Source organism: Staurois parvus, unplaced genomic scaffold (assembly GCF_062004578.1).
Source record: "Staurois parvus isolate SC_StPar_1 unplaced genomic scaffold, SC_StPar_1.0 ptg000491l, whole genome shotgun sequence".
Taxonomy (NCBI): Eukaryota; Metazoa; Chordata; class Amphibia; order Anura; family Ranidae; genus Staurois; species Staurois parvus.
The window spans coordinates 274,410-562,767 of record NW_028318287.1 but is presented as its reverse complement, the minus strand read 5'-3'; the positions used below and the strand labels follow the sequence as shown (position 1 = coordinate 562,767).

General features: G+C 45.7%; 1 protein-coding gene and 1 long non-coding RNA gene across 3 annotated transcripts in view; both read left to right on the top strand.

The window, feature by feature from the left end:
- The first annotated feature begins 105,830 nt into the window (after nucleotides 1-105,830).
- LOC149452181 (uncharacterized) lies at nucleotides 105,831-229,218 on the top strand. 2 transcript variants are annotated; one of them, XR_016314915.1, is made up of 4 exons: nucleotides 105,831-105,900; nucleotides 111,522-111,603; nucleotides 218,060-218,108; nucleotides 228,281-229,218. It is a non-coding gene; the product is annotated as an uncharacterized LOC149452181 (long non-coding RNA). The 2 variants fall into 2 exon arrangements; XR_016314914.1 differs by lacking the exon at nucleotides 105,831-105,900 and adding an exon at nucleotides 105,912-106,518.
- A 10,016-nt stretch (nucleotides 229,219-239,234) lies between these two features.
- LOC149452180 (FRAS1-related extracellular matrix protein 1-like) overlaps nucleotides 239,235-288,358 on the top strand; it is a 278,816-nt gene continuing 229,692 nt past the window's right edge. The window contains exons 1-5 of the mRNA XM_089689678.1: nucleotides 239,235-239,414; nucleotides 269,482-269,731; nucleotides 274,700-274,794; nucleotides 280,868-281,178; nucleotides 285,340-285,539. Coding sequence (XP_089545804.1) covers nucleotides 269,510-269,731; nucleotides 274,700-274,794; nucleotides 280,868-281,178; nucleotides 285,340-285,539 — 828 coding nt within the window. The 5' untranslated portion in view covers nucleotides 239,235-239,414; nucleotides 269,482-269,509. The remainder of the gene's footprint in view (nucleotides 239,415-269,481; nucleotides 269,732-274,699; nucleotides 274,795-280,867; nucleotides 281,179-285,339; nucleotides 285,540-288,358) is intronic.

Below are 288,358 nucleotides of genomic sequence, written 5' to 3'. Positions count from 1 at the left end.
GGTCCACCAGGCCTTTTGGCCAGGAGGATCAAATGGGAACCTTGTCCCTGTCAGGAGCTTCGTGCCCCGGGGGATCAGGGTAGTGGTCCAACCCCTTCGGGGGTAGGATAAAGCACACCCCTAAGTGCGCTTTTTCATGTGGTGTTTTGAACTTGCACTTTTTTTGTGAACACTTACGGGTTTTTTCGTTATAGTTGCACGTTTGCGGACTTAAAAAAAAAAAAAAAAAAAAGGGTGCTACAGGTATATCAACTTACTCATCACCCCTAGGAAAAATGAGCAGTTATCCCTTGATGTGGGGAGGGAGACCCACTGCAAGGTTAAATGTTTTTCATCCCCGGAGTTCAGCTTTAAATGTTCTCTACCCGTAAGTTTTAGTTTTTGATAAATTGTTCACTTTATACCTTTTTTTTTTATATACATCTGTTTGTGAAAGTGGCATGCCTAGTCTATGACCGCCCTGTAAATGAGATAATGTTCCCATAATGCTGGAGAATCTCGTTTTTGGATGAATTGTACCAAGACATTACGCTAATAGGACATCTAATACGTGTCGATGAGCCAACACGTCCCAGGGAGCTCACTGTACAGACTGCAGTCTATGCACATTAACAATCTAGACTTCACACCTTATCAGAGACTACAAAGAGGCAGACACCGAGCTGTCATTCTCTCCATCGGGCCCCCTCTTTGATTCTACGATACATGGAGTTTCCCAGCTCGCACTGTTCCCCCACTCTGCGCAATTAAGGCACGCAGCTGCAGCAGCATCGTTATCCAAGCAGGACCGCTGGTGACCAAACCCCATGAACGAGGATCTCTTTTATCTTCTGCTAATTGTTGGCATGAGGCAGGCAGTAAAACAAAGGGGCTCATTGATTTACTGTTGAACCCGCAGGTAGCGTTTAAAGGGAGGCGGCTTGGACAGACTTTGGGAACTAATAGCAGACAGCTGCTGTGTGCACTTGATAAATGTTCAGCTCCCGGCTTTGCATTGCCATCTATAGCTTGACTTTTTTACACCAGGCTGAGACAATAAAGGTGAAGGTGCTTTTTGTGAAATTTCCTGAAAGTTTTAATCAAAAGGGATCCAAGGTCTTTTTAGGGTTTTTTGAAAATGGAATCAGCTCTAAAGCTAGAGCTAAACAAATAATACCAATTCCAAGAGGCATGTGTATTCTTACTTGAATCTTGATGTTCTTTATGTATATTTTATCTAGATCCAATGAAATGAAGACAAATTAACACCTGAAGACTTTTTTGGTGCACTGACACTGGCAGTTTTTAACCAAGCCCGGACGTAGCTTACCCCTTTGGTCCAATTCATTTGTGTATTGTGAGTGCTCCAAACCATGCCCGGGAACGGTTACGTGTAACATGCCTGGGAACTCTTGGAAGAGGTGAGGTGGTCCCGGGCATGGTTCACTTGTGGTCTGGTATGGTTCACTGCAATGTGAATGCAAACTGTGCAGAGAACAAGATGATTGAGCACAGAAGGAGAAGTCTGGTGGCAGAGGTGAGGATGTAAGGTTTCCCAGAAACACTTGCTTATAGCCCTGTGTGAGTGCAGACCAGTGGGGGAGTGGAGAGGGTGGACCAGGGACGGACTGACCATTTAGCCACTCGGGCACTGCCTGAGGGCCCGGGATCAGTAGGGGGCCCCATGAGATGCCCCTGGTACCTTTCATAGACTTCTTTGGGTGTGGTTTTAGTGTGGACGAGGACACAGGGGCCACATGATTTTCTATTGCCCGAGGGCCCCATGAGTTGTCAGCCCGCCCCTGGGGTGAGGCTATCCCCACTACAGTCCATCATGAATGCTGCTGCCAGACTCATTCACCTTACTAACTGCTCTATATCTGCCACCCCTCTCTGCCAATCCCTGCACTGGCTTCCAATTGCCCAACGGATAAAATTCAAAACACTAACACTGACGTATAAAGCTGTCCACAACACCGCCCCTAATTACATCACCGACCTTGTCTCTAAATACCACCCAAACCGTACTCTCCGCTCCTCGCAAGACCTCCTACTCTCTAGCTCCCTTGTCTCCTCCTCCCATGCTTGTCTCCAGGATTTCTCAAGGGCTTCACCCATCCTCTGAAACTCCCTACCCCAAGCTATCAGGCTATTGCCTACTCTGCTCACCTTTAGGTGCACTCTGAAAACCCATCTCTTCATGGAAGCCTACCCCAACCCCAGCTAATACTGGAATCCATTACTCCTCCTACCACTCCATCCCCCACAGCTAATTACCTCTTGTACCACTATCCCCTCCCTCCTAGATTGTAAACTCCAAGGAGCAGGGCCCTCTAATCCCTCTTGTATTGAGCTGTATTGTTACTGTACTGTCTCATGTACTGTCTCCCTCCATAATGTAAAGCGCTGAGCAAACTGTTGGCGCTATATAAATCCTGTATAATAATAATAATAATTTGGGCACATTTCAGTTCAGTCGTCTCCAGTATGAGTGCACCCCCTTCTGACAGTATAGGATTTCAAGACCTAGCTGCGTTCAGTAGATCCTCTAGTCAGCCAGTACCTCTCCACTAGTGATGAGCTTGGGTTCTGTTTAAACTTGGATTCAGCCAAAAGGGTGGAGATGCTCATGACACCATTGACCTAATATGGCCACATGGCCATAGGTATTAGATCAATGACATTGACCTAACATGGCCATGTGGCCGTGTTGAGTCCATTATGTCTTAAGCATCTTTGCCCCTCTTTGTTCATGCAGCTGAAGGCTGGAAATCCTTGTCTGCAGCCAATGGCCCAGCACTGAAAGCTGACCTGGAGCTGAACCAAAGCTCATCCCTACTCATCTGGAATATGTAGTTACATTTTGGATACTGGCTAGCAAAATGGATATTGGGGAAGTAGAGAGAAGGGAGGATATGGTCACCATATGCATTTAGTCGCTCCCCTACGCTTCTAGTGATGAGCTTGAGTTCAATCCAAACTTGGGTCCAGCCAAAACCTAGAAGGAAGCTGTCATTCTTGGGCCAATCAGCTTCAGTCATGCCACACTCCGAAGCAGCATGTACACAAAAGGGTGGGGATGTTCATGACATCATTGTCCTAATATGCTCATGATGTCATGATCATCCCTGTACCTTTGTGTACATGCAGCTGCAGGGTGGGAAATCCCTGGCTGCAGCTCAATGACCCAACACTAACAGCTGAGGGGGAGCTGTTTTGATGGAGGGAGATCTGTACTGGGGGGAGGCTGTACTTGTGTGTGGGGGAGGATCTGTATTGGGGGGATGGGCTGTACTAGTGTGTGTGGGGGGGAGATCTGTACTAAGTGGAGCTGTACTGATATGGGGGGGGGGATCTGTACTGGGGAAACTGTACTGGTGGGTGGTGGGAGCTGTAATGATGATGAGGAGGTGTACTTGAGCTGATGATCTGTACAGGGGGATCTATACTGGATTGGGGAATCTGTACTGGGGGGGAGCTCTGTACTGGAGGAGGGGACCTTTATTAGTGGGGGGTCTGTACAGAGGGAGATTGTGGTTTGGGGAGGTAAGTTTTTGTTTTACTCTTTCTACTGACACGTACCCCATTCCACCCCAGCAAAAAAAAAAAATGATCTATGACTCTGCTCCTCCCATGTGTCAGGACTGAGATCACTTGAGAGGAGTACTGAGGCAGGATGCTGAGATGTTTTCAGGAAGCTATGTACAGAAACCTGTCAGCCCCTCCCACCAGCCATGATCTTTCCGCATTGCATAGAGAAGAGCAAAGACCCAAGAATGACGTCACTGGGTCTAAAATAAAGTATGTAATGAAAGGGAAAATGTCAATATATCAATAATATGTTGATGGGGGGGGAGTGGCGACCTTAACCCTAGGTTTAATGTCAATATTTCAATAATATGTTGATGGGGGGTTGTGATCCTAACCCTAACCCCGAACCCTAGCCCTAGCCCTAACACCTAACCCCTAACCCTTAACCCGAACCGTAACCCTAGGTTTAATGTCAATATTTCAATAATATGTTGATTGGGGGGGGGGGTTGGCGACCCTAACACCTAACCCTAAGTTTAATGTCAATATTTCAATAATATGTTGATAGGGGGGGGTGGCTACCCTAGTCCCTAACCCTTAATCCTGACCCTAGGTTTAATGTCAATATTTCAATAATATGTTGATTTGGGGGGGAGGGGGTGGCGACTCTAGCCCTAAACCCTAACCCTAAAACCTAACCCCTAACCTGAACTGTAACCCTAGGTTTAATGTCAATATTTCAATAATATGTTGATGGGGGGGTGGCGACCCTAACACCTACCCCTAAGTTTAATGTCAATATTTCAATAATATGTTGATGGGGGGGTGGTGATCCTAACCCCTAACCCTTAACCCTAACCCTAACACCTAACCCCTAACCCTGAACCCTGAACCGTAACCCTAGGTTTAATGTCAATATTTCAATAATATGTTGATGGGGGGGGTGGCGACCCTAACACCTAACCCTTAACCCTAACCCTAGGTTTAATGTCAATATTTCAATAATATATTGATGGGGGGTGGCGACCCTAACACTAACCCCTAACCCTAGGTTTAATGTCAATATTTCAATAATATGTTGATGGGGGGGTCACGACCCTAACCCTTAACCCTAACCCTAGGTTTAATGTCAATATTTCAATATGTTGATGGGGGGGTGGCGACCCTAACACTAACCCCTAACCCTAGGTTTAATGTCAATATTTCAATATGTTGATGGGGGGGTGGCGACTCTAACCCCTAACCCCTAACCCTTAACCCTTAACCCTAACCCTAGGTTTAATGTGAATATTTCAATAATATGTTGATGGGGGGGTGGCGACTCTAACCCCTAACCCTTAACCCTAACCCTAGGTTTAATGTCAATATTTCAATAATATGTTGATGGGGGGGTGGTGACCCTAGCCCCTAACCCTTAACCCTAACCCTTAACCTGAACCGTAACCCTAGGTTTAATGTCAATATTTCAATAATATGTTGATGGGGGGGTGGTGACCCTAACCCTAACACCTAACCCCTAACCCTTAACCTGAACTGTAACCCTAGATTTCATGTCAATATTTCAATAATATATTGATGGGGGGTGGCGACCCTAACACTAACCCCTAACCCTAACCCTAGGTTTAATGTCAATATTTCAATAATATGTTGATGGGGGGTGGCGACTCTAACCCCTAACCCTTAACCCCTAACCCTAGGTTTAATGTCAATATTTCAATAATATATTGATGGGGGGTGGCGACCCTAACACTAACCCCTAACCCTAACCCTAGGTTTAATGTCAATATTTCAATAATATGTTGATGGGGGGTGGCGACTCTAACCCCTAACCCTTAACCCCTAACCCTAGATTTCATGTCAATATTTCAATAATATATTGATGGGGGGTGGCGACCCTAACACTAACCCCTAACCCTAACCCTAGGTTTAATGTCAATATTTCAATAATATGTTGATGGGGGGTGGCGACTCTAACCCCTAACCCTTAACCCCTAACCCTAGGTTTAATGTCAATATTTCAATAATATGTTGATTGGGGGGGGGGGGGTGGTGAGGGGACCAGGGAAGGGAAAATATAAGCAGATTAAACTTCATCTTTAACAACCTGCAAAAAAATAAGAAAAGAAGATTTTTTTCCTCCGGGAACAAAGCACCTTTCATCCCTGGAGAAGCAGTGGAGCAGAACCAGGGAGAAGGGTATTGGTAACTCAGCGGTCTGCAGAGCTGGACTTTACAGGAAGTCATACAAACAAAGCAGACATACTGTATGTTCCATGCGAAGACAATGGCTGCTTTGTTGTCCCGAAACATTAAACATGGAAGAGAAGCCGGCAGCAAAGAGAGAGCGCCATAGCTGCGTCTTGGGTTTCAGCAGCCCTTGTCACCGGTCTGGACGGGGGTCTAAGCACGGGTAATCGGCTCCGAAGACAGTAAATATTTAGACAGCACAAAATTGCAGCAAATATCTACTTTTGAGGGTGCAGTTAAATCCTGGGAAGACATTATCGTAGAAATGACAGGTGACAGATTGACTCGTAGGTTGCACAATGCTTTACATTCCTTAAAGCTGAAATTTCATCTACTTATATTTTGCCTTCTTTGGCTCCGCCCTCCCCTCATCAACATGCTAATTACATTTTTTAATAAATATGTCATCACTGAGTCGCTGTGCTTCTCCATGCAATGCAGGCAGATCATATCTGATGGGAGGGGCTGGCAGGGTGCTGTATATAGTGCAGTACCCTCCTAGTAGACTAGGGGGAGCTAGACTCCAAGTGTTAGCTAGGGTTGAGTAGCAGCCTGGGTGTCATAGCACAATATACATGCAAATTCAGTGTACAAGAAGTAGGTAACCTTAATAAACCATAATATATGGCATGTAACCAGTCCATAAACATCCAATGACCATGGTAAATCAACAAACCCAGATGGCAGCCATCCCAGAGTATGCCAAACTTAAGGTAAATACAAAGGAGAAAAGGATGAGAGAGGTCCCTTAATAAATTTTACCCACATACTGCACTCAGAAGGCGCCTCTCTCCCTCTGTTTTGGGTGTGATAGCTAGCAGGGGTCAGACTTTCGTCAGAGCTGAGAGGCTCTGCAGACCAGCCTTCTGGAATTTCCCCCTGCTCTAGAACTTTGGAGAAAGGTCTAGAAGCAGTGGATGGATCTGAGGAGTGGCTGGTTTTTACTCTTGGAGGATCCTGGCCAATCCCCAACTTGGTAAGGGGTTGGACAACCTTTAGGAGTAACTGAGCCTGCTCATCAGGAGAAGAGTGATGGTTGGAGAGGGAGAGTGGAGGATGTTAGAGAAGAAGAGAGACAGAAGTCTGTGGGTGGAGGGGGAGATGGAGAGGGGCTCACCTGCAGGCAGAGGACCTTAGAAGGAGGAAAGCTTGGAACTCCACCCTGCGAAAAGGACCAGGGAAAGAGCGGCCCAGCTAGAAGGCCTGGTAGCAGGCACCAACCCAGCAGTAGCACAGGAGAAGCACTTCGTAAGTAAACCTGCACCTCCTGGGGAAGTAAAGGGAAAGAGGCAATCTGGTGGGAAACTGGATTAGCATTTTTACCCAGGACTGTTCAGACTGCAGTGGCAGGCACTGGATCCCCTACCCAGGGATTCACCCAGAGCTGCTGGATTAAGGAGAATCTGGGGTCTGGGCGATACATCAGGAGAGGCTGGCTGGCTCTCCAGAAGAGGATTTTTGCTGTAAAGACTTGGAAATGGTTTTATAAAGTTTGTCCTCTGTTCCAGTTCCATTGGGAAACATGAACACAAGCTCAAGGACTGGTTACTGTCTCCTGGATGCAAGTCTGAATGGAAAATGCATGTTACCTGGCTGTGCAGGACTATAGGAAGACCCTAATCTTCAGCAACTCCTAAGGGGGTAGTGCTACAATAGATTCCTGAAGACATTGCAACACCCTGTCTCAGTACTCTTCCTGCACCTTCTGTGACAGAACTCAGTCCTGATGATTGGGGGAGAATCATGTGTCCCCTTATAGGGGCTGGCAATTTGCTGGGGCTCTAGCCGTGGACTGAGGTGGTGGGTGAGAAAAGAGAACATAACTATAGCATGTTTACTGCTCCTGCTATAAAAAGTAACTGTCACTTTCCCTACTATAGACATCTAATAATAGATCAATTCTACATATTGGAAGGGACTGACAGTGCTTGGCACCTTTGTCTTGTGCTTCAAAGATCCAGGATTTGGCTTAGAGGAAATATAGATAATTTAGTCATCCTAATTTCAAATGAAAAGCCCTTAAAAGCAAAAAAAGAAGCGGATATTCGCCATGAATGACAGTTCTTGTAATTCATCAGTGTGCGTTTAGGCCTCGTTACAATAAAGTTGGCCCTATTTTGATTTAGAACTGACAGTGTGCTGATTCCTATATAGAGTTTGTGTCATCCAGGCCCTCCAATGTTCTCCCATCAGCCAAACATATAGTGGAAACTATATTGGAGTACAAAATAAATGACCATAGACTACAACCTGAAAACAAATATGTTACATAGGTACAAAGGAGAAAGAAAAGAAGGAAGAAAAGAAAAGAAACAAGAAAGAAAAGAAAAGAAAGAAGAAGAGAAAAGAAAGAAAGAAAAGAAAAGAAAAAAGAAGAGAAAAGAAAGAAGAAAGGAAAGAAAAGAAAGAAGAGAAAAGAAAAGAAAGAAGAAAGGAAAGAAAAGAAAAAAGAAGAGAAAAGAAAGAAGAAAGGAAAGGAAAGAAAAAAGAAGAGAAAAGAAAGAAAGAAAGGAAAGAAAAGAAAAGGAAAGGGAGGAAAAGAAAAGAAAAGAACTGCACGAAACCAACAGCTGATTCAGAGGAAGGCAAATATTTTAGAAAGGCTGAGGAAAGATAATGTCATCCACTGTAGAGAAAAATAAATAAATACATAAATTAATAAACAGACTAAAAACCAACACTTGATCCAGATGAAGGCAAATAAAACCCCTTGAGGAAGGAAGGAAGGAAGGATAGAAGGAAGAGGAAGGAAGGAGGGAAGGAAGGAAGGAAGGAAGGAAGGAAGGAAAGAAGAAAGGAAAAGGAATGATGGAAGAAAGGGAGGGGAGAAGGAGAGAAGAAAGAAAGAAAGAAAGAAAGAAAGAAAGAAAGGGAGAGAAGGAAAAGGAAGGAAGGAAGGAAGGAAGGAAGGAAGGAAGGAAGGAAGGAAAAAAGCAGGTGAAAGGAAGGAAGAAAGAGATGGGAGAAGGAAAGAAGGATGGAGAGAAGAAGGAAGAGGAAAATAAAGAAGAGGAAAGGAGCAGGAGAGAAGGAAGGAAGGAGAAAGAAAGAAAGAAAGGAAGGAAGGAAGGAAGGAAGGAAGGAAGGAAGGAAGGAAGGAAGGAAGGAAGGAAGGAAGGAAGGAAGGAAGGAAGGAAAGAAGGAAGGAAGGAAGGAAGAAACTTACAGGAAGGCACATCAAATCTCCTAAAAGGCCTCATTCACAATGGGCATACAATTCCACCCCCCCATGCAGGGCTGTGCTCCATGCTTCCCAATGCTGGCTGTTGCATTGATGTCCACTGGAACACAGCGCCTGGTCCCTGAATGCAGACAGTGTGAGTTCAGGACCTGCTTGACACAGAAGTCATATTGGGAGCAGAGGCTGCGTCCATGCAGCACCTGTGTGCCAATAGACATTAAAGGGACTGCCTGCATGGGGGGTGCACAGAACACATTTACATCCCCATGCAGGTAAGCACAGCTCTGTACGGTATTGTACACCCCGTGTGAACGAGGCCCAAAGCACAGTCCAATAGGGGAAAATAATCCTTCCCAAACCCTTAAGGCAATCAGATATCCCCTGGACCATGAAGTGTTATTCCTTATAAATACTAAAAGTCGGACATACAGTGTTCTCCGCATACACATCCTGTACACAGAAACACAGACAAACTTTCTTTTTAAAAAAACCAACTGAACTGCCTAGAACTAGCTTTCAAGGAAGACTATTCCACATTTTCACACCTCTTACTGGAAAGAAGCCTTTCTATATGCAGAGGTGGGATTCCCCATCCTACAGCTGCACATACAGAAATGACGTGAGTGCCTGGGACATCATTGACCCAATCGGGCCACATGGACAGTGGATTGCCATTTTGAGGGTTAAAGCAGGCAGTGAGGAGACAACATCATCTCCTCACCGCCTGTCAAACACTCTCTGAAAAGCGATCCACATCGGCTTCATTTTCAGAGCACCGGCACCGCAGCATGAATGAAAGAGCCCTTACCATGTAATGTGAAAAATAAATAAGATATTCCTAACATTTAATAATGAATTATAATATTCCAAACCTTTATAATTTAATAAAATATTCCTAACATGTAATAATGAATTAATTAAAATATTCCTCATGTTTAATAATTTAAAAAATCCTAAAATTTAATAATTCATAAAATATTCTTTACATTTAAAAAATTAATTCATTAAAATATTCGTAACAGTTAACAATTAATTAATAAAATATTCCTAACATGTAAATGAATTCATTTAAATATTCCTAACATTTAAGAATTAGTTCCTGATATATTCTTAACATTTAATAACTAACGAATGAAATATTCCTAACATTTAAAAATGTATTAATTAAAATATTCCTAACATTTAATAATTAAAAATCCTAATATTTAATAATTCATAAAATTTTCTTTACATTTAAAAACAAATTCATTAAAATATTCCTAACATTTAAAAATTAATTAATAAAATTTTCCTAACATGTAATAAATAATTAATTTGAATATTCCTAACATTTAAGAATTAGTTCATGAAATATTCTTAACATTTAATGACTAATGAATGAAATATTCCTAACATTTAAAAATGTATTAATTAAAAAAATCCTAACATTTAATAATTCATAAATTATTCTTTACATTTAAAAAAAGGAATATTTTAATGAACTAATTGTTTTAAATGTAAAGAATAATTTATGAATTATTAAATGTTAGGATTTTTTTAATTATTAAATGTTAGGAATATTTCATGAACTAATTCTTAAATGTTAGGAATATTCAAATTCATTATTTATTACATGTTAGAAATATTTTTTTAATTAATTTTTTAATGTTAGGAATATTTTAATTAATTATTTTTTTAAAGGTAAAGAATATTTTATGAATTATTAAATGTTAGGATTGTTTTAATTATTAAATGTTAGGAATATTTTAATGAATTAATTTTTCTAAATGTAAAGAATATTTTATGAATTATTAAATGTTAGGATTTTTTTAATTATTAAATGTTAGGAATATTTTAATGTATTCATTGTGAAATGTTAGGAATATTTTATTTAATTATCATATGTTAGGAATAGTTTATTCATTAATGAATAAATGTTGGGAAAATTTAAATTAATTATTAAATGTTAGGAATATATTCATGTATTAATTATGAATTTTTAGAAATATTTTGTATAATTATTATATGTTAAGAATAGTTTATTAATTAATGAATAAATGTTGGGAATATTTTAATTAATTTTTAAATGTTAGGAATATTTTAATGAACTAATAACATTTAAAAATTAATTAATATGTTCCCAACATTTATTCATTAATTAATAAACTATTCCTAACATATAATAATTATACAAAATATTCCTAAAAATTCATAATTAATACATGAATATATTCCTAACATTTAATAATTAATTAAAATATTCCCAACATTTATTCATTAATGAATAAACTATTCCTAACATATAATAATGAAATAAAATATTTCTAACATTTCACAATGAATACATTAAAATATTCCTAACATTTAATAATTAAAAAAATCCTAACATTTAATAATTCATAAAATATTCTTTACATTTAGAAAAATTAATTCATTAAAATATTCCTAACACTTATTAATTAAAAAAATCCTAACATTTAATAATTCATAAAATATTATTTACGTTTAGAAAAAATAATTTATTTGAATATTCTATTATACAGCGCTGAGCAAACCCTTTGGCGCTATATAAACTCGATAAATAAATAAAATAAAATAAATATTCCTAACATTAAAAAATGAATTAATAAAATATTTCTAACATGTAATAAATAATGAATTTGAATATTCCTAACATTTAAGAATTAGTTCATGAAATATTCCTAACATTTTAATAACTAATGAATGAAATATTCCTAACATTTAAAAATGCATTAATTAAAATATTCCTGACATTTATAATTAAAAAATCCTAACATTTAATAATTCATAAAATATTCTTTACATTTAAAAAAAATTATTCATTAAAATATTCCTAACATTTAAAAATTAATTAAAATATCCCCAACATTTATTCATTAATTCATAAACTATTCCTAGAATATAATAATTAAATAAAATATTCCTAAAATTTCATAAATAATACATTCAAATATTCCTAACCTTTAAAGATGAATTAAAACAATATTTCTAATCTAAAAAAAAGCTGCAAATTTAAAAAGTTTGAAAACGACCGTTGAAACCAGAAACCGAAGCTTCTTCAGATTTTAGCGACTGGGTTTTCGGTCTGCTTTAAATACAATAAAACTATAGAAAATTAAATTATATTAAAAAAATGTGTTATTAAATTAGACCTTGGCAGGAATACAAGAGGAAAAAAAAAAAAAAAACAATCGCCATATGTATAATATAATTATGATAATGAGTGGTATGAGCACCAGGACATCAAACCAATCGCATGGATTTTCCCATCGCACCCCCAATATTTAACAGAAAGGAAACAGGTGTCAGATCTATATGCAAATATGTAGCACTATGCGCTACAAACATATGGTGAGGCATATTGTTTTCTTTTTTCTTTATGAATGCTTGTTTTTTATGTATATATATCAAACGGCATAGTAAAACCTTGCAGTTGGCGCAGACAGGAATTTTTTTTTCCCTCCTCTCTCTCTTTCGGTCGCGGTACACAAAAGACACTTCTGATCTTACCCTTCTAAGACTGTACTCTGTTCACACTGCTCTTCTTTTGTCAAGGATTCTTTTCAAGACGACTTTGATAAAAAAAAAAAAAAAAAAATCAAAGAAATGTCTAGGTTGTTAAATGACCCGCTAATAACCAGAGCTAATAAGGAAAATGCTTCTAAACTTTCTTTTAGGCCCATATAAAGGGCCTATTGTTTTACCGCCCGGAGCCGTGAGTGGAACCTGTGTTTTCCAAGATGACTCGGCGTTTCGAAATAATACCTGAATCGGCGCATTATGTATCTAAAAAATCCTTTAATAATGCCTTTCCCACAGCAGGTCCTCGCAGCGTCCTCCATGGAAACTGAGTCCGCCAGGCGCGGAACATTGACTCGTCTTCTGCTCCTTTGGCTACCCCCTGAAAGCAACTATGTCACATAGGTACAAAGGAGAAAGAAAGGAAGGAAGAAGAGAAAAGAAAAGAAAAAAGAAGAGAAAAGAAAAAAAAAATAAAGAGGAAAGGAAAGGAAGGGAAGGGAAAGGAAGGGAAGGGAAAGGAAAGGAAAGAAGAAAAAAGGAAGGGAAGGGAATTGAAAGGAAAGGATAGGAAAGGAAGGGACGGGAAAGGAAGGGAAGGGAAAGGAAAGGAAGGGAAAGGAAGGAAAAGGAAGGGAAAGGAAGGGAATGGAAAGGAAGGGAAAGGAAGGGAAGGGAAAGGAAAGGAAGGGAAAGGAAGGGAAGGGAAAGGAAAGGAAGGGAAAGGAAGGGAAGGGAAAGGAAAGGAAAGGAAGGGAAAGGAAGGGAAGGGAAAGGAAAGGAAAGGAAGGGAAAGGAAGGAAAAGGAAGGGAAAGGAAGGGAAGGGAAAGGAAAGGAAAGGAAGGAAAAGGAAGGGAAGGGAAAGGAAAGGGAAGAAAAGGAAGGGAAGGGAAAGGAAGGGAAGGGAAAGGAAGGGAAAGGAAGGAAAAGGAAGGGAAGGGAAAGGAAAGGAAGGGAAAGGTAGGAAATGGAAAGGAAGGGAAAGGAAGGGAAGGGAAAGGAAAGGAAGGGAAAGGAAGGAAAAGGAAGGGAAGGGAAAGGAAAGGAAGGGAAAGGAAGGGAAGGGAAAGGAAAGGAAGGGAAGGGAAAGGAAGGAAAAGGAAGGGAAAGGAAAGGAAAGGAAGGGAATGGAAAGGAAGGTAAAGGAAGGGAAGGGAAAGGAAGGAAAGGAAAGGAAAGAAAGAGGAAAGAAAGAAAAGGAAAAGAAAAAGCCAGAGAAAGGATGAAGAAAGGGAAAGGATAAGGAAAGGAAAGGAAAGGAAAGGGAGGAAAAGAAAAAAAGAAAAGAACTGCACAAAATTAACAGCTGATTCAGAGGAAGGCAAATATTTTAGAAAGGCTGAGGAAAGATACAAGTCAATCAATGTCATCCACTGTAGAGAAAAATAAATACATAAATTAATAAACAGACTAAAACCAACACTTGATCCAGATGAAGGCAAATAAAACCCCTGTAAGGAAGGAAGGAAGGAAGGAAGGAAGGAAAAAAAGAGGGAAGGAGGGAAGGAAGGAAGGAAGGAAGGAAGGAAAAAAAGAGGGAAGGAGGGAAGGAAGGAAGGAAGGAAGGAAGGAAGGAAAAAAAGAGGGAAGGAAGGAAGAAAGGAAGGAAAAGGAATGATGGAACAATGCAGGTGAAAGGAAGGGAGAAAGGGAGGGGAGAAGGAAAGAAGGATGGAGAGAAGAAGCACGAGGAAAAGAAAGAAGAGGAAAGGAGCAGGGGAGAAGGAAGGAAGGAATGTATCTAAAAATCTTTTAATAATGGCTTTCCCACAGCAGGTCCTTGCAGCGTCCTTTATTGAGTCCGCCAGGCGCAGCACATTGACTCGTCTTCTGCTCCTTTGGCTTGAAAAAAAAATAATAATAAAATTGAAAATTTAGGAATTGTCGTACAAAAATTCCATTTTATATTCATTAAATGAGGGCTAAAAATACTACCGGAGACTTTTTAAAAATGCACATTTTAGGCCTAAAGATTACTTAACCCCCCTGCCAAAAAAAAAACAAAAAAAAATGTATTTTCTGAAATCAGATCCTGTAGAATACAATTTGATTTTCTTCACCTCCGCAACATCTCCGAGATACGCAACATCTCCAACCTCCGCAACATCTCCGAGATATGCAACATCTCCAATCTCCGCAACATCTCCAAGATATGCAACATCTCCAACATCCGCAACATCTCCGAGATACGCAACATCTCCAACCTCCGCAACATCTCCGAGATACGCAACATCTCCAACCTCCGCAACATCTCCGAGATATGCAACATCTCCAACCTCCGCAACATCTCCGAGATACGCAACATCTCCAACCTCCGCAACATCTCCGAGATACGCAACATCTCCAACCTCCGCAACATCTCCGAGATACGCAACATCTCCAACCTCCGCAACATCCCTGAGATACGCAACATCTCTGAGATACGCAACATCTCCAACCTCTGCAACATCTCCAACCTCTGCAACATCTTCAACCTCCACAACATCTCCAATCTCCACAACATCTCCCAGATACGCAACATCTCCAACCTCCGCAACATCTCCGAGCTACGCAACATCTCCAACCTCCGCAACATCTCCAAGATACGCAACATCTCCGAGATATGCAAAATCTCCAATCTCCGCAACATCTCCAAGATATGCAACATCTCCAACATCCGCAACATCTCCGAGATACGCAACATCTCCAACCTCCGCAACATCTCCGAGATACGCAACATCTCCAACCTCCGCAACATCTCCGAGATATGCAACATCTCCAACCTCCGCAACATCTCCAAGATACGCAACATCTCCAACCTCCGCAACATCTCCGAGATACGCAACATCTCCAACCTCCGCAACATCTCCGAGATACGCAACATCTCCAACCTCCACAACATCTCCAAGATACGCAACATCTCCAACATCCGCAACATCTCCGAGATCCGCAACATCTCTGAGATACGCAACATCTCTAACCTCCGCAACATCTCCAACATCTGCAACATCTTCAACCTCCACAACATCTCCAATCTCCGCAACATCTCCGAGATACGCAACATCTCCAACCTCCGCAACATCTCCGAGATACGCAACATCTCCAACCTCCGCAACATCTCCAAGATACGCAGCATCTCCGAGATATGCAACATCTCCAATCTCCGCAACATCTCCAAGATATGCAACATCTCCAACATCCGCAACATCTCCAAGATACGCAACATCTCCAACCTCCGCAACATCTCCGAGATACGCAACATCTCCAACCTCCGCAACATCTCCGAGATATGCAACATCTCCAACCTTCGCAAGATCTCCGAGATATGCAACATCTCCAACCTCTGCAACATCTCTGAGATGCGCAACATCTCCAACCTCCACAAAATCTCCGAGATACGCAACATCTCTGAGATACGCAACATCTCCAACCTCCGCAACATCTCCAACCTCTGCAACATCTTCAACCTCCACAACATCTCCAATCTCCGCAACATCTCCGAGGTTATGCAACATCTCCAACATCCGCAACATCTCCGAGATACGCAACATCTCCAACCTCCGCAACATCTCCAACCTCCACAACATCTCCAACATCTGCAACATCTCCAACCTCCGCAACATCTCCGAGATATGCAAAATCTCCAACATCCGCAACATCTCCGAGATACGCAACATCTCCAACCTCCACAACATCTCCGAGATACACAACATCTCCAACCTCCGCAACATCTCCAACCTCTGCAACATCTTTAACCTCCGCAACATCTCCAACCTCTGCAACATCTCCAACCTCTGCAACATCTCCGAGATATGCAACATCTCCAACCTCTGCAACATCTCCAAGATACGCAACATCTCCAACCTCCGCAACATCTCCAACCTCTGCAACATCTCCAACCTCTGCATCATCTCCAACCTCTGCAACATTTCCAAGATATGCAACATCTCCAACATCCGCAACATCTCCGAGATACGCAACATCTCCAACCTCCGCAACATCTCCGAGATACGCAACATCTCCAACCTCCACAACATCTCCGAGATATGCAACATCTCCAACCTCCGCAACATCTCCAAGATACGCAACATCTCCAACCTCCGCAACATCTCCGAGATACGCAACATCTCCAACCTCCGCAACATCTCCAACCTCCGCAACATCTCCAACCTCCACAACATCTCCAAGATACGCAACATCTCCAACATCCGCAACATCTCCGAGATCCGCAACATCTCTGAGATACGCAACATCTCTAACCTCCGCAACATCTCCAACATCTGCAACATCTTCAACCTCCACAACATCTCCAATCTCCGCAACATCTCCGAGATACGCAACATCTCCAACCTCCGCAACATCTCCGAGATACGCAACATCTCCAACCTCCGCAACATCTCCAAGATACGCAGCATCTCCGAGATATGCAACATCTCCAATCTCCGCAACATCTCCAAGATATGCAACATCTCCAACATCCGCAACATCTCCAAGATACGCAACATCTCCAACCTCCGCAACATCTCCGAGATACGCAACATCTCCAACCTCCGCAACATCTCCGAGATATGCAACATCTCCAACCTTCGCAAGATCTCCGAGATATGCAACATCTCCAACCTCTGCAACATCTCTGAGATACGCAACATCTCCAACCTCCACAAAATCTCCGAGATACGCAACATCTCTGAGATACGCAACATCTCCAACCTCCGCAACATCTCCAACCTCTGCAACATCTTCAACCTCCACAACATCTCCAATCTCCGCAACATCTCCAAGATATGCAACATCTCCAACATCCGCAACATCTCCAAGATACGCAACATCTCCAACCTCCGCAACATCTCCGAGATACGCAACATCTCCAACCTCCGCAACATCTCCGAGATATGCAACATCTCCAACCTTCGCAAGATCTCCGAGATATGCAACATCTCCAACCTCTGCAACATCTCTGAGATACGCAACATCTCCAACCTCCACAAAATCTCCGAGATACGCAACATCTCTGAGATACGCAACATCTCCAACCTCCGCAACATCTCCAACCTCTGCAACATCTTCAACCTCTGCAACATCTTCAACCTCCGCAACATCTCCAACCTCCGCAACATTTCCAACCTCTGCAACATCTCCAACCTCTGCATCATCCCCAACCTCTGCAACATTTCCAACCTCTGCAACATCTTCAACCTCCGCAACATCTCCAACCTCCGCAACATTTCCAACCTCTGCAACATCTCCAACCTCTGCATCATCTCCAGCCTCTGCAACATCTCCAACCTCTGCAACATCTCCAACCTCCGCAACATCTCCATACTCCGCATCATCTTCAACCTCTGCAACATCTCCAACATCCGCAACATCTCCGAGATACGCAACATCTCCAACCTCCGCAACATCTCCAACCTCCGCAACATCTCCGAGATATGCAAAATCTCCAACATCCGCAACATCTCCGAGATACGCAACATCTCCAACCTCCACAACATCTCCGAGATACACAACATCTCCAACCTCCGCAACATCTCCAACCTCTGCAACATCTTTAACCTCCGCAACATCTCCAACCTCTGCAACATCTCAGAGATATGCAACATCTCCAACCTCTGCAACATCTCCAAGATACGCAACATCTCCAACCTCCGCAACATCTCCAACCTCTGCAACATCTCCAACCTCTGCAACATCTCCAAGATACGCAACATCTCCAACCTCTGCATCATCTCCAACCTCTGCAACATTTCCAACCTCCGCAACATCTCCAACCTCCGCAACATCTCCAACCTCCGCAACATCTCCAAACTCTGCAACATCTCCAACCTCTGCAACATCTCCAAGATACGCAACATCTCCAACCTCTGCATCATCCCCAACCTCTGCAACATTTCCAACCTCTGCAACATCTTCAACCTCCGCAACATCTCCAACCTCCGCAACATTTCCAACCTCTGCAACATCTCCAACCTCTGCATCATCTCCAGCCTCTGCAACATCTCCAACCTCTGCAACATCTCCAACCTCCGCAACATCTCCATACTCCGCATCATCTTCAACCTCTGCAACATCTCCAACCTCCGCAACATTTCCAACCTCTGCAACATCTCCAACCTCTGCAACATCTTCAACCTCCGCAACATCTCCAACCTCCGCAACATCTCCATACTCTGCATCATCTTCAACCTCTGCAACATCTCCAACCTCCGCAACATTTCCAACCTCCGCAACATCTCCAACCTCTGCAACATTTCCAACCTCTGCAACATCTCCAACCTCTAACATCTCCAACCTCTGCAACATCTCCATACTCCGCATCATCTCCAACCGCCGCAACATCTCCATACTCTGCATCATCTTCAACCTCTGCAACATCTCCAACCTCCGCAGCATCATTTTAAAAATATATATTTTTTTAATATATTCTTCATATTTTTTTAATAAAAAAACATATAAAAAAGTAATTTTAACATATATTTTTACATATATTTGTAAATGCATTCCAAAATGTAGATTTGTATTTTTAAAGACCTAAAGTATATCTGAAAAGTATTTTAAAAAAAAATATATATATAAAAACGCATTTCAACATACAGTATATATATATTGAAATATATTTTGAAATATATTGAATATGGCCAAAATGTTAGCATTTCAAATATATGTCAATATATTAGGGAAGAATATTTTTAAAATATATTTCAAATATATTTTTCTTCCATCCCTCTTTCAGCTTCTCCTCAGCTTCCAGCCTCCAGCCTGAAGGACGGATGGAGGACGGATGGAAGACGGATGGAGGATGGATGAAGGACGGATGGAGAACGGATGGAGGACGGATGGAGGACGGATGGAGGACGGATGGAGGACGGATGGAGGTTGGATGGAGGATGGATGAAGGACGGATGGAGGATGGATGGAGGATGGATGAAGGACAGATGGAAGATGGATGGAGGATGAATGGAGGACGGATGGAGGATGGATGGAGGATGGATGAAGGATGGATGGAGGACGGATGGAGGATGAATGAAGGACGGATGGAGGACGGATGGAGGACGGATGGAGGATGGATGGAACAGGATGGAGGATGGATGAAGGACGGATGGAGGACGGATGGAGAACGGATGGAGGATGGATGGAGGATGGATGGAGGATGGATGAAGGACGGATGGAGGATGGATGGAGGATGGATGGAGGACAGATGAAGGACGGATGGAGGATGGATGGAGGATGAATGGAAGATGTTCTGGAAGGGCTGGGAACACTTTTTCTGGTATAAATCATATACAGAATTGTTGTTACAATTGTATCCAGAGAGGGGATTGGCTGTTCATTTCCCCCAGGAATGGACCTAAAATCAATCTCTTCTAAATTTAGGCTTTAAGCCATTTACAGTAACAGAAATTCAGTGCGATTCTCCTCCAGCGGCCTTTAGTGCGATTCTCATCCCGCCGCCCCCCAAATCATTAGGCTTCTACTTCCTTTTATAAGACACAATTATTAGCGGCAGTATCACGGTAAATTTCAGACTAATCGTCCCCTTTCATGCGAGGTGCGGGAAGGTGTTCTCCGGGTGCGTACGCACCTCGCAAAATTTCTGACACATCTTAAAAATTTATAGAAGGCGGCTTTCTCCGCACTTTTTTTCTGTTAACAATGAGCCGGTAAATCATTTTAAGCGGCTGTCGAGTCTGTCACCTTTCTTTTTGCTGATGTTGCTGCCTAATCATTCCAAGTGGCTGTGCAGTGTAATGCAAGCACTTCATTATATGGACAGTTTATTGGCTCTCCGATGGGTACGGGGCCCCGACCGTCAGTTGACGATGTAAAGGCCTCGGAGTTTGCTCCTCTGATCATCCACACGATGCCGGGTTATTGCTATTACAAGTCTGGGGATTAGGTTTTCTCCTGTTTTAAAGAGACGTCCAGATGAAAAGGGGGGGGGGGGCAGTGCAGCAAATGTGTTAAGAGTACATTTGAACCAGTGGTGTCCCAAGGCAGGTGTGGGATGTGCGGTCCGCACCGGGGAACACCGACCGCACGGGGTGACACCGACCGCACGGGGTGACGCCGACCGCACGGGGTGACGCCGACCGCACGGGGTGACGCCGACCGCACGGGGTGACGCCGACCGCACGGGGTGACACCGACCGCACGGGGTGACCGCACAAAAAGGTAAGTTGTAAAGCAAGCCAACGATCCCCGCAGGATGGATCAGATCTGCGGATTGAGCACAATGGATCGGAATGCGATCCATAATGGTCAATCCGCAGATCCGATCCATTCTGCGGAGATTGTCGGAGGGGGCAGGGGCGGACTGACCATTCGGGCACTAGGGCGCTGCCTGAGGGCCCAGGGTCAGTAGGGGGCCCCATGAGATGCCCCTAGTACCTTTCATAGTTTTTTTTTGGGTGTGGTCTTGGGTGTGGGTGAGGACACAGAGGCCCCATAATCCCCTATTGCCCGGGGGCCCCATGAGTTGTCAGTTCACCCCTGGGAGGGGGTGTCACCAAGTGTTACCGCACCGGGTGACACCAACCCTAGGGACGCCTCTGATCTGAACCCAATCACTCAAATCTCCTATCAGCTTCAAAAGCTGTTTCCAAAATTTTAATATCTGCAGCTTTCATTGAAATAATACCTGGTGATTCTGCCATGAAGGTCCTTGTTCAGGCACTTCCTGTTATAGGATGACAACCCTTTGCTCCTTTCTCCTAGTTGTCTCCTGGGTTGTCACCCTCTCTGATGAGCCACTGGTATGCCAACCCACATTATACAGGCATGGACCACCTTTGTCTCAGAGCAATGATGTGCAGCCGACTCTACTGGGGTAAGTGCCTATAGACAGGAAGTGGTGGAAAGAGGGCGGACTTGATCAGTAGCACTGAGATCTCTAAAAAAGTAATATTTCAATGAAAAAATGAACATGATTGTTTGTGATGCAAGGCACTTAAAGGAGAGCTTCAGTCTGAGAAAGATTAAAAGTCAGCAGCTATAAATATCATAGCTGCTGACTTTTAATAAAATGGCACTCACCTGTCCCGGGAACTAGCGCAGTCCTCACCGGGGCTGAATCTTCACTGGTCTTCACTCCAGGGTTGCAAACTGGTGGTCCTCCAGGTGTTGCCAAACTACAAGTTCCATGAGGCATTGCAAGGCTGACAGTTACAAGCATGACTCCCAAAGGCAGAGGCTTGATGGGACTTGTAGTTTAGCAACAGCTGGAGGGCCGCCAGTTTGACACTCCTGGTTTAGACTATGTCTCATCCCCCATATTAGCAGTGGTAGGTGTGGTCTGCACAGAGAAGGGAACTCTGAGGGGAGGTGTGGTCTCAACTGAGAAATGGACTCTAAGGTTAGATGTAATCGTCTGAGAGGTGGAGACTCTAGGGCAGCAATGGGCAAACTACGGCCCGGCGGACCTTTTAATCCGGCCCGCGGAGCGTGGCAAACATTGGCTGTCAGGATGTAGGCGGGGCGGCGTGACGAACTCCTCTCCTCTCACAGTCCGCCCTGAAGACCGGAACGGCGCGGGAACACGGCGAGAGGAATGCGCGGAGCAAAGGTAAGTGAATTGACACAATATGGGGAATGAATTACTATAGGGGGGATGAATTACTATATGGGGGATGAATTACTATATGGGGGATGAATTACTATGGGGGATGAATTACTATATGGGGGATGAATTACTATGGGGGATGAATTACTATATGGGGGATGAATTACTATGGGGGATGAATTACTATATGGGGGATGAATTACTATGGGGGATGAATTACTATGGGGGATGAATTACTATATGGGGGATGAATTACTATGGGGGATGAATTACTGTGGGGGATGAATTACTATATGGGGGATTAATTACTATATGGGGGATGAATTACTATATGGGGGATGAATTACTATGGGGGATGAATTACTATATGGGGGATTAATTACTATGCTTACTATGGGGGAATATTACTATACTTACTATAGATGGCATGGTAGTGGCTGGGCCGGCCAGCAGCTAGTCCGGCCCCCGGGTCCAATATATGAACCCATTGCCCTCAAGTCAAAAAGTTTGCCCACCCCTGCTCTAGGGGAAAGCATAGTCTTCTCAGTGGAGAAGACTCTGATAATAGCTGTAGGCTTCTCAGAAGAATGGACCCTAAGGGTAGGTGTAGTTTCCTCAGAGGAGTAAACTCAGAATGGGTGTTCTCAGAGTAGTAGACTCAGAGTGTAGGTGTTGTCTCCTCAAGGGAGTAGCCTCCAAGGGTAAGTGATTTCTCCTTAGAGGAGTAACCACTGAGGAGAGGTGCAGTCTTCTCAGAGGAGTAGACTCTAAGGATAGGTGTAGTTTCTCCTCGTAGCAAAGGACTTTGCAGATAGGTGTAGCCTTCTCAGAGGAACGGACATTGAGTATAGGTATAGTCTCCTCAGAGGAATGGACCTTGAGGATAGCTAAATTCTCAGAAAAGGAGTGTTCTCTGAAGATAGATGTAGTCTTCTCAGAAGAGGGGACTAAGGGTAGGTGTAGGAGTGGATGCTGACGATAGGTGCAGTCAGTTCAGAGGAGTGTATGATGAGGATTGGTGCAGTCTACTCAGAGGAGTGGACATTGAGTATAGGTGTAGTCTCCTCAGAGGAATGGACATTGAGTATAGGTGTAGTCTCCTCAGACGAATGGACATTAAGTATAGGTACATTTTCCTCAAAGGAGTGTTCTCTGGGGATAGATGTAGTCTTCTCAGAAGAGGGGACTAAGGGTAGCTGTAGTCTACTCAGAGGAGTGGACTCTAAGGATAGATGTAGTCTCTTCAGAGGAACGGACTCTCAGGATAGGTGTAGTCTCTTCAGAGGAGTGGATGTTGACGATAGGTGTGGTCAGTTCAGAGAAGTGTATGTTGAAGATTGGTGTAGTCTCCTCACAGGAGTGAACTCTAAGGATAGGTGTAGTCTCCTCAGAGGAATGGCGTTTGAGGGTATGTGTAGTCTCCTTGGAGGACTGGACTCTGTGGATAGATGTATTCTCCTAAGACAGCGGTTCTCAACCTGGGGGTCGCGACCCCTTTGGGGGTCGAACGACGCTTCCACAGGGGTCGCCTAAGACCATCGGAAAACACATATTTCCGATGGTCTTAGGAACCGAGACACCGCTCCTCGCCGCCGCCGCCGCCACCGCCGTCTCCAGGTGTGGGCGGGATGACATGCCGCCCCTGTCATCTGGACACACCTCGAGATCAATCCTCGCCTGTGATTGGCCGCCGGCACTGTAGCTCAGGAGAGGCACACAGGCGGCCAATCACCGGCAAGGAGGTGGAGCTTGGAGAGGAGGAGCCGAGCGGCACCGCGAAGATCGAGCGAGTGAAGAGGAGGAGAGCGGCCGGAGAAGGAAGACATCTGACAGGTAAGTGTCGGTACCATGGGAGAGGGAGGGAGCGAGCGAGCCCAGGCTGGAGCAGGGGTCTGCAAGGTAAGTATCATTGGTGTCAGTGGGAATAGTGCCCCATCATTGGTGTCACTAATACCAATGATGGGGCACTATTCCTCCCACTGACACCAACGATGGGACACTATTCCTCCCACTGACACCAATGATGGGGCACTATTCCTCCCCCAAATGACACCAACGATGGGGCACTATTCCTCCCCCACTGACACCAAGGATGGGGCACGATTCCTCCCCCCACTGACACCAAGGATGGGGCACGATTCCTCCCCCCACTGACACCAAGGATGGGGCACTATTCCTCCCCCCACTGACACCAAGGATGGGGCACTATTCCTCCCCCCACTGACACCAAGGATGGGGCACTATTCCTCCCCCCACTGACACCAAGGATGGGGCACTATTCCTCCCCCCACTGACACCAAGGATGGGGCACTATTCCTCCCCCCACTGACACCAAGGATGGGGCACTATTCCTCCCCCCACTGACACCTATGATGGGGCACTATTCCCCCCACTGACACCTATGATGGGGCACTATTCCCCCCACTGACACCAATGATGGGGCACTATTAACCCCCACTGACACCTATGATGGGGCACTATTCCTCCCCCCACTGACACCAATGATGGGGCACTATTCCTCCTCCCACTGACACCAATGATGGGGCACTATTCCTCCCACTGACAGCGATGATGGGGCACTATTCCTCCCACTGATACCGATGATGGGGCACTATTCCTCCCACTGACACCGATGATGGGGCACTATTCCTCCCACTGACACCGATGATGGGGCACTATTCCTCCCACTGACACCGATGATGGGGCACTCTTCCTCCCACTGACACCGATGACGGGGCACTATTCCTCCCACTGATACCGATGACGAGGCACTATTCCTCCCACTGACACCGATGACGAGGCACTATTCCTCCCACTGACACCAATGACGGGGCACTATTCCTCCCACTGATACCAATGACGGGGCACTATTCCTCCCACTGACACCAATGATGGGGCACTATTCCTCCCACTGACACCTATGATGGGGCACTATTCCTCCCCCCACTGACACCAATGATGGGGCACTATTCCTCCCCCCACTGACACCAATGATGGGGCACTATTCCTCCCACTGATACCAATGATGGGGCACTATTCCTCCCACTGATACCAATGATGGGGCACTATTCCTCCCACTGATACCAATGATGAGGCACTATTCCTCCCACTGACACCTATGATGGGGCACTATTCCCCCCACTGACACCAATGATGGGGCACTATTCCTCCCCCCACTGACACCTATGATGGGGCACTATTCCTCCCACTGATACCGATGATGGGACACTATTCCTCCCACTGATACCGATGATGAGGCACTATTCCTCCCACTGACACCGATGATGGGGCACTATTCCTCCCACTGACACCAATGATGGGGCACTATTCCTCCCCCCACTGACACCAATGATGGGGCACTATTCCTCCCACTGATACCAATGATGGGGCACTATTCCTCCCACTGATACCAATGATGGGGCACTATTCCTCCCACTGATACCAATGATGAGGCACTATTCCTCCCACTGACACCTATGATGGGGCACTATTCCCCCCACTGACACCAATGATGGGGCACTATTCCTCCCCCCACTGACACCTATGATGGGGCACTATTCCTCCCACTGATACCGATGATGGGACACTATTCCTCCCACTGATACCGATGATGAGGCACTATTCCTCCCACTGACACCGATGATGGGGCACTATTCCTCCCACTGACACCGATGATGGAGCACTATTCCTCCCACTGATACCGATGACGGGGCACTATTCCTCACACTGATACCAATGACGAGGCACTATTCCTCCCACTGACACCAATGATGGGACACTATTCCCCCCCACTGATACCAATGATGGGGCACTATTCCTCCCACTGACACCAATGATCGGGCACTATTCCTCCCACTGATACCAATGATGGGACACTATTCCTCCCACTGACACCAATGATGGGGCACTATTCCTCCCACTGATACCAATGATGGGACACTATTCCTCCCACTGACACCAATGATCGGGCACTATTCCTCCCACTGATACCAATGATGGGACACTATTCCTCCCACTGACACCAATGATGGGACACTATTCCTCCCACTGACACCAATGATGGGGCACTATTCCCCCCACTGACACCAATGATGGGGCACTATTCCTCCCACTGATACCAATGATGAGGCACTATTCCTCCCACTGATACCAATGATGGGGCACTATTCCTCCCACTGACACCAATGATGGGACACTATTCCTCACACTGACACCAATGATGGGGCACTATTCCTCCCACTGATACCAATGACGGGGCACTATTCCTCCCACTGACACCAATGACAAGGCACTATTCCTCCCACTGACACCAATGACGGGGCACTATTCCTACCACTGATACCAATGACGGGGCACTATTCCTCCCACTGATACCAATGACGGGACACTATTCCTCCCACTGACACCAATGACGGGGCACTATTCCTCCCACTGACACCAATGACGGGGCACTATTCCTCCCACTGACACCAATGACGGGGCACTATTCCTCCCACTGACACCAATGACGGGGCACTATTCCTCCCACTGACACCAATGAAGGGGGCACTATTCCTCCCACTGACACCAATGACGGGGCACTATTCCTCCCACTGATACCAATGATGGGGCACTATTCCTCCCAATGACACCAATGACGTGGCACTATTCCTCCTACTGCAAAATTACAGTTATGAAGTAGCAACGAAAATAATTTTATGGTTGGGGGTCACCACAACATGAGGAACTGTATTAAGGGTTCGCGGCGCTAGAAAGGTTGAGAACCACTGTCCTAAGAGAATTAGGTTCTGAGTGTAGGTGTAGTCTCCTCAATCAAATGGACTCTGAGGGTAGGTGTAGTGCCCTCAGAGGAAAGCACAGTAAGGAGAGCTTAGCAGGAGCATCCTCAATAAACTTTATGTTGCACCACATGACACTTCCAGATTATGACCTCAAAATGTTCCCATATGGTGACAGCTAACATGTAACCAAGCAAATCACAAAATCACCTGGGAAGAGTATATCTGTGTGGGCAGACATCCTAGTAGGTGGTAATTAGGCATAGCTGTACCACAGCCAGGGGCGGACTGACCATTTGGAAACTCGGGCACTGCCTGAGGGCCCGGGTCAGTAGGGGGCCCCATGCGATGCCCCTGGTACCTTTTTCATAGGCTTTTTTGAGTTTGGGCAAGGACACAGGGGCCCCATGATCCCCATGATCCCCTATTGCCTGGGGGCCCCATGAGTTGTCAGTCCGCCCCTGATCACAGCCAAAAGTTCAAGACAGATAGCAGTTGGGAGAACCATGATGGCTCAGACAGGACAAACTGCAGAGCAGGATACAGAAGTGCAAACAGCAACCAACATAAACCTTGCCTTTACTGCCCTGCATGCCGCTAGTGACATCACTGGCAAGGTTAGAGAGTGCATTTCCTAGTTTGAACCAGCAGGGGTGCAAAAAAACAGCATAGTAAAGGGGAAAATAGCTTAGAAGCCAAAAGAATAGGAAATCATTTCTTTACACAAGAAAGGTGAGGGCTACAAGAAGATGAGCAACGCTTTACTTATCAGTCAGAATATTGTAGCAAAAGTGATACAAACATTTAACAAAGTTAGAACTGCAACCATCTCACAGAGACATCCAGACTGTGCACAGAAGTTAACTGTAGAGCGTCTTCTGATGAGAAAGGTTGAAGAAAATGCAAGTTCACTACAGTTAGCTAAAGAAGTAAAAAGCCAAACTGGGGTGATTGTTTCCCGTGACTCAATATGGCGTACACTGCAGAGGAATGGCATGCATGGGTGTCGTCCACAAAGGAAGCTTCTCCTAAAGACCATGAACAAAAATGCCCGCCTAGAATTTCCCAGGGCCCATGCTGAAAATGAAGAAGAATACTGGGACTCTGTACTCCGGAGTGATGAGACCAAGATAAATGTTTTTGGAACTGATGGTTTCAAAACTGTATGGCGTCGCAAAGGTGAGGAGTACAAAGAAAAATGCATGGTGCCTACTGTGAAACATGGTGGTGGCATGTGGGGCTGCATGAGTACTGCTGGTGTCGGGGAACTGCATTTAATTGATGGTGTCATGAATTCACAGATGTACTGCTCTACATTGAAAGAGAAGATGCTCCCATCACTCCGTGCCCTTGGTCGTCGTGCACTTTTCCAACATGACAATGATCCAAAACACCCATCTAAGGCCACTGTTGCATTTCTGATGAAGAACCGGATGAAAGTGATTCAGTGGCCAAGTCTGTCTCCTGATCTGAACCCAATCCAACACCTATGGGGGATTCTGAAGAGACAAGTTAAGCATCACTCTCCATCCAGCATCCAGGCTCTAAAAGAGGTCGTTCTTGAAGAATGGAAAAAGATCGATGTTGCAATATGTCACCAACTTATTTATTCCATGCCTAGAAGACTTGGTGCCGTCCTTACAAATCATGGAGGTCATACAAAATACTAGATGGAGTCATTTTTGTTGTGGGGTGGATTCATTTTTACATCAACCAATTTGAGTAAAACTGAAGATTTTGTATTCTAAGTTCTTTTATTAACCTTCCTTTCATGTAATGAACCGAACAAATGTTCTATAAAACTCAGTTTTGTCAGAATATTGGAAAATTGTTCCTGTGTTCATTGAGATATTGATTAAAATCTTACTTTTCGAAAGGATTGTATTCATTTATGCCGAGCACTGTATATACTGTATATAACATGGTCATTTAGTGTAGCGCCATCCCATATTTTCCTCTATGCTGATGCGGCTACATTTTTAAATCTCGGAGTAGAAAAATGTGTTTTCAATTATTGGATATGTGCAGACAATTTCCTGTCTGGGACAGGTGCACGGATAATTAAATGTATATTCCTGCCAGAGCCATAACCATGTTTACATAAAAGAAGGTCACTCTCATTTCAAAATGTGGCTGCCATGTAACAATTTAAAGGGACATACCGAAGAGAAGGCTACAGCTTTGCCTTTGAGTTTCAATACATTTCCCCATAATGGACTGGTGTTGGGAGGAGATCGGGAACTTCTGCAACAGAAAATCGGTTTTACCTTTTATGTTCTGAATTTTACTGTTCTGCACTGGAGTCACTGAGATGGCAGGTAAAGGTGGAGAAAGGTCCGCCCCACCCCTCCTGCATCACTCTGGTTACTAGCAAGCTGTAAGCACTCATCTTCTCATTCTCTTAACCAGTTGTCGATTTTTTTCATATGTTGCATACATGTTACAAATAGAGATGAGCGAATCGAACTTGGCGAAGTGGAATTCGTTTCAAATATTAGGAAAAATTCGATTCGCACCGAATCCGAATTTTAGCAAACTTCAGATGCACGAATCGAATTTTCCCCGATCAGCCGGCAAAAAGTGTCACTGCAGAGAGCTCCGCTATTTCTGACAGTTCTCTGACAGTTCCTTCACATTTACAGCGGTTGAAACATTGTATCTATTTGTTTCCATTTAGGATACAGATGTCTTTATTCGGAAACAAATAGATACAATGTTTCAACCGCTGTAAATGTGAAGGAACTGTCAGAGAACTGTCAGAAATAGCGGAGCTCTCTGCAGATACACTTTTTGCTGTACTGGAATTCTTCTTCTTTTCATTCTTCTTCTTCTTTTCATTCTTCTTCTTCTTATTCTTCTTCTTTTCATTCTTCTTCTTTTCATTCTTCTTCTTTTCATTCTTCTTCTTCTTCTTTTCATTCTTCTTCTTCTTTTCATTCTTCTTTTCATTCTTCTTCTTCTTCTTTTCATTCTTCTTCTTTTCATTCTCTTCTTCTTCTTTTCATTCTTCTTTTCATTCTTCTTCTTCTTCTTTTCATTCTTCTTCTTCTTCTTTTCATTCTTCTTTTCATTCTTCTCATTCTTCTTTTCATTCTTCTTTTCATTCTTCTTCTCATTCTTCTTCTCATTCTTCTTTTCATTCTTCTTCTTTTCATTCTTCTTCTTCTTCTTTTCATTCTTCTTTTCATTCTTCTTCTTCTTCTTCTTTTCATTCTTCTTCTTCTTTTCATTCTTCTTTTCATTCTTCTTCTTCTTCTTTTCATTCTTCTTCTTCTTCTTTTCATTCTTCTTTTCATTCTTCATCTTCTTCTTTTCATTCTTCTTCTTCTTCTTTTCATTCTTCTTTTCATTCTTCTTCTTCTTCTTCTTTTCATTCTTCTTCTTCTTCTTTTCATTCTTCTTTTCATTCTTCTTCTTCTTTTCATTCTTCTTTTCATTCTTCTTCTTCTTTTCATTCTTCTTCTTCTTCTTTTCATTCTTCTTTTCATTCTTCTCATTCTTCTTTTCATTCTTCTTTTCATTCTTCTTCTCATTCTTCTTTTCATTCTTCTTTTCATTCTTCTCATTCTTCTTTTCATTCTTCTTTTCATTCTTCTTCTCATTCTTCTTTTCATTCTTCTTCTTCTTCTTTTCATTCTTCTTCTTCTTCTTCTTTTCATTCTTCTTTTCATTCTTCTTCTTCTTCTTTTCATTCTTCTTCTTCTTCTTTTCATTCTTCTTTTCATTCTTCTTCTTCTTCTTTTCATTCTTCTTCTTCTTTTCATTCTTCTTTTCATTCTTCTTCTTTTCATTCTTCTTCTTCTTCTTTTCATTCTTCTTTTCATTTTTCTCATTCTTCTTTTCATTCTTCTTTTCATTCTTCTTCTCATTCTTCTTTTCATTCTTCTTCTCATTCTTCTTTTCATTCTTCTTCTTTTCATTCTTCTTCTTCTTCTTTTCATTCTTCTTCTTCTTCTTTTCATTCTTCTTCTTCTTCTTTTCATTCTTCTTCTTCTTCGTCGTGCCCCGTGACTGCCCAAATGAGTGAAGTGTGCGGTGATTCTAAGATCGACGGCACTCATCTGCATGTCATACTGACTGACAGTATTATTTCTCTTCCCCAGCAGACTCCAAGGGCATTTAAATTAAAGGTACAGTGTTCTGCACTAATATAAAGGCTCTCTGAAGCCTAGAAACCCTTTTAATAAGTTAAATTCGCAGCGAATAAATTCACATCGAATCGAATTTCTCCCGCAAATTCCGCGAATCAGCCGAATCGAATTTTTGAATAATTCGCTCATCTCTAGTTACAAACAGTATTTTTTTTGCTAGAAATGCAAATACCCCCCAAGAAAATGCATATATTTGCTGAAAGCAGAGACATGGAGAATAAAATGGTGGTAGTTACAACGTTTTATGCTGCACTAGCCAAGGAATGACAGCTGTGATCCATGGAAGTGAAGTAATACACATTAGAGGTCATTAGTTGCTGGTGAGATCCGGGGACTCTGGGAAAATCAAACGTTCTCCCTCCCTGCAATACAAAGGTTAACCCATGAAACACTGTACACTATTCACTATGCACTCACAGTAGGTCCTCAGTCCACAACACCCTGCACTCACAGTAGGTCCTCAGTCCACAACACCCTGCACTCACAGTAGGTCCTCAGTCCACAACACCCTGCACTCACAGTAGGTCCTCAGTCCACAACACCCTGCATTAACAGTAGGTCCATAGTTCATGACACTCTGCAATCACAGCAGATCCTCAGTGCATCACACCCTGCACTCACAGCAGATCCTCAGTCCATGATACTCTGCAATCACAGCAGATCCTCAGTCCATGACACCCTGCACTCACAGCAGGTCCTCATTCCATGACACCCTGCACTCACAGCAGGTCCACAGTCCATGACACCCTGCACTTACAGCAGGTCCACAGTCCATGGCACCCTGCACTCACAGCAGGTCCACAGTTCATAAAACCCTGCACTCACAGCAGGTCCACAGTCCATGGCACCATTCACTCACAGCAAGTCCACAGTCCACGACACCCTGCACTCACAGCAGGTCCACAGTCCACGACACCCTGCACTCACAGCAGGTCCACAGTCCACGACACCCTGCACTCACAGCAGGTCCACAGTCCATGACACCCTTCACTCACAGCAGGTCCACAGTCCATGACACCCTTCACTCACAGCAGGTCCACAGTCCATGACACCCTGCACTCACAGCAGGTCCACAGTCCATGACACCCTGCACTCACAGTAGGTCACCAAACCATGAGGTTAAATGAGGTTAGGTGTCATTCTTCCTGGAAAACGGCACCCTGCACTCACAGCAGGTCCACAGTCCATGACACCCTGCACTCACAGCAGGTCCACGGCACCCTGCACTCACAGCAGGTCCACGGCACCCTGCACTCACAGCAGGTCCACAGTCCACGACACCCTGCACTCACAGCAGGTCCACAGTCCACGACACCCTGCACTTACAGCAGGTCCACAGTCCATGGCACCCTGCACTCACAGCAGGTCCACAGTTCATGACACCCTGCACTCACAGCAGGTCCACAGTCCATGGCACCATTCACTCACAGCAAGTCCACAGTCCACGACACCCTGCACTCACAGCAGGTCCACAGTCCACGACACCCTGCACTCACAGCAGGTCCACAGTCCACGACACCCTGCACTCACAGCAGGTCCACAGTCCATGACACCCTTCACTCACAGCAGGTCCACAGTCCATGACACCCTTCACTCACAGCAGGTCCACAGTCCATGACACCCTGCACTCACAGCAGGTCCACAGTCCATGACACCCTGCACTCACAGCAGGTCCACAGTCCATGGCACCCTGCACTCACAGCAGGTCCACAGTCCATGACACCCTTCACTCACAGCAGGTCCACAGTCAATGACACCCTTCACTCACAGCAGGTCCACAGTCCACGGCACCCTTCACTCACAGCAGGTCCACAGTCCACGGCACCCTGCACTCACAGCAGGTCCACAGTCCACGGCACCCTGCACTCACAGCAGGTCCACAGTCCACGACACCCTGCACTCACAGCAGGTCCACGGCACCCTGCACTCACAGCAGGTCCACGGCACCCTGCACTCACAGCAGGTCCACAGTCCACGACACCCTGCACTCACAGCAGGTCCACAGTCCACGACACCCTGCACTCACAGTAGGTCCACAGTCCATGACACCCTGCACTCACAGTAGGTCACCAAACCATGAGGTTAAATGAGGTTAGGTGTCATTCTTCCTGGAAAACGGCACCCTGCACTCACAGCAGGTCCACAGTCCACGACACCCTGCACTCACAGCAGGTCCACGGCACCCTGCACTCACAGCAGGTCCACGGCACCCTGCACTCACAGCAGGTCCACAGTCCACGACACCCTGCACTCACAGCAGGTCCACAGTCCACGACACCCTGCACTTACAGCAGGTCCACAGTCCATGGCACCCTGCACTCACAGCAGGTCCACAGTTCATGACACCCTGCACTCACAGCAGGTCCACAGTCCATGGCACCATTCACTCACAGCAAGTCCACAGTCCACGACACCCTGCACTCACAGCAGGTCCACAGTCCACGACACCCTGCACTCACAGCAGGTCCACAGTCCACGACACCCTGCACTCACAGCAGGTCCACAGTCCATGACACCCTTCACTCACAGCAGGTCCACAGTCCATGACACCCTTCACTCACAGCAGGTCCACAGTCCATGACACCCTGCACTCACAGCAGGTCCACAGTCCATGACACCCTGCACTCACAGCAGGTCCACAGTCCATGGCACCCTGCACTCACAGCAGGTCCACAGTCAATGACACCCTTCACTCACAGCAGGTCCACAGTCCATGACACCCTTCACTCACAGCAGGTCCACAGTCAATGACACCCTTCACTCACAGCAGGTCCACAGTCCACGGCACCCTTCACTCACAGCAGGTCCACAGTCCACGGCACCCTGCACTCACAGCAGGTCCACAGTCCACGGCACCCTGCACTCACAGCAGGTCCACAGTCCACGACACCCTGCACTCACAGCAGGTCCACGGCACCCTGCACTCACAGCAGGTCCACGGCACCCTGCACTCACAGCAGGTCCACAGTCCACGACACCCTGCACTCACAGTAGGTCACCAAACCATGAGGTTAAATGAGGTTAGGTGTCATTCTTCCTGGAAAACTAAGGGCATCTTGTGGTGAAAAAGAGGTACTGCAAGGTACCAGCTGGGATTGAAGGTAACTATTGCAGTCTGATCTGCAATTTTTTAATACTGCCTAAAGACAGAGGAAATTGTGCTGACATTATTATTCTCTGTGCATTGGTACACTGTGGGTCAGATCCAGGACACCCTGCACTCACAGTAAAACCTCAGTTTATGGCACCCTGTGTGTCGATCGCGCGTCAGACCCCTGACCTTCTCACCAAACTGGTGACCGAAGGACTAGCCAATCTGAAGCCAATCTGAAGCTGCGATGTCACGTGCATAACAATACCACACCCAGCTGCACCCTGCACAATGATTTTCCAGCTAATGGACCACAAATCGATGTACCGGCAGCCTGGGAGCGATTGTTACTGGGTCAGGTTAATTACGCAATTAACCCTTCACACTGCCACCACCTCTTTTTTGTACAGAGAAAGAGGAAACTCGGCGATATCAGCTATAACACTATAATGGTTGAGATAATCGTCTGTATAGCACGGTCACCGCAGACAGGTTATACAGAGGGTTAAACAAACACAGTAGCGCTCTTTTAGAGGCAGGAATTCGTAAGTTGCAATAAAGAGCTATAGAAACAGTTCAACACTTTCAGAAAGAAATATTTATTATTAAATAGTCAAAAGGGTGCAATAAAAATATGTACAGAGAAAAGATGTAACCAATATAAATATACAGAGAACAACAGCATAGCAAAGAGGTAACAGAAAGGAGGTTAAGGGGTTAAAGTACTTGCCAATCAGCCTTGGGTTAAGCAGATCAAGTTTCAAGAGCGAAAGGGCACAATCTCTCACGGTGGTTCTGATGTTAAAAGGGAGAATTCTTCAACTTAACTTTCTTAGGCCTGACCACCTATTTTGTAGTCCCCCAGCAGCTGTGTCTCTGAAGTCAAGGACCAATGCCCCGTTTAGGGAAGGAAGGTCTGGGCGGAGACCTAAAGTAGAGCCAAAATCTCTCGTAGTGCATATTTTGGCTCATAACGTTTCCTATGCACAAGTTACATTTCACCCGCAGGTAGATTACTATGCAGACGCATCTGAGGAACGGTTAGATATGAAATATGAAATACATATTCGAAGGGTTCCAGAGATGTAATTTTCTGCTTTCCTAGGTATTCCAGTCACAGAGTGTGACCTATCAAACTGTTTGTCTTCTGGTGGGCAATCTGACGATATGTCAGGTTTTTATGTAAGTCTCTCATACTCCAAGATATGAGACATAGGAAAAAAATGGATTTTAAAAGTGTTATCTAGTCTCTACTCCTCTGGAATGTGTTTGAACTCAGGGGAAAGCTTGGGTTATCTTTTTACGATGTGCTAGATTGCACTGGTTCTTTGGATAGCGAGGCCCCAGCTCCCTTGGGGGTTTTTTAGCTCGGGGCTCTCTGCTGTGTTCTGGCCTCCTGTGATACTGCCAACACACATGTCACTGTGGCTGAACAGAGAGGAAGAATGAGGGGGATATGTTTGTACAAGAAGGAGGATCCTTTGCCAAGATGGAGATTGGAGCCAAAATGGTTGAACCGCGTCCATCTCTGTGGGCATGATTGCTACACCCTGCACTCACAGTAGGTCCTAAGTTCATGACACACTGCAATCACATTAGGTCCTCAATTCACGACAACATACACTCAAAGTAGATCCTTAGTCCATGACACCCTGCACTCAAATTAGGTCCTCAGTCCATGACACCCTGCACTCACAGTAGGTCCTCAGTCCATGACACTCTGCACTCATAGCAGATCCTCAGTCCATGACACCCTGCACTCACAGTAGGTCCTCAGTCCATGACACTCTGTACTCACAGTAAATCCTCAGTCCATGACATCCTGCACTCACAGTAAATCCTCAGTCCACGACACCCTGCACTCACAGTAGGTCCTCAGTCCACGACACCCTGCACTCACAGTAGGTCCTCAGTCCATGACACTCTGCACTCGCAGTAGGTCTTCAGTCCATGACACTTTGCACTCACAGTAGGTCCTCAGTAGACGATACCCTGCACTCACAGTAGGTCCTCAGTCCATGGCACCCTGCACTTGCAGTAGTTCCTCAGTCCACGACACCCTGCGCTCGCAGTAGGTCCTCAGTCCATGACACCCGGCACTCAAATTAGGCCCTCAGTCCACGACACCCTGCACTCAAATTAGGTCCTCAGTCCATTACACCCTGCCCTCACAGTAGGTCCTCAGTCCACGACACCCTGCACTCACAGTAGGTCCTCAGTCCACGACTCCCTGCACTCAAATTAGGTCCTCAGTCCACGACACCCTGCACTCAAATTAGGTCCTCAGTCCACGACACCCTGCACTCACAGTAAATCCTCAGTCCAGGACACCCTGCACTCACAGTAAATCCTCAGTCCAGGACACCCTGCACTCACAGTATGCCCTCAGTCCACGACACCCTGCACTCACAGTATGCCCTCAGTCCACGACACCCTGCACTCACAGTATGCCCTCAGTCCACGACACCCTGCACTCACAGTATGCCCTCAGTCCACGAAACCCTGCACTCACAGTATGCCCTCAGTCCAGGACACCCTGCACTCACAGTATGCCCTCAGTCCAGGACACCCTGCACTCACAGTATGCACTCAGTCCAGGACACCCTGCACTCACAGTAGATCCTCAGTCCAGGACACCCTGCACTCACAGTAGATCCTCAGTCCAGGACACCCTGCACTCACAGTAGGCCCTCAGTCCAGGACACCCTGCACTCACAGTATGCCCTCAGTCCACTACACCCTGCACTCACAGTATGCCCTCAGTCCACTACACCCTGCACTCACAGTATGCCCTCAGTCCACTACACCCTGCACTCACAGTATTCCCTCAGTCCACTACACCCTGCACTCACAGTATGCCCTCAGTCCACTACACCCTGCACTCACAGTAGGCCCTCAGTCCATGACACCCTGCACTCACAGTATGCCCTCAGTCCACTACACCCTGCACTCACAGTATGCCCTCAGTCCACGACACCCTGCACTCACAGTAGGTCCTCAGTGAGTTAAATAAAACTTTTGTCCTCCCAGAAGACTGAGGACATCTTGTGGAGGAAAAGGGGTACTACAAGTTACAGTTCCGGATTGAAGGTGTGTATTGCAGTCTGAGCTGCGATATATTTTTTTTACCGCTGCCTGGAGATGCATTTCTAAGAAAAACAATTAGTAGAGATTTGGACTTTACACACTAACATGCCGCGTGAACACGGGGGTGTACAACAATCGTTCTCCTTTAAGATGTTACGATCCTAGCTGTGCTTCCCTTTACACCCCTCCCCCCAGAAGCATTTTCTGCAATGAGATAATGTATCCAGGCGATAAAGCGCTTATTATATAATATATCAGCTTATTTAAAATTCAAGTCTAACAGGTAGCTAATAAGTAGCGTGATCTCATTACGGGCTGACAGGCTAAATGATGCACCTGGTGGATCTAAAGCGAGATTTGTATAATTTAATATTAGCCCAGCAGCCATTTAATTATACAATAAATACCAAGAATGCGGCCTTAGCGGAAGACCAAACTCCATCTCTGGGACACAGCTCGCCCAACGCTCTATTTATTGAAAGCCGCCGACGCAAAGCCGGCAGCCGGCAGCCGCGGAGCGCAGAGGATGTGTTTAGTGATATTAAATTATTCCGGCAACACATAAAGTGGTCAAAAAACACTTGATCATTAGGAGCCGCGGCGCTCTCTGCGGCTCTTGCTGGTAAACGCGGCCCTTGGGTATACGAAACTGAAAGCTGCGCAGACTTTAATTTAAAAGACGAAAAAAAAAAAACCGAATCGAAACTAATATAATGGGCTCTTTCATTCAGGCAGGCCGGCCTGTTATAGATACCGAGTCCGGCTCGGGGACTTTTTTTTTTTGTAGCTTTGGCTCTCTTTGAAGTCTTCAAACTTGTGGATATAAAGGGACAGAAATATCGATCGATACATTGTAAAAAGTTACATCGTAAAGGGGTAGGAAACTCTGTTTTGATACTTTTACCTAAAGGTAAGCTTTGGATACCCAATGATGTTCCTTCAGAGATCTGCGCCTCGCATGCGCAGGAGTGACGTCATCGTGGCTTCGGCCGTTCGAGTGGCCACAGCCTGGGAATCCAGAAGGGAGACCAGGTGAAGATGGAAGCCTCTGTCGCGGTGACAACGCATTTTAACTGTTTCGTTTTAAGGGAAGTATTTCATAAAGTGCTAGTATGTGATGTATGTGATGCATGTTATGTATGTGATGAATGTGATGTACATGATGCATGTGATCTATGTGATACATGTAATGCATGTGATGCATTTGATTGTGTGATGCAGGTGATGCATTTGATTACGTGATGCATGTGATGTATGTGATGCATGTGATGTATGTGATGCATGTAATTATGTGATGCATGTGATCCATGTGATGCATGTGATTATGTGATGAATGTGATGTATGTGATTATGTGATGCATGTGATGCATGTAATGTATGTGATCATGTGATGTATGTGATTATGTGATGCATGTGATTATGTGATGCATGTGATGTATGTGATCCATGTGATGCATGTAATTATGTGATGCATGTGATGTATGTAATGCATGTGATTATGTGATAAATGTGATTATGTGATGCATGTGATGCATGTAATTACTGTATGTGATTATGTGATGTATGTGATGCATGTGATGCATGTAATATGTGATGCATGTGATGTATGTGATGCATGTGATTATGTGATAAATGTGATGTATGTGATTATGTGATGCATGTAATGTATGTGATCATGTGATGTATGTGATTATGTGATGTATGTGATGTATGTGATGTATGTGATGCATGTGATGCATGTAATTATGTGATGCATGTGATGTATGTGATGCATGTGATTATGTGATGCATGTGATTTTGTGATGTATGTGATGCATGTGATCAGGGGCGGACTGACCATCTGGAAACTCGGGCACTGCCCGAGGGCCCGGGGTCAGTAGGGGGCCCCATGAGATGCCCCTGATACCTTTTTCATAGGCTTTTTTGAGTTTGGGCAAGGAGAGAGGGGCCCCATGATCCCCTATTGCCCAGGGGCCCCATGAGTTGTCAGTCTGCCCCTGCATGTGATGTATGTGATTATGTGATGTATGTGATGCATGTGATGCATGTGATGTATGTGATGTATGTCATGCATGTGATGTATGTGATGCATACTAGGACATTATGCCTTTAACTTGCAGGGAAGAGACCCCCTTTTTTTTTAGGTTTACTACCGCTTTAAGGCTAGATTCCAATGTTTGCATATGATGAACTTTACATTGAAATTAAATAAAGACCCCGGTCACATCGGGTGCGACTTGGCAATGCATTTTGCATGCCCTGCAACTTGCAAATCGCATGCCAAGTCGCACCCTGTTGTCTGCAATTACAGCGGTCATATCGGTGTGGATCCGCCCGCACAGAGAAATGCAGACCTGCGGGCGGTGCCATTAGTTCTAAGGGGGTTAATTTTTTTTTTTTTTTATCCAATGTTCGAATTGGATGTCAATGGGTCATGTGTCGCTAAGCTCCGCCTTTGAGTGGTTTTGATACGGCCCTTTTGATATAATTTAGTAGTTTATACAGGTGAAACTTGAAAAATTAGAATATGGTGCAAAAGTTCATTTATTTCAGTGCAGCAACTTAAAAGGTGAAACTAATATATGAGACTCATTACATGCAAAGCAAGATAGTTCAAGCCGTGATTTGTCATCATTGTGATGATTATGGCTTACAGCTCATGAAAACCCCAAATTCACAATCTCAGAAAATGAGAATATTGTGAAAAGGTGGAATATTCTCGGCTCAAAGTGTCCCACTCTAATCAGCTCATTCAGCCATAACACCTGCAAAGGGTTCCTGAGCCTTTAAATGGTCTCTCAGTCTGGTTCAGTAGGAATCACAATCATGGGAAAGACTGCTGACCTGACACCATCACTGACACCCTCCATAAGGAGGGAAAGCCTCAAAAGGTAATTGAAAAAGAAGTTGGATGTTCCCAAAGTGCTGTATCAAAGCACATTAATAGAAAGTTATGTGGAAGGGAAAAGTGTGGAAGAAAAAGGTGCACAAGCAGCAGGGATGACCGCAGCCTGGAGAGGATTGTCAGGAAAAGGCCATTCAAAAGTGTTGGGAACTTTCATAAGGAGTGGACTGAGGCTGGAGTCAGTGCATCAAGAGCCACCACACACAGACGGATCCTGGACATGGGCTTCAAATGTTGTATTCCTCTTGTCAAGCCGCTCCTGAACAACAAACAACACCAGAAGCGTCTTACCTGGGCTAAAGAAAAACAGACCTGGTCTGTTGCTCCTTGGTCCAAAGTCCTCTTTTCTGATGAGAGCAACTTTTGCATCTTATTTGGAAACCCCGAGTATGGAGGAAGAATGGAGAGGCCCAAGGACCCCGAGTATGGAGGAAGAATGGAGAGGCCCAAGGACCCCGAGTATGGAGGAAGAATGGAGAGGCCCAAGGACCCCGAGTATGGAGGAAGAATGGAGAGGCCCAAGGCCCCCGAGTATGGAGGAAGAATGGAGAGGCCCAAGCACCCCGAGTATGGAGGAAGAATGGAGAGGCACAATGACCCCGAGTATGGAGGAATGGAGAGGACCAAGGACCCCGAGTATGGAGGAAGAATGGAGAGGCACAAGGACCCCGAGTATGGAGGAAGAATGGAGAGGCCCGAGGACCCCAAGTATGGAGGAAGAATGGAGAGGCCCAAGGACCCCGAGTATGGAGGAAGAATGGAGAGGCACAATGACCCCGAGTATGAAGGAATGGAGAGGCCCAAGGACCCCGAGTATAGAGGAAGAATGGAGAGGCACGAGGACCCCGAGTATGGAGGAAGAATGGAGAGGCCCAAGGACCCCGAGTATGGAGGAATGGAGAGGTCCAAGGACCCCGAGTATAGAGGAAGAATGGAGAGGCACGAGGACCCCGAGTATGGAGGAAGAATGGAGAGGCCCAAGGACCCCGAGTATGGAGGAAGAATGGAGAGGCCCGAGGACCCCGAGTATGGAGGAAGAATGGAGAGGCCCAAGGACCCTGAGTATGGAGGAAGAATGGAGAGGCCCAAGGACCCCGAGTATGGAGGAAGAATGGAGAGGCCCAAGGCCCCCGAGTATGGAGGAAGAATGGAGAGGCCCAAGCACCCCGAGTATGGAGGAAGAATGGAGAGGCACAATGACCCCGAGTATGGAGGAATGGAGAGGACCAAGGACCCCGAGTATGGAGGAAGAATGGAGAGGCACAAGGACCCCGAGTATGGAGGAAGAATGGAGAGGCCCGAGGACCCCAAGTATGGAGGAAGAATGGAGAGGCCCAAGGACCCCGAGTATGGAGGAAAAATGGAGAGGCACAATGACCCCGAGTATGAAGGAATGGAGAGGCCCAAGGACCCCGAGTATAGAGGAAGAATGGAGAGGCACGAGGACCCCGAGTATGGAGGAAGAATGGAGAGGCACAATGACCCCGAGTAGGAGGAATGGAGAGGCCCAAGGACCCCGAGTATGGAGGAAGAATGGAGAGGCACGAGGACCCCGAGTATGGAGGAAGAATGGAGAGGCCCAAGGACCCCGAGTATGGAGGAAGAATGGAGAGGCCCGAGAACCCCGAGTATGGAGGAAGAATGGAGAGGCCCAAGGACCCTGAGTATGGAGGAAGAATGGAGAGGCCCAAGGACCCCGAGTATGGAGGAAGAATGGAGAGGCACGAGGACCCCGAGTATGGAGGAAGAATGGAGAGGCACAAGGACCCCGAGTATGGAGGGAGAATGGAGAGGCACAAGGACCCCGAGTATATAGGAAGAATGGAGAGGCCCAAGGACCCCGAGTATGGAGGAAGAATGGAGAGGCCCAAGGACCCCGAGTATGGAGGAAGAATGGAGAGGCCCAAGGACCCCGAGTATGGAGGGAGAATGGAGAGGCCCAAGGACCCCGAGTATGGAGGGAGAATGGAGAGGCCCAAGGACCCCGAGTATGGAGGAAGAATGGAGAGGCCCGAGGACCCCGAGTATGGAGGAAGAATGGAGAGGCACAATGACCCCGAGTATGGAGGAATGGAGAGGCCCAAGGACCCCGAGTATGGAGGAAGAATGGAGAGGCACGAGGACCCCGAGTATGGAGGAAGAATGGAGAGGCCCAAGGACCCCGAGTATGGAGGAAGAATGGAGAGGCCCGAGAACCCCGAGTATGGAGGAAGAATGGAGAGGCCCAAGGACCCTGAGTATGGAGGAAGAATGGAGAGGCCCAAGGACCCCGAGTATGGAGGAAGAATGGAGAGGCACGAGGACCCCGAGTATGGAGGAAGAATGGAGAGGCACAAGGACCCCGAGTATGGAGGGAGAATGGAGAGGCACAAGGACCCCGAGTATATAGGAAGAATGGAGAGGCCCAAGGACCCCGAGTATGGAGGAAGAATGGAGAGGCCCAAGGACCCCGAGTATGGAGGAAGAATGGAGAGGCCCAAGGACCCCGAGTATGGAGGGAGAATGGAGAGGCCCAAGGACCCCGAGTATGGAGGGAGAATGGAGAGGCCCAAGGACCCCGAGTATGGAGGAAGAATGGAGAGGCCCGAGGACCCCGAGTATGGAGGAAGAATGGAGAGGCCCAAGGACCCCGAGTATGGAGGAAGAATGGAGAGGCCCAAGGACCCCGAGTATGGAGGAAGAATGGAGAGGCCCAAGGACCCAGAGTATGGAGGAAGAATGGAGAGGCACACACTGCAAGATGCTTGAAGTCCAGTGTGAAGTTTCCACAGTCTGTGTTGATTTGGGGAGCCATGTCATCTGCTGGTGTTGGTCCACTGTGCTTCATTAAGTCCAGGGTCAACGCAGCCATCTACCAGGAGATTTTGGAGCACTTCATGCTTCCTTCCACAGACGAGCTTTATGGGGATGCTGACTTCATTTTCCAGCAGGCCTTGGCACCGCCCACACTGCCAAAAGCACCAAAACCTGGTTCAATGACCGTGGGATTACTGTGCTTGATTGGCCAGTCGCCTGACCTGAACCCCATAGAGAATCTATGGGGCATTGCCAAGAGAAAGATGAGAGACATGACACCGAACAATGCAGAAGAGCTGAAGGCCGCTGTTGAAGCATCCTGGTCTTCCATAACACCTCAGCAGTGCCACAGGCTGATAGCTTCCATGCCACGCGGCAATGAGGCAGTAATTGCTGCAAAAGGGGCCCAAACCAAGTACTGAGTACATATGCAGCTTCTACTTTTCAGAGGTCCGATATTGTTCTATGTACAATCCGTGTTTTATTGATTGCATGGAATATTCTCATTTTCTGAGATTGTGAATTTGGGGTTTTCATGAGCTGTAAGCCATAATCATCACAATGATGACAAATCACGGCTTGAAATATCTTGCTTTGCATGTAATGAGTCTCATATATTAGTTTCACCTTTAAGTTGCTGCACTGAAATAAATGAACTTTTGCACAATATTCAAATTTTTTGATTTTCACCTGTATAAAGAGAAATGCAGACTCCTGTAGTGTTGGCTCTGAGGAAGAGGTTGTGTCCTCGAAACGCGTTAGCCAGTTGGTCATCCAGGGTTCCATCGTATGGACTCAGATGTTGTTTGGATCATACATCTTGTTCAGTCTGACATGCCTGTGTTTTTATGTCTATTGTGAGTATGATACTTACTTTGTTTCTTCAATAAATATTTTGAAACGATAATGCACTAGGTCGGTGCGCCCTTTTTCTGTTTCTCCATTTGTATCCAGTGTATTTGGAGCACCCTGGTCTGTGGAGGGCAGCAAGCAGCACATATTCCAGAAAATTCCAGAACATTCCTATTGGGTCTACTGAGTCCTTTCCTAGCGCGGGAGAAAAGTGTTTGTTGTGTTGGATTTCCAAAGTAGTGCAGGAACTTCTTTCCCTGCGTGTCACGGTACAGGAGTCCATTCAAATGAATGGGCTCTCGTGCCCACGCAAAACGCAGCCCGCACGGCTGCATAGATGTGAACCGGGGGGGTAACATGGGATTTCACATGTCATGTGACTTGGGGGTTTCACAAGTCGCAGCAGTGCGAACCGATCCTAATAGGGCAGCACAGTGGCTAAATGGTTGGCACTTCCGCCTGGCAGTACTCGGTTCGTTGGTTCGAATCACAGCCATGGCACCTCCTGCCTGGAGTTTGCATGTTCTCCCTGTGCCTGCGTGGGTTTCCTCCGGGTACTCCGGTTTCCTCCCGCACTCCAAAGACATGCTGGTAGGTTAATTGGATCCTGTCTAAATTGGCCCTTTGATATGAATGTCAGTTAGGGACCTTAGATTGTACGCCCCTTGAAGGTTAGGGACCTTAGATTGTACGCCCCTTGAAGGTTAGGGACCTTAGATTGTACGCCCCTTGAAGGTTAGGTACCTTAGATTGTACGCCCCTTGAAGGTTAGGGACCTTAGATTGTACGCCCCTTGAAGGTTAGGGACCTTAGATTGTACGCCCCTTGAGGGTTAGGGACTGATGTGAATGTACAATATATATGTAAAGCGCCGCGTACATTGATGGCGCTATATAAGTACCTGACATAAATGAATAATAGTCCCAATAATGTAACAATGTTGCAGCCGATGGACTTCGTCCTCCTCTGGTTTCCTGTGTATAGAAGTTTCTGGCATTTCCCGTAGAGGAAGAAATGAGCAGTCTCCTTTGCGTCCGCCGGGTCTGACCCTCCCCTCCGTTCATCGCTGTCAGAGTCGGTTACTTCACATTGCACACTGCTGACATTTCCTCGTCTCCTGCACATGGGTCTTGCTATTGGGCAGACTCACACTCGGCTCTGTCGGAAAGGCGCGGTACAGCTGTGCAGCGCGCTCACCGCCGGGGCGACGGCCTTCGGGGGGTCTCTGCGCACCGACGACAAGTGATGTGATTTGTGAAGTTGGGAAGAACTGCGCTGCCTTTGGAAGGATGGACGGGACGCCGAGGACGTGATCTTGAAACACGGCGGGCGGCAAAGAGGAACGCCAACTTTAACCCCGCGCTCTCCAAAGCGCCCTCCCTGTATGTGCTGAGGGCTGGTTCACACTAGAAAAACGCACTTCAAATGCATTTTGGTGCCTTTTTTATGCTTTTTTGACGCGTTTCGGTGCCTTTTTTATGCACTCCGGTTCAATTCCCCCCCCCTCTTTCAATTTCAACAGGGGCATGTGCGTTCTGGTGCATTTATTGTGTGTTTAGTGCGTTACGGTGCATTTTTGATGTGTTTGCCACGTTCCAGTACAGTTCTGTGAAGACAAAATGCAGCCTGTTCTACTTTTTTTCTGCCACTGGAACACACTGGAACTGCAAGCACTGATGGGAACTATGACATTGACAACCATATCACCTACTTTCTGTGCGTTTTGGACGCAGAAAAAAAGCAACTGAGGGCCAATTCACACTATAGAAATGAAGTTCAGATGCGTTCCGGGTGTGTTTCTGCATGAGCATTTTTTACGCGTTCCAGTGTGTTTTTTATGCATTCCAGTTCATTTCCTCTCCTCTCTTTTTCTTCAATTAAAATGGACATGTGCATTCCAGTGCGTTTTTGGTGCATTTGCTGCATTCCAGTGCGTTTTTGGTGCATTTGCTGCATTCCAGTACGTTTTTTTTTATGCACTCCAGTTCATTTCTCCCCCCTCTCTTTCTTCTTCAATTTAAACAGGGGCATGTGTGTTCCGGTGCATTTTTGATGCGTTTGCCGCATTCCAATACAGTTCTGTGCAGGAAAAATGCAGCCTGTTCTACTTTTTCTTCTGCAACCGGAATGCACTGGAACGGCAAGCACTGATGTGAACTATGACACTGACAACCATATCACCTACTTTCTGTGCGTTTTGGATGCAGAAATATAAGCAACTGAGGGCCGGTTCACACTATAGAAACGCAGTGCAGATGCGTTCCGGATGTGTTTCTGCATGAGCATTTTTTATGCATTTTTTATGCGTTCCAGTTCATTCCCCCCCCCCTCTCTTTTTTCTTCAATTAAAATGGACATGTGCATTCCAGTGCATTTTTGATGCGTTTGCTGCATTCCAGTACAGTTATGTGCAGAAAAAGTGCAGCCTGTTCTACTTTTTGCAACCAGAACGTACTGGAACTGCAAGCGCTGGTGTGAACTATGACATTGACAACCCTGTCACCTACTTTCTGGGCGTTTTGGATGCAGAAAAAAAGCAACTGAGGGCCGGTTCACACTATAGAAATGCAGTCCAGATGCGTTCCGGATGTGTTTCTGTATGAGCATTTTTAATGCATTTTTTACGTGTTCCAGTTATTTCCCCCCCCCCTCTCTTTTTCTTCAATTTAAACAGGGGCATGTGCGTTCCAGTGCGTTTTTTTATGCGTTTGCCACATTCCAGTACAGTTATCTGCAGAAAAAATGCACAGAATTGAAATGTTCTGCTTTTTTTTTCTACAAGCGGAACACCCTGGAACTGCAAGCATTGATGTGAGCTATGACATTGACAACCATGTCACCTACTTTCTGTGCGTTTTGGATGCAGAAAAAAAGCAACTGAGGGCCGGTTCACACTATAGAAACGCAGTGCAGAGGCATTCTGTATGCATTTCTGAATGCGTGGTTTTTATGCATTTTTGACGTATTCCGGTGCTCTTTTGATGCTTTCCAGTTCATTTTTTCCCCTCTCCTTGTCTTTTTATTGAAATAGGGACATGTGCGTTTCAGTGCATTTTTGGTGCATTCCGATGCGTTTTTTATGCGTTTTACCGCGTTCCAGTACAGTTCTGTAAGGAGGAATGCAGCCTTTTCTACTTTTTTTTCTGCAACCGGAACTGCAAGCGCTGATGTGAACTATGACACTGACCACCCTATCACCTACTTTCTGTGCATTTGGACGCAGAAAAAAAGCAACTAAAAAAGCATGGAGTGTGAACCGGCCCTGAATCATTTTGCTGAAAATTTTGTTCAGTTGTAAACGTGTCACAAGTGGGCGTTACCTATGAAAACACATCCTGCCTAGGACCGCCCACGTCTCCAGGCTGACATCCACCCATCAAGGGATTTTGATATTTGCAAAATTCTTCCCACATGCCAGCCCCCCCCCCCCCCCCCCCGCTTGCATCAGGACTGAGGGCTATGGAGAGGAGTACTGAGGCAGGGTGCTGGGATGTTTTCAGGACCCTGCCAGTCCCTCCCACAAGCCATGATCTGCCTGCATTACATAGCATAAAACAGAGACCAAGAAAGCTATGAACAGCACCCTTCTGGTCCCTCCTACCCACCATGATCTGCCTGCATTGCATAGAGAACCACAGAGACTTAGAAAGCTATGTATATCACCCTTGTGGCCCCTCCTGCCAACCATAATCTGCCTGCATTGCATAGAGAACCACAGAGGCTTAGAAAGCTACATACAGAACCCATCCGGCTCTTCCTGCCAACCATGATCTGCCTGCATTACATAGAGAGCCACAGAGACCTAGAAAAGCTATGTACAGTACCCTTCCAGCCCTTTCTGCCAACCATGATCTGCCTGCATTACATAGAGAGCTACAGAAAGCAAGGAGAGCTATGTGCAGCACCATGCTGGCCCCTCCCACCAGCCATCATCTGCCTGCATTACATAGAAAGCCACAGAGACCTAGAAAAACTCTGCACAGCACCGTGCCAGCCCCTCCTGCCAACTATGATCTGCCTGCATTGCATAGACAGCTACAGAGACCCAGAAAGTTATGTACAGCACCATGCTGGCCCATTTCACCAGCCAACATGTGCCTGCATTGCACAGAGAACCACAGATACCTAGAAAGCTATGTATGGCACCCTGCCAGCCCCAAATACCAACCATGATCTGCCTGCATTACATAGAGAGGCACAGAGACCTAGAAAGCTATGTACAGCATCCTGCCAACCCCTCCCACCAGCCATGATCTGCCTGCATTGCATAGAGAAGCATATAGACCCAGTGATGATGTCATTGGGACTACAATAAGGTAAGTGATGAGGATGGAAAGGCGGATGGGCAGGCAGAAGAGGAAAATGCTTAAGTGTGCGGGTGGGGGGGGGGGGGGCAGCAACCTCTGCTGATGAGTTACTTCACAGATTATAGTCAGTAGCAGCCTTCTGAAATATACCCACTGCAAGGAATGCTGGAACCTGGGACCACGTCTTTCTTTCCTCGAGCCTTCCAAAGGTCCTGACCCGGGTCCTTGGCAGGCTCTGTAGAGCCAATAGCTATGCTTGCCTCCCCTCTCCGCCAGCTGCTTCATCTACTCAGGAAGCCAACCACCCCTCACCCCTGATGCCCACAGATGCAGGCATTCCGGGTTGGAACAGGTGGAGAGGAGGCATCCATCCCCTGAAAAGCAATTCACAGCAAATTGCTTTTCAGAGGGTTGGTACGGGTTGCCACCAGTGTAAATGAGCCCTTCTACCATTTAGGTAACAGGCAGGATGTTGTGTATTTTAATCACATCTTTTCATTGGTGAGATAATACGATACAATGCATCTCCCAATAAACTCGCACCTCTACCCACATGGACGAAAAATACATTTGAAATATATTTTAACCCCTTCATGCCGGTGCCTCCCGGCCCTTTAAGAGTTTCAGAAGCCGGGAGGCGGGGCGGGGTTTAGGGTCATGTGACCGCCGTAACGCGATGTCACAGCGGTCACATGATCGGGAAAGGTCCTGATCGAAACAGATCCGTGAGTACCGGACATGTGTGCTGGGAGCGTGCAGGGTGCCCACTCTCGGCACATATGTCCTTTTTAAATAGAGCGCAAATGTGCGGCCGCTCGGGGTCTAGGCCCAGACACCAGGAGGCGCACATTTGCGTGTGGCCGGCATAAAGAGGTTAAAAATATTCTTCCCAAATATATTGACACATATTTGAAATGCGAAAATTTTGGCCATATTCAATATATTTCGAAATACATTTCAATAAATAAATATATATATACTGTATGTTGAAATGCGTCTTTTTTTTAAAATATATTCTTCAGATTCTTTTTAACTTTAAAAAAGTAATTTTAATATATATTTGTAAGTGCATTCCAAAAATGTAGATTAATTGTATTTGTAAAAATATTTTTAATATATTTTGTAATAAAAATGCATTTATATATATATATTTATTGACCTATATTTGAAATGCTACAATTTTGGCCGTATTCAATATATTTCAAAATATATTTCAATAAATATATATATATATATAAATGCATTTTTATTACAAAATATATGAAAAATTTTTTTACAAATACATTTAATCTACATTTTTGGAATGCACTTACAAATATATGTTAAAATTACTTTTTTAAAGTTAAAAAAAATCTGAAGAATATATTTGAAAAAAAAAAACGCATTTCAACATACAGTATATATATATTTATTGAAATATATTTCGAAATATATTGAATATGGCCAAAATTGTAGCATTTCAAATATATGTCAATATATTTGGGAAGAATAATTTTAAAATATATTTTTCTTTGATATGGGTACAGCTGGCAAATTGGGAGCAGCAGCTGCATCCCCATAGACTGAATAGGAACCCCTGTGCATCCCATAGGAGCATAGACGGCCTTTCACACAGATGTACGCTGAGGTACTCCCATGTCAGTATGGCCTAATCCTTGCCTGTATCCCAGTTAAAATCGGTGCCACGACCACTGCCTCAGGTTTCTGGTTTCAGGGTGGCTCCTTTCTCTTGCAGTGTCTTATAGAGCCACCCTTGCATGCAGGGACTAGAGCTGTGTCTATACTGTGTGCATCAATAGAAACACACAGCCCCATAGCCTAGGATGGCAAGGCTCCTCCCTCCCCACTGCTTGCTATAACCCGGCTATTGACCCTGGCCAGGGGCGGACTGACAACTCATGGGGCCCCCGGGCAATAGGGGATAATGGGGCCCCTGTGTCCTTGCCCAAACTCAAAAAAGCCTATGAAAAAGGTACCAGGGGCATCTCATGGGGCCCCCTACTGACCCTGGGCCCCCAGGCAGTGCCCGAGTTTCCAAATGGTCAGTCTGCCCTGACCCTGGCACTAGGCTGCAGGGAGCTTGCACAGAGGCCCCCTCCACTTGCCAAAAGTGACACGGTGTTTCATTCTTGCTTCGGATGCAATGCTTTGCCATATGAACACTCCCAGCTACACTATATTACCAAAAGTATTGGCCCCGCCCTCCAAATCATGTGATTCAGGTGTTCCAATCCCCTCCATGGACACAGGTGTATACAATCAAGCCCCTAGGCATGCAGACGGCTTCTACAAACATTGGTGAAAGAATGGGTCGCTCTCAGGAGCTCAGTGACTCCAAGCGTGGTCCCGTGATAGGTGGTCACCTGTGCAATAAGTCCATCCGTGACATTTCCTGGCTACTAAATATTCCACGCTCAACTGTTAGTGGGATTATAACAAAGTGGAAGCAACTGGCAACAACAGCAACTCAGCCACCAAGTGGTAGGCCACGTCACATGACAGGGCGGGGTCAGCGCATGCTGAAGCGCACAGTGCGCAGAAGTCGCCAACTGTCTGCAGAGTCAATAGCTAAAGACCTCCAAACTTGGTGTGGCCTTCAGATGAGCCCAACAACAGTGCGTAGAGAGCTTCATGGAATGGGTTTCCATGGCCGAGCAGCTGCATCCAAGCCTTCCATCACCAAGTGCAATGCAAAGCATCGGATGCCGTGGTGTAAATCACGCCGCCACTGGACTCTAGAGCAATGGAGACGTGTTCTCTGGAGTGACCAATCACGCTTCTCTGTCTGGCAATCCGATGGACATGTCTGGGTTTGGCAGTTACTCACCTGACTGCATTGTGCCAAATGTAAAGTTTGGTGGAGGGGGGATTATGGTGTGGGGTTGTTTTTCAGGGGATGGGCTTGGCCCCCTAGTTCCAGTGAAGGGAACTCTTAAGGTGTCAGCATACCAAGACATTTTAGACAATTTCATGCTCCCAACTTTGTGGGAAGAGTTTGGGGATGGCCCCTTCCTGTTCCAACATGACTGCACACCAGTGCACAAAGCAAGGTCCATAAAGACATGGAGGAGCCAGTTTGGGGTGGAGGAACTTGACTGTCCTGCACAGAGTCCTGACCTCAACCCCATAGAACACCTTTGGGATGAATTAGAGCGGAGACTGCGAGCCAGGCCTCCTCCCCCGACATCAGTGCCAGACCTGACAAATGTGCTAGGGTTCATCCAGTACTGCTATAATATGTATAATAACATATCCAGTCATTTATAATATTATTATGTAAGCTAGACATGTGCAGAATGAAAACATTTGTTTTGTTTTGATTCGTCATTCAAATAATTTAATCCAATTAAACTTGTTTAATTCATTTTTGGAATTCATTTCGTTTTCAAATTCAATTTGACCAAATTCGAAAAATTCGAATCAGTATTTGAATATGAATTGGCATTTGAATTCGAATTCATTCTATTTGAAATTCGAATTTCGGAAGAGAGGTATATTCTTTCTATTTTACTCTGCTCTTTTGAACTCTATTCTGTTCTATTGCTTTTTATACTCTATTCTAATCTATTATAATATTTTCTATTCTATTCTATTCAAATTTATTGTATTCTAAATTTGAATTTTAGAAGACAGTTATATTCTTTCTATTTTATTCTGTTATATTGAATCCTCTCCTATTTTAGTTATGTTTCTATTCTATTCTAATCTATTATATTATTTTCTATTCTATTCAAATTTATTGTATTCTAAATTCAAATTTCGGAAGACAGTTATATTATATTTTATTCTATTATATTCTCATTTTTCTATACTGTTTTATTCTATTCCTTTCTTTTCTTTGCTAGTCCATTCTAATCTATTCTATTCTATTCGAATTTGAATTAATTCTATCAAAATTCGAAGTTTGGAAGACAGTAACAGTCTTTCTATTTTATTCTATTCTATTGTTTTTCTATTCTGTTCTATTCTATTCTGTTCTTTTATATTGTATTTGATTCTATTCCATTGTTTTTCAATTCTATTCTATTCTTTTCTATTCTTTTATGTTCAATTCTATTGTTATCATCTTCAAATTTGATTTGAATTCAAGTCAAATGTGATTCAAATTCAAATTTCATCTGAATTCCGTTATTTCAGATTTGTTACTATTGTAATACATCCGAATTTTACGAATAACAAAATTTTGATTCAGAATGAAACGAAAAGCACATGTCAAATGTAAGCTCACCATGTGCCAGGGATTCTAACCCTTTCTTGTGTCCAAAAGGAAAAAAAATCCTACAGGCCAGGTTCACATTTGTGCTCTGCCAGAACGCACGGAAAATTGCATGAATTTCTATGGCTTATAAAAAGCATGCATCCGTTTTGCAGGTGCCATGAACTTTTAGTGGCAGCCCAATGCACCTTGCCGATGCGTGTGCAAAATGGCGCCCCATAATGCGTGGTACCATGTGTTTTGGTGTGGCGCAATTTTACAAAAATGGGTCATGCGCTTCTTTTGTGCGATTTGGATGCATTAGGGCTGGCCTACGCTAAAACACACTAACGAGCGAAAGAAACGAGCTGCCGCATCATACATGTGATCTGAGCCTTATGCAGGCCATAGACGGGTCCAAAACTGGAAGTTTTTTTTTAAAAAAAAAGAAAAATCAGTCGTTCAATCGGCCGACGTTACCACCAACGGTAAAAAAATCAGCCGATTTTCGTCCCATCTACGGGATTTTTACTTCTGTCCCTGCAGAGAGCTCCGCTATTATATTTTACACGAAAAAGTATTGCGGTTGCAACAATGTATCTTTTTGTATCTATTTGTATCCATTTCAGATACAGATATTTTTATTTGGATACAAATAGATACATTGTTGCAACCGCAAGACCTTTCATATAAAATATAATAGCGGACTGGAATACTTCTTCTTTTTCTTCTTTTTTTTCTTCTTCTTTTTCCTTTTCCTTTTCCCTTTTTCCTTTTCCTTTTCTTCTTCTTGCAGGTCACGGCTCATGCGCAGATTTTTTTATTGGTAAAACGATCGGCCGATTTGGCCATCATTGCCGGGAAAATCGTCCGATCGTCAAAATCGGCCGCGAATTTTCCAACTTGACCAATAAAAAAAATGTGCCAAAACCCCAAAAAACGGCCGACCAATTAACCCACTACTGGTGTGAAAATCGGTCGATTTTTTTTTTCGCCCGAAAAATCAGCCGATTTTCAACCCATCTATGGCCTGCATTAGATACATTTTAATGGTCAAAAGTATCCCGCAAAGCACCAGAAAAGAATTAATTACTAAAGGATAAAATAAAATATCGCGTCCTGATAAGCGCGGGCACTTCCATCCATTTCTCCTATTATACATTCTTCAGAATTAAGGCCGGTCCCCTCCAAAGGAAATTGCAGCATATGGAGGAGGAGATGGGTGCAGGGAGTCTTAGGGTGCCTTTAGCCAGTTCGACTGAAATGGAAAGTCTGTCCTCTCCTATCACCCAGCAGCCATAGAACGTCCGTTCCCGGCGGGGGAGGCATTCTGCCAGCAGCAGGTGTTGGTCTGTCCTCTGGGAAAGGGGCAGCAGGCACGGGCACTCATGCGTGCCTCCGACAAGATGTTTCAAATCTGCTTTCATTGCGACAGCGCAAGCATCTGGGACGGCGCTGTGAGTCACCCTCCTGTAACCACTAAAAAACCAGTCGCCTTCCTCCTCCTAATAATACATTAAAATATGACCGCCGAGTGAGCTGGTTTCACCAGGCACAAAAAAAAAAAAGAAAAGGAGGAAAAAATGGAACCATATGTTATCGGCTGGGTTTATGAAGTGAATGCGGTGTAATTACATGGAGATAAGAGATTTTTTTTTTCATAAGGACTTTGTGCGTTTAAAAAAATAAAGTGCGGCCGTACCCAGCCTATGGTGGGCTAAAGTCTCATCTAATGCTAAGAGGGAGATGAAGTCTGTCGTCATTATCACAATCACATCAATACGTGGAAAAAGTCCATCATGTTCAACCAATAAAATAAATACATTAAAAATCCCCATATACAGAATACTATACTCATGGTTGATCCAGAGGAAGGCGGAAAACAATTGGGGGGGGGAAGAAAATTCCTTTCTTGCTCACCCTAGATCTTCTTTAGATCTACCAATAACTATGTAGTGCAACTACCTCTCCGATTAAGGCATAGGGGGAGATGGGCAGATTGGGTAGGTCCTCATGTTACACAGTTGCTCCACTGGATACAAATTGATTGGATAGATTGGGTAGGTCTCCATATTACACAGTTGCTCCACTGGATACAAATTGATTGGATAGATTGGGTAGGTCTCCATATTACACAGTTGCTCCACTGGATACAAATTGATTGGATAGATTGGGTAGGTCTCCATATTACACAGTTGCTCCACTGGATACAAATTGATTGGGTAGATAGGGTAGGTCTCCATATTATACATTTAATCCACTGGATACAAATTGATTGGATTGATTGGGTAGGTCCCCATATTACACTGTTGCTCCACTGGATACAAATTGATTGGGTAGATAGGGTAGGTCTCCATATTTCACAGTTTCCCAATTAGATACAAATAGATGAGATAGATTGGGCAGGTTATCATTTCAATATTTTCATAATTGCCCGTTTGGATACAAATTGATTGTATAGATTTGGTAGGTCCTCATATTATACAGGTGCCTGATTAAATACAAATTGGAAAGATTGGGTAGGTCCTTATATTACACAGTTACCTGATTGGATACAAATTGATTGTATAGATTAGGTAGGTCCTCATATTACATAATTGCCCGATTGGATGCAAATTAGATAGATAGGGTAAGTCCCCATATTACACAGTTGCTCCAATGGACACAAATTGATTGGATAGATTGAGTAGGTCCCCATATTACAAATTTTCCCAATTAGGTACAAACAGTTTGTATAGACTGGGTAGGTTCTCATTTTACAGTGCATAGTTGCCCAATTAGGTATATATTAATTGGATGAATTGGATAGGCCCTTATACAGTTGACCTGTTGACTATAAATTGATTGGATAGATTGGGTAGGTCCTCATATTACATAGTTGCCTGATTGGATACAAATTGATTGTATAGATTAGGTAGGTCCTCATATTACATAATTGCCCGATTGGATACAAATTGGATAGATAGGGTAGGTCCCCATATTACACAGTTGCTCCAATGGACACAAATTGATGAGATAGATTGAGTAGGTCCCCATATTACAAATTTTCCCAATTAGGTACAAACAGATTGTATAGACTGGGTAGGTTCTCATTTTACAGTACATAGTTGCCCAATTAGGTATATATTAATTGGATGAATTGGATAGGTCCTCATACAGTTGACCTGTTGACTATAAATTGATTGGATAGATTGGGTAGGTCCTCATATTTCACAGTTGCCCTATTAGATACAAATTGATGAGATAGATTGGGCAGGTTATCATTTTAATATTTTCATAATTGCTCGTTTGGATAGAAATTGATTGTATAGATTGGGTAGGTCCTCATATTACATAGTTGCCTGATTGGATACAAATTGACTGGATAGATTGGTTGGGTTCCCATATTATACAGTTGCCTGATTAAATACAAATTGGATAGATAGGCTAGTTCCTCATATTACATAGTTGCCCAATTGGATACAACTTGCTTGGATAGATTGACTAGGTCCCCATGTTACAAATTTTCCCAATTAGGTACAAACAGATTGTATAGACTGGGTAGGTTCTCATTCTACATAGTTGCCCAATTAGGTATTAATTGAATGAAATGGGTAGGTCCTCATACAGTTGCTCAGTTAGCTATAGACTGATTGGATAGATTGGGTATTTATTTAAGGTACTTATATAGCGCCATCAATTTACGCAGCACTTTACATATATATTGTACATTCACATCAGTCCCTAACCCTCAAGGGGCATGCAGTCTAGGTCCTCATATTACATAGTTGCCTGATTGGATTCAAATTGATTGGATAGATTGGGTAGGTCCTCATATTACATAGTTGCCTGATTGGATACAAATTGATTGGAAAGATTGGGTAGGTCCTCATATTACAGAGTTGCCCGATTAGGTACAAACTGATTGTATAGACTGAGTAGATCGTCATATGACATAGTTGCCTGACTGGATACAAACGGATTGGATAGATTAGAAGGTCCTTATATTACATCATTGCCTGATTAGGTACAACTTAATTGGATAGATTGGGTAGGTCTTCATATAATTGTCTGATTAAATATAAATTGATTGGGTAGGTCCTCATAAAACAGTTCCCTGATTATATACAAATTGATGAGATAGATTGGGTAGGTCGTTTTATTACATAATTGCCCGATTAGGTGCAAATTGATTGTATAGATTGGGTAGGTTCTCATAATATACAGTTGCCTGATTGGATACAAGTTGATTGTATAGATTGGGTAGGTCCTCCTATTACATATTTGCCTGATTGGATACAAATTGATTGGGTAGGTCCTCATATTACGTAGTTGCCTGATTGGATACAAATTGATTGAATAGATTGGGTAGGTTGTCTCATTACATAATTACCGATTAGGTGCAATCTGATTGGATAGATTGGATAGGTCCTCATATTACATAGTAGTCTGATTAGATACAAATCGATTGTATAGATTGGGTAGGTTCTCCTACTACGTAGTTGCCTGATTAGATACAAATCGATTGGATAGATTGGGTAGGTCCTCCTATTACGTAGTTGCCTGATTGGATACAAATTGATTGGATAGATTGGGTAGGTCCTCATATTACATAGTAGTCTGATTAGATACAAATCGATTGGATAGATTGGGTAGGTCCTCCTATTACGTAGTTGCCTGATTGGATACAAATTGATTAGATAGATTGGGTAGGTCCTCATATTACATAGTAGTCTGATTAGATACAAATCGATTGGATAGATTGGGTAGATCTTACTATTACGTAGTTGCCTGATTGGATACAAATTGATTGGATAGATTGGGTAGGTCCTCATATTACATAGTATTCTGATTAGATACAAATCGATTGGATAGATTGGGTAGGTCCTCCTATTACGTAGTTGCCTGATTGGATACAAATTGATTGGATAGATTGGGTAGGTCCTCATATTACATAGTATTCTGATTAGATACAAATCGATTGGATAGATTGGGTAGGTCCTCCTATTACGTAGTTGCCTGATTGGATACAAATTGATTGGATAGATTGGGCAGGTCCTCCTATTATGTAGTTGTCTGGATACAAATCGATTGGATAGATTGGGTAAGTCCTCCTATTATGTAGTTGTCTGATTGGATACAAATCGATTGGATAGATTGGGCAGGTCCTCCTATTATGTAGTTGTCTGGATAGAAATCGATTGGATAGATTGGGTAGGTCCTCCTATTACATAGTAGTCTGATTGGATACAAATCGATTGGATAGATTGGGTGGGTCCTCCTATTACGTATATGCCTGATTGGATACAAATTGATTTGATAGATTGGGCAGGTCCTCCTATTATGTAGTTGTCTGGATACAAATCGATTGGATAGATTGGGTAGGTCCTCCTATTACATAGTAGTCTGATTGGATACAAATCGATTGGATAGATTGGGTAGGTCCTCATATTACATAGTAGTCTGATTAGATACAAATCGATTGGATAGATTGGGTAGGTCCTCCTATTACATAGTAGTCTGATTAGATACAAATCGATTGGATAGATTGGGTAGGTCCTCCTATTACATAGTAGTCTGATTAGATACAAATCGATTGGATAGATTGGGTAGGTCCTCCTATTACATAGTAGTCTGATTGGATACAAATTGATTGGATAGATTGGCTAGGTCCCCATATTACAAATTTTCCCGATTAGGCAGAAACTGATTGTATAGATTGGGTAGGTCCCCATATTACAAATTTTCCCGATTAGGCAGCAACTGATTGGATAGATTGGCTAGGTCCCCATATTACAAATTTTCCCGATTAGGCAGAAACTGATTGTATGGATTGGCTAGGTCCTCACGGATAGCTTTGAAGAGACCATGAATGGGATGCTTGTTGTGTTAGTGGCTCCTCTCTAAAAATTCACCTTAACACAATATTCTACTGAGCATGCCCAAGATGACTGCCCCTAGGTAGAGGAGAGTTATAGCAATACTAATTAATTAATTAACAAATCAGATTGCTTAAGAGTTGGAATGAAGGTAGAGCCTTCTGATTGGCGGAAGGACCTCACCAGTGTACTGCTACTCCTTCACGGTCCAATCACAGGAGGTGGGTGGATCCTGGACCAGGCTGTGTTAACTAACAGCAAAGTGTGGTCTAAGGGTCCTTTCACACGGGCGTTCCGTTTTTTTTCTTCAGTTTAGTCATGTGTTTCAAAGAAGATATATTTTTGGCCAAAATTGTAGTATTTCAAATATATATTTTTTTCCATGTGGGTAAGGAGCAGGAGCAGGTAGGACCAGCTTCGGACCATGCGACCACGTTGACAGCCAATCACAGTGGTCACTTGATCAGCTGTTTCTTACCGCTCCCCAGGCACACAGACTGTGTTATAGGGATGCCGGGGCTGGGTAGGAAAGATGTTACCACTTCCCATCCGGCCGGACGGTGGCAGTGCAGGGCAGTTGCAGTCTGACAACTCATGGGGCCCCCGGGCAGTAGGGGATCATGGGGCCCCTGTGTCCTTGCCCAAACTCACAAAAGCCTATGAAAAAGGTACCAGGGGCATCTCATGGGGCCCCCTACTGAGTGCCCGAGTTTCCAAATGGTCAGTCCGCCCCTGGTGCAGGGTCGGGTGGTGTTTATAAACGGCCTCCCCGCACCCTGCTTGTGCGCGCTCTCTGGGAGCATGCAGCACTGCGATCTGGTGCCCCCTGTGTCTTCCGGACACAGTGGAACACCGATCGTCAGATGGGACCTCTGTGCAAGGTCCTAATCATGTGATCACTGATTGGCCAATCAGTGATCACATGCAGAGTAGTAAGCAAGATATCACTTCTGACATCATTGCTTACTACTAGTGAAATCTGTGAATGATCACAGAGGTCACATGGTACAGGACTATTCACAACTGCCTTGTACCATGTGCCAAGCTGTGACCAATCACAGCTCACATAGTAGACCTCAATGGCTGCAAGAATGCAGCCAGAGAGAAGGAGAAATGATTGCTTTTACAGCCTTACAAGAGATGGTCAGAGACTGCGGACGTGATACAAGAGATGGTTAGAGTCTGCGGACATGATACAAAGGATGGTCAGAGACTGCAGACGTGATACAAGAAATGGCCAGAGACTGCAAACATGATACAAGAGATGGTGAGAGTCTGCGGACATCATACAAGAGATGGTCAGAGACTGCAGACATCATACAAGAGATGGTCAGAGACTGCAGACATGATACAAGAGATGGTCAGAGACTGCAGACACAATACAAGAGATGGTCAGAGACTGCAGACATGATACAAGAGATGGTCAGAGATGGCAGACATGATACAAGAGATGGTCAGAGACTGCAGACATGATACAAGAGATGGTGAGAGTCTGCGGACATGATACAAGGGATGGTCAGAGACTGCAGACGTGATACAAGAAATGGTCAGAGACTGCAGACATGATACAAGAAATGGTCAGAGACTGCAGACATGATACAAGAGATGGTGAGAGTCTGCGGACATCATACAAGAGATGGTCAGAGACTGCAGACATCATACAAGAGATGGTCAGAGACTGCAGACATGTCACAAGAGATGGTCAGAGACTGCAGACATGATACAAGAGATGGTGAGAGTCTGCGGACATGTCACAAGAGATGGTGAGAGACTGCAGACATGATACAAGAGAAGGTCAGAGACTGTGGACATGATACAGATGTTTAGAGACCGCTGACAAGAGATGGTTGGTGACAGCGGACATGATACAAGAGTTGGCCTGAGACTGCTGTTAGAAATTCTGTATATAGCCCTACAGAACAGGCAGTCCACAAAAAAAAAAAACCGTCGGACTCTGCACACCCTTTTTCTTTTTGATGCACCTGGCTTTAACCATGAGCAATTTCCCATTCAGATGAAGCATCAGAATCAACTACAGTAAATAAATGACAAGGACAAGGACTTCTACTGATATTAAATGACAAGGACAAGGACTTCTACTGATATTGCAGCAATAAGACAAAGAAATGACTTGTACGGCATTAAAAAGTAAGAGGACACGACTACGGATATTGTAGGCAGCCCGGGAGTCACCAGCGATCCCATCTGATAAAAGGTTAAACTCCGTTTACATCGCTTCTTTGCAGATTTCCGCTTATAAATTGTGCAACGCGCGGCGGAGATGAGCCTGTTCTGGGTTCGCTGTTCGGTCGATGAAGCGTGAAACAAGGGTTACCTATTCAGCCGTGAACAGATTGCTCACTCTTCTCTCCAATGTATTACGGAATAAAATTATTATGGGGGTTAAACATGTTTTATAGAGTCGCTGTTTACCTTTCAGGCCGGCTACTGATCGCAGCAAACATGACCTGCTCAGTGCCCCAGAAGAGGGAGGAAATACGCGGCCACATACAACGGATATCAGTTTAATAGAAGATGTGACATCAATTAAAGTTGAACTCCAGACAGATGAAAAAAAAAAAATACAAATGAATGCAGCACTCAAAGCGGTATTAAACCCAAAAGCAAACATTTATTATATTGCAGCTTACCAGTTCTTAGATGTGACGGCTGCATTAGATTTCTATTTTAGGCTTTGTTACATAGTTAGTCTGGCTTCAGCCCACAACATTCCACAGAAACTGCACTACTAAAACTCACTAACGACCTACTAACTGCTAAAACCAACGGCCATTACTCCATACCCGCCCCAACCGATGGCCATTACTCCATACCCGCCCCAACCGATGGCCTTTAATCCATACTCGCCCCAACCAATGGCCATTACTCCATACTCACCCCAACCAATGGCCATTACTCCATACTGATCCCAAACAATGGCCATTACTCCATACTGATCCCAACCAATGGCCATTACTCCATACTCGTCCCAACCAATGGCCATTACTCCATACTCGTCCCAACCAATTGCCATTACTCCATACTTGTCCCAACCAATGGCCATTACTCCGTACTCGTCCCAAGCAATGGCCATTACTCCATACTCATCCCAACCAATGGCCATTACTCTGTACTCATCCCAACCAATGGCCATTACTCCATACTCATCCCAACCAATGGCCATTACTCTGTACTCATCCCAACCAATGGCCATTACTCCATACTCATCCCAACCAATGGCCATTACTCCGTACTCATCCCAACCAATGGCCATTACTCCATACTCATTCCAACCAATGGCCATTACTCCATACTCATAGTCCTTGACCTTTCCACTGCCTTTGACACAGTCGACCACCCGCTCCTCCTCAGTAAACTCCACTCCATCGGGCTCCATGACTCTGCTCTCTCCAGGTTCTCCTCTTACCTTTCTCAGCGCACTTTCAGTGTCACATACAACTCCTCCTCCTCCGCTCCGATTCCTCTTTCTGTTGGGGTACCCCAAGGTTCTGTCCTTGGGCCCCTCCTTTTCTCTCTCTATACCTCCTCCCTGGGCCAACTGATAACCTCCCATGGCTTCCAATACCACCTCTATGCAGATGACACCCAGATCTATCTCTCCACTCCCCAGCTCACCCCCTCAATCTCCTCACGTATCACAAATCTACTAAGTGACATATCAGCATGGTTGTCACACCACTACCTTAAATTCAATCTTTCCAAAACTGAGCTTGTAATATTTCCTCCCCCCTGATCCCCCATGAAGATCAACAGCACAACCATTAGTCCTTCCCCTCATGCCAGGGTGCTAGGCGTAATCCTAGACTGTGACCTCTCCTTCGGATCCCCACATCCACTCAGTGGCTAAATCCTGCCGCCTAAACTCCGGAACATTTCCAAAATCCGCCCCTACCTGACCAATGACACCACAAAACAACTTATTCACGCCTTGGTTATATCACGCCCAGGGACGGACTGACAACTCATGGGGCCCCCCGGGCAATAGGGGATCATGAGGCCCCTGTGTCCTTGCCCAAACTCAAAAAAGCCTATGAAAAAGGTACCAGGGGCATCTCATGGGGCCCCCTACTGACCCCGGGCCCTGGGGCAGTGCCCGAGTTTCCAAATGGTCAGTCCGCCCCTGATCACGCCTTGATTACTGCAACTCCCTCCTCACTGGTCTACTGTTACACAGGCTATCCCCCCTTCAGTCTATTATGAATGCTGCTGCTAGACTCATACACCTTACCAACCGATCAGCGACTGCTGCTAGACTCATACACCTTACCAACCGATCAGCGACTGCTGCCCCTCTCTGCCAATCCCTCCACTGGCTTCCACTAACCCAACGTATAAAATTCAAAATACTAACCACAGCTTACAAAGCCATCCACAACACTGCCCCTAGCTACATCACCAACTTCATCCACAGATATCGCCCAAATCGCCCACTCCGCTCCTCCCATGATATCCTCCTCTCTAGCTCCCTCATCACCTCCTCCCTCGCTCGCCTCCAGGACTTCTCCAGAGCCTCTCCCATCCTCTGGAACTCCCTACTACAGAATGTCCGGTCAGTATGGCTGTACTGCTCAGAGGTGATTGGGGCGCCCAGAAAAACTGAGGGGGAGATCGCTGCAGGGAGAGGTGCGCAGTGACAGAGGAGTCTTGTACATGGATGATCCAGTTTGGTGATCCTACAGGTGTTTTGGCCCTTGCGGGTCGAAGCAAGGAGGTGAGTGGGTATTTCAGCTATCTGTTGATATCAGGGGCGGACTGACAACTCATGGGGCCCCCGGGCAATAGGGGATCATGGGGCCCCTGTGTCCTTGCCCACACTCAAAAAAGCCTATAAAAAAGGTACCAGGGGCATCTCATGGGGCCCCCTACTGACCCTGGGCCCTGGGGCAGTGCCCGAGTGCTCGAATGGTCAGTCCGCCCCTGGTGGATATCCTTCTATGGTCACGCACATCCACTATCCACTTGCATGTGTGCTTTATATATTGGACTACGTAGTGTTTAAACACCAATTTGGACATTTTGTTCACTTTTCTATTTATTTTATAAGTTTCATCCGTTTATATTTTATGTTTGTCACACATAGTGTGACACAGTTATTTCACTTCAGTGTTTATTGTCACGTGTGATTTTTTTTTTTTGTTTGACACAATGTTTTATGTTTGGTTAGACATTTGTTTTTGGGGGTATTCTTTGGTTAGTATTGTAATAAGGAGTTTTTTCTGGATTTATGTGTGTTTTTCTTTCGCCTTCAGTCCTAATTTTGGACAGTGTTTATGTATCAGTCCCAGTTGGACTTTTCTATCTTATTGTTTGAGTGTTCACCATCACCTTAGATCCTATATAGCATCAATTCATATATACACCCACTTTGCGAGATCATTGGTATAGACCAGGGGCGGACTGACCATTTGGGAACTCGGGCACTGCCCAAGGGCCCAGGGTCAGTAGGGGGCCCCATGAGATGCCCCTGGTACCATTTTCATAGGCTTTTTTGAGTTTGGGGAAGGACACAGGGGCCCCATGATCCCCTGGGGTCAGTAGGGGGCCCCATGAGATGCCCCTTGTACCTTTTTCATAGGCTTTTTTGAGTTTGGGCAAGGACACAGAGGCCCCATGATCCCCTATTGCCCGGGGGCCCCATGAGTTGTCAGTCCACCCCTGGTATAGACACTTTTAGTTATTGGTATCACTTTGAATCCCGTAGTGGATTGTTATTCACTTTCTTCACAAGAGGATCCCCAGAGGATCAGGTCACGTTCAGACACAATTAGTATTTACTTTTGATCTTATGAGGATCAAGTCACTTATAATTTTTTTCGTATATTTATTTTAGAATTTATTACGTTTTTGTGTGTTTATGTCTTGGTGTTCACTTATGCATGTTAATATATATTATATATTTTAGGTAGTGCTACATCACTTATTTCATTTTATGTCCGGTCAGCCCCCACCCTGTCTGCCTTTAGGCGATCTTTGAAAACTCACTTCTTCAAGCCTACCCCACCTCCACCTAAGAACTGTACTTGAATCACCTCCCCCGCAGCTATCACCTTTTGTATCACCTCCCCCAGTGGTGTATTTAGATTTTGTGCTGCCCTAGGCAACACAAAAATCGGAACATCCTCCTCCCTGGCATAGAGAGCCTGACACCAGCCCCTCCCGTGCCACCATTACAGCTCTGGACATCCCCAGGAACAACAGTCAGGTTCTGCATACATCATCTAGCAGCTCTCACCTTCTCTCGGATCCCACCTGTTCCCCATGCTGTATAAGTCCCTTCTTCCAAGGGGCAGTGCTGCCCCCCTAAAAAATGCCGCCCTAGGCAAATGCCTTGTTTGCCTTGTGATAAATAACGCCCATGACCTCCCCCCTTCCTTTAGATTGTAAGCTCCATGAGCCGGGCCCTCCTATTCCTTCTGTACTGAAATGTATTGTAATTGTACTGTCTCCCTTATATTGTAAAGCGTTAATAATATGTTCATGTTACTAGTGTCATCTAAAATAGGCTTTTCGCTTTTATTAAAGAATAAGTAGATATTTTTTAAAACGTCTTCAAATTTTTTGTAGCAAAGCAAGTCCAGCACATTAAAAAAAAAAAAGTTGACCTTTTTCATGCTATCCTCCGAAAAGAGTTTTAGTGGCATCATCAAGGGTCCTGACAGATTACATGTGCTCCCATAGACCAGTACAGTTGTCTGCAGACACGGGGCTCTCTGTATATAGAGTTATATCAATGCATGCAACCCTTGAGGAGTGTATGGGACCCTAGGCAAGCTTACTACGGGCCTGCAGGTATGAGCAAAGAGAATACAAATCTAAAGGAATGCTTTCCTGGTGGATTCTCCTCCTGTCTTCACACACACACTTCTCTTTATTAATCATGAGTGAATTTGTGAGTTTTTACCGTGGCAAAATTTTGGGAAAAAAACCTGAACGTTTCACCCAAATCCACTGGAGTAAAAAAGGATTTAAGGTGATTTTAGCAGTGAAATGGGATTTAAAAGTATCCCGAGGGTTAGATATTGCAAAAAAGAAATCCTAACCTTTCATACAAATAAAATAATACATATAATTATTTTGTTTGTATTGGTATTTTGATTTTATTGTTTTATGTTATGTTTTAGTATAATATATATTTTATTGCTTGAATTGCATTGTATTGCTAGTATTGAATGTATTGTTTTATGTAATATAGTATCATTTTCATTTTATTGATTTATATTTATTTATTTATTTTATTTTAGTATTGAATTTATTGTTTTATGTAATATAGCATCATTTTTATTTTATTGATTTATATTTATTTATTTATTTTAGTATTGAATTTATTATTTTATGCCATATAGTATCATTTTTATTTTATTGATTTATATTTATTTATTTATTTATTTTAGTATTGAATTTATTGTTTTATGTAATATAGTATCATTTTTATTTTATTGCTTTATATTTATTTATTTATTTTATTTTAGAATTGATTTTATTGGGTATGTGGGGAGGTGCAGCGTGGTGTGGGCAGTAAACATACAGAGCTTGGTTGCAGCAAAACTTGAAACTTGTATTAAACAGAATGTTCCGGAGAGCACCGCTAAAGAAACAATTTACAGCTCAAGGTAGTAGAAGTGTAGGAGGAAATGTGCCGACAGCGTCTGTTTCAGAGGGTGAAGCGCGGCCTGGCCAATCCAGTCCTAAGTGGGAAGCTCCATCCAGGATAGCGAGTCCCTTCTTGTCAGGAACCTTTCCCTACTACTAGTTACTTTCCCTAATAAACAGGGTCTCTCTCCCTACATTAGACACACTTGAAGTGTGCCAATACTTGGGGGTCAGGGATTTAAATTGCTGACCCAAGATGGTCACCATGGGTCACATGAGTACAGCACAGCCAACCAGAATGCTGCTCCTTTGATCACTCAGTTGACGGCCATCTGCAGTGGAGAAAACAAACCGCACCTACCTACAGGCATATTATTATTATTACTGTTGTTTATTTATTATAAAATATTTTTTAAAGGTGATAAACAAAGCCATGTGATTACCTTATTACCTGATATAATAATAACAATCACTATTATTATCACTATTATTATTATTTTAATTATTAGTTAATTATTCAATAAAAATGTATTTTCTAAATGATAAATGAAACCATGCAATTACCATATCACCTGATATAATAATGATAATAATAATAATAATTATTATTATTATGTCAGGTGATATAATAATAATAATAATACATATTCTTATTATTTATTTAGCAAAAATTTATTTTTTTAAGCCATAAACAAAGCCATGTGATTACCATTTCACCTGACATCATGGTGATCACATGGCTTTTTTTTTTTTTTAAAGTGATATTTTTTCAAGCTGATTTTAAAGCAGAGCTCCACCCAAAAGGTGAAGTTCCGCTTTAAGGCTTTGTCCCCCGCTCCCCATTAAAGATTGGCACCTTTGGGGAGCAGGTACCTAAATTTAACTGGTACCCGCTCCCACTTCCGGTGCGATTGGAAGTGGACGTTGTCCTCCCCCCTCCCTCCCCGTGTTCTTCTGGGACACGTGAAAGGTCCCAGAAGACTACAGGACCATTCACAAAGCACAGCGCTATTCACGCATGCGCAGTGGGCACCCGGCTGTGAAGCGGCAAGCTGTCACAGCCGGGTGCCCACACTGAAGACGCCGGTGCCGGGGAGAGAAGACGGCCAGTGAAATCAGCTGTGGTGAGGACACTGCTGAATTGTGGGACAGGTAAGTGTCTGTATTTTAAAAGTCAGCAGCTACAGTTTTTGTAGCTGCTGACTTATTTTTTTTACATTTAACTGGAACTCCTCTTTAACTGGGATGGAATTTTGCAAAAATTTTGGCAAAAATTAAATCTGTAATTTCGAGGCAAAACCAATTTTGCGACAATCCCTGCGCTCATCCCCAGTCAGGCATTTCTCAGAAGACAGGGATAAAATTTACAACAAAAATAATTGTAGGCTTAATTAACTGAGGCTCCATGTTCAGGACCAGCAGACATGTGGTATAAAGGAGAATGATAAAACAAAGGGCTGTACAATGGAAAAGTGAATAATTTTGGAAAGCTGTCATCGATATAACTGTTTTATTTTTTTTTGTACCGTAGTTCCCCTCTAATCAGAAATACCGTGAATATTCCAGTGCTTATTTTAGACTTTATAATTAGATGAAAGAAAATTACTTGGAAAAATAATCTTTAGGAAACAAAAAGATTGCGATGTTAGAAAATCAGATACGGTAGAAGGTACGGTAATCGGACTCCTCGAGATTAAATAGAATGGGGATTTCTGATGGTCCATTGACTCTGAGACACTATCTGCCTGCCTCTTTGTGATAATCACTGGAAAGACTTAAAGGGAAAATATAACAAAGCAATGTTACTGCTGAATCTAGGACGGCTCATCGGAAAGATGGGGAAAGTGACTGCTTATCCTGGAAGCTTTCACTCCATGCCACATATTTTGGATTTCGGTCAAGTGGACGACTTGGCTTCCTCCTCTGTGTAGGGGTTGAACAGACTTTAGCTTACAACTTATACCATGGAGAGTTATACAACACCAAAATGCTGGAATGGCTCCAATGTAATTAGTATGCGCTTAAGAAAATGAATCTGTAAAGGGATATGGAAGTGTCATCCAGGGAACCCCTTGGGTCCCAATATGGCAGCAGGTAGTCCAAAGTCCCTTATTTGCCACATTTAACAACTTATTAGTTGCAGTCACTTGGCACTGCCAACTCAGCTTGGGGCCCACACTTGACAGTGTCCACTTTCCATCGGTCACATCCAAACCACACCCACTCTCTGGCATGGTCCTACCCCCAAATATGCAGGAATCTCCCACTCATGGCTGCGATTCCCCTGGTTAATACTCTTTTTTTGAGTTAATGCTAGTACCAGGGGTGGACTGACAACTCATGGGGCCCCCGGGCAATAGGGGATCATGGGGCCCCTGTGTCCTCGCCCACACTCAAACCACACCCAAAAAAGCCTATGAAAGGTACCAGGGGCATCTCATGGAGCCCCCTACTGACCCCGGGCCCTCGGGCAGTGCCCGAGTTCCCAAATGGCCAGTCCAACCCTGGCTGGTACTCAGTAACTCAGAAAAGGGTTTTTGCTGTGAGTCTGGGACACAGCATCATTGAGACAGAGGTCTGAGATGCAGAACCATACCAGCAAAATCCTGGACAGTTGGCACCTATGGTTTACATGTCCAGTTATTTTCTGTAGGCCCTCAATGGGCTTCAAAGCACACTTGCCGTATTTTGTTCCCAGTGTACCAAACTGCAGAATTCAATGATTTATAGCACGGGTGTCAAACTGGCGGCCCTCCAGCTGTTGCCGAACTACAAGACCCATAAGGCATTGCAAGATTGACAGTTACAAGCATGACTCCCAAAGGCAGAGGCATGATGGGACTTGTAGTTGCGCAAAAGCTGGAGGGCCGCCACCCCTGATTTATAGCATTGGTCCCTAAACCAAATGCAGCTTTTTGCTTGTCTTCATCTGACCCTTGGGGAACTATTTCTCCCACTAATACAAGGAACCATTCTTTCAACTGACACTAACGGTAAGGATGGTCCTCAAGGATGTAGAATCATTTGTGGGGTCACAGGTGACACAACAGTTATTAGAGACACAGGAATACAGGGGTCACTGGAGACACAGGAGTGCAAGGGTAACTGGAGATACTGGGGTCACAGGAGACACAGGAGTGTAATGGTAACTGGAGATACTGGGGTCACAGGAGGGCAAGGGTAACTGGAGATACTAGGGTCACAGGAGACACAGGAGTGTAATGGTAACTGGAGATACTGGGGTCACAGGAGGGCAAGGGTAACTGGAGATACTGGGGTCACAGGAGACACAGGAGGGCAAGGGTAACTGGAGATACTGGGGTCACAGGAGACACAGGAGTGCCAGGGTTACTGGTGATTCTGCAGTCACTGAAGGCACAGGAGTCACAGGTGTCTCTGAAGGCATAGGACTGCAGGGGTCCCAGGAGGACACAGGAGTACTGGTGTCTCTAAAGACTCAGGAGTGCAGGGGTCTCTGAAGGCATAGGACTGCAGGGGTCCCAGGAGGACACAGGAGTACTGGTGTCTCTAAAGACTCAGGAGTGCAGGGGTCCCAGGGGGACACAGAAGTGCAGGGGCCCCAAAAGGACACAGGAGTGCAAAGGCCCCAGATGGAAACAGGAGTGCAGGAGCCGCAGAAGGACACAGGGCTTCAGGGATCACTGAAGGTGCAGGAGTGCAGGGGTCCCAGGAGGACATAGGAGTACTGACATCTCTAAAGACTCAGGATTGCAGGGGTCCCAGGGGGAGACAGAAGTGCAGGGGCCCCAGAAAAACACAGGAGTTCAAAGGCCCCAGATGGACACAGGAGTGCAGGAGCCCCAGAGGGACACAGGGCTTTAGGGGTCTCTGAAGGTGCAGGAGTTCAAGGATCCCAGGAGGACATGTGAACAGAGGGATCACTGAATTCACAGAAGCAGAGGGGTGGCTGGAGTGCACAGGGGTCACAGTCACTGGAAATGTGGAGGACAAGAGGTACTGGCAGATGAGGCATGGGGTTTGGCTTAGGTGTAATGACATGTTGCCTACCGGGGGCGGACTGACAACTCATGGGGCCCCCGGGCAATAGGGGATCATGGGGCCCCTGTGTCCTTGCCCAAACTCAACAAAGCCTACTAAAAAGGTACCAGGGGCATCTCGTGGGGCCCCTTACTGACCCTGGGCCCTCGGGCAGTGCCCGAGTTTCCAAATGGTCAGTCCGTCCCTGTTGCCTACATTGCTTAGCCTTTAAGATGGTGCCTGTTATTCAAGGCGCCAGCGGGGAGACCCCTTGCTGGATCACAGGCTAAGACCAGTGAGTATGATGGGGCAAAGGAACAACCAGGAACAACAACAAAAGTGTGAACCCATGAAAGTTGAAAATTGTGCCAAATGTTGAAACTCAAAATGTGAAACTCCGTAGAGTTTCCTTTTAAATTGCCTTTCAATTTCGGCTCCCTTTTCTTGCAAATAATTGCTGGGTATATCTGGAGGCATTTTATTCTTCTTACTATTTCTTATTATTTCTTGCTCCATCCATTAATGAGGGATTTCCTTGTTCCAGTTGGGTATTGGGGGAGGGGGCACCTCCACATAAGCTGTGAGGGTGTCAGCTTGCATTGTTGGTCTGTTTGGAAAATCTCTCCATAGATGAATGATTTGGTTTCGGCCGCCCCGCTCTAGGAAACAGATCTCGGGATTTGAATGAGTCTGGGATTCTATATTAATCATGGAGGATCTGTTAGGAGGATGCGTCATCCAAATGTCTTTAACAAAAGATCTTTATTCTGAGCAGATCATAAAAAAGGTGAAAATGTCAATGAAATATTCGAGCAATTCCATGGAATATAATATAGAATCGTTCCATGTTTATTTTATCTTGTAATCTAAACAAATAGTATTTTGTCTGCAGTAGACTTCAACATTCGTACAGATGGGAGCACTTAAAGGGATGAGGCCGGAGGAAGCGGCAGATATTGTTATGTAAAATATCTTAGGGATAGAAAACTCATTGTGACGAGAGATGATGGGGGGGAAGTTTGCTGTGGGGTTCCTGCGAGTCGGTTATATACATTTATTTTATTTATGACAGTTACTTATATAACGCCGTCAATTTACGCAGCACTTTACATATATATTTTTTTACATTCACATCAGTCTTGTACTATATTGCCAAAAGTATTCGCCCCGCCCTCCAAATCATGTGATTCAGGTGTTCCAATCCCCTCCATGGACACAGGTGTATACAATCATCCCCTAGGCATGCAGACGGCTTCTACAAACATTGGTGAAAGAATGGGTCGCTCTCAGGAGCTCAGTGGCTCCAAGCGTGGTCCCGTGATAGGTGGTCACCTGGGCAATAAGTCCATCCGTGACATTTCCTGGCTACTAAATATTCCACGCTCAACTGTTAGTGGGATTATAACAAAGTGGAAGCAACTGGGAACAACAGCAACTCAGCCACCAAGTGGTAGGCCACGTCACATGACAGGGCGGGGTCAGCGCATGCTGAAGCGCACAGTGCGCAGAAGTCACCAACTGTCTGCAGAGTCAATAGCTAAAGACCTCCAAACTTGGTGTGGCCTTCAGATGAGTCCAACAACAGTGTGTAGAGAGCTTCATGGAATGGGTTTCCATGGCCGAGCAGCTGCATCCAAGCCTTCCATCACCAAGTGCAATTCAAAGCGTCGGATCCCGTGGTGTAAAGCACGCCGCAACTGGACTCTAGAGCAGTGGAGACGTGTTCTCTGGAGTGACCAATCACGCTTCTCTGTCTGGCAATCTGGGGTTGCTTTTCAGGAGTTGGGCTTGGCCCCCTAGTTCCAGTGAAGGGAACTATTAAGCCATCAGCATACCAAGACATTTTGGACAATTTCATGCTCCCAACTTTGTGGGAAGAGTTTGGGGATGGCCCCTTCCTGTTCCAACATGACTGCCCACCAGTGCACAAAGCAAGGTCCATAAAGACATGGAGGAGCCAGTTTGGGGTGGAGGAACTTGACTGTCCTGCACAGAGTCCTGACCTCAACCCCATAGAACACCTTTGGGATGAATTAGAGCGGAGACTGCGAGCCAGGCCTCCTCCCCCGACATCAGTGCCTGACCTCACAAATGTGCTTCTGGAAGAATGGTCCAACCTTCCCATAGACACCCTCCTAAACCTTGTGGACGGCCTTCCCAGAAGAGTTGAAGCTGTTATAGCTGCAAAGGGCGGGGCCAACTCAATATTGAACCCTACGGACTAAGACTGGGGGGGCCATTAAAGGTCATGTGCGGGGAAAGGCTGGCCGACCAATACTTTTGGTGATATACTGTGCTAGGATGAGATAACTGGGTGGCATTAAAGTGATACTAAGCACACCCTGTATAATGTACATGGTCCCGCCTCTTTCTGTATGCGGATGATGGCACAGTAATTATTTTAATGAAAAAAATAAAATAGAAGTATCTTTTTTCTTATCAATATACAGATGTCACATGACCCGGCTCTTTCCTAGCCTGTCTTCAGGGAAACATAAGCAGGAGGCGCTTCTAGTCCTCTGCTGCTGGTCACATGTTCAAAATAAAAACTACCTTTGGGATACTGAGTACAAATAAATAATTCATATCACAAAACTGTTTTTAATTGTCATAAAAATATATATATATATATATTTGAAATTAAATCTTTATTATTTTTAGCAATAACATGGTGTGGGTGGATTTCTGCCAGTCACAGGCTGTGTCACGCCCCCTCCAGCCTGTGTCTTAGAATAACAGGGAGGTGAAGCCTCCATCAATCAAGATGTAATATCCCCCCCCCCCATTGTGTTTTGCTTGTTAGTGAGAATGGAAGAGAAGGGAGGGGAAAGTCATTTTCCACTGTGTACACGCCCCCATGTATGACTCTATAGTCACATGGGCTGCTCAGATGTTATAGGGAGGAAATGCTCAGCATAGAAAGTCACTGAAAACCAGGGGCGGACTGACCATTTGGAAACTCGGGCACTTCCCGAAGGTCCGGGGTCAGTAGGGGGCCCCATGAGATGCCCCTGGTACCTTTTTCATAGGCTTTTTTGAGTTTGGGCAAGGACACAGGGGCCCCATGATCCCCTATTGCCCGGGGGCCCCATGAGTTGCCAGTCCGCCCCTGCTGAAAACTGAGTATGTCCAGTAGCTGCCAACTAAATAATTGGCATGATTTTTCCCCTGCTTAGAGCTGCTGATCTCCTCCAGACTCTTCCAGCAACTTCGTGGCACTAGCTCCAGCCATTGTCTACATATCATTTGTCTGGACTCGCTTCCTGACTGTGACAACGGTGGACCATGGCTGAGCAATGTGTGTCAGCACGGTTACTTGTACTTTCCACTGGAGGGGGGGGGGGCATTGCAACAGAACAATTGAGAGACAGTTGTCATTCAATAACAAGAAGGGATTTAACAAGGACCTTCTTGGCAGGATCACCAGAGATTGTTTTCATGGATGCTGCAGATTTATTGCTGACCTCCAGCCTCCCCTTTTTCAATCTTGCACAGGTGTACCGGCTCCTCCCCTCCAGTCTTGCACAGGTGTACCGGCTCCTCCCCTCCAGTCTTGCACAGGTGTACCGGCTCCTCCCCTCCAGTCTTGCACAGGTGTACCTGCTCCTCCCCTCCAGTCTTGCACAAGTGTACCTGCTCCTCCCCTTCAGTCTTGCACAGGTGTACCGGCTCCTCCCCTTCAGTCTTGCACAGGTGTATCGGCTCCTCCCCTCCAGTCTTGCACAGGTGTACCGGCTCCTCCCCTCCAGTCTTGCACAGGTGTACCGGCTCCTCCCCTTCAGTCTTGCACAGGTGTACCGGCTCCTCCCCTTCAGTCTTGCACAGTTGTACCGGCTCCTCCCCTTCAGTCTTGCACAGTTGTACCGGCTCCTCCCCTTCAGTCTTGCACATGTGTACCGGCTCCTCCCCTTCAGTCTTGCACAGTTGTACCGGCTCCTCCCCTTCAGTCTTGCACAGGTGTACCAGTTCCTCTCATGATGTGCATCAGAAGCTGCAGCAAGTCAGATAGAGCTCCGCCTCATTTCCTGGCTGGAGGACACCCAGCATCATCTAGCACTTTCCTCCCCAGCCTGACTGTCCCTGGCCCGCCCCTTTCATTCATTGATTTCAGTTCTTTCAATCATGGAAGCTCAGCATCACATGCGGGTGTTACCTTGGATGGTCTGTATGGAAAAACAGCTAGTGGTGTATTTAGGTTTTTATACTGCCCTAGGCAACCCCAAAATCAGGCACCCAGAGAGAGTGAGCAGGAGAGAGAGGGGGGCAGGGAAAGAGAGAGGGGGCAGAGAGAGAGAGGGGGGGCAGGGAGAGAGAGAGAGGGGGGGGCAGAGAGAGAGGGGGGCAGGGAGAGAGGGTGCAGGGAGAGAGAGAGAAGGGGGGGAGAGGGGGGCAGGGAGAGAGAGAGGGAGGGGGGGAGAGAGAGGGGGCAGGGAGAGAGAGGGGGGCAGGGAGAGGGGGCAGGGAGAGAGAGAGGGGGGGGCGGGGAGAGAAAGGGGGCAGAGAGAGAGAGAGGGGGCAGGGGGAGAGAGAGGGGGAGCAGGGAGAGAAGGGGGGCAGAAAGAGAGAGGGGGGAGAGAGATCAGGCACAGACTAGTCCTGACACCGCACGTCACCCCATTTGGCCAATCGCAGGGCACCCTTCGCTGAGCTCCGGGCAGGCTCAGAGCCTCAGCCTACTATGGAGAGCGGCGTTAGGAGCGAGAGCGCAGTGTCAGACAGATAGTCAAAAGTTAAGAAAGGAGCGACAGTGGATCGTGAGTGCGGGACATTATGTGCCCCTCTAGATGTTGCGCCCTCCCCTCCCCCCCTGAAAAATGCTGACCAGGGCAAGCACCTTGTTTGCCTTGCGGTAAATATGTCCCTGAATACAGCCTGCCAAGGAACTCCTACTCCTCCAAACTGACTTCCAACCATCAAGGCATTTTGATATTTGCATAACTCCTCCCAAGAGCCAGCCCCTGGTTGAATCAGGACTGAGGATTCTTGAGAAGTTTACTGAGCACAGCACCCTGCCAGCCCCTCCCACCAGCCATATGCCTGCATTGCATAGAGAAGCATAGAGACCCAGCGATCTACTTGTTGTTTAGGTTGGAGTCTTTCTTTACTTGCAGCCTTTCAGTAACCTTACAAGTCTGCATTAATAAATCCATCACACGTCATAATATACAACAGTATCATTTTTAAGAAAAGCTCATTAAAAATCCGTCATTGATCTCCAGTCCGGTGACTTTGCCTCGGCTGAGACGATGTCATAAGAAGGGCGGACTGACCATTTGGAAACTCAGGCACTGCCCAAGGACCCGGGGTCAGTAGGGGGCCCCATGAGATGCCCCTGGTACCTTTTTCATAGGCTTTTTTGAGTTTGGGCAAGGACACGGGCCCGATGATCCCCTATTGCCCGGGGGCTCTATGAGTTGTCAGTCTGCCCCTGACGGCGCCATTTTTGTTCAGGCATCATGCAGGGTCAGCATCTGGTCGTAACTTTGTTCCAAATGGTCAGTCTGCCCCTGCACTGATGTGAACAGGGGCGGACTGACAACTCATGGGGCCCCCGGGCGGCAATAGGGGATCATGGGGCCCCTGTGTCCTTGCCCAAACTCAAAAAAGCCTTTGAAAAAGGTACCAGGGGCATCTCATGGGGCCCCCTACTGACCCTGGGCCCTCAGGCAGTGCCCGAGTTTCCAAATGGTCAGTCCACTCCTGGTCGTGAACTATGACTTTGACCACCATATCAGCTACTTTCTGTGCAGAAAAAAAAAGCAACTGAAAACGCACGCAGTGTGAACGGGCCCTAACAGTGGCTGAGCATAGCCCGGGTCAGGGGCAGACTGACCATTTGGAAACTCGGGCGTTGCCCGAGGGCCCGGGGTCAGTAGGGGGCCCCATGAGATGCCCCTGGTACCTTTTTCATAGGCTTTCTTGAGTTTGGGCAAGGACACAGGGGCCCCATGATCCCCTATTGCCCGGGGGCTCTATGAGTTGTCAGTCTGCCCCTGACGGCGCCATTTTTGTTCAGGCATCATCCAGGGTCAGCATCTGGTCGTAACTTTGTAACAATTTAGCCTTGCACCTGTGTCAGACATTTGTGAACACAGCCAAGCACAGCACAGGCACCAGAACTTACGTGACTGGGTCATCTCCCAGTCCTGGAAATAGATGCTGACCCTGGATGATGCCTGAACAGAAATGGTGCCATCCTTCTGGAGAGAAAAGCAGATGAAGGCATTGTCGGGGGAAATACTGTGATCTCTGGGCAGCAATAAATACCTGGAAGTGTTACAATGACACATTAATGAGCAAGCGGCACTTACTATGAAACAATGTATCTCATGCCAGGCCCACTTTAGTTGGGTAATTATGATAACAATTTTGTTTTTCTATTATATGATTTTTTTTCTATTGTGTTTCCAATTTCCTCTTTTTTTTTTTTTTTTAAAGCTCCTCCAAATGTTTAATAAAAACAATCCTGGCTCCTGTTCAGCATCTGGAACATTCGGAACATTTGTTATTTGATATTTGAGATATGTACAACATGTTCACAGTGACTTCTCCAGGAGAAAACACCGGAGTTCAAACCAAGTCAATTAATTCACAGATCGAATGGAGAGGAGCCCAGAACGCCGGGCCCCTCGTCTGCCAACAGATACGTGTTTATATATTCAGCCCGGCCACTATTGGGGACTCGCGACGCCTCCAACCTTGTGTGATCCTCTCTGTTCTCTCGGCGGATCTCGGATCTTTGTGGTCTTTTGTTTTATTCTGGCTAATCATCTTGTAATTCATGGAACGTTTGACTCTTCTGAGTGCTTTAATGTATTCATTACAGAATTGTGGGTCCAATTTTGGAAAACAAAGAAATAAAAAAGATCCAGCAGTTTTGGGTGCCAAGAGATACAGTTGCAGGCAGGGCCGGAACTAGGGGGGTGCTGGGGTGGGTTGTGCCCACCCTGATTTTTGCTGTGCCCCCCCCCCCCCCAGGTCTCTGAAAGTGCATCCACTAATTTATGAGGCAGTCTGATGCAGGATTTGATGAAAGGAAGGATTCTGATGGTAAGGGGGGCACACTGATGGGGACACCTGATATAAGTGGGTACTCTGATTGGAATGATCATATGTAAAGGGCCACTCTTTTGGGGACAGTTGATGTAAAAGGACACTCTGATAGGACACCTGATGTAAGGGGGCACTCTGATAGGACACCTGATGTAAGGGGGCACTCTGATAGGACACCTGATGTAAGGGGGCACTCTGATAGGACACCTGATGTAAGGGGGCACTCTGATAGGACACCTGATGTAAAAGGGCACTCTGATAGGACACCTGATGTAAAAGGGCACTCTGATAGGACACCTGATGTAAAAGGGCACTCTGATAGAACACATGATGTAAGGGGGCATTCTGATAGGACACCTGATGTAAAAGAGCACTCTGATAGGACACCTGATGTAAAAGGGCACTCTGATAGGACACCTGATGTAAAAGGGCACTCTGATAGAACACATGATGTAAGGGGGCATTCTGATAGGACACCTGATGTAAAAGAGCACTCTGATAGGACACCTGATGTAAAAGGGCACTCTGATAGGACACCTGATGTAAAAGGGCACTCTGATAGGACACCTGATGTAAAAGGGCACTCTGATAGGACACCTGATGTAAGGAGGCATTCTGATAGGACACCTGATGTAAAAGGGCACTCTGATAGGACACCTGATGTAAAGGGGCACTCTGATAGGACACCTGATGTAAAAGGGCACTCTGATAGGACACCTGATGTAAGGAGGCATTCTGATAGGACACCTGATGTAAAAGGGCACTCTGATAGGACACCTGATGTAAAGGGGCACTCTGATAGGACACCTGATGTAAGGGGGCGCTCTGATAGGACACCTGATGTAAAAGGGCACTCTGATAGGACACCTGATGTAAAAGGGCACTCTGATAGAACACATGATGTAAGGGGGCATTCTGATAGGACACCTGATGTAAAAGAGCACTCTGATAGGACACCTGATGTAAAAGGGCACTCTGATAGGACACCTGATGTAAAAGGGCACTCTGATAGAACACATGATGTAAGGGGGCATTCTGATAGGACACCTGATGTAAAAGAGCACTCTGATAGGACACCTGATGTAAAAGGGCACTCTGATAGGACACCTGATGTAAAAGGGCACTCTGATAGGACACCTGATGTAAAAGGGCACTCTGATAGAACACATGATGTAAGGGGGCATTCTGATAGGACACCTGATGTAAAAGAGCACTCTGATAGGACACCTGATGTAAAAGGGCACTCTGATAGGACACCTGATGTAAAAGGGCACTCTGATAGAACACATGATGTAAGGGGGCATTCTGATAGGACACCTGATGTAAAAGAGCACTCTGATAGGACACCTGATGTAAAAGGGCACTCTGATAGGACACCTGATGTAAGGGGGCACTCTGATAGGACACATGATGTAAAAGGGCACTCTGATAGGACACCTGATGTAAGGGGGCACTCTGATAGGACACATGTTGTAAGGGGGCACTCTGATAGGACACCTGATGTAAGGAGGCATTCTGATAGGACACCTGATGTAAAAGGGCACTCTGATAGGACACCTGATGTAAAGGGGCACTCTGATAGGACACCTGATGTAAGGGGGCGCTCTGATAGGACACTTAATGTAAGGGGGCACTCTGATAGGGACTCTGATGTAAAAAGGCACTCTGATAGGACACTTAATGTAAGGGGGCACTCTAATGTAAAAGGGCACTCTGACAGGACACCTGATGTAAGGGGGGACTCTGATGTAAAAGAGAACTCTGATAGGACACCTGATGTAAGGGGGGACTCTTATGTAAAAGGGCACTCTGATGGAACACCTGATATAAGGGAGGGCTCTGATGGGGACACCTTAAGTAAGGGGCACTCTGATGGGGACCCTGATGTAAAAGGGCACTCTGATGGGACACCTGATGTAAGGGGGCACTCTGTTGGGGACCCCGATGTAAGGGGGCACTCTGTTAGGGACACCTGAAGTAAGAGGGCACTCTGATGGGGACCCTGATGTAAGGGGACACTCTGTTGGGGACACCTTAACTAAGGGGGGCACTCTGATGGGGACCCTGATGAAAGGGGGTGCTCTGATGGGGCTCCTAATGTAAGGAGGCACTCTGCTGAGGACAATTGATGTAAGGTGGAACTCTGATGGGTGCACTCTGATGAGGACACCTGATGTAAGGGGGCACTCTGATAAGACACCTGATGTAAAAGGGCACTCTGATAGGACACCTGATGTAAGGGGGCACTCTGATAGGACACCTGATGTAAGGGGGCACTCTGATAAGACGCCTGATGTAAAAGGGCACTCTGATAGGACACCTGATGTAAGGGGGCACTCTGATAGAACACCTGATGTAAAAGGGCACTCTGATAGGACACCTGATGTAAGGGGGCACTCTGATAGGACACATGATGTAAGGGGGCACTCTGATAGGACACATGATGTAAAGGGGCATTCTGATAGGACACCTGATGTAAAGGGGCACTCTGATAGGACACCTGATGTAAGGGGGCACTCTGATGGGGACTCTGATGTAAAAGGGCTCTCTGATAGGACACCTGATGTAAAGGGGCACTCTGATAGGGACTCTGATGTAAAAAGGCACTCTGATAGGACACTTAATGTAAGGGGGCACTCTAATGTAAAAGGGCACTCTGACAGGACACCTGATGTAAGGGGGGACTCTGATGTAAAAGAGAACTCTGATAGGACACCTGATGTAAGGGGGGACTCTGATGTAAAAGGGCACTCTGATGGAACACCTGATATAAGGGAGGGCTCTGATGGGGACTCTGATGTAAGGGGGCAGTCTGATGGGGACACCTTAAGTAAGGGGCACTCTGATGGGGACCCTGATGTAAAAGGGCACTCTGATGGGACACCTGATGTAAGGGGGCACTCTGTTGGGGACCCCGATGTAAGGGGGCACTCTGTTAGGGACACCTGAAGTAAGAGGGCACTCTGATGGGGACCCTGATGTAAGGGGACACTCTGTTGGGGACACCTTAACTAAGGGGGGCACTCTGATGGGGACCCTGATGAAAGGGGGTGCTCTGATGGGGCTCCTAATGTAAGGAGGCACTCTGCTGAGGACAATTGATGTAAGGTGGAACTCTGATGGGTGCACTCTGATGAGGACACCTGATGTAAGGGGGCAAGCAGATGGGAATCCAATGAAAAGGGGGACTCTGATGAGGACTCCTGATTTTAAGGGGGATTCTGATAGTGACATCTGACATAAGGACAGGTCCTGTGTCATCCTAATCATACTAACGGTTCCCAGGTCGTGACACCGTGTGACAGACTCTCAGGGCTCACACACACTGTTGGCATTATGCCCCCTGACTTTTTTTTACTGCACCCCCAGACCAGACAGGCTAGATCCGGCTCTGGTTACAGGGGGCTTTTGGCATTCATTGATCAAATGTGTACTGAGGTTTGGTGCTTTAGGGGTTATTATGAGTGTTGGGGGTTAGGGTAAGTTTAAGGCCTCACTAGGCATTTATCCCCGATGCATCAGATTGATTGATTGATTTTACAGCACTTTACATATATATTGTACATTCACATCAGTCCCTAACCCTCAAGGGGTGTACAATCTAAGGTCCCTAACTCACATCCATACATACACATAGATTCTGGTGTTATGGTTACATAGTTAGTCTGGCTGAAAAAAGATAAAGGTCCATCCAGTTCAACCATTAAAAAAAAAAGTTATAATCCTACACCCACAGTTGATCCAGAGGAAGGCAAAAAAAAAAACCCAGCAAAGCATTTTCCAATTTACTCCTGCAGGGAAAAAATTCCTTCCTGATCCCCCCGAGAGGCAATCGGATATTCCCTGGATCAATGTCACCTATAAATGTTATATCCAGTTATATTCTGTGTATCCAAGAAAGAATCCAAGACTTTTTTTTAAAGCAATCAACTGAGCTGGACTACACTGAGTCGTAGTAACATTTACGGCGGTATGTACCCAATTGTCCCGATTTGTCCGGGACACTCACAGATTTTTTAAAAGCTGTCCCGACATGACCTTGTCCCAGGCTGCGTCTCAGAAGTCAGGGCCGGCCATTGACAGTCAAGTGCTGCAGGCGCTCAGGCATTTATACATTGGGGCAAGCTCCACACATGCCAGGGACAGATCCCTCCCCTTACCACCCCCAGCAGTGATCAGGCAGCTCTATTGGGGACCCACTCCTACTGATTTACCCCCGATGTAAAGGTACCACTTTGTGCACCATCCAAACGCAGCAGCGTTCAGCCTCTCACAGGCTGTGTGGTGCGCTTGTGCCTTCCACCAGCACCAAAACACCAGGATCTCATGCACGGGGCTAATCACCCTATATGCATGGGGTCTAAAAAATTGTTAAAAACAGAACTCCAGCTTTTAGAGTGGTGTGCTAGTAGTAGTACTCCAAAGAGAAGCAGGCCCCTGCATTAATGGCCCCCTTACTTCGGGCCAGGGGCGGACTGGCAACTCATGGGGCCCCCGGGCAATAGGGGATCATGGGGCCCCTGTGTCCTTGCCCACACTAAAAAAAAGCCTATGAAAAGGTACCAAGGGCATCTCATGGGGCCCCCTACTGACCCCGGGCCCTCGGGCAGTGCCCAAGTTCCCAAATGGTCAGTCCCCCTCTGCTTCGGGCAGCAACAATTACCCAATTACATGGGGGTCAGGTCAGTACCTGGACCAAGATATTGCAGGGCTTGATCTGATCCTATGGGATCTTCTCGACCAACGGGCCATTTTCGCCTTAAGAGGGAGAAGAAAGAAGGTTAGTCCTGCACAGTGGTGTCCCGAGGCAGGTGAAGGGGGTGCACGCTGCATCAGGTGACACCCACCACACGGGGTGACACCAGACCCGCTCCAGGAAAAGGTAAGTTGTAAAGCAAGCCAACGATCCCTGCAGGATGGATGGGATCTGCAGATTGGGGAGCATAATGGATCAGACTCCGATCCATTATGTTCCCCAATTCACAGATCCGATCCATCCTGAGGGGATCATCGGTTTGCTTTACAACTTACCTTTTCCTGGAGCGGGTCCGGTGTCTCCCCGTATAGGTTGCATGCCGACGATCCCCGCAGGATGGATCGGATCTGTGGATTGGGGAGCATAATGGATCGGAGTCTGATCCATTATGCTCAATCTGCAGATCCGATCCATCCTGCGGGGATTGTCGGAGGGGGTGTCACCAAGTGTTACCGCACAGGGTGACACCAACCCTAGGGATCAGGGGTGGACTGACACCTCATGGGGCCCCCGGGCAATAGGGGATCATTGGGCCCCTGTGTCCTTGCCCAAACTCAAAAAAGCCTATGAAAAAGGTACCAGGGGCATCTCACGGGGCCCCCTACTGACCCAGGGCCCTCGGGCAGTGCCCGAGTTTCCAAATGGTCAGTCCGCCCCTGCTAGGGACGCCCCTGGTCCTGCACCTCCCAGCCCAAGAAAAGGATTCCTTTGACAAGATGGTCAACCATGGTTCACACCTATGCAGTTTGCATTTCATCCATTTCTGCAGTGCTTTTTGTGGTGCGTATTGTATTTTTGCTGTGTTTTTGATGCGTTTTTCGTTTTTTTCCAACATATTGCTGGGCAGATTGAAATGCAAAACGCACCAAAAACACGTAAAAAAACGCATTTAGGACCACTTAACACTACAAAAATCCACTACGGATGCATTTTCTTACTTGTTGCTGGGCAGAATGAACCGCAGAACTCATCAAAAACGCGTCAAAAATGCATCAAAAATGCACTACGTGCTTTTCTGCAGCGTCTCCATTGAAGTCTATAGGGCCCAAAACGCAGCGTTTTGCATTTAGGGCCGGTTCACACTACAACAATCCACTCCGGATGCATTTTTGCTGACAGTTCACACCACACGCAGTTCTGACACAGTTTGCTATGTTCCAGTATGGTTCTGTGCAGAAAAAATGCAGCATGTTCTACTTTTTTTTCTGCACCAGAAACTGACTACACTGGTGTGAACCAGGGCCATTGGAATACATGGAAAACACCGCGCATGCATTTTTGATGCCGAAAAAAAGCGCACTGAGCTGCATCTAGTGTGAACTAGCCCTTAAAAAAGTCCCTGACCCTTTCCAAAAAACGCAGCGGGTGAAAGCGCGGAGAAGTGAACCCGTTCCGTAGGAATTCATGTTCAATGGACTGCTGTGCGTTTCTGCAAAACGCAATGGAAAACGCTTAGGTGTGAACTAGACTTACTGTAGGTAGTGGTGTATGGCCAGGCATTAGGGGAGTGGGAGAATCATTTTCACAATATGTACCGGAACTTCAAGACAGAGACAGGCCATGGGGTAAGGGCAGGGGCAGACTGACCATTTGGGCACTGCCCGAGGGCCCAGAGTCAGTAGGGGGCCCCATGAGATGCCCCTAGTGTCTTTCATAGGCTTTTTTGGGTGTGGTTTGAGTGTGGGTGAGGACACAGGGGCCCCATGATCCCCTATTGCCCGGGGGCCCCATGAGTTGTCAGTCCGCCCCTGGGTAAGGGGTATGGCCGGCTAAATTGATGTGACCGTAGGATAGCTGGCTAGGGTGATGCAAATGGATGGCTGAAGGATGGACTGCTGTCTGACAAGGTCTAAAAAACCATACAAGGGAAAGAAGGAATTCCAATTTGAAGTTCCACAAACAGTTAGAAGCTACCATCGCATGTCAGGAGCAGAGACATACACCCTCCAATCACACCAATGGCCATTAGTCCTCACGCACACGGGACGGTTTTGCAGCGGCTGTTTTTGGCTTTTGGCGTTTTTTCTACAGCCAGTAAAACCCACACATGTTATCCTATGTGTCCATCCCCGGCATGTTATACTGTGTGTCCATCCCCAGCATGTTATCCTATGTGTCCATCCCCGGCATGTTATCCTATGTGTTCATCCCCGGCATGTTATCCTATGTGTCCATCCCCGGCGTGTTATCCTGTGTGTCCATCCCCGGCATGTTATCCTATGTGTCCATCCCCGGCATGTTATCCTACGTGTCCATCCCCGGCATGTTATCCTACGTGTCCATCCCCGGCATGTTATCCTACGTGTCCATCCCCGGCATGTTATCCTGTGTGTCCATCCCCGGCATGTTATCCTACGTGTCCATCCCCGGCATGTTATCCTGTGTGTCCATCCCCGGCATGTTATCCTACGTGTCCATCCCCGGCATGTTATCCTATGTGTCCATCCCCGGCATGTTATCCTACGTGTCCATCCCCGGCATGTTATCCTACGTGTCCATCCCCGGCATGTTATCCTGTGTGTCCATCCCCGGCATGTTATCCTACGTGTCCATCCCCGGCATGTTATCCTATGTGTCCATCCCCGGCATGTTATCCTGTGTGTCCATCCCCGGCATGTTATCCTACGTGTCCATCCCCGGCATGTTATCCTACGTGTCCATCCCCGGCATGTTATCCTATGTGTCCATCCCCGGCATGTTATCCTACGTGTCCATCCCCGGCATGTTATCCTATGTGTCCATCCCCGGCATGTTATCCTGTGTGTCCATCCCCGGCATGTTATCCTATGTGTCCATCCCCGGCATGTTATCCTATGTGTCCATCCCCGGCATGTTATCCTGTGTGTCCATCCCCGGCATGTTATCCTATGTGTCCATCCCCGGCATGTTATCCTACGTGTCCATCCCCGGCATGTTATCCTGTGTGTCCATCCCCGGCATGTTATCCTACGTGTCCATCCCCGGCATGTTATCCTACGTGTCCATGCACACATAGGTGTTAATCAGCATTTGTTGGCTGGAAAAAAAAAACCAAAATTAATGGGTTTCTATAGGAGTTTTTTAGCTGGAAAAACACTCTAACACAGCAAAACGCGGTAAAACGCTGCAATCCGGCATTCTCTCTGTGTACTTCTCTCACTGCCAGACCACTGTAGCTTTTGCAGTGCATTTCGTTGGTCTGACGTCATCAGGGGATAGTACAGAGGCGAGGGACAGGATTATTATTTATTGCAATATTTAGTGTATTTATTCCTGTCCCTCGCCTCTTCTTACACATGGTGGATTTTCCACTGCTGATTTGTCATTTTCTCTGCATGGACTTCATGGGACTTTTGGATTCGATTGACATTTTTATGTGTATTGGGACTGGTGATTACTTTGATTCATTCGGCACATGCAGTATTTATTTATTTATTTATGTATTTATTCGAATTGATAACGCAGCACATTTTTGATTTACACCCTAGTGGTTGAGTTGCAGTAAAACCCAGCGTTTTTAGCTGTGTTTTTACCTCCCTCTACTGCTCTCCCTTTGGCTGCCGAGACAGCCGGTGGTGTATACATGCCCCAGCCGCTGCAGGAATTATGTAGCTTTCAGCGAGCGTAACGCCCGCTCTGCAAGTGCCCCACAACCACGCGCCATATGCACAGAGGTAGCACGCTAGCGCGGGGTTCAATGGGCTAAAGAATTCAAACGTGGATCACTCTTCAGACAGTCTTAAGGCAAGCAGTGCAAAAAGGCGCGTTTGCGAAAAGCGCAAAAAAAAAAAATCTGTTTTGCGCTTACATTGCCTCCCTTACCCCTCAAATGTGAAAGAAAAAAAAAAGACGTGCGTTGGTCGTGTGAAAAAAAATAGTGCGGCAAAACGCATAGTTAAAGAAACCTGCAAAGCTCAATGCTCAAAAAAGCTGCATGAGCTGCTAAAAATGGCTGAACTGCCGCAATCACATAGGGCGACAACGCGCAATTGTGAATGGGACCTCAGGCTTTCACCGCGGACAAGTTGGAATGAACATCGCACATGTGAATGAGCACTTAGGCTACAGAGCAGCTTCATTCACTTGAATGGGTCGCATTCGGGGAGGGGGGGGGCATCATTTTTGCCATTGCATGTGTGCCGCTGCTTCTGCAGCTAAAAGCAATAGCGGTGGGGGATGGTAAAAGTGCAGACAGCACCGCCCATGTGAAGGAGCCCTTAGGGTTGTGACATGCTTACAGTTTTCAGTTGCTTTTTTTTCTGCATCCAAAACGCGCAGAAAGTAGGTGATATGGTTGTCGATGTCATCGTTCACATCAGTTCTTGCAGTTCCGGTGCGTTCCGGTTGCAGAAAAAAAAGTAGAACAGGCTGCATTTTTTCTGCACAGAACTGTACTGGAACGCGGTAAAACACATAAAAAACGCACCGGAACGCACTGGGCGCACCAAAAACGCACTGGAACGCACATATCCATATTTACATTGGAGAAAAAGAGAGTGGGAAAAAATAACTGGAATGCATAAAAAATGCACTGGAACGCATTGAAAACGCACTGGAACGTGGCAAAAACAGGCATGCAAAAACGCATCCATTCTATAGTGTGAACCGGCTCTTAGGGCCAGTTCACACTACATGTGTTTCAGTTGCTTTTTTTCTGCATCCAAAACGCACAGAAAGTTGGTGATATGGTTGCCAATGTCATAGTTCACATCAGCGCTCGCAGTTCCCGTGCGTTCCAGTTGCAGAAAAAAAGTAGAACAGGCTGCGTTTTTTCTGCACAGAACTGCACTGGAACGCGGTAAAATGCCTCAAACATGCACTGGAACGCACCAAAAACACACTGGAATGCACATGTCCCTATTTAAATTGAAGAAAAAGAGTGTATGGGGGGGGGGGGGGAATGCACTGGAACACGTCAAAAATGCAGATGTGGAAACGCACGGGAACATGCCAAAAAGCATGTCAAACGCACCCAAAACGCATCCGGACTGCATTTCTATAGTATGAACCGGCCCATAAGAACAATGGCACCTGAAAGTGCCTTGCGCACCCTGCCACGATTGGGAATGTTTTGCCGCACGATTCTGCCGTGCAACCGTTGCGTCAGAATTGCACCGCATTAGGGGTGCGGTTAACGCGCGGCCTGCGTTCTGCCGCGATTCGCAATCTCAGGCAAAATCGCCGCGATTTATTGTCAATGGCTCCCCAAGTGCAGTAAAAAAAATGTACGCTTTTATTGTGATAAAAGTGTGGAAAAACGCGTCATTAAAAAAAAATGCGTAAAAGCTGCACAAGCTACCTATAGTGACGAAACTGGCAGGGGGCGAGAATGCGCGGCTGCGCAATTCCTGCCGCCGCGCGTCATGGTGTGAACGGGGGGGCCTAATGCTTTCACTAAACGGACGGCGAGGAATATCGCGGTGTGCGTCCTTCCAGCCCCTTAAGCGACGCACCCAGGTCCTTTTATCTGGCAGCGGAATCGGCGCGGTTGCCTGCAGCGTCCGGAGCTGGAGCGGAGGCAGCGCTGCCAGGAGGTAGGGAAGGTGGGAGGGGACGCCGAGTTCTCATTTCGACATTAAAGTTCCCGTTGAAGTCATGTTTTTCCCGAGGCGTTTGTGTTATTTAGATGAAGTCAGCCAGCACAAACCAGTCCTTTGACATTCCAAATCCTCCCGTCCTCAGCAGCTGCTGCTGGATGGGAGCCGAAACCCTTCTGCTCTTGGCCGGAACCGCGCCGTATCCAGCCTGGGCTCTGCAGTTGGCCGAGCGCACAAAAAAAAAAAAAGAAAAAAAAAGGGAATTGTGTAGCGGCTTGGAACGAGGAGCGATGCGCATATCTCATGTTTGCACGCTGAGCGCCGCGCATGACGAACACATGGTGGACCTGGGCTCTGCTCAGCCACTGTTAGGGCCCGTTCACACTGCGTGCGTTTTCAGTTGCTTTTTTTTTTCTGCACAGAAAGTAGCTGATATGGTGGTCAAAGTCATAGTTCACATCCAGGGGCGGACTGACCATTTGGAAACTCAGGCACTGCCAGAGGGCCCGGGATCAGTACGGGGCCCCATGAGATGCCCCTGGTACCTTTGTCCTTGCCCAAACTCAAAAAAGCCTATGGAAAAGGTACCAGGGGCATCTCATGGGGCCCCTTACTGACCCCGGGCCCTCGGGCAGTGCCCGAGTTTCCAAATGGTCAGTCCGCCCCTGCACTGATGTGATCAGGGGAGGACTGACAACTAATGGGGCCCCCGGGCAATAGGGGATCATGGGGCCCCTGTGTCCTTGCCCAAACTCAAAAAAGCCTATGAAACAGGGGCCCCATGATCCCCTATTGCCCGGGGCCCCATGAGCTGTCAGTCTGCCCCTGTTCACATCAGTGCAGGGGCAGACTAACCATTTGGAAACTCGGGCACTGCCTGATGGCCCGGGGTCAGTAGGGGGCCCCATGAGATGCCCCTGGTACCTTTTTCATAGGCTTTTTTGAGTTTGGGCAAGGACACAGGGGCCCCATGATCCTCTATTGCCCGGGGGCCCCATGAGTTGTCAGTCTGCCCCTGCATCAGTGCTTGCAGTTCCAGTGCGTTCCGGATGCAGGAAAAAAAAAGTAGAACAGGCTGCATTTTTCCAGCAGAGAACTGCGCTGGAACGCGGTAAAATGCAACAAAACGCACTGGAGGGCACTAAATATGCACTGGAACACACACGTCTCTATTTAGATTCAAGAGGAGGGGGAATATTGAATGTAATCAGGGGCGGACTGACCATTATGGAACTCTGGCACTGCCCGAGGGCCCGGGGTCAGTAGGGGGCCCCATGAGATGCTGCTGGTACCTTTCATAGGCTTTTTTGGGTGTGGTTTGAGTGTGGACGAGGACACAGGGGCCCCATGATCCCCTATTGCCTGGGGGCCCCATGAGTTGTCAGTCCGTCCTTGACTGTAATATATTAAAAACACGGCCAAAACGCATCAAAAACGCATAAGCAAAAAGCATCATATCTGGATTGCGTTTCTGTAGTGGGATCCGGCCCTAAGGGCCAGTTCACACTCCATGCGTTTTCAGTTGCTTTTTTTCTGCACCTGAAACGCACAGAAAGTAGGTGATATGGTGGTCAGTGTCATAGTTCACATCAGTGCTTGCAGTTCCGGATGCATAAAAAAAAAGTAGAAAAGGCCACATTTTTTCTGCACAGAACTGCACTAGAATGCGGTAAAATGCAACAAAACGCACTGGAAGCCACCAAAAATGCACTGAGACACACGTCCCTATTTAGATTTAAGAGGAGGGGAAATAATGGACTGTAAAACATTAAAAATGCGGTCAAAACGCATCAAAAACGATACAAAATTGCATGTGCAAAAAGCATCATATCTGGACTGCATTTCTGTAGTGTGATCCGGCCCTAAGGGGGGTTTTACTGCACAGAACTGTACTGGAATGCAGTAAAACGCATAAAAATGCACTAAAATGCAGCAGAACACACATGTCCCTATTTAGATTGAAGAAAAAGAGAGAGGGAATAATGATCTGGAACGCATCAAAGACACGGCCAAAACGCGTCAACGAGCCAAAAACTCATCTGGGAACATACATATCTGCACTGCGTTGCTGTAGTGTGATCCTGTGCAGAACTGTACTGGAACGCGGTAAAATGCAACAAAAACGCAACAAAATGCACTGGAAGACACCAAAAATGCACTGGAACACACGTTTCTATTTAGATTGAAGAGGGGGAATACTGAACTGTAACGCATTAAAAACACATAAAAAACTATACAAAAACACGTATGCAAAAAGCATCATATCTGCACTGCGTTTCTGTAGTGTGATCCGGCCCTAAGGGCCGGTTCACACTCCATACATTTTAAGTTGCTTTTTTTTTCTGCATTCAAAACGCACAGAAAGTAGGTGATATGGTGGTTGGTGTCATAGTTCACATCAGCGCTCGCAGTTCCAGTGCGTTTCGGATGCATTAAAAAAAAGTAGAACAGGCCGCATTTTTCCTGCTCAGAACTGCGGTAGAATGCATCAAAAACGCAACAAAATGCACCGAAAACACACATGTCCCTATTTAGATTGAAGAAAAAGAGAGCGGGAATAATGATCTGGAACGAATCAAAACCGCGGCCAAAACGCATCAAAAACTATACAAAACCGCGTATGCAAAAACGCATCCGGAACATATCTGCACTGCGTTTCTGTAGTGTGATCCGGCCCTAAGGGCCAGTTCACACTCCATGCGTTTTCAGTTGCTGTTTTTTCTGCATCCGAAACGCACAGAAAGTCGGTGATATGGTTGTCAATGTCATAGTTCACATCAGCGCTTGCAGTTCCGATTTTTTTTGTTGCAGTTACAACAAAAAAAAGTAGATCAGGCTGCATTTTTCCGGCACAGAACTGCGCTGGAACGCGTCAAAATGCAACAAAAACACAACAAAACGCACTGGAAGCCACCAAGAATGCACTGGAACACATACGTCCCTATTTAGATTGAAGAGGAGGGGGGAAAATGGACTGTAACACATTAAAAATGCGGCCAAAACGCATCAAAAACGATACAAAATTGCATATGCAAAAAGCATCATATCTGGACTGCGTTTCCGTAATGTGATCCGGCCCTAAGGGGGGGTTTTATTGCACAGAACTGTACTGGAATGCAGTAAAACGCATAAAAATTGCAACAAAACGCACTGGAACACACATGTCCCTATTTAGATTGAAGAAAAAGAGAGGGAATAATGATCTGGAACCAATCAAAACCACGGCCAAAATGCACCAAAAACGATACAAAAATGCATATGCAAAAACGCATCCGGAACATATCTGCACTGCGTTTCTGTAGTGTGATCCGGCCCTAAGGGTCAGTTCACACTGCATGCGTTTTCAGTTGCTTTTTTTTCTGCATCCGAAACGCACAGAAAGTAGGTGATATGGTTGTCAATGCCATCGTTCACATCAGTTCCGGTTGCAAAAGTAGAACAGGCTGCATTTTTACCTCAAAGAACTGTACTGGAACGCGGTAAAATGCAACAAAAACGCACTGGAAGTAACCAAATATGCACTGGAACACACGTCCCTATATAGATTGAAGAAAAAGAGAGAGGGAAAGATGATCTGGAACTTATCAAAAACGCGGCCAAAATGCGTCAAAAATGCGCAGAATCGGATGGCATAGGTGTGAATACCCGTGTGATCTGATTCTAGTGCGGACCCAAAAAAGGGTCCTGCATGTTTTTGGTGCCGTGTGTTTTGAGCGCACCACACGCAAATCGCATGTGCGGTTCCTGTGCAAATCACATGCGATGTACCGCACTGCATGAGTGTGAACCCAGCCTGAGGGAACATAGAAGAAATGGGGCTACCTAGGACTAAACTGGCACTAACAGGAGGGGAGGACACAGGAAGATACCAAAATCACACTGTAAACAAGTAGTGGTCCAGTGAAAAATTAAACTGGAATTACTGGAATCCACAGGAAGGTGGTGCTGAAAATAAAAAATGAATTTACAATTCCCGTACAGATCGTGGGGAGATTTGATGGACTTCCAGATGAACAAATGAACATCGCCGATCCCTTGCATTCCAATAAAGCACGGGTGTCAAACTGGAGGCCCTCCAGCTGTTACCAAACTAAAACTTCACTATATCTGGTCTCCCCGGACCCTGCATTCACTATATATCCGCTCTCCCCGGACCCGGCATTCACTATATCCTCTCTCCCCGGACCCTGCATTCACTATATATCCGCTCTCCCCGGACCCCGCATTCACTATATCCGCTCTCCCCGGACCCTGCATTCACTATATCCGCTCTCCCCGGACCCTGCATTCACTATATCTGGTCTCCTTAGACCCTGCATTCACTAAATCTGCTCTCCCCGGACCCTGCATTCCCTATATCTGCTCTCCCCGGACCCTGCATCCACTATATCCGCTCTCCCCGAACCCCGCATTCACTATATCTGGTCTCCCCGGACCCTGCATTCACTAAATCTGCTCTCCCCGGACCCTGCATTCCCTATATCTGCTCTCCCCGGACCCTGCATTCACTATATCCAATCTCCCCGGACCCTGCATTCACTATATCCGCTCTCCCCGGACCCTGCATTCACTATATCCGCTCTCCCCGGACCCTGCATTCACTATATCCGCTCTCCCCGGACCCTGCATTCACTATATCCGATCTCCCCAGACCCTGCATTCACTATATCCGCTCTCCCCGGACCCTGCATTCACTATATCTGGTCTCCCCGGACCCCGCATTCACTATATCCGCACTCCCCAGACCCTGCATTCACTATATCCGATCTCCCCAGACCCTGAATTCACCATATCCGGTCCCCCCGGACCCCGCATTCACTATATCTGTTCTCCCCGGACCCTGCATTCACTATATCTGGTCTCCCCGGACCCTGCATTCACTATATCTGGTCTCCCCGGACCCTGCATTCACTATATCTGGTCTCCCCGGACCCCGCATTCACTATATCCGCACTCCCCAGACCCTGCATTCACTATATCCGATCTCCCCAGACCCTGCATTCACCATATCCGGTCCCCCCGTACCCTGCATTTACTATATCCGGTCCCCCCGTACCCTGCATTCACCATATCTGGTCCCCCTGTACCCTGCGTTTTCACCCCGGTGCGGTTTTTTGGAAAGGATCGGGGACTTTTTTAAAGGCAAAATGTTGCGTTTTTGGTTCTATCGACTTCAGAAAAGCATGTAGTGATGCGTTTTTAATCTGCCCAGCAACAAGTTGGAGAAAGCAAAACGCATCAAAAGCGCAAAACAAGCACTGCAGAAATGCATCAAACGCAAACGGCATAAGTGTGAACCTCGCCTTAGGGTGGGACGTGTTTGCGGAGTGGCCCCAGTTTCCTAAATGGGTGGCATGGGGCGACCAATGGAAAGGAGGCGGGGTTATCGTTCTTCCTGCGGTCACCACGCTTTTCATGCACGGAAACGTTCTGCCAGCCCCCTGCGATCGTGTGGTTGCAGCACAGCAGTGCAGGGGTTCAGGGGTTAAAGCGGGTGGTGAGGAGGCAATGAGACACCTCACCGCCTGTCAAATGCTCTCTGAAGAGCGATCCGAACACAGATCAGTAATGCACAGAAAGTAGGTATCGTTTCAGCCACGGCCATGCTATGTGTACACCCCCCCAGGGGGCAGTAAAAGCATGGCTCAACCACTGGGTTTTACCGCCCCCTCCTTGTGGGTCACAACAAATGTACTTGCACAGTTTCTTGTAGCCAAAACTGAGGTCTTGAACTGAGATGCTCCCCCTCCAAGAACAATGGCTTCAGTTTTTAGAAGCTGAATGGGGGCCTGACCCCCTCCCCCCGCCCCCACGACACCCCCGATTCATCCCCCTGCCCTCTGCCAAGTGCGGCTCTTTCCATCCCTTTGATTCGCGGCTCTCCTTACACCGTACTTGGCGGGATGGCGATCCCCACACTTCTCTTTTGTTTTTCAAGTGGAGCTTTTGAAAGTGCAGCTGAATCGGCCTGGGAAGGACCGATTCGTGGCAACAAATCAGACATGATACAAAATAACCCCCTGCGTGTGGTCCCCCCCCCCTTCTGTTAAAGGGGAAATCTTCCAGACCGCCAAGTCCCCGCGACCAGCTTCCAAATCGCCGTTTTGTTATTGGATGTCATTGGCTGGCAGCGATGTCGCTGTAGGAGGAATAAAAATGACACTTTTATTGAAACAAACACAGCTGGACGGGAAGCTGCTAATGTGACGCCAATCTGGTGCGCCATCGCCGCAATCGCCGCAACTCGCCTTCATTATGTAACGCTCTGCGTGGGAACGGCGCAGGAGTGGCGGCTGTCTATTGTACGCATGTTTCCTAGTGGAGGGCGAAGAGCGGCAAACGCACCTCAACTGTGTGCAATCGGTCAGCTCAACAGCCTGCAGTCAGGGCCGGTTCACATCAGGGGCGGACTGACCATTTGGAAACTCAGGCACTGCCCGAGGGCCCGGGGTCAGTAAGGGGTCCCATGAGATGCCCCTGGTACCTTTTTCATAGGCTTTTTTGAGTTTGGGCAAGGACACAGGGGCCCCATGATCCCTTATTGCCTGGGGGCCCCATGAGTTGTCAGTCCGCCCCTGATCACACTATAGAAAAGCAGTCCAGATGTGTTTTTACATGCGTGTTTTTGACATGTTTCTGGCACATTCCAGTGCATTTGGACCCTGCATTCACTATATCCGGTCTCCCCGGACCCTGCATTCACTATATCCGGTCTCCCCGGACCCTGCATTCACTATATCCAGTCTCCCCGGACCCTGCATTCACTATATCCGCTCTCCCCGGACCCTGCATTCACTATATCTGCTCTCCCCGGACCCTGCATTCACTATATCTGCTCTCCCCGGACCCTGCATTCACTATATCCGGTCTCCCCAGACCCTGCATTCACTATATCTGCTCTCCCCGGACCCCGCATTCACTATATCTGCTCTCCCCGGACCCTGCATTCACTATATCCGGTCTCCCCGGACCCTGCATTCACTATATCCGGTCTCCCCAGACCCCGAATTCACTATATCTGGTCTCCCCGGACCCCGCATTCACTATATCTGATCTCCCCAGACCCTGCATTCACTATATCTGGTCTCCCCGGACCCTGCATTCACTATATCTGGTCTCCCCGGACCCCGCATTCACTATATCTGATCTCCCCAGACCCTGCATTCACTATATCCGGTTTCCCCGGACCCTGCATTCACTATATCCGGTCTCCCCGGACCCTGCATTCACTATATCCGGTCTCCCCGGACCCTGCATTCACTATATCTGCTCTCCCCGGACCCTGCATTCACTATATCTGGTCTCCCCGGATCCTGCATTCACTATATCTGGTCTCCCCGGCCCCTGCATTCACTATATCTGGGCTCCCAGGACCCTGCATTCACTATATCTGCTCTCCCCGGACCCTGCATTCACTATATCCGGTCTCCCCAGACCCGGCATTCACTATATCCGCTCCCCCTGGACCCTGCATTCACTATATCCGCTCTCCCCGGACCCTGCATTCACTATATCTGCTCTCCCTGGACCCTGCATTCACTATATCTGGTCTCCCTGGCCCCTGCATTCACTATATCTGCTCTCCCCGGACCCTGCATTCACTATATCTGCTCTCCCTGGACCCTGCATTCACTATATCTGGTCTCCCCGGACCCTGCATTCACTATATCTGGGCTCCCCGGCCCCTGCATTCACTATATCCGGTCTCCCCGGACCCTGCATTCACTATATCCGCTCTCCCCGGACCCTGCATTCACTATATCTGCTCTCCCCGGACCCTGCATTCACTATATCCGGTCTCCCCAGACCCTGCATTCACTATATCTGCTCTCCCCGGACCCCGCATTCACTATATCTGCTCTCCCCGGACCCTGCATTCACTATATCCGGTCTCCCCGGACCCTGCATTCACTATATCCGGTCTCCCCAGACCCCGAATTCACTATATCTGGTCTCCCCGGACCCCGCATTCACTATATCTGATCTCCCCAGACCCTGCATTCACTATATCTGGTCTCCCCGGACCCTGCATTCACTATATCTGGTCTCCCCGGACCCCGCATTCACTATATCTGATCTCCCCAGACCCTGCATTCACTATATCCGGTCTCCCCGGACCCTGCATTCACTATATCCGGTCTCCCCGGACCCCGCATTCACTATATCTGATCTCCCCAGACCCTGCATTCACTATATCTGGTCTCCCCGGACCCTGCATTCACTATATCTGGTCTCCCCGGACCCCGCATTCACTATATCTGATCTCCCCGGACCCTGCATTCACTATATCCGGTCTCCCCGGACCCTGCATTCACTATATCCGGTCTCCCCGGCCCCTGCATTCACTATATCTGGGCTCCCAGGACCCTGCATTCACTATATCTGCTCTCCCTGGCCCCTGCATTCACTATATCTGCTCTCCCTGGACCCTGCATTCACTATATCTGGTCTCCCCGGACCCTGCATTCACTATATCTGCTCTCCCTGGACCCTGCATTCACTATATCTGGTCTCCCCGGACCCTGCATTCACTATATCTGGGCTCCCCGGCCCCTGCATTCACTATATCCGGGCTCCCAGGACCCTGCATTCACTATATCCGCTCTCCCCGGACCCTGCATTCACTATATCCGGTCTCCCCAGACCCCGAATTCACTATATCTGGTCTCCCCGGACCCCGCATTCACTATATCTGATCTCCCCGGACCCTGCATTCACTATATCCGGTCTCCCCGGACCCTGCATTCACTATATCCGGTCTCCCCGGCCCCTGCATTCACTATATCTGGGCTCCCAGGACCCTGCATTCACTATATCTGCTCTCCCTGGCCCCTGCATTCACTATATCTGCTCTCCCTGGACCCTGCATTCACTATATCTGGTCTCCCCGGACCCTGCATTCACTATATCTGCTCTCCCTGGACCCTGCATTCACTATATCTGGTCTCCCCGGACCCTGCATTCACTATATCTGGGCTCCCCGGCCCCTGCATTCACTATATCCGGGCTCCCAGGACCCTGCATTCACTATATCCGCTCTCCCCGGACCCTGCATTCACTATATCCGGTCTCCCCAGACCCCGAATTCACTATATCTGGGCTCCCCGGCCCCTGCATTCACTATATCCGGGCTCCCAGGACCCTGCATTTACTATATCCGGTCTCCCCGGACCCTGCATTCACTATATCTGATCTCCCCAGACCCCGCATTCACTATATCTGGTCTCCCCGGACCCTGCATTCACTATATCCGATCTCCCCAGACCCTGCATTCACTATATCCGGTCTCCCCGAACCCTGCATTCACTATATCCGGTCTCCCCGGACCCTGCATTCACTATATCTGCTCTCCCCGGACCCTGCATTCACTATATCTGCTCTCCCCGGACCCTGCATTCACTATATCCGGTCTCCCCAGACCCTGCATTCACTATATCTGCTCTCCCCGGACCCCGCATTCACTATATCTGCTCTCCCCGGACCCTGCATTCACTATATCCGGTCTCCCCGGACCCTGCATTCACTATATCCGGTCTCCCCAGACCCCGAATTCACTATATCTGGTCTCCCCGGACCCCGCATTCACTATATCTGATCTCCCCAGACCCTGCATTCACTATATCTGGTCTCCCCGGACCCTGCATTCACTATATCTGGTCTCCCCGGACCCCACATTCACTATATCTGATCTCCCCAGACCCTGCATTCACTATATCCGGTCTCCCCGGACCCTGCATTCACTATATCCGGTCTCCCCGGACCCCGCATTCACTATATCTGATCTCCCCAGACCCTGCATTCACTATATCTGGTCTCCCCGGACCCTGCATTCACTATATCTGGTCTCCCCGGACCCCGCATTCACTATATCTGATCTCCCCAGACCCTGCATTCACTATATCCGGTCTCCCCGGACCCTGCATTCACTATATCCGGTCTCCCCGGCCCCTGCATTCACTATATCTGGGCTCCCAGGACCCTGCATTCACTATATCTGCTCTCCCTGGCCCCTGCATTCACTATATCTGCTCTCCCTGGACCCTGCATTCACTATATCTGGTCTCCCCGGACCCTGCATTCACTATATCTGCTCTCCCCGGACCCTGCATTCACTATATCTGCTCTCCCTGGACCCTGCATTCACTATATCTGGTCTCCCCGGACCCTGCATTCACTATATCTGGGCTCCCCGGCCCCTGCATTCACTATATCCGGGCTCCCAGGACCCTGCATTCACTATATCCGCTCTCCCCGGACCCTGCATTCACTATATCCGGTCTCCCCAGACCCCGAATTCACTATATCTGGGCTCCCCGGCCCCTGCATTCACTATATCCGGGCTCCCAGGACCCTGCATTTACTATATCCGGTCTCCCCGGACCCTGCATTCACTATATCTGATCTCCCCAGACCCCGCATTCACTATATCTGGTCTCCCCGGACCCTGCATTCACTATATCCGATCTCCCCAGACCCTGCATTCACTATATCCGGTCTCCCCGAACCCTGCATTCACTATATCCGGTCTCCCCGGACCCTGCATTCACTATATCCGGTCACCCCGGACCCTGCATTCACTATATACAGTCTCCCCGGACCCTGCATTCACTATATCCGGTCTCCCTGGACCCCGCATTCACTATATCTGCTCTCCCCGGACTCTGCATTCACTATATCTGGTCTCCCTGGATCCTGCATTCACTATATCTGGTCTCCCCGGACCCTGCATTCACTATATCTGGTCTCCCCGGCCCCTGCATTCACTATATCCGGTCTCCCCAGACCCGGCATTCACTATATCCGCTCCCCCTGGACCCTGCATTCACTATATGCATTCACTATATTTGCTCTCCCTGGACCCTGCATTCACTATATCTGGTCTCCCCGGCCCCTGCATTCACTATATCTGGTCTCCCCGGACCCTGCATTCACTATATCTGCTCTCCCTGGACCCTGCATTCACTATATCTGGTCTCCCCGGCCCCTGCATTCACTATATCTGGGCTCCCAGGACCCTGCATTCACTATATCCACTCTCCCCGGACCCTGCATTCACTATATCCGGTCTCCCCAGACCCCGAATTCACTATATGTGGTCTCCCCGGACCCCGCATTCACTATATCTGATCTCCCCAGACCCCGCATTCACTATATCTGGTCTCCCCGGACCCCGCATTCACTATATCTGATCTCCCCAGACCCTGCATTCACTATACCTGGTCCCCCCGAACCCTGCATTCACTATATCCGGTCTCCCCGGACCCTGCATTCACTATATCCGGTCACCCCGGACCCTGCATTCACTATATACAGTCTCCCCGGACCCTGCATTCACTATATCCGGTCTCCCTGGACCCCGCATTCACTATATCCGCTCTCCCCGGACCCTGCATTCACTATATCTGGTCTCCCTGGATCCTGCATTCACTATATCTGGTCTCCCCGGCCCCTGCATTCACTATATCTGGGCTCCCAGGACCCTGCATTCACTATATCTGGGCTCCCAGGACCCTGCATTCACTATATCTGCTCTCCCCGGACCCCGCATTCACTATATCCGCTCTCCCTGGACCCTGCATTCACTATATCTGGTCTCCCCGGCCCCTGCATTCACTATATCCGGTCTCCCCAGACCCTGCATTCACTATATCTGGTCTCCCAGGACCCTGCATTCACTATATCTGGTCTCCCAGGACCCTGCATTCACTATATCTGGTCTCCCAGGACCCTGCATTCACTATATCTGGTCCCCCAGGACCCTGCATTCACTATATCTGGTCTCCCACAGTACACAGAACATAGAAACACAATTATTTTAGTAAATATAAACTGCTACATACCTTTTCTTATCAGCAGTATAAAGCAGTCTTGTGACTTCTATCAGTGTCCAGCAGAGCACTAGTTAATCTTGTAGGAGTTTTCATTCTCCCCTGATTGTCCTTTGAGGCTGCAAAACCCCTGACCTTATGTCTGGACAGTGCTGATTGGTCCTGTGTTGATCACATGCACCCTCCCAAGGGAAAAAAAATAACTCTCTAGCAATACACACCCAACTGAGCATGTGCACCGGAGTCATTTATTCCACAAGCATGGCAGCTGACATAAAAAGCTGGCGGCTTGTAGGTTTAGTTCAACTTTAAGGCTCCATTCAAGTGCGACAGCGCATGCGTTCCTGTACATTTTCCATCCAGGTCCCAATCAGAGTCCCCTTACATCCAGGTCCCTATTAGAGTCCTTTCACATTCAGGTCCCCATTAGAGTTCCCTTACATCCAGGTCCCCATTAGAGTCCTTTTAAATTCAGGTCCCCATCATAGTCCCCTTACATCCAGGTCCCCATCAGAGTCCCCTTACATCCAGGTTCCCATCAGAGTCCCCTTACATCCAGGTCCCCAGCAGAGTCCCCTTACATCCAGGTCCCTATTAGAGTCCCCTTACATCCAGGTCCCTATTAGAGTCCCCTTACATCCAGGTCCCCAGCAGAGTCCCCTTACATCCAGGTCCCTATTAGAGTCCCCTTACATCCAAGTCCCTATTAGAGTCCCCTTACATCCAGATCCCTATTAGAGTTACCTTACATCCAGGTCCCTATTAGAGTCCCCTTACATCCAGGTCCCCATCAGAGTCCCCTTACATCCAGGTCCCATCAGAGTCCCCTTACATCCAGGTCCCCATCAGAGTCTCCTAAATTCCAGGTCCCCATTAGAGTCCCCTTACATCCAGGTCCCCATTAGAGTCTCCTTAGATCCAGGTCCCCAGCAGATTCCCCTTACATCCAGGTCCCCATCAGAGTCTCCTTACATCCAGGTCCCCATTAGAGTCCCCTTACATCCAGGTCCCCATTAGAGTCTCCTTAGATCCAGGTCCCCAGCAGATTCCCCTTACATCCAGGTCCCCATCAGAGTCTCCTTACATCCAGGTCCCCATCAGAGTCCCCTTACATCCAGGTCCCTATTTGAGACCCCTTACATCCAGGTCCCCAGCAGAGTCCCCTTACATCCAGGTCCCTATTAGAGTCCCCTTACATCCAGGTCCCTATTAAAGTCCCCTTACATCCAGGTCATCCAGGCATTTGTAAATGTCAAAAGCCAATATAAAGAAATAATAGCGGTAAAAGTAAAGCACTTTTGGGTTCAACCAATCATTTTTTGTGTAATTCTTCTTTAAAGGGGCGTGGCAGGGTGTGTGTCCAATACTTACATACTTTTGATAATAGGTGTCCCTCGTTCCCATCTCACAAAGTTGGGAGGTATGTCCTCCTTACATCCAGGTCCCTATCAGAATCCCCCTTACATCCAGGTCCCTATCAGAATCCCCCTTACATCCGGGTCTCCATCAGAATCCCCCTTACATCCGGGTATCCATCAGAATCCCCCTTACATCCGGGTCCCCATCAGAATCCCCCTTACATCCGCGTCCCCATCAGAGTCCCCCTTACATCCGCGTCCCCATCAGAGTCCCCCTTACATCCGAGTCCCCATCAGAGTCCCCCTTACATCCGGGTCCCCATCAGAATCCCCCTTACATCCGCGTCCCCATCAGAATCCCCCTTACATCCGCGTCCCCATCAGAATCCCCCTTACATCCGGGTCCCCATCAGAATCCCCCTTACATCCGGGTACCCATCAGAATCCCCCTTACATCCGGGTCCCCATCAGAATCCCCCTTACATCCGCGTCCCCATCAGAATCCCCCTTACATCCGCGTCCCCATCAGAATCCCCCTTACATCCGGGTCCCCATCAGAATCCCCCTTACATCCGGGTCCCCATCAGAATCCCCCTTACATCCGCGTCCCCATCAGAATCCCCCTTACATCCGGGTCCCCATCAGAATCCCCCTTACATCCGGGTCCCCATCAGAATCCCCCTTACATCCGCGTCCCCATCAGAATCCCCCTTACATCCGCATCCCCATCAGAATCCCCCTTACATCCGCGTCCCCATCAGAATCCCCCTTACATCTGGGTCCCCATCAGAATCCCCCTTACATCCGGGTCCCCATCAGAATCCCTCTTACATCCGCGTCCCCATCAGAATCCCCCTTTACATCCGGGTCCCCATCAGAATCCCCCTTATATCCGAGTCCCCATCAGAGTCCCCCTTACATCTGGGTCCCCATCAGAATCCCCGTTACATCCGCGTTCCCATCAGAATCCCCCTTTACATCTGGGTCCCCATCAGAATCCCCCTTTACATCCGCGTCCCCATCAGAATCCCCCTTACATCCGCGTCCCCATCAGAATCCCCCTTACATCCGCGTCCCCATCAGAATCCCCCTTACATCCGGGTCCCCATCAGAATCCCCCTTATATCCGAGTCCCCATCAGAGTCCACCTTACATCTGGGTCCCCATCAGAATCCCCCTTACATCCGCGTTCCCATCAGAATCCCCCTTACATCCGGGTCCCCATCAGAATCCCCCTTACATCCGCGTCCCCATCAGAATCCCCCTTACATCCGCGTCCCCATCAGAATCCCCCTTACATCCGGGTCCCCATCAGAATCCCCCTTACATCCGGGTCCCCATCAGAATCCCCCTTACATCCGGGTCCCCATCAGAATCCCCCTTACATCCGCGTCCCCATCAGAATCCCCCTTACATCCGCGTCCCCATCAGAATCCCCCTTACATCCGGGTCCCCATCAGAATCCCCCTTACATCCGGGTCCCCATCAGAATCCCCCTTACATCCGCATCCCCATCAGAATCCCCCTTACATCCGGGTCCCCATCAGAATCCCCCTTACATCCGGGTCCCCATCAGAATCCCCCTTACATCCGCGTCCCCATCAGAATCCCCCTTTACATCCGGGTCCCCATCAGAATCCCCCTTATATCCGAGTCCCCATCAGAGTCCCCCTTACATCTGGGTCCCCATCAGAATCCCCCTTACATCCGCATCCCCATCAGAATCCCCCTTACATCCGCGTCCCCATCAGAATCCCCCTTACATCCGGGTCCCCATCAGAATCCCCCTTACATCCGCGTTCCCATCAGAATCCCCCTTTACATCTGGGTCCCCATCAGAATCCCCCTTTACATCCGGGTCCCCATCAGAATCCCCCTTATATCCGAGTCCCCATCAGAGTCCCCCTTACATCTGGGTCCCCATCAGAGTCCCCCTTACATCTGGGTCCCCATCAGAATCCCCCTTACATCCGGGTCCCCATCAGAATCCCCCTTACATCCGCGTCCCCATCAGAATCCCCCTTACATCTGCGTCCCCATCAGAATCCCCCTTACATCCGCGTCCCCATCAGAATCCCCCTTACATCCGCGTCCCCATCAGAATCCCCCTTACATCCGGGTCCCCATCAGAATCCCCCTTATATCCGAGTCCCCATCAGAGTCCCCCTTACATCTGGGTCCCCATCAGAATCCCCCTTACATCCGCGTTCCCATCAGAATCCCCCTTTACATCTGGGTCCCCATCAGAATCCCCCTTTACATCCGGGTCCCCATCAGAATCCCCCTTATATCCGAGTCCCCATCAGAGTCCCCCTTACATCTGGGTCCCCATCAGAATCCCCCTTACATCTGCGTTTCCATCAGAATCCCCCTTACATCCGGGTCCCCATCAGAATCCCCCTTACATCCGGGTCCCCATCAGTATCCCCCTTACATCCGGGTCCCCATCAGAATCCCCCTTATATCCGAGTCTCCATCAGAGTCCCCCTTACATCTGGGTCCCCATCAGAGTCCCCCTTACATCTGGGTCCCCATCAGAATCCCCTTACATCCGCGTCCCCATCAGAATCCCCCTTACATCCGCGTCCCCATCAGAATCCCCCTTACATCCGGGTCCCCATCAGAATCCCCCTTACATCCGGGTCCCCATCAGAATCCCCCTTACATCCGGGTCCCCATCAGAATCCCCCTTACATCCGCGTCCCCATCAGAATCCCCCTTACATCCGCGTCCCCATCAGAATCCCCCTTACATCCGGGTCCCCATCAGAATCCCCCTTACATCCGGGTCCCCATCAGAATCCCCCTTACATCCGCATCCCCATCAGAATCCCCCTTACATCCGGGTCCCCATCAGAATCCCCCTTACATCCGGGTCCCCATCAGAATCCCCCTTACATCCGCGTCCCCATCAGAATCCCCCTTTACATCCGGGTCCCCATCAGAATCCCCCTTATATCCGAGTCCCCATCAGAGTCCCCCTTACATCTGGGTCCCCATCAGAATCCCCCTTACATCCGCATCCCCATCAGAATCCCCCTTACATCCGCGTCCCCATCAGAATCCCCCTTACATCCGGGTCCCCATCAGAATCCCCCTTACATCCGCGTTCCCATCAGAATCCCCCTTTACATCTGGGTCCCCATCAGAATCCCCCTTTACATCCGGGTCCCCATCAGAATCCCCCTTATATCCGAGTCCCCATCAGAGTCCCCCTTACATCTGGGTCCCCATCAGAGTCCCCCTTACATCTGGGTCCCCATCAGAATCCCCCTTACATCCGGGTCCCCATCAGAATCCCCCTTACATCCGCGTCCCCATCAGAATCCCCCTTACATCTGCGTCCCCATCAGAATCCCCCTTACATCCGCGTCCCCATCAGAATCCCCCTTACATCCGCGTCCCCATCAGAATCCCCCTTACATCCGGGTCCCCATCAGAATCCCCCTTATATCCGAGTCCCCATCAGAGTCCCCCTTACATCTGGGTCCCCATCAGAATCCCCCTTACATCCGCGTTCCCATCAGAATCCCCCTTTACATCTGGGTCCCCATCAGAATCCCCCTTTACATCCGGGTCCCCATCAGAATCCCCCTTATATCCGAGTCCCCATCAGAGTCCCCCTTACATCTGGGTCCCCATCAGAATCCCCCTTACATCTGCGTTTCCATCAGAATCCCCCTTACATCCGGGTCCCCATCAGAATCCCCCTTACATCCGGGTCCCCATCAGTATCCCCCTTACATCCGGGTCCCCATCAGAATCCCCCTTATATCCGAGTCTCCATCAGAGTCCCCCTTACATCTGGGTCCCCATCAGAGTCCCCCTTACATCTGGGTCCCCATCAGAATCCCCTTACATCCGGGTCCCCATCAGAATCCCCCTTACATCCGCGTCCCCATCAGAATCCCCCTTACATCCGCGTCCCCATCAGAATCCCCCTTACATCCGCGTCCCCATCAGAATCCCCCTTACATCCGCGTTCCCATCAGAGTCCCCCTTTACATCTGGGTCCCCATCAGAATCCCCCTTTACATCTGGGTCCCCATCAGAATCCCCCTTTACATCTGGGTCCCCATCAGAATCCCCCTTATATCCGAGTCCCCATCAGAGTCCCCCTTACATCTGGGTCCCCATCAGAATCCCCCTTACATCCGCGTTCCCATCAGAATCCCCCTTACATCCGGGTCCCCATCAGAATCCCCCTTACATCCGCGTCCCCATCAGAATCCCCCTTACATCCTCGTCCCCATCAGAATCCCGCTTACATCCGCGTCCCCATTAGAATCCCCCTTACATCCGGGTCCCCATCAGAATCCCCCTTACATCCGGGTCCCCATCAGAATCCCCCTTACATCCGCGTCCCCATCAGAATCCCCCTTACATCCGGGTCCCCATCAGAATCCCCCTTACATCCGGGTCCCCATCAGAATCCCCCTTACATCCGCGTCCCCATCAGAATCCCCCTTACATCCGCGTCCCCATCAGAATCCCCCTTATATCTGCGTCCCCATCAGAATCCCCCTTACATCCGGGTCCCCATCAGAATCCCCCTTACATCCGCGTCCCCATCAGAATCCCCCTTACATCCGGGTCCCCATCAGAATCCCCCTTACATCCGGGTCCCCATCAGAATCCCCCTTACATCCGCGTCCCCATCAGAATCCCCCTTACATCCGCGTCCCCATCAGAATCCCCCTTACATCCGCGTCCCCATCAGAATCCCCCTTACATCCGGGTCCCCATCAGAATCCCCCTTACATCCGGGTCCCCATCAGAATCCCCCTTACATCCGCGTCCCCATCAGAATCCCCCTTACATCCGGGTCCCCATCAGAATCCCCCTTACATCCGCGTCCCCATCAGAATCCCCCTTACATCCGGGTCCCCATCAGAATCCCCCTTACATCCGGGTCCCCATCAGAATCCCCCTTACATCCGCGTCCCCATCAGAATCCCCCTTACATCCTCGTCCCCATCAGAATCCCCCTTACATCCTCGTCCCCATCAGAATCCCCCTTACATCCAGGTCCCCATCAGAATCCCCCTTACATCCGCGTCCCCATCAGAATCCCCTAGGATTGCTACCTCATCCCTTTAAAACCCACCTTTACACATATGAATGACACGAGTTCTGAGGATGATTTACTGCAGATAAGGCACTAAGTGAGTTTAATTACCACCTTAATCAGCCCCAGAACCCGTGTCATTCATATGTATTCTGTATTAAAGGGATGAGGTGGCAACCCTAGAATCCCCCTTACATCCAGGTCCCCATCAGAGTTCCCCTTCATCCGGGTCCCCATCAGAATCCCCCTTACATCTGGGTCCCTATCACAGCCCCCTTACATCCGGGTCCCCATCAGAGTTCCCCTTCATCCGGGTCCCCATCAGAGTCCCCCTTACATCCGGGTCCCCATCAGAGTCCCCCTTACATCCGGGTCCCCATCAGAGTCCCCCTGACATCCGGGTCCCCATCAGAGTCCCCCTTACATTTGGGTCCCCATCAGAGTCCCCCTTACATCCGGGTCCCCATCAGAGTCCCCCTGACATCTGGGTCCCCATTAGAGTCCCCTCCTGCATTGGAGGCCTGCATGAAATCTTGCCGCGGTATGGATTTGGTTAGCGGGCCGCAGTTTGAAGACCCCTAACCTTGAGGCAAAAAAGGGTTACGTTTTCCCTTTAAGATGGCACAGAAGACCGGACGAGACCAAAGACGTCCTCCCTGCCAAAAAAAAATCCCCCTTCTCTAATCAGAGCAGCTGGTAAGCAAAGTATTAATGGAGAGATTACGGAGAGCTGGATGAGTGGTGACGCATTGAGAGGAGGCAGCCGACATCTTGAGTAGCGGAGATACAGCGTGGAGTCAACCCCTGGAACTGAGAAGGCTTAGGAGTGCCGGAGAATGCCATGATTGTATTGGAAGAGCCCTGATAAAAGGCTTATGGGAACATCTTGTGAGAGAACCCAGTCAACTGATAGAAGCAATAAATGATTTGGAGAGGTTCGACAAGAGCTCAGGAGGACCACGCATGACTAGCTCTGGAGGCTTCGGGTCTCCACATGGTCCATGCTCATGGCGGCCTCCCCTCCGTGGATCCGGCTCCCCTAATCTGCGCTCTGCTAGACAAAGGTTAACCGACACAAAGGGTGCGCTGTGTGCTGGAAACTTCGCATAAAATAAATATTAAAAAAAAAAAAATGACTTTGCTGGGAACCACATCTGCTTTGGATCTGCTGCTACAAAGCCGGAGGGTCTTCTTTTATTTAGAGAGATGAGCAGAGGCCGCGGGCTGCAGACAAGCAGAACCTGCGACTGCAGGCCAAGAATTAACCCGCTGCATCCTGTGGCGTGGGAAACGTTCCCGAATAATAAACCCCATGTATGTTTTTGAAACTTTTTTATAAACTGCCACAACATTGAGGGTCCGTTCTCCGTAGGCGTAGGGTTAATGCATGCACAGTAGGCTCCCTAGCGGTCTGATTATGCAACATAGACAGCGGGGCAATCTGGCTCGCCTGATAATACTTGGTTACATTGGGCACCCCAAGACCACCCTGGAGTCTGTGAGCAAAAAGCGTATTTCTGGATACTCTGGGGTGCTTATTGGCCCAGATAAAACGCATAGATTATTTCAGATTTTTGGTGCTGAAAGCGGTACCATTATTTTGCATGGAAATATGACGTTTTTTTATTGTAGGCTGTAATTCTTAGGAATAACTCACTGAAATCTGTCCGAACAAGAGTCTAGTAAACATCCCGGGTAGGATAAAACTTGAAACACGAAATCATAAATTATAATTTAATAAATACTCATAAAAAATAATAATATAATAATAATACATTTAATTCAATAATATAATCAAACCAAAAACACTGAAATGTGAAATAGAGCGCCAAGTTCGCACATCGCTGAGCAAAGTCGCAGAATCGTTTTCAGTGTCTGATGATGAATTTCCCCCACGAATCATTATCACTCAATTCTGCAAGTGGTTCTGATTTACTATCGCTGTTCTCTAGCCGGTCTAAAACCGCTTTTGACCTAAAGGGACGCTTTTTGGACGCCATGGATGTTTCTCAGTTTCCAGGCAGAAAGAACAGTAAAAATGCAGGCAGGGCGCCGGACAAAGCCCTCGGGACAAAATGTATGTGAAATGGTTTGATACAGGAATGTTATACTATGTGATTTTAGTGTATTTAGTGAATGTCAGTTTTTGACATTTTCAAATTTCCCGCCAGTTCTGTCCCCCGTACACCCCGACGTCGCAGGGAATGGAACCCGGAAGACAGATGCCGGCATCGGCCGGAGGACATTGCCGGGGACCCTGCAGGAGGGACATCGCGGGAGCGCAGGACAAGGTAAGTGCAGAAGAGATCCCGGAGCAACGCTGCAGTGTATTCCCGAGTGTAGCTCGGGGGGGTTACCGCTTGTGGTGCTGAAACTTTACCCCAAGCTGCACTCGGGAATACCGCCAGGGGGAGTTAATGCACTAGTTTGGATGCGTTGGTATAGTTTGCATAAAGGCACATGTATTTCGAATGCACCCTTGCGGCTTCAAAATCGCACAACTTGATGTGACTTTGACGCAACTTTGATTTGGATGAGTGTGATTTGGTGTGACTTTGGCTTTGACCAAGGATGATTGTTTGTGCCACACAAAGTCGCACACAAGTCATACGTATAGCATTCAGGTACGATTTTCATGGGATTTTGGAGGGTTTACATTGAAGTCTATGGCCCTCAAATCACAGGAATGTCGGACCAAAGTAGTGCAGGAACTACTTTCAAGTCGCTCAGATTTGAATGGTACTCATTGGGAAACATGGAGTGCAATTTACCATGCGATATTGGGCCCCAAGTTGAACAAGTATGAATGGAGCCTTGGCGCCTTAAAAAATTGCGAATGCAGTATTGTTAGGCTACACAAATAGTCACATCTGTGCTTTGCAGTGTGCTGTAGTGAAGGGACTGTTTTATGCATGTACATTTATGTGTTATTTAGAAATAATTTACCCTATAAGTCCCAAAATTTTAATCTAGGTCCCCAGGACAGAGTTAGCCCCACCCACAGTCATTTTCAGATCCACCCAGTGACCAGGTGGTCCCACCCCTGTTGCACTGCAACACACATGTACCATACTTACCAAAATTTCCCTCCTTGCCTTCGGAATACAGTTAACCACACCCACAGTCATTCTTGGACACACCCAATGACCATCTAGTCCAACCCAGAGCACGCCGCAATACACATGTACCATACTTACCAAAATTTCAATCCTTGCCTTTGGAATACAGTTAACCACACCCACAGTTATTTTTGGACACACCCAATAACCATCTAGTCCCACCTAGACCACGCCGCAATACACATGTACCATACTTACCAAAATTTCCGTTCTTGTCCTCGGAATACAGTTAACCACACCCACAGTCATTCTTAGACACACCCAAGGACCATCTAGTCCAACCCAGACCATGCCGCAATACACATGTACCATACTTACCAAAATTTCCGTCCTTGCCTTCGGAATACAGTTAACCACACCCACAGTCATTCTTAGACCCGCCCAGTAACCATCTAGCCCCACCCCACCCAGACCCCACCTAGTCTTCCTTGGACCCACCGAATGATCAGGTGGTCCCACCCAGTCCCCAGATGGTTCGCCTCAATTCCAAATCACTTTTACTTTATTCTTTCTGATGTTTAAACAAAAGAACGTTCTACCCGTACCAACACTTACCAACATTTCCATCCTGATGCCTAGGTCACATTTAACCCTCTCCACAATCATATTTTCCCAGTGACTATTTAGTCCCACCCAGACCAAAATTCAATACAAATGTACCACACTTACCAAAATTTTAATCCTGGTCCCTAGGCCATGGGACCAACCATTTGACCATCCATGGTCCCCACGTCCAGCTATGAGGCTTAGTCACACAACTCATAAAGGAATGTTCTACCAACAGTAACCACAATTTCCATCCTGATGCCCAGGACACAGTTAACTTCATCCACAGTCATTCTCAGACCTGCCCAGTGACCATTTAGTCCCACCCTGACCAAAATGCAATACAAATGTACCATACTTACCAGAATTTCAATCCTGGTCCCCAGGCCAAGGGACCAGCCATTTGACAAGCCATTGGCAGACATGGGCTCCACGACCAGCTATGAAGCTTATTCACACAACTCATATAGGAACGTTCTACCCATTCCAGCACGTACAAAAATGTCCATCCTGATCCCCAGGACACAGTTAGCCCCACCCACAGTCATTATCAGACCTGCCCAGTGACCATCTAGTTCCACCCAGACTGCACTGCAATACATATGTACCATGCTTACCTAAATTTTAATCCTGGTCCCGGGGCTATGGGATCAACCATGGGCCCCATGACCAGCCATAAAGCTTATTCACACAACTCATAAAGGAACGATCTACCCATACCAGCACTTACCAAATTTCCGTCCTGATCTCCAGGACACAACTGCTAACAAGCATCTATATTTTCTTGTTCTATGCACAATGCAGCCCCCATGCTCTTCTGTGGTCCCCTGCTGACGCTCCTGGCCCCTCCTGCCTTCCAAGTGCCCTAATGCAAGCTGATTGCTACGGACAGTAAAATCTTATACAGGCCCTACCCTGTTAATGTCATTTTTAAAGCAGAGTTCCACCCAAAAGTGGAAACTCCACTTATCTGCCTCCTCCCTCCATCCGCTGCCACATTTGGTACCTTTTGGGGGAGCGGGTACCTGGTTTTGACAAGTACCTGCGCCTACTTCTGGCTCAGTTGTGAACTGTTGTGGACAAGTTTTGGATGGAGTGGAGAGGGGTTAGAATATCTGTCAGGTTTTTATTACTATCTGTGCCCCCGTTCACCCACTCTATTTGTTCTGATGACCACCATCAATGAAAGTGAAAGTTAGAAAAAAAATCCCAAATTTTTAGTGGTCACCAGACCAGGAATAGAGGGGAATTCTACCAATGGGGACACTAGTTCTGGTGACCGTGATGACGGGATTTCCTCTCACTTCCTGTTTTGGCTATGGGACAGGAAGTGAAAGGAAATTTCCCCAATGGGACACAGATGGCATAAATACAACTGATAGGGGTTATAACCTTCCCTTACTCTATTAGAATTGGAAAACAATTGCCTTTAGTTCTACTTTAATTCTAGTTGATTGATTTTATTCCTATATGGTGTGTAGCACCCTCCTAGGTAGCTAGGGGACACTAGAGTTCTAATTGTTAGTTAGGAGGGCTGAGTAGCAGCCTGAGTGTGATAGCTAACAGATCTGCAGATCAGCTCTCTGGGACTTCCCCTTGCTCTAGAGTTTTGGAGAACAATCTAGAAGTAGTGGAAGGGAGTGAGGAGTGACTGGTTTGCAATCTCAAGGGAACCTGGCCAATCCCCAACTGAAGGCTTGGCTTGGGGCCAGTACAGCCCTTAAGAGTGACTGAGCCTGAGTATGGGTGGAGGTTGGAGATGTGCGCCTGAAGAGCAGGAGCCTGGGAGGGGGCCCAGATAGGAAGAGGCTTACCTTGAGGTATGGAAGCTGGAAAGAAGATAAAATCAGTACCTCATTGGCCCCCCGAGAGAGGACCACCTGTGGAACAGGGAAGGAGCGGTCCAGCTAGAAGGCCTGGTAGAAGCCGCCAACCTATCTGCTAACAGATGGAGAACTGGGTGAGGAGACTTGCACCCCCTGGGCCAGTAAGGGGAAGGAGCACTTCAGTGGGAAACTGGATTAGCTTTCTACCCGGGATTGTCTTACATTTAAAGTGACAGGCATTGGATCCCCTGTCCAGGGATTCCTTCAGGCAGCAGGATAAAGGGGTATCTGGGGTCTGGGGTGGTACTACAAGAGGTGCTGGCTAGCTCTCCAGAAGAGAATTTTGCTGTAAAGACTTGTACATCGTTCAGGAAGATTGTCCTTTGTTGCTCATACCCCTGGGCATCCCATACACCCCTTACCCCATCCAAGTTCCAATTCTCCTAATAAAATCCAAAAAAACAAACTCAAGGACTGGTTCCTGTCTCCTGGATGCCAGTCTTTGTGGAAAATGGGTGCTGCCTGGCTGTGCAGGACTATAGGGGGACCCAAAACTTCAGCAACTCCTAAGGGGGTAGTATTACAGGGTATATACATTTGAATCTCCTAAAAGCAGTAAATGACCCGAAAACATTAAAGAAAGTATAATTTTATTTTAGCGATCATACACGCTTTTCTTTTTGAAAAATTAGACCCGCTGTGTGTATGGCTGGGGATACAACGTTGGGCTCCTGGCACCTTTCCACTACTTTTGTCTCATAAATCTTCTTTTTCATTCAAACTTCAGAAGTTTTACGGTGATTTTTTTTTTCTCTTCTTCTATCAGGTTGAAAAGAGATGTGTGCGTGGAATCGGCACCGCCGACTGCTGAGAGTATTCCCGGTGGAGGACGTCTGAACATCACACAGGTGGGTATTGCTCTGCTCTAGTATGCACATTGTGTGCCGAGGATGGCACCGACATATGCTGTGAATGTGAAATGGAACGCCCGGGCTCGAGGTTAGCAGCCAGACCTGTCAGGTGTTGTGGTCGGAAGCAAATCACTTTTACTTTATTCTATTTGATGTTTAAACAAAAGAACGCTCTACCGGCACCGGCGCTGAACCACCGCCAAGCCAAGAGGAATGAAGGAAGTAAAAGTTCGTGTTTTTTTATGTAGGTAAAAATCTGTTAGAATATTTAACCCCCAATTATGTGATAGTAGAGGGAGAGAGAGAGAGAGAGCAATGGATGAAATGTTCAACTCCCAACAATACAACCATTGAATGGATGAGCTACTATGTCTGTGATGTCACCGGTCTCTAGTGAATGGATAGGCTGCATTCTCAGTGATGTCACCGGTGTCTAGTGAATGGATAGGCTGCGTTCTCAGTGATGTCACCGCTCTCTAGTGAATGGATAGGCTGCATTGTCAGTGATGTCACCGCTCTCTAGTGAATGGATAGGCTGCATTGTCAGTGATGTCACCGCTCTCTAGTGAATGGATAGGCTGCATTGTCAGTGATGTCACCGGTCTCTAGTGAATGGATAGGCTGCATTTCCAGTGATGTCACCGGTCTCTAGTGAATGGGTAGGCTGCATTCTCAGAGATGTCACCAGTCTCTAGTGATTGGATAGGATGCATTCTCAGAGATGTCACCAGTCTCTAGTGATTGGATAGGATGCATTCTCAGAGATGTCACCAGTCTCTAGTGATTGGATAGGATGCATTCTCAGTGATATCACCGGTCTCTACTGAATGGATAGGCTGCATTCCCAGTGATGTCATCGGTCTCTAGTGAATGGATAGGTTCCATTCTCAGTGATATCACCGGTCTCTAGTCAATGGATAGGCTGCATTCTCAGTGATGTCATCGGTTTCTAGTGAATGGATAGGCTGCATTCTCAGTGATGTCACCGGTCTCTAGTGATTGGATAGGCTGCATTCTCAGTGATATCACCAGTCTCTAGTCAATGGATAGGCTGCATTCTCAATGATGTCAACGGTCTCTAGTGATTGGATAGGATGCATTCTCAGTGATGTCACCGATCTCTAGTGAATGGAAAAAAAAGTAATAAAAAAAAAATAATAATGTAAAAAAAATTTTAGAAAAATTATAATTTGGATTTTTACTAATTTATTTTTACTAAAAAGATAACTGAATAAATTTTGGCCAAGATTTATGAAGAAAGATTATTTATTTGCAATATTTTATAAGAAAATTGTTAGACCTTTTCATCTATATACCAAAAAAATAAAAATCCCAGCGGTGAATAAATACCACCAAAATAAAGTTTTATCTGTGTCAAAAAAATGCATATGGGTACAGTGTTGGATGACCGCACAATTGTCATTCAAAGTGTGATAGCGCTGAAAGCTGAAAATTGGCCTGGACTGCAAGGGAGTAAAAGTGTCCGGACTTGAAGTGGTTAAATGGCCAAGTATGTGGACACCTAACCATTACACCTATCCATACGAACGACAGTATGTGGACATCTCTCCAAATGATTGAGTTCAGTTCTTTCCAGTGAAGGGTTCTATTAATGATCCAGCATACAAAGATATGCTATTTAGCAACAATTAGGTGAAGGCTCTTTTTTGTTCCAGGAAGACTCTATCCCTGAGTACAAAGCCAAGGACTTGGCTTAATAAGTTTGGTGTGGAGGAATTCAAGTGTCCTGCACAGAGCCCTGACCTCTACTCTACTGATCCACCATCAGTACCTCACCTCACAGATGCTCTTTTGGCTGAATGGACACACATTCCCAGAGACGCACTCCAGAATCTTGTGCACAGCCTTCCCGGAAAAGTGGTGGCTGTTGAAGTCACAATGGGGAAGGGGAGGGGCAAATCCATAATAATGCTCTTGGTTTTAATTGGAAGTCCAACAAACTCATCCAGCTGTGATCGGAAACAAACTTTTGGCCCTATAGTGTATGTTTAGACTTTCTAACTTGGCTCAGTGTCCTCCTGTTTATTGGACTCCTGTTGCTGACCCCTGGTGCAACCCATGTCATCACTACATCTATCGGATCCTAGGCTGAAGATATCCTCTTGAACACCGTACCCCTTCTTTCAACTTTGCCTCTGCCTTTAAGTTGGGTGTCCTGTGTTATCCTCTGGTTTTTGCTACCAACTTAGCTGAGACTGTTGACTACACTTTCTGACAAAGGTTGCGCCTGTTGCTGACCCCTAGCATGACCCAAAACAGAGCTACACCTATCGGCTCCTAGGCTGAAGATATCCTCTTGCACACCTTACCCCTTCTTTCGATTTTGCCTCTTCTGTGTTATCCTCTGGTTTTTACTACCAACTTGGCTGAGACTGTTGACTACACTTTCTGAAAAAGGTCGTGCCTGTTGCTGACCCCTAGCATGACCCAAGACAGAGCTACACCTATCGGATCCTAGGCTGAGGATATCCTCTTGCACGACTTGCCTCTTCTGTGTGTTATCCTCTGGTTTTTACTACCAACTTGGCTGAGACTGTTGATTACAATTTCTGACAAAGGTTGCGCCTGTTGCTGACCCCTAGCATGACCCAAGACAGAGCTACACCTATCGGATCCTTGGCTGAGGATATCCTCTTGCACACCTTGCCTCTTCTGTGTTATCCTCTTGTTTTTACTACCAACTTGGCTGAGACTGTTGACTACACTTTCTGAAAAAGGTCGCGCCTGTTGCTGACCCCTAGCATGACCCAAGACATAGCTACACCTATTGGCTCCTAGGCTGAAGATAAACTCTTGCAAACTTAAACCCTAACAACTTAACATTTTAAATTTTCCCTCCCTTTGAAGCCAGGACAAAAAGAAAGGTTGAATCTCCCTAGTAAAGACACATAGGAGTTGATTTACTAAAGGAAAATAGAATGTGCACCTGCAGTTGCTCCAGATCTTAGTAAATGAGGTAAAGCTTCACTTTGCAAAGAATACCCAATCACGTGCAAGGAAAATAAAAACAAAAATTAATTTTTGCTTACACATAGGGGTTGATTTATTAAAGGCAAATAGACTGTGCACTGTGTAAGTGCAGTTGCCCCAGAGCTTAGCAAATGCGGTAAAGTTCCACTTTGCAAATATTACCCAATCACATGCAAGGAAAATTAAAAAAACTTCATTTTTGCTTCGACATGATTTGATGATGGAAGTCAGCAGAGCTTCTATTCATTTACTAAGCTCTGGAGCAACTGCACTTTGCAAAGTGCACAGTCTATTTGTCTTTCGTAAATCAACCCATTTTTTTCATTTTCAAGTCATCAGAGCTTCTGCTCATTTACTAAGCTCTGGAGCAACTGCTCTTGCAGAGTGCACAGTCTATTTGCCTTTAGTAAATCAACCCCAGACTGTGCACTTTGCAAGTGCAGTTGCTCCAGAGCTTAGTAAATGGGCAGAAGCTCTGCTGACTTGAAAATGAAAAAAATGGGTTGATTTATGAAAGACAAATAGACTGTGCACTTTGCAAAGTGCAGTTGCTCCAGAGCTTAGTAAATGAGCAGAAGCTCTGATGACTTCCATCATCCAATCATGTGCAAGCAAAATGCTGTTTTTTTTTTTCATTTTTCTTGCACATGATTGGGTATTCTTGGCAGAGTGACGCTTTACCTCATTTACTAAGCTCTGGAGCAACTGCGCTTTGCAAAGTGCACAGTCTATTTGCCTTTCGTAAATCAACCCAAGGGTGTGCACTTTGCAAAGTTTTTATTGGCATCTACGGGGTTGATTTACGAAAGGCAAATAGACTATGCACTTTGCAAAGCGCAGTTGCTCCAGACCTTAGTAAATGGGAAAAAGCTCTGCTGACTTCCATCATCCAATCACGTGCAAGCAAAAATGCCCCTTTTTTTTTACCATTTTTCTTGCATGTGATTGGGTATTCTTGGCAGAGTGACGGTTTACCTCATTTACTAATCTCTGGAGTCTATTTGCTTTTTGTAAATCAACCCAAGATTGTGCACTTTGCAAAGTGCAGTTGCTCCAGAGCTTAGTAAATGGCAGAAGCTCTGCTGACTTCCATCATCCAAACACGTGCATGCAAAGATGCTGGTTTTTTTTTTCATTGTTCTTGCATGTGATTGGGTATTCTTGGCAGAGTGATGCTTTACCTCATTTACTAAGCTCTGGAGCAGTGGCGTCCCGAGGCAGGTGCGGGGGGTGCGCGCCGCACCAGGTGACACCTACCCCACGGGGTGACACCGGACCATCCATCCTGCGGGGATTGTCGGCTTTCTTTACAGCTTACCTTTTCGTGGAGCGGGTCCGGTGTCACCCCGTATAGGTTGCATGCCGACGATCCCCGCAGGATGGATTGGATCCACGAATTGGGGAGCATAATGGATCGGACTCCAATCCATTATGCTCAATCTGCAAAACCGAACCATCCTGCGGGGATCGTCGGCTTTCTTTACAACTTACCTTTTCTTGTCTTGGAGCGGGTCCGGTGTTACCCCGTATAGGTTGCATGCTGACGATCCCCGCAGGATGGTTCGGATCTGCAGATTGAGCATAATGGATCAGAGTCCAATCCATTATGCTCAATCCGCAGATCCGATCCATTCTGCAGGGATCCTCGGAGGGGGTGTCACCAAGTGTTATCGCACCGAGTGACACCAACCCTAGGGACGCCCCTGCTCTGGAGCAACTGCACTTTGCAGAGTGCACAGTCTTTTTGCCTTTCGTAAATCAAGTCGGCAGATGCCAATAAAAACTTGTCCGAAGTTCTTCCTTTTCCCCACAATATCCAAAAGTTATGTCCTTAGACACGCTTCAAGAGATATTTTCAGAAATGAGACAATTCAAGACTTCTACCGGAGCATAGCTGAAAGAAAAATAGTCCCCCCCATACAACATATATAGACGCCTATGTGGATAATTTCCCGTAATTGACAGGTAGAGGGCAAATTTGCATAATGAACGATTTAAATATGCATATTAGGAGCGCTGTGAGGCTTTCTTTGTCCCCACCGGCTCCGGGATCCAGTAGCCCAATATAAATAAGCTGCGGCTGTCACATCCGATTAGGTGCGCCGTTAATCCGAGACAGCGCCGTTCAGATTTTTGATCCTTTCAACAAGTGCGGCCTAACGTGCAGTGACAAGTCGCTGCGCAGATATGAGAAATGACTCACTTACCCCATGCTGCAATTGTCATGAGCCTATAAAGAACGCTCGCGGCTAGAAAACCGCCGGGTCACTTGAAATGTATGCAAATTTGACATTTCAGCTCCGTTTTGCATATCTGCACATCAAACTTTTCCCGGGTATCGCTTGTGATCCTGGCGCTGGGACAGAGGCTTAAGGTCAGCGGCGGATTCTATACAAATGACAAAGGGGAACGATTGTTTCCTTCTCGGCGGGGTCCCTATTGATAAATACCAGCCCCTTCGGAGACACGGCGCTGGCTCAGGTGACGTTGCGGGAAAAGCGGCGTTTGGTGACAGGTACCGCTGGAGATGTGTTGAAGCAGCGGAAAGGTCAAATGCAAGTTATGGCGCTGCGAGGAAGGAGGGGGGGGGAAATTTAGGAAAGTAGGCGATGTAAGGTGAAGATAAGGTGACGCGACTGGCGGGAAGTTTCTTGGAAAGGAGGACAAACTGATTTTACAGAAGAATGTCATCTCGATGTAAAGCTGAACTCCAGCGGAACACATATATGGGAGTTGTTCTGTCCATCCAGTCCTGACATTTACACAGCTCTGCCACACAGCATAGGCAGTGGTGTATTTAGGTTTCGTGCTGCTCTAGGCAACAAAAAAATTGGCTCCCCCCCCCTCCCTACGGAGAGACCCTGACACCGACCAACACCTCCCACCCCCACGAAAGGAGCCTGACATTGACCAACAACACCCCACCTGAGAGAGCCTTCCACTAACACCGCCCCCCATACACTGGCAACCCCCCACCACCCCAGCAAGAGAGAAGACACTCACCTTCACAGCTCCGGGCATACCCGGGAACAAGAGTCAGGCTCTTCACACACCATCAAGCAGCTCCTCTCAGATCCCACCTGGTCCCCCATGTTGCGTGTGTTCTTTATTCCATCCCTTCTTTCGGGGAGCAGCGCTACCCCCCAGAAAAATGCTGCTGCCCCCCTGAAAAATGCCACCCTAGGCAAATGCCTTGTTTGCCTTGTGGTAAATACGCCCATGACCATAGGCACCAGGGGCTGACTGACCATTCGAGCCCTGGGGCACTGCCCAAAGGCCTGGCGTTAGTAGGGGGCCACTTGAAATTCCCCTGGTACCTTTTTTATAGGCTTTTATGGGTGTGCTTTGAGTGTGGGCAGGGACACAGGGGCCCCATGATCCCCTATTGCCCGGGGGCCCCATGAGTTGTCAGTCCGCCCCTGATAGGCACGCTTGATTTTTCTCTACTGCAGTTCAGTACAGGGGCGGACTGACCATTTGGAAACTCGGGCACTGCTCGAGGGCCCAGGTTCAGTAGGGGGCCCCATGAGATGCCCCTGGTACCTTTTTCATAGGCTTTTTTGAGTTTGGGCAAGGACACAGGGGCCCCATGATCCCCTATTGCCCGGGGGCCCCATGAGTTGTCAGTCCGCCCCTGGTCCAGTAGTACTTACCACTTTAGCCCTTCTCCCATCCTGTAACTGGGCATGAAAGGAAAAACAGGACACTGATGAGCTCAAATCCCCTTCGGTCTACTGTCTCCTCCTATCAGTATGCTCATTGCACATCAGCATAACCATTTGGCTTCTTGTGCTTCTCTTTCTTCTCCCAGTCTGAGCTCTGTCATGCGACAACCCGACTCTTCCGGGACTGGAACTATAGCTGCGCTCAAGGCCAACCCACTGTATCTGCTCCTTACATTGCCATGATCCCATGACATGTGCATTTCAAGAAGGACCCTTCCACGCTACAGACTAGAAATGGTCACATGGCCACCATTTTCTGGGACTTTTAGCTAGAATATAAAAAACTAAAACTAGTATTACTTGACATCAAGAGATGAAAGGAGAGCCAGCACACAGCCAGTGAATGACAGCCTCAGCCCTGTTCCTGTGTGCTGTGCAACGGGGTGGGGGGGGTCCCATCACTCCAATTGGCTCTCATTGAGCTCTGCGGAGTGTAACTTCAGCTCTCCACCCCCTGCTTTCTGAAAGTTCAGACAAGCTGTATACATTCAGCACGTTGAATTTGTGTGGCCTTGCTGTCACGGTCCCCCTCCCTCCCATATACAGGGACCCCCAGAGCCCCTCCTCTCCTGATCCCTCCCTACTGTCCTGTATGCTGTGTCCTGTGCCCGCACTGTGCTCAGTTCTCCCGGTGATGAATTCCGGGGATGCAGATGTCCGTGTCCCTGTGCCCGGTGTCTGGGAGCCTCTCCTCTGCTGATTGCCCAATTTCCCCCCCACTGTAGAAATGGCCCGGTGCTGTGGTGTCTCATCCCTCCCATCATTCTGTTCTCATCCTCAGCAGATCCAAGTGATGGGGCCTCCTGCAGACCCCAGGCTGCTGCTGCTTCTCCTCGGGTGCCTGCAGATCTGTGCAGCCAAATATGTACAGGGTAACCTGAGCACCAAAGAGATGAGAGAGAGCACAGGAGGGGCCCTATTGAGATAGAAACAGAGAGAGGGGCCAGGTGTCACACTGAGAGGGGCCTCGGTGAGAGAGAGAGGCCAGGAACCACGCTGAGAGAGGGGCCCCACTGAGATGGATCTATTTATCTATCTATCTATCTATCTATCTATCTATCTATCTATTATCTATCTATCTATCTATCTATCTATTATCTATCTATCTATCTATCTATCTATCTATCTATCTATCTATCTATCTATCTATCTAATTAATCTATCTATCTATCTATCTATCTATCTATCTATCTATCTATTATCTATCTATCTATCTATCTATCTATCTATCTATCTATTATCTATCTATCTATCTATCTATCTATCTATTATCTATCTATCTATCTATCTATCTATCTATCTATCTATTCATATCTATCTATCTATCTATCTATCTATCTATCTATCTATCTATCTATCTATTCATATCTATCTATCTATCTATCTATCTATCTATCTATCTATCTATCTATCTATCTATTCATATCTATCTATCTATCTATCTATCTATCTATCTAATCTATCTAATCTATCTATCTATCTATCTATCTATCTATCTATCTATCTATCTAATCTATCTAATCTATCTCTCTATCTATCTATCTATCTATCTATCTATCTATCTATCTATCTATTCATATCTATCTATCTATCTATCTATCTATCTATCTATCTATCTATCTATCTAATTTATCTATCTATCTATCTATCTATTCATATCTATCTATCTATCTATCTATCTATCTATCTATCTAATTTATCTATCTATCTATCTATCTATTCATATCTATCTATCTATCTATCTATCTATCTATCTATCTATCTATCTATCTATTCATATCTATCTATCTATCTATCTAATCTATCTAATCTATCTATCTATCTATCTATCTATCTATCTATCTATCTATCTATCTATCTATCTATCTATCTATCTATCTATCTATCTATCTAATCTATCTCTCTATCTATCTATCTATCTATCTATCTATCTATCTATCTATCTATCTATCTATCTATTCATATCTATCTATCTATCTATCTATCTATCTATCTATCTATCTATCTATCTATCTATCTATTTATCTATCTATCTATCTATCTAATTTATCTATCTATCTATCTATCTATCTATTATCTATCTATCTATCTATCTATCTATCTATCTATCTATCTATCTATCTATCTATTATCTATCTATCTATCTATCTATCTATCTATCTATCTATCTATTATCTATCTATCTATCTATCTATCTATCTATCTATCTATCTATCTATTATCTATCTATCTATCTATCTATCTATCCATCCATCCGTCTGTATAACTTTCTACCTATCTTGGCCCTGTCCATGCTCCAGGGGGCCCATGCGGCCTCCCTGTCACATTAGGTTTTTCACTGTGTTGCTGGGGAAAAGCACTTTCAGCAGTGGTGTAGCTATCAGGGTTGCAAAGGTCATACTTGCGACCGGGTCCTGATTCTCCGCAACCATGGGAGGGGCCCAAGATGGCAAGAAGGGGGCCCGCTGCAGAACTGGTGAAAGGGTCCTGCTGCAGGACCATAATAAAGGGCCTCAAGATGGAAGTAAATGGCTTTGGGATTATTGGGAAGGGCCTTGGGCAAGGACACTGGGCTCAGAGGAAAGGGCCCCAGAACCAGAGGAAAGGGCCCTGGGAGTCTCGGGGGGGGGGCTTTCATGGTTTCTTACACCGGGGCCCTGAAGGTTCTAGTTACACCTCTGGGAATATGTAAGGGTTTACAACCACTTTAAGGATTGCAGACAGGGTTAGGGACTGGGTCATTGTTGGAATAATTACGTCATAGTGTCTTTTATTTGGAAATACCCATTGGCCTTTTCTTATTTGTTAAATTTTAGGATTCATTAAGATGGTCAATTAGCGCCGTCCTCTGCAGAGCCACTGCATGCGCATCCACTTCTATGGGCTGCCTGCACACATCTGCCAGCGGCACCCCAAGGAGGACAGCACTAATCGGCCATCGGCCTTTGGAGGGCAATGACACCGGGAACATACAAAAGCTACATGAACCATTGGAGCAAGTAGTTAAAGGGTTCAAAGAACACCTTTACTAATGCTTTTGCCATGGGTGGGTGAGTGGGGGGGGGGAGGGTTAGCTAAATTTAAAAAAATATAAAGTCTAACACAAGACTCAAAATCACCCTCCATTTTATCGTTCCAAGCCCCAACCCAATCTGTATGCTTCCCCTTTTTTCAGGTATCTTTGGTCTGGTGAAAGGTCCTCATCACCCTCCTTTTTTTCAAGGTTGGTGGATCCAAAATGCAGCATATGGTGGTCTTTAACAAAATGGCAGCCGTCTGCACACAGACACCAACTTCCTGTTGCATGAATATAAATAAAATCAAGTAAAAAATGGCTTCTGCTCCTGTTCTCCACCTGTAGGGAACTTCTCAGATACATTTCGCCCTTTTCGGGGCTTAATCATAGAGGCTACACCAAAAAGGGGCGAAACGCATCTGAGGATTCCTCTACAGGTGGAGAAAAGGAACTGAAGCCATCTTTTACTCATTTTATTTATTTTCGGGGTCCATATGCAGACAGCTGCCATTTTGTTGAAGTCTATTAGAGCCTGGTAAGCCTATCCTGTCTGTCTTGCACCAGTCTATTCACATGCTGGTCTGGCTGATACAGGTTTGGGGGCATTCGGGCGGTATTAATATAATAAAAAGCATTAACTGCGCTTGGATGCCTGAATGAAAAGCTGCCAGGATACATTCGATTGATCACAAATGAATCATACACATTATGCACATGCGGCGCTTAGCAAACTAAGTAATAATAAAAACAGTCCACATAATATGTAGATAATTTCATCCAGGGGGAAAGAAACAGTCCCAAGACCAGCTTGAGTGCCGAAATATTCGACCACAACACCACAGTGGTAGAGGCAAGCAGCTTACTGGATCGTAAGACCCTCAAATTGTAGAGCTGTGTTAAAGTGTCACTAAACCCCGTACCCTGCATTCCCTATATCCGCTCTCCCCGGACCCTGCATTCACTATATCCGCTCTCCCCGGACCCTGCATTCACTATATCTGGTCTCCCCGGACCCTGCATTCACTATATTCGCTCTCCCCGGACCCTGCATTCACTATATCCGCTCTCCCCGGACCCTGCATTCACTATATCTGCTCTCCCCGGACCCTGCATTCACTATATCGCTCTCCCCGGACCCTGCATTCACTATATCCGCTTTCCCCGGACCCTGCATTCACTATATCCGCTCTCCCCGGACCCTGCATTCACTATATCCGCTCTCCCCGGACCCCGCATTCACTATATCCGGTCTCCCCGGACCCTGCATTCACTATATCCGCTCTCCCCATACCCTGCATTCACTATATCTGCTCTCCCCGGACCCTGCATTCACTATATCCGGTATCCCTGAACCCTGCATTCACTATATCCGGTCCCCCTGGACCCTGCATTCACTATATCCGGTCTCCCCGGACCCTGCATTTACTATATCCGGTGTCCCCAGACCCCGCATTCATTATATCCGGTCTCCCCAGACCCCGCATTCACTATATCCGGTCTCCCCGGACCCTGCATTCACTATATCTGGTCTCCCCAGACCCTGCATATACTATATCCGGTGTCCCCAGACCCTGCATTCATTATATCCGGTCTCCCCGGACCCCGCATTCACTATATCCGCTCTCCCCAAACCCTGCATTCACTATATCTGCTCTTCCCGGACCCCGCATTCACTATATCTGGTCTCCCCTGACCCTGCATTCACTATATCTGGTCTCCCCTGACCCTGCATTCACTATATCTGGTCTCCCCGGACCCCGCATTCACTATATCTGGTCTCCCCTGACCCTGCATTCACTATATCTGGTCTCCCCTGACCCTGCATTCACTATATCTGGTCTCCCCTGACCCTGCATTCACTATATCTGGTCTCCCCGGACCCTGCATTCACTATATCCGCTCTTCTCGAACCCCGCATTCACTATATCCGCTCTTCCCGGACCCCGCATTCACTATATCCGCTCTCCCAGGACCCTGCATTCACTATATCTGGTGTCCCCAGACCCTGCATTCACTATATCCGCTCTCCCCAGACCCTGCATTCACTATCAGGGGAGGACTGACAACTCATGGGGCCCCTGGGCAATAGGGGATCATGGGGCCCCCATGTCCTCACCCACACTTAAAACCACACCCAAAAAATGCCTATGAAAGGTACTAGGGGCATCTCATGGGACCCCCTACTGACCCTGGGCCCTCGGGCATTGCCCGAGTACCCGAATGGTCCATCCGCCCCTGTTCACTATATCCGGTCTCCACAGACTCTGCATTCACTATTTCTTGTCTCCCCGGACCCTGCATTCACTATATCTGGTCTCCCACAGTACACACAACATGGAAATGCAATCATTTTAGTAAACATAAACTGCTAAATATCGTTTCTCATCAGCAGTATAGAGCAGTCTTGTGACTTCTATCAGTGTCCAGCAGGGCACTGGTTAAAGCTTGTAGGAGGAGTTTTCATTCTCCTCTGACTGTCCTATGAGGCTGTATAACCCCTGACCTTCTGTCTGTACAGTGCTGATTGGCCCTGTGTTGATCACATGCACCCTCCTAAGAAACAAAGCAAAACTCTCTAGCAATACATGCCAAACTGAGCATGTGCAGCTTTCCCCCATCAGCAGATGGATTGGGGACAGTAGAAGAAGGGGAGGATCAGAGAACACAGGATCAAACAGCCCTTTTTACACAATGCAGAGGATTAACCCCTTAGGTTCCACAGTGAGTATAACAAGCATGCTTTACTGCATCTACAGACTGATTGTACTGTTGGGGGTTTATTAACACCTTAAGCACTCGATGTACTAGTAAGCATCTTGGATTTATATAATTTAATTCACATCCAGCATTTTAGGTTCTTATCAAGATCATTCTTTATCGATCGATCCCCTCGGACTCCATATAATTTAGCCCAAAAGCATTATTTCGGGATGATATCAGATGAAATGAATATACCTCATACAAGATAGAAAAAAATTCATGTAGTGAAGTACGTTTAAAATGGCAAATTTTATTAAAAGTATTACACTCACATAAATCCCAGTATAACACAAACATCAAAATGGCTGCGGTGTTCAGCACGCTGACGTCATACATCACAGGTCCCGCCCTATGCGTTTCGTCAGAGATTGACGTTATCAGGGGCCGGTATTTTTTTCATTGCTTCAGCATATGGTGTTTCCACATTGTGATTCACTATATTCTCCTGTAAATCCAGTGCAGGGGGCGGGTCCCTGACGCTCTGGGCTCGCAGAAAGTGGGTTGAATGACACTGGGAGTCATTTAACCTGGGAGGAGGAGCAGAGCTGGATCACTAAACAGTTGAATATGTGGGGTGCAACACCTCAAAGGAGGTGAGTATTGTAACCAGATCTGATTTTTTTTTAAATTTTTACCTGCCGCTAATGTCATACGACACAGGTCCCACCCAGGGGCAGACTGAGAACTCATGGGGTCCCCGGGCAATAGGGGATCATGGGGCCCCTGTGTCCTCACCCACACTCAAACCACACCCAAAAAAGCCTATGAAAGGTACCAGGGGCATCTCATGGGGCCCCCTGCTAACCCAGGGCCCTCGGGCATTGCCCGAGTTCCCGAATGGTCAGTCCGCCCCTGGTCCCACCCTACACGTTTTGTCACAGATTGATGTAATCAGGGGAGTCATTTAACCTGGAGGAGCAGCAGAGCTCGATCTGTAAACAATTGAATATGTGGGGTGCAACACCACAAAGGAGGTGAGTATTGCAACCAGTTCTGATTTTTTTTTAAAATTTTTACCTGCCACTGATGTCATACGACACAGGTCCCGCCCAACGCGTTTCGTCACAGATTGACGTCATCGGGGGGGTCATTTAACCTGGAGGAGGAGCAGAGCTGGATCACTAAACAGTTGAATATGTGGGTTGCAACATCACAAAGGAGGTGAGTATTGCAACCAGATCTGATTTTTTAAAATTTTTTCCTGCCACTGATGTCATATGACACAGGTCCTTCCCTACGCGTTTCGTCCCAGATTGACGTCATCAGGGGAGTCATATGTTGAATATGTGACTATGTGGGTTGCAACATCACAAAGGAGGTGAGTATTGCAACCAGTTCTGATTTTTTTTAAATTTTTACCTGCCGCTAATGTCCACACAGCTCCCGCCCTATGCGTTTCGTCACAGATTGACGTAATCAGGTGAGTCATTTAACCTGGAGGAGGAGCAGAGCTGGATCTGTAAACAGTTGAATATGCGGGGTGCAACACCACAAAGGAGGTAAGTATTGCAATCAGATCTGATTTTTTTTTTTTTCCCGCTGTGGGATCCATTTTATTTATTTTTTTTTTTTGTATTTGGACTGGACTTGGGCTTTAACTCATGACTGTCTAACAGAATCCAAAGATTTATTTTTCACAAATGTCCTCGCTTTTTGTAATCCACGAGACAGGCACAGACACGTCATTTACAATGGTGGCGGGTACCAGGGGCGGACTGACCATTTGGAAACTCGGGCACTGCCCGAGGGCCCGGGGTCAGTAGGGGGCCCCATGAGATGCCCCTGGTACCTTTTTCATAGGCTTTTTTGAGTTTGGGCAAGGACACAGGGGCCCCATGATCCCCTATTGCCCGGGGGCCCCATGAGTTGTCAGTCTGCCCCTGGCGGGTACTATTCTGCAAATTATCTTAAAATCGCAGCCAAATAAAATGCTCACTGGCTCTCTTTGATTTAAACCGCTACTCATAAAATAAATGCTTCTTAATTAGTCTGGAATCTGTCTTTGTGATAAAAATGAAAAAAAAAAAAGAATTCTGTAATGACTGTGAGACTGTATCCTAAATCCCATTTAAAAAAAAAAAAAAAAAAAAGCTCTTGAAGCATTCGGCAGACGAGCTTCTCAGGTCCTTTCGCTGTTGCTGAACAAATATAAAAAGTCACCAATATTTTGACACGTTCCCTGGCCGCCTCTGATACCAGCTGGCTGTGACTTCCCCATCTGCATTTTTCTTCTATATTTTAAAGACTGGTGCCATGCCAATGCACTGGACCCGATCCATTTACTCCTTTTTAAAACTCAAGTTTTAGCCAACTCTAACGGCCATTTTTCATGAGGGATGCAGAAGCCAGCTCTGCTTTAACAAGGTTACTGAATAAAATTATTCATACATTAGCTGAAGAAGAGACAGCAATTTGCACTGAAATGTTTTGGCAACTTGATGATATTTTTTTTTTTCCAGTCTTTGAAAGGAATTGTTTTATGGAAATGATAATATTTAAATCGCCTTTAAATAAGCGGCACGTTAGATATAAGCGTATAAGATGATACAATTTATGTGTTTGAAAGAAAAATAGTATAATATCAGAATCGAATGCGGAATACATTTTTTGAGATTAGGAGTATATTTTTAGATTAATAATTCTAAGAGGAAGAAAGAGAATGAGGGATTTTTTAATAATAATTGAGCAATAAATTTTATGTCAAGGTGAGTTATTTTAACAATAAATATTATGGCTAATATACTGTAGTTAATAAAGAGAAAATGTAATGCATTAAGAAAAATTGTAATTAAATCAAGTATTAATATATATTAACCACTTCCTGTCCGGACTTTTTCACCCCCTTCCTGTCTGGACTCTTTCACCCCCTTCCTGTCCGGACTCTTTCACCCCCTTCCTTTCCAGACTCTTTCACCCCTTTCCTGTCCAGACTCTTTCACCCCCTTCCTGTCCAGACTCTTTCACCCCCTTCCTGTCCAGACTCTTTCACCCCTTTCCTGTCCAGACTCTTTCACCCCCTTCCTGTCCAGACTCTTTCACCCCCTTCCTGTCCAGACTCTTTCACCCCCTTCCTTTCCAGACTCTTTCACCCCCTTCCTTTCCAGACTCTTTCACCCCCTTCCTGTCCGGACTCTTTCACCCCCTTCCTGTCCGGACTCTTTCACCCCCTTCCTTTCCAGACTCTTTCACCCCCTTCCTTTCCAGACTCTTTCACCCCTTTCCTGTCCAGACTCTTTCACCCCCTTCCTTTCCAGACTCTTTCACCCCCTTCCTTTCCAGACTCTTTCACCCCCTTCCTGTCCAGACTCTTTCACCCCCTTCCTGTCCGGACTCTTTCACCCCCTTCCTTTCCAGACTCTTTCACCCCCTTCCTTTCCAGACTCTTTCACCCCCCTTCCTTTCCAGACTCTTTCACCCCCTTCCTTTCCAGACTCTTTCACCCCTTTCCTGTCCAGACTCTTTCACCCCCTTCCTGTCCAGACTCTTTCACCCCTTTCCTGTCCAGACTCTTTCACCCCCTTCCTGTCCGGACTCTTTCACCCCCTTCCTTTCCAGACTCTTTCACCCCCTTCCTTTCCAGACTCTTTCACCCCCTTCCTGTCCAGACTCTTTCACCCCTTTCCTGTCCAGACTCTTTCACCCCTTTCCTGTCCAGACTCTTTCACCCCTTTCCTGTCCAGACTCTTTCACCCCCTTCCTGTCCGGACTCTTTCACCCCCTTCCTTTCCAGACTCTTTCACCCCCTTCCTTTCCAGACTCTTTCACCCCCTTCCTGTCCAGACTCTTTCACCCCCTTCCTGTCCAGACTCTTTCACCCCTTTCCTGTCCAGACTCTTTCACCCCTTTCCTGTCCAGACTCTTTCACCCCTTTCCTGTCCAGACTCTTTCACCCCCTTCCTGTCCGGACTCTTTCACCCCCTTCCTTTCCAGACTCTTTCACCCCCTTCCTTTCCAGACTCTTTCACCCCCTTCCTGTCCAGACTCTTTCACCCCCTTCCTGTCCAGACTCTTTCACCCCTTTCCTGTCCAGACTCTTCACCCCTTTCCTGTCCAGACTCTTTCACCCCCTTCCTGTCCAGGCCAATTTTCAGCTCTCAGCGCTATCACACTTTGAATGACAATTGCGCGGTCATGCAACACTGTACCCATATGACTTTTTTACCATTTTTTTGAGACAGATAAAGCTTTATTTTGGTGGTATTTATTCACCACTGGGATTTTTATTTTTTTTTGCTATGTAAATGAAAAAGTCCAAAAAAATTAAAAAAAAAGTGTTTTTCCTATAAAATTGTGCAAATAAATAATATGTCATCATAAATCTTGGCCACAATTCAGCCAAAAGAGCATCTGTGAGGTGAGGTACTGATGATGGATCAGTAGAGTAGAGGTCAGGGCTCTGTGCAGGACACTTGAATTCCTCCACACCAAACTCATCAAGCCAAGTCCTTAAGAAGCTGGCTTTGTACTCAGGGATAGAGTCTTGCTGGAACAAAAAAGAGCCTTCACCTAATTGTTGCTAAATAGCGTATCTTTGTATGCTGGATCATTAATAGAACCCTTCACTGGAAAGAACTGAACTCAATCATTTGGAGAGATGTCCACATACTGTCATTCATATGGATAGGTGTAATGGTTAGGTGTCCACATACTTGGCCATTAAACCACTTCCAGTCCGGACACTTTCACCCCCTTCCTGTCCAGGGCAATTTTCAGCTCTCAGCGCTATCACACTTTGAATGACAATTGCGCGGTCATGCAACACTGTACCCATATGAATTTTTTACCATTTTTTTGAGACAGATAAAGCTTTATTTTGGTGGTATTTATTCACCTAATTAAAAGGTATGCGCTAATAACAAACTTATACAAAAGTGTTTATCATCATCCAAAAAAAAAAAAAAAAAAATTTAGTGTTTTGAATAAATAATTATAGTGTCCAAACATAAATTAGTGTCCAAAAAAATATATATTAGTGTCCAAAAAAAATAATATATATATCTTCAGTGACTTGAACCAATTGTGAAAAATCCACCACCAAAGGAGATTAAATGAACTCACCAGAGCTAATGGCTGGCCAGATTATAAACCAGCAACCAGGATGATGATATACACTTTTGTATAAGTTTGTTATTAGCGCATACCTTTTAATTAGGATTATTGTTGCCAAAATTTATTTTGGGTGGGATATGCTGCTGACACTTTGGTGTTTTTTGTAAGTGGCGCTTTTTTCTTTTTTAATTTGGTATTTATTCACCGCTGGGATTTTATTTTTTTTGCTATGTAAATGAAAACGTCCAAAAATTTTGAAAAAAAGGTGTTTTTCTTATAAAATTTTGCAAATAAATAATATTTCATCATAAATCTTCTCCAAAATTCAGCCAAAAGAGCATCTGTGAGGTGAGGTACTGATGGTGGATCAGTAGAGTAGAGGTCAGGGCTCTGTGCAGGACACTTGAATTCCTCCACACCAAACTCATCAAGCCAAGTCCTTAACCTCCTTAGCGGTATTCCCGAGTGTAGCTCGGGGTAAAATTTCTATACCAAGAGCGGTAACCCCGAGCTACACTCGGGCTTACCATGCGGCCTTGCTCTGGGATCCCTGCAGCACTTACCTTGTCCTTCGCTCCCGTGATGTGTCCCCTGCAGTGTCCCCGGCCATCTCCTCCGGCAGATGCCGGCATCCGGCTTCCGTGTTCCGGTCCCTGTGACGTCGGAACCGGCGGGAAATTTGAAATTTTTTAAAAATGTAATTTTTGCTGTCATTGCTGTTTCAATGCATTTCACATATATTTTGTCCCTACTGCTTTGTCCGGCGCCCTGCCTGCATTTTGAATGTTCTTTCTGCCTGGAAACTTAGAAAAGTCCATGGCGTTCAAAAAGTGTCCCTTTAGGTCAAAAGCTGTTTTAGAACAGCGATAGTAAATCAGAACCACTTGCAGAATTGAGTGATAATAATTTGTGGGGGAAATTCCTCATCAGACACTGAAAACGATTTTGTGACTTTGCTCAGCGATGTGCGAATTTGCCTCTGTATTTCAAATTTCAGTTTTTTGGTTTGATTATATTATTGAATTAAATTTATTATTATTATATTATTATTTTTTATGATTATTTATTAAATTTTAATTATGATTTCGTGTTTCAAATTTTATCATATACGGAATGTTTACTAGACTCTTGTTCAGACAGATTTCAGTGAGTTATTCCTAAAAATTACAGCCTACAATAAAAAACTACATATTTCCATGCAAAAAAATGGTACCGCTTTCAGCACAAAAAATCGGAAAGAATCATACCGCCGAGGAGGTTAAGAAACTGGCTTTGTACACAGGGATAGAGTCTTGCTGGAACAAAAAAGGACCTTCACCTAATTGTTGCTAAATAGCATATCTTTGTATGCTGGATCATTAATAGAACCCTTCACTGGAAAGAACTGAACTCAATCATTTGGAGAGATGTCCACATACTGTCATTCATATGGATAGGTGTAATGATTAGGTGTCCACGTACTTGGCCATTTAACCACTTCCAGTCCGGACACTTTTACTCCCTTCCTGTCCAGGCCAATTTTCAGCTTTCAGCGCTATCACACTTTGAATGACAATTGTGCGGTCATGCAACACTGTACCCATATGAATTTTTTTGAGACAGATAAATCTTTATTTTGTTGGTATTTATTCACCGCTGGGATTTAAATTTTTTTTGCTATGTAAATGAAAAAGTCAAAAAATTTTGAAAAAAAAGTGTTTTTCTTATAAAATTTTGTAAATAAATAATATTTCATCATTACTACTTGTAGGGGGTGATAAAGATTTTTTTATTTTTTTTTTACACTGATTGCTTTTACACCCATATAGGATGTAAAAGCAAAAATTTCTCTTTCTCTCTAGCTGCATTCTTGCAGCCATTGAGAACTACTGAGTGAGCTGTGATTGGTCACAGCTTGTCACATGGTACAAGGCTGTTGTGAATAGCCCTGTACCATGTGACCTTGGTGATCATTCACAGATTTCACACGTAGTAAGCAATGATGTTACAAGTGACATCTTGCTTACTACTTTGCATGTGATCACTGATTGGCCAATCAGTGATCACATGATCGGGACCTCGTACAGAGGTCCTGTCCAACGATCGGTGTTTCACTGTGTCTGGAGGATACAGTGGGCACCGGATCGTGGTGCTGCGCGCTTCCAGGGAGCGTGCACAAGCAGGGTGCAGAGAGGCCGTTTATAAACGGCCACCCAACCCTGCAGTGCCACCGTCTGGCCGTTTATATACAATGGCCGGACGGGAGGTGGTTAATATTATATAATATTATATAATATATTAATATAGCGTAAAAGTATATAATATATAATTTAGAACAATAAAGTGCAGCTCTACACATTCAAAAGTACTACTAAACATAAAAAAAAATACATAAAACATTATAGTGTCCAATAAAAAAAACTTGAATTCTTTAGTGATAAATAAAAGTTCAAATAATTTCAAAAAATTGTGCTTCCAAAAAAAAATACATCAAAAAAATATAAATAAACTTCTTGGGGATCCACCAACACCAGCACCTCAAAAAATACTGCCTCTTACCAGACTTATGTGACCCCACAATTAAGTGACGGTCAAGAAAAGCATCATGAGGATACCAAACAGGGGCGGACTGACAACTCATGGGGCCCCCCGGGCATTAGGGGATCATGGGGCCCCTGTGTTCCAAACTCATAAAAGCCTATGAAAAAGTACCAGGGGCATCTCATGGGGCCCCCTACTGACCCCGGGCCCTCGGGCAGTGCCCGAGTTTACAAATGGTCAGTCCGCCCCTGATACCAAATTAGGATGACAAACTCCGTTACTGCTGACTTTGGGGGATATGATGAACTCCATACACTGGATGTAGATAGACACCAATAGGATCCCTCTCATTAGATTCCCAAATCAAGGCATGAGCTCCCAAACTGATACTTCAGAAAAATATAGACCTAAAATAATGAATTATCATCAAAGAGGACAAAATCATCCAAAAAGCAAAAGAATCCTCATGGTGTAGTAAGATTAGGCGTCTATCTACATCCAGTGATATTTAATCATATATAACGCAGAAAATTCTAATTGTTAAATATATAATTTAGAGTTATTAAATACTGGTACATAATTTTACTTATTTTTTTTATAATTTTTATTTTTATATATTTTTTTATTTATTAACCATAACAAAATCTAATTTTATTTTTTATTTTTATATGCAAGCCTGTAGTAAAGTTTAAATACTGTTGTTGTAAAGTTGATCCAGGGAATATTCGATTGCCTCACAGGGGATCAGGAAGAAATTTTTTTTCCCTGCAGGAGCAAATTGGATCGTGCTTTGCTGGTTTTTTTTGCCTTCCTCTGGATCAACTGTGGGTATAGGATTATAACTTTTTTTTTTTTTTTTTTCCTTTAATGGTTGAACTGGATGAACTTTTGTCTTTTTTCAGCCAGACTAACTATGTAACTAAGTCTTATACTCACATATTCTCAATTCATGTGCACTGAGGGCATATGCAGGCATGGGCGCCAACAAGGCCAATTGTCCGAATATTCTGGCAAAAGCCTGGCCTTGCCCTCTGCACTCTCATTTGCTGCTTTATGGGAGGCCCCATCTTACCACCACAACTGGATGGACTTTTGTCGTTTTTCAGCCAGACCAAGGGCGGACTGACCATTTGGAAACTCGGGCACTGCCCGAGGGCCCGGGATCAGTAGGGGGCCCCATAAGATGCCCCTGGTACCTTTTTCATAGGCTTTTTTGAGTTTGGGCAAGGACACAGGGGCCCTATGATCCCCTATTGCCCGGGGGCCCCTTGAGTTGTCAGTCCGCTCCTGAGCCAGACTAACTATGTAACTATGTACTGTAGCTACCTATTATTATTAGTAGTAGTATTATTATTAGTAATAATAATAATAAAAATATTCATTTTCTTTATATTAACCCTGAAACTGCTAATAATAAACAAATTTTAACTGCATATTTCAATTTAAATCATTTATAAAAACATTTTTTCATTATACCAACTTAAGTAACTTGACTTTTAAGAAGTACATTTTATTTTCATTATTAACTCATTTTGTTTTTTTTATTATTGATAAATAAAATAAATATAATTACATGTATCATAGTTTAAAAAAAATATACTTATATATATTGTTTTATTTTATTTTGATTTTCCTGGGTTTTCTTTCCTTTTTTTTTTGTATGTGTGTTCTAATTGGTAAAATTTGCAGAGGCTAAAACCCTCTTTTTAGTACTCATATACTGGGCATTGCTCACAGACACATTATACTTGTCAGTTACCATTCCGGCCTGTTTGAGCCGAGGATTTCAGTTCCAATAATCGGCAGCGTTTGTGATCCACAATGTTTATTCCTCATCCCATGCTCCTCCTGTATTGTGGTTGACTTGGATATTAATCAAGCATATTTTATAGAAGCCCCCCCACGCTCCCCCTAGCTCCGAACGGATTGGACCACCAATTCGCATTCAGCCCTCCAGCTTCCTGGTTTCCCTGATTAAAAACGTAGACTGCCAGAAGTCTTCCGAACGACGACGTTGCCTACGTTTCTGTCACCGGTTTAATTTCCTTGATTGTCCCATACACTATTCATGAGATCCATAATATTCTAAAACTGTAATTTCAACAGATTAATTCCTGCTAATTATGCAACATATGAAGCGACGCACACAAAGATCCTACCGTACGCCGCGTCCCGAGGCGGGGAACGCAACGTCGAGTCTTTTTCTGATTTCAACTGGAAAACAAACTAATTATGTGGAAATATGTTAATATATTGTGCTGCGGGGACCGGGGCCCTTTGTTCTGCTCGAGAAATGTTTCTGGTGACGGGGCTGTCGGTGATATTTCTTGCAGGAGAAGCTGCCCTTTCCTGATGCATGAACGTTATACACCGACCCATGCGCCTTTCCTTCACATAAAGACCATTTGCATAATTTGGAATTACTCCAGTCTGGTGGAAACGGACAGGATACCCTGGGAACAGGCTCTACCACCGGCCCCTGAACGTAGTTTCTGCTAAGGGAAGGGGGCCTGTTCACTTGCATTTGTGTCCCCTGTCATATTAGCTCATTATTCAAAAACCGTGCCCGTGCCATTAGCCTATTATAACTAATTATGTGCATATCTTTAGGAGAACTTATGTGGCTCCATGTTACTATTAGCCATGGGTGAGTATTTTGACTAGGAAGCCAAGGAACCAGAACCATGCCAATGACAGTTTTCTGTTTTAAAGTGACCCTGTTACCCTTAGGGCAAAGCTACGGGGCCTCTTTAAAATGTAACTGTGCCTTATTTTGTATTGTTTTCCTCCCTACCTTCATTTCCCCCCATCAAGTCATACATACTAAGGGGGGGGGGGTACAACCTGGGGAATAAATGGTGGAGAAGGATCTGGGGGAATCAGTATCAGTGTTGGAGAAGGATCTTAGGGAATCAATGGTGGAGAAGGATCTGGGGGAATCAATGATGGAGAAAGATCTGGGGGAATCATTGGTGGAGAAGGATCCGGGGGAATCAGTGTTGGAGAAGGATCTGGGGGAATCAATGGTGGAGAAGGATCTGGGGGAATCAATGGTGGAGAAGGATCTGGGGGAATCAATGGTGGAGAAGGATCTGGGGGAATCAATGGTGGAGAAGGATCTGGGGGAATCAGTGGTGGAGAAGGATCTGAGGGAATCAATGGCAGAGAAAGATCTGGGGTAATCAATGGCAGAGACGGACCTGGAAGAATCAGTGTTGGAGAAGGATCTTGGGGAATCAATGGTGGAGAAGGATCTGGGGGAATCAGTGGTGGAGAAGGATCTGGGGGAATCAATGGTGGAGAAGGATCTTGGGGAATCAATGGTGGAGAAGGATCTTGGGGAATCAATGGTGGAGAAGGATCCGGGGGAATCAATGGTGGAGAAGGATCCAGGGGAATCCGTGTTGGAGAAGGATCCGGGGGAATCAATGGTGGAGAAGGATCAGGGGGAATCCGTGTTGGAGAAGGATCTTGGGGAATCAATGGTGGAGAAGGATCTGGGGGAATCAGTGTTGGAGAAGGATCTGGGGGAATCAACGTTGGAGAAGGATCTGGGGGAATCAACATTGGAGAAGGATCTGGGGGAATCAATGGTGGAGAAGGATCTGGGGCAATCAACGTTGGAGAAGGATCTGGGGGAATCAATGGTGGAGAAGGATCTGGGGGAATCAGTGTTGGAGAAGGATCTTGGGGAATCAATGGTGGAGAAGAATCTGGGGGAATCAATGGTGGAGAAGAATCTGGGGGGGGGGGGGGTCAGTGTTGGAGAAGGATCTGGGGGAATCAATGGTGGAGAAGAATCTGGAGGAATCAATGGTGGAGAAGAATTTGGGGGGGTCAGTGGTGGAGAAGGATCTGGGGGAATCAATGGTGGAGAGGGATCTGGGGGAATCAATGGTGGAGAAGGATCTGGGGGAATCAATGGTGGAGAAGGATCTGGGGGAATCAATGGTGGAGAAGGATCTGGCGTAATCAGTGTTGGAGAAGGATCTTGGGGAATCAATGGTGGAGAAGAATCTGGGGGGGTCAGTGGTGGAGAAGGATCTGGTGGAATCAATGGTGGAGAAGAATCTGGAGGAATCAATGGTGGAGAAGGATCTGGGGGAATCAACGTTGGAGGAGGATCTGGGGGAATCAACGTTGGAGGAGGATCTGGGGGAATCAACGTTGGAGGAGGATCTGGGGGAATCAACGTTGGAGAAGGATCTGGGGGAATCAATGGTGGAGAAGGATCTGGGGGAATCAACATTGGAGAAGGATCTGGGGGAATCAATGGTGGAGAAGGATCTGGGGGAATCAGTGTTGGAAAAGGATCTTGGGGAATCAATGGTGGAGAAGGATCTGGGGGAATCAATGGTGGAGAAGAATCTGGGGGGGGGGGGGGTCAGTGTTGGAGAAGGATCTGGGGGAATCAATGGTGGAGAAGAATCTGGAGGAATCAATGGTGGAGAAGAATTTGGGGGGGTCAGTGTTGGAAAAGGATCTGGGGGAATCAATGGTGGAGTGGGATCTGGGGGAATCAATGGTCGAGAGGGATCTGGGGGAATCAACGGTGGAGAAGGATCTGGGGGAATCAATGGTGGAGAAGGATCTGGGGGAATCAATGGTGGAGAAGGATCTGGTGGAATCAGTGTTGGAGAAGGATCTTGGGGAATCAATGGTGGAGAAGGATCTGGGGGAATCAATGGTGGAGAAGGATCTGGAGGAATCAATGGTGGAGAAGAATCTGGGGGGGGGGTCAGTGGTGGAGAAGGATCTGGGGGAATCAATGGTGGAGAAGAACCTGGAGGAATCAATGATGGAGAAGAATCTGGGGGGGGGGGCAGTGGTGGAGAAGGATCTGGGGCAATCAATGGTGGAGAAGGATCTGGGGGAATCAACATTGGAGAAGGATCTGGGGGAATCAATGGTGGAGAAGGATCTGGGGGAATCAGTGTTGGAGAAGGATCTTGGGGAATCAATGGTGGAGAAGGATCGGGGGAATCAATGGTGGAGAAGGATCTGGAGGAATCAATGGTGGAGAAGAAGCTGGGGGGGAGGTCAGTGTTGGAGAAGGATCTGGGGGAATCAATGGTGGAGAAGGATCTGGGGGAATCAATGGTGGAGAAGAATCTGGAGGAATCAATGGTGGAGAAGAATCTGGGGGGGGGGGGTCAGTGGTGGAGAAGGATCTGGGGGAATCAATGGTGGAGAAGGATCTGGGGGAATCAATTGTGGAGAAGGATCTGGGGGAATCAATGGTGGAGAGCGATCTGGGGGAATCAATGGTGGAGAGGGATCTGGGGGAATCAACGGTGGAGAAGGATCTGGGGGAATCAATGGTGGAGAAGGATCTGGGGGAATCAGTGTTGGAGAAGGATCTTGGGGAATCAATGGTGGAGAAGGATCTGGGGGAATCAACAGTGGAGAAGGATCTGGGGGAATCAATGGTGAAGAAAGATCTGGGGGAATCAATGGCGGAGAAGGATCTGGGGTAATCAATGGCGGAGAAGGATCTAGGGGAATCAGTGTTGGAGAAGGATCTGGGGGAATCAATGGTGGAGAAGGATCTGGGGGAATCAATGGTGGAGAAGGATATGGGGGAATCAATGGTCTCTTCGCTATTAACCTTTTGGGGTGTCATCATGCCAAGATCAATAGAGTTCTCTAAGGCCCTCAGAAAGAAAATTATTGTTGTCTATGAGTCTGGCAAGGGCTTTTTAAAGATCACCAAATTATTTGAAATCAATCATTCAGTTGTGAGGACAAAAAACCTATAAGTAGTGCAGATTTCAAACAATTACTAGTTGGCCCACAAATGGCCAACCTTGCAAATTCAGCTCAGGAGCTGTCTGTTTGATGTTGAAAGGAACCCCAAAAATAACATCGCGGACACATCTCGAAAAATGGTGGAACGGAAACATTTGATCAGCTGAAAGCAGAATTTAAACTCCATAGCCCAGTCTTTCTTAACCATTGTTCTGTGGAACCATAAGGTTCCTCCAGAGGTTGCTAGGGGTTCCATGAGCAACGAGGAGTAAAAAAACACTGACAACAATTATATTTTTAGCTATGTCTAAGGGTGGGGAATTTTTCCCAATGACCACCAATGTAAGGATCATTCTTTCCAGTGACCATCACACTAATGTATTGTGAGCTGTATATATAGAAATTATTAGCAGGGGTTCCCTGAGACAAGAATGTTACAATTGTTCTCCAAGGCTACCCTAGCCATATGTTCTTTCCTTACCCTCATTTCCAGTATTCTGTCCAAACTCAGTTCCTCACTAATATTGACACACTTTCAGATATCCCCCTCTGTGGGGTACCCTTGGGTTCACCCCCTCTAAACTAATCCCAAAACTATATCCAATGCTCTTAGTTCTGCACTCTTGAATGATGGCTTTTACCAAAATAGAGATCTAATATTTGGATGTTGGTCCGTTGAATGACTATGATTGTGATGAGGTCCTTTTGGGGTCTCAGAGGATAAGCCTACAACTATATTTGCTTTATAGAGCTTACCTAACAGCAGTGCTCCTGGAAAAATATAAACCACATCATAGCCCCTTGTGTCCTAAGTGTCAATAGGCCATGTTTTTGAATCTATTATGGAAATGCTCAGTGGTCCAGAGTACTGGAAGCAAGTTGCAAAACATTTTGCATGATCATATGGGCTGTATGATGGGGCTAGACCCCAGATCGTGTCTTTCTGGAATCCTTGATCACTCCCTTAGATTGCTACACTAAGACCTTCCTCCTTCATGCTTTGTAACGAAATAGGACTTGGGTGGGTCCTTCCTACAAGCTCTCTGGGTGAAAACCTATACACTCTACCCCTCAAGAAGGTGACATATGGACACAATGTCCTGCTAAATATGAAAAGATTTGGGGGTTTGGCACACTTTTCCACTTACATGTTGATTATAAACATGCATTGATAATCCTTTTACGTACTGTACCTTATTCCATATATGAAAAACCCCCATACTACAACAACCCCCTCATTGCTAGCCATGCACTCATTTATTGTTTGTTTGGTTTACTCTGTTGCTCATGATCCTGGAGTGTGTTCTGATCCGACAGCGTATCGCACCTTCTTGTAACTGCTGGTACTTCTTCAATGAAGCATCCCTCCTTTTGTGGGACTTTTTAAAAAAAAATCACATTGAGGGACCCTCGGGCAGTTGGTGTCAAAATGCATGCATCTGCAATCAGAAATAGAATGCACCACTTTAAATTGCATGGTAAGCGCACCAGGAAAAAGCCATTACTGTTCAAAAAGAATATTGAAGCAAGAATACAGTTTTCTCTTGAACATACAGGCAAGAACGAGGCCTTCTGGAACAATATGTACTAAAGAATTGAAGATAAAGCTGCTTGACCAGAGTAATAATAGACATGTTTGGTCCAAACTAGATTGCGTTACAGGAGAAGAACCTCATATCAAGTGTGGAACATGATGTTTTGTTCTGTGTTTGCTTTGTTGCTTCAGGGCCTGGGCAGCTTGCAGTCATTGAGTCAACTATAAATTCTGCACCCTTTTAAGATTTTCTAGATGAGAATGTGAAGCCATTTGTTTCAAAAGTTGAATAACCTCATACCAAGTGTGAAGCATGGTGGTGGAAATGTTATGGTTTGCTTTGCTGCTGCAGGGCCTGGGTAACTTGCAGTCATTGAGTCAACTATAAATACTGCATTGCATAAAAATGTGCTTGATGAGACTTTGAGGCCAACTGTCCAAAAGTTGAAGAACCTCATACCAGGTGCGAAGCATGGTGATGGAATTGTAGTCTGGGTTTTCTTTGCGGCAAGCTTGCAGTCATTGAGTCAACTATAAAATTCTGCATCATATCAAAATGTGCTTAGTGAGACTGTGAGGCGCACTGTCTAAAAGTTGAAGAACCTCATACTAAATGTGAAGCATGATGGTGGAAATATTATGGTCTGGGCTTGCTTTTCAGCTTCAGGCCCTGGTAAACCTGCAGTCATTAGGGTTGATTTACTAAAGGCAAATAGACTGTGCACTTTGAAAAGTGCAGTTGCACTCTGCAAGTGCAATTGCTCCAGAGCTTAGTAAATGAGGTAAAGCTTCACTTTGCAAAGAATACTCAATCACATGCAAGGAAAATGAAAAAAAAGCAGCATTTTTGCTTGCACATGATTGGCTGATGCCCATTTACTAAGCTCGGGGGCAACTGCTCTTGTAGAGTGCAACTGCACTTTGCCTTTAGAAAATCAACCCCATTGAGTCAACTAAAAATTCTGCATCATATAACTTGAGGTGATTGTAGCCGTATTAGTGCATTTGTGACAGAAACAATTGAGTACTGTCCGTGATACTTTTTTTATTTGCACTAACATACAATTTTGAGAACAAGCTTTCGGGGAGTGTCCCCTTCTTCAAGGTTCAAGGACCTTGAAGAAGGGGACACTCCCCGAAAGCTTGTCCTCAAAATTGTATGTTAGGGCAAATAAAAAAAGTATCACGGACAGTACTCAATTGTTTCTGCATCATATAAAAATGTGCTTGATGAGAATGTGAGGACATCTGTTCAAAAATTGAAGAACCTTATACCAAATGTGAAGCATAGTGACTACAATGTTGTGGTCTGGGTTTGCTTTGCAGCATCAGGGCCTGAGAAGCTTGCAGTCATTGAGTCGACCATAAATTCTGAATCATATCAAAATGTGTTTGATGAGAATGTGAGGCCATCTCTCCAAAAGTTGAAGAACCTCAAACCAAGTGTGAAGCATGATGGTGGAAATGTTAAGGTCTGGGATTGCTTTGCTGCTTCAGGGCCTGGGCAGTTTGCACTCACTGAGTCGACTATAAATTCTGAGTCAACTATAAATTCATATCAAAATGTGTTTGATGAGAATGTGAGGCCATCTGTCCAAAAGTTGAAGTTTAACTGGAAACAGATCCTTCAACACAATAATAATCTGAAGCACATTAGGAAATCCACTAAGAACCTAAAATGAAGAAAGAGAGGGTTATGGACTGCCCTAGTCAAAGCTATGATTTGATTCCCATTGAAATGCTGCAGGGAATATGAAACAGGCAGCTCATATAAGGAAACCGAGACATCTTACAACCGAAGACATTTTGTATGGATGAATAGTCAAACATTTCACCGAGTTGATGTCAGAAAGTGGCGGAGAGTTATTCAAACACCTTCAAGAAGTAATTTGTTCTTGAGAAGGTGATACCAGCTTCTGAGGCTGACCTCACTGGGATTGAAATAAGGTATGTAATAAAAACTGAAAGGTTTTATTGTAATATTTCACTAACATGTTGAAGAGGGGGGACCAGGGAAGGCAACATCAAGGCAGATTAAACTTCAGCTTCACTTGTGCAATATGCCACGTACAGTATGTTTTATAACAGTGCTCAGTATAAATGAGTACACTCCTTTGGAAAAGTAAGATTTTAGTCAATATCTCAAAGAACACCAGAACAATTTCCAAAATGTTCACAAAACTGAGTTTTATAGAACATTTGTTTAGCTCATTACGTGAAAGTAACGTTAATAATATAACTTAGATTGCAAAATCTTCAATTTTTAACCTCCTCGGCGGTATGATTATTTCAGATTTTTGGTGCTGAAAGCGGTACCATTATTTTTAGAGATGAGCGAATCGAACCAGGCGAACCGGAATTCGAGTCGAATTTCAGGAAATATTCGATTCGTGTCGAATCCGAAATTTTGCCTACTTCGGGTGCGCGAATCGAATATTTCCCGATCAGCCGGCAAAAGTGTCCCTGCAGTGAGCTCCGCTATTTCTGACAGTTCTCTGACAGAAGGAACACATGTTTAGCGGTTGAAACATTGTATCTATTAGTTTCCATTTAGGATACAGATGTTTCAACCGCTGTACATGTGAAGAAGCTGTCAGAGAATTGTCAGAAATAGAGGAACTCTGCACATACACTTTTTGCCGGCTTGGAATTATTCTTATTTTCATCCTACTTCTTCTTCTTCTTCATCCTCATCCTCTTCTTCTGAGGATGAGGATGAAGAAGAAGAAGTAGGATGAAAATAAGAATAATTCCAAGCCGGCAAAAAGTGTATGTGCAGAGTTCCTCTATTCTGCAGATACACTTAGAGGAGCTCTGCAGATACACTTAGAGGAGCTCTGCACATACACTTTTTGCTGGCTTGGAATTAATCTTATTTTCATCCTACTTCTTCTTCTTCTTCTTCATCCTCATCCTCAGAAGAAGAAGAAGAGGATGAGGATGAAGAAGAAGAAGAAGAAGTAGGATGAAAATAAGAATAATTCCAAGCCGGCAAAAAGTGTATGTGCAGAGTTCCTCTATTCTGCAGATACACTTAGAGAAGCTCTGCACATACACTTAGAGGAGCTCTGCACATACACTTTTTGCTGGCTTGGAATTAATCTTATTTTCATCCTACTTCTTCTTCTTCTTCTTCATCCTCATCCTCATCCTCAGAAGAAGAAGAAGAGGATGAGGATGAAGAAGAAGAAGAAGAAGTAGGATGAAAATAAGAATAATTCCAAGCCGGCAAAAAGTGTATGTGCAGAGTTCCTCTAAGTGTATCTGCAGAATAGAGGAACTCTGCACATACACTTTTTGCCGGAAACCGCTGTATGGAGGGAATGTCCCAGAACTGTCAGAAATAGACAGAAACTGTCACAGAACTGTCCTTCTTCTCATCCTTCTCCTTCTTCTCATCCTTCTTCTCATCCTTCTCCTTCTTCTCATCCTTCTCCTTCTTCTCATCCTTCTCCTTCTCCATCTTCTCATCCTTCTCCTTCTCCTTCTTCTCATCCTTCTCCTTCTCTTTCTTCTCATCCTTCTCCTTCTTCTCATCCTTCTCCTTCTTCTCATCCTTCTCCTTCTCCTTCTTCTCATCCTTCTCCTTCTCCTTCTTCTCATCCTTCTCCTTCTCCTTCTTCTCATCCTTCTCCTTCTTCTCATCCTTCTCCTTCTCCTTCTTCTCATCCTTCTCCTTCTTCTCATCCTTCTTCTCATCCTTCTCCTTCTTCTCATCCTTCTTCTCATCCATCTTCTTCTCATCCTTCTCCTTCTCCTTCTTCTCATCCTTCTCCTTCTTCTCATCCTTCTCCTTCTTCTCATCCTTCTCCTTCTCCTTCTTCTCATCCTTCTCCTTCTCCTTCTTCTCATCCTTCATCTTCTCCTTCTTCTCATCCTTCTCCTTCTCCTTCTTCTCATCCTTCTCCTTCTCCTTCTCCTTCTCTTTCTTCTCATCCTTCTCCTTCTTCTCATCCTTCTCCTTCTTCTCATCCTTCTCCTTCTCCTTCTCCTTCTTCTCATCCTTCTCCTTCTCCTTCTTCTCATCCTTCTCCTTCTTCTCATCCTTCTCCTTCTTCTCATCCTTCTCCTTCTTCTCATCCTTCTTCTCATCCTTCTTCTCATCCTTCTCCTTCTTCTCATCCTTCTTCTCATCCTTCTTCTTCTCATCCTTCTCCTTCTTCTCATCCTTCTCCTTCTCCTTCTTCTCATCCTTCTCCTTCTTCTCATCTTTCTCCTTCTCCTTCTTCTCATCCTTCTCCTTCTCCTTCTTCTCATCCTTCTCCTTCTTCTCATCCTTCTCCTTCTCCATCTTCTCATCCTTCTCCTTCTTCTCATCCGTCTCCTTCTCCTTCTTCTCATCCTTCTCCTTCTTCTCATCCTTCTCCTTCTCCTTCTTCTCATCCTTCTCCTTCTTCTCATCCTTCTCCTTCTTCTCATCCTTCTCCTTCTCCTTCTTCTCATCCTTCTCCTTCTTCTCATCCTTCTTCTCATCCTTCTCCTTCTTCTCATCCTTCTTCTCATCCTTCTTCTTCTCATCCTTCTCCTTCTTCTCATCCTTCTCCTTCTTCTCATCCTTCTCCTTCTTCTCATCCTTCTCCTTCTCCTTCTTCTCATCCTTCTCCTTCTTCTCATCCTTCTCCTTCTTCTCATCCTTCTCCTTCTCCATCTTCTCATCCTTCTCCTTCTCCTTCTTCTCATCCTTCTCCTTCTCCTTCTCCTTCTTCTCATCCTTCTCCTTCTTCTCATCCTTCTCCTTCTCCTTCTTCTCATCCTTCTCCTTCTCCTTCTCCTTCTTCTCATCTTTCTCCTTCTCCTTCTTCTCATCCTTCTCCTTCTCCTTCCTCATCTCCAAGGGCATTTAAATTAAAGGTACAGTGTTCTGCACTAATTTAAAGGCTCTCTGAAGCCTAGAAACCCTTTTAATAAGTTAACTTCGTAGCGAATTAATTCGCATAGAATCGAATTTCATACTGGAATTCGCCGAATCAGCCGAATCGAATTTTTGAGAAATTTGCTCATCTCTAATTATTTTGCATGGAAATTTGGCGTTTTATATTGTAGGCCTGTAATTCTTAGGAATTACTCACTGAAATCTGTCCGAATAAGAGTCTAGTAAACATCCCGGGTAGGATAAAACTTGAAACACGAAATCATAAATTATAATTTAATAAATAATCAGAAAAAATAATAATATAATAATAAATTTAATTCAATAATATAATCAAACCAAAAACACTGAAATTTGAAATATAGCGACAAGTTCGCACATCACTGAACTCAGTCGCAGAATCGTTTTCAGTGTCTGATGACAAATTTCCCCCACGAATCATTATCACTCAATTCTGCAAGTGGTTCTGATTTACTATCGCTGTTCTCTAGCCGGTCTAAAACCTGACCTAAACGCCATGGACGTTTTTCAGTTTCCAGGCAGAAAGAACAGTAAAAATGAAGGCAGGGCGCCGGACAAAGCACTCGGGACAAAATGTATGTAAAATGGTTTGATACAGGAATGATATACTATGTGATTTTAGTGATTTTTGTGAATGTCACTTTTTGTCATTTTCAAATTTCCGGCCAGTTCTGTCCCCCGTACGTCTCGATGCTCGCAGAGGACGGAACCCAGATGACAGATGCCGGCATCGGCTGGATTACATTGCCGGGGACACTGCAGGGGGGGCATCACAGGAGCGCAGGACAAGGTAAGTGATCGAGGGATCGCAGAGCAGCACCGCATGGTAAGCCCGAGTGTAGCTCGGGGTTACCGCTTGTGGTACTGAAACTTTACCCCGAGCTACACTCGGGAATACCGCCAGGGAGGTTAATTACATTATTTGATACAAAAAATGAATCCACCCCACAACAAAAACGACTCCATCTAGTATTTTGTATGACTTTCATGATTTGTAAGGACGGCTCCAAGTCTTCTAGGCCTGGAATGAAGAAGTTGGTGACATATTGCAACATCGATCTTTTTCCATTCTTCAAGAATGACCTCTTTTAGAGCCTGGATGCTGAATGGAGAGTGATGCTCAACTTGTCTCTTCAGAATTCTCCATAGGTGTTCAATTGTTCAGATCAGGAGACATATTTGGCCACTGAATCACTTTCACCCGGTTCTTCTTCAGAAATGCAACAGTGGCCTTAGATGTGTGTTTTGGATCATTGTCATGTTGGAAAAGTGCACGACGACTAAGGGCATTGAGTGATGGTAGTATCTTCTCTTCCAATATAGAGCAGTACATCTGTGAATTCATGACACCATCAATGAAATGCAGCTTCTCAACACCAGCAGCACTCATGCAGCCCCACAGAAGTACACTGCCACCACCATGTTTCACAGTAGGCACCATGCATCTTTCTTTGTACTCCTCACCTTTGCAACGCCATACAGTTTTGAAGCCATCAGTTCCAAAACCATTTATCTTGGTCTCATCACTCCAGAGTACAGAGTCCCAGTAGTCTTCTTTTTCAGCATAGGACCTGGCAAATTCTAAGTGGGCTTTTTTGTGCATGGGCTTTAGGAGAGGCTTCCTTCATGGATGACACCCCATGCATGCCATTTCTCTGCCGTGTAAGCCATATTGTGTCACAGGAAACAATCACCCGAGTTTGGCTTTCTACTTCTTTAGCTAACTGTAGTGAACGTGCATGGCAATTTTCTTCAACCCTTCTCATCAGAAGGCGCCCCTGTTGAGGTGTTAACGTCTGTGAACGGTCTGGACGTCTCTGTGAGATGGTTGCAGTTCCATCTTTGTTAAATTTTTGTATCACTTTTGCCACAGTATTCTGACTGATAACTAAAGCTTTGCTGATCTTCTTGTAGCCCTCACCTTTCTTGTGTAAAGAAATTATTTTCTTTCTCAGACCTTGTGACATTTCTCTTCCACGTGGTGCACAGCATGAAATGGGAGGGGTTTACTTTAAGTAACGCCCTTTTATAATTAACTGTCTGCTGGACACCTGTTTAATGAATAATTAGACTCACCTGTACCTGAATTCTTGTTAATTAGGATTATGTTGTCTAAAATTTAGCTTTGCTCCTAAGACTTTCATTGGATGTATTCATGTTTGCAACATGGTCTTGGATGAATTTATTAGGAAAAATATTTTCTTGTGTGTGCAAATCAACAAATCTTGTCTGCCCGTATTTGTGGGAGGATTTTTTAGTATAGCGTCCCGTAGAAAATGCTGATACTAAAAGGAAAGTAAGGAAATCTGTTGGGGTGTACTCCTTTATGCTGAGCACTGTATATATATATATATATATATATATATATATACCATGGATGGCACAGTGGCTTATGATTAGCACGTCTGCCTTGCAGTAAATGGGTTATGGGTTCGATTCCCAACCATGGCGCCTCCTGCATGGGGTTTGCATGTTATCCTGTGCTTTTGTGGGTTTCCTCTGGGTACTCCGGTTTCCTCCAACACTCCAAAGACATGCTGGTAGGTTGGCTCCTGTCTAAATTGTCCTAGTTTCATCCCTGGCCATGCGGGATCTCCTCCATGGTAGGGGTTGGGGAAAGACCTGGAAACCTACCCTGTAAAAATAATTGCTAAGAGAATTCATGGAAAAAGTCGCTTACGAGTGACAGTCCATGCAATCGCCAAGGGTCGGATAAAACTGAATGGATAGATAGAGATATATACCATATATATATATATATATATATATATATATATATACACACACAGATATGTGTACACTATTCTCCAGAATAAAGTAAAATAAAAATGAAAAACAAACAGCTTTACTAACAATAGGTAAAAATTAGTAATATGTATATAGTATAAATATATATTTTACAAATTTTTACCTAATATTAGTAAAGCTGTTTGTTTTTCATTTTTATTTGACTTTATTCTGGAGTCCTTCTATCACACTACAGAAATCATTGCTTTTATCAATGCCGCTCTCCAACACATAAATATATAAATGTAAAACTAAATTACCATGTGCTATAAAAAAAAAAAAAAAAAAAAGATGAAAGCACCAAACTTTTTTTTTCCCACTGTATGTTATAAGCATGTAAGCACCTTCTGTCCCTGACATGAAGTGGGACCCGAGTCCCCCAGTCTGGTCACTACCCTTCTGTTACTTTGATATCCGGGACTCACAAATATTTTGCTCATGGTGTTGCTTGTATTAGGTCTTTTCACGGGTTGCCTTTGATCTTTTAGCAGTCTTGCGGGGAAGGACACTTCAGATACTAAGCAACAAATGCAGACTATTATATCTCCAACACGCCATATTGCACCAGAGTTACATGTGTGATATACAACACCTCCTTCCACTCTCCCATATGTCAGCCAAGTGTAAAAAACAGCCAGCAGACCCTTATAAGAGCTATTAATATAAGACAACACAGCTTGCAGAAGCATTTATTGTGAGTATCCTCTGAGTAATGTGGGGGTGGGGGTTTTTTTTTTGTCTTTGAAGAGGTCTCCTGCTCATTATATATTGGATTAGTGAATAGGACTTTGGTTCCCAGCACTTGAGACCATGAACATCATATCATAAAAGTATTTATTGACAGCTTTTATGTCTAAAAAAAAAAATTATGGATGGCTGTCCAATCTCATTAAAAAAAAAAAAGACAGAAGGCTCAATTCTCAAAGCATTAATACAAGTAAAAAAAACTTTGAGCCATGTGACAGTTATTTTTTAAATCTCATTGGATTCAACTGGAAATACCTGTCACTTTTTATGGGGAAAATAAGTAGCCTTATGCAGGCCATAGACGGGTCGAAAACCGGCCGTTTAAAAAAAAAAAAGAAAAATCAGTTCTTCAATCGGCAGACGTTACCACCAACGGTAAAAAAAAAAATCGGCCGATTTTCGTCCCGTCTACGGCCGGCATTTTTACTTCTGTCCCTTGCAGAGAGCTCCGCTATTATATTTTACATGAAAAAGTCTTGCGGTTGCAACAATGTATCTATTTGTATCCATTTTGGATACAGATGTTTTTATTCGGATACAAATGGATACATTGTTGCAACCGCAAGACTTTTCATATAAAATATAATAGCGGACTGGAATTCTTCTTCTTCTTCTTCTTCTTTTTCTTTTTCTCCTTCTTCTTGTTCTTCTTTTTCTTCTTCTTTTTCTTTTTCTTCTTAACCTCTTGCCGACCGCGCATAGCCGAATGACGGCTTCACCGCGGCCGGCCAGTTCTGAGTGGACGTCATATGACGTCCTCCCAGAACGCGCTCTCCTGCGCGCCCCAGGGGGCGCGCACCCGGCGATCTCCGTGATCGCTGTGTCCTACGGACACAGCTGATCACGTGATGTGGTGAAAGGCCGATCCCACCGGCCTTTTACCACGTGATCAGCGGTGTCCAATGACACGCTGATCACAGGGAAATGCAAGTGCCGGTTCTCGGCTGCACTTTCCTCACACTGTCAGATCGTGAGGAAAGTACTGCCGAGAACCGGCAGTTGTCAGAGCGGGGATCGGCACCGATCATCAGGGCACTGATGATCAGTGCCCTGATGATCGGTGCCCAGCAGTGACACCCGCAAGTTCCGCCCAGCAGTGCGCCCACTAGCCCCGCCCACCCGTTCCCAGCAGTGCCCCCACCTGTGCCCAGCAGTGCCCCCACCTGTGCCCAGCAGTGCACCCACCTGTGCCACTCTGCAGTGCCACCCACCTGTGCCCACCAGTGCCACCCACCTGTGCCCACCAGTGCCACCCACCTGTGCCCACCCACCAGTGCTGCCCACCAGTGCCACCCACCAGTGCAGCCCAGCAGTGCTGCCAGTCAGTGCCACCAGTCAGTGCCCAGGGGTTGTGCCAGTCAGTGCCGCCAGTCAGTGCCCAGAAGTGATGCCAGTCAGTGCCGTCTATCAGTACCCATCATCAGTGTCACCTATCAGTGCCGCCTATCAGTGCTGCATATCAGTGCCGCCTATCCGTGACCCCTAATTAGTGCTGTCTATCAGTGCCGCCTATCCGTGCCACCTCATTAGTACTGCCTATCAGTGCCCTTTAGTGCTGCCTATCAGTGCCCATCAGTGCCGCCTATCAGTGCCCATCAGTGCCGCCTCATCAACGCAAATCAGTGAAGGAGAAAAAATACCTGTTTGAAAAATTTTATAAAAGAAACAAATAAACTTTTTTTTTTTTTTCAAATTTTTTGCACTTTTTTTAATTTATAGCGCAAAAAGTAAAGCGCCCAGTGGCGATTAAATACCACCAAAAGAAAGCTCTATTTGTGAAAAAAAAATGATCAAAATTTCATATGGGTACAATGTTGCATGACCGCGCAATTGTCAATCAAAGTGCGGCAGCGCTGAAAGCTGAAAATTGGCCTGGTAAATAAGGGGGTATAAGTGCCTGGTAGGCAAGTGGTTAATTTTCTTCTTTTTCTTTGTCTTCTTTTTCTACTTCTTGCAGGTCACGGCTCATGTGCAGATGTTTTATCGGTAAAACGATCGGCCGATTTGCCCATCATTGCCGGGAAAATCGTCCGATCGTCAAAATCGGCTGCGCATTTTCCAACTTGACCGATAAAAAAAATGTGCCAAAACCCCGAAAAACGGGCAACCAATTAACCCAGTAACGGAGCGAAAATCGGGCAATTTTTTTTTCTGCCGAAAAATAGGCCAATTTTTGACCCATCTATGGCCTGCATAAGGCTTCGTTCACACTGTGGTGCAGAGGCATGAGTTTTTCAGCATGCGTTCTGCAAGGGCACAAAGAAAACAATTGTTTTGTAGGTATCCTGTTCACACCACAACACCAATATCATGTACGCAGGAATCCTTAAAGTGTATAAAACTCTCTGAAATGCGCATGAAAACTGATGTAATCTTGTGTCTCGCCAAGTGAAATCTGCACGTTTTTTCCATCAGTTTTTCTGCGCAGATTGAGTGAACGAGGCCTTATTCTGGTGTGCCAGCTTTGTGAATTGAGCCTAATAATGTGTTTTGTGCATCAGCACCTCAATATACTATCACTACTACCAGACCAGGATAGGTCCAGCCAAGGCCGTGGATAAGGGGGTACCATCAGTCCTCCTGTATGGGGCCCAGGCCAGTAGGGGTGCCCAGGCAGATGAGTGAATCGGCTCAGCATGGGGGGCAAATACTGGAACCAATCCTGTGTATGGCTCTCTCTGCAACTGGCTTCTTCACCGCTCCCTCCTGCTGGCTTTCACCTGCTGCAGAGAGGCAAACAGGGGATCGGTTCCAGTAATTGACCTAAACCCCCTCCCGACCGCACCCTTCACACTCCACCCCCCTGTGTGCACCCAACCCTGTAGTGCAGTTGGCTTCCCTCCTCTCCTTTCCATCGGTAGCTGGAAGCACACAATAGGATCCTTCAGGATGGAGAGTGAGGGAACGGTCCAGTTAATATGTCACATTTACCAGCCCCTTCCATTCCTGAATGAACACAATGAGTGATCGGTACTGATCACTTACTGTGTTTATTCATCACTGAAGCAAAGTAAACTGTTTTTTTTTTTTGGAAGGGGGGGGGGGGGGCTGTCAGGTTGGCTGTATGGGGCCCTGTGATTTCTAACAGCAGCCCTGGGTCCAGCTATCACCCAGGGCAAGAATACAGAACTGTGACCCCCCCCCCCTCCACTCCACCCCAACTGGTAATGCATGCCATACAGTGGGCTTACTTCCCTGTGTCCATTATCCGCCCCTTTGCTCCGCTGTGCCCAGGGTAGTTGTCCCTTCTGCCCACCCCTTGCCCTGCCGACCACATCAGTTGACATTTTAAATTGTATTTAAAGCAGAACTAAACTGAATCTGAGTAGCAAAAACTGAAATATTCACAGCAAACTCCCCCATCCATCCATGTCTCAAAAGCTTTATTTTGTTGAGAAATCACTTTGAAAACTCCCCCCCCCCCCCTAGCATTTCTAGCTGCAGCCATCTTGAGTAAGGGCAGATGATTTGTGTAGCATTCACTTCTTGGAATCCATCTGCTGTTAGCTCAGGCATGCAGGCAGGAGGGTGTACTTAGCTGAGAAAGCCCCTCCTCCCATGAAGACTCCTGAGATGTAGGACATCATTTTGGTCTTGGCCTGACACCAGGAAAATACTAAAGAAATGTAAAAAAAAAGTTTAAAAACATTAAATATACTATACCTTCCTATCTATGTACTAATGGCAGCAGCATAAGGATTCAAAATAGTCCATGTTGATTGAGAGAGTGAAGTTCTGCTTTAACCACTTCCCGTCCGACCCATGTAGATAAACGGCCGGACGGGAGCGCTGCCGAAGCGGGTTGACGTTTCTAAATGTCAGCCTTGTTCACTGCCTGTGCGCACTCCCTGGGATCACTGTGTCGCGATCGCTGTACAGGACCTCTGTGTGAGGTCCCGATTCATGTGATCACCGATTGGCCAATCAGTGATCACATGAACAGTAGTAAACAAGATGTCACTTCATCATTGCTCACTACTTGTGAAATCTGTGAATGATCACAGAAGTCACATGGTACAGGGCTATTCATAACAGCCTTGTACCATGTGACAAGCTGTGACCAATTACAGCTCTCACAGTATTTCTCAATGGCTGCAGGAATGCAGCCAGAGAGAAACAGAAATGATTGCTTTTATAGCCTTTTTTGGGTGTAAAAGCAATCAGTGTAAAAAAAAGAAAAAAAAAATCTTCATCACCCCCCACAAGTAGTACAGTGCCACTATGGTGACACTGTACTGCTAGGGTGACAGTATGTTAAAAAAAACAAAAACATAAAAAAAAAAAATGTAAAACATTGTTTTGAAAAATTATAAGTTTTGGTTATAAACTAATTTGGGTTATTTTTTTTACTAAAAAGATATCAGAATACATTTTTATTTATTTATGAAGATTTATGAAGAAAGATTACTTATTTGCAAAATTTTATAAGAAAAACACTTTAAAAAAAGTTTTTTTGGACTTTTTCATTTATATAGCAAAAAAATTGAAATCCGAGTAGTGAATAAATACCACCAAAATAAAGTTTTATCTGTCTCAAAACAATGCTAAAAAATTCATATGGATACAGTGTTGCATGACCGCGCAATTGTCCTTCAAAGTGTGATAGCGCTGAAAGCTGAAAATTGGCCTGGACAGGAAGGGGGTGAAAGTGTCCGGACTTGAAATGGTTAAACAACTCCAGGATATGTGCAGGACAATGTCGATGCGTTTCGTGGACAACGTCCGCTACTTCAGGACCAAAGTATTCAGCAATTCTCATATGGGTTGACTTTAGACATGTCTGTAATGGACCGCGGGAAACAAAACCTGTATACTGTATATGTTATGTCATGAGCAGGGGCGGACTGACCATTCGAGCACTCGGGCACTGCCCGAGGGCCTGGGGTCAGTAGGGGGCCCCATGAGATGCCCCTGGTACTTTTCATTGGCTTTTTCATAGGCTTTTTTGGGTGTGGGCGATGACACAGGGGCCCCATGATCCACTATTGCCCGGTGACCCCATGAGTTGTCAGTCCGCCACTGTTCACAAGCATGTGATATTCAAGTACATACTTTTATATAGAACAAAAAGCAATGCCCCCGAATAAGGTTGAATCATGAACAACCCCACATGGGGAAAAAAAGAACTCAGTTTGTCACTACAAAACTAGAAAAAAAAAACTATATCCAATATTTGTATCAAAATGTCTATCCTTGTTTAGATTGACAGCTCCATGAGCAGGGCCCTCCTATTCCTTCTGTATCGAACTGTATTGTAATTGTACTCTTCCCCTATATTTATTTATTTCAGGTACTTATATAGCGCCGTCAATTTACGCAGCACTTTACATATATATTGTACATTCACATCAGTCCCTAACCCTCAAGGGGCGTACAATCTAAGGTCCCTAACCCTCAAGGGGCGTACAATCTAAGGTCCCTAACCCTCAAGGGGCGTACAATCTAAGGTCCCTAACCCTCAAGGGGTGTACAATCTAAGGTCCCTAACTCACATTCATACATACACATACTAGGGCCAATTTAGACAGGAGCCAATTCACCTACCAGCATGTCTTTGGAGTGTGGGAGGAAACCGGAGTGCCCGGGGGAAACCCACACAGGCACAGGGAGAACATACAAACTCCAGGCAGGTGGTGCCGTGGCTTGGATTCAAACCAACGACCCTATATATTGTAAAGCGCTGCGCAAACTGTTGGCTCTATATAAATCCTGTATAATAATTCTGTATTATAATGATAATAGAATATTATCAAAACATTTAAGTAAAAAAGGAAAAAAATAAATATTTCTTTATTAGATAGCCCAGAAGAAGAAACTCCCTTTAAACACAGTTAGGTTACTTTCACACTGAGGAGTTTTTGAAGCGGTTTTGCGTTAAAAAAAAGCACCTGAAAAGCTCAAGAAATATGCTTTGATGTGTGTATGTGAATGTATATCCATGTATGTGTTCACACTGAGGCGTTGCACTTGCGGTGCGGTATAAAAACTCCCGCTTGCTGCATTTTGGGGCATGTTTGGGGAGTTAAAAAAAAACACCCCAGGAACGCCTCTTCCCATTGAAATCAATGGAAAACACCTGAATAGCACCTAAAAAACGCCTCTGGGAAGTGTTTTTGGAGCAGATTCTAAGTCATGTGTCCTTTAACCATTTCCATACCGGGCAATTTTACACTTTCCTGCCCAGGCCAGTTTTCAGGTTTCAGCGCTCCCACACTTTGAATGACAATTGCGCGGTCATACAACATTGTACCCAAACTAAAATTTTACCATTTTCTTCACACAACTAGAGCTTTCTTTTGGTGGTATTTAATCAGTGCCAGGGTTTTTATTTTTTGCTAAATTATCAAAAAAAGACAGAAAATTTTGAAAAAAAAACACGTTTTTCTTTGTTTCTGTTATAAAAGTTTGCAAATAAATAATTGTTCTTCATAAATTTAGGCCGAGATGTATTCTGCTACATGTCTTTGGTGAAAATAACCCAAATTAGGATGTTCTATTTAGTTTGTAGGAAAGTTATAGAGTTCACAAACTATGGTATAGATCTGAATATTGATCAATCCTGAAGTACTGACAGCCAATCTAATTTCTTGAGGTCCAAGAATGTCAGAATAGTACAGATATTCCCCAACTGTCAGAATAGTACAGATATCCCCCAAATGTCAGGACAGGACAGATATCCCCCAAATGTCAGAACAGTACAGATATCCCCCAAATGTCAGGACAGTACAGATATCCCCCAAATGTCAGAACAGGACAGATATCCCCCAAATGTCAGGACAGTACAGATATCCCTCAAATGTCAGAACAGTACAGATATCCCCCAAATGTCAGGACAGTACAGATATCCCCAAATTATCCCTTTTTGCAGAGTAGACAGTCCGACGTACTTCATAAGAGGCATGGCGAGTATTTTGAAGTTGTATTTTTTTTTGTCATAATTTTTCGGAAAATTAAAAAAATGCAAAAAATTATTTTCACTGTTTTTTTTTTTTTACATACTGTCACCAGTGCAGTACAGTGTCATCATATAACTGACATGGCGGTGATCAGGGACACTGACTGGTGACAGTATGAAAAAAAAAAATATAGATTTTTTTTTTTCATTATTTTTAATTGTTTAATACATTTTTTTTCTTTTTTTTAAGATTTTTTTTTCATATTTCACTATGCCCAAAGTAGTACAATGTTACCATAGTAACATTGTACTACTTTGGGGAAGTGATCAGTATTTTTTTTTTTTTTTACACAATTTGTTTATAGCAAAGAATTACTTTGCTATAAGCAAGCATTTACCTGAATGACATCGATTCATTCAGGTTTTTTTTTGCTTAGCTGTGATTTGGCCACAGCTAATCACATGACATGTGCATGTGATCAGCTGTGACCATTCACAGCTAGACACTAGTATACAATGGATGGCATGAATGAAGCCATCCATTGTATACAACTATACATTGTATACTACTGTCATGTGACCTAGTGTGATTGGTAACAGCAGGTCACATGGTACCGGCAACGGGGGCCGGTACTCAGATCTGTCATTGGCCGTGTCTGAGGTACACGGCCAGTGACAGATCGCACCGCTGCACGGCTCTGCAGGAGCGCAAACTGCGCATGTGCGGGAGGATGACATTTGGCGTCCAACCCGGAAATGCAGTACATTTTGCCGGCCGCCTTTTGGCTATTGGCTGGGCGTGTACTGGTTAAAAATGCTCAGAAAGTGAGGCAAAAGCACGGTAAAAACCTCCTACCGCCTATGCGTTTTTGCTGCGGATCAGTGGGAAAGTAGCCTTAAAAGCAACCAAGGCTGGCCATACATTATGCCATTTTCCTTCCTTCAACCAACTGATCCATTGTTGCATTATGGGAAGCAGAGAGGGGCACTAAGTGAAGAAATGAACCCCTTCAGGCTCTGAAGACCACGTGGATCCATGAAAGTCGATGCTGAACCCATAGATGGAGATTTATTACCTCTATGCTGTTGAGGCCCAGATCTATCTTGACTCCTCAACCCACCCCCTCAATCTCCTCACGTATCACAAATTTACCGAGTAACATATCAATATGGATGTCACACCACTTCCTCAAACTCCATCTTTCTAAAACTGAGCTTGTAATATTTTCTCCTGCCCGATCCCTTCTCCATGACTTTACCATTGAGATCAACTGCACAACCATTGGTCCCTACACACATGCCATGGTGCTAGGCATAATCCTAGACTCTGACCTCTCCTTCGGGCCCCACATCCAATCACTGGCCAAATCCTGCTGCCTCAACCTCCACAACATTTCCAGAATTTGCCCCTTCCTGACTAATGTTGCCACAAAACAGCTTATTCACTCCTTGGTTATTTTCCACCTTGACTACTTCAACTCCCTCCTCACTGGCCTACCCCTACACAGGTTATCCACCCTTCAGTCTAATATGAATGCTGCTGCTAGACTAATACACCTTACTAACTGATCCGTGACTGCTGCCCCTCTCTGCCAATCCCCGGCTTCCACTAGCCCAACGTACTGTATACAATTCAAAATATTAACCACAATGTACAAAGCCATCCACAACATCGTCCCCGGCTACATCACCAACCTCATCCGCAAACGTTGCCCAAACCGTCCTCTCCGCTCCTCCCAAGACCTCCTGCTCTCCATTCCCTTGTTGCCTCTTCCCATGCTCGCCTCCGGGACTTTCAGGTTTCCACGCTTAAAACCTAGAAGCTGATTGGTTTCTATGCAGAGCTGAACCAGATTTTGCACCTTCTAGTTTTAGTAAATAACCCCCCTAGTGTCACCTTGGTGCTGCTGTATTTTTTTGCATCGGGCTCCTCAACATTCCACTTCTCTAAGAATGGAGACAATGAGACAAAATCACCCTCATAGGAAATCTGACCAGATTACAGCCCCACAATAGCGCCCATGCTCTCTCCACTGGTACCTGTCACAGATTTGGGATCAGGAGAACTTCCACCTTCCCAAAGGAAAAAGGGCAGTCCTGGCTGGGAATGCAAGTTTAACAAAATAAATACTTTATTTATTACAGGTACTTATATAGAGCCATCAATTTATGCTGCGCTTTACATATATATTGTACATTCACATCAGTCCCTAACCCTCAAGGGGTGTACAATCTAAGGTCCCTAACTCACATTCCTACATACACATACTAGGGACAATTTAGACAGGAGCCAATTAACCTACCAGCATGTCTTTGGAGTGTGGGAGGAAGTCAAAGTACCCAGAGGAAACCCACACAGGCACAGGGAGAACATGCAAACTTCAGGCAGGTAGTGCTGTGGTTGGGATTCAAACTGATGACCCTAGTGCTGCTAGGTGGAAGTGCTAACCTCTTAGCCGCTGTGCTGCCCATGCAAACCTTCAGTAACACAACATCCAACATCAGTAGAGGGTGCTGGTATTTCCTGATACTCCTGTGGTCCCACACTTTGCAAGATTCCAAATAACTAAACTTCAGTGGGGAGACCCATGTCCACACATTTCCCACCAAGCAGTTAATATACATTTTTAAGGAAGGTGGTACAATGCAGGATTCCTCCCTTCTCCATTAGAGGTTTTGGGTTCAGACATGCTTATAGCTGAATGCCAGGTGTAGATCTAAACCCCCCCCCCTGTTCCCCTGAAGAGGATGCACACCCCGGCACCACTTTAGAGGCATCTACTGCTCTGCTGCTCATCAAAAAACTTAGAAGAGCCACCCACCATTCCTTATATGCCCTGCTTCTAAATTCTGAAGACTGAGCAAGTCACCAAGCAACATTAGGTTAGGAGAGCTCCAAATGAAAGGACTTTCCATGCCACTAAACGAGGAAAAAATGTGTAAAGTTCAGCCTGTGTGACAACCATGGCTGCCCCATAGGTACAGTAGAGAAATTAGTGTAGACACAAAGGGACATGTTACATTTTGGTCCTTGGTAGATATACTTTAAGAGATGTTCAGATGGGTCGGGACAATATAGCCTATCTTGGCTTGGCCAATCCTTCATGTTTATGCTATAGAGAGGATTGGTAAAGGCGCACATAGACAACTCTGGCACAGATTTATCTCAAGGTAAATAGTCATCAATTGTCCAACCAGTCCAATTTAACCAGACAATGACTGGGGTCTTTTTGACATTCATCTCATGACTCTGAGCACCACATAGAGAACCTGTATGGTGTTCACATGACTAAGGTAGTCAAGATGTAACCAGTTATTGTTATTGCACTGCTTGATCTTCCCCAACTCTACCTAAAATATTTCCAGAAGAACATAGACCATAACGGAGTGAGAATAAATGGCCATTCTGGCCTTGGATAAGGTGGCAGGTCCTTGCAGGCACTTTTGGAACAGCACACAATGCCTGCATCTGCAGAACCAGCTACCTAAAGTGGGGCAAAAAAGTATTTAGTCAGCCACCAATTGTACAAGTTCTCCCACTTAAAAAGATGAGAGAGGCCTGTAATTGGCATCATAGGTAGACCTCAACTATGAGAGACAAAATGAGAAAAAAATCCAGACAATCACATTGGCTGATTTGGAAAGAATTTATTTGCAAATTATGGTAGAAAATAAGTATTTGGTCACCTACAAACAAGCAAGATTCCTGGCTCTCACAGACCTGTACCTTCTTCTTTAAGAGGCTCCTCTGTCCTGCACTCGTTACCTGTATCAATGGCACCTGTTTGAACTTGTTATCAGTATAAAAGACACCTGTCCACAACCTCAAACAGTCACACTCCAAACTCCACTATGGTGAAGACCAAAAAGCTGTCGAAGGACACCAGAAACAAAATTGTAGACCTGCACCAGGCTGGGAAGACTGAATCTGCAATAGGCAAGCAGCTTGGTGTGAACAAATCCACTGTGGGAGCAATAATTAGAAAATGGAAGATATACAAGACCACTGATAATCTCCCTCGATCTGGGGCTCCACGCCAGATCTCACCCCGTGGGGTCAAAATGATCACAAGAACGGTGAGCAAAAATCCCAGGACCACATGGGGGGGACCTAGTGAATGACCTGCAGAGAGCTGGGACCAACGTAACAAAGGCTACCATCAGTAACACACTACGCTGCCAGGGACTCAGATCCTGCAGTGCCAGACGTGTCCCCCTGCTTAAGCCAGTACATGTCCGGGCCCGTCTGAAGTTTGCTAGAGAGCATTTGGATGATCCACAAGAGGATTGGGAGAATGTCATATGGTCAGATGAAACCAAAATAGAACGGTTTGGTAGAAACACAACTCGTCGTGTTTGGAGGAGAGAAAATGCTGAGTTGCATCCAAAGAACACCATGCCTACTGTGAAGCATGGGGGTGGCAACATCATGCTTTGGGGCTGTTTCTCCGCAAAGGGACCAGGACGACTGATCCATGTACAGGACAAAATGAATGGGGCCATATATCGTGAGATTTTGAGTGCAAACCTTCTTCCATCAGCAAGGGCATACCGCCCGGGCAACGAAGGAGTGGCCTAAGAAGCATTTCAAGGTCCTGGAGTGGCCTAGCCAGTCTCCAGATCTCAACCCCATAGAAAACCTTTGGAGGGAGTTGAAAGTCCGTGTTGCCCAGCGACAGCCCCAAAACATCACTGCTCTAGAGGAGATCTGCATGGAGGAACCGGCCAACATACCAGCAACAGTGTGTGCCAACCTTGTGAAGACTTACAGGAAACGTCTGACCTCTGTCATTGCCAACAAAGGATATATAACAAAGTATTGAGATGAACTTTTGATATTGACCAAATACTTATTTTTCATCATAATTTGCAAATAAATGCTTTCCAAATCAGCCAATGTGATTGTCTGAATTTGTTTTCTCATTTTGTCTCTCATAGTTGAGGTCTACCTATGATGCCAATTACAGGCCTCTCTCATCTTTGTAAGTGGGAGAACTTGCACAATTGGTGGTGACTAAATACTTTTTTGCCCCACTGTATGTAAGGCTAGCACACTCCACCTCATGAACAATATCAAACTGACCGCGGACGACTACTGATCCATAACTTCTCACTAACCACATCACATCACAACCAGCTTGCCCACCTTCAAAGACCCCATACTGGTGCTCTGAAGAGCTTTGTCCATTTATCCTCTCGCTACAAGGAATTCTGAAGCTGAAGTCTAAGGATTGCTTCAAGCACAGAGTCACTCCAACCTCAGGCCATTTCTGGCATTTTTATTTTACATTTTAAAATCAGTATTTTTTGCTAGAAAATGCCCTAGAACCCCCGAACATTATATATTTTTAAAGCAGAGACCCAAGAGAATACTTTGGTGTCTCTTGCATTTTTTTTTTACGTCACGCAGTATTTGCACAGCGGTTTTTCAAAAGCAATTTTTAGGAAAAAATATACTTTTTCAAATTTTATTGCAAAAAAACACAATACATAACCCCATTTTTTTTGTAAAATTTAAAAGATGATGTTACACCAAGTAAATAGATATCAAACATGTTACACTTCAAAATTACGCACGCCTGTGCAATGGCGACAATTGCTGTAAATTTTACAGGTAGATTTGCAGAGGCGTTCTGGTGCTAGAACTACTACCCATAATCTGACGATCGCGACGATACCTCGCATGTGTGGGACAGTTGCTGTTTGCATGCCTGTGAGCTGACGTGTGCGTGTGCTGACGTGTAGCGTGGGGGGGGGGGGGCACTTCAATTTTATTTTTACACTGTCATTTATTTTTATTTTTCTATCACTTTTATTGCTGTCACGAGGAATGCAAACATCCCCAGGAATTTTTATGGAGGATTCTGGGGTCTATGGGATCTGTGGTTTTGAATGCTTTCAGATTTTTAAAAATGGCGCCAAAAGCTTCAGAGTAAATCAGAAGTGATGTCAGGTCATCGCTTCTGGTTTACAATAAAGGAGAACCAATCAATCATTTACATTTTTTTTTTCTATCACTTTTATTGCTGTCACAAGGAATGCAAACATCCCCAGGTATCTTTATGGAGTAATCCGGGGGTCTATGGGTCCCCAAATCCTTCCTCTGCACTTGAAAGCATTTAAAACGCCAAGATCTGTGTTTTTGAATGCTTTCAGATTTTTAAAAATGGCGCCAAAAGCTTCAGAGTAAAGCCAGGTCATTGCTTCCAGTTTACAATAAAGGAAAGCCAATCAATCATTTACATTTTTTTTTCTATCTCTTTAATTTCTGTCACAATGAATGCAAACATCCCCAAGTATTTTTATGGAGGAATCTGGGGTCTATGGGGCCCCAAATCCCTCCTATGCACTTGAAAGCATTTAAAACGCCAAGATCTGTGGTTTTGAATGCTTTCAGATTTTTAAAAATGGCACCAAAAGCCTTTAGAGTAAAGCCAGGTCATTGCTTCCAGTTTACAATAAAGGAGAGTCAATCAAAGCCAATTCCTGCTGGTCGCTTGGGACTCCCAGTAGGACAGGAGATCCCGAGAGTGGTGGAAGGCGGCGGGAGGGGAACGATGTCCTCTCCCGTTACTTGTACAAGCAGTCCAGCGGCTAGTAGCCCCTCCGATTGCTTTTAAAAGGGGGCTCTAAAAAACGACATTGAGGGTAGCTGAATGCATCACTCCGATACAACCATGGAAAGTCCAGTAATGTACGGGTATGTCACTAGTCCAGGGGTGGTCATCCAAGAGATTACTCAAAGTCCTCAACTGTACATACTGTAGTCCTTATTTCTGGAGGATCCCACCTAATTCCCCATCCCAATCCAACAGTGGAGAGGTCCTCTTGTTGATGGGACATTAAAGACACAGATTTATCAAATAATAAACTGATAGGTCAACAGTTGACCTATCAGTTTATTATTTGATAAACCTGTGCCTTTAACCACTTGCAGTCCGGACACTTTCCCCCCCTTCCAGTCCGGACACTTTCCCCCCCCTTCTAGTCCGGACACTTTCCCCCCCTTCCAGTCCGGACACTTCCCCCCCTTCCAGTCCGGACACTTTCCCCCCCCTTCCAGTCCGGACACTTTCACCCCCTTCCAGTCCGGACACTTTCACCCACTTCCAGTCCGGACACTTTCACCCCCTTCCAGTCCGGACACTTTCACCCCCTTCCAGTCCGGACACTTTCACCCCCTTCCTGTCCGGACACTTTCCCCCCCCTTCCAGTCCGGACACTTTCCCCCCCCCTTCCAGTCCGGACACTTTCACCCCCTTCCAGTCCGGACACTTTCCCCCCCCTTCCAGTCCGGACACTTTCCCCCCCTTCCAGTCCGGACACTTCCCCCCCTTCCAGTCCGGACACTTTCCCCCCCCCTTCCAGTCCGGACACTTTCACCCCCTTCCAGTCCGGACACTTTCACCCACTTCCAGTCCAGACACTTTCACCCCCTTCCAGTCCGGACACTTTCCCCCCCCCTTCCAGTCCGGACACTTTCACCCCCTTCCAGTCCGGACACTTTCACCCCCTTCCTGTCCAGGCCAATTTTCAGCTTTCAGTGCTATCACACTTTCAATGACAATTGCGCGGTCATGCAACACTGTACCCATATGACTTTTTTAGCATTTTTTTGAGACAGATAAAACTGTATTTTGGTGGTATTTATTCACCGCTGGGATTTTAATTGTTTTGCTACATAAATGAAAAAGTCCAAACACTTTGAAAAAAAAGTGTTTTTCTTATAAAATTTTGCAAATAAATAATCTTTCTACATACATCTTGGCCAAAATGTATTCAGCTATCTTTTTAGTAAAAGATAAAAATAACACAATAGTTTATAACCAAAAATGATAATTGAGAAATTTTTTTTTATATATATATATATTTTTTTTATATTATTGTTTTTTTTGTTTTTTTTTACATACCGTCACCCTAGCAGTACACTTGTGGGGGGTGATGAACTGTACTACTTGTGGGGGGTGATGAAGATTTTTTTTTCTTTTTTTACAAAAACGCTATAAAAACAATAATTTCTCCTTCTCTCTGGCTGCATTCCTGCAGCCATTGAGAAATACTGTGTGAGCTGTGATTGGTCAGTGATCACATGAATCGGGACCTCACACAGAGGTCCTGTACAGTGATTGCGACACAGTGATCCCAGGGAGCGTGTACAGGCAGTGAACGCGAGTGACGTTTAGAAACGTCAACCCGCTTCTACACTGATTGCTTTTATACCCATAAAGGCTGTAAAAGCAATCATTTCTCCTTCTCTCTGGCTGCATTCCTGCAGCCATTGAGAAATACTGTGAGAGCTGTGATTGGTCGCAGCTTGTCACATGGTACAAGGCTGTTGTGAATAGCCCTGTACCATGTGATCTCGGTGACCATTCACAGATTTCACAAGTAGTAAGCAATGATGAAGTGACATCTTGCTTACTACTGTTCCTGTGATCACTGATTGGTCAATCAGTGATCACATGAATCGGGACCTCACACAGAGGTCCTGTACAGTGATTGCGACACAGTGATCCCAGGGAGCGTGTACAGGCAGTGAACGCGAGTGACGTTTAGAAACGTCAACCCGCTTCTACACTGATTGCTTTTATACCCATAAAGGCTGTAAAAGCAATCATTTCTCCTTCTCTCTGGCTGCATTCCTGCAGCCATTGAGAAATACTGTGAGAGCTGTGATTGGTCGCAGCTTGTCACATGGTACAAGGCTGTTGTGAATAGCCCTGTACCATGTGATCTCGGTGATCATTCACAGATTTCACAAGTAGTAAGCAATGATGTCTGGAAGTGACATCTTGCTTACTACTATTCATGTGATCACTGATTGGCCAATTAGTGATCACATGCTTGGGACCTCACACAGAGGTCCTGTACAGCGATTGGTGTTCCAGTGGGCACTGGATCCCTGGAAGCGCGCACAGGCAGGGAAGCGGGAGGACATTTATAAATGGCCACCTGCCCCTGCACTGCTCCCCTTCGGCTGTTTATGTACATGGGCCAGACGGGAAGTGGTTAAAGTCCCATCAACAAGAGGACCTCTCCACTGTACGATTTCAGGGATGGTGGCACCTCTTGTATCTTGTATTGTATCCCTCCCCTTTTCCATCCCTATCCAAGTTCTCCAAAAATAACAACAACTCCCCTAGACTGGTTATTGGAGAAATGTGTGAGTGTGCCTATGGGCCTGGCTGCTGGACAAAGTATTTAGGGAAGAACCGGAAAGTATTCCAGCGGCTCCTACCGGAGTATATGACCGGCTTCAAAAATAGTTCTGCCAATCTGATCTGTGGTTACTAGGGGCGGACTGACAACTCATGGGGCCCCCGGGCAATAGGGGATCATGAGGCCCCTGTGTCCTTGCCCAAACTCAAAAAAGCCTATGAAAAGGTACCAGGGGCATCTCATGGGGCCCCCTACTGACCCCGGGCCCTCGGGCAGTGCCAGAGTTTCCAAATGGTCAGTCCGCCCCTGGTGGTTACATTTCCATCCTAATTTTTGGTTTCTTTAGCTTGCTGCCACTCTCTTTCAAACGCTTTGTCCTGTGCCGCTGATTTTTCAGCCAGGGTGGATGGAGGTAGAACCAGGGGCATCCCTAGGGATGGTGTCACCTGGTGGGACAACACTTGGTGACACCCCCCTCCGACGATCCCCCAGGATGGTTCGGATCTGCGGATTGAGCATAATGGATCAGGGTGCGATTCATTATGCTCCCCAATCCGCAGATCCGATCCATCCTGCGGGGATCGTCGGCATGCAACCTATACAGGATGACACCGGACCCGCTCCACGAAAAGGTAAGTTGTAAAGCAAACCGACGATCCCCGCAGGATGGATCAGATCTGCAGATTGGGGAGCATAGTGGATCGGACTCTGATCCATTATGCTCAATCAGCAGATCGGATCCATCCTGCGAGGATCGTCAGCTTGCTTTGCAACTTACCTTTTCGTGGAGCGGGTCCGGTGTCACCCCGTGCGGTAGGAGTCACCTGGTGCGGCGCACAACCCCCGCACCTGCCTAGGGACGCCACTGAGTAGAACTATGAACCTTACTTTTTTTTTTTCAAGAGGCATTTTATTTTTTAATATCATCCAAGCCAAAGGTTCACTGTAAAGCCGAGTTTTGCCCTCCAGAGGATTACCCCCCCCCCCCTTCCTGACCAGGCCATTTTTTGCGTTACGGCTCTGCGTTACTTTAACAAGTAACTGTCAATTGCGCAGTCGTGCAACGCTGCACCCAGATGAAATTTACATCCTTTTTTCCCCACAAATAAAGCTTTGTTTCGGTGGCAATTGATCACCTGTGCGTTTTTTGTTTTTTTTTTGCGCTGTAACAAAAAAGACCAACAATTTTGAGAAAAAACTATATTTTTGACTATTTTGCTATTAAACATGTCCAGTAAAAAAAAATTAAAAATCAAGTTTCATTTTAAATTTAGGCCACAATGTATCCTGCTCCGTGTCTTTGCTTAAAAAAAAAATCCCAATACGTGTAAATGAATTGGTTTATGTTAAAGTCATACCGTTTACAAATGGCGGTAGAGATACTGGGCTTTTTTTTTAATTTTTATTTTTGCTAGTAATGGCGGCTATCAACGACTTATAGTGGGCATTCTGACACTGGGGGGGAACTGACTTGGTGTCACTGACATCCCCAGTGACACCAATACAGTGATCAGTGCTAAGAAAAGCACTGACACTGTACTAATGGCACTGGGCAGGAAGGGGTTAACCTGAGGGGCGATCAAAGGGTTAACTGTGTATAGGGAGTGTTTTACTAGAGGGCGATGTCTGTGTGCTTCACTGTAATCAGGGGCGGACTGACCATTTGGAAACTCGGGCACTGCCTAAGGGCCCAGGGTGAGTAGGGGGCCCCATGAGATGCCCCTGGTACCTTTTTCATAGGCTTTTTTGAGTTTGGGCAAGGACACAGGGGCCCCATGATCCCCTATTGCCCGGGGGCCCCATGAGTTGTCAGTCCGCCCCTGGTAACCACAGATCAGATTGGCAGAACTATTTTTGAAGCTGGTCATATACTCCCGTAGGAGCCGCTGGAATACTTTCCGGGTCTTCCCTAAATACTTTGTCCAGCAGCCAGGCACATAGGCACACTCACACGTTTCTCCAATAACCAGTCTAGGGGAGTTGTTGTTATTTTTGGAGAACTTGGATAGGGATAGAAAAGGGGAGGGATACAATACAAGATACAAGAGGTGCCACCATCCCTGAAATCGTACAGTGGAGAGGTCCTCTTGTTGATGGGACTTTAACCACTTCCCGTCTTGCCCATGTAAATAAACAGCCAGACGGGACCAGTGCAGGGGCAGGTGGCCATTTATAAACGTCCTCCCGCTTCCCTGCCTGTGCGCGCTTCCAGGGAATCCCTGGTGGTTACATTTCCATCCTAATTTTTGGTTTCTTTAGCTTGCTGACACTCTCTTTCAAACACTCCTGTGCCGCAGATTTTTCCGCCAGGGTGGATGGAGGTAGAACCAGGGGCGTCCCTAGGGATGGTGTCACCCTGTCGGACAACACTTGGTGACACCCCCTCCGACGATCCCCCAGGATGGTTCGGATCTGCGGATTGAGCATAATGGATCAGGGTGCGATTCATTATGCTCCCCAATCCACAGATCCCATCCATCCTGCGGGGATTGTCGGCATGCAACCTATACGGGATGACACCGGACCCGCTCCACGAAAAGGTAAGTTGTAAAGCAAACCGACGATCCCCGCAGGATGGATCAGATCTGCAGATTGGGGAGCATAATGGATCGGACTCCGATCCATTATGCTCAATCAGCAACTTACCTTTTCGTGGAGCGGGTCCGGTGTCACCCCGTGCGGTAGGAGTCACCTGGTGCGGCGCACAACCCCCGCACCTGCCTAGGGACGCCACTGAGTAGAACTATGAACCTTACTTTTTTTTTTTCAAGAGGCATTTTATTTTTTAATATCATCCAAGCCAAAGGTTCACTGTAAAGCCGAGTTTTGCCCTCCAGAGGATTACCCCCCCCCCCCCCTTCCTGACCAGGCCATTTTTTGCGTTACGGCTCTGCGTTACTTTAACAAGTAACTGTCAATTGCGCAGTCGTGCAACGCTGCACCCAGATGAAATTTACATCCTTTTTTCCCCACAAATAAAGCTTTGTTTCGGTGGCAATTGATCACCTGTGCGTTTTTTGTTTTTTTTTTGCGCTGTAACAAAAAAGACCAACAATTTTGAGAAAAAAATATATTTTTGACTATTTTGCTATTAAACATGTCCAGTAAAAAAAAAATTAAAAATCAAGTTTCATTTTAAATTTAGGCCACAATGTATCCTGCTCCGTGTCTTTGCTTAAAAAAAAAATCCCAATACGTGTAAATTAATTGGTTTACGTGAAAGTCATACCGTTTACAAATGGCGGTAGAGATACTGGGCTTTTTTTTTAATTTTAATTTTTGCTAGTAATGGCGGCTATCAACGACTTATAGTGGGCATTCTGACACTGGGGGGGAACTGACTTGGTGTCACTGACATCCCCAGTGACACCAATACAGTGATCAGTGCTAAGAAAAGCACTGACACTGTACTAATGGCACTGGGCAGGAAGGGGTTAACCTGAGGGGCGATCAAAGGGTTAACTGTGTACAGGGAGTGTTTTACTAGAGGGCGATGTCTGTGTGCTTCACTGTAATCAGGGGCGGACTGACCATTTGGAAACTCGGCACTGCCTGAGGGCCCAGGGTCAGTAGGGGGCCCCATGAGATGCCCCTGGTACCTTTTTCATAGGCTTTTTTGAGTTTGGGCAAGGACACAGGGGCCCCATGATCCCCTATTGCCCGGGGGCCCCATGAGTTGTCAGTCCGCCCTTGACTGTAATCACACTGCTCTGGACGGCTGTGCTGTGCACAGCCGTCCAGAGCAGTGTGCCCGGGCTGACAAGGAGGAGAACTGTTAATAAACAACACAGTTCTCCTCCCTGTCGGAGATTCGACTGACATCCCCAGTGATCAGTGCTAACAAAAAGCACTGACACTGTACTAATGGCACTGAGCAGGAAGGGGTTAGCTGTGTGCTGCGTGTGTTTTACTGTCTGGGCTGTGTTTGTGCTTCACTGTAAGCACACTGCTTTGTATGGCTGTGCTTGAACATGCTGACATTGGAAGCTGATTGGCTCCCATGCACAGCTGCACCAGATTCTGCACTCTCCAGTTTTAGTGAATAAACCCCACATCAGGGGCAGACTGACCCTTTGGAAACTCGGCACTGCCCGAGGGCCCAGGGTCAGTAGGGGGCCCCATGAGATGCCCCTGGTACCTTTTTCATAGGCTTTTTTGAGTTTGGGCAAGGACACAGGGGCCCCATGATCCCCTATTGCCCAGGGGCCCCATGAGTTGTCAATCCGCCCCTGCCCCACATGATAACTTCTAAGAGCACTAGTGTGCATGGAACTTTAATCTGATTGGCTTCCAAAGGCACAGCCCATTTTCTAAATGTCCTCTTTGTATAAGCCGCACTTTTCAAATCCTTTAAAAAAAGATGTAACCAATCACTAAAATCAATTTAAATGTCATTTTTAATAGTTTAAAATCAGCAGCTGCCAACAGAATATCTGGTGATCCTGCCATGAAGGTTCTTGTTCAAGCATTTCCTGTTATAGGGTGACAATGCGCCATCCCTGCCTCCCAAATGTGGTCCTGTGTTGTCACATGTTAGACGGGCTTCTGATGGAGGCTACAAGTGGCTGTTTCAGTACACGTTACGCAGGCATGCTCCACTGTTGTCACCATCAGGAAACCCGCCCTGAGAAATGCCACGCAGCTACTGCTGGGGTGCATGTAGACAGGATGTGGCTGCAAAGAGGCTGAGAAGCAACAATGAAAAAAGTACTTTATTGAAGAAAAAAAGTAGCAATTAAAAAAGTAAAAGAAGTTTTATTGTTTATTTTATTAAAGTGTTACTAAACCCCCAGCAGTACAATCAGTCTGTAGATGCAGTAAAGCATGCTTGTTATACTCATTGTGGAACCTAAGGGGTCAATCCTCCACATTGTGTATAAAGGTTGTTTGATCCTGCCCTCCCTGATCCTCCCCTTCTTCTACTGTCCCCGATCTGCTGATAGTACAGAGCTCTAGGAGTCACTCTGCACATGCTCAGTTTAGTGTGTATTGCTAGAGAGTTTTTTTGTTCTTTGGTCCATCTAGGTACATTCTCACTAAAAAAACATTAAATGTGTTCCTAAACCCACAGCAGTAAAATCAGTCTGTAGATGCAGTAAAGCATGCTTGTTATACTCACTGTGGAACATAAGGGGTTAATCCTCTGCATTGTGTAAAAAAGGCTGTTTGATCCTGTCTTCTATGATCCTCCCCTTATTCTACAGTCCCCAATCTATCTGCTGATAGAACAGAGCCTTGCTATCTGCTGGGTGTCCTTTCTGCTCCTGTACCTTTAATGGGGGGTGGGCTCCCTCGGATCACCTGCCTTTGATCTATCCATTAAATACATGTGCCTGTACTCTGAGGACTCCAAATATTGTAGAGTTAGGACCACAGAATGTCGGGGTGCCGTGACGTGGCTCTGTGGCTTACGTATGTATTTGCAAATGTGTGCTAACTAAAACCTTGTTTTTAAACGCACATTGTTAGAAAGGGTTAATTTGGTTGTTGGCTGGCTGGCAGATTCAACTGGCTTTCTTATCCCCCTCTTTGATAAGTTATACCTATCCATGTTCCTTGTGTTATAGCCATTGTTAGACTGGGGCTGGCTTACAAGTTGAACTGGGTAGCCTAGGTAGTTTATACTTCTATGATCCTCCCCTTCTTCTACAGTCCCCAATCCATCTGCTGATAGAACAGAGCCTTGGGGGCAAGCTGCGCATGCTCAGTTTGGCGTGTATTGCTAGAGAGTTTCTTTTTTTCTTGGGAGAGTGAATGTGATCAGCACAGGGTCAATCAACACAGTCCAGACAGAGGGTCAGGGATCATGCAGCCTCATAGGACAGTCAGAGCAGAAAGAAAACTCCTCCTACAAGCTTTAACCAGTGCTCTGCTGGACACTGATAGAAGACCACTATATACTGCTGATGGGAAAAGGTATTTAGCAGTTTATATTTACTAAAATAATTGCATTTCCATGTCAGAGGCGTAGCTGGGGGGGGGGGGCAGGGAGGTACATATGTACCCAGGTGCCAAGGTACAGGTGTGCCAAAATGAGGTCACAAGATCACTGCAGTGGCTGCAGCAGACATGTCATCTGATACATCTGCCATCCACAGTGAGTTATGAGAGGAGAGAGGAGCCAGTGGGGAGAGGAGCGGAGAGGAGTGCAGTGAACCGGGCATGTGCCGGAGGAGACGAGGGGAGAGCCGAGCTGGGTGAGTAGTGCCATGGATGAAGGGGGGGAGGTGTCTACAGGGAACATAGGGGGGGGGGGGTGTCATGAGGTGGCCGTTCGTCTCCGGGTGCAAAATATCCTAGCTACGCCTCTGTTCCATGTTGTGTGGAAAGAAAAGAAAACTCTCTAGCAATACACACTAATCTGAGCATGTGCAGCTTACCACCAAGGTAGGAAGAAAAAAGCAACTGAATGCCTGAGCTCCTGCGCTGGACAATGGACTCCACAAGGTCAATATGCCCACATGTGTATGAAAAGAATGCAAGCCTTGCTGCCCTCAACGGACCAGGGAAATCCAAAGAGAACTGTATATAAAAAGACAAAAAGAGGGCGCATGGGCAAGAGAAATAAAATGAAATGGAAAGCATGTCACAAGGGATGTAATGTAGTCCAAAACCCCTGAAGGTGGTCTGGTTGGGGACTGTGGACCTATGGATAGCTGGGCTCTGAGGAAGAGGCACAACCTCAAAATGTGTCAGCCACCAGCTATCCAGAGGTCTACAGTCCCCACCACACCACCTTCAGGGGTTTTGGACCACATTACATCCCTTGTGACATGCTTTCCAATTGACTTTATGTCTCTTGCCCGTGCACCCTCTTTTTGTCTTTTTATGTACAGCTTGCCACCAAGGCTGTGTTCTATCAGCAGATGGATTGGGGACAGTAGAAGAATTGGAGGAATCGGAGAAGACAGGATCAAACAGCCTTTGTACACAATACAGAGTATTAACCCCTTAGGTTCCACAGTGAGTATAACAAGCACGCTTTACTGCAACTACAGACTGATTGTACTGTTGTGGGATTAGTAACACTTTAATAACATACAGTCAGGTCCATAAATATTGGGACATCGACACAATTCTAACATTTTTGGCTCTATACACCACCACAATGGATTTGAAATGAAACGAACAAAAAGTGCTGTAACTGCAGACTGTCAGCTTTAATTTGAGGGTATTTACATCCAAATCAGGTGAACGGTGTAGGAATTACAACAGTTTGCATATGTGCCTCCCACTTGTTAAGGAACCAAAAGTAATGGGACAATTGGCTTCTCAGCTGTTCCATGGCCAGGTGTGTGTTATTCCCTCATTTTCCCAATTACAGTGAGCAGATAAAAGGTCCAGAGTTCATTTCAAGTGTGCTATTTGCATTTGGAATCTGTTGCTGTCAACTCTCAAGATGAGATCCAAAGAGCTGTCACTATCAGGGAAGCAAGCCATCATTAGGCTGAAAAAACAAAACAAACCCATCAGAGAGATAGCAAAAACATTAGGCGTGGCCAAAACAACTGTTTGGAACATTCTTAAAAAGAAGGAACACACCGGTGAGCTCAGCAACATCAAAAGACCCGGAAGACCACGGAAAACAACTGTGGTGGATGACAGAAGAATTCTTTCCCTGGTGAAGAAAACACCCTTCACAACAGTTGGCCAGATCAAGAACACTCTCCAGGAGGTAGGTGTGTGTGTGTCAAAGTCACCAATCAAGAGAAGACTTCACCAGAGTGAATACAGAGGGTTCACCACAAGATGTAAACCATTGGTGAGCCTCAAAAACAGGAAGGCCAGATTAGAGTTTGCCAAACGACATCTAAAAAAGCCTTCACAGTTCTGGAACAACATCCTATGGACAGATGAGACCGAGATCAACTTGTACCAGAGTGATGGGAAGAGAAGAGGATGGAGAAGGAAAGGAACTGCTCATGATCCTAAGCATACCACCTCATCAGTGAAGCATGGTGGTGGTAGTGTCATGGCGTGGGCATGTATGGCTGCCAATGGAACTGGTTCTCTTGTATTTATTGATGATGTGACTGCTGACAGAAGCAGCCGGATGAATTCTGAAGTGTTTCGGGAATATTATCTGCTCATATTCAGCCAAATGCTTCAGAACTCATTGGACGCTTCACAGTGCAGATGGACAATGACCCAAAGCAGACTGTAAAAGCAACCAAAGAGTTTTTTAAGGGAAAGAAGTGGAACGTTATGCAATGGCCAAGTCAATCACCTGACCTGAATCTGATTGAGCATTTCACTTGCTGAAGACAAAACTGAAGGGAAAATGCCCCAAGAACAAGCAGGAACTGAAGACAGTTGCAGTAGAGGCCTGGCAGAGCATCACCAGGGATGAAACCCAGCGTCTGGTGATGTCTATGCGTTCCAGACTTCAGGCTGTAATTGACTGCAAAGGATTTGCAACCAAGTATTAAATAGTGAAAGTTTGATTTATGATTATTATTCTGTCCCATTACTTTTGGTCCCTTAACAAGTGGAAGGCACATATGCAAACTGTTGTAATTCCTACACCGTTCACCTGATTTGGATGTAAATACCCTCAAATTAAAGCTGACAGTCTGCAGTTAAAGCACATCTTGTTCATTTCATTTCAAATCCATTGTGGTGTATAGCGCCAAAAATGTTAGAATTGTGTCGATGTCCCAATATTTATGGACCTGACTGTAAATAAGAAAACTTCTTTTACTTTTTTATTGCTACTTTTTTTCTTCAATAAAGTACTTTTTTCATTTTACGGCTGCGGGTTTAGTAACACGTTAACGTTTGTTTAAGTGAGAATGTAACTAGATGAAACAGCGTTTTGTTCCCTGATATTCTGCTTGGAGTTCTACTTTACCTGCTGAAAAAAGAAATTGTACCCACCCAGAGAAATGCCATGAAGTGCATATAATTAGATTGTGAGCTCTGTGGAGCAGGGCGTTCTGATCCCTTCTGTATTCATTTATATTGTAACTGTACTGTCTGCCCTGATGATGTAAAGCGCTGTGTAAACTGTCGGCACTATAGAAATCCAGAAGAAGGAGGAGGAGGAGAAGGAGAAGGAGAAGGAGGAGAAGAAGGAGGAGGAGGAGGAGGAGAAGGAGGAGAAGAAGGAGGAGGAGGAGGAGGAGAAGGAGGAGAAGGAGGAGAAGGAGAGGAAGGAGGAGAAGGAGAGGAAGGAGGAGAAGGAGAGGAAGGAGAGGAAGGAGAGGAAGGAGAGGAAGGAGAGGAAGGAGGAGAAGGAGAGGAAGGAGGAGAAGGAGAAGGAGAAGGAGGAGAAGAAGGAGGAGAAGAAGGAGAAGAAGGAGAAGAAGGAGGAGAAGGAGGAGGAGAAGGAGGAGGAGAAGAAGGAGGAGAAGAAGGAGGAGAAGAAGGAGGAGAAGAAGGAGGAGAAGAAGGAGGAGGAGAAGGAGGAGAGGAAGGAGGAGAAGGAGAGGAAGGAGAGGAAGGAGAGGAAGGAGAGGAAGGAGAAGAGGGAGAAGGAGAAGAAGGAGGAGAAGAGGGAGAAGGAGGAGAAGGAGAAGAAGGAGAAGGAGAAGAGGGAGAAGGAGAAGAGGGAGAAGGAGAAGAAGGAGGAGAAGGAGAAGAGGGAGGAGAAGGAGAAGAGGGAGAGGAAGGAGAAGGAGAAGAATGAGAAGGAGGAGAAGGAGAAGAAGGAGAAGAGGGAGAAGAATGAGAAGAAGGAGAAGGAGAAGGAGAAGAGGGAGAAGGAGAAGAGGGAGAAGGAGAAGAGGGAGAAGAAGGAGAAGAGGAAGAAGGAGAAGGAGAAGAGGGAGAAGAAGGAGAAGAGGAAGAAGGAGAAGGAGGAGAAGAGGGAGAAGGAGGAGAAGAGGGAGAAGAGGGAGAAGAAGGAGAAGGAGGAGAAGAAGGAGAAGGAGGAGAAGGAGGAGAAGGAGGAGAAGGAGGAGAAGGAGGAGAAGAGGAATATATGAGAAGCACAGTGGCTAATTGGTTAGCACTTCCGCCTTGCAGTACTCGGGTCGTTGGTTCAAATGTGTGGGTTTCCTCCGGGTACCTTAGTTTCCTCCCACACTCCAAAGACATGCTGGTAGGTTAATTGGCTCCTGTCTAAATTGTCCCTAGTATGTGTATGTATGAATGTGAGTTAGGGACCTTAGATTGTACACCCCTTGAGGGTTAGGGACTGATGTGAATGTACAATATATATGAAAAGTGCGGCGTAAATTGACGGCGCTATATAAGTATCTGAAATAAATAATGAAATAGGAAGTGGCAGCAAAGAGGCTGCAGAGGATCAGCAGCACCAATATGCAGCAAAGGATGAAAAAAGGGGAAAATAGAATTTTAGGTAGCACTATGTTTCCCAAACAATTGCTACTTTTTTCCTTTAATAAAAAAAAAACAATATGGCGAATGTTCATGATACACCTAAGTCAGGGTTTACATCTACTTGATGGGGGGGGGGCGCGACCCGAGCAATGACCAATCATTAAACACCCGTCTGAAACTCGTTACTTCGACGTTGCCTCATATTTTCTCCTCTCTCTCCCCTTTCAGAAGCGTGCGTGTAATTCCTACATACATGAGTCCCAAAAGTCCAATTCCGCGCTGGCGGCCTTCGTCTCCTATAAACATTACTAGAAATATGTCGCCATCCGTACCGCGGCATTAGCGCTTTTTTTTTTCCGTTGTGTTGCTTTTTCCCGTAGATTAAATTCTCCTTAATACTTTTATATAAAAGATCCCCCCCGTTCCAGATTGCTTCTGCCAAGAAATATTTTTATGTCAGAGAGAGAAAAAAAATTCCTTTCTAGAATCTCAGCCTGTCGTGGTTTCCAGTCCAGATGGTTGCAGCATTTGATACTTTGTACCGGCTGGAAGTTTTCATTTCCCTTGTTGTAGGAGGTGAGGCAGCAGCACCCTCTAGCACCGAATTTTGGCGTTCAGTAAAAGAACGACGGCTGATATAAACCTCCAAAAATGATCCACCTCTGCCGGAGTCTTGGAACGCCGTCTTCTGCTCCAGTTGACTTGTTTCCTGTTTGTCTTCCTCTCCTTTTTTTTTTTTTTTGTTTCCTAATTTAATCGCAAACCCAACTGGCACTCTTGCCCAGCGAAACGAGGATCCTGGGGGAGGCGGCACAGGAAAATTTAGTCCGGCAGAAGCTAATTAGTATCTAGCAGCAGCCAGGCATCTCGAGGAGGAAGCGCAGCTGCGCCACCAAAACAGGACATGCTGAATCGCAGATTTGCGATGCCACCTGAGGTGCCCATAGGCTGGCACCTGCCACTTGGATGCGTCCAAAGCCCTGCGCCTCCTCTCGGAATAAAAAATAATTTTCAAGTATTTATTCCTTGAAAATTATCTCTTGAATAGCCCCCACATTCCTGACGTTTTTTCCCAATAAATCTTTTTTTATTACTATTAACAAAGTTGCACATGCAGTACTGTGCAAAAGTTTTAGGCGGGTGTGAAAAAATGCTGTAAATGAAGAAACCTTTCAGAAATAGAAGTGTTCATAGTTTATTTTTAATCAATTAACAACATGGAAAGTAAATGAACAGACGGGAAATCCAGATCAAATCAATATTTTGCTGTTGGCACTATAGAAATCCTGAATAATAATAACAATATAGTTATAATTGTAAAAAATAATAATAATAAAATAATAATAATAATAATATTTCATGATTTTTCTGCACCCCAGTTCCTATGTTTTCCTGCATAGTTGAGTCACTTAGCCTTGTCTCCATGGTTAAATCTCTTGAATAGCCCCCACATTCCTGAAATTTTTTCCCAATAAATCTTTTTTTATTATTATTAACAAAGTTGCACATGTAGTAATCAATTAACTAAATGGAAAGTAAATGAACAGACGGGAAATCCAGATCAAATCAACATTTTGCTGTTGGCGCTATAGAAATCCTGAATAATAATAATAATATAGTAACAATAATAATAATAACAATAATAATAAGTAATAAACAAATAAATATAATAATAATCATAATAATAAAAATAATAATATTTCATAATTTTTCTGCACCCCAGTTATTATTATTATTATTATTATTCAGTATTTATATAGTGCTAAAAGGTTTGCTCAGCGCTTTACATTATAGTGGGGGACAGTACATGAAACAATACAGTAACAAAACAGAACACGAGGGGTTCAAGGGCCCTGCTCTTTCGAGCTTACAATCTATGTTTTCCTGCATAGTTGAGTCACTTAGCCTTGTTTCCATGCTTGAATCTCTTGAAGAGCCCCCACATTCCTGACATTTTTTCCCAATAAATCTTTTTGATTATTATTAACAAAGTTGCACATGCAGTACTGTGCAAAAGTTTTAGGCGGGTGTGAAAAAATGCTGTAAATGAAGAAACCTTTCAGAAATAGAAGTGTTCATAGTTTATTTTTAATCAATTAACAACATGGAAAGTAAATGAACAGACGGGAAATCCAGATCAAATCAATATTTTGCTGTTGGCGCTATATTAATCCTGAATAATAATAATAATATAGTAATAATAATAATAAATAACAATATAATAATAAAAATTATATTTCATAATTTTTCTGCACCCCAATTCTTATGTTTTCCTGCATAAGTTGAGTCACTTAGTCTTGTTTCCATGTTAGAATCTCTTGAATAGCCCCCACATTCCTGACATTTTTTCCCAATAAATCTTTTTGATTACACTGTTCAACAGGTAAAAAGTTTTGGGCATAAAATTAGCTAATCTTACATAATTTTGGGGTGCTGAAAACGAAAATGACCCTAAAAAATGTTGATTGGCTCTAGTTTCCATGATATATTCACCCATCTAATGACGTAAGCCATTCTAAATTATGATGCAACTTCAGCTGCATATTGCGCAATTGATACTGGTGACTAGAGATGAGCGAAGAAATGAAAAATTCGATTCGACTGATTCGGCGAATTCGTGGACAATATTCGATTCGAGTCGAATAAATTCGCTGTGAATTTAACTTAAAAAAGGGTGTTTCTAGGCTTCAGAGAGACTTAATATTAGTGCAGAACACTGTACCTTTAATTTAAATGCCCTTGGAGTCTGCTGGGGAAGAGAAATAATACTGTCAGTCAGTATGACATGCAGATGAGTGCCGTCGATCTTAGAATCACCGCACACTTCACTCATTTGGGCAGTCACGGGGCCAAAACCAGAGTGTGGAGCCACAGTGTGGCGGTGGAGGCAGCAGCAATGGGAGGCCATACAGCACCCTATGACAAAAATGGAAACCACCAGCAGTGTGAGGAGACCTGAAAGTGGCACATGGCAGAGTGTGGCGATAGAGACAGCAGCAATGGGAGGCCGTACAGGGACCCATGACACACTCTGGACCTGGCAGCAGCATGAGGAGGCGGTACAGGGGCCCATGACAGATTACGGGCCTGGCAGCAGCATGAGGAGTCGGTACAGGGGCCCATGGCAGATTACGGGCCTGGCAGCAGCAATGGGAGGCCGTACAGGGACCCATGACACACTCTGGACCTGGCAGCAGCATGGGGAGGCGGTACAGGGGCCCATGACAGATTACGGGCCTGGCAGCAGCATGAGGAGTCGGTACGGGGGCCCATGACACACTCTGGACCTGGCAGCAGCATGAGGAGGCGGTACAGGGGCGCATGACAGATTACGAGCCTGGCAGCAGCAACTTGGACAGGAGGACGTTCAGCTTCTGCACCGTCGGGTGCGTGCTCGCAAACTGTTGTCTCTTGGAAACGGATTCCAAGAAAGACTGCTGACGGAATCCGTGAAGAGGAGTAGCAGGAGAAGGAGCATCTGAACGAGCGGAATATGCCAACAAGCGACAACAGTGGCCCATGACAGATTACGGGCCTGGCAGCAGCATGAGGAGTCGGTACGGGGGCCCATGGCAGATTACGGGCCTGGCAGCAGCTATGGGAGGCCCGTAATCTGCCAGCACCCTATGACAAAAAATGGAACCCACCAGCAGTGTGAGGAGACCTGAAAGTGGCACATGGCAGAGTGTGGCGATGGAGACAGCAGCAATGGGAGGCCGTACAGGGACCCATGAGAGACTCTGGACCTGGCAGCAGCATGAGGAGGCGGTATAGGGGCCCATGGCAGATTAGGGGCCTGGCAGCAGCTATGGGAGGCCCGTAATCTGCCAGCACCCTATGACAAAAAATGGAACACACCAGCAGTGTGAGGAGACCTGAAAGTGGCACATGGCAGAGTGTGGCGATGGAGGCAGCAGCAATGGGAGGCCGTACAGGGACCCATGAGAGACTCTGGACTTGGCAGCAGCATGAGGAGGCGGTATAGGGGCCCATGGCAGATTAGGGGCCTGGCAGCAGCTATGGGAGGCCCGTAATCTGCCAGCACCCTATGACAAAAAATGGAACACACCAGCAGTGTGAGGAGACCTGAAAGTGGCACATGTTTGGGGCATGATTCATGGCGGATTTAGTCAGTTGTGTCAGGAACTGGTGGTTTGAAATCCAGACTAATCCACGCCTGATTCATTTTCACAAACGTGAGTCTCCCCACACTTTGGGTGGACAGTCGTGTCCTCCGCGGAGTTGCAATACCTCCTGCCGCACTAAACACGCGCTCCGATGCCACGCTACTGGCCGGGCATGACAGCCTTTCAAGGGCAAATTCAGCTAGTTGGGGCCAAAGGTCAAGTTTCGTTGCCCAGTAGTCAAGGGGATTGTCTACCTCGGTTGGCAGGGTGCTGTCCAAGTAGGCCTAAGCCTGTTGTTTGAGGTCCTGCTCCAGGTCCACCTGATGCTGCTGCTGCTGCTGCGGCTGGTTAGTAGTTTCCTCACTGCGCTGGTGAAGAAAGCTACTCATCATCGACTGCAGACTGAGGCAGCCGCTGCTGGTGGAGCTGCCACTGCTCCTACCACCCCACCCCTCCCCTGCTGCCATGGCAGCGGAACACGAGCGCACAGGGCCCACAGTGTCTGAGGATGGACGTTGGCGCAGACAGGCAGAGACCAGCTGACTACATAGGTGTTTTTTATAGTACGTTATTTTGGCCTCCCTCTCAGCAGGTGTGAAAAAGGCCACCATTTTTGAACGGTAGCGAGGGTCCAACAAGGTGGACAGCCAAAAGTCATCCCTCTGTCTGATGGTTATTATTCGGCTGTCGCTACGCAAGCAACCGAGCATGCTATGGGCCATTTGTGCCAAGGAATGCGAGGGACTCCCTGCCTCCATCTCCACAGCATACTGCCACGGTGCGTCTAGGTCCTCTGTCTCCTCTTCCTCCTCCTCTACCAGATGCTCCTGCTCCTCCACTCCTGTCCGCTGAGTGGAAAAACCACCCATTTCACTCAATAATTCCTGAGCACCAATGTCCTCCTCTACCTCCTCCTCTTCTTCCAGTCCTGCCCCCACAGGGGCCATGTGGCGTTGAGATCTGTGCGCCACGTCTACCGCACCCTGACCAGCCATTGTTAACAGCATTTGTTCCAGGACGTGCAACAGAGGAATGACGTCGTTCATCCCATAGTCCTGCCGACTCACGAATAGCGTGGCCTCCTCAAAGGGCCTGAGCAAGCGCAGGTGTCACGCATGAGCTGCCAATGGCTGACATCTAAGTTACACAGGGAGTACCTTTATCTGCTTTTAACATCAGGAAATCTGTGATGGCCTTTTGCTGTTCGTAAAGGCGGTCTAACATATGTAGGGTTGAATTCCACCTTGTTGCAACGTCACAGCATGAGGAGTCGGTATAGGGGCCCATGGCAGATTAGGGGCCTGGCAGCAGTTATGGGAGGCCCATAATCTGCCAGCACCCTATGACAAAAAATGGAACACACCAGCAGTGTGAGGAGACCTGAAAGTGGCACATGGCAGAGTGTGGCGATGGAGACAGCAGCAATGGGAGGCCGTACAGGGACCCATGAGAGACTCTGGACCTGGCAGCAGCATGAGGAGGCGGTATATAGGGGCCTACGGCAGATTAGGGGCCTGGCAGCAGCTATAGGAGGCCCGTAATCTGCCAGCACCCTATGTCAAAAAATTCAACACACCAGCAGTGTGTGAGGAGACCTGAAAGTGGCACATGGCAGAGTGTGGCGATGGAGACAGCAGCAATGGGAGGCCGTACAGGGACCCATGACAGACTCTGGACTTGGCAGCAGCATGAGGAGGCGGTATATAGGGGCTTATGGCAGATTAGGGGCCTGGCAGCAGCTATAGGAGGCCCGTAATCTGCCAGCACCCTATGTCAAAAAATTCAACACACCAGCAGTGTGAGGAGACCTGAAAGTGGCACATGGCAGAGTGTGGCGATGGAGACAGCAGCAATGGGAGGCCGTACAGGGACCCATGACAGACTCTGAACTTGGCAGCAGCATGAGGAGGCGGTATATAGGGGCCCATGGCAGATTAGGGGCCTGGCAGCAGCTATAGGAGGCCCGTAATCTGCCAGCACCCTATGTCAAAAAATTTAACACACCAGCAGTGTGAAGAGACCTGAAAGTGGCACATGGCAGCAGAGTGTGGCGATGGAGACAGCAGCAATGGGAGGCCGTACAGGGACCCATGAGAGACTCTAGACTTGGCAGCAGCATGAGGAGGCGGTATATAGGGGCCCATGGCAGATTAGGGGCCTGGCAGCAGCTATGTGAGGCCCGTAATCTGCCTGCACCCTATGTCAAAAAATTAAACACACCAGCAGTGTGAAGAGACCTGAAAGTGGCACATGGCATGAGAGACTCTGGACCTGGCAGCAGCAGGAGGAGGCGGTATAGGGGCCCATGGCTGATTAGGGGCCTGGCAGCAGCTATGTGAGGCCCGTTATCTTGCAGCACCCTATGTCAAAAAATTTAACACACCAGCAGTGTGAAGAGACCTGAAAGTGGCACATGGCAGCAGAGTGTGGCGATGGAGACAGCAGCAATGGGAGGCCGTACAGGGACCATGACAGACTCTGGACTTGGCAGCAGCATGAGGAGGCGGTATATAGGGGCCCATGGCAGATTAGGGGCCTGGCAGCAGCTATGTGAGGCCCGTTATCTTGCAGCACCCTATGTCAAAAAATTTAACACACCAGCAGTGTGAAGAGACCTGAAAGTGGCACATGGCAGCAGAGTGTGGCGATGGAGACAGCAGCAATGGGAGGCCGTACAGGGACCCATGAGAGACTCTGGACCTGGCAGCAGCAGGAGGAGGTGGTATATAGGGGCCCATGGCAGATTAGGGGCCTGGCAGCAGCTATGTGAGGCCCGTAATCTGCCTGCACCCTATGTCAAAAAATTTAACACACCAGCAGTGTGAAGAGACCTGAAAGTGGCACATGGCAGCAGAGTGTGGCGATGGAGACAGCAGCAATGGGAGGCCGTACAGGGACCATGACAGACTCTGGACTTGGCAGCAGCATGAGGAGGCGGTATATAGGGGCCCATGGCAGATTAGGGGCCTGGCAGCAGCTATGTGAGGCCCGTAATCTGCCTGCACCCTATGTCAAAAAATTTAACACACCAGCAGTGTGAAGAGACCTGAAAGTGGCACATGGCAGCAGAGTGTGGCGATGGAGACAGCAGCAATGGGAGGCCGTACAGGGACCATGACAGACTCTGGACTTGGCAGCAGCATGAGGAGGCGGTATATAGGGGCCCATGGCAGATTAGGGGCCTGGCAGCAGCTATGTGAGGCCCGTTATCTTGCAGCACCCTATGTCAAAAAATTTAACACACCAGCAGTGTGAAGAGACCTGAAAGTGGCACATGGCAGCAGAGTGTGGCGATGGAGACAGCAGCAATGGGAGGCCGTACAGGGACCATGACAGACTCTGGACTTGGCAGCAGCATGAGGAGGCGGTATATAGGGGCCCATGGCAGATTAGGGGCCTGGCAGCAGCTATGTGAGGCCCGTTATCTTGCAGCACCCTATGTCAAAAAATTTAACACACCAGCAGTGTGAAGAGACCTGAAAGTGGCACATGGCAGCAGAGTGTGGCGATGGAGACAGCAGCAATGGGAGGCCGTACAGGGACCATGACAGACTCTGGACTTGGCAGCAGCATGAGGAGGCGGTATATAGGGGCCCATGGCAGATTAGGGGCCTGGCAGCAGCTATGTGAGGCCCGTTATCTTGCAGCACCCTATGTCAAAAAATTTAACACACCAGCAGTGTGAAGAGACCTGAAAGTGGCACATGGCAGCAGAGTGTGGCGATGGAGACAGCAGCAATGGGAGGCCGTACAGGGACCATGACAGACTCTGGACTTGGCAGCAGCATGAGGAGGCGGTATATAGGGGCCCATGGCAGATTAGGGGCCTGGCAGCAGCTATGTGAGGCCCGTAATCTGCCTGCACCCTATGTCAAAAAATTTAACACACCAGCAGTGTGAAGAGACCTGAAAGTGGCACATGGCAGCAGAGTGTGGCGATGGAGACAGCAGCAATGGGAGGCCGTACAGGGACCCATGAGAGACTCTAGACTTGGCAGCAGCATGAGGAGGCGGTATATAGGGGCCCATGGCAGATTAGGGGCCTGGCAGCAGCTATGTGAGGCCCGTAATCTGCCTGCACCCTATGTCAAAAAATTTAACACACCAGCAGTGTGAAGAGACCTGAAAGTGGCACATGGCAGCAGAGTGTGGCGATGGAGACAGCAGCAATGGGAGGCCGTACAGGGACCATGACAGACTCTGGACTTGGCAGCAGCATGAGGAGGCGGTATATAGGGGCCCATGGCAGATTAGGGGCCTGGCAGCAGCTATGTGAGGCCCGTTATCTTGCAGCACCCTATGTCAAAAAATTTAACACACCAGCAGTGTGAAGAGACCTGAAAGTGGCACATGGCAGCAGAGTGTGGCGATGGAGACAGCAGCAATGGGAGGCCGTACAGGGACCCATGAGAGACTCTAGACTTGGCAGCAGCATGAGGAGGCGGTATATAGGGGCCCATGGCAGATTAGGGGCCTGGCAGCAGCTATGTGAGGCCCGTAATCTGCCTGCACCCTATGTCAAAAAATTTAACACACCAGCAGTGTGAAGAGACCTGAAAGTGGCACATGGCAGCAGAGTGTGGCGATGGAGACAGCAGCAATGGGAGGCCGTACAGGGACCCATGAGAGACTCTAGACTTGGCAGCAGCATGAGGAGGCGGTATATAGGGGCCCATGGCAGATTAGGGGCCTGGCAGCAGCTATGTGAGGCCCGTAATCTGCCTGCACCCTATGTCAAAAAATTTAACACACCAGCAGTGTGAAGAGACCTGAAAGTGGCACATGGCAGCAGAGTGTGGCGATGGAGACAGCAGCAATGGGAGGCCGTACAGGGACCATGACAGACTCTGGACTTGGCAGCAGCATGAGGAGGCGGTATATAGGGGCCCATGGCAGATTAGGGGCCTGGCAGCAGCTATGTGAGGCCCGTAATCTGCCTGCACCCTATGTCAAAAAATTTAACACACCAGCAGTGTGAAGAGACCTGAAAGTGGCACATGGCAGCAGAGTGTGGCGATGGAGACAGCAGCAATGGGAGGCCGTACAGGGACCCATGAGAGACTCTAGACTTGGCAGCAGCATGAGGAGGCGGTATATAGGGGCCCATGGCAGATTAGGGGCCTGGCAGCAGCTATGTGAGGCCCGTTATCTTGCAGCACCCTATGTCAAAAAATTTAACACACCAGCAGTGTGAAGAGACCTGAAAGTGGCACATGGCAGCAGAGTGTGGCGATGGAGACAGCAGCAATGGGAGGCCGTACAGGGACCATGACAGACTCTGGACTTGGCAGCAGCATGAGGAGGCGGTATATAGGGGCCCATGGCAGATTAGGGGCCTGGCAGCAGCTATGTGAGGCCCGTAATCTGCCTGCACCCTATGTCAAAAAATTTAACACACCAGCAGTGTGAAGAGACCTGAAAGTGGCACATGGCAGCAGAGTGTGGCGATGGAGACAGCAGCAATGGGAGGCCGTACAGGGACCCATGAGAGACTCTAGACTTGGCAGCAGCATGAGGAGGCGGTATATAGGGGCCCATGGCAGATTAGGGGCCTGGCAGCAGCTATGTGAGGCCCGTAATCTGCCTGCACCCTATGTCAAAAAATTTAACACACCAGCAGTGTGAAGAGACCTGAAAGTGGCACATGGCAGCAGAGTGTGGCGATGGAGACAGCAGCAATGGGAGGCCGTACAGGGACCATGACAGACTCTGGACTTGGCAGCAGCATGAGGAGGCGGTATATAGGGGCCCATGGCAGATTAGGGGCCTGGCAGCAGCTATGTGAGGCCCGTAATCTGCCTGCACCCTATGTCAAAAAATTTAACACACCAGCAGTGTGAAGAGACCTGAAAGTGGCACATGGCAGCAGAGTGTGGCGATGGAGACAGCAGCAATGGGAGGCCGTACAGGGACCATGACAGACTCTGGACTTGGCAGCAGCATGAGGAGGCGGTATATAGGGGCCCATGGCAGATTAGGGGCCTGGCAGCAGCTATGTGAGGCCCGTAATCTGCCTGCACCCTATGTCAAAAAATTTAACACACCAGCAGTGTGAAGAGACCTGAAAGTGGCACATGGCAGCAGAGTGTGGCGATGGAGACAGCAGCAATGGGAGGCCGTACAGGGACCCATGAGAGACTCTAGACTTGGCAGCAGCATGAGGAGGCGGTATATAGGGGCCCATGGCAGATTAGGGGCCTGGCAGCAGCTATGTGAGGCCCGTAATCTGCCTGCACCCTATGTCAAAAAATTTAACACACCAGCAGTGTGAAGAGACCTGAAAGTGGCACATGGCAGCAGAGTGTGGCGATGGAGACAGCAGCAATGGGAGGCCGTACAGGGACCATGACAGACTCTGGACTTGGCAGCAGCATGAGGAGGCGGTATATAGGGGCCCATGGCAGATTAGGGGCCTGGCAGCAGCTATGTGAGGCCCGTAATCTGCCTGCACCCTATGTCAAAAAATTTAACACACCAGCAGTGTGAAGAGACCTGAAAGTGGCACATGGCAGCAGAGTGTGGCGATGGAGACAGCAGCAATGGGAGGCCGTACAGGGACCCATGAGAGACTCTAGACTTGGCAGCAGCATGAGGAGGCGGTATATAGGGGCCCATGGCAGATTAGGGGCCTGGCAGCAGCTATGTGAGGCCCGTTATCTTGCAGCACCCTATGTCAAAAAATTTAACACACCAGCAGTGTGAAGAGACCTGAAAGTGGCACATGGCAGCAGAGTGTGGCGATGGAGACAGCAGCAATGGGAGGCCGTACAGGGACCATGACAGACTCTGGACTTGGCAGCAGCATGAGGAGGCGGTATATAGGGGCCCATGGCAGATTAGGGGCCTGGCAGCAGCTATGTGAGGCCCGTTATCTTGCAGCACCCTATGTCAAAAAATTTAACACACCAGCAGTGTGAAGAGACCTGAAAGTGGCACATGGCAGCAGAGTGTGGCGATGGAGACAGCAGCAATGGGAGGCCGTACAGGGACCATGACAGACTCTGGACTTGGCAGCAGCATGAGGAGGCGGTATATAGGGGCCCATGGCAGATTAGGGGCCTGGCAGCAGCTATGTGAGGCCCGTTATCTTGCAGCACCCTATGTCAAAAAATTTAACACACCAGCAGTGTGAAGAGACCTGAAAGTGGCACATGGCAGCAGAGTGTGGCGATGGAGACAGCAGCAATGGGAGGCCGTACAGGGACCCATGAGAGACTCTGGACCTGGCAGCAGCAGGAGGAGGTGGTATATAGGGGCCCATGGCAGATTAGGGGCCTGGCAGCAGCTATGTGAGGCCCGTAATCTGCCTGCACCCTATGTCAAAAAATTTAACACACCAGCAGTGTGAAGAGACCTGAAAGTGGCACATGGCAGCAGAGTGTGGCGATGGAGACAGCAGCAATGGGAGGCCGTACAGGGACCCATGAGAGACTCTAGACTTGGCAGCAGCATGAGGAGGCGGTATATAGGGGCCCATGGCAGATTAGGGGCCTGGCAGCAGCTATGTGAGGCCCGTAATCTGCCTGCACCCTATGTCAAAAAATTTAACACACCAGCAGTGTGAAGAGACCTGAAAGTGGCACATGGCAGCAGAGTGTGGCGATGGAGACAGCAGCAATGGGAGGCCGTACAGGGACCCATGAGAGACTCTAGACTTGGCAGCAGCATGAGGAGGCGGTATATAGGGGCCCATGGCAGATTAGGGGCCTGGCAGCAGCTATGTGAGGCCCGTTATCTTGCAGCACCCTATGTCAAAAAATTTAACACACCAGCAGTGTGAAGAGACCTGAAAGTGGCACATGGCAGCAGAGTGTGGCGATGGAGACAGCAGCAATGGGAGGCCGTACAGGGACCATGACAGACTCTGGACTTGGCAGCAGCATGAGGAGGCGGTATATAGGGGCCCATGGCAGATTAGGGGCCTGGCAGCAGCTATGTGAGGCCCGTTATCTTGCAGCACCCTATGTCAAAAAATTTAACACACCAGCAGTGTGAAGAGACCTGAAAGTGGCACATGGCAGCAGAGTGTGGCGATGGAGACAGCAGCAATGGGAGGCCGTACAGGGACCATGACAGACTCTGGACTTGGCAGCAGCATGAGGAGGCGGTATATAGGGGCCCATGGCAGATTAGGGGCCTGGCAGCAGCTATGTGAGGCCCGTTATCTTGCAGCACCCTATGTCAAAAAATTTAACACACCAGCAGTGTGAAGAGACCTGAAAGTGGCACATGGCAGCAGAGTGTGGCGATGGAGACAGCAGCAATGGGAGGCCGTACAGGGACCCATGAGAGACTCTGGACCTGGCAGCAGCAGGAGGAGGTGGTATATAGGGGCCCATGGCAGATTAGGGGCCTGGCAGCAGCTATGTGAGGCCCGTAATCTGCCTGCACCCTATGTCAAAAAATTTAACACACCAGCAGTGTGAAGAGACCTGAAAGTGGCACATGGCAGCAGAGTGTGGCGATGGAGACAGCAGCAATGGGAGGCCGTACAGGGACCCATGAGAGACTCTGGACCTGGCAGCAGCAGGAGGAGGCGGTATATAGGGGCCCATGGCAGATTAGGGGCCTGGCAGCAGCTATGTGAGGCCCGTAATCTGCCTGCACCCTATGTCAAAAAATTTAACACACCAGCAGTGTGAAGAGACCTGAAAGTGGCACATGGCAGCAGAGTGTGGCGATGGAGACAGCAGCAATGGGAGGCCGTACAGGGACCCATGAGAGACTCTAGACTTGGCAGCAGCATGAGGAGGCGGTATATAGGGGCCCATGGCAGATTAGGGGCCTGGCAGCAGCTATGTGAGGCCCGTTATCTTGCAGCACCCTATGTCAAAAAATTTAACACACCAGCAGTGTGAAGAGACCTGAAAGTGGCACATGGCAGCAGAGTGTGGCGATGGAGACAGCAGCAATGGGAGGCCGTACAGGGACCATGACAGACTCTGGACTTGGCAGCAGCATGAGGAGGCGGTATATAGGGGCCCATGGCAGATTAGGGGCCTGGCAGCAGCTATGTGAGGCCCGTTATCTTGCAGCACCCTATGTCAAAAAATTTAACACACCAGCAGTGTGAAGAGACCTGAAAGTGGCACATGGCAGCAGAGTGTGGCGATGGAGACAGCAGCAATGGGAGGCCGTACAGGGACCATGACAGACTCTGGACTTGGCAGCAGCATGAGGAGGCGGTATATAGGGGCCCATGGCAGATTAGGGGCCTGGCAGCAGCTATGTGAGGCCCGTTATCTTGCAGCACCCTATGTCAAAAAATTTAACACACCAGCAGTGTGAAGAGACCTGAAAGTGGCACATGGCAGCAGAGTGTGGCGATGGAGACAGCAGCAATGGGAGGCCGTACAGGGACCCATGAGAGACTCTGGACCTGGCAGCAGCAGGAGGAGGTGGTATATAGGGGCCCATGGCAGATTAGGGGCCTGGCAGCAGCTATGTGAGGCCCGTAATCTGCCTGCACCCTATGTCAAAAAATTTAACACACCAGCAGTGTGAAGAGACCTGAAAGTGGCACATGGCAGCAGAGTGTGGCGATGGAGACAGCAGCAATGGGAGGCCGTACAGGGACCCATGAGAGACTCTGGACCTGGCAGCAGCAGGAGGAGGCGGTATATAGGGGCCTATGGCAGATTAGGGGCCTGGCAGCAGCTATAGGAGGCCCGTAATCTGCCAGCACCCTATGTCAAAAAATTCAACACACCAGCAGTGTGAGGAGACCTGAAAGTGGCACATGTTTGAGGCATGATTCATGGCGGATTTAGTCAGTTGTGTCAGGAACTGGTGGTTTGAAATCCAGACTAATCCACGCCTGATTCATTTTCACAAACGTGAGTCTCTCCACACTTTGGGTGGACAGTCGTGTCCTCCGCGGAGTTACAATACCTCCTGCCGCACTAAACACGCGCTCCGATGCCACGCTACTGGCCGGGCATGACAGCCTTTCAAGGGCAAATTCAGCTAGTTGGGGCCAAAGGTCAAGTTTCGTTGCCCAGTAGTCAAGGGGATTGTCTACCTCGGTTGGCAGGGTGCTGTCCAAGTAGGCCCAAGCCTGTTGTTTGAGCTCCTGCTCCAGGTCCACCTGATGCTGCTGCTGCTGCTGCGGCTGGTTAGTAGTTTCCTCACTGCGCTGGTGAAGAAAGCTACTCATCATCGACTGCAGACTGAGGCAGCCGCTGCTGGTGGAGCTGCCACTGCTCCTACCACCCCACCCCTCCCCTGCTGCCATGCCAGCGGAACGCGAGCGCACAGGGCCCACAGTGTCTGAGGATGGACGTTGGCGCACAAAGGCAGAGACCAACTGACTACATAGGTGGTTTTTATAGTACGTAATTTTGGCCTCCCTCTCAGCAGGTGTGAAAAAGGCCACCATTTTGGACCGGTAGCGAGGGTCCAACAAGGTGGACAGCCAAAAGTCATCCCTCTGTCTGATGGTTATTATTCGGCTGTCGCTACGCAAGCAACCGAGCATGCTATGGGCCATTTGTGCCAAGGAATGCGAGGGACTCCCTGCCTCCATCTCCACAGCATACTGCCACGGTGCGTCTGGGTCCTCTGTCTCCTCCTCCTCCTCCTCTACCAGATGCTCCTGCTCCTCCACTCCTGTCCGCTGAGTGGAAAAACCACCCATTTCACTCAATAATTCCTGAGCACAAATGTCCTCCTCTACCTCCTCCTCTTCTTCCTGTCCTGCCCCCACAGGGGTCATGTGGCGTTGAGATCTGTGCGCCACGTCTACCGCACCCTGACCAGCCATTGTTAACAGCATTTGTTCCAGGACGTGCAACAGAGGAATGACGTCGTTCATCCCATAGTCCTGCCGACTCACGAATAGCGTGGCCTCCTCAAAGGGCCTGAGCAAGCGGCAGGTGTCACGCATGAGCTGCCAATGGCTGACATCTAAGTTACACAGGGGAGTACCTTTATCCGCTTGTAACATCAGGAAATCGGTGATGGCCTTTCGCTGCTCGTAAAGGCGGTCTAACATGTGTAGGGTTGAATTCCACCTTGTTGCAACGTCGCAGATCAGGCGATGCTGTGGAATTCCGTTCTGCCGCTGCAGCTCAATGAGGGTGTTCTTTGCGGTGTAGGAATGGCTGAAATGCATGCACAGTTTACGTGACATTTTAAGGATGTCTTGCAGTGGGATGGTGGATTTTAGGAACCGCTTGACAACCAGATTGAACACGTGAGCCATGCATGGCGCATGGCACAACCTTCCTTGACGCAGAGCAGACACCATGTTCTTTCCGTTGTCAGTCAACATGGTTCCGATTTTTAGTTTGCGCGGAGACAGCCATCTGTCGATTTCTCTGTTCATTACACTCAGCAGTTCCTCCCCTGTGTGACTACGTTCGCCAAGGCATACCAGGTGCAGCACAGCGTGACACCGTTGCGCCCTGCACATGTGATATGCCGGTCGGGTAATGGGACTTGGCACGGGGGTGGCGGCTGAGGACACGGCGGAAAAAGAGGTGGTAGAGGCGGACATGCTTGCTGGACCAAGGACGTGCAAACGTGGAGGCAAAAGCGTCGTGACCTGTCCAAGTTGCTGGTGCGGCTGTGCCGGCACCACGTTCACCCAGTGGGCCGTAAATGACATGTACTGTCCCTGACCGTAGTTACAGCTCCACACGTCGGCGCTGCCGTGCACTTTGGCAGAGACCGACATGCTCAAAGACTGGCCCACCATCTCTTCTACATGTGAATGCAGGGCTGGCACTGCCTTTTGGGCAAAGAAATGACGGCTTGGCACTCTCCACCGCGGCGCGGCACAAGCCATCATTTCTCGGAAAGGTGCTGAGTCCACCAGTTGGAAAGGGAGGGACTGCAGCACCAGCAACTTGGACAGGAGGACGTTCAGCTTTTGCACCGTCGGGTGCGTGCTCGCAAACTGTTGTCTCTTGGATACGGATTCCAAGAAAGACTGTTGACGGAATCCGAGAAGAGGAGTAGCAGGAGAAGGAGCATCTGAACGAGCGGAAGATGCCAATGAGCGACAACTCCCCTCAGCAGAGGTGTTGGAGCCTTGACTGGCTGATAGAGGGCGATTGACGACGTCGGGTGACGGAGCAAGTAACGGAGCGGGTGATGGAGCGGGGGCTGGGGCAGGCAGAACCGCCGTATGTTTATCACGGTTTTCCCAGGCCACCGAATGGTGACGCTGCATATGCTGACGCAACGCTGTAGTCCCAACATGGGCCCCCTGGCCACGCTTGCATTTCTGGCCACATAGTCGACATACGGCTACGTTTACTTCCTCGGGCGGCTTGAGGAAAAATTGCCACACCACCGAGTAGGAAACTTTGCCCCCGCTACTCTTCACTGGCTGACTGCTACTTCCTCCGTGCGCACCGGCACCACTACTGGCCGTGGTGGTAGGCTGCAGTGGAGCTGGTGCTCTACTCCGTGGACGTTTGGCTCCACTGACACTGATGCGACCCTGCTGCTGTCTCCTGGGCAACCCACCGACTGTTTTGCTCGCTGCCAAGCTGCCACCCTCTTCTCCTGATGATGCGGAAGAAATTGCCTGATGACGACGAGGCTGCCAAGTGCGATCAACCTCCTCATCATCAAGTAGGGTCTCCGCCTCACTACTAGCCCCCTCGGCTGCGTCTGGGTCAGGAGACAGACCTGTCTCTAGACCGGCTACCGAGCCACTCTCCTCGCCAGTACTTGTTCGCTTGGCTGCTGAAAAGGCCGATGTCTCCCCCCGTTCCTGACCGCCCTCTGTTAGCTCTTCCTCACTGTACAGTGGGGCTGAGCCCACAGCATGCGATACTTCGCTTGGTGAGGGAACAGCAAAGGACAGGGGCAGGTAGAGGACACGTGATTTCAGTGGGCTTGGTCCCGGGCCATGCCAACTAACGGTTGTGTCTGACGTACCCACCGACCGTTGGCTGTAGGTGTCAGAGGTGACCTGGGAAGAGGAAGACGACCGAGCCAACCAATCAATGACGGCAGGGTTGTCGGTGGAGACACGACCGCTGGATGACACCGGGAGCACTGGCCTCTGGCTGCGAATACTGCTGCCTCGACCCCTTCCTCTGCTGCCACGTCTGCTCGCTCCTAAAACATTGCCTCCTCTGCCACTCCTCTGCATGTTGTCTGACATACTATTTAATTCAACGATTAGGTGTCCCTGAGTAACAATTCTCTGGCACTCAGTAACAATTCTGTCTGTCCCTGAGTATGAATTCTGTGGCCCTGAGTAACAATTGTGTGTCTGTGCAAGTAACAATTCTGTGTCTGTGCAAGTAACAATTTTGTGTCTGTGAGAGTAACAATTCTCTGGCACTCAGTAACAATTCTGTCTGTCCCTGAGTAACAATTCTCTGGCACTCAGTAACAATTCTGTCTGTCCCTGAGTAACAATTCTGTCTGTCCCTGAGTATGAATTCTGTGGCCCTGAGTAAGAATTCTCTGGCACTCAGTAACAATTCTGTCTGTCCCTGAGTATGAATTCTGTGGCCCTGAGTAACAATTGTGTGTCTGTGCAAGTAACAATTCTGTGTCTGTGCAAGTAACAATTTTGTGTCTGTGAGAGTAACAATTCTCTGGCACTCAGTAACAATTCTGTCTGTCCCTGAGTAACAATTCTCTGGCACTCAGTAACAATTCTGTCTGTCCCTGAGTATGAATTCTGTGGCCCTGAGTAACAATTCTGTCTCTGTGCGAGTAACAATTCTGTGTCTGTGCAAGTAACAATTTTGTGTCTGTGAGAGTAACAATTCTCTGGCACTCAGTAACAATTCTGTCTGTCCCTGAGTAACAATTCTCTGGCACTCAGTAACAATTCTGTCTGTCCCTGAGTAACAATTCTCTGGCACTCAGTAACAATTCTGTCTGTCCCTGAGTAACAATTCTCTGGCACTCAGTAACAATTGTGTGTCTGTGCAAGTAACAATTCTGTGTCTGTGCAAGTAACAATTTTGTGTCTGTGAGAGTAACAATTCTCTGGCACTCAGTAACAATTCTGTCTGTCCCTGAGTAACAATTCTCTGGCACTCAGTAACAATTCTGTCTGTCCCTGAGTATGAATTCTGTGGCCCTGAGTAACAATTCTGTCTCTGTGCGAGTAACAATTCTGTGTCTGTGCAAGTAACAATTTTGTGTCTGTGAGAGTAACAATTCTCTGGCACTCAGTAACAATTCTGTCTGTCCCTGAGTAACAATTCTATGGCACTCAGTAACAATTCTGTCTTCCCTGAGTAACAATTCTCTGGCACTCAGTAACAATTCTGTCTGTCCCTGAGTATGAATTCTGTGGCCCTGAGTAACAATTCTGTCTCTGTGCGAGTAACAATTCTGTGTCTGTGCAAGTAACAATTTTGTGTCTGTGAGAGTAACAATTCTCTGGCACTCAGTAACAATTCTGTCTGTCCCTGAGTAACAATTCTCTGGCACTCAGTAACAATTCTGTCTGTCCCTGAGTATGAATTCTGTGGCCCTGAGTAACAATTGTGTGTCTGTGCAAGTAACAATTCTGTGTCTGTGCAAGTAACAATTTTGTGTCTGTGAGAGTAACAATTCTCTGGCACTCAGTAACAATTCTGTCTGTCCCTGAGTAACAATTCTCTGGCACTCAGTAACAATTCTGTCTGTCCCTGAGTATGAATTCTGTGGCCCTGAGTAACAATTCTGTCTCTGTGCGAGTAACAATTCTGTGTCTGTGCAAGTAACAATTTTGTGTCTGTGAGAGTAACAATTCTCTGGCACTCAGTAACAATTCTGTCTGTCCCTGAGTAACAATTCTCTGGCACTCAGTAACAATTCTGTCTGTCCCTGAGTAACAATTCTCTGGCACTCAGTAACAATTCTGTCTGTCCCTGAGTATGAATTCTGTGGCCCTGAGTAACAATTGTGTGTCTGTGCAAGTAACAATTCTGTGTCTGTGCAAGTAACAATTTTGTGTCTGTGAGAGTAACAATTCTCTGGCACTCAGTAACAATTCTGTCTGTCCCTGAGTAACAATTCTCTGGCACTCAGTAACAATTCTGTCTGTCCCTGAGTATGAATTCTGTGGCCCTGAGTAACAATTCTGTCTCTGTGCGAGTAACAATTCTGTGTCTGTGCAAGTAACAATTTTGTGTCTGTGAGAGTAACAATTCTCTGGCACTCAGTAACAATTCTGTCTGTCCCTGAGTAACAATTCTCTGGCACTCAGTAACAATTCTGTCTGTCCCTGAGTAACAATTCTCTGGCACTCAGTAACAATTCTGTCTGTCCCTGAGTAACAATTCTCTGGCACTCAGTAACAATTGTGTGTCTGTGCAAGTAACAATTCTGTGTCTGTGCAAGTAACAATTTTGTGTCTGTGAGAGTAACAATTCTCTGGCACTCAGTAACAATTCTGTCTGTCCCTGAGTAACAATTCTCTGGCACTCAGTAACAATTCTGTCTGTCCCTGAGTATGAATTCTGTGGCCCTGAGTAACAATTGTGTGTCTGTGCAAGTAACAATTCTGTGTCTGTGCAAGTAACAATTTTGTGTCTGTGAGAGTAACAATTCTCTGGCACTCAGTAACAATTCTGTCTGTCCCTGAGTAACAATTCTCTGGCACTCAGTAACAATTCTGTCTGTCCCTGAGTAACAATTCTGTCTGTCCCTGAGTATGAATTCTGTGGCCCTGAGTAAGAATTCTCTGGCACTCAGTAACAATTCTGTCTGTCCCTGAGTATGAATTCTGTGGCCCTGAGTAACAATTGTGTGTCTGTGCAAGTAACAATTCTGTGTCTGTGCAAGTAACAATTTTGTGTCTGTGAGAGTAACAATTCTCTGGCACTCAGTAACAATTCTGTCTGTCCCTGAGTAACAATTCTCTGGCACTCAGTAACAATTCTGTCTGTCCCTGAGTATGAATTCTGTGGCCCTGAGTAACAATTCTGTCTCTGTGCGAGTAACAATTCTGTGTCTGTGCAAGTAACAATTTTGTGTCTGTGAGAGTAACAATTCTCTGGCACTCAGTAACAATTCTGTCTGTCCCTGAGTAAGAATTCTCTGGCACTCAGTAACAATTCTGTCTGTCCCTGAGTAACAATTCTCTGGCACTCAGTAACAATTCTGTCTGTCCCTGAGTAACAATTCTGTCTGTCCCTGAGTATGAATTCTGTGGCCCTGAGTAAGAATTCTCTGGCACTCAGTAACAATTCTGTCTGTCCCTGAGTATGAATTCTGTGGCCCTGAGTAACAATTGTGTGTCTGTGCAAGTAACAATTCTGTGTCTGTGCAAGTAACAATTTTGTGTCTGTGAGAGTAACAATTCTCTGGCACTCAGTAACAATTCTGTCTGTCCCTGAGTAACAATTCTCTGGCACTCAGTAACAATTCTGTCTGTCCCTGAGTAACAATTCTCTGGCACTCAGTAACAATTCTGTCTGTCCCTGAGTAACAATTCTGTCTGTCCCTGAGAATGAATTCTGTGGCCCTGAGTAAGAATTCTCTGGCACTCAGTAACAATTCTGTCTGTCCCTGAGTAACAATTCTCTGGCACTCAGTAACAATTCTGTCTGTCCCTGAGTAAAAATTCTGTGGCCCTAATAACGTTTCTGTGGCCCTAAGTAACAATTCTCTGGCACTGAGTAACAATTCTGTCTGTCCCTGAGTATGAATTCTGTGGCCCTAACTAGCGTTTCTTTGTCCCTAAATAACGATTCTGTGGCCCTCATTAACAAGTCTGTGTCCCTGAGTAATGGTTCTCTGTCCCTAAGTAACTTCTCTCTGTCCCCAATTCTCGTTTCTGTGGCCCTAACTCTGTCCCTGTCCCTAGTACAGAGCGGTCTGCCTCTGTTCAATGACTGCAGGCAAATGAAGATTTCCAAAATGGCCGCTATATATACCTCGACCATTACACAGTGCTGGCTGGCTGGCTGCTGATTGGCTGATGCGATCACATGTCGTTGAGGAATGCATTATGGGGCAGCGCGCCTTGTCTGCGCGCCTTCCCCGACATCCCCGCTCCGTCGCCGCACATGTCAGCCGCCATTTTCGGAAAAATTTCGATTCGCGCGTCCGAATTAGGCTGTTTTTCGGATTCGGCACGAATCGAAATTTTTCCGAAATTCGACTCGAATTCCACTTCGGATACTTCGATTCGCTCATCTCTACTGGTGACCAATAGAAAATTGCATGTACACTGAGATGATGCAATATTAGCCTTTAATTGCATCACTTCACTGCATAAAAGCTGCAGTATCTGTAGCTGATTGTACTTCGACAGCGTCTTTACATTTCGTTTTATGCTTATATAGGCTACTCAGTAATGCCTCGAACTTGTGTGAATAAAGCAGATAATTTCTGCTATATCTGCGGTGAAATAACTTTTATCTCACAAAAAAGGAGGATAACAGGAATGATTAAGAAAGCCTACAACTTGTATTTTGGCTGCAAGATAGGAGACCAGGACAAGAGCTGGGCACCACATATATGCTGCAATTCTTGTGGGACGGCACTGGAGCAATGGTTGAATGGAAAAAAGGCATCTATGCCTTTCGCTGTGCCAATGATTTGGAGAGAGCCAACAGATCATGTTAGTAATTGTTACTTTTGTATGGTGCCTCCAATTGTAAAAGGGCTAAATAAGAAGAAAAAGTTATCTGTGCACTATCCAAATATTCCATCGGCAATACGTCCAGTTCCTCATGGAGAGGGGCTACCAATTCCTGAAGCACCAGAATCCTTCGTGGTTGAGTCAAGTGAGGAAGAACCTGAAGCGTGTAGTCACGTGCAGTTGTAAGAGATAGCCCTTTCCTCGAATACAAGAGAAAAGCCAAGAGAAGCAAAACCGACACAAACTGAAGACAAAACTAGTGAGAATCCTAAGTATTAAAATGATTCAACTTAGCTTATGGCTATAATTTTTCTTGGTAATCCTATGCAATATATTATGCCATTTAGGTTTTGTTATGTAGTCAATATCACTTGCTTTATATTTGTGGAAAGACATCTATCTATATAATTATTGTGCATTATGTAGTCATTATGCCTATAGTAGAAAACTTTCCGTTTACAGAAAAACTAGAGCCAATTGACAAATTTCATTGTTATATTTGAACTCAGAATGTGAAATTCATTAAGAAATGGATCCTTTTGTTTCCAAAACTGGCAAAAAATAAAATTTGTTGAACAGTGTTATTATTAACAAAGTTCCACATGCAGTACTGTGCAAAAGGTTTAGGCGGGTGTGAAAAAATGCTGTAAATGAAGAAACCTTTCAGAAATAGAAGTATTCATAGTTTATTTTTAATCAATTAACAACATGGAAAGTATATGAACAGACGGGAAATCCAGATCAAATCAATATTTTGCTGTTGGCGCTATATAAATCCTGTATAATAATAATAATATATAATAATAAAAAATAATATTATTTTATCATTTTTCTGCACCCCAAGTCCTATGTTCTTGCATAGTTGAGTCTCTTAGCCTTGTTTCCATGCCGGAGGTGTGGATTTTTGGTCACATTTCTTCCATGAAGACCACTTCTGGCCAAACGTCCCCAAACAGTAGATGGGTGTACTTGGGTCCCACTGGTTTCTGCCAGTTCTGTGCTGATGGCACTGCTGGCCATCTTCCGATGTGGAAGGAAAGTAAGCATGATGTGTCTTTCATCTGCTACATTAAGTTTTCTTGGCTGACCACTACATCTACAGTCCTCAAGGTTGCCTGTTTCTTTGTGCTTCTTCAAAAGAGCTTGAGCAGCATCTTGAAACACAAGTCTGCTTTGAAATCTTTGATGATGCAGATGTTTAACTACCTTGTGTCTTGTTGCTGTTCTCCATCTTGCTGTGGTGTTTGACCTGTGACATGAAACTGTCTTCCACGATCTTAGCTTAGCAGCAAAGTTTGGCTGTTCCTCACCCAGTTTTAAGCCTCCTACACAGCTGTTTTGCCTTCAGTTAAAGACCATGTTTAAACCTACACATGAAATTGATGATTATGAGCACCTGCTTGGTATAGAAACAAAAAGCCAAATCTGACACATTCCATGCAAAACCCCAAAAATGGACTGGACAAAATTATTGGCATCCTCAATGTAATATTTGGTAGCACACCCCTTGGAAAAAAATTACTGAAATCAATGGCTTCCTGTAACCATCAATGAGTTTCTTCCACCTCTCTACTGGATTTTTGGAGCACGCTTCTTTTGCCAACTGCTCCAGGTCTCTCAGATTGGAAGGGTTCCTTTCCCCAACTGCTGTTTTGAGATCTCTCCACAGGAACTCTATGGGATTGAGATCTGGACTCATTTCTGGCCAGTTCAGTCCTCTCTAGCACTTTGAAACCATTTCCGGGGGCTTTTTGACGTGCGCTTTGGGTCATTGTCCTTCTGGAAGACCCATGACCTCTGACGGAGACCCAACTTTCTGACACTGGACCCTACATTGCCCCTCAGAATTCTTTGGTAGCCGTCAGATTCCATAATGCCATGCACATGGTCAAGACATCCAGTGCCTGAAGCAGCAAAGCAACCCCAAAACATCAGTGACCCCCCACCATGTGTGACTGTAGGGACTGGATTCTTTTCTTTAAAGGCCTCATTTCTTTTTCAGAAAACAGTAGAATGATGGGCTTTACCAAAAAGTTGTCATTTTGTTTCGTCTGTCCACAGAACAATCTCCCAAAAGGATTTTGGCTTCCTCAGGTAAGATTTGGCAAACTCCAATCTGGCTTTTTTATGTTTCTGCGTCAGCAGTGGGGTCCTCCTGGGCCTCCTACCATAGCGTCCCTTTTCATTCAGATGGCGACGTATAGTGCGAGTGGACACAGGTGTACCCTGTGCCTGAAGGTCAGCTTGAATTTGTCTGAAAGTTGATGGAGGTTCTTTATCCACCATTCCAACAATCCTTCATTGCAATCTTTCATCCACATCCAGGGAGATTAGCTACAGTGCCATGGGTAAACTTAAACTTCTTGAGAATGTTGCACTCAGTGTACACAGGAACATTAAGATCTCTGGAGATGGACTTGGACTTGTCACCTTGAGATTGTCCATGCTTTTCCACAATTTTTGTTCTCATATCCTCGGACAATTCTTTGCTGCTTTTTCTCTTCTCCATGCTCCAGAGACACACTTTTATCCCCTTCCTGCCCAGGCCAATTTTCAAATTTAAGTGCTTTCACACTTTGAATGACAATTACTCAGTCACGGAACACTGTACTCAAATTACATTTTTATCTTTTTTTTTTGAGGCAGGTAGGGGTTGATTTACTAAAAACCAGAGAGTGCAAAATCTGGTGCAGTTGTGCATGGTAGCCAATTAGCTTCTAACTTCAGTGATTAAGCTTTGGCAAAAAAAAAAAACCCGGAAGCTGATTGGTTTCTATGCAGAGCTGCACCAGATTTTGCACTCTTCAGTTTTAGTAAATCAACCCCGTAGAGTTTTCTTTTGGCCAGGTATGTTCTCATTGAAAAATTGTTAAAGTAGACATAAACCCAAAGTTTCCAAGCACTATGTATCATAAACTGCTGCTATTTTTTTCTTCAGATGATAATTCTTTAATCCTTTTTTTGCTTCTCAGTTGTTGTAATCTCCTGCAGCCACCCCCTGACTATATAGATGATCCGCACAACTGATGTTGCTTCGAAAATCTTGACTTTATTCAGAAAACCACCTATTATGGAATGCACAGACCTCATAAAGTCCACCATACTGCCCCGTACTACATCACTGACCTAATATCCAAGTACTACCCAGCACGCACACTCCGCTCCTCACAAGACCTCCTTCTCTCTAGTTCCCTGGTCTCCTCCTCCCATGCCCGCCTCCAGGACTTCTCCAGGGTGTCACCCATCCTCTGGAACTCCCTGCCCCAAACCAGCAGATTATCTCCTACTCTCCTCTCCTTTAGGCGCACCCTGAAAACCCATCTCTTCAGGGAAGCCTACCCCACCCCCTGCTAACCTGCCGACCTCCTCCACTCTTCCTACCACTCCATCCCCCACAGCTATCTCCTCCTGTACCACCATCCCCTCCCTCCTAGATTGTAAGCTCGAAAGAGCAGGGCCCTCGATCCCCTCATGTTTTGCATTGTATCGGTATTGTTCTGTCACATGTTCTGTCCCCCTTTGTAATGTACAGCGCTGAGCGAACCATTGGCGCTTTATAAATACTGTATAATAATAATAATAAAGTCAACAAAAGACTTCCTTTATCTTCCCTGAGGGAACCAAATCCTCCTATGATTGGATCTCACCTGCTCCCTGTCCCAGGTACTGCAGCTCACAGCGGGAGGGTTTCAGCAGCAGAGGCAGTGCTGTCAATCCACAAAGCAATGGGCGGGACTAAGTGTGGCCAGGTTTATTATTTTTAATTATTATAATTTATTATTATTATTATTATAATACAGGATTTATATAGCAAGGAGAGAGAAGAGAAGGGCGCCAGACTAAGTGCAGCATTGCATTGCTACACTTAGTCTGGTGTCCCTCTGTTCTCTCTCCTTGCTTACAGAGTCCAGCTTTACTCTGAGGGTGCTGCCACTGATGCTGCTGCCCGTTGTCCACTGCCTTTTGGGAACACTTACAGCCTGTTCCCCCCTCTCTCCCCTCCCTCCCCTCCCTCCTTCCCTTACCAGTTGGACTTTATTGATGTACTTTTTAGATTGGTGGACTTTTTAGTAAGATCCATTATACCCCTCTAGTGGCAAATATTTATAGGATTTATATAGCACCAACAGTTTGCTCAGCGCTTTACAATATAAAGGGAGACAATACAGCAAAGATACAGTTCAATACAAGAGGGTTAGGAGGGCCCTGATCCTTGGAGCTTACAATCTAGGAGGGAGGGGCTAGAGGTGCAAAAGGTAATAACTGTGGGGGATGGACTGGTAGGAGGAATAGAAGATTCCATTATTAGCTGAGGGCAGGATAGGCTTCCCTGAAGAGATAGGTTTTCAGAGATTGCCTTAAATTGGGCAGAGTAGGTGATAGTCTGATAAATTGGGGTAGAGATTTCCAGAGGATGGGGGAGGCTCTGGAGAAGTCCTGGAGACGAGCATGGGAGGAGGAGACAAGGGAGCTAGAGAGCAGGAGGTTGTGGGAGGAGCAGAGAGGACAGTTTGGGTGATATTTGGAGACAAGATTGGTGAGGTCATTTGGGGCAGAGCTATAAATGGATTTTGTTAATGTTTTGAATTTTATTCATTGGGCAATGGGAAGCCAATGGAGGGATTGGCAGAGAGGGATGGAGGACACTGAGTGGAGGTCAGTGGAGGGATTGGCAGAGAGGGATGGAGGACACTGAGTGGAGGTCAGTGGAGGGATTGGCAGAGAGGGATGGAGGACACTGAGTGGAGGTCAGTGGAGGGATTGGCAGAGAGAGATGGAGAACACTGAGTGGAGGTCAGTGGAGGGATTGGCAGAGAGGGATGGAAGACACTGAGTGGAGGTCAGTGGAGGGATTGGCAGAGAGAGATGGAGAACACTGAGTGGAGGTCAGTGGAGGGATTGGCAGAGAGGGACGGAGGACACTGAGTGGAGGTCACTGGGGGGATTGGCAGAGAGGGGTGGAGGACACTGGGTGGAGGTCAGTGGAGGGATTGGCAGAGAGGGATGGAGGATACTGAGTGGAGGTCAGTGGAGGGATTGGCAGAGAGGGGTGGAGGACCATGAGTGGAGCACAGTGGAGGGATTGGCAGAGAGGGATGGAGGACACTGAGTGGAGGTCAGTGGAGGAGAGGCAGATCGGGGTGGAGGACACTGAGTGAAGGTCAGTAGAGGGATTGGCAGAGAGGGATGGAGGACACTAAGTGGAGGTCAGTGGAGGGATTGGCAGAGAGGGGTGGCAGATATGGAACGGTTAGTAAGGTGGATGAGTCTGGCAGCAGCATGGTAGACTGAAGAGGGGATAGCCTACGATTAGGTAGGCCAATGAGGTACTGATTGACAAAGCTTCAGGTTCGTGAATCAGCAGCGACAATGCTGATTGCTACGCCCCCTGCCACCCATCTCACTGAAGTACAAGCAGACACAGCCTACATGATGGTGACAGCTCTGCTCTAAATTCAGAAGCAGTGTAGCATTGTTGCCACCCCATCACAGGAAGCTGCATTGGGTGGACTTTGTGACGATCACAGCGTCAGACCCCAGCCCTTCTCACCAAACTCATGACTGAAGGACTAGCCAATCTAAAAGCACGCTGTCACGTGCGTAGCAATGCCACGCCCAGCTGCACCCTGCACAAAGATTTTCCAGCTAATGGACCACAATATGTGTACCTTCAGCCTGGGAGCAATTGTTACTGGGTCAGTTTAATTACGCAATTAACCCTTCACACTGTCACCACCTCCTTTTTGAACAGAGAAAGAGGAAACTTGGCAATATTAGCAATAACACTAGGATGTTTGAATAATCGTTTGTATACATAATGTCACCGCAGACAGATATATGCAGACGTTTTAAAACACACAGTAGCGCTCTTCAGAGGCGGGATTCTTAGTTTGCATTAAAGAGCTTTAGAAACAGTTCAACGCTTTCAGAAAGTAAGATTTATTACTAAAAGGTCAAAAGGGTGCAATAAAAATATTTACAGAAAAAGATGTAGCCAATGTGTATATATATAAATATACAGAGAAAAATAACACAGCAAAGAGATAACAGGAAGAAGTTTAGAGAGATAAAGTACTTGCCAAAAGTCCTGCATTAAGCAGCTTTCAAGTTTCAGAGCAAAAGGGCCGTCTCCCAAGTTGGTTCCGATGTTAAAAGGGAGAATTCTTCAACTTCAACTCAGCTCCACTTAGCTTAGCCTTCTGCCCCAAGCATAACAGCTTTTCTAGGAACTCAGCAGGGTGTCTCCCTGAAGCAGAGAACCAATCGCCTCATTTGGGGAGGGTGCTGTAGGCGGAGACCCCAGCTAGAACCAAAATCCCTCCCAGCTTCTATCATGACCCATAACTTACCCTCGGTGCATTTAGCAGCCTAGCCACTAGTAGATTAATATGCAGAAGCATATGCTGAACATCTAGATATAAAATATGACATACCTGCTTGGGGCGATTAAGGAGATATCATTTTCTGCTCTCCTGTAGATTCCAGCTAGGGGCTGTAATATATCAGGCGACGTGTATTAAAGTGATCAATCTGATTATATGCTTGTTTTTTATGTAAGTCTTCCATATCTCCAGATATAAAATTATAGGGGAAAGTGGATTTTAAATGTGAGTCTGTTTTACGGCTTATCTGGAATGTCTTTGAAGCTCAATGAAGAACTTGGTTTATGGCTTTACGATATCTCAGATTGAGAAGCTAACAGACACTCGGGCACCAGCTAGTGTGGGATTTATAGCCCTGGAGCTTTCCCGCTGAGCCTGATTGCCTGTGATCTCTGCATCATACAGACCACATGTCACTCAACAGAGAGGGAGGGGGGATTTGGAGGGAAGCTGATTTGGGAGTAGAAATGATACAAGATGGAGGCCTTTGCCAAAATGGAGGTTCGCATCCATCTCTGTGTGCATGATTGCTACAGACTTCACTGGCAGGATCAACAGATATTGGTGTAACTAAGAGAAAACTGTAAGCGCAGATGCCTTTCTAATGAAGTGCTACAACATATACATTTTTTTTTTGTAATGGCGGGGGCATCATTCTACTTCAAAGGTTATATGCAATTTTAGATTGGATTTAGATCTGCTTTATTATAAAACAAAGAACTGCAGTAATTACGTAAATAGAAGGTTAAAAGTGAGCCTAGCAAGTTTCCTGTATTTACAGATTAAATGGAAGTTTTTTTATATCTGATCATTTGTCAGAGTGGCTATAATACAAATTTTCATGGGAACCGACTTCCCTCAAAACCTTCTTCTTCCTAAATAAACTTTCACTCGCGGTAATTTATCAGATTAATTACTACATTGCGTGTGTTGTCTCTCTAAGGAAATCCTTTCCATTCTCTGTTATAGCATGCCGCTATCAATTATTTCTCACTATCCATACCCAAATCTGTCACCGCATTTCCTCCGGCTGCAGGTGCGCAAAGAAAAATCTGCCATCGAATACACTTTTTTTTATTTGTTGGCACCACGGCCAAAACCAGAAATGTTATTAGAGGCAAATCACAGCCAGGGTTTGACTGTGGGATGGCTCGATGCAATATCCAGGAGAGTTACAATGTAACCGAATTTATGTTGAGTGTCATTTACGAATGATCCGTGTAACATAACTGGGAGCCAACAGAGGGAGAATTGGCAAATTTGTGTAGAAAATAGGATCGGGGGTGGGGCGCTCATGAGCAGTGGAGGGAAAGTGACCCGCATTAACCTCGTTCCTTGTCAACCAGGAATATCAGCCAGCTGAAAGGCAACTTGGAGACTTGATTGTCCTCCCAAACCCCACACTGCTGCTTTCTGACATCTTCCACTTGGTTATGGGTGAAAAATCACTGGTGGTATGTAATTGTAGCTCTCAGAACAGAAGTCCTGCTTGGGGCATGGCCTACACTTCCAATATCATTTCTGGAACACCGGCCTCAAGTACCATGCCTGTGAGAGGAGTTCTGCTATTGGCTGAAATTGGCATCAAAAGCCTTGCTCCTGTCTTTTCTAGAACACTGTCTCTCCTGGTGAGGTTGAACCCTCTGTCATATCGTGCCCAACTCCATGCTAGAGACCTCCACACGACATTCTCTGCAATTGACCTTTACATCCCAAGGAAGGAATGTCCACACCAGGGGCGGACTGACCATTTGGAAATTCGGGCACTGCCGGAGGGCCCAGGGTCAGTAGGGGGCCCCATGAGATGCCTCTGGTACCTTTTTCATAGGCTTTTTTGAGTTTGGGCAAGGACACAGGGGTCCCATGATCCCCTATTGCCCGGGGGCCCCATGAGTTGTCAGTCCGCCCCTGGTCCACACATAAGTTAGGGGTGCTGCACCTTACTGGTGGTACTATGAAAACAGCCACATCACAAGCACATAATGTACACTCCGGAGTCTCTTGATATTGTAAATCACATTAAGAGGATGGTCTGCAGCAGTGATATGTGAAAGCATACGCAGCACTTCAGCAACCATCTTCCCTTAACAGTCTCTCCTTCCACCCAGGGTCATTAGTACTCACTGAGATAGGATTTGTGCAGTCACCACCTCCACATGTACACTCCTCCAGGGGAATAGCCTCACTCAGGGAAATCGTGGTCTGGTCTAAAGGGCCACTTGCAATCTGCCCTAGCCCCCCACCTCCGTAGGGGTCAGAAGATCTACAACCGTCTCTTTTGAGTGCAGGTCTACCGCACCCCTGTGGAGGACCTACACATGCTGGTTATATTTGTGCTGATGTGGGGGGCTTGGCTCCCATGCCATAACCTGGCATATACCCGGGCACTGACCTACCCATGACATCACTACAGGAGGGCTCTATTTAAAGAGGACCTATCACCTGCTGGCACTGTCTTCTGTAACCAGACACTATTCTGGAAGAGAGCCACCTAGTGGCAGACTAGCTTACTGTACCTGCCTACATGCCCCCAGCAGCTCCCTTGTAGGCAGGTGCAGGTGCTTAGTGTTCCTGTGGGTGGCACTATGCCAGTGCTATAAGAAAAGGGAGGTCTGTTAAGAGAAATGTCCCTTTGGAGACTCTCTGAGCTTTCTCTCAGGTATCTGATTTGATGCTGAGTTTCTGCGAGGCTTGAGGCGGCCATTTTAACAATGGGGCCTTTAGACATGTTTCCAGCGACTGACTGGTTAAGTAGAGGAACCCGTTGGTCATGGACAGTGTTTTTATTGCAGAGAAAGGTTCTTGGCAAGTAGGGACAGTGTAAGGGATGCTGTGTGTGGCACCAGAGAACCTCCCGTGGATCCAGGGGCGGACTGACAATTCATGGGGCCCCCGGACAATAGGGGATTATGGGGCCCCTGTGTCCTTGCCCAAACTCAAAAAAGTCTATGAAAAAGGTACCATGGCCATCTCATGGAGCCCCCTACTGACCCCAGGCCCTCAATAGGGGATCATGGGGCCCCTGTGTCCTTGCCCAAGCTCAAAAAAGCCTATAAAAAAGGTACCAGGGGCATCTCATGGGGCCCCCTACTGACCCTGGGCCCTCGGGTAGTGCCTGAGTTTCCAAATGGTCAGTCCGCCCCTGCGTGGATCCTATCTAGTTGGTCAGTGCTGTGTGGTTCTATAGCCTACTGCAGCAGAGGCCGTCCTCCGGTAACGGTACAGTGTAAAACCATATTCAGAGCTGTTCCGGACTGTCTTGTAACACAGTGTGCCATTTAATCAACCATCATGGCCGTTCTTACTTGATTACCTACAACTATAAAGTCTCTACTTTGGTGATGCCTGTGCGCATTCCTTCCTAAGCAGATACCTTAGCAAGGCTCCACTTACACCCTCACCACAAAATGCAGCACACCTGGATACATTTAAATCCATTCTGCAGAGAAAATTTGAAACAGCCACCAATAAACTCACCACTTATCTCATAAGGAAGATTAGGGAGATGGGCAATTGCTCTGACACTCTAGAGAGCAGCAGAGGTGAAGCCCCATGGCCATCGACAGCAAAGAACAGGAGCTGGATGTCCTAAGAAATTAATTTGACCAGGCTTCTCTGTGACTCAAAGATTACTAAAACCTACAACGAAGGGGAAGTTTCAGTATACATGGCTTCCAGAGCCCATTATTGATTTTAATGATACCACCACCACTTTGTTCTAGGAACTAGCCCTGTCTATCCGCATAGAGCAGTTATAGTTCGACCAGATCCACAAGGCTTCGTGCTTCAGAGAACCAGAGGGCCCTCTGTATGATATCATCATTAAATTTACAATCTATCACACAAAAGTAGCATTACTCTAAGCTTCCGCTGACAACCCAGATCTGTAATTTCAGGATCCCCAGAATCAATTGTTTGCGGATATGTCACCAACCACAGTCCAACAGATGAAATCCTTTACCACGATACTTCCCTGAAACATGATTAAATGCAAATAGGTTTTGCCTTCTAAACTGATTTTCATTTGCCAGATCCACTCAGTCACCACATCAGAAGAAACCAAAGACAATTTGGATTCTCTGCAACTACTTCTCTGCACCGAATCCCAAAGAAACCAAGTCATGGGACCCTTTCCAAGACCTCAACCACAGCGCCTGAAACCACTGTGGGAAACCGCCTCAAACTACAAGGATCCTCTATGCCACCTCCACACTGGTTCATCAAGCTCAGATCACTGTCAATTGACAGGATGGGTAAACTCAGTCTAGCTCATCTTACCTATTACAGTAACTGCAGATTGATATACTCATATGGGAGCCCACTAGTATAAGACTAACATTGTCCTCTGTTTTAAACGCTGTTCAATTGTTGACCACTTTATGGAGACATTGGCCTCTGAACAACTCTACAACCTGACTTCCATGTGCAACCATTATGGTTTCCAAAGCTCTTCAATTTGCACCCAAGGACTAAGCTCAATGCTAGTCTCCACTTCTCTCACCATGTTGGAGACTCACAAGGCCGATTCTGCTTCGAATGTTACTTGAATTTCTGTTGTATGTCTCGAATGTCCTAGTTTTGTTAACCCCTACATCTATGCAACTCCATAAACTTTCCCAAGGTCATCAATCTTGTCAGAGGTAGCTCCAGACATCCTTACCTACTGCCATGTTTCTATTTAACCCCTCACATATCAATATAAAAAAAAAAGGATTAGACCATCCTACAACCCTCCCTCTCTTACAAATCTTACACAATCCAAAACAACTATATGCCTGGTTGGTGGCACTCCACTGAAGTCTTCATTCCTGTGCATGACCAATCCTGTTAGGAATCACACTGCTCATGAAGTTCTTGATGCTCTTTCCTTTCCCACTCCCTCTACCACTTTCTCCCCATTATCTCTACCTTCTCCATAAGAAAATCCATTGGTTTATCTGGGCACATAAAAGGCCTAAAATGTCACACGCTATACTTTATACACACAAACTTCGGGGAGGCCTTGGTGTTTACAATACTATAAAATATGAAAATAAGTCAGCTTTCGTTAGTGCACACTAAACAGGACACTCCTCTGTGGATTTTCCTGGAGATCTTGAATTCTGACAGATCACCAGTAGATGCTTCACAGCCTCAAAATCTGGAAGTCAGTGCAATTCTTGAGCAAACGGCTTTCATTGCCAGTACTACCAATCTCAAATAGTGCTCTTTTTTCTCCCCAAGTCTAGACAACCCCAGAACCAGGGGCGGACTGACCATTTGGAAACTCGGGCACTGCTTGAGGGCCCAGGGTCAGTAGGGGGCCCCATGAGATGCCCCTGGTACCTTTTTCATAGGCTTTTTTTGAGTTTGGGAAAGGACACAGGGGCCCCATGATCCCCTATTGCCCGGGGGCCCCATGAGTTGTCAGTCCGCCCCTGCCCAGAACCTTTACATGTTGAACTTTTCTTTTCCTTCGAGGTTTCACACTCCAACCTTTCTCAATCTATCTTCCACCCAATACTGCACACCTCCCCCCAGTCTCAGCCACATTTGAGGTTTGCCCTGGTCACATACCCAGCCTCCTGCCAGGGGACTGGCCATGGTCCCTCAAACATGCCGATCTGGGCCTCCTCCCCTCCTTCACCCCTCCTCCAGAAAGCTCTCAGATTTCTGAAGAGGTCGGAGGGCACCAGAATCCCTGACCTGTTAGAGCCTCCTAACCTGTACTGAGGTAACCTCACTACCTCACTCCCCAGGCTGACTCATCCCCATGCTGCTGCTCAGCTTCTAACTAACAAAAATCCTACCTATCTAGGCTAGAGAGCATTACACCTTTAAAACTGAGGATTGGAAAAAGGATCTGTCCAAAGTAGCTAAATTCTCCTTCAATACACTGATAATGGAATCAGCTTACATGGTCTTACTGAGGTGGTGCTGGGTCCCAGCACAAATTGTGAAAGCCAACCCATAGAGTGATAGATGTTTCTGAGGTTGTGATAATAAAAGTAATGTTCAGCTTACCTGATGATCCTGTCCAAACCTGGTTTAGATTTTGGTCAAGAGTCTTCACTCTAATATAAATGCTTTTGTTCACCAGTGTCCCTAAAGACCCCTAACTAGTTCTTCTCCACCTCATAATCCTTGGCTTGACCTCAACCCAACAAAAGTTGGCCACGTTCCTGTTTCTGGCTGCCAAGCGAACTGTGACCAAAGCTTGGAAAAAGAACAGTAAACCTACAAGAGGTGAAAGAGCGCATGAACACATTTCTAATTAATGAGAAATTAATCAGAGTAGTCAATGACTCCCAACTGAAATTTCTCAAAATCTGGGAACCTTGGCAACAATTTGCACTTCCCACTCGAAATTCATCCAGCCTCAGCTACTTGTGAAAACAATCTGTCATCCCACTCCTTAAGCCCCTGGGGGCAACTCTTTTCCAACAACATGCTGTCTCCCCGTCTCCCCATTTCCTGGAACCCACTCCTCCTCTCATCCATCCTATCTTTCATCTATACTTTCCACTTCACATTCTCTTCTCAACATGTGTGAAAGACCCCTGATGGCCAAGAAACCATGCAATGCCTCCTTCTTCCATGTCAAAACTTAATATGTTATTGTCACTTTGCCAGTTTTAATGAACTATACTGTAAGCTGTCTGATGACAAATGGTCCCTGCGTGGGCATGACAGTTGATATACCCTTTCCTGGAATATTATAACAAATCTATTGAAACAGAAATAAGATCAACAGCATAAAGAAGCCTTTTTCAAACATAGTCCCATGGAACCCTAGAGCTCCTCAAAAGATTTCTAGGAGTTCCTTGAGTAATGAGCAACTTCTGCTTCTCAGATGAGTAACTTCTATCAACAATGAACTTTTTGGCTATCCATAAGGGAATTAATTTTTCCAATGACCATAAATGTAGAGATCATTCTTCTAAGTGACTATCACACTAATGTACTGCAAACCGTTGATTTAATATTACTAGCAGGGATTCCTTTAGACCAGAAAGATATTTCAAGGGTTCCTCCATGTAAAAAGGTTTGAAAAGCTGGCATAAAGTGAAATTTCAGTCCACCTGGGAATCCTATTGTCAGGATCTGGATATGAACACAGGACTTCTACTGCATCTGGTAGTAGCTGTTCTTGCTGAGCCACCTGAGATGCTAGACATCTCCCTTCCTGTTCCCTTGGACAAACTTACTTTCTATCCTCTTTCTAGTGAACCTTGAACTCCTTGCTCCTTCCCAAACTTCCTATTTAGGCCATGCCTTTGCACTTTCCATTTGCAAGATTAGTGTGCTCTTCTCCAGCCAATATCTTGCTTCTTACTCTCCTGCAGACACCTAAGGCTAAAACACCAATAGGTAAATTGCACTCCCCCCCATTGCAAATTATTATTATTATTATGATACAGTATTTATAAAGCGCCAATAGTTCGCTCAGCGCTGTACATTACAAAGGGGGACAGAACATGTGACAGAACAATACCAATACAATGCAAAACATGAGGGGATCGAGGGCCCTGCTCTTTCGAGCTTACAATCTAGGAGGGAGGGGATGGTGGTACAGGAGGAGATAGCTGTGGGGGATGGAGTGGTAGGAAGAGTGGAGGAGGTCGGCAAGTTAGCAGGGGGCGGGGTAGGCTTCCCTGAAGAGATGGGTTTTCAGGGTGCGCCTAAAGGAGAGGAGAGTAGGTGATAATCTGATGGGTTGGGGCAGGGAGTTCCAGAGGATAGGTGACACCCTGGAGAAGTCCTGGAGGCGGGCATGGGAGGAGGAGATCAGGGAACTAGAGAGAAGGAGGTCTTGTGAGGAGCGGAGTGTGCGTGTTGGGCGGTACTTGGATATTAGGTCAGTGATGTAGTTCGGGGCAGTATGGTGGACAGCTTTGTACGTCAGCGTTAGGATTTTGAATTTGATCCGTTGCGCAATCGGAAGCCAGTGGAGGGATTGGCAGAGGGGGGTGGCGGAAACGGAGCGGTTGGAAAGGTGAATGAGTCTGGCAGCCGTATTCAGGATGGACTGAAGCGGGGATAGCCAGCGGTGAGGCAGGCCAGTGAGGAGGGAGTTGCAGTAGTCGAGTCGTGATATGATGAGGGAGTGGATGAGCTGTTTAGTGGTTTCTGGAGTTAGGAACGTGCGGATTTTGGCGATGTAACAAATAACTTCATCCTGCATCTTGATCAGAATAGATTTACTATAGAGAAGAGACCAGGAGAACATCAGGTAAGCATAGATGTGCTACTGGAAGACAGCAGTACATGTGTCAGGAACCTCGTGTCAGCCATCAGATAGATCGTGCGAATTTTCATATAAGTGTGCACATACATTGGGCATGGGAGCCTAGACGTGAAAGCGTGCACAACGGCGGGCAAGTGGATGCACAGGCTGGTCTACCACAAATACTGGCATCTAGTGGACTATTTAAACCTGAGCCCTGCATGGAATAATTGCTGGATGGTCTTTCAACTTGTATCTCTGGTATCCTTGATCCTGAATGCTGCCTGGTATTGACCCCGCTTTCATCTGACCTGCCTCTGAATTACTCCTGCCTGTTTATGTTTGCTGTCTGCCTGTGTTATCAACCTCGGTCTTGACTCTTGAACAAGATTTTGCCTATCGATTCTGTACCCTCGTTACCTGCACGTTGCCAACTTCTTCTTATCCCCCCAATCTTGATCCCGCTTGTCAACGTCCTCGATGCTGCCATTGATCCTGGTCATGATTTGGTGTTCTTTTGCCAGACTATTACTGAACTCAGTTTGTTATTTGGCTCTGCTCTCTACTGGTCTGTGTGAAGTCCGGATGCCCTCAGTGCTGTGCTGCTGCTTTCCTGACACCACCGTTTCCAAATTCAAGTCTGCAGTTCCAGCTCACTGACATCTGCACCCTTCCTTTGCCCTAGCAGTCCCTGTCTCAACTTTCAAGAGGGCTATTGTAGCGCTACCCCCCCCCCCCCCAAGGGCAGCTAAATTTAACTGGTTCTTTCCCAAACAGTACGGAGGCTGCCAGTCACCCAAGCAACAGTCCATTTATTCCAGCTACAATAAATGGTCTAAGGGTTTCTCTTTTGTGATTTATTGCTTGCATAATTTGTATCAGGAGAGGACCTGAGGCATGGGATACTCCAAAACAGCTGGCAATATCAATGAGAGGACAGTCTAAACTCTCACAGCTGGGGACCATGAGGTATCTTGCTGAACAGTCTTAAAGCCTCCCATCTGGGGACCATGGGGCAACTCTCTTAGGTACCTGGTTACCTTGCACAATTGTTCAGCTGTAGGTGCCAAGTGCAACTTCAGGAACACTGCATAGTACAGGAGGGTACTCAGAAAGCTCCCACTCCAGGACACTGCTTCACGTACCTGGTGTTAGAGGCCAATGGAGAGAGGGCTTCCCTTGCAGGTAATTTCCAGACTCCCCTGAATATGGGACCGAAGGAGTCAGGCCCAAAGTAGCACGGGTCATCTGTAGGAGTGCTTGTCAGAGGTATACCCAGGAGCATAGCTGATGCACTAGAATAGTGCCTGCAAACAGGTGGCGCCCATGAGAGGTATGCAGGCCTTCAGGGTAACAGAGGACCACAGAGTAGTCAGTTCAAAGCCAAGGTCGGATGCCGAGTGGAGATTGGAGCAGACGTAGTCAATAGGATAGCTGGGGTCATACACAGAAGAGCAAGTGAGAATATTATATCTATTAGTCAAGCCAGGTCAGATCAGGAGAGCAGGTGCAAATATCTATTAGCCAAGCCGGGTCAGATCAGGAGAGCAGGTGCCAGTATCTGTTAGCCAAGCCAGGGTCAGATCAGGAGTCAGGCAGAGAAGACAGGTCCAGGAACAAGCCAAATCGGTAACAGCAGATCACAGTATCAAAGAAACAGAGACAAAGGTACTGGGGAGCCTGAGATCAACCAGCAATTTGAGGGAGTGATGGGCTTCCGTATAAGGGCCATCTGGCGCCAAACTGGTCTAATGCGTGCATAACTATGCGCCAGTGTGCATGTGTGTTCTGGCTCGTGTCCGTGCGCCAATGAGCATAGATTTTCGCCAGCGTGCATTTCTGTGGCCATGCAAGGTACTGGCAGGAATGCCAGGTCTCCCTGTACCTCCGAGGACAGGGGAATGGTCAGTATCTGAGACCCTAATAGAGCTGTCTCACTCAGAGCAACATCTGGCACTTGTATTCCAAATGCACACGGACACCTTCCAGTGAGACCGAATCCTTTTGTTGAAGTCCTGCAACCAATTCCAGGTTTCTTCCAGGTCTCCAGCCCCGAGACCTCAAAGAACAACATCACAATCCGAGGCTTGCCTCAGAGGGGCAACAACCCCTTCGAAAGGCTGAGAACAATCCTTGCTGAGGAAAACAATCTTTCCAGGGCTTCAGACTATTTATCAGCTTCATAGCCACCATCTGAGTACACCTCCCCAGAGATTGGGTAGGCTCTGATCAGTATTCAGGCTGGATATTTGAATTGTCCCTCGCTAAGTTCTAGAAACGTCTTCTAGAGGAAGGGGGAAGCCATCAAACTCCCAGCCTGTTAAACCCTGAACAGACTTAAGTCTTCAATCTCTGCTCCCTCGATTGCAGAAGGAGCCATAAACTAAATTTACCTAGCATCCTACACTAGGAGGATGTTACATCCAGATGGGAATTGCGCAAGAGGTCATCACGAGCTCCTCATACAGGTATGTGACATCATGTGGCCGTACCATACAAGGCTTCTCAGACTATTGTCCAATACTCCCCACCAAATATAGGGCTTGCCACTGTTGCCACCATGCTGAAAGTTGCACCGACTAGAAGGCACAGGAAATGAGCGCACATCCTGATTGGATATTTGAAGTGAACACATCTTGTCTGGGCCGATATAAAAAATAAAAACTCTTTCAGTAGACATCTCCATCTTTCAATATACATCATAATTAGTTGAAAGAACATTTGGAGAACGCAAATAAAGCAAATCCCCAGGCCCCAAAACATTCAACGTGTTGCACCTGCATGAGTATTTTTGGCAAAGCGAACCCGAAGGTCGTGCAAAAGCCTTTTATCCAACACTTGTCTACTTTGTGTGTTTGACCTTGTAACAAGTGTGGCTCTCCAAAGGAAGTTGTCGGAAAATGAAGTCATTCCACAGCGTTTCGTACTGACGTGCCATCAAGCCTCGCACCACCTGGTCCAGCGTAGGATGGAAAACAGAAAACAGCTGCAATTCCAGTGAGCAGCACACAAGAAGGATGGTGTCACATAAGGATAAAGGGTCATCTCCAGATTCTTGCAGTGCCATAGGATTTCAGATTATTTCTATAAGTGATTCCACTTAGTTCAGTTAAAGCGTATATAAAGGTAGGAAAAAAATAATAATATATTAAAGCTGCCCAGTCCTTTGATCCGGTGTCTGCATTAGTTTACTTTTTCAGGTTTTTTCCTACCCACATAGAAGAAAAATATATTAGAAATATATTTAAAAAATATTCTTCCCAAATATATTGTGCTCTGAACGTCATCTAAGTCACAACAATAGAAGAACACAGTTTGCTGAACATAATACTACACAAACATTAGATGTTGCCATGGTTTAATTGCACATGACATGTAAACATTCACAGTGCAGGGAGGAAAAAGTATGTGAACCTTTGGACTTAATAACTGGTTGACCCTCCTTTGGCAGCAATAACCTCAACCAAACGTTTACTGTAGTTGCAGATCAGACCTGCACAACGATCTGGAGTCATTTTGGACCACTCCTCTTCACAAAACTGTTTCAGTGTAGCAATATTCTTGGGATGTCTGGTGTGAATCGCTCTCTTAAGGTCATGCCACAGCATTTCAATCGGGTTGAGGTCAGGACTCTGACTGGGCCACTCCAGAAGGCGTATTCTGTGCTGTTGCAGCCATTGTTTTGTTGAATTACTTGTATGCTTTGGGTCATTGTCCTGTTGCATCACCCATCCTCTGCGGAGCTTCAGTTGGCGGATAGATGGTCATATGTTTTCCTGCAAAATGTCTTGATAAACTCTGGAATTCATTTTCCCATCAATGACAACAATCCGTCCAGGCCCTGAGGCAGCAAAGCAGCCCCAAACCATGATGCTCCCTCCGCCATGTTTTACAGTGGGGATGAGGTTTTGATGTTGGTGTGCTGTGCCTTTTTTTCTCCACACATAGTGTTGTGTGTTCTTCCCAAACAACTCAATCTTGGTTTCATCTGTCCACAGTATATTTTGCCAGTAGTGCTGTGGAACATCCAGGTGCTCTTTTGCAAACTTCAAACGTGCTGCAATATTCTTTTTGGACAGCAATGGCTTCCTCCGTGGTGTCCTCCCATGTACTCCATTCTTGTTTAATGTTTTCCTTATTGTAGACGTGTCAACATAAATGTTAGCATGTGCCAGAGATTTCTGTAGGTCTTTAGCTGACACTCTGGGATTCTTCTTTACCTCATGCAGCATTCTGCGCTGTGCTCTTGCAGTCATTTTTACAGGACGACCACGCCTAGGGAGAGTAGCAACAGTGCTAAACTTTCTCCATTTGTAGACAGTCTGTCTTACCGTGGCCACATGAACATCAAGGCTTTTGGAGATACTTTTGTAACCCTTTCCAGCTTCATGCAAGTCAATTCTTGATCGTAGGTCTTCTGAGAGCTCTTTTCTGTGAGGCATGGTTCACATCAGACAGTGCTTCTTGAAACCAGTAAACCCAAAACAGGTGTGTGTTTTTTAAGGGCAGGACAGCTGTCAGCAACACATCCAATATCATCACACTGATTGGAGTCAAGGTTGGCTCACTCCTGGCTCCAATTAGCTCTGGGAGAAGTCATTAAGCTAGGGCCTCACATACTTTTTCCTCCCTGCACTGTGAATGTTTACATGTTATGTGCAATTAAACCATGGCAACATCTAATGTTTGTGTAGTATTATGTTCAGCAGACTGTGTTCTTCTTCTATTGTTGTGACTTAGATGACGTTCAGAGCACATTTTATGCCCAATTCATGCAAAACTCCACGTAATCCCAAGGGGTTCACATACTTTTTCTTACAACTGTATGACTATCCTATTAGTTCAGGTGTCATGTGTTTAAGGTGAGCAGCCACAATTGTATATGGTGATGGATGCAAGCACCTTTGTGTATTTTGACACATCCTGATCTATCCACTCATGTTGGTGGTCTGGTCTCCTGTGTAGACTTGGACACTTGCACTTTGCTGCTAATGGTTATTTGTATAAGAAATTTGCATGCAATATTTGCTCTTCACTCAGTTGCTTTTGTTGTGCTACACCAGAGGCAGACTGACCATTTGAAAACTCAGGCACTCCCCGAGGGTCAGTAGGGGGCCCCATGAGATGCCCCTGGTACCTTTTTCATAGGTTTTTTTGAGTTTGGGCAAGGACACAGGGGCCCCATGATCCCCTATTGCCTGGGGGCCCCATGAGTTGTCAGTCTGCCCTTGCGCTGCACTATTATTTAATTTCATATATGAGATAAAGCCAAACAAAGTCAAATGGTTACTTTTGTTTCTACTCTGTTTCAGATCAAATGGGTGAGCTTAAAACAACTTAACAAGTAAAAAATATTTTTTTTCAAATAAAATGTGTTCCTATTTAACTTTAATCAGCCATAATTAACTCCCTCTTCCCCTTTTCCCCTTAACCTCTTCACGCCGGCCGAACGCAAATGTGCGGCCTCCTGGCGACTGGGCTTAGACGCCGAGCGGCCGCACATTTGCGTTCTATTAAGAAAAACATATTTGCCGAGAGCACGCGCCCTGCGCGCTCCCAGCACACATGTCCGTTACTCATGGAAAGGTCCCGGTCTCCTCTTTCGATCGGGAACCTTTCCCGATCATGTGACCGCCGTGACGTCGCATCACGGCGGTCACATGATCCCTAAACCCCACCCGACACGCCTCCCGGCTTCTGAAACTCTTAAAGGGCCGGGAGGCGCCGCCGTGAAGGGGTTAAGGGCCAGTTCACACTCCATGCGTTTTGGTTGCTTTTTTTTCTGCAGCCAAAACGCCCAGAAAGTAGGTGATAGGGTTGTCAATGTCATAGTTCACATCGGTGCTCGCAGTTCCAGAGTGTTCCGGTTGCAGAACAACAAAGTAGAACAGGCTGCATTTTTCCTGGACAGAACTGTACTGGAACGCGGTAAAACGCATCAAAAACGCACTGGAAAGCACATGTCCTTATTTAAATTGAAGAAGAAGAGAGGGTAAAAATGAACTGGAATGCATAAAAAACGCACTGGAATGCACCAAAAACGTGTAAAAAAACACATCTGCACTTTGTTTCTATAGTGTGAACCGGCCCTTATCACTTTATGTGATATATTTTTTACATTTTATTTGCTGTATTTTTTCCACAAAAGTGGTGTTACCCTTTAAGTAATGGCAAAGTTATTACTTTATAAAGAGATCCATATTTGGAATGTAAAAACTGTTCTGGTCCATAGGGGGCGTACAGGTGTTAGATCTGAACTGGCTGGCAAAGTGTACAGGAAAAGTGTGCTAGTACAGTTCTGCCCAGGGGCGGATTGACAACTCATGGGGCCCCCGAGCAGTAGGGGATCATGGGGACCCTGTGTCCTTTCCCACACTCAAACCACACCCAAAAGAGCCTATGAGAGGCATCTCATGGGGCCCCCTACTGACCCCTGGCCCTCGGGCAGTGCCTGAGTGCCCGAATGGTCAGTCCGCCCCTGGTTCTGCCTTTTTCCTTTCTAATAATTTCTCACACATCCCCTACATAAAGCCAGCATGAGATTCTAGTGTTCCAATGCTTCATCGGCAAAGTGTCCCCGGAAATGTCTTCGCCGTCATGGTCCCTATTAGTTTTTAATGCACACATTTCCTGTTGTGAAGCTTTGGTCTGGCACCGTTTTCCCGTCTTCCCAGCAGCATCGACCTGCTCTGAACTCAGTAAGCTGATGGCAAAGCTGTTTCTTGACATAAATTATTCAATCCATCCCAGGTTTTTGCCATTGGGAGTAAAATTTGGAGCACATGTGTGTTTTCGTTGTAAATGTTCATATTTTAAAGACGAACTTCAATCAAATTGTTCTGTACTACGGAAGAGCCCTGGAGCAATCCTAACATTTATTAAACAAAATTCTGACTTTCAAAGTTAGAACTGTGAGATGAAAAGCCAGAATTCTGAGATTAAAAATCGGGTCCATCCTAAAATGTATTAAACAAAATTCTGAGATTAAAAGTTGGGGCTAACCTGAAATTTATTAAACAAAATTCTGAGATTCAGTGTCAGAATTCTGAGTTTCAAAGTCAGAATTCTGAGTTTTAAAGTCAGAATTCTGATATTAAAACTTGGAGTCATCCTAAAATTAATTAAATAAAATTCTGAGTATCAAAGTTGGAATTCTGGGTTTCAAAGTCAGAATTCTGATATTAAAACTTGGGGTCATCCTAAAATTTATTAAACAAAATTCTGAATTTTAAAGTTAGAACTGTGATATGAAAAGCCAGAATTCTGAGATTAAAACTTGCGGTCATCCTAAAATTAATTTAATAAAATTCTGAGTATCAAAGTCAGAAATCTGAGTTTCAAAGTCAGAATTGCGAGATAAAAAAGTCAGAATTCTGAGATTAAAATTTGGGGCCATCCTAAAATGTATTAAACAAAATTCTGAGTTTCAAAGTCAGAATTCTGAAAATAAAACTTGGGGCCATCCTAAAATTTATTAAACAAAGTTCTGAGATTCAGTGTCGGAGTTCTGAATTTCAAAATCAGAATTCTGAGATTAAAAGTCAGAATTCTGAAATTAAAACTTGGGGCCATTCCAAAATTTATTAAACAACATTCTGAAATTCAAAGTCAGAATTCTGAGATTAAAAATTAAAATCTGAGATTAAAATTTGGCGCCATCCTAAATGTTATTAAACAAAATTCTGAGTTTCAAAGTTGGATTTCTAAGATTAAAAATTAGAATTCTGAAATTAAAACTTGAGGCCATCGTCAAATTTAATAAACAGAATTCTGAGATTTGATGTCAGAATTCTCAGTTTCAAAGTCATATATTCTGAGATTAAAAATCAGAATTTTGAGTTTCAAAGTCAGAATTCTGAAATTAAACTTGGGGCCATCCCAAAAATGTAGTAATCAAAATTCTGAGTTTTTAAGTTTAAGATTAAATGTTTGAAATCTGAGATTCTGACTTTGAGACTCAGAATTCTGACTTTGTTTAATAAATTTTACAAGGGACCCAGGACTTTTCTGTACAGGACAATACAGAGTCTCTCAAATTATTCTTACCTTTTTGCTTACCCTTTTTTTTTCCTTGCAGCAAATTGGGATATGAGTGCCACTCCTGGAGTTACAATTGGGTGAGTCAGGTGAGTTTATAAATGCAGAACAAACGCATATGCCAATAAAAATGAATGTGTGCCCTAATTTACACTGTTGCAGTGCTTTAAAAAAAAAAATAAAGCATTCTGGGCTCTTCTACATCAAGTGTTAATTACATCTCAAGTTTTAATTTCAGAATTCTAATTTTTAATCTCAGAATTCTGACTTTGAAATTCAGAATTCCGACACAGAATCTCAGAATTCTGTTTAATAAATTTTAGGATGGCCCCAAGTTTTATTTTCAGAATTCTGACTTTGAAACTTAGAATTTTATTGTAGAAAAAATAAAGCATGCTGGGCTCTTCTACACCACAAATGCACATAAATGTGTGCAAATGCACCGCAATCATGCATGAATGCATGTAAATGCAACCTATTAACCACTTCCCGTCCGGGCCATGTATATAAATGGCCGGGCGGGAGCAGTGCAGAGGCGGGTGGCCATTTGTAAACGGCCTCCCTGCTCCCTGCTTGTGCGTGTCTCCCTGGGAGTCCGCGGCACCGCGATCTAATGCCCGCTGTGTCCTCTGGACACAGTGGAACACCGATCGTTGTATAGGACCTCTGTGTGAGGTCCCGATCATGTGATCACTGATTGGCCAATCAGTGATCACTGATTGGCCAATCAGTGATCACATGAATAGCAGTAAGCAAGATGTCACTTCTGACATCATTGCCTTCTGCGTGTGAAATCTGTGAATGATCACAGAGATCATATGGTACAAGGCTATACACAACACCCTTGTACCATGTGACAAGCTGTGACCAATCACAGCTCACACAATATTTCTCAATGGCTGCAAGAATGCAGCCAGAGAGAAGGAGAAATAATTGCTTTTACAGCCTTTATAGGTGTAAAAGCAATCAGTGTAAAAAAAAAAATCTTCATCACCCCCCACAAGTAGTACAGTGTCACTATGTAGCATAGTGACAGTATGTTAAAAAAAACAAAACATAAATAATATAAAAAAATAAAATGAAAATGTAAAAAAATTTTGGAAAAATTATAATTTTTGGTTATAAACTAACTTAGGTTATTTTTTTTTTTTACTAAAAAGATAACTGAATACATTTTGGCCAAGATTTATGAAGAAAGATTATTTATTTGCAAAATTTTATAAGAAAAACACTTTTTTTCAAAATGTTTAGACATTTCATTTATATAGCAAAAAAAATAAAAATCCCAGTGGTGAATAAATACCACCAAAATAAAGTTTTATCTGTCTCAAAAAAATGCAAAAAAAATTCATATGGGTACAGTGTTGCATGACCGCGCAATTGTCATTCAAAGTGTGATAGCGCTGAAAGCTGGAAATTGTCCAGACTTGAAGTGGTTAACAAAACACACATTAAAATAAATGAAAACATATTCCATACAAAAGTACAACATATGCAGTAAACAATGCATGTAAATGCACTGCAAATGTACTGAAAACTTGTACAAATACGCATGCAGAAATGCACAGTCAACTCAGAGATTGTGTAAATGAGCTCTCAGGCTCCGTTCACATCTAGGAGTTTTGTATCGCCGAGCAGAATCAGCGCGATTCCACCCGCAATCCCAAAGTGCTCTGCAAAACTGACAAATCGCACAACACTTGTTCACGTGCCATTTAATTTCAGTGGCATCTAAACGCAGGTGCGATTTTGCCATGATTGTTGTGCGATAAATTACACTGCAATTGAGGCAAACACCAAGCTCAGCATGATGCGGTTTGCGCGATCGCTGCATGATTTATTGCGAGACAATTATGACATAATCTCGTTGAAAATGAATGGCACCTGGATAAGCGTGGTGCGATTTGTCAGTTTTGTGGAGCGTTTGGGGATCGCTGCCAGAATTGCGGCAAAGCTCACACGAAGCTCACCAATATTACCTCTAATGCAGGCCATACATGGTTCTAATTCCAAACGATTTTTCGTCCGCAAATTGAAAATGTTCGCTCGGTAATCCGATGGCGCCATCATTGATTTGGAAAATCGGCCGACCAAGTCATAAAGTTTACCCCATATTACATGCGCATATTCTTTTCGGAAAAACGATAGTCGATTTGACCATCATTGAGTTGAAAATCGGTCGTCTTTCACAAATTTTCCAACATGCCCGATCACCGAAAAGGGGAGGAACCACGAAAATCGGCCGATGCCATTGACCCCACTAACAGAGCGAAAATCGGCCGATTATTCTTAGGTCGATTTTCGACCCATGGATGGCCGGCCTCAGTCCTCATGCACACGGGACGTTCTAATAAAGCTGGTAATGTTAGCTGTTTAAAGTCACATTAAAAAACTGAGTTTTTAAGCTTTTTTTAGCATCTTTGCTTTAGTGTTTTGCTGCGTTTAGCTGCGTTTGCTTTTTTTTGCGTTTTTTTTTTTTAACCAAAAAAAAATCACAAAACACCGGTTTGTGGCGTTTTTACCATGATTTAGCACGTTTTGCCGTGTTTTTCATCATTAGAGCATTTTCACAGCTAAAAAACTTCTCTAGAAACTCACTAGTCCTGGGGGGGTTTTTCCACCCAAAAAACGTTGATTCCAGTCTATGTGTGCATGGATGCCAGGGATGGACACAGGATAACATGCCGGGAATGGACACAGGATAACATGCCGGGGATGGACACACAGGATAACATGCCGGGGATGGACACATAGGATAACATGCCGGGGATGGACACACAGGATAACATGCCGGGGATGGACACACATAGGATAACATGCCGGGGATGGACACACATAGGATAACATGCCGGGGATGGACACATAGGAGAACACGCCGGGGATGGACACATAGGATAACACGCCGGGGATGGACACATAGGAGAACACGCCGGGGATGAACACATAGGATAACACGCCGGGGATGGACACACATAGGATAACATGCCGGGGATGGACACACATAGGATAACATGCCGGGGATGGACACATAGGAGAACACGCCGGGGATGGACACATAGGATAACACGCCGGGGATGGACACATAGGATAACACGCCGGGGATGGACACATAGGAGAACACGCCAGGGATGGACACATAGGATAACATGCCGGGGATGGACACACATAGGAGAACATGCCGGGGATGGACACGTAGGATAACATGCTGGGGATGGACACATAGGATAACATGCCGGGGATGGACACATAAGATAACATGCTGGGGATGGACACATAGGATAACACGCCGGGGATGGACACACATAGAATAACACGCCGGGGAGGGACACGTAGGATAACACGCCGGGGATGGACACGCAGGATAACACGCCGGGGATGGACACGTAGGATAACATGCCGGGGATGGACACGTAGGATAACACGCCGGGGATGGACACGTAGGATAACATGCCGGGGATGGACACGTGGGATAACATGCCGGGGATGGACACATAGGATAACACGCCGGGGATGGACACACAGGATAACACGCCGGGGATGGACACACAGGATAACATGCCGGGGATGGACACACAGGATAACATGCCGGGGATGGACACATAGGAGAACACGCCGGGGATGAACACATAGGATAACACGCCGGGGATGGACACATAGGATAACATGCCGGGGATGGACACACAGGATAACATGCCGGGGATGGACACACAGGATAACACGCCGGGTATGGACACATAGGAGAACACGCCGGGGATGGACACATAGGAGAACACGCCAGGGATGGACACATAGGATAACACGCCGGGGATGGACAAATAGGAGAACACGCCGGGGATGGACAAATAGGAGAACACGCCGGGGATGGACACACAGGATAACATGCCGGAGATGGACACATAGGATAACATGCCGGGGATGGACACATAGGATAACATGCCGGGGATGGACACATAGGATAACATGCCGGGGATGGACACACATAGGATAACATGCCGGGGATGGACACATAGGATAACATGCCGGGGATGGACACATAGGATAACATGCCGGGGATGGACACATAGGATAACATGCCGGGGATGGACACATAAGATAACATGCCGGGGATGGACACATAGGATAACACGCCGGGGATGGACACACATAGAATAACATGCTGGGGATGGACACATAGGATAACATGCCGGGGATGGACCCGTAGGATAACATGCCGGGGATGGACCCGTAGGATAACATGCCGGGGATGGACACGTAGGATAACATGCCGGGGATGGACACGTAGGGTAACACGCTGGGGATGGGCACATAGGATAACACGCCAGGCATGGACACACAGGATAACACGCCAGGCATGGACACACAGGATAACACGCCGGGGATGGACACACAGGATAACATGCCGGGGATGGACACACAGGATAACATGCCGGGGATGGACACACAGGATAACATGCCGGGGATGGACACACAGGATAACATGCCGGGGATGGACACACAGGATAACATGCCGGGGATGGACACACAGGATAACATGCCGGGGATGGACACGCCGGGGATGGACACACATAGGATAACACGCCGGGGATGGACACACAGGATAACATGCCGGGGATGGACACACACAGGATAACATGCCGGGGATGGACACACATAGGATAACATGCCGGGGATGGACACACAGGATAACATGCCGGAGATGGACACATAGGATAACATGCCGGGGATGGACACATAGGATAACATGCCGGGGATGGACACATAGGATAACATGCCGGGGATGGACACATAGGATAACATGCCGGGGATGGACACATAGGATAACATGCCGGGGATGGACACACATAGGATAACATGCCGGGGATGGACACATAGGATAACATGCCGGGGATGGACACATAGGATAACATGCCGGGGATGGACACATAGGATAACATGCCGGGGATGGACACATAAGATAACATGCTGGGGATGGACACGTAGGATAACATGCCGGGGATGGACACGTAGGATAACATGCCGGGGATGGACACGTAGGATAACATGCCGGGGATGGACACGTAGGGTAACACGCTGGGGATGGGCACATAGGATAACACGCCAGGCATGGACACACAGGATAACATGCCGGGGATGGACACACAGGATAACATGCCGGGGATGGACACACAGGATAACATGCCGGGGATGGACACGCCGGGGATGGACACACATAGGATAACACGCCGGGGATGGACACACAGGATAACATGCCGGGGATGGACACACACAGGATAACATGCCGGGGATGGACACACACAGGATAACATGCCGGGGATGGACACACATAGGGTAACATGCCGGGGATGGACACACAGGATAACATGCCGGAGATGGACACATAGGATAACATGCCGGGGATGGACACATAGGATAACATGCCGGGGATGGACACATAGGATAACATGCCGGGGATGGACACATAGGATAACATGCCGGGGATGGACACATAGGATAACATGCCGGGGATGGACACACATAGGATAACATGCCGGGGATGGACACATAGGATAACATGCCGGGGATGGACACATAGGATAACATGCCGGGGATGGACACATAGGATAACATGCCGGGGATGGACACATAAGATAACATGCTGGGGATGGACACGTAGGATAACATGCCGGGGATGGACACGTAGGATAACATGCCGGGGATGGACACGTAGGATAACATGCCGGGGATGGACACGTAGGGTAACACGCTGGGGATGGGCACATAGGATAACACGCCAGGCATGGACACACAGGATAACATGCCGGGGATGGACACACAGGATAACATGCCGGGGATGGACACACAGGATAACATGCCGGGGATGGACACACAGGATAACATGCCGGGGATGGACACGCCGGGGATGGACACACATAGGATAACACGCCGGGGATGGACACACAGGATAACATGCCGGGGATGGACACACACAGGATAACATGCCGGGGATGGACACACATAGGATAACATGCCGGGGATGGACACACAGGATAACATGCCGGAGATGGACACATAGGATAACATGCCGGGGATGGACACATAGGATAACATGCCGGGGATGGACACATAGGATAACATGCCGGGGATGGACACATAGGATAACATGCCGGGGATGGACACGCCGGGGATGGACACATAGGATAACACGCCGGGGATGGACACACATAGGATAACATGCCGGGGATGGACACACAGGATAACATGCCGGGGATGGACACACACAGGATAACATGCCGGGGATGGACACACATAGGATAACATGCCGGGGATGGACACATAGGATAACATGATAACATGCCGGGGATGGACACACATAGGATAACATGCCAGGGATGGACACACAGGATAACATGCCGGGGATGGACACATAGGATAACATGCCAGGGATGGACACACATAGGATAACATGCCGGGGATAGACACACATAGGATAACATGCCGGGGATGGACACACAGGATAACATGCCGGGGATGGACAAACATGGGATAACATGCCGGGGATGGACACACATAGGATAACATGCCGGGGATGGACACACATAGGATAACATGCCAGGATGGACACACATAGGATAACATGCCGGGGATGGACACATAGGATAACATGCCGGGGATGGACACATAAGATAACATGCTGGGGATGGACACATAGGATAACACGCCGGGGATGGACACACATAGAATAACATGCTGGGGATGGACACATAGGATAACATGCCGGGGATGGACACGTAGGATAACATGCCGGGGATGGACACGTAGGATAACACGCCGGGGATGGACACATAGGATAACATGCCGGGGATGGACACGTAGGATAACATGCCGGGGATGGACACGTAGGGTAACACGCTGGGGATGGGCACATAGGATAACATGCCGGGGATGGACACATAGGATAACACGCCGGGGATAGACACATAGGAGAACATGCCAGGGATGGACACACAGGATAACATGCCGGGGATGGACACTTAGGATAACATGCTGGGGATGGACACTTAGGATAACATGCCGGGGATGGACACGCCGGGGATGGACACATAGGATAACACGCCGGGGATGGACACACATAGGATAACACGCCGGGGATGGACACACACAGGATAACATGCCGGGGATGGACACACACAGGATAACATGCCGGGGATGGACACACATAGGATAACATGCCGGGGATGGACACATAGGATAACATGATAACATGCCGGGGATGGACACATAGGATAACATGCCAGGGATGGACACACAGGATAACATGCCAGGGATGGACACATAGGATAACATGCCGGGGATGGACACACATAGGATAACATGCCGGGGATGGACACACATAGGATAACATGCCGGGGATGGACACACATAGGATAACATGCCGGGGATGGACACACATAGGATAACACGCCGGGGATAGACACATAGGAGAACATGCCAGGGATGGCACACAGGATAACATGCCGGGGATGGACACTTAGGATAACATGCTGGGGATGGACACTTAGGATAACATGCCGGGGATGGACACGCCGGGGATGGACACATAGGATAACACGCCGGGGATGGACACACATAGGATAACACGCCGGGGATGGACACACACAGGATAACATGCCGGGGATGGACACACACAGGATAACATGCCGGGGATGGACACACATAGGATAACATGCCGGGGATGGACACATAGGATAACATGATAACATGCCGGGGATGGACACATAGGATAACATGCCAGGGATGGACACACAGGATAACATGCCAGGGATGGACACATAGGATAACATGCCGGGGATGGACACACATAGGATAACATGCCGGGGATGGACACACATAGGATAACATGCCGGGGATGGACACACATAGGATAACATGCCGGGGATGGACACACATAGGATAACATGCCGGGGATGGACACACATAGGATAACATGCCGGGGATGGACACACAGGATAACATGCCGGGGATGGACACATAGGATAACATGCCGGGGATGGACACGTAGGATAACATGCCGGGGATGGACACGTAGGATAACATGCCGGGGATGGACACATAGGATAACATGCCGGGGATGGACACACAGGATAACATGCCGGGGATGGACACACATAGGATAACATGCCGGGGATGGACACACAGGATAACATGCCGGGGATGGACACACATAGGATAACATGCCGGGGATGGACACACATAGGATAACATGCCGGGGATGGACACACATAGGATAACATGCTGTGGGGGTTTACTGGTTCTAGAAAAAAGCATCAAAAGCCAAAAACAGCCCGTGTGCATGAGGACTCATGCTTGTAATACGTGAGAAATACGTCAGTTTCTGGTTGCCGCCTTTTGCTGGGTTAAAGTAACATTCTCTAACATTCCATTCTAAGAAAAAGCAGAATTACCCCAGGTTCACACCTAAGCATTTTCTGCAAAAACGCAGTACAGTCCATTTAACATGATTTCCTATAGGACAGGTTCACATCTCCGCGTTTTCACCCGGTGCGTTTTTTGGAAAGGGTCATGGACTTTTTTTAATGCAAAAAGTTGCATATTTGGTTCTATAGAGTTCAATGGAAACGCTGCAGAAAAGCATGTATTGCGCTTTTGATGTATTTTGAGTTTTAAATCTGCCTAGCAACAAGAAAAATTAAAAAAAAAAAAAGAATCCCCAAAACGCATAAAAAAAGCTGCAAAAACGCAAAACTCAAACGCATAGGTGTGAACCTAGCCTTAAAGAAAAACTTTTTTTAAACTCATTTTTATGAAATCCTCTCTCCTGCTTCCTCCCCCCTCCCTCTTGCATATTAGCAAAATATTTTAAAAAGTTAAACTTTTTTTCTTTGTTTTTACTTCCAAAACTGGGCCTAGAGCAGGGTGACATCACGGCCAGCTTGCATGGGCAGGCATACTGCGGATGCAAGGTCTTCTTCCAAGGTCCTGCAGGATCCATATACAGTGGGGCAAAAAAGTATTTAGTCACCACCAATTGTGCAAGTTCTCCCACTTAAAAAGATGAGAGAGGCCTGTAATTGGCATCATAGGTAGACCTCAACTATGAGAGACAAAATGAGAAAAAAAATCCAGACAATCACATTGGCTGATCTGGAAAGAATTTATTTGCAAATTTTGGTGGAAAATAAGTATTTGGTCAATATGAAAAGTTCATCTCAATACTTTGTTATATATCCTTTGTTGGCAATGACAGAGGTCAGATGTTTCCTGTAAGTCTTCACGTGGTTGGCACACACTGTTGCTGGTATGTTGGCCCATCCTCCATGCAGATCTCCTCTAGAGCAGTAATGTTTTGGGGCTGTTGGGGTTTCCCCACTGTACGTCTACTTAGGTTCCAACTCACCATCCAGGATGGTATCCATCACCCCATGGTTATCATTCTACATGCCTGGATGAAGGAGGAGTGTTGAGTTCCTGAAACGCGTTGCCTTGTGTGGCAGAATAAAATCTTTCATGGACTCTAGGAACTAGTGTGGCGCTCTCATCTTTTCAATTTTTTTTTTAGCAAACCCTGCGGAGGGTTGTTGGTGAGCAGCCTCCAGGACCAACCAGTACACCTGCAATCTGAACAAACCACCACAAGTTTCAGCACTCCTGTACCAAAGATAAAAAGGAAAGAAAATCCTGACAGGGTTCAAGTTCCTCACTACTCTGTAAAAAGTTAAAGCAAAGATTTTGGCTACATTTTGGAAACTTTCACGTTTCCTGGTGGTTTGTATCCTGAGGGTTACTCATCTTCTTACAGTTCTCACTTGAATAAATTCACACTTCTTTAGAAACAACTTTTCAATATTGCTTAATATGACCCTTTTTTTTTTTTTTTACATTTTTGACTAATGGTCCGGTCTTCCTGCAACAATTTGCATTTGGTGTAGATCCTAACCAGTGATTCATCATCAGATGGTGTCCAATATGGCGGGTCACTCTCACATCTGTTTTGCTATAGGTGTCTTCTTGCTCCATTGGCGATGGAGAAGCCATATTGGTGCGATAAGCCTCATTACATTATTAGATGTTGTTAGGTACCTAGACACAAATCCTCTGTTCTTAGAGAAATAAAGTAACGTTTTATCTAAATGTACGATGAGGAGGTAACCTGTCCTAAACTTACATTTCAAGGAATAGATTGCTTTAATTAAATGTTTAGAAATCATACGACTTAACAAATTTACCCCAATTTTGTCATTAATGTGTTTCATCATTTATTAAGGATGAGTAAATCATCAACCGAGTTCTCAGTGATAGCAATCTACACGGCTCAGAAAAATGAAAGGAAGACTTTGAAAACCCATCAGATCTCAATGGGGAGGAATCTCCTGCTGGATCTCTATACTGACATGGACGGGGTGATGTGTGAGGAAGGTAAGGACGCCCCATCGTTTGATGGAAATGAAAATGATCGACCTACAGAGGACTGAATTCAAAGACACCCCAAAAATCAAAGTGAAGAAATGATGCAGCAGGCGAGTCCATTTTGCTGAAATGCCATTACAGGAACTCAGAATGGTCCTCAGTAGTTTGTATGGCCCCCACGTGCTTGTATGCATGCCTGACAACATCGGGGGAGGCTCCTAATGAGACCACGGATGGTGTCCTGGGGGATTTCCTCCCAGATCTGGACCAGGGCATCACTGAGCTCCTGGACAGTCTGAGGTGCAACCTGGCGGCGTTGGATGGACCGAAACATGACATCCCAGAGGTGTTCTATTGGATTTAAGTCAGGTGAGTGTGGGGGCCATTCAATGGTATCAATTCCTTCATCCTCCAGGAAATGCCTGAATATTCTTGCCACATGAGGCCGGGCATTGTCGTGCACCAGGAGGAACCCAGGACCCACTGCACCAGGAGGAACCCAGGACCCACTGCACCAGGAGGAACCCAGGACCCACTGCACCAGGAGGAACCCAGGACCCACTGCACCAGCGTAGGGTCTGACAATGGGTCCAAGGATTTTATCCCCATACCTAATGGCAGTCAGGGGGCCATTGTATAGCCTGTAGAGATCTATGTGTCCCTCCATGGATATGCCTTCCCACCAGACATGCATTTCTTTTGAATTTTTTGTTGCTATTCTGTCTCTCAGTGTTACAATACACCGAACATTCAATTTTTAGACTGATCATTTCTTTGTGAGTGGGCTAACATTCAAAATCAGCAGGGGAGCAAATACTTATTTCCTTCACTGTATGTGTGTATATATATATATATATATATACAGTGAAGAAAATAAGGATAGATAGATGGATACCCACATGGAAGAAAAATATATTTGAAATATATTTTAAAAATATTATTCCCAAATATATTGACATATATTTGAAATGCTACAATTTTGGCCGAATTCAGTATATTTCAAAATATATTTCAACAAATATATATATATATATATATATATATATATATATATACACTTTATGTTGAAATGCGTTTTTATTACAAAATATCTGAAAAATCTTTTTAAAAATACATGATTTTTAAAAAAATATATTCTGCAGATTTTTTTAACATATAAAAAAGTAATTTTAACATATAGTTTTACATATATTTGTAAATGCATTCCAGAAATGTAGATTTGTATTTTTTTAGACATACAGTATATTTGAAATGTATTTTTAAAAATATGTTTCATATATTTTGTAATAAGAATGCATTTCAACATAAATATATATATATATTTATTTATTTATTGAAATATATTTTGAAATATATTGAATACGGCCAAAATAAAATTGTAGTATTTCAAATATATGTCAATATATTTGGGAAGAATCTTTTTAAAATATATTTTTCTTCCATGTGAGTTGGTTCTACCCACCTCCCAGTACAGATCCTTATAGAGAATACAAAGCCAATTACCATTGAAATATATATATTGAAATATATCTCCTAGATTGTAAGCTCCCAGGATCAGGGCCCTCCTATCCCTCTTGTATTGAACTGTATTGTTGCTGTATTGTCTCCCGTTATATTGTAAAGTGCTGAGCAAACTGTTGGTGCCATAAATCCTGTATAATAATAATAATAATATATAAATCCTGTATAATAATAATAATATATAAATCCTGTATAATAATAATAATAATATATAAATCCTGTATAATAATAATAATATATAAATCCTGTATAATAATAATATATAAATCCTGTATAATAATAAAAATTTTGAAATGTATTGAATACGGCCAAAATTGTAGTATTTCAAATATATGTCAATATATTTGGGATGAATATTTCTAAAATATATTTCATTAAATATATTTTTCTTCCATGTGGGTAAAGTTATTTAAGAATTGCTGTTTGCAAAGAATCCACTGACATGGAGGGGGGAGGGGGGGGGGGGGGTGACAGGAATCTTGTGTCCCGTTCTAAAGCTTTTGTTCTCATGTTGGGAGAATAATAGATCTCAGAATAAAGCCTTCTTGAAGATTAGTTTTGAATCAGAGAAATGCATTCCAGGTGCAAAAATAAAACAAAGGGTGTGCGAAGCCTGTGTCCCGCCAGCAGCAAAGACGGACCCTTGCTTTGTATGTGGGTTTGTTGGATCTCTGCAGAGAGACCGCTGCTTCCACGTAGAACCCAAGGCTGTAGCTGCTTTTTAATGAAAGTGCACTGGAACTCTGCATGGTTTTTTTTGATGCGTCTGGAATGCATTTAGCTGATATAAATTGAGAGCTCATTTGGGCTTTAAGGTAACATGACAATGATTTGAAAATAGTGCAAAAAGTTCATTATTTGTCATGTATTGGCCACAGTTGCTCTTTAACCACTTCCCGACCGGTCGTTGTATATAAACGGCCGGACGGTGGCAGTGCAGGGTCGGGTGGCCGTTTATGAACGGCCTCCCCGCACCCTGCTTGTGCGCGCTCCCTGGGAGTGCGCAGCACCGCGATCCGGTGCCTGCTGTGTCCTCCGGACACAGTGAAACACCGATCGTCGGACGGGACCTCTCTACGAGGTCCCGATCATGTGATCACTGATTGGCCAATCAGTGATCACATGCAAAGTAGTAAGCAAGATGTCACTTGTGACATCATTGCTTACTACGTGTGAAATCTGTGAATGATCACAGAGGTCACATGGTACAAGGCTATTCACAACAGCCTTGTACCATGTGACAAGCTGTGACCAATCACAGCTCACCCAGTACTTCTCAATGAGAAAGAGAAATGATTGCTTTTACATCCTATATAAAATCTTCATCACCCCCCACAAGTAGTACAGTGTCACCATGGTGACACTGTACTGCTAGGGTGACAGTATGTAAAAAAAATAAATTAATAAAAAATCATAATATAAAAAAATAAAATAAAAATGTAAAAAAAAATGTTTAAAAATTATAATTTTTGGTTATAAACTAATTTGTTTTTTTTGTTTTTTTTTACTAAAAAGATAGCGGAATAAATGTTGGCCAAGATTTATGATGAAATATAATTTATTTACAAAATGTTATAAAAAAAACACTTTTGTTCAAAATTTTTGGACATTTTCATTTACATAGCAAAAAAAATTAAAATCCCAGCGGTGAATAAATACCACCAAAATAAAGCTTTATCTGTCTCAAAAAAATGGTAAAAATTTAATTTGGGTACAGTGTTGCATGACTGCGCAATTGTCATTCAAAGTGTGATAGCGCTGAAAGCTGAAAATTGCCCTGGTCAGGAAGGGGGTAAAAGTGTCCGGACAGGAAGTGGTTAAACAATAGGTGCAAGCAGGGGTGGACTGACCATTGGGGAACTCGGGCAGTACCCGAGGGCCCGGGGTCAGTAGGGGGCCCCATGAGATGCCCCTGGTACCTTTCATAGGCTTTTTTGGGTGTGATTTGAGCGTGGGCGAGGACACAGGGGCCCCATGATCCCCTGTTGCCCGGGGGCCCCATGAGTTGTCAGTCCACCCCTGGGTGCAAGACAACATAATACATTTTTGATGACCTGTAACCTTCAAAAACAGCACAAACATGGTTTTATGTCTGAGGTAACATAGTATCGCAGGGGGCCATGAGGATAAAACAAAACAGGCTGTGCGGAATATTAACTACTTAGTGCTGAACATAGGAATTGTATGGTTTTTTTTTTTGCTTTTAAACATAACAATCGGTGCGATTAAAATAAAGGGAACATTTTTTGTAGAATAACCATTTGGCTGACTTTAGGTTTTACATCTTGGTATCTGCAGTTCCGTACCCCTACAGGAACCAACATGTCCTCCGGCTGTACACAATATCCGCAGAATACGGAATTCAAAATACAACAAGATGCAGCATCCTGGGGCACCGCTACGGCTACAAAACGAAAGCTTGCCTAATAGCAGGTAACAGAGGCTGCTGTCTAGAATTCTTTTTGTTGTTTTTGCCGGTGTGATTGTTCAGCGGGCACTTTAATATTTTATTATCATAAAGAATTTAACAAAAAGTTTGCTACTCAACAAACAGGAATCTAGTTTTTATAGTGCTAAGATGTATTAAGTCAACAAATTGTGGGAGATACCAAGTTATTTATACAGCATATACTGGAGACAGTGAATAGAGAAATTTGGACCCTAGAGTGGTCTAGTATGTTGGTGGTGTTGGTCAAGATCATCATTACTGGGCTGCCAGTAATGGGGCAACCCCATGGCATCACCCCTACAGGAGACGTGTTATTACACGAAGCGCGTCTAGGAGGAGCCTCTGCACGCCTTGACGTCACGCCACCGGATCAGGAGGTCCGGTGGCCATCATTTTTATCCACCGGTCAGTGCATTCAAGAGCTCATTCACACTATACTTGTATAGGTTATTATCACCCTGTACGTTTACTGTTTACCATAATGATATATACCCTAATAAATACATTTCACAATACTACACCATGAGCGTTTTCATCTCTATTACCTGGCACTGAGCCTCCACATCTCAGCCCAGCATTTTAGGAGTCCACCCAGGTTGGAGGATTTGGGATATAGGTCCGGACCATCATCTCTGGCAGCAGTCACCCCATTAACCACCAGAGGACACCTTTACCATCAGGCCGCACCTTCACGGGACCTTCGGCTTCATGGAATTTCTATGTGGACATTAAATTGCACTTCCGGTGAGTGGGCAATTTTTCTACACCTTCATGTTGGGATGTTGGAATATACCTATTTGGACTGATACCATATCACCTCGGACTGTTTGTCATTCAGTTTATAGGACTTTTTTCACTTTTTGTCATATTTATGACAGTGTGTTTTATTTGTATAGCGCTGCACACCCCATTTTTATGTTATATTCTTAGAAAGGCTCTGTGGTTCCTTTTTGTGCACCAGCAGCTTTATAAGGTGCGCTCTCTAACTCACACATTTACATGTTTCCAATAGCTCCCATGGAATCCCTGCCACTACTTCTAATGGTCATCTCAGAATCCTTGTCAGAACTTCTAGAATTGCCCAAAACAACGCTGGTGTGTCCTCTAATATTTATACTATGGAATCCTTGCCTGTACTTCTAATGGTACTCTAGAATCCCTGCCAGGATTGGCAACAGTATCTATCTATCTATCTATCTATCTATCTATCTATCTATCTATCTATCTATCCATTTCTATCTATCTATCTATCTATCTATCTATCTATCTATCTATCTATCTATCTATCTATCTATCTATCTATCTATCTATCTATCTATCTATTCATATCTATCTATGGCTTGTCTATCTATCTATCTATCTATCTATCTATCTATCTATCTATCTATCTATCTATCTATCTATCTATCTCTCTCTCTCTCTCTCAGCACCTAACAGACATCTCTATTTTTCCTATGAGGAGTGAAGAGGAGGGAATATTATAAGAACACATTTATATATATTCTGCCATTTCCAGCAGTATACGGAGGGCGCTCAGCACGCCTTCACTACACACCAGCACTCATCACAGCTTTTGCCTTGCGCTGCCTCAAGCATTGCCTACATCAGTATCGGTGGACCTACTGTCACTGCTTGTACATCTTCATCCAATACTTGCCTGAACAAGGCCTTAAAGTGACACTAAGCAATCTCCTTATTCTCCAAACATCATTCATGTACATCCGCTACTTAATGGCCCGTAATCTGTTTGTCATAAAATAGTTTCTCACCGTTTTGTGTTGTAATGTCCGCTGGGAGCTCCCAAACATCTCATTTTCCCTCTCATTTCCATTTTTTTAGAAGAAGTAGTGCAAGCTAGTTGTGGGCATGTGCACCTCTCTATGTACACTGCAATTCCCATAGTCCATCTCAGGAGCAAGCAAGAAAGGGTGGCTCCATTCCTACATACAGCGGGACTATGGAGAACGAACATAGCCATCCTCTAAAAGGAAGATGGACTACAGCAGCAAAAACCGGAATTTGTAGATTTGAAGGTGGCTGAAAGCATCCCCGCTTTCCTTGACTGAACATCAACCTGAAAGCAGGTGAGAATGGCGTTCCCTTTGCCTGCAGCCTCCTGGGATACCGATGAGGAGACAAGTCCCAGGAGGTGCCGGGATGTTGTTCTGCACATGCACTGAAGCACGTCATTAGAGGGCCAGCTGGCTGATCCTGGTTCTTGTAACCAGACCCCTGATGACGTGTCTTGTTATCAGCAAAAGCCCAGAAAAGACAGCAGCCCCCAAATGAAACAGTTGAAGACAATGGGGCTGCAGGACCCTGCTTGCAGCTGACAATTGGCAAAATACAACAGGACAACGTTGGATCTGTATATATTCACCAAAATAGAGTATTTAAAAATTACACTTGGAGGAGTGCCCTTTAAAGTGTATCTAAACTGAAGAACAAAAATATTTTGGCTTATAAGTCCTTGAATGTGGTGGCTGCATTAGTTTTCTTTTTTCAAGCTTTTTCTCTTTATTTTCACCTGGTGATCCGCCCATTAACACACTTCCTGTCTTAGGGTGACAACACTGACTTACTGTACTGTAACCATGAAGGAACAGTTGTCACCATAGGCTGCTCTCTTGATTTACAAACCCCTCCTCCTCTGCTCATCCCCATTACAAAGGGGGGTGTTGTTTAGTAGTATATTTATGTTTTGTGCTGCCTCGGGTAACACAAAAAAATCTGCTGCCCCCAACGCCCGCCCACCCAGCTGCCTGCCTGCTCCCTCGCTGGCCCGCCTACCACCCATGGTTCCCTCCCCCCCCCCCCCCCCCAGAAGAGAGACTCTTCGTCACACCCTTCCTGGAGTCCGCTCTTCTTCCTAGTCCTGGTGTCCCTTGGAAACCTCAGCGCAATCGCCACATAGGTGCCGGCACATGACAACCAACATCCTTTCTTCTGGGGGGGGGGGGGGGGGGATGGCATCACCCCCCTGAAAGATTCCACCCAAGCAAACGCCTTGTTTGTCTCCCGGCAAATGCGCCCCTGGTGTTTTGTAGTCCACAGAAGATGGCTGGGAAAGCTGAAAATGCTAACTAAAACCCACAGTGATGGTGTAGAAGTGGCGCACAACAGTGATAAGCCAATAATAATAATATCAAATAACATAAATTCCAAAAGATTAAATCAACCAATAACATTTCAAAAAGAATCATTAATATGTGAGAAAAAATTAATATGTGAGAAAAATTTATGTGAATCCAAATCAAACTTCACATATTTAAATCCACCATGTGATCGGAAAAACCTCCAGTGAAAAGCAAAATATCCAGTGGTAAAAAAACAGGGGTCACAGTGCGCCCCCACACGGGTGTGCACTTACCAGCGCTCTCTTGTCCTCTGTTTGGCAGGTGAGAAAAAGAAGAGGGTTTTTAGCTGGTAATCGATAATACAGGAGGTGAAAGGAATCCCCAATATCCACTTGTTCAGCCACCTACGCACAAGGATCTCACAAGGTATCCCATGTCACTCCATGGACAACCATATCATGTAAATAGAAGGAACAAGGCCCGCTCCAGTGGTGCAGTAGAAATATATCGAAAGCTTTAAAAGTTGCACTTACAATATAAACAAAAAATACAAGCCCAAATGCAGTGTGGAAAAGTGGAGACCGCTTAGGTGCTCTCACCACCTCCGGAACAAACAACATCAGACGCCGTCCCACGTCACTTCCGGTTTGCCGCCCTGACGCGTTTCGCCATTTCTGACTTACTCATAGGGGACCCAGATGGCGATAAAGAATCCTGACAGAGGTATTGTTAGGAAAGGGCTCACCACTGGTGGTGTTGTGGCTCACCTGCTCTATGGGCTGCAGTACTAGGACCTACCAGCGAGTGCCGTTCAGCAGTCAGGATCTCACCTCCTGCAATCAAGCCATCACCTGAGGCTGGTTGCAGGAGGTGTACTTAAACAGCATCATGCCTGTAACCAGTGCCTTGGTGTTTGTTCCCTTGAGCCTGTGATATCTTGTTATCTTGTTTTCCTGAACCTGCTACCTGTTACCTACTCCTGTGATCCGCTCCGTGTCCTGTCTGCCTCCCTGCACCCCATGTTTGATCTGCTGTGTATGACCTCGGCTAGTCCTGACTGCGCTTTTATTCTGCAAATGTATATATTGAGAAGGTTTTGGTTATTTGGTTTTTGTTTGCACTGTGCATTTGTATATTGGTGTGTCTCACAAATAAATTATATTATCTACATCCAGGGGCGGACTGACAACTCATGGGGCAATAGGGGATTATGGGGCCCCTGTGTCCTCACCCACACTCAAACCACACCCAAAAAAGCCTATGAAAGGTACCAGGAGCATCTCATGGGACCCCCAGGCAATAGAGAGTCATGGGGGCCCCTGTGTTCTCACCCACACACAAACCACACCCAAAAAAGCCTATTAAAGGTACTAGGGGCATCTCATGGGGCCCCCTACTGACCCTGGGCCCTCAAGCAGTGCCCGAGTGCCCAAATGGTCAGTCCGCCCCTGTCTACATCACTCCTGAAGCCTGATATTCCGTGTCAGTCCACACATCTCTGGTCATATCTGGATTACTGACAGGTATAACCCTCTCTTACTCTATCCAAAATGAAAAAACAATTGCCTTTAGTTACATTTTTAGAATTTTTTTTAAACCACTTTCCGTCCGGCTTCCTGGATCCTGGAGGACATCATATGACATACTCCCATTCATGTGCCCTAGCAGCCGCAATGTGTCCATAGGACTTAGATCGGTATACCAGGCCGGTCCCGGTACCATGTGACCACTGTAACCAATCACAACAGTCACATGCCATTTGTATACAATGAATGGCTTTCATTCATAGCCATTCATTATGTACAGTATGTTTGTGATGATCTCTGTGATTGGTCACAGTGATCACATGGTACCGACAGGGCCAATCACAGCCCTTTAAAAAGTTTCAAATTTAAAAAAAATATTACTTTTTTTTTTTTTTTAACATACTGATCACCACCACACCAGTCATATGATGATGCTATACTGCACTGGTGACAGTATGTAAAAAAAAATTAATTTCTTCAAATTCCAAAAAATTTTGACAAAAGGTACTAAGTGCCTTGGACTGTCTACTTTCCAAAAAGGGGGCATTTGGGGGGTATTTCTACTGTCCAGGCATTTTAGGGCCTCAAAAAAGACACACCATCAGTAAATCAAGACTGATCACTTTTCAAATATATAAATAACCAGTGGAGTAAATAGAACCTTCAGGGCCCCAGTGAAAGAAACCATGGCAGAACTACAAGGGTCACAAAGTGCGACCTTTGTGTCCCTTGTAGTTCTGCCATTTTTGTTCTTTTCTTTTCTTTTTTTCTTAGCATTTTTTTCTTTTCTTTTTTTTCTACAATATTTTTTTAAATTATTTTTTTTACTATTTTTTAGGAGCCCTGTTGGGGGGCTTTTGTGAGATATCAGGGATCTAAACAGACCTCTGATGTTCCACCTTTGAGACACAGAAAGGAGATTGAGGACAAAGTCCTCAAGCCCACAGTAAACACAGTTTCCTATGCTTTTCCTATGTTTCAGTTATAAATGGACAGAGTCAGTGATCTATACAGAGTCTACTTTCCAAAAAGGGGGCATTTGGGGGGGTATTTCTACTGTGCCAGCATTTTAGGGCCTCAAAAAAGACACGCCATCAGCACTGATCACTTTTCAAATATATATCCAGTGGAGTAACTAGAACCTTCAGGGCCCCAGTGAAAAAAACCATGAAAGGCCTTCAGACCCTCGTCCATAAGTGCGACCTTTGTGACCCTTGTAGTTCTGCCATTTTTGTTATTTTCTTTTCTTATATTCTTACCATTTTTTTCTTTTCTTTTTTTTCTACAATATTTTTTAAATAATGTTTTTACAATTTTTTAGGAGCCCTGTTGGGGGGCTTTTGTGAGATATCAGGGGTCTAAACAGACCTCTGATGTTCCATCTTTGAGACACAGAAAGGAGTCACGCAGTCCTCAAGCCCACAATAAACACAGTGTACTATGCTTCAGTTATGAATGGACAGAGTCAGTGATCGGTACAGAGTCTCCATTCAGAAAAGGAAGGGGTAGTAAATTACATAATTACCAGCCCCTTCCCTGGTCTCCATCCTGACAGATCCCCTGCAGCAGCCGGCAAGAAAGAAAGTGGGGAGCCTGGCAGCGCTGCGGGAGAAGAAAGGGGGCCAGAGAGAATGGGGGGGCATGGAAAGAACTCGAGGGGATGGAGCGCAGCAGAAAAGCTGAATAGGAGGAGCGGTGGGGGGTGGCTGCATATAGAGGAACCGATCTCTCAATGTTCCTCCTGCAGTCGCTGAATGCCAGCTTCTCCTCCTCTCCCAGATCAAATACCACCAAAAGGAAACTTTGTCTCAAAAAATGATAAAAAATTAATTTGGGCACAGTGTTGCATGACCGAGTAATTGTCATTCAAAGTGTGTCAGCTCTGAAAGCTGAACATTGTCCTGGGCAGGAAGGGGGTGAAAGTTTCCGGAATTGAGCTGGTTAAACCACATTAGTGTCACTTTAACAAAATATTCCAATGTAACAAAAAGTAATACATAGAATGGGTTGTGTGTCTTTTATTGAACATGAAGGGTTCCATTTGTTTTGTAATCTCTCCCAACCCCCCCCCCCCCCTTACGAGGAATGCGATCCGGGTCGTATAATCAGGGCCTACAGATCTGGGTCTAGAATGCATAACTAATAGCAACAGGCGAATTCCGGGATTCTCTGACTTGCTATCTCATGGAATCAGTGAAACATCTGTGACTCCAGGGCAGTGTGGGGAATACTCAGGGAGTTGCACATAGTTCCTGCTTTTCTTTTGTTTCCACTGAAGTGGTGGAGGACACAAATCCCCCGTCATTGTCCTCCTGCTTCGTCAAGGGAGTGGAAGGAACTTGGCTGGAGTTGTGGAATCCGTCCTTAGGTCAGATATGTGAGTGAGCCTGCGTGGAGGGGCCGAGGATCTGTTTTCAGGTACGTCCCCGCTTGCCTTGGCTGAACGTCAGCTTTTTCCTTGCAGTCATAACAGACGGAAAAAAAACCTTCTTGTACTGTAACTTCGATATGAGGAATCTGTGTTTTCCAGATTTTCCATGCTGGTTCTTGGAGATCTATGGACTGTGGAAACCTGACTGTGGAACATGCAAGTAGTAGTAGTTCTGGCGCACGTCCCTTAGATCTCTCGCAAACTGGACGGTTTTAATGCGGATCATAGGGGCATCTGGCGTTTCCTTTTTCTGCCTCTAAACGCTCACGCATGTTAGTCTATGTGGCTATACACACATAGGCATTTAGAGGCAGGGGCGTTGGGAGGTAGAAATAAACCCTCTGCTAGCTCATCCAGGAGCAATGGCAGAAAAAATGCTTGACGCATCTAAACGTGCATTAATACTAGGCGTGTTTAGCTCTTGAGCATAAAATCATTTCAGTGGCCAGAACAAATTATTATTCTGGCCAATGAAATTAATTGAAACCCAAGCACTCGATGCGCCTAAATGCGTTACTCGCATTTACAAGCATCAATTGTTTTTTCTGCCAAAACGCTGCTGCCAGGAGGAAAAGTATCTAAGAGAGAGTGCATGAGGCCTTAAAGTTGAAGTTCACTCCACTCAACACCCTTGTAGCCCAACCCTGTCCTGCTCTCATGATTGGACAATTGGACGTGATTTTTTTTCTCCCCAATACCGTTTTTGAGGGGGGTGCTTTCAAGATTTTTTTCCTTGGCAAGTCATGGTTCTGGCATGCACCCCTTAAAGTGCACCTTCACCACCCCCATCCAATTAACACCCTTGCATGGACATCATTTGTTTTCTCCCCATTACCTTTTATTGGGGGTTCTTCAGGGATTCTCAACCAAACAAGTAGTTGTAGTACTGGTGTGCTCCCCTTAAAGTTGACCTTCACTCTTTCTATCCGCTTAACACCCTTGCAGTCCTCCCCATCCTGTGCTCACCATTAGACGTCATTTTTTTTCTCCCCAATATCTTTTTTTGGGGTGCTTCCAGGATTCTCAACGAGAGAAGTAATTGTATTTCTGGTCCTCGCCCCTTAAAGCTGACCTTCACTCTCCCCATCCACTTAACGCCATTGCAGTCCTCTCCCTCCCTACGATCACAATTGGGCATCATTTTTTTTTCTCCCTTATACCTTTTATTGGAGGTGCTTCCAGGATTTTTGCCTAGGGCAAGTATTTGTAGTTCTGGCATGCACCCCTTAAAGTGCACCTTCACCTCCCCCATCCAACTAACACCCTTGCATGGACATCATTTGTTTTCTCCCCGTTACCTTTTATATCAGCGCTGAGCAAACTGTTGGCGCTTTATAAATACTGTATAATAATAATAATAATAATTGGGGGTTCTTCCGGGATTCTCAACTAAACAAGTAGTTGTAGTACTAGTACGCACCCCTTAAAATTTACCTTCACTCTCTCTATCCATTATCACCCTTGCAGTCCTCCCCATCCTGTGCTCACCATTAGACGCCATTTTTTTTCTCCCCAATATCTTTTTTTTGGGGTGCTTCCAGGATTCTCAACGAGAGAAGTAATTGTAGTTCTGGTGCTCACCCCTTAAAGCTGACCTTCACTCTCCTCATCCACTTAACGCCATTGCAGTCCTCTCCCTCCCTATGATCACAATTGGGCATCATTTTTTTTCTCCCTAATACCTTTTATTGGCGGTGCTTCCAGGATTTTTGCCTAGGGCAAGTATTTGTAGTTCTGGCATGCAACCCTTAAAGTGTACCTTCACCTCCCCCATCCAATTAACACCCTTGCATGGACATCATTTGTTTTCTCCCCATTACCTTTTATTGGGGGTTCTTCCGGGATTCTCAACTAAACAAGTAGTTGTAGTACTAGTACGCACCCCTTAAAATTTACCTTCACTCTCTCTATCCACTTAACACCCTTGCAGTCCTCCCCTATCCTGTACTCAGCATTAGACGTAATTTTTTTTTCTCCCCACTATCTTTTTTTGGGGTGCTTCCAGGATTCTCTAGAGAAGTAATTGTAGTTCTGGTGCTCGCCCCTTAAAGCTGACCTTCACTCTCCCCATCCACCTAACGCCATTGCAGTCCTCTCCCTTCCTACGCTCACAATTGGACATCATTTTCTTCTTCCCAATACCTTTTTTTGGGGGTGCTTCCAGGATTTTTGCCTAGGGCAAGAATTTGTAGTTCTGGCATGCAACCCTTAAAGTGGAACTTCACTGCCCCCATCCATCACAGATGGACATTTTTTTTTTCCCCCATTACCCTTTATTGGGGGTTCTTCTGGGATTCTCAACTAAACAAATAGTTGTAGTACTGGTGTGCACCCATTAAAGTTGACCTTCACTCTCCCCATCCATTTAACACCCTTGCAGTCCTCCCCTATCCTGTGCTCAACATTAGACGTCATTTTTTTTCCCCTCACTATCTTTTTTTGGGGTGCTTCCAGGATTCTCAACTAGAGAAGTAATTGTATTTCTGGTGCTCGCCCCTTAAAGCTGACCTTCACTCTCCCCATCCACCTAACGCCATTGCAATCCTCTCCCTTCCTACGCTCACAATTGGACATCATTTTTTTCTTCCCAATACCTTTTTTTGGGGGTGTTTTCAGGATTTTTGCATAGGGCAAGAATTTGTATTTCTGGCATGCAACCCTTAAAGTGGAACTTCACCACCCCCATCCATCACAGATGGACATATTTTTTCCCCATTACCTTTTACTGGGGGTTCTTCTGGGATTCTCAGCGAAACAAGTAGTTGTAGTACTAGTGCGCACCCCTTAAAGTTGACCTTCACTCTCTCTATCCACTTAACACCCTTGCAGTCCTCCCCATCCTGTGCTCACTATTAGATGTAATCTTTTTCCCCTCACTATCTTTTTTTGGGGTGCTTCCAGGATTCTCAACCAGAGAAGTAATTGTAGTTCTGGTGCTCACCCTTTAAAGTTAACCTTCACTCTTCCCATCCACCTAACGCCATTGCAGTCCTCTCTCTTCCTATGCTCACAATTGGACATCATTTTTTTCTTCCCAATACCTTTTTTTGGGGTGCTTCCAGGATTTTTGCATAGGGCAAGTATTTGTAGTTCTGGCATGCAACCCTTAAAGTGGAAATTCACCACCCCCATCCATCACAGTTGAATTTTTTTTTTACTGGGGCTTTCTTCCAGGATTCTCAACTAAACAAGTAGTTGTAGTACTAGTGCGCACCCCTTAAAGTTGACCTTCACTCTCACTATCCACTTAACACCCTTGCAGTCCTCCCCATCCTGTGCTCACTATTAGATGTAATCTTTTTCCCCTCACTATCTTTTTTTGGGGTGCTTCCAGGATTCTCTACCAGAGAAGTAATTGTAGTTCTGGTGCTCACCCTTTAAAGTTGACCTTCACTCTCCTCATCCACCTAACGCCATTGCAGTCCTCTCTCTTCCTATGCTCACAATTGGACATCATTTTTTTCTTCCCAATACCTTTTTTGGGGGTGCTTCCAGGATTTTTGCATAGGGCAAGTATTTGTAGTTCTGGCACTCAACCCTTAAAGTGGAAATTCACCACCCCCATCCATCACAGATGGACATATTGTTTTCCCCATTACCTTTTATTGGGGGTGCTTCCAGGATTCTTACCTAAAAAAGTAGTTGTAGTACTGGTGTGCACCCCTTAAAGTGTAGCTTCACCACCTGCATCCATCACAGATGGACATATTTTTTTTTCCCCATTACCTTTTATTGGGGGTGGTTCCGGGATTCTCACCTAAACAAGTAGTTGTAGTATTCGTGCGCACCCCTTAGAGTTGATCTTCACTCTCCCCATCCACTTAACACCCTTGCGCCCCTCCCTCCTTCCACTCTCACAATTGGACTTCATTTTTCTGAGCTGCCTCCATGATTCTCACCTAGGTAAGTACTTGTTTGGAGGAGAATCCTGGAAGCACCCCAAAAAAGGTATTTGGGAGAAAAAAAACATGTCCAATTGTGAAAGCAGGAATGGGTGCAAGGCTGTTAATTGGATGGAAGTGCCGAAGGTCCACTTAGGTAGTTAGGAAAGTGGACCTTTACCATCCCCATCCAATTAACACCCTTGCATCTCTCCCCCTTCCAGCATGGACATTATTTTTTCCTCCCCAATACCTTTTTTTGGGGGTGCTTCTGGGATTCTCACCTAGACAAGTAGTTGTAGCTCTGGTGTGCACCCCTTTAAGGGGACCTTTCCCCCCCTATTCAAACCCTTGCACCCCTCCCTCCTCCCACTCATACATTTGAACAAGTAGTTGTAGTTCTGGTGTGCACCCATTAAAGTATACCTTCAACACCCCGATCCAATTAACACCCTTGCCCATCTCCCCCACCTCCACCCTTGCACCTAAATGAAAGACATTCGTGCAGCACAGGAAATAGCCCAATAACATTCTTCTTTTTTTTTTTTTGACCCATTTGCACCGAACAAATGTACATACACTTTCACTGGGTGAATTGCAATGCAATTTTTTAATAAATGCAACCCGTGGTATCTCCTGTCCCCCATAGTGACACATCGAGTCCTTTGTTTGGACTAGAAGACATCTTGCACCCAACACAGATCTCTCTTCAGAGGTGTGAGAGTGTGAATGAACCCTTAGGGTAGATTTTGATGTGCATCCAAACAGGGGCGGACTGACAACTCATGGGGCCCCCGGGCAATAGGAAATCATGGGGGCCCTGTGTCCTCACCCACACTCAAACCACATCCGAAAAAGCCTATGAAAGATACCAGGGGCATCTCATGGGGCCCCCTATTGACCCCGGGCCCTTGGGCACTGCCTGAGTGGCTAAATGGTCAGTCCTCCCTTGCATCCAAACCTTCCTTCCCTCTGAAGCCCGATCCACATTTGGATCACACTTCAAAGGCTACTGACAGGCAGTCACCCCATTTTTGCCGACAAACACGCTGCAACTGCATTCATTTAGTGCAGTTGTGAGGAATTGGCAGCGCATCTCCATTTGCTTGACTTTGTAGAATTCAGCAGGCAACACTACATGTCGGGTGAAGCTTGCCATGGCTACGAAGCAGGGGCGGACTGACAACTCATGGGGCCCCTGGGCAATAGGGGATCATGGGCCCCTGTGTCCTTGCCCAAACTCAAAAAAGCCTATGAAAAAGGTACCAGGGGCATCTCATGGGGCCCCCTACTGACCCCGGGCCCTCGGGCAGTGCCCGAGTTTCCAAATGGTCAGTCCGCCCCTGCTACGAAGCGAGGTGTCCCAGCAGCAGCATGCAAACACCCCTGTCCAGGGGTGGACTAACAACTCATGGGGCCCCCAGGCAGTAGGGGATCTTGGGGCCCCTGTGTCCTTGCCCACACTCAAACCACACCCAAAAAAACCTATAAAAAGTACCAGGCCCTCTACTGACCACAGGCCATCGGGCAGTGCCCGAGTGCTCGAATGGTCAGTCCGCCCCTGCCCCCGTCCCTTGCCTATTGTAGCTTAAGGAGGATGGTTGTTGGACAGCAAAAACGCAGCTCAACCACACATTTTTGCCTCCCCGCAAAGCTAAACAAAGCCTAAAAGAGGCGCTTTGCCATACTTATCAAACATCACCCAATCAGGTCATCTGATGTCTGCGCTGCCTGATGTCACCGGGAGAGCCTGGCTGCATCTGCTGCGATGGGTTATAGAGAAGACTCTAATATTTTATCAGTCGCAGTTTTCTTCGTTTTAAAAAAAAAAAAAGGGGCTTTCAAAGTCTAACTCCCGATACGGCAGCAAATGATTCCCTTTCCACACGCCGTTACTTTGATACATAAAGGTTTTCTTCAAACTCAGCATTCCGTCGCCATTCTCAAAGTGGCCGCCAAAGACGCTGCTGGCACGGTGGCAGACGCGGAGATGGAATCTGTCGCTTTAATATCGAAATTTGTTTTTTGGCAGGTGCGAGGCTCCGTTTCTTTTTCTTTTTTTCCTCTTTGATGCCAGTATTGATAATGAGAATAATCCGTTGAGCCGACGCGGAGGCTGCGCTGCGGAGCTGCTATCGGATTTCAGGCACACACCTGCATCCCTCAGGCGGTCAGGTGCGGAGGAATGCCAGGCATCCATGCAGGCTTATCTCCGGCAATCTCGCTCCATTAGCATATTCTATTCCACGTCTTCTAGGAAGAGGAGTGGGGGGGGGGGTTCGGACGAAGCGAGAGGCGTCATTGGTTGGATATGAGGGGGGAATCGATGTGTAGATGGGGAAATGGCGGCGGGTGCCAACTGGGCAAAGCATTTGCACCGCTGTTTTCTGATGTTGTGCAGCTGCGATCGGAGCGCGCTCGTCATGAAATCCCACGCTGTCCTTCCTTTTACATCCTAAACTTTTTTTTTTTTTAAATTACTTTTTAGAACTTGTTCTAAAACTTTGCCACGGGAGCTGAGCGAATAATGAACGACTCGCTGTGATGTCACGGATGGGAGCCTTGGCAAGGAATGGGGGGGTAGGGTGATTTATTGGCCTTAGAGTACTGTAGTACTAAACCCAAAAGCAAGCATTTATTATTTTGACGCTTACCAGTTCTTAGGTGTGGTGGCTGCATTCGTTTTATTTTTTCCTTTATTTTCACCTGGTGAAGTAAGTCTGTTGTTTTTTAAAAGCACTCCTGCGAAATGTAGAAACAGAGTTTTCACGCTCATTTTTGTTGCTCTTTTTTGCATGTTGTGCATAGTGAATGAAGTGAATGGGCTGCAGGGCTGTTGTAATGCATGGGCATCCCTGGGTGGTGCCCAGGGGCTCCAGGTCAGGGCGGATTGACAACTCATGGGGCCCCTGGGCAATAGGGGATCATGGGGCCCCTGTGTCCTTGCCCAAACTCAAAAAAGCCTATGAAAAAGGTACCAGGGGCATCTCATGAGGCCCCCTACTGACCACGGGCCCTCGGGCAGTGCCCGAGTTTCCAAATGGTCAGTCCGTGCCTGCTCCAGGTGCATGGGGGCCCCATGCAGTGGTGTATTTAGGTTTTGTGCTGCCCTAGGCAACACAAAATTGCCCCACCCGGATACAGCCTGACATTGACCAACAATACCCCTGCTCCCCCACCCGAGAGAGCCTACTACCATCACCCCCATACACCGGCCACTCCCCTCCCAGCAAGAGATAAAAAGACACTCACATTCACAGCCAGCAGCCTCTCTCAGATCCCACCTGCTCCCCAAGCTGCCCCCTTGAAAAATGCCGCCCTAGGCAAATGCCTTGTTTGCCTTGTAAATACACTCCTGGCCCCATGATAATCCTGCATCACATCATAGTTGCCAACTGTCCCGGATTTGCCAGGACAGACACTATTTTTACTAAGCTGTCCCGGGATGGCCTGGGAGGATCCCAGAACCTTTGTACTGTGCTCGTCAAAGCAGTCACATGGTACAGACAGGGCCAATCACAGCCTATCTGTAACATGTGATGAGCTTTGCCCAATTACAGCTAATCACAACAAAAGACTGAGCCCGGGTTTACACTGATGCGGTGTGGAATTTGCAGTGTTTTCAGTGTGAATTCCGCACCGCATCAGAATCGCACCCCGTTCATGCGAACTGCTGCGGGTGTGTCTGTTAAGTTAACAACACCCCGAAAACGGTCCGCATAACAGTGCAACAGTGTGATGTGCAGAATCCGATCGCATAGGTGTGAATACCCATGTGATATGATTTGAGGACCAAAGGGTCCTGCACGTTTTTGGTGCGGGTGCGGTGCCATTAGAGCCATACAAAATGTACAGCTCCAATCGCACCGCACACAAATAGCATGTGATTTGCTGCAACGCATATATGTGAACCCGGGCTTAGTGAATCAGTTTCATTCAGTAACAATGGTTGCTGATATAAAAAAAATACATTGATATTAGCAATCATATTGTGTAAAATGAAAAAAAAAATCCTGATCACTTGCCCAGAGTAGTTTAATGTCACTATGGTAACATTGTATTGCTCTGGTCACAGTGTGTTGAAAAAAAAATTGTAAAAAAAAAAAAAATGTAATAAAAAAGAAAAAAATAGAAAAAATTATTTTTATTTTTTTTACACAATATGATTGCTAATATCAATGTATTTTTTTGATATCAGCAAAAAAATGTGTTTTATTTATTTTTTTTCATTTCTTCATTTTCCAAGAGAAACAATTGAGTACTGTCCGTGATACTTTTTTTATTTGCACTAACATACAATTTTGAGGACAAGCTTCCGGGTTATGTCCCCTTTTTCAAGGTCCAAGCAGTTCTGCCTGGACCTTGAAGAAGGGGACATACCCCGAAAGCTTGTCCTCAAAATTGTATGTTAGTGCAAATAAAAAAAGTATCACGTCAGTACTCAATTGTTTCTGTCGCAAGTGCACTAAAACGGTTACAATCACCTCAAGCAAAATGGAAGATCCTTCATTTTCCAAAAAATTGTAACAAAAAAATTAGAACTTCAAAACACTCAGCATGCCTCTCACTAAATACCTTGGACTGTCTATTTTCCAAAAATGGGTCATTCCGGGAAAATTTGTACAATCCTGGCGTTTTTGGGCCTCAAGAAACTAAATTGGCCATCAGCACATTGATTGATTGATTGATTGATTGATTGATATATATATATCATGGTTTGTGGGCTCTATAACTTTCCTAGAGACTAAATAATATACAGTAATTTGGGGAATTTCACCCCAAAAAAGTAACAGAATACATTTTGCCCTAAATTTATGAAAAAAAGGTTATTTGTTTGCAAAAGTTTATAACAGAAACGAAGAAAACTGTGTTTTATTTTTCAAAAGTTTCAGGGGTTTTTTTTAGAAAAAAATTGTAATTATTATTATTTATTAGAAATCTATTTGTGTGAAAAAATGATAGAATATTTTTTATGGGCACAGTGTTGCATGACCGCACAATTGTCATTCAAAGTGTGACAACACTGAAAACTGAAAATTGACCTGGGCAGGAAGGGGGTAAATGTGCCCGGCATTGAGGTGGTTAAGGATACTGCACTCAAATGCAGGTTGCGTGTTTTGCAGCAATTTGGAATTTGCGGAATGTGATTGGGCTTTAGCAATTGCAGTGCCCTGTGTTGTCGATGGTACCTTAGTACATTAAAGTAGCACACCTCTGAGACACATGCGTTGCAGTGCCCCCACAACGCACAGTAATGTACCATTGTGGTTCGCTGCATAAAAAAAAAAAAAGGTGTATGTCCGATATTTGGTCTGTTCGACACACATTAACACCACACATTATGTAAGTTAGAATATTGGGTTGCCATTGTCAGTGGCACCCCAACGCACCTCCAACACTCATGCATCGCTGCCCCCCGTAGTACACAGTGATGCACCACTATGCATTGAGGTGCACTGTGTCAAAAAATAGTGTCCGATTTTTGGTCCATTCTGGTGCGTTGATAGCCTCATCATTTGAATGCGCGAAAAACCATGATAATGCAACAAACAGGAACAGACGGTTCTGAATGGGTCGCCAAGGGACCAATAGCACTGTTGTGTTGTGGCTACACGTGCGTTATAGCAGCTTGCATCACATGCATTGTGGGGGTCATTCATTTTGAATGGCACCATAAGCAGCAGGGCAAGGCTCTTGCATTGCAGGGTGACACAGTGTTACCCCCGGTTCACATCTATGCGGCCGTACAGGCTGCATTTTGCGCGGGCATGAAAGCCCATTCATTTGAATAGACTCCCGTGCCCATGACACGCAGGGATAGAAGTCCCCGCACTTCTTTGGAAAACGCAGCCCACATGGGAACTAATGGCACCAGCCCGCGGGTCCGCATTCCTCTGTGCGGCTGGTGCGGGCTGCACGGATTTTCGTGCGGATCCGCAACCACACCACCCGCACAGATGTGAACCTAGCCTTAGTCCTCATGCACGTGGGATGTTTTGATAACGCTGGTAACATTAGCTGTGTAAAGTCAAGTTAAAAATGTGAGGTTTTTTTTAGCGTTTTTGCATTAGCGTTTAGCGGCGTTTTGCTGCGTTTACCAGCGTTTTCCCATGTTTTCTGTTTTTAGGGTTTTTAACTTTTTTTGGACCAAAAAAAATCTTTTTTTAAAAAAAATAAGTCCAAAAACGCCGGTTTGCAGCATTTTACCGCGTGTTTAAGCATTAGAGCGTTTTTACAGCTAAAAAACACCTCTAGAAACCCACTAGTCCTGGGTTTATTTTCCATCCAAAAAACGTTGATTCCAGTCTATGTGTGCGTGGACACATAGGATAACATGCCGGGGATGGACACGTAGGATAACATGCCGGGGATGGACACGTAGGATAACATGCCAGGGATGGACACGTAGGATAACATGCCGGGGATGGACACGTCGGATAACATGCCGGGGATGGACACGTAGGATAACATGCCGGGGATGGACACGTAGGATAACATGCCGGGGATGGACACGTAGGATAACATGCCGGGGATGGACACGTAGGATAGCATGCCGGGGATGGACACGTAGGATAGCATGCCGGGGATGGACACGTAGGATAGCATGCCGGGGATGGACACGTAGGATAGCATGCCGGGGATGGACACGTAGGATAGCATGCCGGGGATGGACACGTAGGATAACATGCCGGGGATGGACACGTAGGATAACATGCCGGGGATGGACACGTAGGATAACATGCCGGGGATGGACACGTAGGATAACATGCCGGGGATGGACACGTAGGATAACATGCCGGGGATGGACACGTAGGATAACATGCCGGGGATGGACACGTAGGATAACATGCCGGGGATGGACACACAGGATAACATGCCGGGGATGGACACACAGGATAACATGCCGGGGATGGACACATAGGATAACATGCCGGGGATGGACACACAGGATAACATGCCGGGGATGGACACATAGGATAACATGCCAGGGATGGACACACAGGATAACACGCCGGGGATGGACACACAGGATAACATGCCGGGGATGGACACATAGGATAACACGCCGGGGATGGACACACAGGATAACATGCCGGGGATGGACACATAGGATAACATGCCGGGGATGGACACATAGGATAACATGCCGGGGATGGACACACAGGATAACACGCCGGGGATGGACACACAGGATAACATGCCGGGGATGGACACATAGGATAACACGCCGGGGATGGACACATAGGATAACATGCCGGGGATGGACACACAGGATAACACGCCGGGGATGGACACACAGGATAACATGCCGGGGATGGACACATAGGATAACATGCCGGGGATGGACACACAAGATAACATGCCGGGGATGGACACACAGGATAACATGCCGGGGATGGACACACAGGATAACATGCCGGGGATGGACACATAGGATAACATGCTGGGGATGAACACATAGGATAACATGCCGGGGATGGACACATAGGATAACATGCCGGGGATGGACACATAGGATAACATGCCGGGGATGGACACATAGGATAACATGCTGGGGGATTTACTGGCTGTAGAAAAAAACATCAAAAGCCAAAAACAGCCGCTGTAAAAGCGCCAAGTTCCGCATGAGGACAAGCAGTGCATGGACTGATGTGAATGTACAATATATATATAAAGTGCTGTGTAAATTGACGGCTCTATATAAGTACCTGAATTAAATAAATAAAAATAAAACTTGCATTGCCAAAAATGGTGATTGATTTTAATTAATTTAATTGACTACCCTACTGCAAAGTCCTTTAATGCGTGACATGACACACGCTAATGCACATCCCTTATATCACTGCAGAAATAGAAATGGGCTCTAAAGCCAGAAAGAATAAAAGCTTGCCATTGGTCATTCCAACTTTAATGGGGGGGGGGGGGGATTTGGTGCCTTCTGAACAAGTATATCTAAACCCCCCAAAAAAAATGTAATGTAGCTTCCAGTCGTGTTGGCTGCATTAATTTTCTTTTTTTTAGTTTTTTTACTCTTTTATTCTTACTTGGTGATCCTGCCAGTAACAGACTTCCTGCCCTAGGGTGACAACGCTCACCATACTGTATTTATGGAGGAGCAGGTTGTCGCCGTAGCCTGCTCTCCTGATCTGTACTACAAAGACTAATTTTTATTATACAGAAGATAACATGTAAGGAAGATAACATTGCCTGAGATTTCATTTTAAATCAGGGACAAGGAACAGCATTTCTGTACTTGCTCAGAGGCATAGATAAAGGGAGGATAGGGGGTCCAAATATCCCCCGAGTGTCCTAAAGATCTGTACTAGGGGCAGTAGGTCTGTAGTAGGGGAAGATATGTACTGGAGCAGGAGCAGACTGACCATTCGAGCACTCGGGCACTGTCGAGGGCTCAGGGTCAGTAGGGGGCCCCATTGTAATGCCCCTGGTATCTTTTCTAGACTTTTTTTGTGTGTGCTTTGAGTGTGAGCAAGGACACAGGGGCCCCATGATCCCCTATTGCCCGGGGGCCCCATGAGTTGTCAGTCCGCCCCTGTACTGGAGGGTGATTTGCTCTGGAGGATGTTTATTCGAGGGGAAATCTGTAATGGGGGAAGATCTTTCCTGTAGGGCGAGATCTGTATTGTGGGGGAAATCTGTAATGGGGAGAGAGAGATCTGTAATTGGTGGGAAGATCTGTACTGGAGGAACTGTACTCTGGTTTTGGGGGTGTAACGGGGAGGGGGAAGAATCTGTACTGGGGGAATCAAGGGGTACTGGGGTAAAGATCGGTATTACAGAGGAATCTGTACTCGGGAGGAGGGTAACCTGTACTGGGGGGACGATCTGCACTCAGGGGAGATCGGTAGTGGGGGAAAGATATGTAGTGGGGGGAAATCTGTATTTGGGGGAGATCTATACTGGGGGAGATCTATACTGGGGGAGATCTATACTGGGGGAGATCTGTACTGGGGGGAAAGATTTGTAACGGGGGGGAGATTTATACTGGAGGAGATCTGTATTGGAGGGGAGACCTGTACTGGATGAAGCCTATACTGGGGGAGATTTTTATTAGAGGGAGATCTGTACTGGGGGGAAAGATCTGTAATGGGGGGAGATTTATACTGGAGGAGATCTGTATTGGAGGTGAGACCTGTACTGGGTGAAGCCTACACAGGGGGAGATTTTTACTGGAGGGAGATCTGTATTGGAGGTGAGACTTGTACTGGATGAAGCCTACACTGGGGGAGATTTTTACTGGAGGGAGATCTGTATTGGAGGGGAGACCTGTACTGGATGAAGCCTACACTGGGGGAGATTTATACTGGAGGAGATCTGTTTTGGAGGGGTGACCTGTACTGGGTGAAGCCTACACAGGGGGAGATTTATACTGGAGGAGATCTGTATTGGAGGGGAGACCTGTACTGGATGAAGCCTACACTGGGGGAGATTTATACTGGAGATCTGTTTTGGAGGGGTGACCTGTACTGGGTGAAGCCTACACAGGGGGAGATTTATACTGGAGGAGATCTGTATTGGAGGGGAGACCTGTACTGGATGAAGCCTACACTGGGGGAGATTTTTACTGGAGGGAGATCTGTACTGTGGGGGAAATCTCTAATGGGGGTAGATCTGTAATAGGGAAGAAGAATTGTATTGAGGTAATCTGTACTCTGGTGTGTGTGGGGGGTTGGGGGAGATCTGGGGGGAGATAATCTACATTAGGTGAATCTACACTGGGGGCAAATATGTATTGAGGGTATCTGTACTGGGAAAGATCTGCACTAAGGGGAGATCTCTGTGCTAGGGGAAAGATCTGTAGTGGGTGGAAATCAGTACTCTGGTGTGGGAGGGGGAGATATGTAATGGGGGGAGAGAATCTATACTGGGAATGTACACTACATTGTATTGGGGACATTTGTACGGCGGGTGATCTGTACTGGGGAAGATCTGCACTCAGGGGAGATCTGTGCTGGGGGGAAAAAATCTGTACTTGGGGGGAAGATCTGTATTGTAGGGGGAGATCTTTACTTGGGGGCAAGACCATTACAGGGGGAGATCTGTACTGGGGGAGAGAGCTGTACTGGGGGAGATCTGTACTGGGGAGGGAAGTCTTTGCTGGGGGAGATTGGTACTGGTGAGAAACCTGCACTGTGGGGGGGATCTGTACGGGGGAGAGAATCTGTACTGTGTAGATCTGTACTGGGGGAGTTCTGTACTAGAAAGGGGGGGGGGTGTACTTAGGGCATGGATCTGTACTGGGGGAGGGGATGTTTAGTAGTGAGGAGGTAAAGTTTTGTTGTACTGTTTGTAGCATTCCAGACCCCTGTTAGACTCTTGTACTTGTGGCACAGTAATGGAAAAGTATGTTTGGGGTACAAGGACTATGCCATATGCTATCGTATACACAGTGAGTAGGCTCACGTTTTAAGCCCCTCCCACGGTTAGCGCAATTCTATAACATCCACAACAGTGCCACCTTATCATTTTCCTCTAGCTGGCTGAATCCCCCTGCAGGAAATAAATACCTATGATCCTGTACTTGCTGAAAATGTTCTTAGCCTGGAGAAGAGAACACTAATGCAGCCACCACATCTAAGGACTAGTGAGCTGTAATATGTTACATTTTTGTTCTTAGGTTTAGATACAGTATATATGAAGTATTGAAGGGGGATCAAAGGATAAGTTCACCATTGGGAACATGTTACATGTTCCACCTGTTTTTAGGGTGGAACATGTAACATGTTCCCAATGCTGCAGCCGTGCCCGCGGCCCCCCCCTCCCTCTGACAGATAATATGGGAAGAAGTTTCCCCGTACTATCTGTCAGATTTGAAAACAGCTCAGCTGTGCGGGGCACCGCCCACATGGCCACGTCATTTATTAATGGACTTCCGTGAATTAATGAACTGCAAGTCCCGGCAGCCTAAGCGGCTGTCAGCTTGTAGTTTTCAATGAACTACCATGGCACTGTGAAGCTTCCCGTACATCCTGTACACCCGGTACATCCCGTACATCCCGTACATCTCGTACATCCCGTACATCCCGTACATCCGCTACATCCTGTGCATCCCATACATCCTGTACATCCCCTACATTCCATGCATCCCCTACATCCCATGCTTCCCCTAAATCTCGTACATCCCCTACATCCTGTACATCTCGTACATCCCCTACATCTCATACTGTACACCCTGTACATCCCCTACATCCCATGCATCCCCTACATCCCATGCTTCCCCTACATCTCGTACATCCCCTACATCCTGTACATCTCGTACATCCCCTACATCCCGTACATCTCATACTGTACACCCTATACATCCCCTACATCCCGTACATCCCCTACATCCCATACATCCTGTACATCTTGTACATCCCCTACATCCCGTACATCCCACACATCTCATACAACCCGTACATCTCGTACATCTCATACATCCCGTACATCCTATGCGCCCCATACATCTCGTACATCCTATACATTTCGTGCATCCCGTACATCCTGTGCATCCTATACATCCTGCACATCCCCTGCATCCCCTACAACCCATGCTTCCCCTACATCTCGTACATCCCATACATCCCCTACATCCTGTACATCCCCTACATCCCGTACACCCTGGAAATCCGTACACCCCATACATCCGGTACATCCCCGTACACCCTGTACATCACCATACACCCTGTGCATCCTGTACATCTCGAACATCCCCTACATCCCATACACCCCGTATATCTTGTACATCCCGTACATTATACATCCCGTACATCCCGTACATCCCGTACATCTCGTACATCCCGTACATCCCATGCACCCCGTACATCTCGTACATCCTGTACATCTCGTACATCCCGTACATCTCATACATCCCGTACATCCCATACATCTCATACACCCCGTACATCCCATGCACCTCATACACCCCCTACATCCCGTACATCTCATACATCCCATGCACCCCATACATCTCGTACATCCTATACATTTCGTACATCCTGTACATCCCATACGTCCTGTACATCCCCTACATCCAATGCATCCCCTACATCTCGTACATCCCCTACATCCTGTACATCCCCTACATCCCGTACACCCTGGAAATCCGTACACCACATACATTCGGTACATCCCCGTACACCCTGTACATCACCATACACCCTGTGCATCCTGTACATCTCGAACATCCCCTACATCCCATACACCCCGTATATCTTGTACATCCCGTACATTATACATCCCGTACATCCCATACATCCCGTACATCTCGTACATCCCGTACATCCCATGCACCCCGTACATCTCGTACATCCTGTACATCTCGTACATCCCGTACATCTCATACATCCCGTACATCCCATACATCTCATACACCCCGTACATCCCATGCACCTCATACACCCCCTACATCCCGTACATCTCATACATCCCATGCACCCCATACATCTCGTACATCCTATACATTTCGTACATCCTGTACATCCCATACGTCCTGTACATCCCCTACATCCAATGCATCCCCTACATCTCGTACATCCCCTACATCCTGTACATCCCCTACATCCCGTACACCCTGGAAATCCGTACACCACATACATTCGGTACATCCCCGTACACCCCGTACATCACCATACACCCTGTGCATCCTGTACATCTCGTACATCCCCTACATCCCATACACCCCGTATATCCTGTACATCTCGTACATCCCGTACATCTCGTACATCCCGTACATCCTGTACGGCAAGCAGATATTCTGACTGGTCTGCAGGAGACCTACATGACCTCAGCAATCTACTGATAACTAGTGCAATGCTTTCCAGGCTCCTTTGGACAAAAATAGTAAATGCACATTTTTTTTCCTGCAATAATATGTGAGGTTATAATTTTTGTCCAAAAGCTGAACTTATCCTTTAACCCTTTCTTGATTTCTTGTTCATTTCCCAGTGAGCTCCCTTCCATCCTTCACTCTTGTCTTCATTTTCACAGCTTTATTGGTGGATTTTCCTGAAAGTAAACTGTGTTATGCCTTCTGGGGTCTCTAGTTAATTACATAGCTGTCCGGGACTGATGGTCAACACAGGCAATTAAGGAAATTTGAGAGATTGGTGCTCACAGCTCACAAAATTTTGGTTAAATTATTAAAGTTATTCAGTGTTATGTCAAAATACGTAACTTGATTGAACCACACCGCATCCCTGTGCAAATCACATGCCATTTGTGTGCGTTGCGATTGGAACCATATATTTTGTATGGCTCCAATCACACCGTACCCGCACCAAAAAGGTGCAGGACCCTTTGTTGGGTCCGCACTAGAATCGGATCGCATGGGTATTCACAACTATGCGATCCAATTCTGCACTTTGCACCATGATTTCGGGGTGTTGTTAATTTAACATACACACCCGCATCGTTTCGCATGAACAGGGTGCGATTCTGATGAGGTGCGGAATTTGCAGCGTTTTCTGTGTGAATTCTGCATCAGTGTGAACCCAGCCTTAATCCATTCCAGCATAATTGTCTTCTGTGACTGCGGTCCTCTCCACTGTTAATGCCATTCTTAAAGCTGAGGTTCCATCTGCTTAATTATTATTATTATTTCAGGTACTTATATAGCGCTGTCAATTTACGCAGCGCTCTACACATATATTGTACATTCCCATCAGTCCCTAACCCTCAAGTGGTGTACAATCTAAGGTCCCTAACTCACATCCATACATACACATACTAGGGACAATTTAGACAGGATCCAATTAACCTACCAGCATGTCTTTGGAGTGTGGGAGGAAACCAGAGCACCCAGAGGAAACCCATGCAAGCACAGGGAGAACATGCAAACTCCATGCAGGAGGCGCCATGGTTGGTAATTGAACTCATGACCCATTTACTGCAAGGCAGATGTGCTAACCACTAAGCCACTGTGCCGCCACTGTGCCCTGACTCCTCCTACCCCTTCCTTATCAGCATGCTGGTGCTGTTTTAAAAAGAAAACATTACAATTGTAATTCTCTTAATTTATACCCAGTGATGCCACTACTAGATCTCTGTTCTTCTTTATGCAATGCAGATAGATCATGGTTGGTGGGGGCCTGGGCGTATTTACCGCGAGGCAAACAAGGTGGCGCCGCCCCCCCTGCAAACGTGACACATGTGGCATCTGGTGGTTGAGGATGTGGAACAGATGAGGCACAGTAGTGTGGGCTGTGGGCTGCTGGAGGGTGTCCGACTCTTGTTCCCGGATCATTGTGAGAGAACAGCGCAGCGGGCTGAAAGATGAATGCAGCAATGTACAGAGACATCCTTGATGAAAACCGGTTCCAGAGCACTCTGGACCTTAGACTGGGGTGATGGTTCATCTTTCAACAGGACAACGACCCTAAGCACACCGCCCATATAACAAAGGAGTGGCTACGGGTTGACTCTGTGAATGTCCTGGAGTGGACCAGCCAGAGCCCAGACTTGAACCCGATTGAACATCTCTGGAGAGATCTGAAAATGGCTGTGCACCGATCCTCCCCATCTAACCTGATGGAGCTTAAGAGGTCCTGCAAAGAAGAATGGGAGAAATTGCCCGAAAATAGGTGTGCCAAGCTTGTAGCATCATACTCCAAACGACTTGAGACTGGAATTGGTGCTAAAGGGGCTTCAACAAAGTATGGAGCCAGGGCTGGGAATACTTATGTACATGGGGGTTTTTTTTTTTGTTTTTTTATTTGTAATAAATTGCAAAGATTTCAAAACGAACTTCTTTCACATTGTCAGTATGGGGTATTGTTTGTAGAATGTTGAGGAAAAAATGTAATTCCATTTTGGAATAAGGTTGTAACATAACAAAATGTGGCAAAGTTCAGCGCTGTGAATACTTTCTGGATGCACTGGATGCACTGGATGCAAATGTCAAAATGCCTTGACGGATGTATGTCAGTCTACAGGAGTGAGTGTTCCTAGGTCTGAGGGGGAGGGGGGAACTTTTATATTGGGGAAGAATCTGTACTGGAGGGGAGATCTGTACTGAGGGAAATCTGTATTGGTGGATGAGATCTGTACTGGGGGGGGAGGATCTGTACTAGAGGGGATATATCTACTGGAGTGGGAGATTTTTATTAGAGGGGAGATCTGTACTGGAGGAGGAGAGCTGTACTGGGGGGGGGGGGGATCTGTACTAGAGGGGAGATATGTACTGGAGTGGGAGATTTTTATTACAGGGTTACAGGGGAGATCTGTACTGGAGGAGGAGAGCTGTACTGGGGGCGGGGGGGTTCTGTACTGAAGGGGAAGATCTGTACTGGGGTGCTCTGTACTGGAGGAGGAGATCTGTAATGGGGAAATCTGTAGTGGTGGAGGAGATCTGTACTGGAGGAGATCTGTACTGGGGGGAGATCTGTACTAGAGCGGAGATATGCACTGGAGGGGGAGATAATTACTGGGGTGGGGGCTGTACTGGAAGAGGAGATCTGTACTGGGGGTGATCTTTACTAGAGGGGAGATCTGTACTGGAGGAGGAGAGCTGTACTGGGGGGGGGGGAGCTCTGTACTGGAGGAGAGGATCTGTACTAGGGTGCTCTGTACTTTGGGGGAGTTCTGTACTGGTGGAGAAGATCTGTAATGGGGAGATGTGTACTGGAGGGAAAGATCTGTACTGGGGGGGGGGGGTCCTGTACTAGAGGGGAGGATCTGTACTGGGGGAGTTCTGTACTGGAGGGGAAGATCTGTACCTGGGGGGAGTTCTGTACTGGGGGGAGATCTGTAATGGAGTGAAGATATGTACTGGAGGGGGAGATCTGTACTGGGGGGGTTCTGTACTGGAGGAGTATAGGAGTATATCTGTGCTTGGGGGTCTATACTGGGGGTAGATCTGTAATTGTGGGGGAGATCTGCACTGGGGGAGATCTGTACTGGAGTTAAGATATGTACTGGAGAAGGAGATCTGTACTGGAGGAGGATATCTGTGCTTGGGGGGTCTGTACTGGGGGGTAGCTCTGTAATTGTGGGGGAGATCTGCACTGGGGGAGATCTGTACTGGTCGGGGGAGCTGTCTTTTGGAGGATGATGCTGGAGATCCTCCAGCCAGGAAATGAGGCAGTCTCTATCCTACTTGCTGCAGCTTCTAATGCACATTGTGAGAAGCAGCTCACAATGTGCAGTGAAGCCAGAGTAAGTAATTTCAGTACAAAAGAGGAGACGGTACAGCTGGGCAAGACCGAAAGGAAAGCTGATACTGTCCATACTGGCACTTGTGGTTCAGACTGCAAAATCATCCAACGACAGGTCCATGTCACCTTTAACCTGGTTATATTAGGGATGTATAGTTTGTCACGATGACTCCTTATAATATTTATTCCTGCGTGAAAATTGCACATTTTTAATAGAAATTGATTAGTATAGATACAATGTGTCCGTTTTATCGGTGACGTCCCTGGATATATCTCTTCATTTCATCTAAGAGATGGATCTATTTTGCATCGAATAACTATAAGTTACATCTCTGCCCGGGACTTGGCACCGAGCGAGACGGCGGTCAGTAATTTCATTTAGCCCCAATCTTTTTTATTGCGCCTTGGACACCGAGCCAGGGAACTTGCTGCCATCTTGGCTTGGAAAGGAGACGCGAACTGCAAGGGAAGCGCATTGTTGGGATACAAAGAGACTTATATCCGATAGAGCGGCATTAAAACAACAGGCAATTAGCCGGCTCGTGGGAATAGGGGGCGAGGCTGTAAAATAAGTTAAAGGGAAAAAAAACGGTATATTTATTTATCCATTATTTTGACCCCGCGCTGAGTGGTGCGGCCGCTGCTCGTAAAACAACGAGCGCAGTCAGAGAGGCTTTTGAACACCGGACAAGATTTCTATTTAGTTTGTGGCAGATTAATAGTTTATGGGTTTTATTAGCGATCGCTATTTGGCTGGGAAATTTGGATTTAAGATTTAAAGGGCAACTCTGGATAAAGGGCTTCATGCAGCACACAGCCGCAATACTGATTTTTAAAATAATGCCATCAATTCCTGTGATTTCCCCCCCCCCCCCGCTGTATCCTTTAACCACTTCCCAACTGCCGGATAGCAGAAACACTGCTACAGGGTGGCACGGGGGCGCAAAATCACACACACACACACACACACATATATATATATATATATATATATATATACGTGATTTTACATTTGCGGCCGCGGCTCTCAATCACCGGCTCCTGGACGGTAATTACTCGCTGGTGCCCGGTGATTTCCGAGCATCTCCGACTAACCGTTCTCCTCCCTGTCAGCTCAGGAACACTGCACAGCCATCCAGAGCAGTGGGATTACAGTGAAGCACACAGACACCGCCCCCTAGTAAAACACACCCTGCACACAGTTAACCCTTTGATAGCCCCTCATGTTATTCTCTTCCTGCCCAGTGCCATTAGTAGTGTCAGTGCTTGTTTTTTTAGCACTGATCACTGTATTGGTGTCACTGGGGATGTCAGTGACACTATGTCAGTTCCCCCCGTGTTAGAATGTCTGCCGCAACACGCTATAAGTCGTTGATCGCTGCCATTACTAGTAAAAATTAAAAAAAAAAAATCCCAGTATATATACCACCATTTGTAAACGCTATAACTTTCACGTAAACCAATTCATTCACACATATCGGGATTTTTGTTTTAGCAAAGACATGGAGCAGAATACATTTGTGTAAATTTATAATGAAATTTGATTTTTAAATTTTTTTTACTGGACATGATTAATCGCAAAAAGTCAAAAATATCGTTTTTTTTCTCAAAATTGTCGGTCTTTTTTTTATAGCGCAAAAAATAAAAAAAGCACAGGTTTTAAATACCACAAAAAGAAATCTCAATTCGTGGTAAAAAAAGGACGTACATTTATTTGGGTCAGTGTTGCATGATTGTGCAATTGTCAGTTAAAGTAACGCAGCGCCGTAACGCAAATAAAATGGCCTGGTCTGGAAGGGGGTAAATCCTCAGGAGAGCGAGGGGTTAAGAAAACTAAAGGGTCATTCTACCAGTCCTCTTTCAGTCTTCCTATTTTGTTGCAGTAATTTGCTGCAGAACATGCATTTTAAAATGCGTTGCCCCTGATTTTGAATGGTAATGTACTCTAGCCAGCGCACAATAATGCATTTAATGCCCAACTCTAGTTACCAACAAAAAAAAAACAGTGGGACCCCCCACAATGCAAGAGTCAAATGCTCATTAAATTTAGGGGGATGCATTACCTTCTCCTTGTGCTAGCAGGCAGAAAGAAGCAGCTCAGGAATCTTCCAGAAGGTAAGTAATGCACAGGGGCGGACTGACAACTCATGGGGCCCCCGGGCAACAGGGGATCATGGGGCCCCTGTGTCCTTACCCAAACTCAAAAAAGCCTATGAAAAAGGTACCAGGGGCATCTCATGGGGCCCCCTACTGACCCCGGACCCTCGGGCAGTGCCCGAGTTTTCAAATGGTCAGTCCACCCCTGGTAATGCAGGTCCTTCTACTCCTAGTCTTCATGAGCAGTGCAGTGGTATCCCACTGCAAGGGTTATTATCTGTTGTGCCTAGAGTTGGGCCTTAAAGAGGAACTTCGGTCCGAGGCTCTTGTGGTCGTGCACCTCCTTGCATTTTGAATAGGCTCAAATTGCACGGTATTGCACCAAAGAAGTGCAGGCACCTTTTCAGGAGCCGCACTGCAACCACATTGCATGGTCGTTTTGTACCATGTGATCCAGTGTGGGAAAACTGCACTGCGATTTCGATGCGTTTGGGGTGCAGTTCACTTTGTATTGACACAAGCACACAGAAACGCACAGGGATGGATGCGATTCCTGCACCACATATGTGTGAACTGCGGCTTCGAAAGATTTTTTTTGAGGAAGTAGTATGTCATCTATACTGATACGTCAGTTAGTAATGCAAGAGGAGACAAAAGAGTGAGGTGAGAAGTAGAGAAATACATTTGGGAGTTATCACCATAGAGATGGTATTGGAAGCCATTGGAGGTTATCAAGTGACCGCGGAAGGAAGTGTAGATAGATAACAGAAAGAGAGTCCGAGGACCGAACCTTGGGGGGATCCCTACAGAAGGAGGACGTGGAGAGGAGGAGACAGAGTTGTAGGTAACACTGAAGGAATGCTGTGATAGGTAGGAGGAGAACCAGGAAAGAGTAGAGTCTTGGAGGCCACGGGAGTGGAGTTTTTGAGAAGGTGGTCAACAGTATCAAGGGCAGCAGAAAACTCTAGTACAATGAGTATGGAGTAATGGCCATTGGTTTTTGCAGTTAGTAAATCATTGGTGAGTTTTAGTAGAGCAGTTTCTGTGAAGTGTTGACCAAAAGTCAGACTGTAAAAGGTCAGGAAGGTTGTTGCCATTGAGATAGGAGCTTGGAGGGCTGTAGACTAAGCGTTCTAGTAGTTTACAGGTAAATGGGAGCAACTGGTTGGGTCGAGAGAGGGCTTTTTAAGTGCGTGTGTGTGTGTGGGGGGGGGGCATGGAAGTTGCCAATAGAGAGGAATAGATTGAAGATGTGAGTGAGAGTGTATAGGATAGAAGAAAAGGATGACCATAGTAGTTGTGAGGGAACAGGATCCAGGGGACTGGTGGCTAGGCAGGAGTCTGAGAAGAGTTTGGTAACTTCTTCTGCAGTAATAGGGTCAAAAGAGGAAAATACTGAATGCGATTTTAGACAAGGCATGTTAATTGGTGAAGGTATCTCTAAAGTTGAGATGTTCCCATAAGTTGCATCCATCTTGTTTTTGAAATGATTGGCCATCTTCGGGGCAGTATGGGAGTTAATGGGTGGAGGTGGTGGAGGACAAATTAAAGAGTTAGAAATAGAGAAGAGTCGACAAGGACTGGATGGGAGGGTATTCATGAAAAGTTTGTTTGGCAGCATGGAGGCAGGAATTGTTTTTTAGGAGGACAGATCTTCATAGGGTGAAGCAGGGATTTGGTTTTACGCCACAGTTACTCACGGGCACGGCATTGTCTCTTGAGAATTCTGGTATCTGGTGATCCTCACCTTATTATGAGTTCTAGCAGGCTTCCTTCTCTGTCATTGGTCTTCCAAAGCTTCTTTCTTTCCTTGTTCCACTGGTCGCAGCTTCCTTCTCTGTGATTGGTCTTCCGAAGCCTCTTTCTTTCCTTGTCCCACTGGCCGCAGCTTACTGACTTCTGTGATTGGTCTTCCGAAGCCTCTTTCTTTCCTCGTCCCACTGGTCGCAGCTTACTGACTTCTGTGATTGGTCTTCTGAAGCCTCTTTCTTTCCTCGTCCCACTGGTCGCAGCTTACTGACTTCTGTGATTGGTCTTCCGAAGCCTCTTTCTTTCCTCGTCCCACTGGTCGCAGCTTACTGATTTCTGTGATTGGTCTTCCGAAGCCTCTTTCTTTCCTCGTCCCACTGGTCGCAGCTTACTGACTTCTGTGATTGGTCTTCCGAAGCCTCTTTCTTTCCTCGTCCCACTGGTCGCAGCTTACTGACTTCTGTGATTGGTCTTCCGAAGCCTCTTTCTTTCCTCGTCCCACTGGTCGCAGCTTACTGATTTCTGTGATTGGTCTTCCGAAGCCTCTTTCTTTCCTCGTCCCACTGGTCGCAGCTTACTGACTTCTGTGATTGGTCTTCCGAAGCCTCTTTCTTTCCTCGTCCCACTGGTCGCAGCTTACTGATTTCTGTGATTGGTCTTCCGAAGCCTCTTTCTTTCCTCGTCCCACTGGTCGCAGCTTACTGACTTCTGTGATTGGTCTTCCGAAGCCTCTTTCTTTCCTCGTCCCACTGGTCGCAGCTTACTGATTTCTGTGATTGGTCTTCCAAAGCCTCTTTCTTTCCTCGTCCCACTGGTCGCAGCTTATTGACTTCTGTGATTGGTCTTCCGAAGCCTCTTTCTTTCCTTGTCCCACTGGTCGCAGCTTACTGACTTCTGTGATTGATCTTCCGAAGCCTCTTTCTTTCCTTGTCCCACTGGTCGCAGCTTACTGACTTCTGTGATTGGTCTTCCAAAGCCTCTTTCTTTCCTTGTCCAACTGGTCGCAGCTTACTGGTTTCTGTGATTGGTCTTCCTAAGCTTCTTTCTTTCCTTGTTCCACTGGTCACAGCTTACTGACTTCTGTGATTGGTCTTCCAAAACTTCTTTCTTTCCTTGTCCCACTGGTCGCAGCTTACTGATTTCTGTGATTGGTCTTCCAAAGCCTCTTTCTTTCCTTGTCCCATTGATTGCAGCTTACTGACTTTATCCCTTACTACTGGTCCTCCATTGTACGGGAGGATGCCAAGGGCCTACCACAACCTGAAGTATCGGTGACAGCTGCCCAGGGGAGCAAGAAATAAGGTAAGTACATCACCTTACTCATTATCCCTTGCAATAGGGAGGGGAAGGAGGCTACTGCAATGGTAAGGGATGTTCGTTGCCAGTGTTGGTGTTACACTTAGCACCATTTAGTGGCCAAATGTGGTCATTTTCATTTTAAATCAATGAAAAGCATTCATCCGGCACAGGAAATATCCTACTAACGTTCGTTATTTTTCCTCATTCTTAAAAAATGAATGTACATGCACTTTCACTGGGTAAATTGCTGTGCCGGTTTTCTTTTTTATAAACAGACCTTATGAAGTCATTGGCTATGAAGTGGTTAATCATTGAGGCATTGCCAACAGTCTCCATTCAGATCCTTAGCTGACCCTATTGAGAATTAGTCATTGGAGAATCAGTTGCATTGTGAATAAAGGGTTGATTCACAATAAATTAAGTTTGTGGTTACCTCTTACGACAAAAGGAGCCAAACCGCCAACCAAAAGGGTGAGGTGTAACCGATGTCTCGTGTACAACGTGCTTTAAAAAAAAAAATTAAAAAAAGGAAAAAAACTCCATCCCCTCATACAGTTCCGAGGATGTGAATCATCCAAGCAAACAGGTTCCATTAAATATTAATCAATGCCGGATTCAATAAGTAGGCCTGGGGGTTCGGGAGATCAATTACTAACACTACAACAAACTCCAGTAAAATAAAAAACAAAAAAAAAAAAGTAAGGGAGACCTGCTCGCGGCTCGCCATAAATAAGTAATTGAAGCAAATTTCCAGCGTAGATCAGTGCTGGGACCGGGGACGGCAACGCGTGCCAGCAAAGGATGGACTTGTTTTCCATTCCAGCTGATAATGTAACTCTGTCTGATTCATTTCCATAATTGCCGGTGTCATGGGAGACGCACAAAGATGCTGAATTGACGGTCACTGCCGATCGACTTATGTCATGTTTTAAGCCCGATTAAAGTACAGATTTGCACAGACATCCTGTATTCCTTCAAAAGTTGTACATTTGGTTTTAAATTTACCGTATCTTAACCCCTTCATGACGAAGGTAAAACGAATCTTAACACCTAAACCCATTTTTGCAACTTTGACATGTGGTAGTAAATCTGTACATCTCATCACAACCACTAATGCAGGCCATAGACGGGTCGAAAATCGGCCAATTTTCGCACCGTTAGTGGGTTAATTGGTTGGCCATTTTTCTGGGATTTGGCACATTTTTTTTATCGGTCAAGTTGGAAAATTTGCGGCCGATTTTGACGATCAGCCAATTTTCCCCGCAATGATGGGCAAATCGGCTGATTGTTTTACCGATAAAAAATCTGCGCATGAGCCGTGACCTGCAAGAAGAAGAAAAAGAAGAAGAAGAAAAAGAAGAAAAATAAGAAGAAAAGGAAGAAAAAAGAAGCAGAAAAAGAAGAAAAGGAAGAAAATGAGAAAAGGAAGAAAAAGAAGAAAAAGAAAAAAAAGAAGAAGAAAAGGAAGAAAAAGAAGAAGAAAAAGAATCCCAGTCCACTATTATATTATATATGAAAAATCTTGTGGTTGCAACAATGTATCTATTTTTATCTGAACAAAACCATCTGTATCCGAAATGGATACAAATGGATACATTGTTGCAACCGTAAGACTTTTTCATGTAAAATATAATAGCGGAGCTCTCTGCAAGGGACAGAAGTAATTATGGGGTTAAATGCCGGCCGAAGACGGGATGAAAATTTTTTTTTACCGTTGGTGGTAACGTCGGCCGATCGAACAACCGATTTTTCAGGTTTTTTTATAAAAAAAGGACAGTTTTTGACCCGTCTATGGCCTGCATTAGTCTACCCAGGTGAATCATACCTCGTATTTTCCAGACAAATTGGGCTTTTGTCTAATGGAAATGATAATGAATATCTCCTGATTTTTATTATGAAAGGAAAACTGGCACAAAATAGTGAAAAAAAGATTTTTTTTTAAAGTTAGCTATTTCTTGCTATTACTATGATCTACCACCAAAGAATAACCAAAAATAAATTTTCCTGCTCCTGATGATTGTGGCGCTACCACGTATATGTATATTATTTGTTGTTTGTACTCGTAGTAGGGCCAAGAAACAATAGTGCAGATTTTGCTTTTTTATCCTACATAAAACACACTTAGACTGATACTAAATTAAAAAATTATTTAGCATGACCTTTCACCCATGTATTTTCCAGAGAAATTGGGCTTTTGTCTAATGGGAAATGATAATGATCTCCTGATTTTTTTATGATGAAAGGAAAACTGGCAAAAAATAGTGAAAAAAAAATTTTTTTTAACCGCTACCCGCCCAGCCTATGGCTAGATGGTGAACGGGCGAGCACCTCGTCCCTCCGGGTGGACGCCATATGGCATCCTTCCAGGCATGCGCAGTTTGCGCACCTGCAGAGCCGCGCAGCGGCGCGATCTGCCACCGGCCGTGTACCTCGGACACGGCCGATGACAGATCGGTGTACCGGCCCCATTGACCAATCACAGCAGGTCACATGACAGTTGTATACAATGGATGGTTTCCTTTCATGCCATCCGTTGTTTATAAGTGTGGCTAGCTATGAATGGTCACAGCGATCACATGCACAAGCTGGGGCAATCACAGCCCAGCTGTGTCATGTGATTAGCCGTGGCCAAATCACAGCTAAGCACAAAAAAAAAAACCTGAATGAATCGATGTCATTCAAGTAAAGTAATTCTTTGCTATAAACAAATTGTGTAAAAAAAAAATACTCATCACTTCCCCAAAGTAGTACAATGTTACTATGGTAACATTATACTACTTTGGTCATAGTGAAATATGAAAAAAAAAATCTTTAAAAACAGAAAAAAGTAATAAAAAATAATAAAAAAATAAAAAAAACTTTAAAAAATTATCAATTTTTTTTTTTCGTACTGCCACCAGTCAGTATCCCTGATCACCGCCATGCCAGTTATATGATGGTGCTGTACTGCACTGGTGACAGTATGTAAAAACAAAAATAGTGAAAATTATTTTTTTCATTTCTTCATTTCCGAAAAATTATGACAAAAAAATTACAACTTCAAAAAACTCGCCATGCCTCTTATGAAATACGTCGGACTGTTTACTTTGCAAAAAGTGGTCACTTAGGGGGTATCTGTCCTGTTCTTGATACTAAATTAATTTTTTAATCCTACCTAAAATACACTGACCCTGAAATTGACCATGAGCATGACCTTTCACCAGGGGCAAACTGACCATTTGGAAACTCTGGCACTGCCCGAGGGCCCGGGGTCAGTAGGGGGCCCCATGAGATGCCCCTGGTACCTTTTTCATAGGCTTTTTTGAGTTTGGGCAAGGACACAGGGGCCCCATGATCCCCTATTGCCCAGGGGCCCCATGAGTTGTCAGTCCGCCCCTGCCTTTCCCCCTAACCTTATCCTGACACTGACCAAGATCAAACCCTGATCTAGCTATTTTACCTTTATTTTTTAATTTATTATACATTGTTTGAATGTATACAATTTTCTCCTCTAGCAAGGAGAAAAAGATAAAATGTATTATATAATGCAGCCTTTCTCAACCAGGGTGCCGCATGACATATTCAGGGGTGCTGCAGCATCCTGGTAGGGAAAGCTGTCAGATTAGCCCGAGCTCCCGATCCCCAGCTGAACTGTACTTCTGCAATGAGGGAGATCGGTCAGACTCAGCAACATGAAAGGAAAAGGAGGGGAAATGTGTTTTGTGCTCTATGCCTCCCCCCCCCCTTTTGAGTGCAGTACCAGAAATGTGAGGGAAGGTACTGTACTGCAACTTTTTTATATGGCTGTATATATGCATGTGTACATGTGTGTGTGTACATGTGCTTGTATGTGTATGTACATGTGTGTGTTTGTATGTATGTGTACATGTTTGTATGTATCTGTGTGTGTGTGTGTACATGTGCTTGTATGTGTATGTACATGTGTGTGTTTGTATGTATGTGTACATGTTTGTATGTATCTGTGTGTGTGTGTGTGTGTGTGTACATGTGACCCCCCCCTCCTATTCTTGCACTATTAGAACTGCTATTTTAGGGCTTGTTTGTAATAGCATCAAAGACTGCCTCTCCTCTGAAAAGCGATCCAAGTTCAGATTGTTTTTCAGAGGCATTTTACAGACAGTGAAGAGACACCATGTTAACTCCTCACCACCCATTTTAACCTCGTAAATGCAGCAACACCACACCGCAACCGCAAGCAATGCACACAGTTGTGGTGTGGTTTCAGTGCAGCCCCATTCACTTGAGGGTATACTTCCAGCCACGGCCACATGCATGCACCCCCCGGTGTTCCCTCTGCAGCTAAATGGGGAGCAGTTGGGGGTGGTAAAAAAAGCTCAACCACATTGGTTTTAGCGCCCTCCAACCTCACCTGTGAACAAGCCCTTGTTTCACATCTGTGGATCTGCTTGCTGCATGTAGGACAGCCCATTCATTTCAGTAGGCTGCTCTGCTCGCAGAATTGCAGGGAAAGAAGTCCATGGCCCTATTTTAGAAATAGTTCTGCACCAAAAACACCCCGAATTTGCCAATGTGTGGGGTACCATTAAGAATTAAGGCTGGAGGCAGAGGCGGACTGAACTTTCGAGCACTTGGGCACTGCCCGAGGGCCCGGGGTCAGTAGGGGGCCCCATGAGATGCCCCTGGTACCTTTCATTGGCTTTTTCATAGGCTTTTTTGGATGTGGGCAAGGACACAGGGGCTCCATGATCCCCTTTTGCCCGGGAGCCCCATGAGTTGTCAGTCCACCCCTGGCTGTAGGTCAGATTTAGAGGGACTTTTCCCCTCCAAGCTTATTAGCCACAAGGGGGCCAATTTAGATCCATGACACATTGGACAGTGATCAACAGCCAATGATCTGATCTTCACATTTCTTTCAGATATTCAAGACATAATAATCTGCAGAAAATGTCCAAAGTGTTCTTCCTGCTTTCCCTGTGTACCTGGGACGTGTTGGTGGCCTCTGTCCTCATTGGGACTAACAAAGGAGTGACTGTGGGAAGAGGTCAAACCGTTTACATCACCGAAAACGAATTACGCTTCAACATCCCAAGCCACAGAGACTCCTGCAGGGTCGAAGTGGTCTCGAATGAGCCGGCCACTCAACGAGTTGGAATTCTGTCTCCTCAGGTAGGGTTTCAAGTTTCCGAATTGAAATTCGGACAACATTTTCCTTATTCAGAGATTGAGATGTAAATGAATTTCCCCCCAAAAAAACAGCTATTACTCACAATGAAATTGGATCGACTTGATATTTTTTGTATTTTGTTTCGAATCCTTTGGAAAAATGTTGTCATAAACAAAACAAAATTCTACACTTAACACATCGATTCAAAACTATTTTTTTTCATTCTGCACATGTCTAGTTGTCAATGTTTTCACCAAAGAGTTACACAAATTTCATAAAATATTAAATTAGAAAAATATGTAAGCCTAGAAATATGTATTACATTATCCAGCATTGCTAAATCAAGAACCCTAAATGACTGTAAAGACGACGAAGGAGTCATCCATTGGCACAGGTACTTAGAGAAGAATTCCAGGTACGGACATTTCTACAGTTACATTGGTCCAGCTTTGACCGGTGTAACTATACATATACCATACCTGTTGGATCCATCCAGAACAAGGGTCTCCAAACTTCAACAGAGGGACAGTCTACTATCCTCCAGACTCTGGGGGCGCCAGACTGTGGCAATGAGATTAGAAAATGCCAAATGGAGCAAACATCACTTCAGGCTTAGTGGTTAGGGAGGAGTAAACAAATTACAGAGAACCTGTGATAAATAGGTGTTGGAATAGTGCCCCATCATTGGTGTCAGTGGGAGGTATAGTGACCCATTGATGGTCCTAATGGAAGTAAAAGCGCCCCAACATTGGTATTAGTGGGAAGAATGTTCCTTACATTGGTGATCAGTGGGAAGAATGTTCCTTACATTGGAGGTAAGTGGGATTAATGTCCCTTACATTGGTGATCAGTGGGAAGAATGTTCCTTACATTGGAGGTAAGTGGGATTAATGTCCCTTACATTGGTGGTCAGTGGGAAGAATGCTCCTTACTTTGGTGATCAGTGGGAAGAATGTCCCTTACATTGGTGATCAGTGGGAAGAATGTTCCTTACATTGGTGGTCAGTGGGAAGAATGTTCCTTACATTGGTGGTCAGTGGGAAGAATGTTCCTTACATTGGTGGTCAGTGGGAAGAATGCTCCTTACATTGGTGATCAGTGGGAAGAATGCTCCTTACATTGGTGGTCAGTGGGAAGAATGCCCCTTACATTGGTGGTCAGTGGGAAGAATGTTCCTTACATTGGTGATCAGTGGGAAGAATGTTCCTTACATTGGGGGTCAGTGGGAAGAATGCTCCTTACATTGGTGATCAGTGGGAAGAATGTTCCTTACATTGGTGATTAGTGGGAAGAATGCTCCTTACATTGGTGATCAGTGGGAAAAATGCTCCTTACATGGGCGGCCAGTGGGAAGAATGTTCCTTACATTGGTGATCAGTGGGAAGAATGCTCCTTACATTGGAGGTCAGTGGGAAGAATGACCCTTACATTGGTGATCAGTGGGAAGAATGACCCTTACATTGGTGATCAGTGGGAAGAATGCCCCTTACATTGGTGGTCAGTGAGAAGAATGCTCCTTACATCGGGGGTCAGTGGGAAGAATGCTCCTTACATTGGGGTCAGTGAGAAGAATGTCCCTTACATTGGTGATCAGTGGGAAGAATGTTCCTTACATTGGTGATCAGTGGGAAGAATGCTCCTTACATTGGTGGTCAGTGGGAAGAATGTCCCTTACATTGGTGATCAGTGGGAAGAATGCCCCTTACATTGGTGATCAGTGGGAAGAATGTCCCTTACATTGGTGATCAGTGGGAAGAATGTTCCTTACATTGGTGATCAGTGGGAAGAATGTCCCTTACATTGGTGGTCAGTGAGAAGAATACTCCTTACATTGGAGGTCAGTGGGAAGAATGTTCCTTACATTGGTGATCAGTGGGAAGAATGTTCCTTAGATTGGGGGTCAGTGGGAAGAATGCTCCTTACATTGGTGGTCAGTGGGAAGAATGCCCCTTACTTTGGTGGTCAGTGGGAAGAATACCCCTTACATTGGTGATCAGTGGGTAGAATGCTCCTTACATTGGTGATCAGTGGGAAGAATGCTCCTTACATTGGTGGTAAGTGGGAAGAATGCTCCTTACATTGGTGATCAGTGGGAAGAATGCTCCTTACATTGATGGTCAGTGGGAAGAATTTTCCTTACATTGGTGGTCAGTGGGAAAAATGCTCCTTACATTGGTGATCAGTGGGAAGAATGCTCCTTACATTGGGGGCCAGTGGGAAGAAAGATCCTTAGATTGGTGATCAGTGGGAAGAATGCCCCTTACATGGGCGGTCAGTGAGAAGAATTTTCCTTACATTGGTGATCAGTGGGAAGAATGTCCCTTACATTGGTGGTCAGTGGGAAGAATGCTCTTTACATTGGGGGTCAGTGAGAAGAATGCTCTTTACATTGGGGGTCAGTGGGAAGAATGTCCCTTACATTGGGGGTCAGTGGGAAGAATGTCCCTTACATTGGGGGTCAGTAGGAAGAATGTCCCTTACATTGGTGGTCAGTGGGAATAATGTTCCTTACATTGGTGGTCAGTGGAAAGAATGCTCCTTACATTGGAGGTCAGTGGGAAGAATGCCCCTTACATTGGTGGTCAGTGAGAAGAATGCTCCTTACATTGGAGGTCAGTGGGAAGAATGTTCCTTACATTGGGGGTCAGTGGGAAGAATGTCCCTTACATTGGTGATTAGTGGGAAGAATGCTCCTTACATTGGTGGTCAGTGGGAAAAATGCTCCTTACATGGGTGGCCAGTGGGAAGAATGCTCCTTACATTGGTGATCAGTGGGAAGAATGCCCCTTACATTGGTGGTCAGTGAGAAGAATGCTCCTTACATTGGTGGTTAGTGGGAATAATGTTCCTTACATTGGTGGTCAGTGGGAAGAATGCCCCTTACATTGGTGGTCAGTGAGAAGAATGCTCCTTACATTGGAGGTCAGTGGGAAGAATGCCCCTTACTATGGTGGTCAGTGGGAAAAATGCCCCTTACATTGGTGGTCAGTGGGAAGAATGCTCCTTACATTGGTGATCAGTGGGAAGAATGCTCCTTACATTGGTGGTCAGTGGGAAGAATGATCCTTACATGGGCGGTCAGTGGGAAGAATGCCCCTTACATTGGTGGTCAGTGAGAAGAATGCTCCTTACATTGGAGGTCAGTGGGAAGAATGTTCCTTACATTGGGGGTCAGTGGGAAGAATGCCCCTTACATTGGTGGTCAGTGAGAAGAATGCTCCTTACATTGGTGGTTAGTGGGAATAATGTTCCTTACATTGGTGGTCAGTGGGAAGAATGCCCCTTACATTGGTGGTCAGTGAGAAGAATGCTCCTTACATTGGAGGTCAGTGGGAAGAATGTTCCTTACATTGGGGGTCAGTGGGAAGAATGCCCCTTACATTGGTGGTCAGTGAGAAGAATGCTCCTTACATTGGTGGTTAGTGGGAATAATGTTCCTTACATTGGTGGTCAGTGGGAAGAATGCCCCTTACATTGGTGGTCAGTGAGAAGAATGCTCCTTACATTGGTGGTCAGTGGGAAGAATGATCCTTACATGGGCGGTCAGTGGGAAGAATGCCCCTTACATTGGTGATCAGTGGGAAGAATGTCCCTTACATTGGTGATCAGTGGGAAGAATACTCCTTACATTGGTGATCAGTGGGAAGAATGTCCCTTACATTGGTGATCAGTGGGAAGAATGCTCTTTACATTGGGGGTCAGTGAGAAGAATGCTCCTTACATTGGGGATCAGTGGGAAGAATGCCCCTTACATTGGGGGCCAGTGGGAAGAATGCTCCTTACATGGGCGGTCAGTGAGAAGAATTTTCCTTACATTGGTGATCAGTGGGAAGAATGCCCCTTACATTGGTGATCAGTGGGAAGAATACTCCTTACATTGGTGATCAGTGGGAAGAATGCCCCTTACATTGGTGGTCAGTGGGAAGAATACCCCTTACACTGGTGATCAGTGGGAAGAATGCTCTTTACATTGGGGGTCAGTGAGAAGAATGCTCTTTACATTGGGGGTCAGTGGGAAGAATGTCCCTTACATTGGTGGTCAGTGGGAAGAATGTCCCTTACATTGGGGGTCAGTAGGAAGAATGTCCCTTACATTGGGGGTCAGTGGGAAGAATGTCCCTTACATTGAGGGTCAGTGGGAAGAATGTCCCTTACATTGGGGGTCAGTGGGAAGAATGTCCCTTACATTGGGGGTCAGTGGGAAGAATGTCCCTTACATTGGGGGTCAGTGGGAAGAATGTCCTTTACATTGGGGGTCAGTAGGAAGAATGCCCCTTACATTGGTGGTCAGTGGGAAGAATGTCCCTTACATTGGGGGTCAGTGGGAATAATGTCCCTTACATTGGGGGTCAGTGGGAAGAATGTCCCTTACATTGGGGGTCAGTGGGAAGAATGTCCCTTACATTGGTGGTCAGTGGGAAGAATGCTCCTTACATTGGGGGTCAGTGGGAATAATGTCCCTTACATTGGTGGTCAGTGGGAAGAATGTCCCTTACATTGGGGGTCAGTAGGAAGAATGCCCCCTACACAGGATGTCCTACAGTGGGGAAAATTATTATTGGATCCCCTGCAGATTTTGTAAGTTTGCCCACTTACAAAGAAATGAAGGGTCTATAATGTTTATTACAGGTGTATTTTAAATGCTAGAGACAGAATATCAACCAAAAATCCAGAAAATTGAATGGAGTTACTGACTTTTTACACAGTGACCATATTTGTAGGATTGGATTAGTAGTTGACTGTTCTTGTTGTTCCTGAAGTGTATGAGGCGTGCAATTCGTATCACAGAGAGGTCAACATCATTTATCCGCCCAATGGGTGACCAGACAGACGTTTATAAACAGAATCATTTTGGCCCTAATCATAATTCTTCAGTGAAGCCCTCTATAGAAGAGACACAAGTAATGTTTTTGCAGCAATTCCATTTGTCGGATTATTGAGGATCTTCCATCCTACATTCTCTCTTACAGGGATTCGATTGTCATTTCCTACAGGATGAAGTGCGCTACACACACAATGGATCCCCCATGCTGGATGTCGATCAGGTGATGCTTAGAGTGTACAGGTAAACTTTACTGTATGTTTCTATAGCAGTGGTCTGATTCCATATGAAGGGGGGCATATTATTAATATTATTATTAATAATAATATATCATCATTCATATGAATTAATAATTATATTCATATAATAATATTAATATAATAAATGAAACTAAATTCTCCACCAACTGCCACACTGAGATGAATCAAACTTTTCGAATACAGTAAAGTTGCCAAACCATAAAATTTAAATACTTATAAACCTTTTTTTTTTTTTTTTTTACAATGTTATTTAATTGTAAAATAATTATTAAATACACATAGATACTTTTGAATATAAATGTATAAAGTTAATTGTTTGACATCCTTAATTATATACTGTACACACTATAGACTTTTAAAGTGCCAAATAAATTATTTATTTATTTCAGGTACTTATATAGCGCCGTCAATTTACACAGCGCTTTACATATATATTGTACATTCACATCAGTCCCTAACCCTCAAGGGGCGTACAATCTAAGGTCCCTAACTCACATTCATACATACACATACTAGGGACAATTTAGAGAGGATCCAATTAACCTACCAATAAATAAAACTGAATATTTATATATACCTTTTTACAGTTTTATTCAATAATAAAAAAATGATTATTACATTTTATAAAAACAAATAAATAATTTATATATATATATATATATATATATATATATATATATATATATAAATGTGTGTGTGTGTGTGTATATATATATATATATATATATATATATATATAGTTGCATAGTTAGTCTGGCTGAAAAAGACAAAAGTCCATCCAGTTCAATCATTAAGTTAGTTAAAAAAAAAAAAAAGAAAGTTATAATCCTACACCCACAGTTGATCCAGAAGAAGGCAAAAAAACCATCAAAGCATGATCCAATTTGCTCCTGCTGGGAAAAAATTCCTTCCTGATCCCCCGAGAGGCAATCGGATAATCCCTGGATCAACTTTACCTATAAATGTTATATCCAGTCATATTCTGTGTATCCAAGAAAGAATCCAGGACTTTCCTACAGCAATCCACTGAGCTGGCCACAACCAACCCTTGAGGGAGTCTATTCCACATTTTCACAGCTCTCACTGTGAAGAAACCTTTCCGTGTTTTGAAATTACATTTCTTTTCTTCAAGACATATATATATATATAAATTTGTGAAGTTATTGTTTGGCATCCTAATTATATACAGTACTCTACACACAGATTTCGGTAAGTTTGATCCTACGGACAGGAGAGATGGGATAGGAGATTTGTAAAAGAACAAAAAAATTATTATTATATTATTAATATTAATTATATTCATATAACGGGCAGCACAGTGGCTAAATGGTTAGCACTTCCGCCTGGCAGTACTCGGGTCGTTGGTTCGAATCCCAACCACGGCACCACCTGCCTGGAGTTTGCATGTTCTCCCTGTGCCTGCGTGGGTTTCCTCCGGATACTCTGGTTTCCTCCCACACTCCAAAGACATGCTTGTAGGTTAATTGGCTCCTGTCTAAATTGTCCCTAGTATGTGTATGTATGAATGTGAGTTAGGGACCTTAGATTGTACGCTCCTTGAGGGTTAGGGACTGATGTGAATGTACAATATATATGTAAAGCGCTGCGTACATTGATGGCGCTATATAAGTACCTGAAATAAATAAATATAATAATATTAATATAATGAATGAAACTCATTTTTTTTTTTTTTTGAAGATTCAGATTTTTTAAAGCTTGATTTGAAAAAAGGGGAAGTTTCCTTTTGGAACACATTTTGTTTCTTGTGGAATTCTCTGAAAAAACATAAACTTCTTGTGTAGAGCGGAACTACCCCGAGTCTGAGCACCACAAACCAAAAGCACTATTGAAATAATTTATAGTATACAAAGCAAACTCCTCCATCCATCCATGTCTCCATGCTTTATTTTGCTGAGAAATCACTTAGAAAAACACACCCAAAGCATTTCTGGCAGTGGCCATCTTGAGTAAGGGCAGATGGTTCATGTAGCATTTACTATCCATCTGCCCTTAGCTCAGGCATACAGGCAGATAGGCATACTTAGCTAAGAAAACCCCTCCTCCCCACCTGAAGACTCCTGGGATGTATGACATCGTTTGCCTAGGCATGGAAACCAGGAAGTAACTAAAGAAATGTAAAAAACAGAATAAAACAAGTGAATATGATATACTTTCCTATCTCGTTACTAATTTTATCAGCATCATTTTTAAAAATAGTCCACGATTGAGAGAGTGAAGTTCCACGGTAACTAATATTGTATATTGGCTTGAGCTCTAGGTGGTGCTGCTAATTGAGAGTGCTGCACTATTATGTGGAAATTCCTATATCCTGGCTGTTGATCAATGCCAATAGACAGTGATGACCCAAGAAAACAGCATTAATTACTGACATTTTGTAAAAAAAAAAAGCTCCTGCAAGAATTTTTTTTTCTGCTCTTAGAAGTTAAACTGTGTTATCCAAGGTGTCCATGCATACTATTTTGGCCTAATAGTGTTTTTCAAGCTTTAGCATTTAGAAGCAGAAAAAATATAGCTTTTGTAGAATTTTTGGGAGCATTTTTTGCTCCTAACAGCTTTTTTTCTAGTTATTTTTTTAAATGTATTGTAAAAATGCCAATAAAATGCTAATGCCTCTAAACACTTCTAAACGCTACTAATAACCACGGTTACCATTGTTTTTTATGCAGCGTTTTTTGAGCTTAAAAAAAAAAAAAGCTAGTGTGCATGGAGCCTATACAGGGATACAAAATATTATGTTGGATCTATGCATGGCTAGACTAGCTTGACTTAGGTTGAAAAAAAATTCCTTTGAAGTGGTTACAAACAATAATATTTAAAAAGTTGTCCAAGTGCTGAGAGCGACATTCCAGTGTTTAGTCATAGCTGTAAAGTTGACATTTACTTAATAGTAAAATAAAATGATTCATAAAAAAACAGCCTTCAAGCTTTGTGTTTAAAATCAAGCAAATGTATAACCTGTCAAAAATTGTGATTTTTTATTTTTTATTTTTAACTGTATACACACAAGCCACTTTTAAGATGCCAAACAATAAATTTCACATATTTAGATTTTTTTTAAAAATTTAAAATAAAAAGAAATCCGTAAATAAAATTGCACAATTCCTTTCTATATAATATGTGAATTTTTTTTTTTTACTGTTTGGCATCCCTAGTGCCAAACAATAAAATTCTATATAAAAATATGTTTTTAAATTTTATTCAATATTTCTTAAACAATTCTAAATAAGATGGTATTATTTTCCCTGTATAAATACATGATGTTTATTGTTTGATATCCTTAATTATATACTCTACACACAATAGCCTTTTAAGGTGCCAAATAATAACATTTGAATACTTACATAAACTTTTTTTTACAATTTTATTTAATAATAAAATAATTATTAAATAAAAAGATATATTTTTTAATATAAATACGTGAAGTTAAGTGTTTGGAATCCTTAATGATATACTCTATACACAATAGAATTTTAAGGAGAGAAATAATTAAATCTGAATACTTATATGAACTTTTGTTTTTACCATTTTTTAAAAAATAAAATAATTATTAAATAAAAATATATATTTTTTAATATAAATACGTGAAGTTAATTGTTTGGAATCCTTAATGATATACTCTATACACAATAGAATTTTAAGGAGAGAAATAATTAAATCTGAATACTTATATGAACTTTTGTTTTTACCATTTTATTTAAAAATAAAATAATTATTAAATAAAAATATATATTTTTTAATATAAATACGTGAAGTTAATTGTTTGACCTCCTTAATGATATACTCTATACACAATAGAATTTTAAGGAGAGAAATAATTAAATCTGAATACTTATATGAACTTTTGTTTTTACCATTTTATTTAAAAATAAAATAATTATTAAATAAAAATATATATTTTTTAATATAAATACGTGAAGTTAATTGTTTGGCATCCTTAATTATATACTCCAATAGACTTTTAAGGTGACAAATAATTACATTTAAATACTTATATGAACTTTTTTTTTTTACCATTTTATTTAAAAATAAAATAATTATAAAACAGGGCCCTCCTTTCCCTCTTGTATTGAACTGTATTGTTGCTGTATTGTCTCCCGTTATATTGTAAAGCGCTGAGCAAACTGTTGGCGCCATATAAATCCTGTATAATAATAATAATAATAATATATAAATCCTGTATAATAATAATAATATATAAATCCTGTATAATAATAATAATAAAAAATATATATATATATATATATTTTTTTTTTTTTTATGTAAATATGAGAAGTTACATTTTTGGCATCCTTTATTATATACACAGACGTCTAGGGAAATTCTATTCTACAGGGGATAGGGGAGATAGGATAGGAGATTAGTAGATGAAGAAAACAAAGTGGAAACAAGTATTAAAGAATTGCCAATTGTTTATAACACACTGTAACAAACTAAATGCCATCTAGCTTGGGTTTACATCTACTATTAAGCAACTAAAAATATTTTTTCATGACACCTCCAGACTATTCATCTGTCTGTCCTGTCAAAATAATGCAAAGGCCTGTCTGGAACTTTAAATGCCAACAGAATTATTCACTAGAAAAGGCTAACTATGGTTATAAATCACCAATAACTATTTCTACCACCGCTGATTGTAGTTGTCTGCGTTTTCCAAACCAGACACAAATTCCTGTGGGGTCTCTTTGATCAAGGCCGTTTTGTGGTTAAAAAAACCATAAAATCCCAGTAAAACAGACCCAGGCTATTGTCTGAAGTCTTTAAAAAGCCACTATATCACAATTAGCACACATTTCTTTTTATTTTTGTATTATCCTTGAAATATGTTATTATCACTACTGTTTGAAATGAGGAACCTAATAAAAATCTGGTGGTCTGCCAAACCAAGCCCCTCATACTTACACTGTATAGATATATATATATATATATATATATATATATATATATATATACACACTATATTGCCCGCATTATTGGGTCGCCGGCCTTTCCACCCACATGACCTATAATGACATCCCAGTCTTAGTCCGTAGGGTTCAATATTGAGTTGGCCCCGCCCTTTGCAGCTATAACAGCTTCAACTCTTCTGGGAAGGCCGTCCACAAGGTTTAGGAGGGTGTCTATGGGAAGGTTGGACCATTCTTCCAGAAGCACATTTGTCAGGTCAGGCACTGATGTCGCTCTAATTCATCCCAAAGGTGTTCTATGGGGTTGAGGTCAGGACCCTGTGCAGGCCAGTCAAGTTCCTCCACCCAAAACTGGCTCCTCCATGTCTTTATGGACCTTGCTTTGTGCACTGGTGCGCAGTCATGTTGGAACAGGAAGGGGCCATCCCCCAACTCTTCCCACAAAGTTGGGAGCATGAAATTGTCCAAAATGTCTTGGTATACTGACGCCTTGAGTATTCCCTTCACTGGAACTAGGAGGCCAAGCCTAACCCCTGGAAAAACAACCCCACACCATAATCCTTCCTCCACCAAACTTTACACTTGACGCAATGCAGTCAGGCAAGTACTGTTCTCCTAGCAACCGCCAAACCCAGACACGTCCATCGGATTGTCAGACAGGGAAGCGTGATTGAGGCAGTAGACAGGTCCAGGAGCAAGCTGAGTCGGTAACAGGAAATCACGGGTCAAAGTCACAGGAACAGGGCACGGGGAGCTAGAGATCATCCAGCAACTTGAGGAAGTGATGAGCCTCCTTACAAAGGCCGTCTGGCACTAGACTGAGGCTGATGTGTCCTTCTGCGGCCATGCAGAGTACTGGCAGAAATGCCAGATCTTCCAGAACTTCTGCAGTGGACAGGACCCTGACAATAGGACAATATTGTTCTACAAAACATGTTCTCATTGGTCTAATTGTGGATGTAAGTGAGAAACACCCACATCATGGTCAAACAACTTCTAGCATCCATAGGCAGCTTTATGGTGGTGGTGGGGGGGATAAAAAATTCAATGTGCATATACAAATGTTCCTCATCTTATTGTTTCCTTCAGCTAATTATTGCTAATTGTTGAGTTCAAATTTTGCCTTTTTAGGTTTTCTGAACGGGAGACACTGGTGGAAAGTTTTATTTTAGAAATCAAAATTGCAGAGCCATTGGCCAGCATTGTTCTACTGGGAGAGAATTCTCTAGAAGTTCCAGAGTTTTATGGCATTTCATCTAAATCGGTGGACAAAAACATCCTGACCTTCAAGCAACGTTTGGAAAGACCAGGGATCATCTGTGTGGTCAGGACCCTCGGGTCTGAAATGGGTCTTCCCGCCTATGGACAGATGGTGATAGAGGATTCAAAGTATGACAGCAGGCTTGTTGCTGACTCTCTTCTGCCCCCTCGAGTGAGGAACTGTGAGTGCACTGATAATGTATTGATGACCCACCTGATGATGTGGCTGGGCATAACCTGCTTACAACGAAGAACCACAGTTGGGGTATAAATAATATGATATACATAGTCACCTCTTCTGGAGATTTTGAGCTATTCTATGTCAACATTTCTGAAGTCCCAGAAAAGGGGACATTATTTTTCATAACAGTAAACTGGACATTTGAGGCACTCACCCTATGGTGCCAAGTCCTTTGGGAATTGAAAACAATTAACTATTGTACACAAAATGTATATTTATTATGCACATAAAAGTAAAACTAACCTTAACTTGACCCTTATAATCAAAGAACCCCCCCCTCCATTCCCTTTACCTTACCGTGAACTTACTCTTAACCACTTCCAGTCCGGACACTTTCCCCCCCTTCCAGTCCGGACACTTTCCCCCCCTTCCAGTCCGGACACTTTCCCCCCTTCCAGTCCGGACACTTTCCCCCCCTTCCAGTCCGGACACTTTCCCCCCCTTCCAGTCCGGACACTTTCCCCCCCTTCCAGTCCGGACACTTTTCCCCCCCTTCCAGTCCGGACACTTTTACCCCCTTCCAGTCCGGACACTTTCACCCCCTTCCTGCCCAGGCCAATTTTCAGCTTTCAGTGCTGTCACGCTTTCATTGACAATTGCGCGGTCATGCAACACTGTACCCATATGAATTTTTTAGCATTTTTTTGAGACAGATAAAGCTTTATTTTGGTGGTATTTATTCACCACTGGGATTTTTATTTTTTTTGCTATATAAATGAAAAAGTCCAAAAATTGTGAAAAAGTGTTTTTCTTATAAAATTTTGCAAACAAATATTTCATCATAAATCTTGGCCAAAATTTATTCAGTTATCTTTTTAGTAAAAAAAAATAACCCAAATTAGTTTATAACCAAAATTTTGAATTTTTAAAAACTTTTTTTACATTTTTATTTTATTTTTTTATATTATTATTTTTTTTTTCTACATACTGTCACCCTAGCAATAGAGTGTCACCATAGTGACGCTGTACTACTTGTGGGGGGTGATGAAGATTTTTTTTTTTACACTGATTGCTTTTACACCCATAAAGGCTGTAAAAGCAATCATTTCTCCTTCTCTCTGGCTGCATTCCTGCAGCCATTGAGAACTACTGTGTGAGCTGTGATTGGTTACAGCTTGTCACATGGTACAAGGCTGTGAATAGCCTTGTACCATGTGACCTCTGATCATTCACAGATTTCACACGTAGTAAGCAATGATGTCACAAGTGACATCTTGCTTACTACTCTACATGTGATCACTGATTGGCCAATCAGTGATCACATGATCGGGACCTCGCACAGCGGTCCCGTACGACAATTGGTGTTCCACTGTGTCCGGAGGACACAGCGGGCACCGGATCGCGGTGCTGCGCTCCCAGGGAGTGCGCACAGTCCAAAATGGCGGGCGCCATTTATGAATGGCAACCCGCCCCTGGATTGCCACCGTCCGGCCGTTTATATACCACGGCTGGACGGGAGGTGGTTAAATCTTACCTTATAGTGACCCCTTTGAACCTAACCCAACCAACCAAAAAAAACACAACCAACCAACAAAACAAAAAATAATATCACGATGAATAATTTGGCTGCTAGACATGTAGAGAAAGAAAAAATTAGTTTTGGATCGATTTGCTAATTTTCTCATTTCGTTTTGTTTATTCGTTTTCGACTGGATTCAAATTTTTCCAATGGATGCAAATATTCAAATCGAATTTGAGTCGAAAATATTGAAAGGATCCAAATTCTTTGTGAAGCATAGCTGGTTGTATTCTATTTGTAATTTGAATTTCAGAAGACGGTTATATTCTTTCTATTTTATTCTCATCTCTTCTATTCCTCTTCTATTCTATTGTTTCTCTTACTTTTCTATTCTATTCTTTTATTTTATTTTCTGTTGTAGCACTACCCCTTTAGGAGTCGCTAAGTTTTTGGATCCCCCTACGGTCCAGCACAGACAGGCAACATGCATCTTCTTCCTCCACACTGAGAGAGTAACCAGTCCTTAGGCTTTTTTTTGTAATTTTTTTTTTAAAGAGTACTGAACTTGGATGGGGTTGAGGGATATATGGGATGCCCAAAGAACTGTGAACTTCCAGGACAAACTATGTACAAGCCTATGGACTGGAAGTAAAATCTGTCTATTCTTTGAGAGCTCTTCAGCTCTCCAGCGTACCTCAGGTGAATCCTCCTCTTTAACCATCAGTACTAAGGGTATTCCCTGGGTAAGGGCATCCAGAAGCTGCCAAAGATTAAACAGACCCGGCCAAGGAGCTAGTCGGTTCTTCACCTGACTGCCCTCTCCCCTTATCCGGCCCAGGGGGAGTAAGGTTACTCACACTGTCCTTCCTGATAGCTTTATGGGTTGGTGTCTGCCTTCAGGCCTTCCACTGGGCTGGCTCCTTCCCTGCTGCTCATGCTGTCCCTCCTAATAGATAGTGGCACAGTGGAGATTCCCTCTTCCAGCATCTGCTTGTAGGTGCCCTCCCTGGGCCCCCTCCCAAACTCCACACTCCAGCCTCCTACTCCATCTTCCAACCGACACTCATTGACTACTTCCTGCTGATCAGACTCATATCTGAGGACTGTCCTGACCCCATGCCAAGCCTCCTGCTTGGGGATTGATCAAGATCCCTTTAGACATGCAAATAGGTCCCTCCTCATCACACCCACTGCCTTCTAGAAACTTCTCAAGCCTCAAGAGCAAGGAGAGGTGAGGTATCAGGGACCAGATCTGCAGAGCCCTCAGTCCTGACCCAAGGTGACCTGGTTGACTCACACTCATGCCCAGGCTGCTATTCAGCCTCTGCCAAAAAACCTAGCTAGCTCCCCCTGGCTAACTAGAGGGGTGTTACACTATTCTATTCCTTTATTTTCTATTCTAATTTTATTCTATTCTTTTATTTTCTGTTCTATTATGTTTCCCTCTATTCTTTTCTGTTTTATTCTGTTCTATTCTTTTCTGTTTTATTCTATTCTATTCCTTTAGAAATTAGAATTTTGGAAGATGGCTATATTCTATTTCAATATTTTTATTAAAGAAATGTATGTTTTTTATAATACAACAAGCTCATGATACGCCCACACAGGGGCAGAGCGAAACAATAGCATACATAAGCAGATACAAATCAGCAGGGTGTATTAGCCAAATAACGGGACGTCCAATGACACCAAGGAGGGACGGCAAAAAGCCGAACCAAACAGTAACAGCAGCAATCCATCATGTTACTGAAAAAAAAACAAAGAGGAAAACCCCCACCGAGAAGTATCAGCTCAGAACATACGGGAAAGAAACCCAAACTGATAAAAAAAAGAAAGTATAAGAACATAGAAAGAAATAAGGAAGGGAGAAAGATTCAGAGAAAGAACATGGAAGAAAGGAAGACTAGAAGAGTCACGGATCCAGGGCCAGCACAGGCAATGACTATAAGAGGTCATAGCTAGTAGGAGGCAGGGATGGCAAGGAATAATGTATCCAAGGTTTCCAGACCTTAAGGAATCTCGGATGAGAATCTTGAAAAACACTAGACATCTGTTCATTGATCAGCATAGCATTCATCCGGGTCTTCACCCCCTGGAAGACAACTGAAGGGGTTCTCCAAACTTGAGCTATAGCACGTTTGGCCGAAATGAATAGGTAGGATGCCAATTTAGATGGCTATATTCTAACACAGTCTTTGAAGAAAATCAGCAATAGTCAGCAATATGTTTTTATTTCGCATTTGTTTTTTTAATTAGATTTAGTTTTCAAATTCAATTTGAATTTCGGATGATAGTTCATTTCGTTATTTTGGATTCGTTTAAATTCATTCCTATTGTAATTCAGAAATTGGGATACGTCCAAAAAACAAAAATTTTGGCTGAATTTTGATTTGCAACGAAACGAACCGCACATGTCTATTAGCTGCCAAACTTGTACCCACAACCCAAAGCTCACTTTTAAGCTAACATTCCATAGTCCTACATGTGCAGATTTTACTGAGAGGAAGAACCATAGACAATTGTTTGAAAATTCTCTTCCAGCCATTATGCCTCTGGCTTTAATAGCTACTGCTTGGGAAGAGTTAGTGTTTCTTTTATGTACAGTATTTTTAGATGAACTTTTTTTATTCTTTTTCCCTCCAGACAGGCAAGAAAAATTGCGATGTTCTGGCAACAAGGCCTGCCACCCGGGACTAAAGGAAATGAGGTTACTGAAAGCCAACTGTGCCGATCTTCTCGAGATGGGTATTAGATATGAACACCTCAGTCCTCCCTCCCCTGATGTTGATTACATACCGCTTCAGATTGAATACCGCAGCCAAGACAATCGAAAACAGTTGCAGGCCAGTAACAAATCTTCTAACATCACCATAAAAACAGATGTCTCCATTGTGTATGTTGGCAAATATACAATATGTGATACCATATAACACGTTTGGTGCTAAACACAAGTTTGTAGATAGATAGGCAACAATGGCCTGTTCCAAATTCTCAGACCTGTACTTGAACCATTTGCATACACAGCACTACCCCCCAAGGAGCCGCATATAGTTTCTCTGGCCCTAGATGGAACCTCACTCCTACTGACACAACCTAAATGCTTTGGCCGGGACCTCCTGGCAGACACACAAGAAGGGTACGCACCAACTGTGATGAAAGGAACAGGTTGTATTGGCAGAACTAGCATTATAAAGAAATACAACAGTTTAAAGATTTAAAGTTAAACACAATGTGACAACACAATGACAACACAGTGCAGTTAGCTTAAGTACCTTTTTTGAGGTTTATTATGTTCTGCATTATGTTCTGCAGTACAGAGTATGTAAACAATAGCTCTCTGACTGGAAGACCACAACCCAAGTGATTTTAAGTGGTTAACCAAAGAACAACAGGCTAGCTCACTTGAGGGCTCTCAACTGGGAGAGTCTGCGCCTTGGCCTGAAAGTCTGTTAAATTTCCTGCACACCAGTGCTGCTAACCCTTGGTACCCTTGGCGTCTCAATAGTTCTATGATTTAGACTTCTGCCAGTTAGTTGGGGCCCTTATGTTGGCGCGCAAAGCAGGGTGACATTATTTTAAGATGTAGAGTCAATTGGGACAGTTCACTTTAAGAGGTGAAGTTATTGAGGTAGTTCACTTTAAAAAGTGAAGTTATTGGGGTTGTTCACCCCCCTTTTAAGTTGTCAAAGTAAACGCAGTTGAAGAGAGGAATCTGCTAAGCAGGGAGCAAAGTGGTAACACAGTTCAGCAATCTGCATGCAGCAGCTGCATTATTGGAAAAGGTGGTGGCTTGCATCAATAGATGGAAGAAAAATATTTGGCTTTGGTAAAGATCAGTGCAAGGTAGTATCTATTGCCCAGGAAGACCTAAACTGGCAACAAGAACTAACTCTAACTCGTAGCAATGAACAGTGGGTCAGCGACCCTCTCACACAGTTCTTCTGCAGCAATCGGAAGGAGTTTAAGTTGTCATGCAGTGATGGAGTGGCGGCTGTGGCGGTTGGAACACATGCACCCCTGCAGCAGCTCTGGAAGCTGATGGATCTCCTCAGAGGGGTCCTCTTGACTCAGCATTCAGCACAACAGTTGCTTATGTTGCTGGGGGTTCAATTGTTGCTGGGAGGGATCTACTGTTGAGGGAGAGGTCTATTGATGATGGTTGCTGGGAGATCTGTTGATGCTGCTGTTGTCTACTGCTGTCGGGGTGGATCTATTGTTTCTGAGCCCGTATCTTGTTGTGGGGGGGGGGGTCCATTGCTGTTGTGGGGGTCTATTGTTGTAGGGTGAATTTATTGTTACTGGAGGGGTCTTTTGTTGTGGGGGATCTATTGTTACCTGGTTCTTCTCTAAAAATGGTAGTACTGGAAGATTGGTAGGGGGTGGAACCAAAGGACGGTGCTCGTAGGTGGGTAGGGGGCGTAGACAAGGGGTGATTCAAAAAGGTTAGTTCCTTCACCTATTCTCTGAGAAAAAAAGCCCTGCCCAGGGGCGGACTGACCATTTAGGCACTCGAGCACTGCCCGAGGGCCCAGGCTCAGTAGAGGACCCCATGAGATGCCCCTGGTACCTTTCATAGGCTTTTTTTTGGTGTGGTTTGAGTGTGGGCAAGGACATAGGGGCCCCATGATTTCCTATTGCCCGGGGGCCCCATGAGTTGTCAGTCCACCCCTGGCCCTGCCCATTACAAATGGCAATTAGCATTTTTAGCAACCAAGATGCCCAAATGCAGATACACAATAGTGTGGGGTAGCACTTCCATTTGGACAGTACACAATGGTGACAGACAGAACACTTAACCATCATAAAGTATCCAATCTAAACACACACAGTCAGGAACTGGCGGAATCCACAGACAGCAAGTCCATGGAGGCAATAGAAGAGGGAGAGAGTGTAGGCTCACAAATCCACTAGAGCTCAAACTGTCCTGTGGTGAGACTCTGACTCCAGCCAGATCTGACTTCAATTGAAATGCTGACTGTGAGCCAGGTCTTCTCATCCAACACCAGTACCTGGCGTACAAATGTTCTTTTGGCTGAATTGAGCACTAGTGATGAGCTCAGGTTTGGTCCAAACCTGTGTTTGGCTAAACCTGGAGAGGAGCTGTCATTCCTAGGCCAATCAGCTGCGGACCGGACAATCCCAACACCGCATGATTGTGACATCATTGATCCAATATGGCCACATGGGCATATTAGGTCAATGACATCAACCTGGTATTGCCATGTGCTCATATTCGGTCAATGTTACTAACAATTGACAATTGAAAACGTCCTCAGTGTGGGTGAAGATTGCCACCATTCGTATTAAAAACAATATGTAAACATTTTCCTCTTATGGGATTTTAAGGGCAGCCAAATATAGCATAAAAATTACCAGAAAATATTAAATTTCATTACAGATGTTAAAATATCAAATTCCATTAAAAGGACTGTTTTTGCACACATTCATAGCACCATGTACACAGTTGAAAGTCTGGTTGCAGTCACATATGTGGTACTATCAGAAAGGTTTCTGCTGTTTGAACCCGACGTTTGTTTCGTTCGCAGCTGATTCTAATGCTAGAAAAGTCAAATGCATTTCAAAATTGCATGGGCATAACCAGGGGCGGACTGACAGCTCATGGGGCCCCCGGGCAATAGGGGATCATGGGGTCCATGTAGCC